The sequence below is a fragment of the Cygnus atratus genome, chromosome 1 (genome assembly GCF_013377495.2).
Source record: "Cygnus atratus isolate AKBS03 ecotype Queensland, Australia chromosome 1, CAtr_DNAZoo_HiC_assembly, whole genome shotgun sequence".
Classification (NCBI taxonomy): Eukaryota; Metazoa; Chordata; class Aves; order Anseriformes; family Anatidae; genus Cygnus; species Cygnus atratus.
This window is the reverse complement of record NC_066362.1, coordinates 116,369,279-116,657,636: the sequence shown is the minus strand read 5'-3', so window position 1 is coordinate 116,657,636 and position 288,358 is coordinate 116,369,279. Positions and strand designations below refer to the sequence as shown.

General features: G+C 40.5%; 5 protein-coding genes and 1 long non-coding RNA gene across 23 annotated transcripts in view; 2 read left to right on the top strand and 4 right to left on the bottom strand.

Annotated features, from left to right (window-relative positions):
• LOC118247537 (uncharacterized) overlaps positions 1-90,834 on the bottom strand; it is a 116,977-nt gene extending 26,143 nt beyond the window's left edge. For 3 of the 13 annotated variants that reach the window (XR_004778474.2, XR_004778475.2, XR_004778472.2), the window contains exons 1-5: positions 50,960-51,299; positions 40,593-40,664; positions 34,659-34,750; positions 32,654-32,787; positions 16,559-16,665 (exon numbers count right to left, since the gene is read on the bottom strand). This is a non-coding gene — a long non-coding RNA (uncharacterized LOC118247537). The other 10 variants (XR_004778478.2, XR_004778477.2, XR_004778473.2 and 7 more) reach the window with 10 other exon arrangements.
• A 49,483-nt stretch (positions 90,835-140,317) lies between these two features.
• ICOSLG (inducible T cell costimulator ligand) lies at positions 140,318-153,337 on the top strand. Its single transcript, XM_035545581.2, is given in 8 exon segments — positions 140,318-140,425; positions 143,282-143,322; positions 145,109-145,350; positions 145,352-145,472; positions 146,011-146,295; positions 147,832-148,008; positions 149,142-149,177; positions 151,419-153,337. Coding segments are annotated over 8 exon segments (927 nt in total). The 5' UTR covers positions 140,318-140,411; the 3' UTR covers positions 151,430-153,337.
• A 14,233-nt stretch (positions 153,338-167,570) lies between these two features.
• On the top strand, positions 167,571-202,413 carry LOC118247534 (programmed cell death 1 ligand 1-like). Of its 4 annotated transcripts, XM_050708828.1 has the most exons (8): positions 167,571-167,664; positions 169,970-170,078; positions 178,096-178,205; positions 191,586-191,669; positions 192,082-192,131; positions 196,653-196,997; positions 198,163-198,198; positions 201,121-202,413. In XM_050708828.1, the coding sequence occupies exons 4-8, from the start codon at positions 191,662-191,664 to the stop codon at positions 201,219-201,221; spliced, it is 540 nt and encodes a 179-aa protein (XP_050564785.1). In that variant the 5' UTR covers positions 167,571-167,664; positions 169,970-170,078; positions 178,096-178,205; positions 191,586-191,661; the 3' UTR covers positions 201,222-202,413. The 4 variants fall into 4 exon arrangements, with proteins under 4 accessions (XP_050564785.1, XP_035401471.1, XP_050564769.1 ...); XM_035545578.2 differs by lacking the exon at positions 178,096-178,205; XM_050708812.1 differs by lacking the exons at positions 169,970-170,078; positions 178,096-178,205 and having other exon boundaries at positions 167,587-167,664.
• Positions 202,414-207,582: 5,169 nt separating this feature from the next.
• Positions 207,583-214,179, bottom strand: GATD3 (glutamine amidotransferase class 1 domain containing 3). Of its 2 annotated transcripts, none has more exons than XM_035545576.2 (7): positions 213,824-214,179; positions 212,394-212,446; positions 211,507-211,620; positions 210,655-210,774; positions 209,731-209,823; positions 209,242-209,398; positions 207,583-208,608 (listed from the first exon to the last, which is right to left on the bottom strand). In XM_035545576.2, exons 1-7 carry the CDS (start codon positions 213,935-213,937, stop codon positions 208,480-208,482), a joined length of 780 nt encoding a protein of 259 aa, XP_035401469.1. In that variant the 5' UTR covers positions 213,938-214,179; the 3' UTR covers positions 207,583-208,479. The 2 variants fall into 2 exon arrangements, with proteins under 2 accessions (XP_035401469.1, XP_035401470.1); XM_035545577.2 differs by lacking the exon at positions 213,824-214,179 and adding an exon at positions 213,486-213,693.
• Positions 214,180-214,922: 743 nt separating this feature from the next.
• Positions 214,923-233,667, bottom strand: PWP2 (PWP2 small subunit processome component). Its single transcript, XM_035545922.2, has 21 exons — positions 233,554-233,667; positions 233,341-233,453; positions 232,900-232,994; positions 232,472-232,571; positions 230,672-230,815; positions 230,045-230,180; positions 229,316-229,533; positions 227,933-228,076; positions 227,216-227,286; positions 226,526-226,662; positions 225,421-225,569; positions 224,632-224,779; positions 223,272-223,422; positions 222,707-222,887; positions 221,636-221,783; positions 220,380-220,488; positions 219,873-219,938; positions 219,303-219,521; positions 218,128-218,278; positions 217,081-217,155; positions 214,923-216,901 (listed from the first exon to the last, which is right to left on the bottom strand). Exons 1-21 carry the CDS (start codon positions 233,569-233,571, stop codon positions 216,745-216,747), a joined length of 2,730 nt encoding a protein of 909 aa, XP_035401815.1. The 5' UTR covers positions 233,572-233,667; the 3' UTR covers positions 214,923-216,744.
• A 289-nt stretch (positions 233,668-233,956) lies between these two features.
• On the bottom strand, positions 233,957-276,280 carry TRAPPC10 (trafficking protein particle complex subunit 10). 2 transcript variants are annotated; one of them, XM_035545941.2, is made up of 23 exons: positions 276,005-276,280; positions 267,179-267,260; positions 266,369-266,504; positions 264,594-264,790; positions 262,901-263,096; positions 261,695-261,806; positions 260,454-260,701; positions 258,802-258,948; positions 256,632-256,746; positions 255,430-255,506; positions 252,763-252,854; positions 251,387-251,527; positions 250,059-250,171; positions 248,391-248,905; positions 244,478-244,619; positions 243,193-243,351; positions 241,855-242,084; positions 240,724-240,824; positions 240,120-240,246; positions 239,294-239,464; positions 238,055-238,232; positions 236,860-237,054; positions 233,957-236,014 (listed from the first exon to the last, which is right to left on the bottom strand). In XM_035545941.2, exons 1-23 carry the CDS (start codon positions 276,096-276,098, stop codon positions 235,776-235,778), a joined length of 3,807 nt encoding a protein of 1,268 aa, XP_035401834.1. In that variant the 5' UTR covers positions 276,099-276,280; the 3' UTR covers positions 233,957-235,775. The 2 variants fall into 2 exon arrangements, with proteins under 2 accessions (XP_035401834.1, XP_035401835.1); XM_035545942.2 differs by having other exon boundaries at positions 239,294-239,389.
• Positions 276,281-288,358: the final 12,078 nt, after the last annotated feature.

Here is a 288,358-nt window from a genome sequence, read left to right as displayed (position 1 = left end):
CAGGTGAAGCTTCCTCTCCTCTCCCAGCTGGCCTGCAGGAACCCCAGAAAGCTGCACTGCACATGGATCAGCAAGTGAAATGGATCTGCCCTACTTTTCTCAGGATCTGAACTTCCTTCTCAACTCCTTTCAGACTCCTGTTTGAGCCTTTAGATAACACACCCCTGAAGTACCTGCTCAAACCCCCCCTCTCCAGAAAGAGAAATTAAGCATATGCTTAAAAGCTTTCCAGAACAGAGATGATTTCCCATCTGAGACCCATCTCATGGAAAATTCCAAGATTTAAAATCTGTAATCCTTTATTTTTTGTGTGGTTGAAATAAGTTAAAATCAACAATTCACTTCAGGCTTACAAAAATGCTTCACTGCAGCTTGACATCATTTTAACCTTACTATCCCAATGTAAAAAAAAAAAATAAAATATAAACATTGAAATAAAACATAAAGAGTGAACACAATACATCTTAATTATAATAATTATATATGTTATAATATTATATGTTATATAATTATATGCATCATAAAACCTTTCATGACATATTGGTGAAATCCTGTTCTGCCAAAATTACCAATTTGTGTTGAATCAGCACTTTCTTGTTATAAGTGTTCCTCCAGTTCAAGACTTTGTGTGCCCTTCACATCTATTCTTTTTCAGTTGAAAATCTTTCCTAATGCTTTCAATGGCATCATGATAACTTCTTTATAGCATTTCAAGCACCAGTATTGACATAAGAAAGCTGCTTTTTATCTGATTGGAGCTCTTCTCTAAGAATAATGTCAAGGAAAATTATGCAGAAGTCTTCTCAGTTTGTGTTTCCCCTCCCTTCGGCGCTTGAGCTCTGCAAACACATAACTAGAGCACAGAGATCAACCCAAACTTTTTGCAACCCGTTGGTGTTTCTGGTTATTATCATGCCTGATGTTACAATACACCCTGAAAAGCAGTGTTTAATTGACCAAACAAGAAAACAAATGCTTCCCCAAGGCAAAAATTCCATGAGCTGTTTGGATGTTTTCTATGAAGTTAACAAGCACTTCTGTCACTATTTGAAAGTCTGAAACTGTTTTTTGAATGGAGTGAAGTAGAGAAGAGACAGCTTGAATAAAATTTTACAACTATTTCAACATGCTGAAGGACATTTCAGACTAAAATATTACTTGTCTTATAACATTATTCATAAGAAATGAAGTTTGTAAGATAGATTTTATTCCAAAATAAAATAAATCCTAAATTATATCAGTACAGCTACAGTAACAGAAGAATTTTTCTACTAAAATTACATAAAAGAGTGATACGACATGCTCTTGTAACCTTATTTTTATGGATTTACTCTTAATGTGGCCCTGCAACCAAACTCTATACATGTGGAAACATTAAGGGCAGCTTTATGGACTTTTGGGGGCACAGCGCAGCTGCAGAGATATAATCCACAGATGATCCAAACACAGGAAAGGAAAAAGGGTTCTTTTTGTAATACCTACATCTTTTACTGACTTCATGCTGACATAGGGTAGGGGAATATAAGACTGTTGAGAAAAAGACTAATACTTGTTCTTCCCAACCAAATGAAAAACATTTAACCAGCATTTCCACTGCCAGAAAATAATAAGAAAAAAAAAAAAAGGACAAAACAAACAAGGAAACAAACAAACAAAAAACAATCTTCGACTTTTCATATTTTGAGGATAGCAAAACCATTGTCAAGCTGGAACTCAGATCCCAAAATTGTTGAATTCTTGAGGATGTCTTAGCACTGTCCTTAGGATCAACGAATAAAAGACACACTGGTGTTTCACATACATTTCCCAGATTTTTCCTTGCTGTCCTCCCTTAGGGGAAGCATTCCAGGAAGGATGTTGTTCTTTGTGTAGAAACATGATACGGTGAATCTGGAAGGAAAGGATACCAGACTGGGACAGGTTTTGGTTACCCAAGAGTTGATGTTTTCCCCATCATATCTGAGATGATGCATAAGTGCTCTGGTATGCATGACTATCTGAAAACTGAATGCTTAATACACCCAGTCAAAATATAAGGCATATACTTGAGATTTTAATTTGATTGCTTATGTTATTAAAACAAGCAAGCAAACAAACAAACAAAAAACAAGAGAGAGTTCCAAAGTCGGGATTTTATTGTGGATCATATTCAGGCCATATACAGAAAATAAGTAAGAAATAGCAATCTGTGTTGCCCACTCTGCATAGTGCCAAGCAGAGATAATTGTAAAAAAATAGGTTATATTGAACCCCCATTTTCCTAGCATGTATGAATTATTTTAACTCATCTATTACATATAAGGACCAAGATTATAAATGGCAAATTCTACCAAGAAGTAGTTATGGCATGAGGTTTAGTGATATAATGTTCTTGATGCTTTGGATGTCTGCAATGCAACCAACTGTGGTTATGGTTTTAAATAGCATAGGAATTGCTGTAACCCAAGCCTGTTGTTAACAGCCCCAAGGTAATGACCTCCAGTACAACCAAAGCACAGGCCTTTCAGCCCTTCCCTGTATGTCCTATTTGCCTATTTTACAGGCCAAGAAAAGAACTTTACTTCTTGGTCTGTAGATGAATATCTACTGGGAAATCTGATAAGCCAGATGAATTTTCATTTTGGAAATGTTACTGACCATATTTCCTTAGAAGATGATCAGTTTAATCAACATTCCTTTAGATTGCCTGGGTTTAAACCTACAGACCTGAAAACTATATTATCTTCCCTGACTGCACTGTGAACTTTGCAAATGCACCTGAGTATCTTAGATTTCTCAATACTGCTCATTTTTGACAGAAAGCTAGAAAATCTACTGTTCTCATCTGGGTTTTGGTTTCGAACAAAAACAGAATTTGAGGTCAAGTTTTTCCCTCAACCTTTTTCACATAGAGTCTGTGCTTTTACAGGGGTTCACCTCGGAGGAGCAAATGGTCTTCAGAAATCAGAACAGAATTTAGGGGGTGAAAGACTACTCACATTAAAGCCAAGAAAATATTTGTGCATAACTCTTAACCTGTTAACTCATAATAAACATCCTGAACATACAAAAAAAGCAACTCTAAGTGGTTAAGGTTTCCTGTTATTGGCCACTAACTAGAAATTAGAAACACTATCAAAATGCCACTTGATTCTCCTTGAAAATTTGCTATATATTTGGAAAAAAATATTTCCTTTTAATTTGGAATAAGGTTCATGACAGGATTGTGTCGTTCACTACAACACCCAAAAGTGTAAAGTGTTTTTCAAGTATTCACAGAAACCCAAAAGTTTTACAAATTTTCGTTCAAATGATTGTGTATCAGAAAAGTCAAAGTCAAAAGTGTTTTTCTCATAATTTTCCTGTTTTAAAAGTATGGCACAACCTAAATAATGACAATTAATCCTGTGCAATCTCCATGACCAATTGTATAACCTGAACTGGCACAGGTAGGTACACAAATGAAAAACAGAAAGCAAAAACTAATAATTTGAACCAAATGTAACAATAATAGAATAATTAATGCTAATTAATACCAGCAATACCAATAGCAAAAGACTCTCCTGTTGTCTCTATAATAGATTGTAAATTCTAGGTTTTGATTAGTCATGGGCTTGTCCCACATAATTTGTAGTGCTGAAGAGATGAACATGCTTGGCTTCAGAGTTTTATGATATGGAAACAAGAAACATTTGCAAAATTCACAGTCTGATCCAAACTTGAATTCAGATCACAGCCTCCAGAGTCTGTATGTGTTCAGACCCACAGTTCAGGTTTTCAGCTGTGATTTATATGCATTCAGAAAATAAGTAAGTGAAAAGATGTTCTCTATGTTCTCTAAACTAGCTGTATGAGGTTTCCCAGCACAGTCTGCAGGCTTTTAAGGGCAAATTCACTTCATCAATACAGCAAATCTTTTCAAAAGGATTTTCAAAGGATAAGAAAAAGAAACTGTTGTTGTATCAGGGGCAGGATGTTGAACAAAGATGTTTTAGTGGTGGTAGTGGAATACATCTCTCACCAGATCTATTTAGTAGTTATGCTTAGATAGCAATAAAAATGAAGGATGGAAGATTATTGATTATGGGATGAAGCCCAGACTGGTGTCTGAACAGTTAGTAATCTGAACTATGTAGACTGCTGGACGCTCATCTGTGGTACAGAATACAGGCTATGAGTTTAATGGAAGGAGTTATTACAAACAACATCTCTTCTGCTTTATCTCAGGCTGAACAAGTGCAGCCACCACAGTAAACCAGTATTTGGTCCCATCTGAAACTGCTGCTAAGATTAGCAGCAGTAAATGCTGCGAACTAATTGAAGTAATTTTCAAAGAGCTCTTAGTTTGGACAGTTTCAGCTTATTTGGCATTCTCAATAAAATTTGATACAAAAAATGTTAACATTCACTCTCATATATTAATGGAAAATAATTATCACTCAATCTGTATTCCATTCTTTCCCAAATGCTCTCTGTATTCTTTTCCGTTGCATCAGGGAGATTTTAGTTTTGTTGTCATCAGAATCAAAAATACTCACGACACAGTTTGGGGAAGTACCTTGCTTAGTTTTGCTATATGATCCACTACACAAATTGATTCCAGGGCATTTCTTTGTTTACATAAATAAAATCTGTATGTATTATTTGGCACAAAGGATTTCTTGGGTCTAAGCCAAAATTCTGGCCAGGGCCTCATCTACAGCTCTGCAGTTCCACTAACACCACAAGAGACACATGAAGGAGAAACAGATACTTCCCCAGGTATGAGAAACCTTACTGCATTGCATCTCTTAGGTAACCCTTTTATGTTTTTACACAATTTAAGCTGTATACTAGTCAGAGTGTAGCCCACAAAAATGATTACAAATGTAAGAAAAACAGTCTTGATGCTATCATTTCTGCACCCTGAAGTGTCTGGAAAAATCTCTCTTCATCTCTCACGTTTTCACCTGAACATTAAGTACATAAGGGAGCTTTCAAAGGCTCACCAAAAGAACTTGTTTATCAATGATGCAAACTTCTTAGGCTCTTGGACAAAGTTGCAGGTATTTAGTTTATTACAGCATTATGAATAAGCACTCAGAAGATGAAAGCCTAAGTGCAGTCTCCACATAATAGTGTTACTGGCTTAAGACTGGATATTCATCTGAAGCATTTTACTTGTGAAGGGTCAAAATCTTTGGGAAATCATGTCTAAAGACACACTTCAATCCCATCCAACAGCAACACACATAAATAACATGTCTCTGAGTCATAAAAAGTGAAGATGAATACCATAGCTGGCTGTATGTTCCTTCTCCCACTCATGCCTTAATTGTGCAATCGATAGTCAAGCATTTAAATCAATAATTTTGAAGTTGTGAGCTCAAAGTCGACACCAGCAGAGGAGGTTCATCAAGCTGTGCAGTGTCAGGGCTGCATTTTTGTAATAGTTGTGTCTTGCCTCGAGTGCATCAATCTATGGATCAGCACATCTGAAGAGAAAATCCACAGGATTTTCCCATGAAACAATATCCCATTCCTACTCATTTGGACTCAATCTGCTTTCTCTCATCCCCCTGTAGAGGGGATGAACTTGCTCAAGGAAAAAAAAAACCTCCAAACCTCAGAAAAGTACTTTAATCTAGAAATAATTCAGACAGAGCAGGGCTCTCAGAGCTTCTCCAGCACAGCTCTCTCACTTTTCCCTTTCCTAAAACTGTTTCCAAGGATGAAGCACTGAAACGGCTTGTAAATACATGTTGTTGTGGGGGAGAGAAGGTGAGTCTTTATAAAGAAAGACAGGTGAAGACTGGGTGAAGCAAAGAACCAGGAGGACCGTCCCTGCCTCAGCAACATCACCTGGCTGTCTGCAGACAGCCTGGGTGCTGCCAGGGGAGCGGCTGCAGCCCCCACACAGCCTTCATGCCAGCCCTGATCAGAGTGGGGAGCTCTTCTGTCAAGTACCACGTGAGTCAGACTGCTGCTGATGGAAATAATTTGTTTACAGCAATGGGAAGGGAATTGCTAGAGCAATTAAAATAATTTGTTGTTTCATAATACAAGCTATACCAAGAATGGCTGTTAGCTGCATTTCAGTCTCAGGTACTTAAAAACAAACAAACAATCAATCAGGAAAAGTAGGTTTTAATTTCACAGAGGATTGTTAGTAAAAAAAACAATCTTTACTTAATGCCTTTAAATCTTAAATGCTGCTCTGCCTGGCAGGCACCTGGTTCACATTTTTGCTACGAATGAGCAGCCTCTTCCCAGCTAGGTGGAGGCTGCAGGTGGACCGAGATAAGGTATGGAGGCTGCTGTCCTACACCACCCACCTGAGGCTTCACAGCCTTCAGCAGGTGGTGAAGCCACAAGGAGTGCATGTAGGTAAGGATGCACACACCTGAAGGATAAGAGGAGAGGCAAAACATGCACCTATCACCCACTCATCCTTACCAAGGCAGCTTCTTGGCAGTGTGCTTGGACCTGTGGTGGGAGACACAAGAGACAAGTTACGTCAGGTCAGGGTGGGCCTGACATCCATTTTATGGTTTGTCCACAGGCTTTACCAGCAAACACAAGATTTACAATAATGTCTCAGTTAAGGCTTGACTGGCCCTCCAAGGGGAGATTTGGGTTTTTCAGTGTTTTTTTTTTTTTTTCTAACTGTATTTTTGCTGTCTGTGCATAGTGGAGCCAGAGTCCAAATAGATTCTACCTGATGTTGAAAGAAGTACCTGTCAAATCCAGAAATAATGTCGAGACACTGGTATGATCCATCACAGTTAATATTTCTCAAGACCCAAATGTTTACAAGGAACTTTCCGAGCAATTCGTAGGGAAGGAATAATAATCTTTCTGTATCTCTCACACACATAAATCTACAGTTCTGTAGAGCAATTCTGAAGAGTCACATTAAATAATGTGTGAGCTGCTCATCAACATTTTGCAGCAAGAAAAAGTGAAATCCACAGCGTTGAATATTTCTCTGTGAGGTGTTTGTTCAGTCCTCATGTTTGTTATCTGTTTAGAGAATTAATCTTCCCAAGGACCCTCTGATGCACCTGGGGTTAAATAAGGAGAAATATGATATCCTTTGGGATGGAGGGGCATAGCATAAAGATACCTCCATCTTTTCAGATTAAAAAACTGAACTGCTCTTTTGCACCTGCAATTCTAAGTAAACATACAGGTAGCTTTTGTTGTGGTTGTTTTAAAGTAAGTGGTAATGGTTGATAGAAGAGCTGATAATTAACATTTATCAGTTGCAGAGGACTGTGATGGATTCTTCATCACTAGAAATACTTCTACAAATCACAATGGGGTACTTCTTTTTTCAAAAGACTCATTGTAATTCAAACTTGAATTGATTTGAAGAAAAGACCTGTTACTACAAGAAAACTGGACAGATGATCATAATGGCCCTTTGCTGTGATTATTTGTATCATCGAGGTTTCCTGGGGCAAGACTACCCAACTGTGGGCACAACATCAGAAGCAAAAGTGGTCTGTGCCTGAAGGATTTTTCAACAGACTGAGAAAAGAAACAACAGAGGGATACTGGAAAACAGAGCAAACTGAACTACACAATAACACCAAGGCATAATTCTGAGTCTGTAAAGGCATTTATCCCTGATCCTCTGAAGGCTCAACAAAGGTTTAAATATCCTATGAATACAATATATCAATATCAGCTTCCTAGTGTTTTCTTTCTTGAAAATAATTACTTAACTGAGACAATGTAAAACTATTAAGTATAAAACTTTTCAATTAATATGTAATGGAAGGTAAGTCTGCTAAATACTATGAGGGTTTTCTTTCATCTTAGTATAACAACCAGGAACTTCAGATATAAACAGAAGAAAAAAATAATGCTATTTTCTTCTTCACCAAAACAGCTTGACATGAGGGTTTTGTTAGACCTCACAGTCAAGGCAGGGCCAAGTCTGGACAAGAAGACTTGCGAAAAACATCCATGGCCTTCAGCAAACACTGCCTGTTAATGTCAGTGTTGGTATTACACTGGTTAGAGAAGGGAGAAGTCCTACAAGACACAACACTGAAGACCTGTTGCTTTGGTCTTATTAAGGAATCCATGGCGTTCTTGATCTCTGTGCAAGAAGACTTAAGCCATGGTGGGGCTAATGACTGTTGTACCTGCATCTCTTATACCCTGTTAGGTTAATTAAAATTATAACAAATCCCACAAATACAACGTTCCTATGAATGTGCAGAATATAGTTTATATTTATTCTAAAGAATATGAAATTAAATTAGATGTTAACTTATGCCTTCAGATGTAAATTATGTAGCAGGACTTCAGTTTAACCACCAAAATATTAGATATAACTGAATTTAAAAAATAGAAAAATAGATTAAATGAAACATATCCTCCAGTGTTATTTTTTATTTATAAATCATTATGCAACTATGAATCTCTGAAACTTGTTTTAATTGATAAATATTGCATAAGATCTGTATTAAATCTCTTTTCTAGAGATGATCTGCATTTTAAAATAGACTAAAACTCCATAATGAAGTCTAATTTATAATAAATATTTAAGCAAACATATATCTTAGGAATTAAATATCATTAATGGTAACGGAAAGGACAGCTTATGAAATGTATTTGGGAATCTCTTTTCCATGTTGAGAACACAAGACAGAAGGAAGATGGTGATGATACCCAGCATAAAACATCACAGCCTGAATTTCCAGTATTTTAGGAAGAGATTATGAGTGTTACTGTCTTCAGACCAGCAGGAGCGGTGTCACACCTGTTACCCTGCAACTGAGGCAAATGCAGGAATTACATAGAGTTTCTCCCAGATGTAACATCTCGCTCCCCAGCTGCTAAAAGGCCACTGGAAATACGTGTTGCTTCATTTCTGAGTCTGGCGCACAGGTTTCTCACACATGAGAGCCTGCGCTTCCTCAGCTCTGGGTGCAGTCTGAGGTTTACCTATCTGACAGTGTGGATGTGTTTAGGGAGAAGTTAACTTGGTAAAAGACACATTCATAGCTTGTGTTCCAAGCTCAGAAAGCACTTGGGGACCATTTTATTCATCTCTTTATTTCCTGTTGCAGATCTTTCTGTGTTTCTAAATGCTGTTGGAACCTTATGCCCTTTTGTAGCTCTCAGAGTACAAATTCTCTTGATAATAAAAAAGGCAATTAACAAATTGCAAAAGAAATATTCCATCATGGGGAATATGATTCTACATGTACATTAGAGAAAAAAGGAACAGAAATCTGATCTTCACTGTGGTCACTTAAGTTAATAACACTATTTCCATACATAGCAGTAATTACTTGCTTCGTATAGTTGCTAGATTGGTGCCTACCACAAAAAGAAAGATTTAAATTGGAAGGAGAGGAGGGAAGAAGGAATAATAGAGAAAAAGAAAAAGAAAAAGAAAAAAAGAAACACTGTATTCTATCCTCAGATATCTTCTGCCTTCCTTCATTTCTTCTCCCCTGTTTATGTCCCTCCTTTTTATTTAGTTTTACTCCCTAGAGTAACCAATCTGTTCCATTATTTTAATAACTCCTGTCTTTAAAGTTGGAATTTTCCTTCTACTTACTCCCACCAACTGCAACATGAAAAAAAAGAAAAAAAAAAAAAAAAGAGAAAAGGCTCTTTTGCCAAAAAGGGCAGCTTTACTATGAAAAAATGCCTGTGAAAGTTATATTCTTATTGAATAAAAATGCAGGGGCATTTGATTTTTTTGGAGAGCAGCTTACTGCTTGGCTTGATGTCTGCAGAGGAGAGCTAGCGTGGCCAAAGTAGTGAGCTCAGACTTCTGCTCAGTCTTGTGACTCATTAAGAGGTGCATCAGCTGGGCTTCACAGGGTCATGTTTACTGCTGACCCAATGAAGGGCATTGAAGGCGCTGAGGAGTAGCTGAGGGCATAGTATGACCCAGAGGAGATGCTGGAGTGGGTACAGCTCCTGCTGGCAGGGGGTAAGGAGGGACAGAGGGGAGCTGAGCAACCTGTGAGTCACATCACAGGACACGAGATGGTGTGATCTCACCAGGCATGTGATCCCTTTCCTCTATGGGAGAGGGAGGTAGGCCATGGACGTTGACACCAGCAGTTGGCCCCTGCTCTAATTTAATCTGCTTTTACGACTTGTGATGACGGACAGGATGCAAAAATCTCAACTTCTCTTGGAGGCTGTGATAAAACTGAAAGGGCTGGCAGCCAGTCACGCTTTATTTTAACTGGAAAACCAAAGCTCTTTGTACAGAAACTATTAAAGTCATGAACACGAAACTCCACAATACTGTTTTTACATTCACCTTTCAGAGCGAACAATCTAAAGTTAAAGCTTTTCTTAAGGGGGGCATTTTATGTCTCCTGGACTTCAGTCTGTTTGGTTTATCCCCAGAAAGGTAAAAAGTGATCTGAGCATGGCCTGTAAATGCCTCTGATAGCAGAGGGCTCTTTAAACTAATGGAAAAGGGTAAAGAGAGATCCAACATCTGGTAACTACACTAACTACATGCAGGAGAGAAGGCATGCATTCCTAGCAGTGAGGATATCTAACCAAATTACTTGCTTAAGGCTGCACTGGATTCTTTCTCAGGTGAAGCCTTGAAATTGAACCTGCACACCCCACTAACAGAAATCAGAGGCTCAATGAAGAAGCCAGCTGATAAAAACCTATAGCTTTTGTCAGACAAGATGATCAAAAATAGTTCTTTCTAGCATTAAAACTATATGCCTAGCATTCAATTCCAGTGGCATAAAGGAAGAAGTATTTAATTTGGAAATTCTTCAATGAAATGTCTCTCTTTTACTCTCTCTCTCTCAAAACATGCCTGTTCATGAAGAAACTTGATATGGCCACGATGTTCGTACAAAAGTTTAGTGTTCGGGAGGTGCAAATTCCTCTTCCTATTGTTCTCCAGTACAGTTAGAAGTTGTTAAGGCTCCAAACTTTTAATAATATAATCAAGTCAGAGAAAAAAAAAAAAAGAGAGAGAGAGAAAGATTAATTAGACAAGAGTTGCAAAAATTTCTGATGTTGTGCAAAAAATAGCTAAGGTCACTAGTGAAGTGTTCATTTTACCTGTCCTCTCACAAGTAAACTTGCTGACGTCTGAGGTCATGTGCAAATACCTCTGGTGTGAATCTCAGGTTTTCATTAATGACTACCACAGTTCTTGTGGAAATGTCATTCCTGAGATATTTCAGACTCTTAGAAGCACTCTGGTAACTCCTGAAATTAAAACTGTTTTCATAACATGCCATTAGAAATAACCACATTTTCTTAGTGTCAGAGATGCAGTGCATGATATATGACTTAATTTTTCTTTAAGTTGCCGTGACTGCTTGTACCTTTATAACCAGCAACACAATGGCCTTTTCAATATTTTAGGTTTGTGTACTGAATGTTTTATACAATAGTCTCCCGTGGTCTAGAAGAGTCCAACAATATCTGTGTCTCACATATGAATTACATGGGTACTGGGGTAAATGGCAAGGCAAATATCTAGGCTGCACTACAGCCACCAACTGATATTCCTACATCATTATGACAGATTAAATCAGAAAATTGTTATAATGAAGTTTTAGTCAGGATAACAAAAACCTCCCATAAGTGTGGGACTCAGAGATCTGTGGATTAATAACCTGGAGTACATGGCATATGAACAAAACCTGCCTTGTCCTGCTCTTTTTCAGAAGCCTTTTGCCATCCTAGGTTCTAACATTTTGGGGAATGGTTAAAAACCGAAGTGACACTACTACGGACAGAATGACTTTGGGCAAGTGTCTGCAGTCTAGTTACACTACAGGCTGCAGTCCTCCACATGGCAAGGAATTAGACACTGCCATTTTCACTTCTGTAAGCTGCTCTTCCTGCATGCAGCTGTACAGCAAGCAGCTGATATACCCAGGCATGATGCTTCAGCCAGCCCGAGCCCATAGTTTATTCCACTTTGGACTGCAAATTATGAAAACCACAGTCAGCATTCCTACCAGCAACTCAGCCCTTAGCCTCATGTTCACTGTCCTGCAGGATAGAGTGCTAATTATTCATATGGAACAATAGCTTTCATATGAAGTAATACGTTGACTCTCCTCCAAAATCTAGCTTGGAATTTAAAAGATTATGAATAGTGCCAAGAAAACTACTCCAGGGCAAAACAACCCTGAATTGTCAAGTTTAGACAAGAGCTTTACTATAAACAAACAAAAGTGTGATATTGTTCAAATTAGTCTTTGAAATTGTTGGTGGGAGATCCATTTTTTCATGAAATCCCTCAAACATGAGGGGAACTTTTACTTTCATATTGGAAAGTTAAAACTTCCAAATCTTACCCAGGGACCATTTCATAAAACATGTTGTGATATATACTTTCTGTTGCACAGGTACTGAAAGAACCACTGCAAAGCTCTTTTCTGTAATTGTCACTTGAAGAGATCCTTGAGGCTGAACTCAAAATTTCATTCTATCTTTCTCTGGATTGCCTTTAAACAAACCATTCCTCTGGCCACCAAAGACAAGCTCTCACTTTCTGGGGACAAACAATTTTAACATACAGTGTGTGCTTTCCTCATGCCCTCTGTCTTCATAGCAGCCACCCATCGGTTCCTTTGGAAATACAGACTTTCTATTGATATCCTGTGTCTAACTGACAGACTGCTTCAGCTGTGGGCATCTGCAAATACCAAGCAAGCAAAATGATGTTACGGTCTAGAAAATATCACCTTCTTGTCAAAGAAAGATTCTCCAAGGGTGCCAAGATCCCAAGTTTCAGCTTGTGTTCTGATGAAGTTGCAGAAATTTGTAAGCTCTAAGATGCTGAACTTGCCAATTGTGATTCCTAATTCAGCTACAGTGTTTGGTTGCTTCTAAGGTAATGCATACTTTAACTATTTCACTTGTCCTGAGATTACTCAGACATTTCTCTAGTATAAACAGTAACTTCAATATGACTTTCTTAGCCTCTTCTCTTACAAGAAGGAAAGACAATGTTCTCATGCCTGACTGGTTTCAAGTTATGATCAAGAAATTAAAATAAGAAAATAACTGTCTAAATCCTGCAAAAATGTATATATTTCACTTTATGCATGGAGGCTGCCCCACTGACATCAACAAGATTGCTTGCACAAGTGTATGTGCATGTTTTTGTAGGATAGGGAAACATAAGTAATTTGGTTTCCAAATGTGGTTAACACAAGTAGCTCTCTAGAGTTAAGCATTTTTTGTCTCTTAGCATTGCTGGCCATCAGGCTGTTTATTTAGGTGCCAGTCTGAACATTTGAAAGCTTTGGCCCAAAAAGTTAATTTTAAGTTATAGCTGGGATTTTCCATGAACACTATACCTTAATATGTTGCTATACTGACCCAGAAAAGCAGCATTCCGCACTGGGGAAGCAAATATGCCCCCTTGCTCTACCTCTCTTTGTTTAGTATAAATTAGAAATTAGTGATGGGGAATTATCTCCCACCTTATCATAATCTCTCATCTGAGAGCTATCTCCTGCTGTGAGTAAATTCAGAGTTCAGTAACAACAACTGATTGCTGACTTTTCCAAAGAAGAAAAGTAGGCATTCCCTAAATTATACCATTCAGTCAGAGCACTGTATTGTTGGAGATACAGTAGCTTAACGCAAAGAATTTATTACTACACCTCCACATTTACCTCTGATATGATACAGTCAGAGACAATGATTTCCTCTCCTTGTCTCTCTTGGTTAAAACCACTGAGAAAGGGAGTCATTTCTCCTTATATACACCATGATTCACCTTCAAAGTGAATACGATCGCATATCCATGTGTGTGTGCATGTGTGAGTGTAAACTACACAACCATCAGTACAAGAATGTTTTCATTCAGGCCCTCAGATGATATAAACCATGAATATTTTGTTGGACATAGTGAAACTGCAGTCTTATACAAAAAGGTGCATAGAGTTTTTCATATAAAAAAAAAAAAGATAATGATTGCCTCAAAGTCTATTTCATTGATGCTATTTGGACAAAGCTATCCAAATATGGGGCACTTTACATGCAGAAGCACACATGGTGCAATAGCTGGTGCTTATTCCTATAAGGACTGTTACCCGGGAAGAGACAAGGCCTGTCTCCAACTTTGGGATACAGAAGAATGTCCAAAGATGACCAAAACTTATCAGATTTCCTAGGTATTCATGGTATGTGGCTAATTCTGATGTCAGATACCTACCAGGAAAAAATATGTCATTACTGTAGCTCAGGGAAATATAAAAGGAAAAATAGGAAGTTGCAGTCTGATGGCTGGAATGGAGTGCTTCCATCACTACAATATTCTTTCGAAAGAATATTAACAGGTGGTTTGGTTCACGGGGTATTTTCTTTAACCATGAGATTTTCTCAGTGAAAAACCTTTCTGTCCATCCCTACTTAAAAAGCATGTAAGTAAAAATTTCTCATGCCAGAGAAGCAGGACTTACATGTCCTTTGTGTGAAATCCCAACTTCACTGGCTTTCCTTGAAATTCTGTTTGAAGTGAATACCAGTTTATCAGCTTCATCGCATGTTTTAAACAATACCATGAAACAATCTTATATCTACTCAATTTTTTGAGTGAAGTTGCTCATGGGAAAATCTTTTACTCTAAACATGCCATTCTCAGATACCCATGTGCAGGATTTCTCTACTTCCTGGTGATTGCAAGTGCAAATTTTTACTTATGAATCTTCAAATATTGTATGTTTTCCACAAATGTCCATGTATACAGGTCATTCTAGAGAATATATGAACTTCCGTTACTTATTTACCTTTTCATGAACCCTAGAAATACTTTTTGGACCATGAAGCATTTGTAGACAATGAGCTGAAAACCATGGCTCTGGAGGAAAGAGCCATAGCTTAGGAGAACTTCAATAAAAAGTGATAAAGGGAGAGATTTTTGAGGAATGAAAGTGGAGATTTTCCATATTCAACTTTTGCGGTTTATGAAAATGGCCTCCTTTATTCTTATTTACATTAGATTAGCATCTGTATTCCAACAGACATAGGTAGAGTCAAAGAGATGATAGTTTTTCCTCCTTGTTCAATATAGAATCATAGAATAATTTAGGGTAAAAAATACCTCTAAGATCACCAAGTCCAACCATTAACCTAGCACTGCCAAAGACCATGTACTAGCACTAGACCATGTCCCTAACCACTGCATCTACACATCTTTTGAATATCTCCAGGGATGGTGACTCAACCACTTCCCTGGGCAGTCTGTTCCAATGCCTCACAACCCTTTCAGTAAAGAAGTTTTTCCTAATAACCAACCTAAATCTCCAGTGATGAAACTTGAGGCCATTTCCTCTTGTCTTATCACTTGTTTCTTGGGAGAAAAGACTGACCCCCACCCTGCCACAACCTCCTCTGAGGTAATTGTAAAGAGTGACAAGTCTCCCCTGAGCCTCCTTTTCTGTAGGCTAAGTAACCACAGTTCTCTCAACTGCTCCTCATAAGACTTATTCCCTAGACCCTTCACCAGCTTCATTGCCCTTCTCTGGACACTCTCCAACACCTCGATGTCCTTCTTGTACTGAGGGGCCGAAAACTGAACACAGTACTTGAGGTGCGGCCTCACCAAAGGCAGGGGGACAATCGCTTCCCTAGTCTTGCTGGCCACACTATTTCTGATTCAAGCCAGGATGCCGTTGACCTTCTTAGCTACCTGGGCATACTGCTGGCTCATATTCAGACCAATACCCCCAGGTCCCTTTCCATTGGGCAGCTTTGCAGCCACTCTTCTCCCAGCCTGTAGTTTTGCATGGGGTTGTTGTGCCCCAGGTGCAGGACCCAGTACTTGGCCTTGTTGAACTTGATACTGTTGGTCTCAGCCCATTGACTCAGTCTATGCAGATGCCTCTGTAGAGCCCTCCTAACCTCAAGCAGATCAACACTACCACCCAACGTGGTGTCGTCTGGAAACTTACTGAGAGTGCACTCGATCCCTTCATTCAGATCATTGATCAAGACATTAAAAAGAACCGTCCCTAATAGTGAGCCCTGGTGGACACCACCTGTGACCGGCCTTCAACTGGATTTAACTCCATTCACCACAACTCTTTGGGCCTGGCCACCCAGCCAGTTCAGGAGTAAATACAACCACTGTCCTGAGCATTTCACCAACTGGGCTTATCTCACCCTTATCTCATCCATTCTCAGCACCAGAACCCAATTCTACCAAACCCCAAAATCCTCCCTTGGGAGTGCAACACAGATGAATGCAAAGGGACTTTAAAAGGATAGGGAAAGAATCAGCATCTCTGGACTTTGCTTTGCGAGGCAGAAACCAACCATTTGTAGATACTTTTTGGCTTCTGCCGATGATGGCAGAAGTGGGAAGAGAAAAGTTATATTTCATCCCTCTGGCCTTGCTTGGTGAGACTCATCAGAAAAATACCTAAAACCTTTAACTACATTTTTTAAAGACCCATTGTTTACAAAGAGAATTTAGAGGAAAGAGCAGTCTGTAACAAACAGTTACCATGCTGTATTTACTGGGTGGTGGTGGTGGCAGGGGGGTGTCTTTAAAGAAACAAAGTCTGCGGTATACTTTTTCTTTGTTATTTTCACTTGCTTGTTTGCTACTGACCTTTTTGTAAGATCCCAGATGGTGGCTGTGGAAAATGACCACAAGATCGCCAGCAAATAAGGACATCCTAAATGGAATACTCAGGGTCACCAGTTCTTCTCCTCATCCTAAGGAATTTGCACACAAATAAAACCAGAAGGACATTCAAAACACATTAACCGAAATTGTCTCCACATTTATTATTTTTCAAACTTTCCCATAGACAGGCATTTTTGGATGTTGGCTTTAAAACATAGTAGTGGTTATAGAAGGGGCTCTGTTAATAGGACGTCTATACCAAAAGTTGTGTTTAGCTAAAAATCAGACTCAGGAAGGAAGGAAAAAAAATAAATTCTCCTACCAGACTGCCCTAGTCCTGTCCTTGCCACATCATCTTAGCAGTGACATGATACCACTGCCACACCCAGTAAGTCAGATGCTCCACTGAGACTGTTTGGACCCCTCTTCTAGAAGCAGTTTCCGAGGGAGCAGCTGGTTTAATGGAAATTACCAACACGTATTATATTGAATGCTGTACTGAATTTTTGACCTGTTTTACTGGGGACCTTCTACAGAGATATTTTCCTATGGGAACAAAATTTAAAAATAGAATTTTTCAACATGAATTGAGTTTGTGACCAAAAAAAAAAAAAAGACACATTTTGATAGGATAAGTTCTTTCTCGGCCATCACTGTGACAAATATTTTCAGAATATATTTCATCAGAAAAACTTTTATTCTTGTTATTTTTATTGTTATGTTACTTTTTCTTATATTTTAATATGGGCTATTTAAGATTGTTTTGCAAAACAAATAAAATTTAAAAAATAAGAACTGAAATTTAAAAATGGATCGTAGACCATTTTTCAAAAATAATGTTTTGTACGAAGGTTGGGTATAAAAATTCTGCAATTTCTGATTTACTTATTTATTTATTTATTTTGGTGGAACTGAAATTCCAAGTTTGGACAAGCATACCTGCTTCATCTGAGAAGGATAGACTGATGCTATCAGGGATCCCTGGTAAACTGAGTTGACTTTGAACTGATGACATAGTAATGAAAGTTTTAAATTCCTAAGCCATCCAAACGTCTATTAACAGCTCTTTAAACTTACTACATACATACTGATACCAATCTGCTTATTACTGCAGAAATTCTAAACATAAACATTATTATGAAATTTTGTTCTAGCCACCAAGAAGGGTGAGAGATTGAAACACTAGACAGCTTTCCTTTGTCTCATATTTCACATGTGAGATTGGAGTTAGACATAACAGCCCTGTAACCTGCTGTGGGAGAAAAATAAATCTTTATAGGACAAAATGACCAGCAATTATTCAAACAATTTGAACTCAATGGGCATAGGAAAAGGTAGCTGAGAAAGAAGGAGGGAAAAAGAAGCATCACAGCCGAGGAAAATGAAGTACAGGAAAGTATAGTACAGACACAGATTTGTGCTTTTGTCAAGAACCAGTTTCTTTCTCAGAAGGTTAATTAAGAGGATAATGTTTTTATAATATGCTTTGGCACTATCAGCCAGAAAAGAACTGAAAGAATGGATAACCCCTTCATACTATGGAAAAAGAAGACAAACCCCACTAACGATAAGCAATTTTGTACCATTAGGTGTTCCTATCAGGCTCTTTTTACTACTTTAAAGCAAAGAACTATTACCTTGCCTGTGTCAAATACATGCCTGCCTTCCTGGTTTGTTTAGATCACTAAATGTTACTACCTTTCCTCTTTCAGTTTTTGTTTCTGGACTGATTATGCTCTGCAGCCTGATTTCCACTTGAGTCCACTCAGGAGTAGGATGCTGAAACATGATTGTTTCCACTATTGGATGCTGCCATTTTTTAATGCCACACACTGCCTTAACGAGCTTCACCCCGAGCATACAACTTAGCTGGCAGTGAAAAACAGGAAGCGTTTTGGCACACATTTTCCTTTGTGGGGTAAGAGAGGAAGCAGACGCAAGCTCTGGCTCAACACTGACACAATTAAAGTGGAAACAGAGCACTGCCTTGCCCTCGGTGCAGCATGAGACCCAGCTGGTGTCAGCCTTGCAGGCTGCCGAGACCCACAGTTTGGAAGCCTATGAGAAACATCCACACTGAAACACAGGTGTGTATGGCCTCCTGGGGCCTGAGCCAGAGAAGTAGTCCAGGGAAGCCTGCCTGCCAGTCTCCACAGAGCCTGGACTGAGCCCTGACTCTTCCCTTCAAGTGAACAAGAATCCTTCCAACTCAGTGGCTATAAATATTTGTCAGGTGAAGATTGCTGATATATTTAGCGCTGTGACAGTCTTTAAATGCCTACAGCATTTAAAAAATTGTGGCATCTGTATTTACACTGAGCCAGCTGTGCCACGTTACTTACAAGTGCGGATATACTGGACTTGAAAAAGCAAGGTATCTTGCGGAGGTAATTCCTGTAAGGGGGCTCATTTCAGCTGTCAGCAAACATAGGATTTAATTCTCCCAGCTGTCTAGGTACTGTCTGAGCCCTCTTCTCCATTGAGCCCAAAAGCCCCAACTGTTAATCCATTTTCACCACACCCCTCTGATAGGCAACCTTACCTCCTAAGCAAAGCCCTGAGCTCAGAAAGACTGAGGCCATAATTTTCAGCTTCAATGGAAGCGTTGTTGGTGTAGGAGGGGAGTGAAGGCAAAGGTGTCCACCTGCTCTAGCTTCCCAGGGTTTGTGAAGCAGCTTCTGGCAAATTACTAGAGCTTGGATGAGGCTTCAGTGGCTTCTTGGCAACACAATAGCTGGCCAGAAACCTTTTGGCAGATGTTCATTTGACAGAACTCAAACATTTTGGGGAAGTGTAATTATTTTTCTAAACTTTCTAAACAACTGTTTTTCATTTTAGAAATCAGCTTAATATAAATATCTTAACATGACAGTCAAAATAAAAATGAGAATGAAAAGTGCCTGAGTGCTCTTTGGTATTCTCATATCTTCAGATTTTTCACCTTGCTGAAAGTTTCAATGATTTGTTCCAATCTAGAAATCAGGGGGAAAATTTGGAACTCCTGTAAGTCCTATAGCTACAAGTCTTCTAAAATCTAATGCTTGTTACAGTGATCTAAGCTGTATCTAATGATGATGTGCTACATAAAACTGAATGCATCCATGACTGTCTTCTTGACAGTCTTCTTGATCATTTGGGGAGGTATCCAGGAAAAAAACTGTTTAAGTGTACCATGGAATTTAAAAAGTTCCATTCTCCATGTAACAACGTAAAGAGAAAGAGATTTTCCCCACTGGGTGGCCTACTGCTTTCTCTCACCTTCCTCATCTATACATGACCACACATATCATATTAGAAAACAATGCACCTTTCTCCAAACAGGAGCATTCAAGGGCATGTACACATTCAAAGACTTCTCCAGCAATGATTGAGTATATAGATGAAAGACTGAGCTTCTTCTGTGACCTACTCTATTGACTGATCAAAAAGTATCACCCTCCTCTATCAGAGATACCATAACCCTTGGTTTGCTTTCCTGTCCAAAGAAGGACCAGTTCATGCTCCATATAGGCAACTGCTTTGCACCAGGAATGGAAGCTTCTTTATATGACTTTTTCTGCCCGTGCTGCTCCCAGTTGCCTGCTGCAGACATCCTGGGAATGTCTGTTTTTTTTCTTCTTCTTGGCTTATGACAGCCTAACATCTTTCCCTCTGGATCTGCAAAGCACCTAGATGACTGTTGAGCATTTTTGGTTGTTAGCCTTCTTTTTTCAGTTGGGATATTTTGTAACAATAGCAGTTAAAGAAAAGGGAAAAAAAAAAAGATAAAAAGAGATATATATTTTTTTTCCTTTGGTAAATAACATTGAAAGTAACATGAGTGCTATGTAGTGGTAAGAACAAAACATGATCCCACTCTGCATCTTGGAATATTTTATATATTTTTTTAATACAAAGTAAGCAGAGATGCATGAGAGAACATTTTAGCATGACAGCATTAATCTGTGTTTCATTGTGTCTGTCAGAACAGGATTCATGGGGATAAAACCTGTGCTGAGCAGGAGCATTCTTTTCAAACTGCAAAAATGACATTTCTGAAAGACAGCAATGTGAATTTTTTATCATTTTCATTAAAAGACAAACGCTAAAGTCTTTACCAATGATCAAGTAAAGTTTCCAAGTTAGTGCTACAGGGACATTTTGGAAAGATAGCATAATGCAAACTGGTATTGGTGTTTAGCACAGCCAGGACCTCATCTCTTTCCAACAATGAGATACACTTTCTGTCATATCATCATGGACAGTAGTTATCTAAGGTAATGTCATTCAAACAGCCAAGTTTTCCCACTTAGTGAACAGAAACTACCTAAATGAGATATGATGGAGCTTCTTGAAAGGCAGAGGAAGAAGAAATTAAAAACCAAAACCAAAAGCAAGCGAACGAAGAAAAACCTTAGGTAATGCCCATCAGCTTCTGCACATTGTTCAGATCAACTCTGAAATATTATGGGAAACTCTTCACTTCACCCACCACAGTGGTCAGTTTTCATCTGCCCTACATGCAAGGACTGAATACCCATTAAGAACTTTTTGGTTCTTTCTCAGTGTAAATAAAGAAAATGTTTTTACAGTAAAGACATTTGTCACCTGCAGATCTCCAAGAATTTTACAAGGGAGTCAATATCTCCATCTTGCATACGGGAAAGCTGATAACGATAGAGGATCTGACTTACAATCACCCAGCAATAAAGCCTGGAGAGTCCTAATGTCCAGACTCCTAACAGAGGGCTTCTTTCACAAGCACACGTGCAGAAAGAACATTTCACGGTACTAACTTAGGGATCTGCTTTCCATACCGTAACAGCTATCTCCTTAAAAAGAAAAGTACTGATCACTATGAAATAAGACAGGTGGATGAATGGTGGAAAGATGACAAGTGATCACCTTAAATGGAAAACACAAGCAGTGTAGACAGTCTGCTCACATGTCATTCACAGGTATGAGTCTATACAAGCCAGTTTTGCAAGAGCTTGTAGTTCTGTTTTATGTGATTGTGTTTCAACTTCAAATCTTATTGGCTTCTGCCCACAGACTTGTCATCTCTGGAAACCCCAGCTTATGTTAAGTACAGGCCTTTTGAGGTCTGTGAGAGCACATGGAAATTGAAAGAGGGAAGAAAAAAAAAAAAAAAAGAACTGTGAAGGGAGAGGGAGCAAAAGAGAAAGCACAAGAAGCAAAGACAGAAAAAAAAATGAGTAAGGGAAACAAGAATGAAGAAGATTAAGAGAAGGGAAGAGTCATGGGAAGAAAAATAGGAGGAGAGAGAGGGAAATTTGGTTTTAATTATGTTTATTGTAGTACTTCATGCACAAAATTACAAAGTGAAAACAACTTAAACAGCTCTGCTGCAGGCATGCTAGGAAACAATCCATAAAGCAAGAAAACATTATACAGGAGCTCAGAGTGACTTACTGCATTATTCACTCTGTAATAATTGCCAAAAGAAATTAACGAGTCTTTTTTCAATTAGTTTGGCAGATAACTGGAAAGACTTATAGGCTTCTTTCCTGTAGATTTTTAACCTAAATAACAGATAAAAGACAACTAAGACCTTTAGAAGCTGGTTATAAAAATACAAAGTTAGCTGTGAGCTGTGCAAGAGAGGCACCCCTGCCCCAGAGCAGGACTCATCATACTAGGGAGGATATATTAATATAACAGAAGACAATCCCTGCTCAGGGAACTCAGAGAAAACAGCAGATAGAAGAAACAAACTGTTCTGGAAAACATGAGAAGAAAAGATTTAATAGGTTCAAACAATCCCAACAGATTCAAAAATGCACATACAAAACTGGCCCAACTTTCAGCTACTTGGGTAGTACAAGGGGCAAGCACAAGAGGAATAGTCAAATAATTTAAGTATGACAAGTTTTGACAGGGCGAAGTCATGCTGCCCAGAAGATTGCATACTCTTCCTTGATGATTAAGGCTACCTAGGACACAGATACCACAATCTTTCCAAATCTTTCCATTTCCATTCCACATTTAGGGCTTTCCCCCATATTCTTAAACCCATGCTCATTTTATTTTCTCTCTTGAAAGAAGGAGGCTTCAGAAAACCCTTTGACCTGAAGGACTGAATGGAGAGCACCTCTTCTTCACAGTGGATTTTGTTATTCCCCCTTGGGTTTGGATGATGATCACAAAGATTTTTTCTTTTCATTTCCTTATTACCCATTTCTACCTTTGAACTTTTCTAATTTAGAAATCCACTATTCTTCATCACCTTCATCTCAGATATCTAGCTGCTGGATCTTCCCTGAAAGCTGCTACCAAGGGTGGGATCATTAACTGGACAATCAAGGAGAAAATCTAGATACATGTTAATAGCAGGATATTCTTTCTCCTTATAGCAGTGACAACGTATCTTAAAGTTCCCTGTCAAAATGTCCCTGGAATCTGCTGAGTGTTATCTTTGCCAAACACATTGTCACAAAACTTCTGCTTCTTTCTAACAAAAGCCTCTGAACGGCTTGGTACAATTTCTGGCTAAAATAACAGTTTTTAAAAAATCCATTAAAAAAAAAAATATCAATAACTAGCAACAATAATATTATAATGAAGTGTCTACATTCACAAAAGTTATATGTATATGCAGCACTATCTATGTGTGTCAGTGTCCTGCACAGTGTGACTTGGTACCTGAGCTCGGAGCATTTGGCACACCTGCAATATCAAGAGTAGAGCGCATGTTACAGGAGGAGTTCTACAAGTCATCTCACTGAGAGAGATTAATTGCTGCAGCATGCTGGCAAAGCTTGGACCAGCCCAGGGATGGTGCAGGGACTGGAACACCATGCATCTTTTATATCACCAATGGCCTCCAGTGCTCATTGAACACACCTGCCCAACTGGCCAGTTGAACAACTGATGCATGCGACTTTTTGGAACAGGCTGTCTCCTCTTACATCCTGAACCTGCTACATGAAAACCGCATTTCTCCCTTAAAACAGCCTATCAGAGCAAAAGGGTGTCCATGGAAACCTTTCTTGCTTTATACTAGCTATTCAGTGTGTTGCTACACTTTCACATCACATTTGTTACCGGTGCTTATTCATTTGGAATGAAACAGTAAACTTGTCTGGAGACGTCCTGAATTATTCACAGACAACATGTACAAAGATAAGTCAGGGCATGAGATGTACCTCAGTGGTGAAGCCAATGTGGTATGTAAGAGTGAATGATGCTTGCGTGGCTTTGTGGGAGAGACGGGTCTCAACCACGGTGAATGACTAGGAATTTGTAACACTCATAAAGACCTGCAGGCCAATTTTCCTTTGACAAGGGAAATCAGGGAAAGTTTTGACACTGTTGTAGTCACTAGTAGTGGTTTGCCTCACTTTCACTGTGAATGCAGGGTTGAGTTCTGAAGTCACCTCCAGTTTTGTATTTGGACTTTCAAAGGACCAGTTTGGTGGGCACACAGAGGGAAGTATATCTGACAGCACTTAGACAGCTAATTACTTCATTATGCCTATCAAGGAAGTAGTTAGATGACGAAATGTCATTGGCTATGGTTCTGGAGCCACAGCCAGAAAGCTATACATAGAAGTTGGACAAATCTATCCAGATTTGTTATCCAACATCAGATTTGAGGTCATTTTTTAAAGAGTAAAGGTATGCTCACCCTACAAATATTTGTGTCTTCCAAACAGTTTCTGCCTTCCTCTGAAGTCTGGTACCAACAGAGACAGAAGCTAGGATTTGTGAACCTATTTGTGAACCATTAGTGGATCTACATTGAGAAGAATGGGTCCAGTTCTGATTGCACATCACTCCAATGTAAGCTCTAATGACTTTGATTTCTAGCCTGAGTCTGCAGGATTAAAAATGGAAACATGACTTATAAAGCCACCACCTAAACAGGTTGTCATGCTCTTTTAAAAACTTATGCATCTATTACTTCAAGAACAATTGAGGGAATCTTCCCTCGGAGAAGGCTAACACGAGCCTTCACAATCTCCAAGAGATTGTCCTTTGGTGTCCCATTAGCACTGCAATGACAAGCAGTCCATGTTTCAACACTGGAAATACGCTGTATTTTCATGGCAGCTAGAAATGGGAGATTAAGTACAAAATGGGAAATTTATTTTGAAATCACAAAATCTTTGAGAGAAGAGGAACTTTGTTCTGATCCATCTTTAGTCATTGAAAGACTTAGGGAGGCATCTTAGTTTGAAGACTTTAGTCAAAAAAGCATGGTCCCACCTGCCACTGCACAAGCCAACAGATTTAAAAATAAGAGAACTACTTCCTAAACCACCATTAGTTGACCAATTTGACCACTAGGAAGAAAATTCGGTTTATAAATAATATGTTCCTATTTAAATGAACTCAAACTTCCTTCTATGGTATCTTTATTTTAAAATCAAATTTAAAATGGTTAGCAATTTTTCCCTGAAGCAGCTTACAGATTTATGCCATCACAGTTGGTGTCTGACTTTAAGCTGTCAATAATGTAGTACTGCAAGATGTTTTTAACTTGAATTATATATATCTTATATTTAAATGACTTTGGAATTGTGTATAGAGCCTTGTTTTTAAACACTTGTTCTCTTTCTGTAGATTGTGTACACGTGCACAGTTTGTTAGGAATCCAAGTATTTTATGATTCTGATACTCCTACAGAACATGACTAAATATTCAGCAATGTTTCAAATTAAGCTAGTGCCCCACCCCAGCAGATCAACTCTTCAAACAGCCTACATTCCTTTACCTGGGAGTGGAAGGAAATAATGAAAAAAAAGTAAATAAAGGAGTGAGATGGAAAGCATTTCTGCTGTGCGATTATCCTGATTCTCAACTTGCACTCCCTGAGAAACAAGAGGGAAGAGCAGTACTTGAAGTATCCTTTCATCTCAGTAGAGAAAAACTGCTTACAAACCAGTACTACTACCAGTGCTCACCTTGACCTAATATCTTACTCTGGTCAGCCCAATGAATCCAGAGAGAGATAGCAATGCTTTATGTTTTAAAAGCATAGCAAATATGAATGGGAAGCCTGTCACAGTACTACTTTTGCCAGTCTCTTACTATGGGGTGTAGCAGAGGGGAGGAACACTTGTCAGAGCATCATCTCTTCCACTGTACAGAGGAGAGTTCCTCACACTCAGCTGATTTCCCCCAGATTACTCTGTAAAGTAACACTAAGTTTGAGTTCCTGGCTCCCAGTTTAATTCTCACCTATAACCTACCTAATGAGTGTATGTGTGTGTGTTTGTGGGAGAGCATATTTGCACACATATGTATATCTGAGGGTAAGTTCATCCACCTGAACTGACCATTACTGCAATTGCCAGACTTTCTCTCTCAGCTCTCCAGTGGGAATAGCTTGGAAGTTTTGCAAGGCTTTCCCTTTCTTCCCACTGTAACGATTTCATTGCCATAAACCAGCCTGCTAGTAGATAAACTGATGAATCTTGCCCCATGCTGAGCAAAGCCTTGGTGCAGGGTCCATATTTTGTCAGTTAGTTCAAGATGAAACTCACATGTTTATCAGTCATATACATGGGAACGTTGCTGTTCTTCAGCAGAGATTTTTGCCTTCTGAAGAGGCGGTTTGTGTTCCATATATCCTCTGAATCACTTGCACATTCTGCTTTTCAGATTTTTGGCATGCAACGATGACACAGCAAATTATACCCTAGTAATACAAAAAAGATAATATTTTTCTAGCAACTGTTTTTAAGGCTGTGACCAGCTGGTCTGAAATGGTACCTTCTCAAAGGGCTGCTGGTATTCCAGCTCCTCCGAGTCTTTAATTCCCAGTTTTTAAGCTTAAAGGAATGCAGCATGTTGCATAAAGACATTCCAGCCCAGATCATACAATAGTGGGTATTTCAGTAAAGTATGCTTTATTGACTGTAAGAAGAATGTCTTATATACTGTGCCTTGTTCACATGACAAGACATCTTCGACAACATCTATGTATGTTAATGATACTGGGAGATAGGGCTACCCCTAAATTCTTTGTACCTCCAAAAAGACACATATGAGTGAAGGAAACTCCATTGCACAGCATATGCAGCTACTTACTTACTTTGACTTGACATTGATGGATGCATTCAAGTATTTACAAGCTGCCTGATGAGATGAGTCAGAGAAAGTTTGAAAGAAACAGCACGGCTGACACCCCTGCTTGAAGGGGGAGGAAGTAGGAGGGAAAGATTGCCTTGAGATCAGAGTTTGTGGTTTTTTAAAATGCTGCTGCTTCACAAGCCCACTCTTTGTGCTGGAGTAATTATGTGGGTGTACAAGGAAAGAAAGCTAAGCAGCTTGAGAAAGGTCTGGCTGTGGGGAAACCCAAATTTAAAAAGCTTGAAGAAGTAGAGCAGCTCAGTAGTCCTGGAGGAGGACATGCAAGCTGTCTTTGCAAGTGCCTTGAGCAGTTACTGGGACAGTCCTGGGACACTTTGGGGTGCAGGTCAGTCATCCATAGGTGACAAGCTCACCTTTCCATCCTCCTGCCTGTACAGCTTCTGGGAACATCACCCATGCTATGGCATTGCATGAGATGTAAATTAGTGCGTTTCTCCTGTAACTCAAAGACTGCAACCACGGGAGAATGGGAACAGAGGTGGGGACTGGTGGGTCAAAAAGCCATCCAGATCTCTTCCTCTCTTCCCAGTAATGCGTGTTGCTGGGCCCTGGAGATGTGCAGTGGTATTTAGCAGCTCCAAGACCTCCCACTTGGAGGAAGGCTAGACCCATGGCAGGGGACAGAGAAGCCTCTCTGGAGATGGTGTCTGCCATCACTGACTTTTTAATGAGCAGAAAGCAGAAAGAAATGTGCACCCTGCTCTATGAATTAACATTTTTGAGTTGTCGGGCGGGAAATACCTGCATCGAGCTGGGAAGGCACTCCCATGAACCATTGCACTTAACTCTTTCCCTTCATTTCCTTGGCAGATCATGTAGGGCACAGAACAACAGTGTAGACAGAAAGCCAAAGCAGCTGGCTTTATCCACAAATCCGGAGAGGGGTGGTCCTCACCTTTCCTTATACCACCTGCCCATGTCAAGGTGCAGGGAGGGCAGGTGCTTCTGTGAAGCCAGCAGTGTAAGGGAAGAGTATGGTTAAAACTTTGACCTCATCCCCATCCTCAAACAGCAATTGTTGTACTGTGGCCATCACAGAAAGGAGAACAAATCCCTGGGTAAAGGGCTGGTGCAGCTAAGTCCCCAGCATGGAAGAAGAGGAGGAAAAAGGCAATTTCAGCTGCAGAGTGTACATTGCTCCTTCCCTAAGGGGAAATGTGTAACGTACCTGTGTGCAGTGACAAACCAAGGATCTGAACTATTTTGTGTGGCTGTTTTCATTCTTGAGATAAGCTCCCTTCACAGTCCATTTAAGGCAGCTCCAGAAACAACCTGGGAATGTCTGGAGCATCTTCTGTCTGTAGCTCACACAACAGTGTGCCCGGGTGAGCCGCACACTGGCTGTGGGGGCCTGGGTAGAAGTGCAGCTGTGGAAGTAAGGGCTTGTCCTGGATTAACCACCCCAGGACCTAACCAGGCGCTGCAACAGGGGCATACCCTAACTTGCAAAAGGAATGTGATGTATAAGAACTATTCTCCACCCAAGGAAATACCACATGCTACCACTTATGTTCTTTTATATCCTCTAGGGACTTGAATACTTTTGGGTGCTTCCTGTTCCCCCAAAAAAAAAACAAAAAAAAAAACACCAGAGAGAGAGAGAAAGATTGAGAAAGTACTGGAAAATCCTAAGATGGCTGTCTTGTTCTGACGAAAAGAGAGTATTTCTCTCTTTAAAAGTTTTTTTTTTTTGTAGAAATCTCTAATTGCATTACAAGATATTTTATTTCCTTGAAATTTCATTTTTCTGTCAGACTTCACTGAAAGGGATATTTTTCCTGTCAAATCATTTGTAACTACACAAAAAGGCACATTTTCCTGAAACACTATGGTGGTGAAATTTCATTTGGAATGAAAGACATTATAGAAATGTAGGTGTATTGTTGTTGTTGAAAATAATTTTACATAACAGAAAGTTGATGGACTTGCAGATCTTTTTTTTTGGATGGGCTATGTAGTTATTGCTCATTTCCCAGTCCTAGCTGCCCCTGCTAATGGTCACGGGAGAATTTTGGTGGACTGCAGTGGGGACTGACTGGGGCCGCCAGTACCTGAAGTGAATTCCTGCTTTCTTTTAGGAGTACAAAAGAGCAATACACTGACTGGCAGAGTGCAGTGAGGAAATTAGCTTAATTGCTAAAGCAATAATGCTTAATACGAATCATGACACATGAATAAAAAACAGAAGAAAGAAGCCTCTAGATGAAAAAAAAAAAAAAAAGCTATATGAGATTTTAAAATGTTCCCTTGCATGCATATATGCGGTGTTTTGTACAGTAACCATAAAAATGACATGGTTGTTTTATACCTTTCAAGTACAAGCAACCTGTTTTGACTTTGTAGCACTTGGTGAGTCATTAGAGAAACCGATCTTACTAAAAGCTTTGCCATTTCTCTTGTTCTTACTGTGATCACTAAGAAAGAAGGCTTGAGTAAGATCCATGCTGCAAAATCAAAGTAACGTGCATGTTCAGGGTCTCCTGATCCCTGCCATGTGCCAGCCGGTGTAGTGGGCTTGTTCTTCCTTTGCCGTGGCCCGGCTAGGTGCTGACTCCAGCCCCACAGGCTGCACCAGATGCTTTTGTCCAAGTGCAGCAGAGGAGAGAAAGTGAGGGTGCATTTCTGCCTGTAAATCAGCTCAGACACTGCATCAAACAGCGACTGTGATGGCACATGGCCACCCACCAGGTCCCTTCCCTAGCACGCCCATGTGCACAGAGCCATTTGAGCCCAAGCAGAAGCTTCAGGCATTGCTCCTGTACCCAGTCCATGGGTTTGTCCCCTGCCTGGGACCTTTGCCACCACGGCCACCCCCTGGCTGATGCACAGCCTCCCCTTTGCAGCTGAACTCTGCAAGAAGGACAGGACAAGCTGGAGTGAGAGGGCAAAGGCACCAGAAAGACTTTGCCCAGAGTCTGTGATCACACCATTGCTCTCCTTAATAATCAACTACTAGAAGTGAAAGCACTTTACAGGAAGAAAAGCAACAGCCAGCCTATAAATAAAGCATTGCATTCCTTCTCAATGTCATTTTTTCCCCCAAGCAATCAATTGATGTTTCTGCAACAAAGAGGTTATCAACTCGTGAGTGGGAAGGGAGGGGCCTGATGCGAGCGTGAGGGGCTTATGTTGCAGATGACATACTGCAGAAAGACGCGTTCCCACATCCACCTCTCCCACAAGATGTGGCACATCGTATCCAAAAAATGTGAGAGCTCCCTGCATTATAGGATCATTTTATCTCTGAATCCAAACATCTGTGCATTTTATTCTTTTTTTTTTTTTTTTTAAAGGATGAATAAGCAACTATGTGTGCAGAGGAGCAGCAGGGTATTCATTTGCTTTATTGTTCATACCTGCAATCTTACTCTGACTGGCTGTGTATGGTATTTTGCCTCTGTGTACCAATGGACTCTTCACAGTGTCGGAAAGCTCATCAATAAAAATAACTGCAACAAGAAAGGAACAGCTTTCCTATTGTGCGGCACTTTCAAGTTATCTCTTGATAGCAAGTGGTCAGATGTCACCACTATAAATCTGCAGTATTGTGGGATAATGTACAACCTGAATAATAAATCCAGCATTGTATTCCTAGCCTTTCACATCAGATATGCAAGACCCAGTGTCACTGCTTTTCCCTTCAGTTTAACTAGGGTTGGTCTGTCTGCTTAAGCTGAATGTTCTTCTGACTCCTACTCCTTTCTAAAACTAACCCACTTCATCTGCTGCCTGAATAAAAAGCTTCGTGTTAGTCACGACATCTTCCTGCACTGTTTTATTCACAAAGTTTGACAGAAAAATACGTGTTATGAAACTAACTTTTAACGCATGATGGAAATAGGTCCGAACCTGCCTGGGCAGCTGTCCTTCTGTGAAATTTAAGGCAGCGTTATGAACTCTAATGTGTTTTCACCCTACTTGATGTGTTCCCGGGCTTAGATACCCACTTATCAGACCAAAGACAGCCATGCTGCATGGACAAAAGGCCCATCAAAGCCAGTATTTCTCTTCTGACTGTGGCCAACATCAGGTGCTTTGGGACAGGAGACAATTAAACTATGGTGATTCTCCTCACAGTATGTTGCCATCTTCCCACGATCTGCTGATTACAGCATTCTCAAGCTAGACATAACGCTCACGGTTTTAATAGCTCTGGAAGAGCTTTTCTTCCATGGTTTTGGTCACTATATGAAGCAATTCAGTCCTTTCACCCCATTGAATTAGTTATTAATTAGTAATTAGTTAATCGTATTTAAAGGTCATAAAATAAAATATTATTTTCTTAAGTTGTTTCAAATCTTCTGTCTGATAACACTGGATCAGGTTGTCCGGAGAGGCTGTAGGATCTGCATTTTTGGAGGTATTCAAAACTGGGCAAGACAAAGGAGGGGCATTTGGCCTCTCTTTGAGAGACAGTTGGACCAGATTACATCCAGAAGTCCCTTTCAGCCTAAATTTTCCTGTGTATGTGTAAATTCTCAGGGTGCTCACCAGCCTTTTTTTAGCAAGAAGTACTGAAACACTTCTTTTTGCTTTCTTCTTATCCATTCACCATGTCATTTATGATCCCATAAAGCACTGCAATCCAGAAACCTTCCTCTGCTCTTGCCAGGTCTCTTTTTTCCAGACTCAAGAGGGATTATTCTATGTAGCCTCTCTGTGTCAGGAAGGTGCTCCATTCCTCTGTGCATCCTTGATGCCCTTCTCTGAACCTTTTTTTTTAATTCTACTTCATCCCTTCTGAAGTGGGGAGGGGGGAGCAGAACTCCTCACAGGGTGTAAGAGGTCAGCAAGCCAGGTATTTTTCACTATTTTTCATTATATTTCAGGAAAGTGGTATTTTTAGACAGTTCTCTGGACTTCTAATAATAATTCCTACCTGGTCAACTTTTTGAGAGCCACTGAGCCATAACCCAACATTTTCTCCATAATGGCTCCTATTTCTCTTTCCTGAACTTGTTCTTGATTAGAGTCCCACCTTATAGCACTCTCACTCCTCTGTTTTCCCCATGACTCCTCTTCAGTCCCGCATTACTCCTTCAGGAGTGACACTGGTATCTGGCCTCATCAGAATACCCTAGCTTGGTGGGAAAGGCTGTGGCATGGCTGCTGGCCACCACAGCCATGTCTGCTGCCATGCCCTCAGCCACACAGCCCTGCTCCTCTCCTGCAGCAGCTCCAGGGTCCCTCCGCAGCATCCTGCCACACTTCAGAGCACCACCACCGCCCCCAGCTGAAACAACACCCCTTCAGAAAAAGAAAAAAAAAAAAAGAAAGAAACAGGTAGTTTTCTTCCCCAAAGGTATTTTTCTTGAAGTGGTTCTGTGAAGGATTCTGCGAAGGAGCAGAGAACATTTGAGGCAATGTAGGGGATGCAGTGGGACTGTGGGAGAAGGGCAGATGGTGGCAGTACACCACAGCAGCAGCTGTTACATCAGCTTGGGCTGCCGTGGGACTGCAGCTGTGTACACGCTTATCAGAGAGGAGCCCATGGAAGCTCATAGCCCGAGGAAGGAAGCTGCTAATGAGCATCTTTCATTTTTCCCTTTCTCACATGCAAAAGTACAATTCTTTTAATGATAACTGATAATAACTATAATATGTCATGATTACAACACATTTTTTCCCAAAGTTCCCAGTCGTCTTCACAAAAAATCTGTCCTCACAAAGCTGTGTGAGGTATATAACATAGAAGGCTGCCTTACAGATAAACTGAAATACAGGAACTAAAACAATGGGACTGAGTTCATACAGTCTGTTAGAAGCAGGCAAGAAACAGGACTTAATGGTCTCAACCTTCACTAATGTCTTTAACCACTAGAAAAACTGCTCATGCAGAAGGAAGAATTCCTGACCATAATACTGCTGGGGAGGATTAGTAAGAGTGAGGAGAAGTCTAATGCAGCTGTCTGAAGTAGATAACTAATTCCCTTTTGTGCTTTCCAGGTATCTTATCAATAGCAGAGACAGTTGTCTTACCTTGTAGTATCCGGAGCCTTTCTTCCAGCTTCTCTTCCTTGAGTAAGAAAGCTCGGCTTAGATGTCTCACACAGATCAGGAAACAATTTTCTGTTTGGGCCAGGCTACTCCCTAAGTCCTTTCTCTTCAGAAATCTGAAAAAGATACACCCTGCTTTTCTAATAATAAATGAGCATACTGTGCCCAGCCAAGGGTGTCTTTTCTCCAGCTATGGCCCCTACTAGCAATCGTTGTGGGCCTGAGTCAGGAAAGCATTTCAACATCTTTTCATATCTACCCAGTTCAGAAAAACACCTCAGTCAGGAACATTTGCACGCATTTGTGAAGCCCATTTACTTCTGTAGAAAATGAGTATTGTACCCACAAAATGATAAAAATAAAACGGACCACTCTGACAATAAACCAGCATAAGCCTAACGTAATTGGTTGGACTTCCATGCTTGTCTAAGGTTTAAATAGTCCATACTTTCTTAGTCCATACTTTCTTAGCATAGAAAGCATAGTAGCATAAGCTACTAGTAGCATAGTAGCATACTTAGCATAGGCTTAACATAGCCTTCAAAAATGATATTTGTTTGTGTAATTGGAGACTGTACTGTCACAAGGGAGCCAAATTCAGACTCTGTGTGCAACATGAACATTGCCATTTCCTGCCATTTGCTTAAAATACATTCTTAGTGTGCTCTTTTAGAGGTTTCTTTCCCTCTCTCCTTTTCAATATTGTAAGGCAATTGTAATTAAATAGTAGTAATATTGTATTATTATTTTAAAAAATATTTTTAAAACTAATAATAATAAAAGATTCAGAGAGAGGGGAGAAAAAAACAAAAACAAACAAACACACACACAACAAAATGACTGTTCTGCTAACGATGATGGTGCCAATCCTATGCACTTCTGAACATCAACAGGAGAGAAGGTCTTTTTCTGCAGACTCTGGGAGCCATAACCACACCAAAGACACCAGAAACAGTCATTTCTAGCTTTGCAGAGCCTGACTGTAATCTGAACTGCCATCAGGAAATTAGACTGGCCCACCAAATGCTTTCCGACGGTAGATCCCTTAGTGAGTGAGGAAGAAATGTGGGTATTAGTCTTTAACTCATGCACACACCAAGGTACTGGTTTTCCAGAAAAGTGAAGAGATATCTCTTGAGGAGAAACGTAAGGAACAGTAAAGTCATGGAAAAGCACACTGGCCACCTAAATCCCAACCTAAAGCATGACCATACCATACCCTGAATGTTGCTGCCCCCAATGGAGCATTCCATCATCAGAGGACACCTTACTGCCCATTTAAAGCACCCTACTCCATTTAAAGCAGGAAGAAGATGGCAGCCCTTCACATTCCTGATCAAGATGTTTTCTACTCTGTAACTCACTTACATGGAAAGCACAGACCACTTTTGTGGAAAACGTCACTAAGAGAGAAAGATACCACTTGTATGCTAAATGCTGTCGCTCAGATTCACCTCCTGCTCACAGGACCTTTAGACTATGACTGCACATGAGGGCTCCAAAGGACGTCTGAAGCTGTACTGCAGCACCTCTTTTTGCCCCATGTTGAGCATGTAGGGCATCCAGGGAAAGACAAATTCAGTTTCAGTTTCATTTTGGTTTCAGTCTGCCTCACACATGACCACTTATTTTGCCTCTGATAAGAAAAAGCCAGAGCTTTCCTTCGGTTACCCCAAGAAGACCATGCCCTGAAATCCTTGCAGAGAAGAGAGCTGTGCAAATCACTTTTGTATTACCAAAACATGACGTGCAGAGCAACGAGCTTGGCTCCAGAACCTGAAGATAACACAGGATGCGGGAATTGCCTCCCACCCTGGCCACTTACCCAGAACCACATCCTCTTTCTCAGGAACAACCCAATGTTTTTTCTCTGTTGCCTACTACAGACCACAAGAATAGTGGATGTCCCACTCCAGTCTTAAAGTGTTGTTTACCCTGTTATGAATACCATGTCTTGGCAAAAAGGGATTTTCAGAAGAAAACTCACAGCTTCTGTAACCAGAGCGCAGAGATGCTCTCCTGTTCTTCAAGGGCTGCTTTCCCATCCTGCAGTAGTTTTCTGAAGAATACATTGTTGAACTATCAGAAACAAAGCAAAAAAATACAAATATAACCACTTTTTGCCCCTCTTGTTTTTAGCTACGCAGTGGTCTAAGTCTCCCACATTAAAATATGATGAGATGGCTTAGCTCAAACCTGTACATTAATGTACATATTTTCATGCTGAGATAATGTTTAGTAAGTTCAGTCCAGCCTAACTGAATAGCTTCTATCCAACTGACATCTGTTAGGTAGGTTCACAGTGACTGAAACTTAAACTTGAAAAGAATTGCCTGGATACCCTTCATTACTATGGCAGACAGTCTGTAAATATGGAAGTATGATTTGTGTTATAACAACACTATGTTGATTCCCATCCTCCTATATCAGGAATCCCACTAAAGCCCAGGTCAAGTCTATTCTTACGTAAGCATTCAATACCACTGGCATTCAGTTAGCAGCTCCTGTGCAAGCTCTGAAGGGGCTCGATTTCTATAGCGAGTATTATTTTCCCTAGAATAGGACAAAACTCTATGAAGAGGAAACCTTTTTACATCTGTGATGGAGTCATACTCTCATCTATTCTCACAAAAAGATGAAGCCCAGAACAGTCAGAGTTGACGGTATAAATTAATCCCGCTTCATATTTGTCTTGCAGTTTAATCTTAACCTGTATTTGTTTAAAAACAATCAACTGGTCTCTATTTCAATAGTGGTTTTGTATGCTCTAGAATCAATTTTCTCTATTTGTACTCTCTCCCATCCCTTCACAAGTTTAATCACTGTATTAAAAATGTTCAAGAACTATAAATATCAGCAAAAGCAAACCTTTCAACCATGAGGCTGAGTTGAGACATGCATATCAGTAAACACATTTCCTGAGTAATAGCACACTACGCAGTTTGTAAAATGCAATTACGCAGTAGCAACTCTTATCAGGAAACGTATTTACACTGATTCCTTGTAGCAATAGATCAAAGAACCTATTTTACTGACCTATATCTGTACTTAATTGTACAGCAGTTTCTTACATAAATAAGCAAATTGTCTTCCTTTCTCTGAAAAATTTCCTACTAATGGACAGCAGCTTTCCTGACATAGATGCTCTGCAAAGATTAATTTCTGAAGACTAAAACTGTTGTTTGAATTTACTAAAACTTATCCTTGGAAAGTTGTAGACATCTGACACATGGCTCTCTGTAGAGGAAAAGAACAACGGTAAACACAATAAGGCTGCCATCCCAAGAAAAGAATAACAGATGAAGGTACGTAGATTTTTTGTCTCTTCTTTATTTTCTCTCTCTCTCTGGTCTGTACCCACCCAATAAATAAATAAATGATTAGAATGGGAAAGTTTAAGCGATATCCAGCTAACAAATGAGGACTGAGGTGCATGGAAGGCTCCACAGACCCTGGCTCCCACCCCTTTAGCAGTCAGGGGACTGCAGGGTTTCTCTGCTATCCAGCCATCCAAGGAGATTTACAATGAGATAGGGCTTCCAGTATAGCTTAGCAGCATATAGACAGTCTTTTACAGGGGATTTAAAATATTCTGCTTCCATCCTGCTTAAAAACACAACCAACATAAGAGATCCCCACATGAGTTACGTCACCTCTGGACTGTTGCCCTCCACACAGCCCCATTTATTTAAGGGGCACAAATCATTTGACTGCTTCAGTGCAGTGAGGGATACCTGTGAGCATGTTTGCAGCAATTAGCAGCATGCTCCTGACAGCATCAGCTGTAGTTTTTGTGCCAAGAGCAGTTGGGCTGAGAAGAACAGCCACAGGAATAAAGTTTTACTGAAGACTGAGTAAGAAGGTCGAAGTCCACAGAGCAGTCCAAGGACCCTCTCCCTTGGACTCTTCTCTAGAAATGCTACAGAAATTTCTGATAGAATAATTTTTGTTACAAAATACTGACTTGTTAAAAATGGCGGTTCTTACACAAACAGCTGTTTGAGCGAAACTTTCAGTAAAAATAATAGCTTTTGTTGCTCCAGGAGCCAACATATCTACTCTGCCATAGTCAGACCAGAGATTCCAGTTTCAGGACAGGTTGTGTTCCCAACCAGTATTGTTTCACAGGAAGAAAAAAGCACCTTCTCCAAGCCCACCTACTGGAGTAGTTTCCACTTTTTAGTTAAAAAGCTTGGAGTGGGAGCATGCATCTGAGTCTCCCATATCTTCCAGGAGTGCTCAAACCCACAGCCACACAGTCAACCTCTCTTAGAGAAGCATGAACAACTTATATGGCCAGAGATATTTAGGAAGACCCATCACAGAGCAGCTGATGGACTGATGCCACTCTTGGCATGTGAGAAACACAGCTCAAGCAAAATAAAGGTTTAAACCTGTTTCTCCCATAGTCCCAGAGTGAAGCCCAAGCAAGAAACACAGCTCAAGCAAAATAAATGTTTGATCCTGTTTCTCCCATAGTTCCAGAGTAAAGCCCAAGCGTCAGGGTACCACCTAGTCCAGAACAAACTTATTCTTTTCTCTGTCTGGAGAATGCTTCTACAAGTCTGCTTCATCCTAGAACAACACAGGAACATTTCCCACCCAGTAACATTGTCTAAATTTGATCTTGAAAATGGCAGAACCAGTTAGACTAAGATTTCCTCTCACAAATTTATAAGCAGATTGGCCAAATGAAAAATTTTGTATTATCTCAATAAGTACTGTCATTACAGGTAAACCAAACATGCAGAGCATTCATTTGTGTGAACTTATCTTTCAGGAAAGGATTTTTCTATATCTGGTACAGGCTTCATTTAAGCAGAAAAGTCATCTAAATTGTTTAAGTTAATAACATTAGAGGAAGAAAGTTACCCAATGCAAGTCCAAATTGTAAAAGAATTTTGTAGATTTGAAACAGTTCTGCAAGTCAGGAAAACCAAAATATCACCTGGAAGTTTCACAAAACCTCAAACTCAACTAACCTTAGTCTGTAATTATTATGGGGAAAGATATGATACATTCATTAGTAGAACTGCATGTGGAGGTAGATCTGTGTCAGTAGACGCTGACATATGTGGCTGTTTGTCCTGTCATTTCTTGCATAGATGCTCTGAAGTCTCTGACTGACATTTACCAAGCTGTGCAGGAAAGAGTCACGGATGTTCCATTAGTTCTAAGAGGAGATGTGTTGCTGCACTTTTTTTTTTTTTTTTGAAAATTTCCATCATAACTTATACTGTTTAAACATTTTGTGTCGTCAGTGAGGGATGACACAGAAGTAGAATAAAAACTGATTATGGTTAATACTTGAGCTTGCAGAATATTTGAAGATGCTGGTTTTGCTTGAAAGAAGGAAAGAAACTGCCAGTCGACAAAGGCAATCACAGTTTGGAGTGATGAAGAGCAGTTTAAATCTGTATCTACCTATATCAAGTAAAGATCCCTTTTAGTGGTGTTCTGGGAGCAAAACTGGAAGCTGTTTGGATATTTCAGTGTTTGCACTACAGGCCCAGAAACATACACCTTAGAGGGACAGTAGCAGTTTCCTTGTTCAGGGGGTCCACATTCACACAAGACAAAGCATTCAAGAACTGAGACCAAATGTGTAGCACCTGTCCCTGCCTTTGCAGGTACCTTCTTAAAAAGCAGTAGCCTCACCTCAAGTACCACACTGGTTCTTGGGAGACATGATATTGAAGAAAAGCTGTTAACAATGAAATCAGAACTTTTGGACTCAACTTCTCTGAGAGCAAGGAAAGCCACATGAGCTGCAAAATATGGGCCAGTAGTTTTAATTAAGTGGAAAACAATCACAATGTTTTAGATACCGGCTAAAAACATTGCCTGAATTGTTTTGGCTTAAAAACAGAAAGGCTGCCACTGTACCTCACTATCTCCTATGGGCCAGGTTGCCTGGCCATGCTCCCTTTATGCAAAACCTCACAATACTCTTTACTATTAGTATTATTAATTTAAATAAATATTTTTTAATGAAAAAAGCCAGCTACCAGAACACTAAAAAAAGCATTAGTTACTCCTGTTGACAAAAAGTGGTGTTTAAAATGATCTGTTAATCCATATGTGATAAAGTGTGCTTTGAAATGCGTTAATGTGAGTTAACTAACGCATTTCAAAAATGCCACCATTTATTTTCTCAGTCCACATATGTCCTATGGGAGTTAATGAAAAAGAAAGGAGGAAGCCTGAGATACTAAAAAAAAAACCCTCCTGCAGATGCTGATGGATATAGTGGTCCCAAAGAGGCCACTGTTTTCCACACCGGCCACATATGGTTCAAGCTTCCTTTTATACAGCGACTGAGGCAAAGGAGAAGGTCTGTGAAACGTCACATCTTTTAGTGTCAGATGAACTATAGCCTATTTTTAAGACCAGAACATTTGAAATGCCCAGGTTGTTCATTTAACATGTACTGGCTTACTAGGTAAAGTAAATTAAAGACTGAGGTGGCAACAATGATAAGCAGTAAATTTGTTTGTTCAGTAGGGAGCTGAAACATGTCGGCTCGTGCTTTGATCAAGTTAAATTGAGAGGTTTCAAAGTACACACAGGAAATGCTTCAACAGATAAACTTTGTCCCTGGAGGTTTGTCCTAGCCACTTTTCAGTCTTCTGCACTTTGTTATCTGTTTTAGCAATTCTGTAACTTCAAACTCAGAGAACCTATGAAGAAAAGTGACAGTGATAAAGGTCAAGGGTTGACTTCTTAGGTGATGGACAACATAAAGCCTTGCTCTTGAGTGACAGGCTATTGGGCAGTTGTTGGTCAAAAATTAAAAAAAAATAAGGAAAAGAAGGGGAGGGGAGGGGAGGGGAGGGGAGGGGAGGGGAGGGGAGGGGAGGGGAGGGGAGGGGAGGGGAGGGGAGGGGAGGAGAGGAGAGGAGAGGAGAGGAGAGGAGAGGAGAGGAGAGGAGAGGAGAGGAGAGGAGAGGAGAGGAGAGGAGAGGAGAGGAGAGGAGAGGAGAGGAGAGGAGAGGAGAGGAGAGGAGAGGAGAGGAGATTTAAGTGGTTTTGAAAAACATTTGTTTTAAATGTAGTGAAGTTGGTAAATGATTACGGCAAAGCAGTATCCCCACATGTGGTTGGGATCATTGCTACGATGCCTGGCTCCTAAATGACCTGAGCCTCAGACTTGATTGACTGCAGATCGAAGAAAGAACAAGCTCTCCCTGAGACCCTCCCCATAGATAGACATTTATCAATAAACATTTTCTCACAAGTGGATTCTCTGTTGTCTGAAACGAGGCCTGTTCGCACTACGGCCTATCCCTCTGCAAGAGGGCTCTCTGGCAGGCTATTTTCACAAAGCTTGTAGGAACTCAATTTTCTTTGAGAGATCAATTGGTTGAAATTTGTCAATAGGTTCAAAAGATATCAGGGATATGGAAGTGACGGAGATACAAGCACACACAGTATGATTGCATCAGCCTTCTTTCTGCAGGAATCAGGATAAAAAGTTGCCGCAATATCAAAATAAATAACTGAGCAGGCATAATTCCTACAAAATACCAATAGCTAGCCAAAACTTAATTTCTGCTGAGGTTGGAAGGTAAGGGTGAACTGTCATTTTGCTTAGTGTTTAGGTACTTTATCCTATAGTATTTACCTGCTGGGAAGTGAGGACACTTCAGAAGTAAAAACATTTATTTTTTTCTCTGAAATGAGGAACATAGTAACTTATCCCATGAGAAATTAATAAAATCTCCAGAAACTGGAAGAGGAAATAGCTTTTTGTGTGTTGCTAATCATTCATTTAATTCATGACACTTATACAGATTCATTCACACAACTCAGAAGTTATTACCACTGACTTTTCTCTATCATATGTAGTGTTTAAGGCTGACAAGTTATTTCACTGTTTGGGAGCTCAATGTAAACACAACTACATAGATCAGAGAGGTACCTCTGTAGGAGGAAACAGTCTCCATGGCCGTAATACTTCAGAGTGTCCCAGAGTGACCCTGAAGGTAGATATCTGGAAAAAAAATCACATTCTTGTTACTGAATCTGAGCTACCAACACACTGAGTAGACAGCATCTCATATGTAATTCAGAAGCTAACTTCTATAAAATCCCTTGCAAAAAAAAAAAAAAAAAAAAGGTGGAATTTTAATATATTTGAAAAAGACTTTGTTTAATAAAAAAAAAGGAAAGAAATCTAAGAATAGTAAACAATGCAGCAATTTTTCAGTATTAAACAATATAATTATTTCTTATTTTATTGATAACCTATTGCACCACAGAAACAGATACTTATGTTCTTACCAGTATAGGTTCAGCTAAAAAAACCTGCTCTTGGCAGAGCACAACCCCTAGCCCAGGGGAGTGACCTATTGACTGGAAAGCAACAGCAAAGCTAACCAGTCTGCTAGCCCAGTTACTTTTTCACATACACTTCCCTTTTGCAGGAATTAAATATTAGAAACTTCAAGTACAATCCGAGAAGCCAAATATCTGCTTCTCTCCATTTCCAGTCTATCATTTTTAATCATTCCTTCCTTTCCAAGTATCTTGTAGTCTTTATATCTTTGTCCCATGTAAGACATTTTCCTTTAAAGAACAACATATGTACAAACAAGAAATTTTCATTCTCTGCGGTGACTTGGGATGGTGACCACGACTGCTGCCGATCACTGTGCCCAGGGTAACACTCTGTGGTGAGTACTGTCTGTATTTTTGTCACTGAACAGCTGGATTGAAATTCAAATGGCTGCTGCATGTTTCTTCTATGAACTTATATATTCACATTCTTATCTCTGCGCAGTCTTCTGGACAATCCCTTTGTGCTTAGACTGTTTTCCTGATCCCTTCACTATCTTATATTAATTTCTTATTAAAGACTTCCCTCCTGTGAAACCTAGAAGCTTTATTTCTTCCCCCAATGAAATCTTAACTGAGAAAGAATAGTTATAACAATAATTTGACTGGGAGAAGAAAAAAATTACAGAACCGTCATGCTACTCAGCACTACACCTTCGTTTGCAGCCTTCTTGCTTAAATTTTTCACTTTTGTTAGAAATGGAAGCTGTTTGGAGCAGAAATTCTGTTCTCATCTCTGTTGAAAACATGTAACACCAATTCCTCAAGCAAAAGTAGTTCTACATTTAAACAAGAAGCAAACCACAACCTGAAATCATTTTGATTAAGAGCTAGCGAACACTCCAGACGATTCATAGCACTTTTGGCTGTAAGTTCCCAAGCCTAGCTTCTGTTTGAGATAGATCAAAAATACTCCCAAAATAAACTTCCCTACAGTATTTCCATCAAAACCATAAAAAGAGCTAGAGATGAAAAATCTTCGAAGCGTGCGCACCAAAGCAAGAGGTCAAAGTGCTTGTACAGATTGGGAGAGAAGTCATGTTTTATCAGTGACACTGCAATTACAGAGGTTTGACTTCTGTTTGTAGGACAAGGTCCTCTCATTGGTGGAGAACCACCGGGTATGGAAAGAAAGGATCTTTGTCTGAGCAGCAGCACATGACAGGAATCCTCGGGACCAGCCGACTGACATGGCCTGCGGGGCCTGCAGGCACTGGGCCTCTGCCGGCAGTGCCCATGCTCCGCTCCTGTGAGCTGCAGCCCCCTGCCAGCCTGCTCAGCTCCTCTCCAAGGGAACACGGCACCAGCCTTTCAGAAAGGTGGCTGTGTTCATGGTCAAAATACACATATACATTAAAAAAAAAAAAAAAAAAGGAGGAAAATGCAGCCCCCCAGGCAGTGCTCGGCCAGGCTGTTCTCAGAACAAGGCCGTTTCTAGATTACAGCAGGTATCTTTCTCAGAGCTCAAGGGCTCTCAAAGGAAGCATGTTTTTTGGTATTTTGTGTGTGTGTGTGTGTGTGTGTGTTTTTTCCTCAGACATTTCAATGCGAAAGTTAAAAATAAATGAAACGAATCAAAGACTTTTGGCTGCCACTGTTTCTGCTGATGCCTCCTCTAGCAAAACACAAGCTTGATATGGTGCCTGAGAGCCCTTCACAAGAGAAAATGGGCTTCTCCACATAAGATTTTACAAATGCAGTCTTCCTTACTTATGACTGAATAACGTTTTATTTCTGAATGCTTATGCTTCCCAGCTATCAGTGAATACTTGAAATAGCTCTTCTGTGCAATAGGAAACAGCCTAACAAGCCTAAGCTCCACCAGACAGCTTGGGGAGAGTTTACAAACGCTTCAAGAGCCTGTGCAAGAGCAACCCAGGTGGATGGTAACACGTAAGGGAGTCCTCTGCCAGAATCAGGGACAGCATTACGCATGGAGAGGAACAGGGAGCCAAACAAGACCCAAACCAAACAAGACCCAAAAGGGGCACCTTATATTCCAGCTGGATGTAGGTACTCAAACCTGTGGTCGCAGTTGCAGTCTTACTAGATCTGAGAGAAAATCTAAAGGGAAAAGAGTGTAAGCTGGAGTGATTTGGGGCTTACAGGGACACTCTTACCCTAGTTAGGCACTACAGGGAATAGATGACCAAATGAGTAAATAAAAAGTTGAAACAACAGAAAATTGGAAAAGAAAATAAACTCACTGGGGTTAAAATTGTATCAAATTCCTGGTTTTATCTGGGGAGAGAGGCACAGAACATACTGGCTGGGGACAAAATAATGCTGGAAAAGAATGAAGGGCGTGATGATGACTTCCAGGAGGAAGTACCAGCAAGCATGGAATAGAGGTGTAAGAGTCCGACCACAGCACAGTCTCCACAAATAAATTCAACTCAGTTCTCACAGGGAGGAGAAATTTAGCTCCAAGGCAGAATCTAAAAGAGGGACCAGAGGTGCTCATTGCTGTTAGGTACAGAGTCAGCAGAAAACGCTCCCACATGTATGAACTTCCCAAGGCACTGTAGGAAGACAGGTTGAACTCCACATTTATAGGTGGTCCAAAAAAGAAGCAAGTAATTAGTGAAGGAAGCAAATGACAACATAGTGTTTTGAAATTCCTCTCATACTAAGTAGTTTCCTGTGGTTTTGGAAGAATGGGGTGGCACAAGTGCCATTAATAAAAAGCACCCTGCAATCAGAGATCATGTAAGGATGAATTCAGTACTGTCCTTAGGCATTTCACAGGAAGCCAGAACAAGTTTTTGATGGTATAATGGGTGAGAGGATTTATATACAGGATATTTTAATAAAAGATGAACAGAAGAAGAGCATAGCCAAAGGCTGCTGCCCTAATGGTCAAGGCAGGGGCAAAAAGTTAATTGTTCTGCAAATCTATCACCCTGCCTAAAATTTTAGTCTGGGAGTACTTGAGAACAGCCTGTGAGAAATCTGTGCAGGGATACATAGCCCCAAAAGGTTGCAAGTCTTAACAGATTGCTTGAGAAACGGATGTAGTTGATGAGAACCTAAAGATTGGGAGTGAGATGGCAATATGGATAGAAGTAATTCATTCATAGACATCCTCAGGGATTCATCCAGATACTCCCACAATTTTACATCTACATCTGGGAGGTGACATCTTCTACATCATGCATGCTAAAACCAAATCAAACCAAACCAAACCAAACCCTAGAAACCAGAAGGGGGGGCGAGGGGGTTGGGCTTTGCCCTAGCCCATAAATTGTCTGTACACAACCGTTGTCAATGCCAAAATTGCCCCAGAAAATTATCTTCTTCTTAGCTGTATTCTCCTACAGTACAATGTAGGAACCACAAATGGAATATGAGTTTAGGAAAAGCTTGGTCACTATAAATATATGCTTTAAAGCACAGAGTACCCAAATGCACAGTTTTGAAACAGTCTCAAAACAACATATATAGAGAAAAAATATCTGCCCAGATATAATTTCTCTGGGGGTAAATGGGACTGCAAGCAGTGTTCCTCTTTTGCATATGAATGGAGACTGAATCTGTGATGGATGTGCATCATTCGTTGGCTATGGAGGAGGTCTTTAAGCAAACTACATTGGGGAAATGTTTTGTCAAAAGCAAAGCAACCTTTGCAACCCAAATTATATACATACCTATTTAAAAGAGAAGAAGGAAAAAGGGTTTTCAGAATGAAACATGGACAACATCTATCACAGATCCTGCTAAGGTCAAGACCATGTGCAAAGTCCACCACAGTACTAGTACAGGGGCTGTGACAGCATTCTCCTGGCACTGCTACCCAAGTAAGGGAGAGCACTCAGTAGTAGACAGTCGTGTTCAAAGACATAGGATGGTGATTAGGCGGGAAAATGGTTAAAAAGCAGTGACATTGGTTTGGCATTGAAAAATCAAGAAGGTCCAGATGTGTTTTACAGTAGGGTCATATGAAGATCAGCACTAAAGGAGCTTTTAAGGTTCACAGCGCATACCAAAATGCTGATTGAGTTGAGTAAGAGAGGCCATGGGAAATTGCATAGGTCTCCAACTTTCCTTTCCTTACCCCCAAGCAAGACAGAAGGACTCCGTATTTACCCTGAATCAGGGATTCACTTGCATCATTTTGCAAGATATTGTTATCACCAGTGGCAGCTCCCTGTCCTGGACTGTACAGCTTTTGGAAATGGCTTGTTTATGAACTCTTGCCCTCAATTCTGAGACAGTTTTGCTACCGCTAACCCTGTACTTATACATATCAAATCCATCTCTGCCAGATGCAGTCAGTTTGACACAGTAGGGCAGATAGCTACAGTTGAGCATGCAAGACATTATGCAGTTTATAGCGCAGGACTTGAAATGCACCTCCTCTACCCCTTTTTGCTTGAGATCAATGCATCAGTAAAAGAGTGCCAGCACAACACAACACTGATACACGTGGAGGCAAAACCAGACTGCCCTATACTTTGCATGAGGGATCACTGAAAAGATCCAGCCATGTCAGAGGAGGGGGAGCCTGGCCACCACTCTGCCCAAGGCAGGCAGAGGTCACAGAAGGAGGCAGCCGAGCCTGGCAAGGGGTCACACCTGAACTAACACCAAGGGGGCTCTGTATCACTGTGAACACCCTCCAGAGACCTTCAGATGCTTTTCATTTCCCTTCAAAATTTTGCCTTGGGTTCATCCTGGCTGGCTGGAGGGTAAGGGAGAGGTGTCAGGTGGCACGCTGCAAAGTCTGTGCTGGTTAGAGATGAATACTGGGCTGGTCTCCTCCTTACACAGCACTTGAACACACAGGGGACCCAAAATCTGGCTCCTTGCTCAACCATCATCATTAGCTACCAGCTCCTCCTGCTTACCACTACCTGCTCACTTTCCCAACCATGAGACTTGGCCAGGTTGTGCCTGGGGCACAGAGGCAGCCTGTCTTCCTCCCTAAACAGTCCCCAGCTGTGGGGTATTCCTCCACCTCCTTCCAAAATCCCACAGAGGTCTAGCAAACATGGAGAACAGCACAGGGCTGACTAGCCCCAGGCTTCCTGGCCCTTCAAGAGGAAGGCGGCAGGCCCTCTTACACCATCCTTCAATAATTTGCTAGACAGGCACTAACAGCTTCCCCCTCTGTTGCAACAAGCAAGTCAAAAACAGTACAAACAGAAGCATCCATCTCTGACATTCCTGCAGGTTTTCTGTAATGGATCACTTTTGATTAATTAGAGAAGCAAGTTTGAAACAGCCTGCAGGATACTTGATGTGTGCCTGTGTCTCAAAGTGAAACAGGAAACTGAATCTGTCTATTAAAAAATTAATTTAAAAACTTTGCACGTATTGTTTCCACTTCCACAGGGGCACTCTTCTCAGCTATCCATGTAGAAAAGAAAAAATGATCTAACACATTTTTGTTATTGTGTTAGATATAAGAATGCAAAATCTGTTTTGGTTCTTTGACTTGTGAGTGCAGAGCCTTTGCTTGACAAAAAAGTAACATGAACACACAGCATACAATTTCTCCTGTAGGTTTACTGCCTAGGGTTTCACCCTTCAAAAAAAAATGAGCCAGGCTACTGCCTTCCTACAGCTTGGTACCATTTCCACAGTTGAAGACTACTTGTAGGTACAGATCATCCTTGACAAATTCCCACATCTGCACAATGCTGAATGTGGTACCAATCTCAGCCTCCCATACACCATCAATTCTGGATATGCACAGTGAAGACAACTTCTTAAGATTCTCACTGGGAGACTTTTTATTAATTTTATATGCTGCCCAAACCACAAGAACTTAAAATACTCTTAAAGACAGCAACTTTCTCCTTTTTTTTTTTCTTCTTTTTTTTTTTTTTGTCAGGAATTAGTCTAAGGCCTTGCACACTTTCCCACGCTCACAGATTGCAGGTTATAAATGCGTGGGAGTAACGCAGTTTCGATCAGTCAGGTAGGCTGGGTTTCTGTTAGCTGGCTGCATACCTTTGAGCCCTATCAGCACACAGTGATCAGTGGAATTCCTGGCATTTTTGTCATAGCATCAGAGGCAGTACTTTACAGAGTAAATACCAATGACCTGCTGTTCTGTCAGGGTTCTGTACTTACCTTTTATTTTCAAGTCAAAGGTTAGGCCTATTTATGTAAATCCTCAGCCATGGGCCAAGTAATCTGACCTCCTGGTTTTCATTCTCCTAATTGTTTCAGGTATTTTTCTTGAAAAGTTTGGTCAGTTAAAGCTAGGGATTTTTTTTAAGGTGCCTTTGAAGGGCTCTAGGGGCTTTCATAGCCCACCCAGTTTGCAAAGTAGAAACATCAGTGACCTGATGCCCTGGGCACTTATTTAAAATTCATTACCAGGAAATAAGGTTTTGATATATAGCCCCTCCATTCTGAAGAATATCTGAGGGAACACATGCATGCCATTTTTTTGCTTTGGATTATGTGATCTCCAAAGCCACATAGAGAGGCAATAATCAATTATATTCCTGTTTGCCCTTCATTTCTAAGAACATTATTCAGCTGTAGATAGTTTTGACTTTCCACATGCTGGCCACTGCTTACAGTTCCTTTGTTACTTCACACATTGCCATGTCATTTTATTCATAAAAGGGTGTCCAAAGCTGTAAAGCATGAAAAAGAAACTTACTGGTTTTCAAACCTTTTCCCTTAGATTCATCACTGGTAATATTCTAAGATTAAAAAAGCAAGATGGATAACTTCTGAACAGAAGTGAAACACTGCTAGTTTACTTACACACAAAAGAGTACAGCTACTCTAGATTTTGTCCTACCACCCATGGGCATAGAAGCAATGTATTTCCCACATGACCCAGAATATCAATAGAAAATTCCTTTGTGGGAGTTATTCTCTCATTTTTTTTAGATATATTAGAACTTGAAACCCTTATCAGATCATTACTTCCTCTTCTGACCATTGATAATAGACATAAAATGCACAGTATCGCATTTCAGCATTTATTTCTGCCCTGTTCTTGCTCCCGTTAAATGTCACTTTAAGGTGCAGAGAAAATGGATAATTAATTTAAGACTGTGTGTTCTTTAAATAGTGCTTGTACCAGAGTTCGTGCTGCCATCTGAAAGCAGCAACTCTAAACTGGAATTTGTCTTTTGCATTTTAGGCCAGTCGGGACAGAATGCACAATCAGCTGAAGCTTCAACTTCTGGGACATTCATTATATGGCTAATTGTCTAGGTATATTCCTGTTAATTATTGGACTAGTCATTTGTTTGCTTCGGGTGAAAAAGGGATTGCAAGAAACCAGGCTAAGTGAAAAGCACCATTTACATTCTTCACTGCTGCATGCTATTGCCTTGAATTACAATGTTCATTTTTTCAACCCTCAGGTAACTACAGCCTCATTCAGAGGAAGAAAAAAAAATCCTGCATCCCATACTCTGCAACAAAGGAATGTTGAGAAAACATTAAGGAAGGAAGGTCATGCACCTCTATTTTAAACCGTTAGTAGCTAAAACATATAGGTTAGGCTAGATTTCGCAGAAATTGCTAAAGCAAACAGATGAGAGACAGAGGGTTAAAATAATGACACTGGCCAGCAGGTGGAAATGGAAGTCAAACTGTCAGGAAAGGTGAAATTACAGGCAAGCTTGCAGGCCTTTACAAAATGTGGAACCCACATTTAGGAAAGCAATTGTTTCTTTTGACTTCTCCCTACCTTTCAAGATTTCACAGGCCACTTCTCTTGCTCATCTACAATTACTCAGTATCTCTGCAGCAACTACAAGAGTTACTTACACACCAAATTTCGAAAATACTTTGTCTTTCTTTGAACTGAAGGAGTCAGCATCATTTGGTAGGGTAACTTCCCAGGAAACACAGTTTAAGTCTGTGCTCTAAGTACTGCTTCCTACCAGAAATCCGAAAGTACGTATTTTTATAGATACTTCTGGAACCCCTAGAGAAGAGGACAGTAGAAAATCATTACTACACTGGACTCTGTTGCTTTCTTTCACATAGCCATATTCAAAATGGAAATGACTGCACAGGCTACCTATGCTCAGAAGATGCGTGATGTTATTAAGATTCTCCATGAGCACTTTGAGCAGACATGGTCAAACTCTCTGTGCCTCCACAAAACCTGAATGCAAAGAATAGGCCAGGCTCTAAAACAGCTGAGAAGAGGGCATGGAAGAAAGTGCACAGGCCTGACAACAGTGAGACCTTCTCTCCATGGGGACAGCCAGTATTAACATGAGGCCCAGATATTGACACCAACCCATTTGCCTTCCCAGGACATTCTCAAATTAAGTTCATGTCACTCCTCTTTCACCATCATTGCAGACTGTCTTCATAGCTTTCTATGTACCTTCATTGGCTTGACCTGAGTGGGAGCCATAAGGGTTGTGAGATTTAAACCTTACAAGACAGGACCCACAGCATTTCACAAACCCAAGTGCACACACCAGGTCACTGAGTGCAAAGCCAAGTCTTTCTGAGCACAGTCTGAGAAGAAGAAGGCAGGTCCAGCAATATGCAGATGCAATACAAAATATTTTCAGTTAAAAGAGTCAATACGCAGATAAACTTGGATGTAAAATACATAAGGGGAGAGGAGGTCAATAAGCAGATGCGGTGGTGCAGGAAGAAGAGTAAGCAGCTGTAGGCTGAGATTCCTCAAGAGCTCAATGAATCCAAGTCCTACCATTTCCTTCTCACCCCAGCCACAAATTCCAGCTAGCTTTAGCATGCCAGTGCTAGGCCTTACTATGACCCTGCCGTGAGCTGGTTCAGGAAGTTAAACCAGGTAAAAAGTAATTCTGCAGAAAAAAAAAGCATTAATCTTCAATCAGCTTAGCTCCCTGAACAGGCTCACAACAAGATCAGACAAATATCAGTGCTGGCAAAGAGAGAGGGAGCAAGATGCGGGACCAGACAGGGATAGCTCTGATGTAGATAGACCTAAGTCTTCTTGGACATGGGCCTCTAGACGAAAAAGTAAACTAGACTGTGTAGCATCACAACCATGAAATAATTCCCTAAACTACCGCTCACATTTCTATTTACACAGCAAGCCCCTCCTTCAGAAAAAATGAGTGCACAAGCACACATCTTTCTGAGGCAACAAACATTTTTCTTCCATGCAGGAAAAACCATCTTATTCCATACATGTCTCAAAACACAGAGGCCAGCTAAGCCTACAATCTGCTTAACCCTAAATTTTTCTACTGGGCCCCTAACGAGATATAAGAGCTGAACTCTGAGGGCTGTTCAGCAGGGCTTGAACAGCTGATCAGATCTCTGCCAACTTTTACAGGCTTGTTGAAAGACAAAAAGAGCATTCCAGTTCAGCTCAGTTGGACTAGCTAAACCACAGCATTCCCAACTGAGTCCAGCAGGTTTTGACTCAGTGCTATTGTTCCTAAGCACATGGTAGACAAAACCCTTACTTGCTTCTTTTCTGTTGTTTTGTTTTGAAGCATTGCCTCTCATTCCTCTCCCATTCCTGGCAATGCTTCATGGGATTTTGTTTTTTAAACACAAGGCTCTTGGAACCAACAATTCTACAGATATTTCCACTTCCCTCTGTAGACATCCTTTTCTCTTTAGAGACTGAGATCTTGTACCACATTTGACTAAAAGATATATAATCCTTGAAAGCATCTTGGCCTTACTCCAAAAAAGCATACTGTTTTGCTTACTGTCCATGTAACCCTGTCTAGAAGTCACAGATAGTCACATAAGTAATTTTCCATAGATATTTCACTTACCAGTAAAATGTTTTTAATGTACTTTCCTCAAACGTCCACCTCCTTACTCTTACTCTACTTACTCTTTCACAAGGCTTTGGATTTTGTTATATGCAAAGCTAGTCACATGTATAATGCAGCCAGCAACCTACACATTGACTTGGTTATTTTGGTTAAAGCAGCATCATGGTGAACAAGTCCCTAGTGCGCTTTGTGGGCCTGGACCCATGGCCATCCAGACAAGCATACTCACCACACCTTAGCTCCTTCTCTGCCCCTCTGCACCCAGGTCTCCTTCTCGAGGAAAGCAGGGCACGTGCTCACATGGTGCAAGCTGGCACGTCCCCACTAGTAGAGGCACAGCCAAAAGCCAAGGCTATGTGGTGCGCTGCAATGTATCTTGCAACATACATGCAGTCCTTGTGTTTGGGACAAAAATCTCTCAGAGAAGGTGTGAGGACAGCACAAGTGGAAATACCCATACAAGCTTGCATAGATCCCTTAATCCTATGACACTTCCCAGCCTCTCTTAAGTTCTTGATCTAAACACCCTCCTTAAATCCACATGCCTTTCCTCTCTTTCACTCTGCCAGTGGTCTGAAAAACCAGTCTGGGCTTTAACCGGAAGTGCTCATGCAGGAGAAATGGGAGGGTTACCAGCTCTATCTCCATGCTGCTTGGCGAGGGTGTTAAATGAGGCTTCATACTCAGGGGAAACTTTTGAGTCATAGTCAGTGACGGAGATGACCTACTTCAGTATCCTTGGGAATCACTTTTACTCTCCATTTGTTACTCAAGAGCCAGGCCCAGGCAGCTGTATTACTGCAATACTGCAACTGTCCCAGTAAAACCTGCCAGCCCTGACTGATCTTGGCACCCCTCTCCATACCCAGGGGCCATTCACCCCTTCTGGCTGGTCTGCTGGCATAGGAATAGACAGAGCATCTCGGTAAGCTGCACCAGGCTATCCTTGCCCTTTGGTACATGTGCAGGATCAGCCCATTGTGGAGGGCCATTTCAGCATATACAACACAATTATGTCAATATCAAGAAATATTGGATTTCGCTCCAACATAATTTCATCCAATCAAGAAAAATGTCCTATTTGCAACAGCTGTAAGTTAACTTCCTTCCCCCCAAGATACGGCATTAACCTTCTCCACTCCAGCAACCCACTCACTGAATTGTTGATAGCTGCTAATTAAAAAGGTTCTTAACTGGCTGCAGAACTGGACTGAGCAAATAATGAGGATCATTGCTACAGACATGAATCATCATTTGGATTTCTGAAGTAGGCAATCACATTTTTATAAGTATACACCTTTACTTAAGTGTACCTGGATATTACACAGAGCATGGCCCTCCTCTTTGTGGGTATGGAGAGAATGACATGGCTTCTGAATTCAAAATTCAGATGGCAAGTGGACTCCGAAGAATTTTTAATCCCTTAACAATTTTATTTCCATAAACTTGTAAGAAGTCAATGTTGCAAGATTCCCCCAGAGAACAGGCTGCCTAAGGGAGATTTCTGCCACCCTGGCCTCTGTAGACAAGATCACAGCTGTGGACCCTCTCAGCTGAAATATCTTAGTTGAAAGCAGCTCTAGTTTTGAAGCTTAGAGTCAGAGGTAATAAGAAGTCTTTGAAAATAGGAGCTAGTGCCAGCCCTCACTGGATGACTCAGGATATTTCAGTTTTCTCCTGAAAAGCTTTGGATCTGTTTGTGTTTTCAATCCCCCAAAATGAAACAGATTCAGAAGTTGAAATCTGGTCTGGATGGCAGCTAAAAATGCTTGAAATGCAACTTGAGTGAACCCTAGAGGCTCAATATACAGAAAGTACTGTCCTCAGTAGTAAATGAAAACATCACGTTCATGTTACAGAAAAGATGCCATCCTTGTTCTTTCAAGACAATTTCAAAAACTGTTTTTTGTGTAAGAAGTAAATGAGAAATTTTGTGAAAAGAAAAGAAACTGCAGCTTGTTTGCTGGAACCTAGCAGAACTGACTACAGCTCTGCACAGACATATTCTGTCCTATTTATAAAGAGACAAAATGTGTCTCCAAAAATGTCTCCCTTCATTCATTAGCACATAAGCATGATTTACACCCCTTTTCTAAGAACAGAGCCTCATTTTCCTAAGATGTCATTCTGCCTCCTTACAAGTTAAATTCTTCCCCATTTATTTCCTTCTTAAACAAATAAACAAACAAAGCAAAGGGAGAGAGTTTTTCTACATTTGTTTTCTATCTGGCTATGAATTAATTGATTTAAACTGATAGGCCAAAGGCAGATTTTTGGTTTTCTAAGATCTTATCATTCAAATCTTAGTTTATACAAAATGAGTAAGAGAGCTCAACTATGCCTCAGTCATCAGGGTTTTCAGGGGGAAGGGAGAAATCAAGATAGTTTTCTAAAATCTGGTTTTGATTCATCTCAGAGGCAAATTAGTTTTCTTTCAGTCTAGCAAGGCAAGGTGCAGAACTATTCCATCTCTGGTCTCTTTTTTAAAAAGGATTTCAACAACAGATATGAACTGCACCTTCATTTTCAATCCATAGAAGAGCTACAGAAGTGTTTCTTTAAAGGAAAGAGGCGTTAAGAAATGTTATTGAAATGTGGGAAAATAAATAACTTTTATCCCTCATGATCAATATCACTAAAGGCGAGGATACTGTCAGAAGCATAAATCTGAGACAGAGCTGAAACTCCCCCTGTTGGCATCTGGTAGGGAAGCAAGGGCAATACCTGAACACCATCTTTTTCATGTCTTCACAAATCATTTGGGACTCATTTAAAATGAACAGGTACAAATCCTCAGTTATTTGTTTCTTAGGGACTGTTAGAGATGGGAGAGAAAGCAGTCAGATTCTCTAAAATCTGTGCCATTGTTTCTCCATGCCCACTGTGCTTGGCAAACTGTGAGATCTGTAAGTGGAATATATGCACATAACTCCACAGGTTGGTGAGGAGAAGCTGCAAAGTAAGGAGAATTAACCATAGGGGGCAGTTCAGTGGAAAATAAGACATTAAAGGAAAAGGATCCTCAAGCCATCCTGAAAGTCTGGAGAGGAGGGAGCAATGCCTGCTTGGTAGAGATGACAGGCATCAGGCAGTGCTTTTGCTAACAGCCTGTGAATTTATCCTTGAGTTCACAGGGCTGTGATGACACTATCAGTCAATTCATCCATCATTAAAAAAAAAAAAAAGAAAAAAAAAGAAAAAAAAGAAAGTAAGCAAGCAAGCAAAAGGCAAATAAACAAATTGATCTATGTATGAAGCAAGTCTCTATCCAATGGCAGAAAAAAAAAAAAAAAGAGAGAGAGAGAAAGAATTACAGGTATTAGTCTGGCTATGGGTAGAAAATGAAAAGTCATTGAATACACCTAATAAGCCCACTCACTTTGTGTCAGAGAAGCTACACATCCTGGAGGGATTCTTCAAAGATTGAGTTTCAGTTATTCTGCCAACTGCATTTGTTGTCATTTGGAGCAAATTCCTACAGTCTTTCTTTCCTTTTTTTTTTTTTTTTTCCCTGTCATAATTAGCTTCCCAGACCATCTTTATATCTTTATACACACGGATTAGGGTTAGCACAGGCAGTACTATTCGCCTGCAGATTGAACATATGCTGCGGGTCTTCTTGTTCCTTCCTTGTATCTAATGGTTCTTCTAACTCTCAAAATTCAGAGGAATGCATCTGAGAATGCCAAAGACAAGAACTAACAAGAGTGTCAGCACTGCAGAGCCAATACAACTATCAGGAAACAAATCAGAGCCTATTCTGCCATGTGGATCACCAACACCCATGTCTGCTAACCCACTGAGTGTAGAAATGTTACCTTTGACATTGATGTAAAAGCCATACAGATACCATTTACTGGTCAAGTGTGCCTAGCATTGAGTTTGGCATGCAGAAATGTAGACAGATTGCTGTTCCAAATATGTTGCTGAAATTACTGTAGAAAAGTCCTCTTTATATAAAATAATATCACTGTGACATGACTGAGTGAGGAATTTATGTAATGGTGGAAAGGGCTGGACAGCACAGTCTTGTGGCACATGAGGTCTTGAAGCAAACATCCCACTCTTTTCTCATAAAAACCAGGAGAATATAGAGAATTACCTTAAAACACGTTCAGTTTATTCTTACCAAGGGAGGGAGCATTTTGTATTTGGGGTCAAATTCTGTGCCTTAATGCATACTGAATGCCTCCTTATCTGTGAAGGAGTCCTACTGACCCAAGGGCAGACCCTCAGGAAGTGAAGAGCTATCCACAATGAGTACAGATGGCAGAATCCCATTCTGCTGAGCTGACCCTACATTTCTGCAGCTCCTGCTGTAGCTGTGCTACAGTAGCAGGAGGGCTGCTCTGATCTTTCTCTTCTTGTGAAATCATTACCCCAGGAAAAGCTAGCTAATCATTAAATATTAAATGAAATTAAACACAGCGTATGTGGTTGTTCTGACAATGCATTTTACTGACAGCAGATTTGTTTCCTATTTTTTGAAAAAAAAAGTGAAGAGACTACAAAAGTATTTTATTACTACACCAAGAAGTGAATACCATTTCCATCTCTTTACCCGGGGGAGGAAGAGTTAATCACAGACACACTACTCCACAATGTTCTACGTTATGAGAAGGAAGCCAAGTTCAAGCATCCTTCATACTGCCACAGCACATGCTAGCAGAGACTTCTGCTCTTCAGTGCAATGCCCTTTTGGCCTCCCCTCAACTCATGCTTGGGAAGGAAGGGGAGCGCACACACACTACAGGCACCTGACACAGCCATAAGAAGCTCACCCATCACTCCCTATGTTATGGCATTTCTAAACTGGAACAAACCACAGATACACCTTGCCCATGACCAAAATCATATTTAAAACACTCATTTTATGGTGGGACATTCAAGAGGATGTTTGGAGATCCTACTGAGACCCTGGAGAGTACAGGCATGACAAAGACAGTGGGACAAAAGCTAGCAGATGGCAGCAGGCAGCTAGCCTAGGAAGTGGGACCACCTGCAACTACTGCCTGGGGCAGGAGGCCCCTGCAGAGCAACCCCTGGCAGCTGGACATATTGTGTTGGACAGAGGCTGCAGAGCACCGTATGTAGTTGCACTATGCAGCACTGGTAGGAGCACTCATTAGTCAACTCAGTCACCTCAGACGCCCTAACAGAGATTCTCCCAGGATGCTGATGTGCCAGAAGAATGCCATCCGCAGGGCTGTGCATTGCCAGTACCACTCAGGATAAGATGCAGAGGGTCCACAATGGACAGCAAGGCTGTGGACAACACTTAACAGCAAGCCCTGTGGTGGCTCCAACTCTACACAGTCAAAAGTTGCCTTCTTGGGCGTTAACTCCAGCTCACTAGGGTGACCTGGCATTTACCTGGATGTGAGGTGCTCACGGCCTCATGAAGCTGCTGCCCTGAGAGCAGCAGTTTCTCAGGCTGTGACAGCAGAGCTTCAGCAGTTTTGCTGCGGTTGTGAAGCTCAGCAGCACTTCATCCCAAGAGAAGAACAGCCATGAAAATTTTAAGTGTGGTTTCACACCCATTCACGTGCTGTACACCATGAGCAAATTTCCTTTGAGCATCCCTTACATCCCTACACAGTCCTAAGGCTACTACTGGCCTGGCCTTAGGACTCCCTCAGCATCCACTCTTATATCTCAAATATGTTTAGAAAAATAAGACCAAATATCTAGTTTCACTTTAGGATTGCTGTGGATGTTAATGCAAGTTTGTCTCTATCCCTTTAGAACAAACTGTGTTTGTAGTTTCAGAGTTTGGTTTTTTTGTTGTTGTTGGTTTTGGGTTTTGTTTTTTGTTCTTGTTTTTTTCCTTTTCTTTTCTGAATGTGCTATCTGTAAATGGCTTAACTTTCAGCCTTGAGTGCTTCTGTGGAAGCATTTCAAAGTGAAGGAACTTTTGAAAAAAGTAATTTTCTCGAGTGCTTAGAGAAAACTGAAAATCACATTAAGTGGCTTTGAATTATTGCAATGTATTAAATGACTTAAATGCTTACAGCTGGAATTTTTTCAAGGTTCTTCTAACTGTTCAGAGAGTGAAATATATAACATAATACACCCTAATGCTTTCACTAGTTCTTTAGTCTCAAATCAAGTGCTCTAAATGATTACAATGCTATGTAAAATGACTTTATTCATAAAAGGTGAAAATCATTCATTCTGCATAAATCCTGACTCATCAATCAGGGCAGCAAGCAGGAAATGGAGAGAAGATAAACTGTACTGTTCAAAATAAGCAGACTAGAGGAGTGATTCAGAGCACTTAAAATTAGGCTCCCGTACTGAATCGTGCTCTAGAGAAGTCTCTGTCTAAATTACTACAGGGAGAGTTTAGGAGGAAAGTCTCCCTTGGCTGAAGTAAACCTTTGTGAATTAGCCCTTTCACTGAACTAACAGTTCACTCACAGATTCATAATATTCTGCTTATGGATCCTCTAGCACACAGCTTCACTGTGGGGTTAAGGGAAACAGAGGGCTTTTTGCCGGTCAAAGACACCTAGGATGAATTCTCGTTTTCCTGAATGTTGCAATCATCCTTGTAAAATGTAGAATACAATTAGCAGGAATATATATATATATATATATATTTCAAACAAAGCCAAAAGAGAGAAGAGACAAATAAACAACTAAAATTTCAGTGACAAATGACATTGGTCTTTGACTGTTGTCTGTGGCAGCATGACACACAATATGTCCTTCCTTCTTTCTGCAGTAAGTGATGAATAAAAACCTGCTGGCAAATATTTATTCACATTTGAAATATATTTGTTTGACCACATTTACAGTCTGTATGTATCCAATTCGTTTGATCATTCAAGCATCTGCATTCTACTGAGTTGTATATTTAACAGTAAAATTCACAATTTGCAGTGCTTGGTGTGCTACACAAGCCATTCAGTCAGAGAATAGAAATGATTTGACCACAAATTTGCAACTGTAAATATTTATATCTAAGCATTTGTAAATTATGTGCAGTACAAGAATAATTGCCAAATCAATTCAAAAGGCAAAACTGAATAAATTAATAGCTATGAATTATTCATGCATTTTACCTTCTCATATAGCAAGTTCATTATTTCTCTGTGTAACTAGTGAACAGCAAATATGTCTGAGTGCATTTAAAATATCGATTAGTCTTCTGGATACACTATTCAGAGCATTTAATCAACAGAAGATTTCAATAAATATTAAATTTGCATTTGGGGAAAACATAAGAAATCTCCGTTCTGTGGATAATGCACGCTTATTCCAGAGTATAATGAAAAACTATCTGCAATTTATCCTTAATATCAAGAGAATTTTCTATGGCTATCGAGCTCAGACAAGTGTAATAATGAAGTGTTCAAGAATTAATTGGCTGCAAATCCCATGGACTGGAAGGATTGAATTCCAGAGAAGAGACTTGATTGATTTTGGGAAGGTCAATCCAAAAGACAGACCCTAAGAATATTCCAACCAGTTGCACTTTGTGGAGAAGCCATAATTTTCCCCCCAGGCTATCAGAAAAAATCTCACATTTCTCTTGCAGGGAAAAAAAAAAAAAAAGCCACAAGACACACTTCTTCTACATTGGCCAGCCAAGTTGTCAGGGGAAACCCTGTGAATGGCTTGGAAGCAGGAAATGACAGCAACTCCTGGGGGATTTTGCTGTCCCATTGTGAGATGGGGCTCAAGGACAGACCAAGGACATCAGCTTCACCTGCTCTGCTTGGCTTGCTGCCCACCCACAGCTGGGCATGGGTTTCACACGTGCACAACTGGTAATTTGTGCACAACTGGTAGGGAAAACAAGAGCAATACTCTCTCTGGGAGATATCCTCCTGGTTACTAAGATAAAAAATACCAGGACAAGGTTTGGAGTGATGGGAATTTGTCAGCTAAGTCAGTCCAAGATGCTTTTAAAGCTTTGCAGAGACCCATGTTCTTGATAATGATTTTATGAGAGATTGTTTTATCACAATTATTTCCACTTGTTTTCTCATGTCTTGTTAAGTTGTGTGTTTGTATGAGAGAGAGGAGGAGAAAAGTAAAAAAGTCAGTCATATTTAACTACAGCTGTAGAGAAGGTCCACTCTTGGTTCTTGTCTTCAAAGGGACATACCACTCTATGGTTAACCTATGCAGCAGCTTCAGAATGAAGATTGTTGATGAAAGGTTCTGGTTTATGAGACCAGATAGTCCAGCCTTACAGATTACTTCATAGTATGAGGAGGTGTGTACATCTGCTCTACTTATAGCCTTCAATTAGGGAGATATTTCCAGATAAGACAGACTTATATTTGTAAGCAAACGAGTGAGAAGAGGGATAAGCACAGAAGATGTACATGGACAGACAAGACATTAGCTACTAGACTTTGTTTTCACATCCTTTTGTTTATTCATGTCTCTGACCAAGCTCATTCTGAGATCCGATCAGGTCCTCCAGAAGATCTTACAATGCCACCAGCTGAAGTGTCAAATTTTAAAAGCATCTCTTCCATCAGTCAAATTATTTGTAAAAATGAGAGATATTTTTGCATCTTGTTGTACATCAGAAATGGCATAAGATATATTAGATGTCTTCTGGCTTAATAGTACTATCTTCTTTGAAAATAATTTCTAGACATTTGTAAAACTGGCTCACAGTGATTAACGTTAGACATTCCCACGAGCAAACTGAAAAAACATGGTCATATGGAGTGCAGACCAGTTGTATTTTTCAGAGAGTCTGGAGACCATTCAAGGCAGGAATGTGAGGAATCTCCTGACTGAATTTGATTTGTGAATATGTTTGAGTTTGCAAATCCCCAGTTTAAAAAATGGACCACATTCTGTCATCATTGACTTAGGGGAGAGCTCAGTCGCAGTTAGAGTAAGGAACGACCCAGGGCTGAACATTTTACACATTCACTGGAAGTGGAAACAGAGAATATATTTAACTGTATACTTGAAACTTAAAAAGCCCCACACAAGCACAGAAACAGAACTTCAGGTGAACTGTAAGTCACTATGAAGTTATATTAACAACAAACCATGCATGGAGCATCAGCACAGACCCTTTGCTGGGCTCTTCCCATCAAGAACCATCAAGAACCAGGTGTCCAAAATGAGGGGAATAATCATAGTGCAAGCTCCTCCCCCTTCATCTTAAGCCTACACAGTCAAGGGGAAGGCAAGAGCTCTAGATAAGCATTTGAAAAACACAAATGTTTGTTAAAGGTTTCTTAAGTTCACCTTTGTTCAAGGGCACAGTTCAGCAAACCTCTGGAGCACTTCCTTATTTTGTTCAGGCTGAGCTTAGTAACACAGAGCTTCTGGCAACATGGGGTTCCTGATGAATACTAGGAAGATTTTCAAGTTTCCTATCAGACATGTATTAATTTGATTCAGTCCAAGCTTTGGGAAAATTTTCTAGGCATGAGTTAGGAGAGCTCACAGGGAGCCAGAGCTGTAGCTGTCACACACCCATTTTCCCATTGGCATTTCCAACACTCTGGGCTTACCTGGACCTTTGCCGGTCCCTTTGGGGTAATATTTCATGTCCTCTCTTCTGTGGAGTGCCCAAACAAAGTTTCCTCCCTCAAGAGCTGCCAAAATTGAGGGTATTTCTCACTTGCTTTCCACGGTATTGCTTCTGCACGCTTTCCTGTACCTCCTGCACTACCATCACTTGCCTTCCTCTCTCCTTCCCTCTGGAACATATATATGGAGCAAGGGGATCCCTATCTATATTATCTGCCTTTTCCTTATAGTCTCACCTTTTTGTTTTATGTTCCCCCCCCCCCTCAACACACACACATTTTCCAGGCTGCACACCCACAGAAAAGACGATAATGAATGATAAACAAACCCTAACTATCTTACCAAGAGCAAATTACTGTACAAAGAGAGATATCTATTGAAGCAAGTGTTCTGATTTATCACCCCACTCCCTCATTCCTGTTGCTCACTCCTTCTACTAAAGCTAAACCACGCCAGCTATCTCTACAAACAAAGAGCTTAACCTTTTTATTTCCCAATAAAGCACATAGAAAGCTTTGGTACAATATCACCAGATTTTGTTAAAACAGAATATGCTATCCCTACAGACACAACATGAAAATCCAAACCACAATGACAGGGTTTGCTGCTGTACATTGTCACTTAATGACGGGTGCATGCACACTAAAGACAGAGCCAAAGCTGAGAATATTTGCCTAACCATTAATTTTTAGAATTACTGAAAAGCAGATTCAAAATCACTAAGAATCACAACACTGACTTGAAAAGAAATCAGAACAAGAGTCTTACTATCACCATGGATACATGTGATGTGGACTCAGGATTTAAGCGAGAAAACTAGAATTTCATATTTATACTGTTGGATGGACTAACTCACTTAATGTTAATAATATTTAGAATGTGTCCTACTTATACAGAAAATTGCAATCAAAATACAAGGCAATTCCTGCTCTTTTTTAATTTTAATTTTTATTTTTTTCCCTGTTTCAGTCCAAGAATCATGGAAGTATTTGTGATTAGTTACTTCATTTTATGCTGTGTACTGCCTGTGACATCAACACAATGCTACGCAACAGACAGGTAAGCTGATAGTGATGTTTTGAATGCAAGATAACCACATGACCTTTTATACATTTTGAGAGTAACTATTATTTTCTGTATTCCCAGCAGGCCTGAATGTCAACCAAAACACTGCTCTGATTGAACACAAACACCATTCATTGGCTTTATTATGACACAGATCATAAAAATATTCAGACACTTTACTCCCAGAGATTTCAGTGAGCATTACGTATTTGAATGCCTTTAATAGTGTGGACTTCTGAGTTCAGTTGACCATCAGTGACAGATCTAAAACTGCTCATGGATCAAAACCAGTAGAATGTGGAAGGGTATTTGGTCTTGTTCTAGCCTCAGCACTTCTCACTTTTCTATTTACCATTTTTCCTTCACTACTGTAGTCAGAGCCTTGTTGAAGATGTCAGCTGCAAAAGCTGATGAAGTTACAGACACATAGTACTATCCGCAGAGTAGGCACAGCTGCAAAACAACAAGAATGATTTTCTCTTATGCTTTCTGTGATAACTGTTGTATCAGACCAAACTAAGTTTTGTCAGCCCAGGAACCTGGCTTGGACAGTGACCACATACCTAGAGAAAGGTATAAGAACAAGGTGAAGATATCATCATATTACTTCAATATATTCTCATAGCTTTCTGCAATTTTGTTGAACTAAAAGTGTTTTTTGTTTGTTTGGTTTTTGCTTTTTTGCATTTAGTCTTCAACAATATCTTCTGCGACACCTTTAACTGCTTTCTGTGTGTTGAATGAGCGTCGTGCCCTGTGGCAAGAAGGGTCAAACTTCATTTCAGTATGGGATACCGACTCCTTCCAAAAGGAGCAAGCTTAAATGATGCTTCTACTTTCCCCAGGCTGATGATCCTCTCCACTCCAACATTATTTTTCATAACTAAGATGTAAATAGGAGCACTTAATAATTAATTATACATCACAAACATGCATATTTCAGTTTGGGCACCTGACATTAAGAGTTAAGTCCATCTTCCCAGATGTGTTCAGGCTATCACAAGTAACACTAGCCCAGAAACCATGTAGCTATATCTGCTCAGTATCTCAGCTAAAAAATCTTTCTTCTTTTGACTCCTTTGCTCCCCATAAAATTTCACCTGGGACCCCAAAAAAAACCTTTCTGGATAATAGAAGTTGATACACTGCCATGAAATGTTTCCATTTCAGTGAGTTAGCACTGCTGGCAAAAAGCAAACCCAAACCTATTTAGTGAGGAATTTCAAAGTAGCTCTAATGAATGACTTAACTAGACTCCCCAGGCCTTGCTCACGGTTCAATATATGTGCTGATCTCTGCCTGATGGCATTTGGCTTAGTTTTGTATCCCTGAAAAATAAACAGAAGATTTGCCAGTGGCTTCAGTGAGAACAGATTGAGGCTATAAAGAAATCAAGACAATTTCCTCCTGGAAATCAGTAGCTTTCTCTTAATAGAGGAATCCAGAGGAAGAAAAAGTAGCATGACCTGTGGAAATATTTTGTTATCTCAAAACATCCAGCCTTTTGAAATGGAGGAGGTAGTAATTAAAATGCAAAGGTTGGAAAAAAAAAGTCTCTGAGTGTACAAAGCACCAGCTCTGGAAGTGGCAGCTGCAGGCAAGGAGAGGGAGGCAGGAAAATGAAAACAAGCACTCAGCCGTACAGGTGATCTCGGAGGTGGGAGGGGGCCATGCTGCACTCTGCCTGGTGTCCAGCAGGACCAGTGTCCAGCAGCAGCTCAGTTTACATACATTGGCTGGCATTTTCTAGGGAGAGCCTGATGAGAAAATGAGATAAAGGTGACTTTTTCTAATGTCTCTTGTATTTGTTTGCAATGAAATAAAGAAACAGGAAACATGCAGTTGCTGCATGTCTGATGTATTAAATCCAGGACTGATGGTACAGCATTTCACAACTTTTTACTAGCTCCATTTTGCACTAAAAATACATTATGCCATTCCCTGAAAGGTTTCATGACTGTTTCCAGTGCACTAGAAAGTGAACAATTTTCTTTATCCTAACACACAAAAGTCTCAGTTCCTCATTAACTTTCTACAGGACTTGATCTGCTCTAGTTCTGCAGAAGAGACTTTACTTTGCTAGGAGGTTCTTGTTTCCTGTTATTTCATAGCTCTACAGGGAAATAGCTGGAGGCTTCAAAGAAAAAGAAAGAAAGTAAAAATGTCAAGGGAACAATGCAAGTATCTCTATTATTTTTCTACACTAAGTTATCTCTAGATTGCTGTGCAATTGCCTCATATTTAAAGAAATATTAGGAGAGAGCAAGCAGTTCACACAGAGTCCAAAATCTTGTATTAGAATATATCTGAACCATACTGTATCTAGAGTCCATTATAGCTATATTATGATCACACACATGCATAGGCATTCACATAATTCTTGCATCAACGCTGCTCCTTCACTGCTCTGCACAATGGGAACTATGAGCTCACAAACACCTCCGGAGCAGGAGAACAGCAAGGTGACCTTGCTACTGCATCACAGAGCACCAGATAGGGCCTGCTGGCCTCACCACGAGGTGGATCTGTGCAGAGGCTAACCCTGAGCAGCCTCCTTCCCCTCCCAAGTTCAACACCATGTTCCCTATCTCAATTCTTTGAGCAGTTGTGAGAAGCGTTCAGGCCCATCGAGTCCTCCAGTTCACCCTATGAACTCCACATAAACCAGCTAGCAGCTGTTGTCACCCATTCCTTGTCATCTCTTCTGTCCTCTTTCCCCTTCCTGAAGGTGCATGCTTATTCATATCCCCTTACTCATTTACAATGGGGTCTCAGCTCACCTTTAAGCCTTCTCATCTTCACCCAGGGACCTTGTGCCATCAGACTGTCACAGGTCCTATTTCTGAGTCCCAGGTGACAGAAACATGCAGAGGTGGGCTCCTCGTGCCACTACCAATCTATTTGCTCTCCACTCACCCAACCAGCTGCTTGCAGTTACCGATCTTCTTCCCTTCAGCATCCAAAACCCAGCAGGAGAAGCAGCTGGGACTAAATGAGCACTCGCGTAGTTTTATTTTGGAATTTTTGTAAGCCAGCTTGGCCATAATTTGTGGAAAGAAATCACTCACAATTGACATAACAGTAGGTGTGCTATATGTTGTCTCCCAAGCCAATTACTGGCTGTAAGCAGCTGTATGAAGCGAGGGAGGTGACACTGAAAGAGCTGAGCGGCTTCTCCCCCTTGTGTGAGTTATACATCTAGACAATTAGCCAGAGAGTGTCACATATCTTTAATCTGCACACAACTGTGTTTTACCTAATAACTTTCTGAGGCAAGTAAGTAGGCCAATTACATCAAAATGCCATAAACAATCTTACCATTACTGTGACTTTTCACATTTTTTTCAGGCATTCATCAAATATTTATAAAACATATTCCAGTGATAAAAAATAAAATAAAATAAAATAAAACACCATCCAAAATGCAATCAGACACGCTGTTTCCAAAAACTGCTTTGCCACTTTTTTGCAGCCCCTTGAAAACGGTGAGAACAGAAGATGCTCGTGGACACCCAGCAAGAAGCTGCAAAGCCCTGACCCAGGGCAGGGTGCCTGGACATAACACGGCCTGAGCAAGGGGCTTGCAGACAAATCACAGCAGAATCTGACCCAAACACTTTAAACCTCATGACTGTATTTCATCCTGTTTAGCTCCATTATTCTAATCTTTTATGACAGGACTTTGTCATTTATTAAAGATAACTTTTTACCGTCCACAGGCAAAGGTAGCAGGATAATCGTTTGATTTTGTCTCTAGCCAATGAGCAGCTGCTGCCTAGGAAGTTGAAATGATAAAGTTGTAATCAAAGTCTTATTGTATATTACAAGAAGGGTCATATATCAAAGTGAGCTTCTGTGATTTCCAGTTTGAGTGATTTACACGATTTTATATCTTTCTTGATCATAAAAGGAACCTCAAAAGCCTAAACCTTATCAAGCTGTTCGCTTTCTTGACATCCTACTGCATTGTGTGGTTTCTGTGTAAGTAAAAACATAAAACCTTGGTAAAAGACCATAGATGTCATCCTGTAAAACCACATGGAATTATGTGGAGCGAAATCCCAGAAACAATGAGAAATTATAATATTTATCAGAGTGGAACTGGTTTTTGACTGAACACATGGAGAGGCATATAAAACTGAAGATTTTTTTGTCACTTAAATATTAAATGTCATTTATAATAAGTGGGAAAAAAAAAAAGTAAATAACCAAACTCCTCATCCTTTGCCTATACTTTTAATGAAAGTAGTATCTGGTCTTGGTTGTTTTCTTAAGCTGTTTTTAAAAAATGGAAATCCTTCCTTCCAACGGGCACAACTGAAAATGAACTGTTTGAGCTCAAATGTTTTCTAAGCATGCCAAGAACAGACCATAAAGTGAAAAAAAATGAGCTAATTAGTTTACTTTTCTCCTAAAAATAAACTAACAAGAAAAAACCTCTAAAGAACACCGTTCAGAAATACTGATATCAAAGGAAGAGAAGGCTGATAATCTTGGATTCTTTTGCAATGATTTATTCCATATTTTATTGCACAATTTATAAAGAGAATTGCAGCAATTTGAATCCTTACATTACTACAGGAGATTAAAAGATTTTCTTATCAGACAATTCAGAATTGTGATGATTCACACCTTCATTATTTTTTGAAACACTCCAGCTTCCTCCACAAGTACAGCAAAGGTTTTGCATGACTACATCCCTTAAACTAAACAGTGCTCATGTCATTTTCCCACGGTGCTCAGAACAAACTAGGGGTGAAAGAGTAACCCTTTCAAGCCAGTTAAACAACCATCATTATTTTAAAATAAATGAAGAGGAGCCTGGTTATTTACGACTATGTGCTCATGTTTTATGCATGCCTTACCTTGGAGACATTTGATAGCCCCCTAGAATATTTTGTTAACTGTAGTCTTCAATAACCGTTTGGTAAGAAGGTCACATTGGCCTATTTGCACTAAAAAGGTGGAGGTCTGAAGACACAGTGTAAAAACAGAACAAATGGAGACACTAGAAAATTATTTTTACTGACAGGGTTTTCATACAAGCATAAAACCTGGGTCAGGGAGAGTCACTTTAGTTAAAAGTACATGCCTGCACTCCTCACTGCCAGGTTAAGTTAAGGATACGCCCAGCCTTGCTATGCAGGATAGAAAAACAGAATGAGAATGAGCCACCTCCAAGGGTTTCTTAAAATTAGTAAAAAGGAGCCATAATACTTGTAGAGGTATACAAAACACTAGCAAAGGTACTCGCAGAGGTATCCAAACACTAGCAGAGATCAGTTTGCCATTATGTCCTGGCCTGCAAAAATAAGGAAAGTGAGACCAGCTAGGAGGCAAGCACCTAAGACTCAGTGAGGAGGTCCAGAGAAGATGCTTCTCTTTAGCAGGTGTCCCATGAGGGGCTCTGCATGAGAACCAGCTGAACACAAAAGTCTCGTTCTTCACACTTGCTCCACAGCATCCTCATACAAAATTATGTTTTGGTTCTGTAACAGGAAAACATCTGTGCAGATGGAGCTTCTATTGGGAGCATCAGTCCTTCTTGGGTAAAACATGAGCAGGGTGCTCATTCATGCTTGTAAAAGATGATGAGGTGCTGTGTCTTGACTTAGGGACTGTGCATTTTAACTCTATTTCTCCCATTATTAACTTCAAATTACATTCCTAAAGAAGTCAAAGGAACACCTCTTCACTTGTGTAATATCTCCCATTAACTAATACTAAGAACAAATGAGCCTGTACACTGACAGTCCCACAGAAGATACCAAGTCTGATGCAAAAACTCAGAGATAGAGTGCTCTCTTCTGCATATAGTTTTGAGGAGGCAGGAAAGATGAAAGCTCTCTCTGTCCTCTGCAACAACACACACACACCTCATTCAGGAGGTAGCAGTTCTGTTCTGAACACAAAGTATACCTATTACAAGCAAACTGGTGATAGCTGGTAGTTTTCCCGTTCCAATCTTTTCATCGAATTTGGTGGCTCATGGCGGCTAAGAGTGCTTTCTCTCTGGTATGTCATAGCACAAAACCAAACCACATCTATGTACCACCTTTTATTCTGAGTATCCCTAAAATGGCCCTTCAGTGACTTCCAGTCTCCATTTTTCTTTTTAACTGAGAGTTTCATGGGTCAAATATCGAATAGAATATGAGCCCTCTAACTCATTTAGTTTTGTAGATAGTGTATTGTGCTCAAGTCTCTCATCCATTCATTCATTTGCATTACATCATAAAGGTATTTTTTAGAAATAAAACATGAATAGGGATATTTTTTAAAGCTTTGTGATTAGCTGGAGATTAGAATTCAATTGAACGGTTTAGTTAAATATGGGTTTGTATGTGTTGATACAGCTACCCATTGTCACAGCAGGTATGAGATGTTTGGCAGCTTCCCAGTTTCGCTCTCCAGTGGGGTTTTGTAGCAATGCGAAGAAGTAGCGTCCCACCCTCCAGTGAAATAAAATATTTCTCAGAAAATGCTCACTGATATCTTGCCAGTTTTATGAGAGAAATTTGTACAAAACTATTTTTGTTTGTTCCAAAGCTTTACATTTTTTTTGACAGAAATGTCTGGTTTTAGTTGATTATTTATATATGGTTGGGGATTGTTCCCCCTTCAAACTAGCTCTGACAAAAACCAATATTAGAAAAATAAATAATTATGGGAGCCAACAGTCAGCTGCTTTCTCTGAAGAATATTGGGCAGATGACAAACCCACTACAAAATTTGGCACACTACTTATGAGCAGGAAATTTTCACTAGAAATGACACTCCCAAGATCATGCTAAAGTCCTATGTTAGTTTTTCCTACTAAAAGTGCAGGACTGGAATGACAGAGACAAAAATGAACCTACTTGCGCGATCTCTCCTTACCATGATGGTGACTCATATATTCCTCAGCGTGAGATATCACATCTTCTGACCAGTAGCAACATTAATAAATGGTACTCTGAATGAGAGAGTTTTTCAAAATAATCTATTCCAGGTTAGCCTATCATTACCAATAAAATACCCGTGATTTGCACTAACTGTGCAATTTGAGAGCTTTTTTCCCCCGTTGTAACTCTTTGCTCATTTAACTCTCACAAATGAAAAAAAAAAAAGTTCTCAAAAATATTCCCAGCAGCTTTTCTGGGCCTGAGCAGTTCTGTAGGTATTAAGAAGTCATGTTTAGCTGTGCTGTTACCAGTGCAGAGTGAACACATTTGGTACACTAAACCTTGATTACGTGGTGAAAACCAAGAGTCAAACTGCAGCGTCGCCTTCTGCATTAGGAAACTTCATAGTTAGATCAATCCCTGAAGCACAGTAGTGTCAGTGCCACTTGTTAAATGCACAACGCAAAAATGAGGGACCCAGGATCCCAAACCAGGAGCCTACATCACCCAGAGAGCAGTTGGCTGGAGCGCCAGGTGCACAGAGCAGAAGGGTGCTACACCGCGGCAGACTGTGCACGCCGAGGGATGGCAACATGGCGTTTCTTCATGTCCTCCGTGACCGCCCCATGCCACAGCTCTGCTTTGCCCCTGGAAGCCTGACCTTGCTCTTGTTAAAGCAGCAGGAGCAGAAATCCCACATCGGTTTCAATCATCCCAGGTCAAGCTTTAAAGGCAGGTGATAAAGGCAATGTGTGTGCACCTACAGAGAGCTCTGCAGCAGTGTAAGGCCATGGTCCCCAAAGATAAGGATCGCATGCTGGTGTAGTGTTACAAATGCTGCACCAAGGCATCCTTTCTGCCAACATCTAAGTAATGGCAAGGAAGCACGACGATGCAGGTTCAGCCCTATGCCCTGCCAGAAACCTGACTTTACACACTTGTCTCCTCTATGACCCGACTAATCTAGCAAGTGACAGCCTCGTTATAAATATCCAAGAACCACGAGGTTGTCACTTTCCCACTGTCACAGCTAATTAACTTCTAGGAATAACTATGGGAACTATTTTATTTCACCATCCCAAACACGGGCCCGGAGTGAACGTGTGTATCTGCCCTGCCGGAACTGGCTGAGAAAAAACACCCCCCTGCCGAACAGCAAGGCAGGTCACTGCCTGCGGGTACGGGCTGTGCATCCAAGGCACCCTGAGTGGCTAAAGCAGCACCAAGATTTACACCTCTGAGAGAGAGACTCGTTTGTATGAAACCCTCCAAAAGCACATGCACACCTCAGGAAACTGTTTATATAAACTGGTGTTTCGGTTTAGAAAAATCTAGATGTAACCCCGTAATTAGGAACTGCTAAATTGCCTGCTCTTTATCAACGGCACAAGGAGAAATTTATTTCATTTAATAAACCGCTCTTAATGATTACTGTTTGTTTGCTTCCTAAATCTCAAAGCAATCATGTACTGCAAGTGCAAAATGCTGGGAAGGGGGTTTGTCTCCCAAACCTAAGTGACAAGAAATCTCCCCAGTTTCCCAGCCTGAGGAGAGATTTCCCCCAGCAGACCTTTCCCACTGACCCACAAGCCTCCTGCCAGCTCCTGCCCAAAGAGAGGGACCTTGACTTTCTGAATGGAGGGCTGCCAAGAATGTGAAACCAACACCTACATCTTGGGGACAGCAGAAAGCTGTAAACTGGCTGTTTATAGAGCAACGATTGTTTTACAATAATTGTCTGCTATACCTGCATCCTGTTCCTGTTCCAGGAGTTTACAATGGATCAATGTACCATAAGTGTTTATACCCAGATCAGCCTGCGACGGCACATTTAAAAGACCTTTTCTTTCCCTCAGCTGAACTGCCCAAAGAAAGCAGCCCTATCAGGAATTTGTTCTCTCCTTAAATAAGAATCATAGCAACGATCTCTCCCTCCTTCTGCCCGTGCACAAGCCCTGCAACACAGAAAGGACAGTACAAGCCCAAATGGCAGGAGGAGGCTGTATCATCTGTGATCTCCTTTTTGCAGAAGCTTTTGGAGTTGCAGAGTGGCTCTCCAGACAGCTTTCCAGGAACTGCCAGCTGGAATGGCAATGCAAAGAAGCCATACTTTGCATATGGACTTATGTGCGCTCATATACCTCCACAAAGCCTCTGAACTCACTGCAGGAAAGTTTTTTTTTTTTTTTTTTTTTTTTCCAAACAGCAGGATAAGTAATGTGTGGAAATTACCCTACCTCAAAGTCCTTGTGAAGATCAGCCCCTTCAATTTTGCCGCGGTAGCAAGGTGATCCCACCCACAGCTGGGACAAATGCTACTGCTTTCAGCTCACTATCTGGTGGCAAAAACTATTTAAAATTCATAGACAGAAAAAAATGACAGAGCTCAGAGGCTGAAGTTAGAGTGAGCCAAGAGTAGGAAGTGCTGCACATTGTATCCTAGAAACAGCCTTCAGCTCTTCAGTGCTTTTCAGTTATTCATTGTAGAGAGAAGGTTGGAAGAACTGGTGCAAATAAAGTAGATATCAGCTGAATTATTGCCACGTGGTTGTTAATCCCCCAAATTTCAATCATATTGTCATTAAAATTTAACAGGGTGATATGCCCTGAACTATAGAAACACAACTGAGTCTGTACTTTAGGAATGAATTTACGTATACATGTGTGGGAAAATCAAGAGCTAGGAGGAAGGTGGAAGGAGCCACCTGAGATATTCCCTCATTTAGAGCCATGAAAAATAATGCCTAGCAAATGCTAAAATTGCATCATGTAATTTTATCTATAGTTTAGACCATGAAAACATATATGTGAAAGACTGAACACATGATTTCAGGAAGCATATCTTTAAAAAGATGAAGATGGTTCTCTCCAAAGAAAAAGCTTGATTTGTTTGCTCATTATAAAAGAGAACCTAGTCATGTTTTTAGTGGTGCTATGAGAAAAAGTGGTTGTCCTTGGAAAGCTGAACAAAGCTGGGAGTGAACCTAGTAGATTAAAAAGCAGTCTTGGAATGAGCAGTCTTGGAGCAAAAGATCTGTACAACCTTAATGAAATCTAAAGTCACAAAAAATTCACTCGTTTTCAGATTTCTCTTGATTTTGCAGCTGAATCAGTTTTGCTTTGGCGAAAGGAGTTATCTTGTTTTGCAAGTGCATATTATGGCCAATGGGGAGAAAGCGATTAAAAACGGATCATTTTTATTGTGCTTAGCTTTACCCAAGGCTGAACCTTCAAACAGAAATTCCAGCATGTATGAGGGGAGGAAAATCTAATTGGGGAAAGAGAGAAGAATATAGCTTGTAAATGCAGAATTATTTCATCAAAGTTAAATAGATTGTCTTTTTTCATAGCAGGAATTACAAGTGACAGATGGTCTTGCTGCGGAACCAAAGGTGTAGAAGTCCTGAGATTCAATCTGTATTTCTGGCTCTGAAACAGATTTCCTGTACAAGATAGGATAAAAATCAGCATTTCAGTAATGGCTAGCTTTTTTGACTTAATCTGAAACACCTAAGACCTGATCTTCACAAAAGTGAACAGGGAGCCCTTGTTTACTTGCTGTGGGAGAGGTAAATGTAAAGACACTCAAAAGACAGCTTCTTTCTCTCAGATTGGATAACAAAGGCTGAAAATTTAAAAATTAAATAAGTGGTGCCGAATCTTCAAAATTCAGACCAGCTGCCTTTCCAGGCTATAGTTTTTCTATCTATGAAACAGATTCATTTTTCCATTTATCACATTCCAATATTCCTGTATGTACACAGGTCGACAAGACCTCAGACAAGAGAAACAGAACAGAATTAACACCAATAACACTACCTACAGCTAAGATTACCTTTTACATTTTCCATTACACAAGTCTGCCTTCGTTTAAGACTCACCAACTTTGTTCATATGCACTGAAATTGCCTATTATGGTGCTGAATTACATTAAGCTGAATTTGAATTTTATTTCTGTATGCAGATATATTTTTAGTTACCTTATACAGTTCACTCATTTCTGAAAATGGTAAATTGACTTTTTCTCTAACCTCGACATTAAAATAAATGCCATCACAATACTAAAACTCTCCAGTAACCCTGTACTTTTGACCAGAGATTATAAATTCAGCAAAGATGAGGGTGAAGCCAGGGCAAGCATTTACAACTCATGTGAAAAATCTGCTCAGGTTCTGCTGTACAGGTCTCCTGAGGTCCCAAGCCTGGGGGACCTACTCGATATGCTCCCATGTGAACAGAGCACACTGCACCTTACAGCCGTTGGGGCTGAGCAGGACTTCCCTGCTCTTGACATATTGCAGCAAGTCAAGGATGCTGCTGCTAAAATTGCCTCAATACCTTCTGTCTGCCCCTGTTCTGGTGCTTCACCAAGGTGGAAGAGGAGGAGAAGTGCAGCTGCCATGGAAAAGGAGATAGAAAGTGGCTTAGTGACAAGAGGGGAGCAAGGGGCTGAGGTGGAGCAGGCCAAACTGCAGGGTGGAGAAATGAAGACATTCAGTGAGGATGAAAAGGTTACGGGGGAGACAGCAAGTGGCACAAGAAGAGGTGCAAAATGGATCAGCTTAGGAAAGATGGGACTAGAAAGAACATCAAAACAGATAGAAAACTGGTATTTCTCCACCATCATCAGACTGTGGAGAACAACAACTAAACATGGGCTTCTCCTTCAAGTTCCCATGTCTGAGCATACTGTTACCCTAATCGGTACAGATCTCTGATTTACATCTACATTTTAATCCTGTTAATGGAACATGAAATAATACATTTAGTTCCAGATGATGGATGCTATCATTTTGCTGTATTAAAAAAACTTATTTTAGAAACAAAATAATTAGAATATTATTTTTAAAAAATGTGGTTGTGAAATCCAGTGTTACAGTCTATTATTCTAGGAGTAAAAGTTCTTGTGCAGGCTTGATCTGCCATCCTATAACATGTATTTTGACACTGTCTTCATCCTTGATTTATCTGAAAGTTACATGATCTCACATTATCGTTTATATTGTCTGAAAAAAATATATTTTTTAATTCATATGCTTTTCTGCATATTCTAGTGTGAAGAGCTTGCACAAATTCTGTCCTATAACATTCTGAGGAGGTATTGGTGAAAATGAACATTTAGACACCTCTCAAAAATATTCCACGCTCCTTTGTATTATGCAGAATACCAAAGCAAAAATAAAAATGAAGAACAAAATCAAATCTGCAGATAAATAAAAATTACTTTTCTTTCTATCAGTGCCATTATTTTGAAACAATATGCTTTGCAAGGCTAGTCAAAAAGTAAAAGATAAATAACTGGAAAATGAAAGAGTCTGCTATACTTTAACGTTAGACTGTGAACAGAGAGAAGCTAAGTATTTGCTGCCCTCAAGTGGTATCCAATTTTCTTCTTACTACAGGTATCCACAATGCTTCATTCCTATAGCTCAAGTTCAGGGCTTTTTTGAAAGAAAATGGGAAGCTCAGAACAAACAGACGTCAATTATCATTAAAAAATAAAATAAAATATGCATTTAAAAAATATTTATTTCTCTTTAAATACTCAGGAGATCTTTGATAACCCTGATCTTGGATATGCTTCAGTTCTGCTCTACTGCATTGTAGAACAGGATGCTGGCATACACAACCACGCAAAATGTAGGCTCCAAAAAAATCTGAATATTGCTGATTACCCTTTTGTGGCTTTGAGTTTTGGGCTATGCAAAACAAAGCAAGAAATATGGTCTAAGAAAAAATGTTCTTGCTCAAGAAGCCATTTCTAAATTGCAATGGGGAAAGTTTAAGTTTGTCATGTGTTTACAGAAGAACATGTTGAGTTACTGATAATGGGCTAAAAACATTATGGAAAATTCAATTCCTGTCATGCTTCAAAGGTGGGGTATAACTCCAGTCGCAGCTTAAAAATAGCTGGATCATATTCTAACTCATCTGAAATGAGTAGTAAGAATTGGATTTTCAGACTGCATTGCATGAGAAAATACTCTTTTTCCAAATATACCCCAGAAAACTTCTCTGAAAATACCAATACCTTACTACAATGTTAGCCTGTTTTTCCAAACTAGCACCAATTCTTACTGCCTGGATAGTGATTAAGAGATCCTTTTATTGGAGCATATTTTATCTACCCTCTGCATCCAGGAGTATTCATGAACTGCAGAACTACTCTATTGCATCAGACTAGTAATGTGTGTCATCGGTGCATTCAGAGGCCATGAATGCCAGGTCCCATGGTGGTATGTCACACAGATAGTAAGTAAACAGATGGTGCCTCAAGGATAATACATGGTCTCGGTTACAAGAAGATGCAGCAATCAGACAAAAAACAAATTTGGGGAATAGGAATAGGACAAAAAGAGTAAGGGGAGCAAGTTCTGCACTGTTCCCTATGTCTTTATGTAATAAAAAAAACATCTGCATATTAACATGAAATAACAGCTCTGGAAGCATTTGTATTTTCCTCCCTCTCCCATTTTATCCTAACGTCCCTGTCCCTCTCTGACATATGTTGCAATCCTATTGTGAAACCAGTCATTTTCTGAAATGTCTGAAAATAGCAGGTGGGCATGATATGAAATGACTAAACCCCTACCATTTGGGAAAGTCTCCAAAGGAGATGTAAATTACACATTTTAAAAAAAATGGAAAAAGGAAAAGGAAAAAGGACAGTAAACAATGCAGTCTTTTCTTTTACTTCTAAGACCATACATACCCTGAACTAGGATAATCGCATCCTTCTGGACCCTCACCTGGACAACCCCTGCTCCTGCCTCCCCCTGCTGTTGGGAACCTGGCCCAGGCCCAGGCAATGCCAGGGACGTGTCTCTGCTGCCTGGGGGAACCAGCAGAGCCCGACAGAACCAGCATATTACTCAGAGCAAAACATAACATTTGTGTGCAAATCGTGCTGCAGGTGCTTCAAGCTGAGAGGCTCAGCCTCAGCTGCCCCCTCAAAGCCCAGCTTTAACCCTGGCATTTGGCTTGCCTGCTTTTATGTAGAACACCCTTTTCTTTCCATTTGTGAAACCATGCCATCTTTTGCGTTTATTTCTGAAACCATGGAAGAATACACATCAGGTCCCAGAGCACATGTTGTCACAGCCAAGTTAGAATTGCAGCAATTACACTTCAAGTTTGCTTGGTAATATTGGCAGACACTTCTCCTCAAGCCACTACACCTATATTCAAGCCAACCCTCAGGTGAGTGTTCCCACTCTTTGTGAGTGTGAGCACAGTGAGTAACAGCAACACATGCTCATTTCTACAAACACCTTCTTCAGTAAGAAACTGTTGAGGACACAAGGGAAACCTATTCCTAGGCTACTTCCCATAAAATATTTCCTTCTGAGCAGCTGTGTTTTACTCGGTGGTCTGCCTGTGAAATCCAGACTGGGCAGGACATCAGCAGCATGTCAAGGACTCTTACAAAGGGGTAGTAACAAAGCCTAAGGTTCAACGTAAGCCAGGCAGAAAAGCTACAGAGATCTCATACCTCCCAGAACCCTGCCTACATCCAGCCCCACTTGCAGAGGAGCCATTGCAGAGCTCAGGTTGGCCACCCTGGGGACTTTGCAGCACTGTGAGTCATCAAAGCATGCTTAGATCCAGACCATTTTTGTCAGTGTTGACCGTGCTGCAGATGTTTGGTAAAGTGATCTTGTAGGACCTTGTCCTGTCACCACTTGTTGCCACAAAAGTGCTTTCCTCGTGCTTGGCAAGCAAGGGACACAAGCAGTCGATCAGGCAGAAATGATTAAGATAAAGGAGCACGACAATGAGAAATGTATCTAAAGTTCCTAGGTGGGAAAGCAGCAAAACAGAGTCCATCTCAAGCCGCAACCACCTTTAGAAGAAAACAAGGACCAGAGTGCTTTCTTTACAACATTTGCTTCTGCTCAGCAATGAAGTTGGTGGGAGTGCCATTTCCCAAAGGTTATGCTCATCTGAGCAGCAGTGTAGCACAGCACGGCTGCAACAGAAAAGCCCATCATTTTAGGCAATGGAAAAGCTTTGAGGCATTTCATGAAACCATCAAGTGGGAGAGACAAAGAGTTTAACAGAATGCCTAGAATTAGTCATTTTGTGAAAACATCCAAACATTTATTCTAGATAAAATATCAATATCTAATCATACTGATAAATAGTTTCTCTCTTAACTCCAATACATTATGTTCCCATGACAGATTTTAAGATTATATAACTTGTCAAGTAACGTTGTCTTTACTGCCATCACACCACACCTGGTTTTCTGTCACTAGCAGACGCCATGCAAGTATCAAAAGACATGCATGAGGAACAGCACCCAAACTAAAATGCCATCAGTGGAAAGATCAGCATAATTAAATCTCCTGAGTTAGAAAAAAAAAAAAGGCAGTCTATCTCCAGAGATGCTTGCTTTCTAGTAAGGACTCAGGATTTTCAGTGTATAAGGACAGTGCTCATATTGATGCCAAACCCCACCAAAAATGTTGGATGGAAGAGGCCAAGAAACCAGTGTGTGCCAGTGTGTGTGTACCCAAGTGGAGAGCTTGCAGTGCTTGCAGGATCTCTGTAAACAATTTCCCTGGTAAGGAGCAGATGTAGTTTCAGAAACTATGGCTTTTATTATTCCCTAATAAATGTATTCGAAACAGTGCCAATGGTCAGCCTGGCAGAACACACACCAGGACAGAGGTTATAATTAAACTGGCAAACAAAGCAGCACTTACATTTCTGAGACCACAAATCTGCACAAGCACTGAAGCAAGAGTAACAACAATAAGTCCATAAACAAGCCTATTGATAGGGAGCAGGGCAGAGAAAAACAAAGGTGGAGCTTTTTTGCTCTCTTGTTGGTAAGAAAGGACATAAAAGTAGAAGTTAACATAAAGTCAGCGTGGACTGCCATGACTCCTGTGAAAGAATAGGGCAGCAAAGAGGCCCCGAACTAGAAGTTAAGCAGTAAAATATGAGCTGCATACTCATATTATTGACCCAAGAACTCACCAAAACGTTAAGTTGAAGGTGTTAAAGGTTCCTTCATTAAAGAAAGGCACATTTGTGGCTCACCTACTGCCTTCAAGGGGAAAGGTTCTAGTTTGTGAACCAGGCAGCTGAGATCTAGCCCAAGGAAAAGGCACGGAGACACCTGTTCACCTGGAGCTGAACTGTTGCAGGAAAAGCTCATGCTATGAACAGACGCTCGCTCAGAACAAGGTAAAGAACTACAGCACAGAATACACATAGCAATACAAAAAGCTATGTGAAGAATATCCCACCTATGTGCAACAGGGACAAGGAGTGTAAATGACCTCTTTTGGTGCTGCTGAAAGTAATAGAAAGGCACAGGCAGGCATAAAGACAGGGGAGAATCATCCTGGCCCAACTAAAAGGTATTGGAAGGCTCTCTTACTCAGTGCTACTGCGAAAGGCTGTGGTCCTTTCTCTGGGGCGGCTAGGGAAACACCCCTGGGACTGCAATGCCAGGATTTTCTCCCATAGCAGCAGCCGCAGACCCAAGGGCAAGCAATGGCCAGGGCCAAGCACCACCTGAGTCCTAGACGCAAAAACCTCCGTACAGCAAAGGAGCTCCAGCCTCAGGACACTGCTCAAAAATGGGAAACCCAGGTCCAACTGTGGCAGGCAGCCACAAAGTTAGCAGTGAGGGTAACTGGGAAGCAGAGACCACCAAGCTTGTGCTCAGTGCCAGGAGAAGAACTATAAAAAGCAGACTGGAGCACTGAAGAAGGCAGAAAGGTGATTTGAGGAGTACAGATCTATTTTATTCCTTACCTTCAGTTAAATATTTAATCTTAGTGTTTAATAGTTTAATTATGGAAAACAACATAGCTTCTGGATAAGACACCATATGAGGAATATGGTTCAATTACTTCTCACTTCTACTGTCTTGAGACATGACTTTAACAAACTCTTTTCCTCTCCATGCTGTTATTTCATATGCTAAATTTGGCTGTGCTTGTGCACTTAGATAAGAGAGACTTCCAGTCAAGCTTTCCCTTGCTTTGAGTTTTTACAGTGGCTAGCACAATGGGGCTTTCGCCCTAACTTATACTTCCAAGTGCTACTGAACTGAAAAAATGGTTTCTTACACATTTTAAAATGCCCGATTGCATCCCTTACTGCAGATGGAGCCTTACACTAATGTAAAACAAGAATATCATTTTACCAGGGAAAGATTATTTGTAAAACAGACAGAGTCAGTTAACTGATGTGACAGAACACTGCAATACAAGGTCTGTTGTGATTACATACATTAAAAAGGTTATTACGGATTTAATAAACCAGAAGCAGATGTTATATTCTGCTTCAACCACCACGAGGCTAATGAGCCCAGACAATGCAAAATGTGTTTGATTACAGGTTAGTTTGTTATTAGTACTTAATTGTTTTCAAAACTGTTAACTTGCTCATGGCAATAATACAGCCTGTGTGTTGTAGACAGTACATGAAGATTTCCACTTACATAAAGTTAGCCCCAAATTCTGTTTTGACTGCATAATGCAAACTGCTGATAATGACTGACCTGTAAGGAAGGCAGGTAAAGCCACATTCCAACTGAGTCTAGCAAACTCCTGGAGGTGCTGGGAAGCCCTGATTGAAATATGTATAAAGCCAGCAGTATATGGAGCAAGATAACTGACAGCATGTCTCTGCCAGGCAGTGCAGGACTGTGCATAGGTCCTCAGCCTGGCAGCCTGTGCACAGGGCACAGGACAGGCACCAGCATATCCACGTCATCGTGGTACTGGACCTTAACTCTTTAGTCTTTCTGAGAGTCCCAGGGCAGTGCCAGGCTGATGCTGTCTTCAGGGTAGTCTGCTGTTTGTGCTATAGACCTGTTTGCATAGTGTATGGAAATGCACTCACCCCCTGAACCTGCTCTAGCTGTGCCCATGGCTGCTCTCATTTCAGGCTGCAGTGGTGACCAACTTGAGCACTTACATTCTCCTGAGTTCCCATGGCTTGCTGCATGAGTGAGAACCCTAATTGCTTTTTGAAACAGGGACCTAATCACTATAAAGCAAATTGCTTTTAAAACCTAAGTCTACATTTATGAATCTTGCCCCACATTTAAAAAATAAAAAATCTTGACAGTGCTAATTATTATTTTTCCACATAATTATGGGAGAGAGGGTGCCAAGTATGAAAGATAAGGGAACACAGCAGGGCTGAAGATCTGCGCGTTCCACCAGAAGGCAGATCGGATGGTACTTCTTCTACCATCCCACTCATTTCATCTTGGTGGAGACCTCCTACATAAAGGTGTAGAGTAACGTTTCAAAATACCACCATGGGAGACAGCAAGATGTGTGAAGAAAAAAATAGGCAAAAAATGGTAACTGGAAACCAGATGAAAATATATATATATAAACACAGTACATCTGTGTCCACTGTTCCTATTCCTCTTACCTATCTGTTACACTCGGTAAACTGATTTATAGTTGGATCTGTTCATCATTAAAGAAAAATTACTACATTCTTAGTTTTCAAGAGTTGCAGTCTCCATAGATTAGACCACTGTAAGGCATCTCATCATCTTTTCCCATTTTGGAGTTCATTTATTTGTGATGAATGGCAATTGACACATGATAACAAATGTATTCTTTCACACCTTGCACAGATCACAGGGCAAGTGAAGGTAACAGGGATTATGAACTGCAGCAGATCAGTGGGATTTCTTGATATGGCAGAAAGGGTATTTCCAGATATGGCCTAATAACCAGAAATAAAAAGGTGATTCCTGGCATTGTGGATACCACTTCAAATCACTGTTGCTTTTTTTTTTTTTTTTTTTTTTTTAAATAAAGCACACAAAACTCAAGAGACCTCAAGGTCTGCCAAGGATTGATTCGCTCTGCAACTGCAGCCAAGTTCCTTCCCTTCCAGGTGCTTCTGTTTTTTTACCCACTTCATTCTATGGGGCAGGGAATATTTTCTTGCCTGTTATCACAGAAACTGGAGCAAGGGCAATCTTATCTTGAGTACTATCCCTTGCTGATATTTTAATAATGGTATCTGAAGATTCATTTAAAGCAGATGGCCTCAAAATCTTTGACTTCAAATAAGCAAGGAAGTTAAATGCTGGTTCTGGTTAAGAGTACTTTGACTAAATGCAGGACTCCTAATTTGAAGACAGCTAACTGAACCAATTTAACCACTGGTATCCCCTCAGATGAGAAATATAAGCTGCTTCCATAAACTAGTTGCAGCATTTCCTTCCAGGCAAAGAAGCCAGCTCTGCTGCCCACAGTGACTCCCTATCCATTTGCACAAAGGACAGCTGACCCACAGATGCTGCCGAGTCCAGGGAATGGGGAAGGAGCTAAGTGGCAGTGAAGCAGTGGCTCAGAAGAAAAGCTAAAAGAGGGAAACAGGGACTAACATTTCAAGCAAGAATGTAAAAACCATTAAAACAATAAAATGGTGTAAAAGGCAACATCCAAAGACATCTATCAGAAGATGAGCAGAGAGAAGTTCTTTTCATATTAAGCAAATGAAGGCTAACTACTTCGAGGTAGACATAATAATTCAATGCAACCGACATTTAGTTATTATATACAGTTGACAAGCTCACTTACTTTGTCACCAATTCAAAAGCGGTGGTATTTTCAAAACTTTGTAGTTATGAATATAACATATTTTGCTTTTAGAGTACAGTCATAGGGTTTACTTTATTTGTGCCTCACAAAATAATTACTTGAAATATATATGGTTACTCATTAAAAATGCTGGTTGATCAATGCCCACATATGCAATAAAGACAAAAATAAATGAGTTATTACAGAGCAGTTGTCTATTTAGAATTAGGCTTCCCAATCTAGACTTATCTCCCCATTTTCAATAGAATTCCTTGTACAGATCCCACTAGTTGCTCATCGTAGTTCCAAACCAATTTATGTATCCATTCCACTTAATCGGTTTACATGTTTATTTATTTCAATGTTATTTTTTTCCACTTCTGACACATTTTTGAATTATTATCATTTTTTCAAGTGATGTGAATAGTACCATTCATTCCACTGACCTTTACAGAATTAAGAGGAATCTCACTTTTACAAAGCTCCGTCTGATGTCCAAAACATCTGTACCACAGTTCCTACACATAAACATGACTGAGAAGTTTAAATGGTCTAGTTAATTTGCTGATTCTATCAGAATTGTTCAGACCTACTTAGGGTACCCACATTAAAACCAACTGATTCATACACTGACAGTGAAAAACAGAGGAATTCCTAATTATTAGCTAAGTGCTGCAAAGTGTTAGTGGTAATGTAAAAAGATTATAGATGGTTTCTAAAGGAATTGTAGCTTGTCAGGTCAGGCTTTTTTTGTGTTAAAATGTTGTAACAAACCACAGCCAATAACCAGGTTTTATTAGCTACTTCTGTTTTTCAACTGCTGTAGGTTTTAGTTCTCAGCATCCTTCCTTGCCGCACAGATTGAGACTGATTAGTTTGGATGTTTCTGTCTGAACAGCAATTTACTTTCAGCTGCAGTTTTGAAATAGGCGCCATATTCTTTCTGTATTGCAAACATCTTTGTTTGCTTTTTTCTGAATTCCTTCCCTGTCTCTTCAGTGGTTTTGAAATGACCAAATTTCTTTCAAGTGGATACAAGAGTTTCTATCACATCTAATGGGATTACATCTAGAAACAGACAAATTGCTTCTATACACGGGTATGGAGACTTTCACTATCTCTGAGAATATAAAATACTCTTCAATTCCTGTAGCACTTCTCACAGACATCAGAATAAGAACACATGTACTTTCCTGCAATATTGAAAATGATGGATAAACAGAGATTTGACTTTGTGCTCTCCAGAGCTGGTGAGGGGTAGTTACAGCTAACCAGCCTTTCTTGATATCACACCAGCTGGTCTCTGGAGGATCAGATAACCCTTCAGAGAATTAATTTTCTTTCCTCAATGCCTTAAGCAAAGTTTCTAGGAGAAAGAAAGAGGTAGACTGTAGTCTTACGTGACTTGATTTTAGTCAATTCTTACATCCATATCTCAAGCAACCATGCTAGCTGGAGCTTTGGCTAAAATGGCTCACAAAAACCTTGTCAACAATCAAACAGAGATTATTGGAAAGTGCAAAACGTAACAGTGAAGCCGTGTGGTGGACGTTGCACAGGGTCTCAGAGCAGATGCTCTAATAGTTCAAATATTCATGAGAAGATGGTGTTTATGTCCTCATGGCCTTTTGAAGAAAGGCACCAGCTTCCTTGGCATGCCCTTAGTCAGCTCCCACCCACAGGTGGCATGTTTATAGGCTGGTGCTGTGCTTGAGTTAATAGTAATAAGCCCAGAGAGTTAGCAGCAGACACCCAGGCAGTCCTGGTCCTGGCCCTGGTTTTCACATCCATGAAATCAAATCTATCAGCAGAAAAATCTCACTAACATGAAATCCCACAAGAACGATTATGAAGACGGCTGGGGTAAGACATCTGTCACAATATTTACATTACAAGTGGAAGAAAAAAACCTTTTCTGACGTTTTAAAATCGTAACAGCCTAATTTGATAATAGACAGCAATTTATAATAAACATGCTGATGGAAGTTTGAAAACAGGATATTCTTAGAAAGAATCAGGCTGCATCCAACATTGCAATTTCAGTAGAAATAAAATGATATTTAACAAATCTAAAGTAAACCAATTCAGTTTACCACTGAAGCCACATAGAGCGAGTTTCAGCAGGGATCAAATTCGTAACTTCTTGGGGAAAAAAAAACAAAGGCTTTGACAAATGTATAAACAGAACTCTAGCTTTTCCAGCACAGTCAGTTCTGGTTTAGTTTGTGTTAAATGCATAGTTATATTTACAAAATAATGCCACTGTTGAATACAAATACATTAAAAAGAAGGGTGGAGGGAAGTCTTTGAAATAAAATACTCCAAATGAAATTGCTTTTGGCAGGAGATACACAGAAAGTTTAAAAGTATAGTATATACCACACAAATCGCATTTAATAAATTCCCCAAGTCTGGTATGCAGGTTTCAGTTAGTTCAGAACGTCAGCTGAGAAGGACTCTGTTTGCTTCCTCCCACTTAGCCTTGATGAAAAAATATCAAGAGAAACCATTTTCCTACAGGAAAATTATTATATGGGGTGTATCTCTGCCAAGACTGACTGTTCTCTACTGGAAGAGAGTTACCACAGAATCAACTTCTTCTGTTTGGGCTCATCAGGAAAGCATGCAGAAATCATAATAAGCAAAAACCAAATAATCCATGTAAAATTATCATACTAGAGGACTTTCTCATATATGGATCTGATTTGCTTGAGATTTGAGGAGTTTCAGGTCTTTTTTCTCTTAAAATAACTTCTCAGACAGGAAATACGAGGATCTATAAAAATTAACACTGTTGAATATGTATCTGTTACATGCATTTTGAAATCCATTATAGAGGAATACAGATTAAAAAAAAAAAAAAAGTTTTCCAAGTAAGTAACAAATATCTATCATTTACCCGTGATTTTTTATTTCTGTTTCGGGAAGCGTCTGTCTGAGACACACCAGTCCCTTCCCTCCCCTGCTTCTCTACTTTCCAGAAGAAATTTCCACTATGTTTTGCCATCATTAATGTTACTCCCAAGTATCTAAAAGATCAAATGGTCTCATGCCCCTTGATACATATTTTCTTCTTTCATCCCACCCAGAATAAACAAATCCTTTGTCTGCTCTATAATATTCATTTTGGCTGCAGTTCTTACTTCAAATCTCCCCTTTAAGCACAGACACACTTTTCCGACGTTTCAGATCTTAAAATCCTTCACTTAACAAAGAGCTGAGAACAGTAGAAAGGAAAGAATAAAGGATGGCTTGTTCCACTATGGAAATCCCTAGTACTCCCTTTTAAGAGGGTCTCCTGCCTCAGATATTTACCAATTCCAGATGTTTCCGTGCGAGGATTAATCCCCCACAATGAACTTAATTGTTCTATAGTGTCCTGCAGGATATGGAGAGGGGGAAAAAGAAGGTATTTTCCTTTTGACCCTTAGCTGAAAAACAATTTGTACCCTGAATTTCGGAGCAGACAGCCTCTGAAGTGTTCCTGCAGTACAAACACATGAACTATTCTCAGCCTTCAGACTGTCTCATTTCATTCAAGACATCAAATTGTTTTCATTCAATAATATAGCAGCATTGAGTTCCTAACATGCCCACTCATGTTGGTTTCTCTCCCAAATTTTCTTGCATATCAACACTTTTGGGAGTTTTTCAAATTTCAGTCATCTATAATTTACTTTGGAGAACCATAAGAGCGCAGTGAGAAAAACAAAGCAGTTTACGAACAACATAAATTCAACTGGTAAATCTAGGTGGCATGCATTCAGCAGTGTTTCAGCAGGTAGACTCTAGAAGTCTTACTTCATTTGTTTCAAGAACGTGCTGTGAACATATTGAATGGAGCATATATCTGGAGCCAGAAACACACTGTGGGGATGACTTAAGTAGCTCTGCTATTCGTAAAAAAGAAAAAAAAAATCAATGGTGAAATTTAAAACACTAAAGGAAAGTAGTAGCATGCTTTAGTGCTGGTATTTTTTTCTTGCAACTTACAAACAGCACAATATGCTGAGATGCTTTATAAGTGCTTAGCACTAGATAATGAACTGAGGTAGCAAAGCTACCTTCAATATTAATAAAAACAAAACAAAACAAACAAACAAAAATACATTATTCCTCTACCTGCAATCTGTAGAACTTCTCAGCTGCATACGTACTTTTTCTGTGCTTCTCCAGTGTACGACTACCCTGTGTCACCTCCCATGGGAGCCACGCGACCCACTGCCATCACCCACTCTCCAGAGGAATTCCCCCACCCCCATGGTTTCAAGCTGCCCATTTGCCAAACTTGTTGCAAGATCTGCCAGATTCTGAAGACCAAAAGACAAGGCTGCCACAGAAAATAGGGGTTAAGAGCAGCCTGTGTCTTCCACAGTATGGATTTTTCCTTTTAAAATTAAACTACTTTCTACTTCTCAAATAAATAACCTGCGAGAAGCATAAATTAGGTTAGGAACATGTCTTCTCTTACTGCATATATGCTTCTGGGAAAGCAGCTGCCCCAGCAAAACACTTTTTAGGTAGTTTAATTTTTTTCCTTCTCCCTCATCTGGCCTCCATTATTTCCAAGAATTTGTTTCATTGAATGCTGATCAGTAAGAGCTATTTACTTTATTTTCTCATTAATTAAGTGCAGAAGTATAATCACTTAGAAACACTAAAACACATTGTACTTGAGTTATGTTCTCTTCGATAAAAGGCCAACAGAAATAAAGAGATCAACAGGCAGGCTTGAAAAATAATTAGTGATTTGGGGTTCCTAAATGGAAAAAAACCTTAAGAAGTCTGCTGTCATCATCTTTTCCCTGTAAATCAGGTTCTTAGAAAATGCTTCCAATTACAAACATGCATCCAAATAGAAACCCTTCTCTATTCCAGATTTATAACTAAATACGTATAGCTGCATCTACATTACTTTACCTTGCACAGATAAAAATGGCTATTAGGAAAAAAAATAATTAAATAATGAATGTAACATCACAGTATTGATGACATTTTTAATCTTATATTTAGAAATAGCAGAGTAGAAAATTGTCATTCCATTGTCAGCAAGAAGCTCTTCAGAAGCCAGATGAAATGTGAAACTTAAGTGTCTCACCTGAGGGGCACTCCCCTCACCCCCCATGCATATTTCTACAGCAATCAGTACTGCAGAAGAGATAAATGTATAAGATACAGATTCTCAATATTGTTTAACTACAAGCTGTCAGCCTGTAACTTCTTCAGTGTGTCTCCATTCTGCCACTATGTACTGGGGTCCCAGTTCTCACCTCACTTACACTGGGGAACGTCATTAAAGTGAGAGGAATTGCCCCAGCACAAAACAGACAGGAGAACAGCAGCCACCCCTGGCATCTACAACCACCTCCCTAAGGCTGGTGACGGAGAGAGGCTTCCCCAAAAGAGAGAATGGACTACAAAGCAAGATAGTCTGGGGACCCTTATGTTTCATACTCTTCAAGAAAACTTGAGCATTTACCTTTTATTTGTATAAAAGTAAGCTAAAACACACAGTTGTGACACTAACGCTCTGTCATTTATATCACATGAAGTCATAAGAGCTGCCAACACTGCGCCATACTTTTATGGATGTAAAAATTGTCTTTTACAGAGACATCTCACCTTTTCACTGTCACACATCTCTTCTTCCTTTTCTTTTTCTTTTATACATACTAATATGAATAATTTATTTCCCATGTGTATAAATCATAGCCTTTATTTAACTGTCTGGTTGACCCCAACAGTAAGAGCCTAGTTCAAAGAAGTACAAACTTCTGTGCCTCATTTTCCTATTCAAGACCTCAGTGTAATGCCTTCTAAATGACAACAGATAAGTTCCAAAATACCTACTTTTAACACTCACCCTCATCTCAAATTAAACACAAACACCCTCATCCCCACCCCGCATATGTTTATTTTTTCCTCACACTAGGCAAAACCATTCAGCCTGTGAGTTATCAAACAAACACAGCTCCTTGATTAGGGAAGAAAAGATAAAAAGCTTTATTGAGCTCTCACTGATTCTAAAATTTCAGTTCTAAAAGCACCCTCACCATCCCTTTTTATAAGTCTTTCATCATCTTCTGATCAGCTGGTGGACAAAAATGGAAATCACTTAGTCACTCGCATACCCATATTCATCTTCATTTTCTCACTGAAGCAGGACAATCTTTATAGGGAGTCCAGCAGATGTCCCACTTGAAGACCCCCATATTGGGGAAGTGGACTTTAAAGAGAGTTTCATTTTTGTTATTGCATATAAATAATCCCTCTATTCCCTAAACTACCCAGATTTATGGATTACATTCAAAAGGTCTTATCCAGTAGCACTGTAATTTGCAGCAAAATAGAAGATATTTGGGTAACTTCAAACAAATACATTCTCTAGCAAACAAGGTGAATTTCAACCCTCTTTTTAGTTACACACATTAGAGAGCATTTTCCCAATTGTGTATAACTCCCCAGTGTCAGAAGAACTGAGCCAGAACAAGCCAAGGATTGCCATCACTACTGCCAAGGGAGATATGCTCTGAGTCCTAAAGAAGGTGGGGGCTGAGGGGTTGTATGGGAATGATGATCATTAAGGTTTTAAATCAGAAGGTGTGGTAAGGTGATTTACTTTACTTGGTTGGAGCCTTTTGGCTGTTTGCATTCATAGTGACATCCATCCAATTAGAAAAGGTCTTGCCCTCATACATTTACCCTTAGATAAAACATAGTTACTAGCTCCATTTTGTACCACTGCAAAAGGCCCACTCCTGTGATTCCCTGAAACACATTTCTCTGGAGTCACTCTGCACTAAATTAGGCATGGGCTTCTTGGTGAAAGAGAGGGATGTGGGAGTAAGAGCAACACACCGTGAAAAACCCTGGTATCTTTTTATATAAAAAAAATATTATCACAAATGGTAGCACCTATGCAGTATGCAACAAGATACGTCTTATATAAACAAAACAACCTAAGATTATTAGTTAATACTTAAATTCCTTCTTTCACGAATTCCTTAAACTAAATAAATTGTGACATTGTTTCTTAAATTTGAACAAGCTAAAAATCACCTTGCAATTGCTCTGAACTCACAAGGATCATGAAAAGCCAATAGCTATGACGTAGGAAATCTTTATGGATGCTGTAGATAGTTTGGAGCTTCACATCTACTTTTGCTTGGTTTGACACACTACTACTCCTGAAGCACTCCCCTGGTTTCTGAATTGATTAAATCTTTGTGACTGATGGCAAAGGGGTTAGGAAGGCAACACAGACATTAGTTAGACTGAGTAAAATTCACCAAAGGAAGATTTTGTGACACATCAAATACTGCCAACACTGAATGTGCACTAAACTGTGGTGTCACGTGAAATTTTTTAAGTGGTACCTCTCAAAATTATACCCAGAATAGCCCAATTTCCAGCTGAACAAAGAAGCTGGGTGTCATAAAAAACCATTACAGTTACAGTAAAAGTACAAGAAAAATATATTACTTAGAAGAGCAAACGCCTCTGCCTACACTACCTCCTCAAACCTGCACAAATTACTGTGTAAGAGCATATGAAGGGCAGATTCTGGGGAAGGACAGCACCGTAGAGTAAGAATTTGTAGTATTTGTTTGCAGATTTATTCACTAACAGCTCAGCTGCAAATGCCAGGGCACAGCCAGACTCTCTGTCATGACACCGCTACGGAGGTTTAAAAAGCCACTCTTCCTCAGCCTGAATTTACCATGCCTCCGGTGAAAGGCAGCAGCTGACTGTGTGACAGTTCCGACTTCACTACGATTGCTCAAATTGGTTCTCTTAATCTAGTGAAAATCAAGATGCTATCCACACTGCAGCTAGCACATCTTGGTGGAGGGAGATGGCCACCAACAGCTGCAGGGTGGCTGCTTCTCAGTTTCTTTGGTCAGAAATACAAATTCTTCCAATCATAAAGTAGTTTTGATTAGCATTTAGCTGAGATGCATGAGATACAAGGAAAACCCTAGGAGCTTCTGTGTCACTCCACTCTTCTCAGAGGAGCTTGAATGTATTGGCCTACCCTCCGCTATACCAGGCGGATGGGTGCTGTTTCCAATGGCATTGCTTTCACTCCTACATTAAGCTACCATCTGAATTTAACAGCACATACAGCTAGCACTACTTTAGCTTTGTGTTTAACTTAACCCACAGGTTATTCGTTTTGTGGTTGGTTTTCTAGTAAGTCTCACATCCCTCTCCAGGAGGCAGTTAGTTTAAAGAACGGAAACCACCAACTGTGTACTCTGCCCAAGAGCAGGTATAACATGAGAAACCTTTGCATTCGGGGAGGGAGTGCCTGTGGCAAAACTCCTTGGGTAGAAGGAAAGAGCGGAGCTGGACACAATGTTCCAGCGTGCTCATGAAGAGACACTCTGAAGGAACAAGTTTCCAAGAAAACCACAGAAATACAGGACAGGCAGGGTCCCCAGGGTCATGCAGTCAAACTCAGCTGTGTTAACAGGCACCGTAGGAAAATATTCTTTTGAGAGGCCACAGATCTTCTGCTCCCTGTGCCACAACATATGTGTACTAAAATCATAGAAAGGCAGGGCTAGGGGGGACATCCACAGATCATCTAGTGTCCCCTGCCACCAAGGAGGGATCCCATGTGCTCAGACCACATACGGCAGAGGTTTGCCAAGCCCTCGTTCAGGACTCCAGTGAAGGAGATGCCATAGCAGGAGAAGACGAGAGGGACATAAATCATGTGGGATAGTTGTCTTCCTAGGCAAACACCCTCTTTTCAGCTGATAGGACTTTGACATGGGTGTCGTAGCCTCGATCTGCCACAAACACCCAACCAAAAATTCTGGGCTCCAGACAAGAACAATGGGATGAGCTCAGTTTTCAGAAGGCACAATGAGACTGTACCTTCAGGGATGTTCCAGTTCTGAACAATGGCATTTTTCTCAATGCAGCAGAATGAGAATTCTCTTATTAGTGCCCAGTGATTCCAGAACCCAACTCCTGTTTTCCAGCAGGAAACAAAGGTCTTCAGTGACTTGTATTCCACTGGCTCTCCTTCAGATTTTGAGTTGAAATTTCTCAAAATTTAGCTTTTATATCATGGGATATTCTATCATTTTCAATGGAGTTTGATTCTAACAGGGAGAGAAAAATATAATTTCCAAATTTTACTGTGGAATACAAACTTTGACACTTGTTTCTTTAAAAGAGATCTAGGAAGTTTCAAGTGTCATTTAGAAATACTGTATCTCTTAATTCATATGTAATATTCGTATGTTATTTGGTGATATGCCAGGAACTGAATATAACTCACATTAATTCATAAAACATTTCATTTCACATCCAGTTTTAAAAATCATTAATGACAGCAGTAATTCAATACAGGTTGAAGATTTTACCCTCCTTTCTACTTAAAATTTCTTTCTTTGTGCTTCATCCCACTTTTACTAACAGAATACATATAAAAGATAAAATCAAATTTCAAGCAAAGCATGCAATTTCTTTTTGCACCTTTTTTAACACTTTCTAAAGTGGAAAAATATTTTTAAAATTCTTTGTGAAATTTCTTGGAAAAGATATTGCATTGGCAAATTTCCACATAGAAAACTCATCACACTTTTCTGACAAGTTCTTTTTTTGGCTAATTTCATTGGGATTTTCATGAGCAGGGCTCCTAAAAGCCTCAGTGATTTAGATATGTAATTTGGTAACCTGTATATTTTGTTGTGGGATCTCCCGTGTATGTGTTTCTCCACTATGGACTCTTCTTTTTTAAATTAATCTGTTTGCCGTTTCCCAAATAAATAAACTGTAAGAGACATATTAGGTTTTAGGAAGTGATTGGTTTCATTAAAAATACACATGCAGAAAAGCAGGTGCTCCAGTAAGGCCCTTTTAAGACAGATTAATTTTTTTGTCTCTCCTTCACCTGGCCTTCATTATTTCCAGGCACCTGTTTCTGATTCTGATCAGTAAGAGTTATTTATGTTACTTTTTCCTTACCTTTAGCAGGGTCACCTTGAGGAACTGTCGCCTGAGAGTGACCCATGCTGGGCAGGGACAGTACGAAGCAGAGCAGGAGGAAAACATGAAGAAGCAAAAAATGACCAAAAGAAATGTCTATGTACATGTCACAAGCTCTCCAGCACTGCCCAGCACCCCACTGCAGGGACTTGAGTGGGCTGAGCGTAAACCATGGCCAAAATACAGGGAGTTGAGACTGAAAAGAAGGGACAATAGGTGCTTGGCTTCAGCTGAACCTGGGGAAAGGAGAGGAAAGGTGTTTGCTGAAGTGTTTGATTGTTTAGGTCCCCCTCCTTCTCAGCACCAGAATCCAGGTGATCAGAAGTTTGTGTTAACTGGCAATAAATTAGAGTAAGTAGAAATTCACCAAGTAAGGACTGTTTTGCCTGCAACAACTGCCTCAGTTATTTATGCTTCTCTGCCTGCATTTGAATTTCTAACAAAATAAAATCACCCTTGCAAGCACAATCACAAAATAAGTCATGATTTCACCAAGTAAACACCCACCACTCTGCTAACAGCACTAATGTGCATGTGTTAAAATGAAGATCCTAGAACTTTTTACAGAAATATCTTTCACATCTACCTCCTGTAAACACCAGCAGACATTTTATATAATGACAAGTCAAAATTCACAGGATTCTTATTCTTAGAACAAAAAGGTACTGAACATTTATATCACAGACGATTAAACAAAATAACGGATCTAAGCTTGCTATATATCCCCATGAAACTATTTTTAAGATTTAAAACATTTTTTTTCTATGAATAGAGTTCATTCTCCTATATCACCTCTTCCTGATTTGGCATTAACTCATGACCAAAGTACAATAACCAGCACCAGGAGTTCGGCATGTACCTAGTCTCACCGAAGGCACCTGCACCACTCAAGTCAGACCTTCCCAAATGCCATCATCTGCTTAAGGGGTCCTGATCCTCTAAAGTGCCTATTTGCCATGTCAGAAAATCAGGCAGCCACAAGCTGACAGATTGAACACTTTACAGGTTTTCACCTCAAATCCTTTCTCACAGAGGTCTGTCATGGGCAGCTATGTACAAACCCAACCAAACCTGCAAGTCTCCAAGGCTGACCACCTGCAACACTTCACCCTGGTCACCCTTGTAGCAGTGAGGCAGGCTTAAGGGAGAGAAAGACAGCAAGATCTCAATCTATAGCACAGCAAGAATTACATATTTTACAATAGCTACAAAGTAATGATCAAGGCAGTGTCCTAAGCAGGAAGTAAGCCTCATCCCCACCTCCATCTCAGATATTTTCCAAAGGCAGAACCTGTGCACAGAAATGCTCTAGCTCACATTTAAACACTGCAACTTTGCCGGTCTGCCTCTTGAACGATGTAGATATTAGGTATTATTTTGATTCTTAGAAGCACTATGGCAATAACACATTTCATCTGCTTTGTTTCTTGGGTCTAGCTTAAAAAGCTATATGTTTACTTTTTCATCATCCTTACAATAAGAAAGCCAGGGGATGTGCAGAAAAGGCTGCAGATCACCTCTGGGTGGAATGAGCCCCAGAGCCTCCTGCTCCTTCCAAAAATGGGCAGTAATGCTCCTGTAAGGTCATAGAGAGGAAAGGGATGGATAGATGGGAGGAAGAAAACCCAAACTCACAAGCAATAACATGTGCCTTTTTACACAATGTAATTTGTTAAGTCGCACAATTTCTGTGTCTGGATGAAAACAGGATTTCTCCATTGCCTCACATCTTAAAAAGGTTAAAAATAGTTCTGCACAGGAGGCTCCTCAAGCTGGAAAAATCAGAGATTTCCTTTTACTACAAGAACATGAATATGAAGGAAAAAGCCTGTCTTCCCTGGCAGATCCAGACAGGAGGAAGAGCCAGCCCACTCAGGGACATCACCTCTATGCACTGGGCTGTTGAGACCAAGGGGCACCCAGGTGAGGAGCGGATATGTGCCCAAGTAGATTGGGAAAGGCCTCAGCAGCCATCCTGATGTGGGTCAGGAGCAATCCCGTGCACTGTGTTTTGGGTACATTTCTGAGCCAGGAGTCAGAACAACACAGGGACTGCACTGCCACTAGCATTGGTACAAAAACACACAGCTACTCTCAGCATCAAACTTGAGCTTGAGGCGAGGAAACATTCATTTCCATCATGTACACCAGTTTGGGACTTTTCCTCTTAACCTGAGATCATCTGAAAGGAAGAATCTTCAAATCTTAGTTGTCTGTATCTAGAGAGGAAAAAGGAGGTAACAAGAAAAAGAAAACAGGTATTAGTATGTCAAAGAGAAAACTCTTCTACCTTCATACAAACTGCTTTATACGTTTCTCAAAATAACAGCTTGTTAGTTAACTGATGGGATTCCTACCTTTTTTTTTATGAATGTTACTTTATTTCTGCAGAACTCCGAGCAATGTCACAGTGAAGTAGAGAAGGTAGGAGAACAAATAAAATACTTGATAAAAGCTATGTACTGTGCTCTCCTGTTTCTTGTGTTTTGGATTGTACAGAATTAAATTCTGCCTCCTCAGCCAATAAGGAATTTACAGACATTGTAAACTGAGCCATGAGATTTGTACTTGCTCATTCTTGATATCAAGTTAATATTCTCCCTTCCTCCCCCATTCTCCAGATTTGTGAAGGAGGCCACTATGTGGCAGTCCAGTACCAAAAACAGATGGATAACAGGGTCAACAGTGTCCCTTCATAGATTTATCATAAATATATAAGGAGCCAATATTCAACCCTCTTTTTGCTGTGACCACAGATGCCGGCAGTGACAGAGACATGATTACTCGCACTGCTGCTGAGGGATCATTCTTCATGCAGGTGCACGCAAATGCAATGTTCTGAATCTTCTCACAGTCACCTTTCCAGGGGGAGTACTTTGCAGAACAATAGATGTGACAAAATTGCTTTGTGAAATTCAACTTCAAATTACCTTTCTCAGTATCATTCCTTTGTTCTCATGTGATATATCTATATTGTGCATTCCCCATAACTCAATAAATGACTTTTATATTAGAAAAGTGAATAATATCCCATCTCTTACATAGTCATGAAGTAACTTTTAGTACCTTTCACTACTGCCTATAACAAGTATTGCAGCCAATATGATGGTAACTTGAAAAATAAAGAGGGTCCACAAAAAAACAACCAATCAAACAAACAAAAAACTAACAGTGTGAAGGGAACTCATGCAGGGAAAACACCAGAATCAGTCAGACAGAAGATTAGCATAATAGTTCAAATAAGAGACCCAAAAGTGTACCTGTGTATTCTCATTTCTGAAGTGTGAATGATTTCCCTTTCAAAAAAATCTAAAAGAAATGTCCAGTGATCTCTGAATCTAAGTGCCCTGCATCATACCTCCCTTTACATTCTCTGCAAACAAGTCTTATGAACAGAGGGCTTTTTTTTTCTCTTTACAAATGTGCCCTGGTGTGACTTTAGCCTCTTTAGCTGTGATCTCATCTTACCTAGCAAGCTGAGAAGACCTACATGTCTGGTCACTGTTTTGATGGAGCCAGCCAAGGAAAACACCAGCTCATACCACAGCTGTGTGGCTGATTCAGTAAATGTCACTCTTTCTTCTGAGTCAGCACCGAGTCACTGGTGGAGCTAGGCACTATGGAGCACAGTATTTCTAAAGGAGCCGTCTTTCTCTTAAAATACAGACTAAGATCCAGTTGAGGGCTAAACATGTTTCTTGCCAGCCAGGAGAATGAGCACAACAGCTTACCATGTGTAAAAATTCAGAAAGCCAAACAGTCTTTTATTTCCTGCCGAACAGAAAAACTAGATGATTTCATCCAATTACAAAAAATAAAACTTACACATCAAGCAGTGGTACTGTTCTGTCTTTCCAGGGCATCAGTCTCTTCTGCCTCGGAAAAAGTTGCATACGTCAACTTTTTCTTTCCCTCCCAAAGCCTCACCACATCTGCACATTGAGAATTAGGCCTCTTACTCTTCTCACCCACGTTTGCCCTACCAGGTAGGCCCATATCCAGGCCACATGCTCTACCAATGCTCCCCTTCCCTCCCTACAAAACAAAACAGAGCCAGAAGCACTGGATGCATGGCCCTGAGTGATGCCATTTGGTTGTGGAGGAAGCCACCACTATCATGTAAGCCCAGTTTTCCTCTAGAAGAGCCCACAGCCACCTTAGTGGGGCATGATCTGTTGTGAGGGTAGCAGCAGGAAATACTGCAGAGTCTCCACAGCACACTCAACAGTTTAATACTTCCCTGTGTTACTGCACATTTCTGTTCGCAGAGTTTACTGATGAAGTACAGGGTAGAACAGTCTCCACCTACAAACTCCTGCAAGGGTGCAACCCTGATTCAGCATGTGTGAAAAATGCATTTTTTGTTGAAGTCTGAATTCCCAGCCACTGAAGAGCACACCAGACCTGCAGGCCTCTGTCCGTTATACATCCCACGACACCACAGGAGAAATGACTTCAGCTGTTTGCCAGTGCCTGGGACAGATGCTGCTTTTCTGCCCTGATTTCACCTAACCTTCCCGTGTGCTCTCCTCTGGAACATCCAGTGGAAGATGTGGTCAGGCTGGCTATGGGCCGGGTTGTCCCACTCAGCCCCAGACCCTCCTCAGCTTTCACCATGGTTCTGTCTTTCCTGTGGTAGCCACCAGTCCACCACCAACCCAGGCTGCCCATGCTGGCACCACAGCAGCTTGTCCACTGGCCTGTGAAATATTGCCAGGTCTCTGAGTGACCCCCCAAAAAGGCATAGCCTGCAGGCTACAGAAGGTGCTGTCAGTGCCCAGGACTTGGTGACCTGATACCAATAACAGCCTGTTAAGGCCAGAGCACATACCCAATTTCCTTAGGTCTCTCAGCTATATACCATGGAATCAAGCATACAGTCAGGAGGTTATTTTAAAAGAACAAGTTCCACAGGGAAACGGCGCAGGTCTCACATCTATGACATTGATTTGATGAAACTCTGAAAAGATGAAGATGGTACAGATATTATCACCATAGCTGGCCTCTGCTTCTGCTATATCTGATGGCCCTTTTCCACAAAGCCTTCCCCAGCAAGGTAGGTAAGGATCCTGATGGTCTGCTCACCCCAGTGCTAGCATTAGGTGGCAGATAACCATGCAAAAAAATCTCCAGAAAGACTTCTAGGTAATCCATAGGCCTCATTTTAAAGGTCTGTTGTGGCTGCATAAGTGTATATTAGGTCGTTGCATATTTACAAAGTATATTTCTCACCAGTGCAGCTAGGATTGACTAGAAGCATGCTCATTAATCCCCAGTTTTAATCCAGAGTCAGTAAGAAACCTTTCACTAAAAGATTTTTCCATAGGAAAATGCCAGTTCCTGAAAAATATGCATATATATTCAGCAGGAACAGATTGATTGAATCAAATCTTCTAACAGCGACCAGACAGACTTCCTAGGGAAACCTGCCTGGTTTCCTGCTAGCTTGCTGGCCTTCCTGGAAGCCTCCCTGGTGAGCAGCATGTCTGGACTCATGGGATCCCTGCTGTGATCATCGTGGGGAGACCTGTCCTCTCCTATTTAAAATTTTGAAATAAAATGTTTCTTCTGTTAATTAAATGAAATTTCATATTTCTGCTCTGTGGGAAATGAAAAAAAAAATAAATCAAGATATTTAAATTCAGTGCAGAAAGAACGTGAGAGTGCCATAAATTTAGCCTTTTCTCCCACTACAGGAATCTGAGGTTCTGATGAGCCCTTCTTACACATCAGTGCTCACTCCATTGCCCACTTCTGGCTGGGTGAAAAGAACTGGTGGAAATTCAAACATTCTAAATTAACATTTGCAAAAAATTAAAATAAAATAACAAACTGTTATGAGTTTAACAACAAACAGGAGCCTAGGTCCCCAGGAGACCAACCATGGAGTACAGCTGGCAATAAAAGTTGATTACATGTGGAAGTGGTTAGGAAAACAAAACAAAAATACAACTTCTGCATGCAAACTCAAACTTCAATTCTCACCCAGACCTTGGGGAAAAAAAATAAATCATAATAATGAAAAGGGCAACTTAGTTTTCACATAGCATTTCCCATCTGTGAATCTTAGAATAACCTTGCAAATAAAGATGTTTTAAAAAACAATAACGAAGACTATCAAGACAGGGCAGTGAGAGGTATATAATCCAGGCATCCTGAGCCACAGCCCAGCACCCAGATTTCAAGAGTTTATCAAAGTGAGTTTTAGATTCAGATTCTCAGGGCATACACTTTTTGCTCTTCTTCATAGTCAGTCACTGCCTGTACCCCCTGGATTGTCCTACTCATACTGCCAGCAGACAGAACACCCACTGAAGCTAGCTGGATTTTCAAATACAGCAAAGTTGTTCAACCAGGTTGATACTAACATGAGCACCTTCTCCCTCCTAGAAGCTGTTTATAGGAACTTTCCTCCTTAGGAACATCTTGTATGGCTGATATCTTCATCCCTGTGGGTAAGGATGCAATTAAGATCTATAGTTTTGTTCTCATATTAGCCTGTGCTCCAACCATAGTTTTACTACACGGAGAAATGGCAGTGGTTTGAACCACTAGAAGCACCTGCAGAAGATTCACTTGGTTTCCTGCCTTTTCCATTAAAAGAATGAGTTTTCATGGTTCTTCAGTAAATGGTTCAGAATATGCCATCTGTCTAGACAGCCTACACAGGCACACTCTTACACAGAGTCATTTGTCCATCTCAAAGCACAGTCGGAAAGCCCAGAGACCTCTGCCCAGCATCCTAAGGGAGCATTTTAGCTTCAAGCATTAAAATGTCTAGGCCAGCATGAGATAATGTTTTGGCTATCTGGTTGTAGTAATTTACACAACAAGCGTATGATTCTTTTGTGGCTGGTGTTAACATTTCAGATTAGGGCTGTAAAGTGTGTCAAGAGAAGTGAACTAGACATCTGGTCATACTGTTGGAATTTATGTGGGAAGTAAGAGAAGCATCTGTGAACCACTGAAAAACAAGATTTAAAAATGGAGAAGGGGAAAGCTATGTAGTTTAGCAGGCATGGACGGCAGGTAAGAGGAGGCTGCTCCTCCTGCTACAATTTCCACTATGGCACCTACATCTCTCGTATGCAATGTAAATGTAAGGAGCATTCCCATGAGAAAAGACAAATTAGACAAACTGCTTGTGCAGAGAACAGCTTAATCAGAGTTTCTATGGCAAGAAACAGACCTTCAAAGGAGATGTAAACTGCCCTTAAAGACCAAAGCTCTGTGTTACTGTAGAAACTTTATACAAACCTGATGTATACAACCACCTCATGATAAAGGCATGAGGGTGGGCATTGAAGGAGAGCTTGGTATCAAAGCTGAGAAAATTATTTTCTATCCAGATTTATTCTTCATTGTACTGTCACATTTTTTTCTTTCTTTTTTTTTTTTTTCCCCCCAATGTCATTTCTCTGATACAATAACTGGGAAAACTGCAGGAAAAGAATCCAAGTTTTATTGGTTCTAAGCCAACACCTGAGCCAGCAGATCATAGTGTTTTTCTGCACAAAGGATTCAGTTAAAGGCACAAGAGAAATATCTTACAAAAAAAAAAATCTGAAAAGAAACTCAATGTTTATAATTGATTTAATTTTTTTTTTCTTTTTTCTTTTTGCCAGAATGTTATTGTTCATTCACTGGTAATAGGAAATCTTTTGAAGGGAAGGTGATGAGGAGATTACAGAGAGTGCACAGCATTTTTTTGTTATTATTTTTTAATTCTAATTTGAAAGCTAACAGTTCACGCTACTCACAAAAGTAGCAATTCCAGCAGCAGAGACATCTTCCAACTATACACATTTATTATAGACATTATTTACTGTTTCAAAAGAAAAATGTCTTCTTCTAGAGGACACGCTCCCAATTCTATATTTGTAGCTGCCTCGTAAGGGAAAGGAAGTGTCTCCCTACAGTCCTAAAAGGATCTTACTTTTCAGATCAGAAGTCCTACACATACCTGAGGCAGAGCAAATCAACAAACTCACTAAGACCTGTGCCTTATTTTCAACTGCCAGGATACATTTCCCACCTTCGGGAAACTCAGCATGGACACCTTTCTTACGAAGTGGACCTGCACATTAAATAGGTAATGTTAATCATTCTCAGACCGAGAAAGGAACTGAACCTAAAGCTTCTAACATCTACAGCAGTGCTTTCAGTACTGAGCAATCAACTCAAGCAAAAGGAGACATTAGCCATGAATTCATAATACCTAGTTAAACTCGTAACCAATACCAACATGGAGAATCTTGTCTTTCGATTTCCAGTGAAATTGCAATTTCCTCCATGCAAAAGGTGAGTGCTTGCAAAACTTAATGAAGAAAACAATCCTTTGAACCTTCAAATTTTATGGCATTTCCTTAGTTAGGAGCAGCTGAGTAGGAGATTTGCAGATTTAAAACTTTGACTGCTTAAGGTGTAGTTAAATGCTTCTTATTGCTATTACAGTGAACATACTACACCGGTTAATAAGTTAATAAACTTTGAAATTTAGGTATATGGGCAGCGTGGGAATTCAAGTGAACTCATGTGTTTCTGTGGGATGGAACAACTTCAGGTCATCAGAGTTGAAAACCATTAATGACCAGAAGTCCCACATCTGTTATACCACCTTTATACACTTTCATGTGAAAAAGTACTCCATATGAAACCCCAGTAGGAAGCAGGGCCTTGTGAGCTTGGCTCATACTGATGGGACGCCCTGACCATCTCTGCCTGGCACTATGCCTAGCTTATGGTATCTCCTGTCAAATCAAGTACAGATGCATGGTACCTCATTAAGGTACCATCCTGACACCATTACAGAATCTTGTGCTTTCTCTGATTTTAGACTACATTATTTTTTAACATTTTAGGGAGATAATTAAAAAAAAAAAAAGATTATTTCTATTTTACACTTTTTCCTTTATCAGTAGAAAGCTTAGGTAACAAGACTGTTGCTGATACTTATTTTGCTTTACCACCACTTGGGAACTTCTGTTTTATAAAAACAGACATTTGTTAAGAAAGAAGTGAGCTGTTTTACTTTTTATCAGTGTTCACTGTAATAACAATGGTCAGAAAATCCGACAATAAGCAGAAACAGAAAACCCACACCACCCTGAAGAATTTCTATCAGATCTCATAACATATATGCCCCAGTTTTTCTTCCAAAACTTTTACATAACTCCAACAAACTAAATCATAGGTGACAGGAACAACAACATACCTCTGAAGTTTCAGGCGTAAGCATAACAGTTACAAGATGTAAATGATTCCACTTCGAGTTTTTCTTGATACAGTTATTAATATGCAAAGAAAACATTACAAACCCATTGTCCTCATTAGATAGGATGCTGCCTTATATCTCTTTCATTTTAGGAACAGAAATTGTTGAAACTTGCACACTCCGATCCCCAAAGGAGACGTAAGACAGGTCATTCCTTCAGCTCAGAAGGCTGTATTGGTTAGGGTGTGTAGATACCTACAGCTAAAAGGTGTGAAATGCAGAGCCGTGCCTCCAGTGGCAGAAATGAAAGGATGCAGAATTAAAGGTGGAAGAGAAAGGTATAGAAAGGAAGACAAGCGGGGAAATGTACAGGACAGTGGAAGCACTGGGTAAAAGGAGTTCTGAGAGTAATAAAGGAAACACGATATTGCCTACAGAAAGCCAAGGAGAAGGGCTCCTTTTTCTGAATGTGTGAGTCTCTTCACAACTACCATGTAGCTGAGGGTTTCCACCTACTGTTATAAGTGTGGAAAGATAAACAAAAAGATTCACAGATTTGTTGCCTGAAAACTTTTAATGACTTTTTAATGGTTAGAGTTAGAAACACCAGCACCTTCCAAGCAAATCAGAGCAGCCATGCCAGTGCCAGGCAGACGTACAAATGTGTCTATCTCCCTCAAGAAAGATGAAACAATATATATAATTCCTCGGTTTAAAAATGAAAATATAATACACTTAATTAGTCAGAAAACATGAAAAGGCCTGGGTGAGAGTTGCAGAAACGGAGTTAAAACTGGAATTTGCATGAATACATTTTATCTTAACACTCATCAAATAAATGCTAGAGATGTTGTTCACCTGCCTCAGTATAGACCTTTTCATTTATGCTATTTCATTTATGAGCTACTTTCTGATGTGTACTGAGAGAAACAGACACCTCTAGGGTACAACTTCCCTGCTCCTAAGGCAGAGCGCTAAAGCATGTCTGATAAATCATACCCTGCAACTCCTGTTTCTCTGCACTGACTGTACCTGGAGCCCAGGGAGATTAACTCAGATAAAGATGTCCTTTGAAAATGTCTGAAGACATGAAGACATGCAAGATGATTCCCACACTAGCTAAAGGCTCCAAGGGACTGCAACAAAATAACTGTTGGCTTAAAACAGAGATGTCAAGCATTATGGCAGGCACTACACCAATAATCAACTGAGGTGGAGTTACCAGACTGTTTAGTATATTCAGAGGACACAGCTGCGCTTGCTTCACCAGAAATCCCTAAGGCTTTTGACCAGACTCCGTGTGTGGCAATAGGTTAGACGGCTCCTGGTGGATATACCACATCCTGTCACTGGTAAGGAAGAAGCCTGAGGACTTCCAAGTCCCTTGAGTACAAATTAGTCAGAGAAAAATCCTGAAGGATTTTGTTATTATTATTATTTAAGGTATAAGTGCCTTAAAACAGCATGACCAGGAAGGGTGGAGTAGGGGAGTTCCCATCTGACAGATGTTGGTTGTTAAGAAAAACTCTTGAATTCAGCCCAAAGACCCACTAACAGAAATAAGTTTGACACCCAGATCTAACCAGAGAAACAAATGCCCAAATCTCTCCATCCTCTGGTGCCTGGGTGCCAGATGTGTCAGCGTCTAGTCAACAGCAGAGAGGCCACAAAGTACTTCTTCCTTGCTGTTACAAACAAAACCCAGTCCTGGCATGTGTCACTTAATAAATGTGCCTTTCAGTGTTTAGCATTGTGGTTCCCAAAACAGCCCAAGCAGCAGGAAAGGAGGATTAGTGTCTTTCCAGAAAGGACACAGCAGTGAGTCACAATCTCAGCACTGCTGTGAGTCACTTTGACATTGCTGCTGACTGGCTCGGCCATGAATATAAATGACAAAACATTCCCTTTGCATTAGAGATCATGGGCAAATCCCCAGATCCAGATTAGAAGATGTCTGCGGTCCAACTCTGTATCCAGATACGAACCTCCCCTCTGCTTCTGCTCATTTTCATGGCAATAGGAAATAGAGAGGAGCTGGAAGCTGAGACAACTGGACCACAACTATCACTGCAGCTCTTCCCCATTACCCACTGAAGCAATGAGATACACCAAACTCCTGACATTCCACTTACTGTGGTACATGCTGCTTCCCAAGACACAGGCTGTGGCTAACAAAGAGTGTGCTCGAGTGAGTATCATGCTGTGAAATCTGTTGTCCGCATTTTCAACAAACGGAAGTTGTCTCCCTACAAGGCACATGCCCTACGTGCAGTTTAGCATGGAAAGGGAGAGGTGAAATTTCCACCACCAGCACATAATGAGGCAGCCAGGGTACTGAAGAGGGCAGTGGTCACCCCTCCATATTTCACAGGTATAATCCCACTAGGGCTGCTGCCTATGCTCTCCACAGCCACTTCCCTGGCACCAGAGCCTCCGCTGTACACTTGCATGAAGAGCGTGTCCACCAGAATGAGGCTTTCTTTCTCTCACTTGCTCTGTCCTCTTAACACAAGCTTCAGCAAAATCTTTTGCACCTCAGAGGGAGGAACACCAGTGTCTGTGGACAATCCTCCCCAGGCAAGGGGACACAGGGAACAGGCAGGAGACTTTCTTTGCCTTCCATCATGCAGCAAAAGTCATCCTCATTGTGACAAATCTCTAATAAAGTCTCTTTGCCTAATCTAAGTTGAAACATAACATTGTGCCTTGGGTTGTAGTTACTGTCTTCCAGATCTACAGGTCACCTGTAAACAGATGACTTCCATGATCAGAGGTTACACCTTCACAGGAAGGTAGCAATATCACATAAATTAATCCCTAGGTTTACCTCATAAAATAATCCTATCAGTAACAGATCCTAAAGACATCACCCGTTGAGCCAACCAATGCATTCATCTTGACCTTCCTCTCACTTGTATCAAGTAAGGCAGATAAACCCAGAGGCTTCCCAAACCTGCTGCAATGGTGAAATGAATCCTGTAGGCAAACCTGAATCCCTATGTTAAAGCACCTCAGGCATTTCTGAGAGGCTTTTGTGTATAGATAAAATAGCAGCTCATAGCTTAAAGAAATCACAGCAATTTATGGCACGATCTAACTCAACAAAATACCTACCATTTAGATGGAGACCAAAAAGCCTTTCATTATAAAATATTCTCAAATCACAAACACTACCACATGCTTTCAGATTACATATTTTAGAGAGTGAATCTGAGCAGGGAACAAACTATTATCACTACAAAGAGTGAGACTTACCTGAGCGAGTTATCCAGTTACTTCAGGATGTCTACAATTTGAGAACGTATTCATCGTATCTCAAAGTCAAATTCCCTTGGAAGAGGAAGGAAAAGCTTGCATGAAAGAAAAAAAAAATATATATATATATATAAATGTTATATCTAGAAAACAAAGGTTTGAATTCAGACTGTGCACAAGTTGGATTTTCCAGCTCTTCCTTTCAGTATTTTGCTGCCAGACATCCCTAATCCTTTGACTCCACTTCCAAAATTATTTTTAAATATAAAGTTTATGGAAAAGACAAAGGAAAAAGCTGCTAAAACCTTTTCTTTATTGTTTAATTTCCAGCAAGGTACATAACAGTTCAGAGAAAGTGGTATCCAAGCAACAGGTCTGAACGGGGCAACGTATTAAAAGATTGTTCAGTCAATTATCTTAGCCTGAACATGCTGCTAACTGGCATAATTGCCTTTGATGCAAAACATACTTTCCTTCTCATAGTTATAAATAATTACAGCATATCCAAAAGCCATATTAATAATGAAGAATAACATCTCTTGGAGTATTCTTTTCACATCCAACACACTCACATACATTTTCTCCTCTAGCCAGGACACCATATCTCAGAGTAAGTAAAGGCTGCCACCTTGAAGCAATATATTATTTAATTTTCAGTTAACTATAGCCAACAAAGTGATATCTTTTCTGCATTCATAACTTACTTAATGTCAGATCTATCTGTCTCAAAGGACTAAAAATAATTTTCCACTGTTTTATTCCTTTAGCTCCATAGAGTTAACATAGCTGAAAGGAAATGAATAGATTTTATATAGGCATTATTAAAGAAATAATGAGTAATGTAACACCATACTACAGAATCTTCTTGATCAGAAGGATATATGCTAACCATGGCCTAAGTGTTCCCCTGTGATCGCTGAGTCAAGGTTAAGGATGATGATTCATAAGCAGAAAGAGTACAGTTCGACTTTCACAGTTTCCATGGTTGGCAGATAGGAAAATGAAACCTTTCTATTCCTGCAGTGAACATATATGATGGAAAGACAGCAAATGGATAATCTTAGAATACTGTATCTGCAGATTTGGGCAACAGTCCTGGAAATATTCATATTTAACAAGCACAGTGCTGTTCACACATGTAAAATGGTGTGTGAGCGCATATATTTAGAGCATTAGGCTTTGGTTCAAAAACCAGAACTGCACCTTCTGACATGACAACGTTCCTTCAAAACTACAACAGAAGAGGCTGTTCTCCATACAGAATTAAAAATTAAAAGACTTCTGCTAGAGGAAGATATCTGGCAGCGTAGAAGTGAGCTGTTAGAAGATGGGTTACCAGGCAGCAAGAAAGTATCAGCAAGGAGATTGAGCTACCAGCCTTCTCTCCTTAATCCACAGTTACTCTGGCAGAATCCTAGACTTCACTTTGGTAAACCAATTATTTGGGCACAGTATATGAAAGCACTGGAATGAAGAAGGACATATGGCATCTGCCTGATTCCTAGGAGAACTTCTAGTCTCAAACCTCTTCCCTTGTGCACTGTCCTGTGCCAGAGAGATTCTGGCTAAAACATGCCTATAGAGAGACGTTTCCCCTCCATTGCTCCCAGCTTGCAGAGAAGCCCGTGCAGCTCAGGGCAGGAGCACACAGCAGGCTCTTGGCAACCCCCCCATCTCAAGTTGTCCACTTGGCACTGAGTGAACCCTAACACCACCCTGGAGATTTCACCAATCCTTTGTGAAGGGGACAGCTGAAAAGTCATTTTTAGTCTTAAATAGGAGACAAAATTTTGTGGCTGCCTTACACCAAAAGACAAAGTATAAGGAATGAATTACGCTTGGAGATGAATACAGAGAAATGAAATGATAATGGTCAGCCTCATGGCTACCTTTCACCCTGGTTTGGCTCCAAGGTGATTTTTATGTTCCATTCAGCTTGCTCAATTCCTAAGCCTCTGGACCAATTGTGTAGCTCCCAGAGCTGTGAACCGATTTGTCTGGCAGATCTCTTCATTTTGTCTTTCCAGAAAAGGTTCTTTAATTTGGCATAAAGAATTTCCTTCAATCCTCCATTCTTCCTTTAAATGCATATATTCATTAACTTTCAACTCTGACACTTGATTAAACAGGAAAACACCTTAAAATGTTCCCTAGCATTAAAATTCTCTCTCTCATGCTTTTAATCATTATTGTGTGAAGATGTTTTCAAAATGTTATTTCACACATGCAAGATTCTGCAAAGCTTGCCACCACCTTGGCTGTAAACAAACCCATTCACTCAAAGCAAACATCTTTTCTGGCAGGTAAGGAAGAGTTGAATTACCTGTTGGACTCAATGATCCTTGTGGGTCCCTTCCAACTTGGGATATTCTATGATTCTACGATTCTATTTTAGCCTCCCAAGACATACTGCTGCTCAAATATCCCTTCTACAAATACATCAATAAGAAGAAAGAAGAGACATCACTGTCGGCCCTTAATAGAGATGAGACACAAAGTTCAAAGAAAACTAAAAGGGACTGAGAGCAACCCATGAGTAACCCTACATCGGTTCTGACTCATTTACCGAATACGCACATGTAATATTAAAAGTTCCAAGAACAAGGAAAGTATATTTATTAGATAATGGAGGTGGGTTTTTTTTTTGTTTGTTTGGTTTTTGTTTTTGTTTTTTGTAGTTATCAGCCAAGGCACAATCTCACACAAGAGTACATAAGAGATGTTATCATAGTACATTGTGTGTCCATCCTGCTTGAAGAATATGGGGTTGTATGCTCTGAAGAGAACTCAGGAAACAAACAACAGGTCTGAATAAATATCTTGTGGGTACAATCCAGACACTCTTGTTTTAAAAATCAGTCTCAAAATATTAATATGATTCTTTAGATTGCTGTTTTCTTATCCTGTACATTCAACGGCTAGCACATTGTATCTTTTAAATATAGTTTTGCCTTTGAGCTGTGCATTGGTAACTGATTTAAGAAGCAGTTTTGTTTTGTTGATTAAAAAGTCATTTTAAATTAGACCTCATGCTTTGAGACTATGTACTTTGTTGAACTTTAAATTTCATAATTTTTCATACAATTCTGAAAGCGGATGCAAAATAATACACAAATTGGATGCCTCAGAGCTAAACATGAATGAAGTAAAAGACTAACAGCTCTACCCTAAGCCAATAACCAATAAGTAGTTGGCAGGTGCTGTTGGAGCTTACCACCTACGCACACAAAATTTGACAGCAAATGAAAGCCAAGCTATATACTTGTGTATAACCTCAAACCCTTCAAATTCACTGTTGGAACTGACATTTGGGAACAGATTTTTAAAAAGTCTCTTATTCTGTTGCCTAAATTGGAGCTAAGTTCTTTTGCAAAATGCAGTACCGTGAAGTATTCAATAAGTTTGGCAAATACTTGCTGTATTTCACTCGGCTGAAGTGGCACACCAAGCTTTCCATACTAAGGAAAGGAGGTTACAGCAAAGGATTTAGTGTACAGCTTGGATGTAGATGATGCCAGTTCAATTCTTTTGTACATCTTATATACCCTATATGATTGTGAACAAGCACTTCTGTCCTTGAAATATGGGGATCCCATCATTAAAATAATATCACCACTTCACAGTAATGTTGTAAGAGTAAATATACACAACCTAACATGCAGCTGTCAAAACTATGGCAAAGCAATCAAAAATGTGGTTTTTTTTGTTTGTTTTAATATGGATTCATAAGCTGACCTTCCAAAACCATCCTCCCAAAAGATTCTCCATTTCAATCTATAAATGGATTGCTCTTCTTTCTTGATTTAGATGCCTGCAGTTGATAAAGCTTTGCTGAGATGCAAGATCTTGCATCTTGCTATGGAGTCTTAGTGCAGTCTCTGGGGAAAAGGATGTGAGAATGGGCCGTCCCATAGGGTTTTCCTGGAAAACCAGCCCAACTTAGTTCAAACCTCTGTCTGAACATGCTAAGTCCATTCTTATGACTCAGTGCAATACAATGCAGTCATATAACTGCAAGGCTGAGTTAGTGAAGCAGCACCATAGGAAATGGGATCCCTCAGGCTTACCAGCCCCACATGGGGCTGTCTGTGTTTAGTGGTTTCACACTGATGGGCAGCTAATCTCCACCACACTGCTCTCTCTACCTCCTCAAAAGAACAAGAGGAGAAAATATGGTGAAAAAAGGCTCATGGCTTGAAATAATGACAAGGAGATCACTCACCAATTACTGTCATGGGAAAAACAGACTCAGTATTAGGGGGATTCACGTGATTTATTGCCTATTGCTAGTAACAGACTAGAGCCGCAAGAAACTAAAAGCAAAGAAAAAATGCCTTCCCTCCATCCACCCTCATCCACCTCCTCCCCCCCGGTGGTGCAGGGGAACAGGGAATGGGGGCTGTGGTCAGTCCCTAACACTTCGTCTCTGCTGCACCTTCACGGTCACTCTCTGCCCCTGCTCCAAGTGGGGTCCCTCCCACGGGATGCCGTCCTTCCCGAACTGAGCCTGCGGGGGCTGCCCACAGGCAGCAGCTCTTCAAGCACTGCTCCCACACGGCTCCGTACCACGGGGCCCATCCATCCCCCAGGAGCAAAGTGCTCCAGCACGGGTCCCCCACGGGCGGGCGGCAGCTCCCCCCAGACCCCCTGCTCCTGCGGGGGCTCCTCTCCACGGGCTGCAGCTCCGGCCCGGGGCCTGCTCCTGCGGGGGTTCTCCATGGGCCGCAGCCTCCTCCAGGCCACATCCACTTGCTCCACGTGGGCTCCTCCACGGGGGGGCTGCAGCGTGGAGATCTGCTCCGTGTGGGACCCATGGGCTGCAGGGGGACAGCCTGCTCCACCAGGGGCCTCTCCACAGGCCGCAGGGGAACCGCTGCTGCCTGCCTGGAGCACCTCCTGCCCTCCTGCTGCACTGACCTTGGGGGCTGCAGGGCTGCTTCTCTCAACATGTTATCACTCCTCTCTCCTGGCTGCTATTACATGACATTTTTTCCCCTTTCTTAAATCTGCTCTCCCAGAGGCCCAACCAGTGTCACTTCCTGGCTCAGCTCTGGGCAGTGCCAGGTCCCTTTTGGAGCTGCTCTGGTCTGACATGGGGTAACTCCTGGGCTATGCTCTCAGAGGCCACCCCTGCAGCCACTCTGCAACCAAAACTTTGCCATGTAAACCCAATACATTGGGCAAAGAGTCAGAGCAGCAGGAGTACCAGGACATGGGGCTCCAATGTACTGCCGGCTAGGAGACCCTGCTGGTTTAGACACCAGTAACCATCATTTTCTCCATCAATTTATTTGGCAGAGAATTAACAATTTGCATACAGTAATGGTTATTTCAGAAACCTCTTTATTTCCTAGCTTCCCATAAGCCTACACTCTAATTGTACTTCATTTCCTTAATGCAGTGTTAAGTCTTCAGGCACATTTAAAGGCTGGAAAGAACATTAACTGCTTTGTATATATTTTTAGGAGACATTTTGATGCCTTTGTATTTCAGAGTTCAGTTAGACTTTTTATTTTTTCTTTTCTAGAAACAGCTTAGTTGTCAACAAGACTCAAATATGAGTATTAAATCATTTAAAGCATTTAGAGAAGTTTGTGGATGGGAGTTAGAGAATTGATGGGTTTTTTTTGTTTGTTTGTTATTTTTTTGGGGGGGATACACAAGATATTCAAAACTGTGCTATGGTTTGAAAGCTAAAGATAGTCTTTACTGAGAAAAGCCCACTGGACCATCACAACTCATGCACAGGCTCAAAGCTAGAACATACTAATAAAATTGTAATATCCTATTTGACATACTCAACACAGTTCATATCTAAAACTATCTCCTACATATAGATTTAAATTAATTATCATTGGTTTCCCTCAAATGTGGCCATCCATTCATTTGTTAAAAAAGAATGAAATCATAATTGAGCAAGAAGAAGACTAATAAAACATTACACACAAGCTATCACAGCAAATCTGGCAAGTTCAACACAAAATCTACTTAACACATTTTGTTCAGACTTGGTAGAGGACAGCCTTTTCCACTGTAGAGCACAAAGACAATCCCAGCCCCAGAGGTGAACTTACAAAGAAATAAAGGGGCCAAGCCTGCAAATAATTACTCAAGCATCACCACCCATAATGCAAATATTCCTATTCCTTGTAATTGCTTTCACAATGTGAATAAGGATTACTTTCAGAAAATAAACTCTGTCAGGATGAATGGATGCTAAATGGGAGATTAGCTAACAAGATGCTATTACAGCTCCATAATACAGCAAAGGTGCAATGAATACCAACAAATCTCTACACTATACAGGTTTTGCATGTTTAACGCAGATACAGAGTAGCAGCCTATATGACTCATGAAGTACCAGCAGATGGTGCTATAAAGACAGGCAGGTTTAAAAGTACAGATGAACTTTCATGAAGCTAAATTTGACAAGCAGCAACTGGAAAATATCTTCAGTAAAGATATCACAATAATATCGTAATATATTCCTTTCTTCAGAGGAGAATGCAGCACAACAGAAGGGCAATTTCTTCCCTAACTAATCTGCTTTCAAGTGATGCTACTTTCATTATAACAGTATTACTTTATTTCAAGAGCACAAGTGCCAGAAATCATACACTGATTTTCTCATTACCCATCAATATGTCTTTTAGGTGTCATTCCTTCTTGACATTTCACAGATTTTCCTTGAAGGAAAGAACAGTTCAAGGTATTCATCTATTAAAACAATGATAATCTCACTGTGGTCAAAATTTGTGAAAAGTTTGGAAACAGTTCTAGTGGCACCTCTCTCCCTTTTGCTTGTTGACATAAAACAGTACTGCTGTTTTTTCTCATTAAAAAAGTACATTTTATGCCTTTTTGTTTAATGTATTCTCTATCTGTTTCTGAAGCAAGATGATTCCTCACAGAAGGGTTTCAGTATGTACAGTTGTGGTCACACAGCTGCAAAAGGACAGAGCACAAGGATATTGCAATGCTGGAAGCAAGAGCAGGATCAGTAGCAGAAGAACCTGGTAATAAGACAAATCATGGTATTTAATTTCATGTATAGCAAGTAAGAGAACTAAAGGTATGTCAGCCTAGTAGGTATGGCATAAGTTTAACGTGATTAGCAGTGCTATGAAAAACAACTCTGAATTAAAATGTGAGCCACTTTACACTCTGCTTTCACAGCACGAAAGCACTTTTACCTGATGATAATAACCAAATAAGCATTTCTTCTAAATTCTGTCTTCACGGGCTTCTTCTTACAAGGCTTCATAAGCTTCCACGTGAGCTTCTACTTTCTACTCCTATCTTACACAGGAGGAATAGCTAAGTTTTAGCTGCTAGAACAGAAGAATTCTTTCAGTACTCTAAAAATCTCCATAACTGCCTTTTTTTTTTTTTTTTTTTAATCTCAATTAAAGTTTTTCTCTGGCTTTCTGGCTACCAGGTAGGAAGGAAACAGGACCTAGTACCCTGTCTCTGACCTACCCACCCCAGGTCCTGAGCCCCAAAGTAGGCAGCACAGTCTATCTCCCTGCTCAGAGTCAGGGAGGGGTTCACCCTTGTGTGAGATGCACCAGGCTGCACAACAGGGATGTGCCAGGGCCAGCTGACACACTTTGGTCAGCCTGGGTGAAACCTGTGCAGAAAATGCAGATCCAATGCAGAAAAAAAATAATCCCATATCTAAAATGTAGCTAAAATATTTGATACATGCTTCTACATTTATTTATTTATAGAAATTTATTTCATAGCAGATTTGCTATACCAGGAGTCAAATCTACCTACAACATAATATACGGTATGGCAATATATGCTTCTCAGATTGGTTTAGGAACCAAGTCAGCTTTAGTATTTAATCATAGGTATCTCTCTGGATGCTTATAAGACCTGAGTTTCCTGACACAGCTCAAGTTTTTGGTCCATGATGAGAGGTCCCAGCTGGCAAGGAAGGGCAGCTTAGCCCCTCTGACCAGAGCCAGCACTGCCAAGCCACAGCCACAGGGATGGGGCTGTGGATCCCCATCAGCCCACCACACCAGGTCATGGAGCAGGCAAGGCACCACAGCACATGTGTAGGATACATTCAGAAGAGGACGGGGTGTAAATTTGTGGCTGGGTGGGTGAGACAGCTGTGCAGGAAAGACCTGCTCAAAGAGAATTAGAAAGCAAGCCCATTCAAGTTAGCCTGCAAATGAATTCTCCTCTTGCAATTTTTTTGGACCTCACTACTGCAGTGCAAATATGCTCTGTTCATCATTCACACAGTGGTGAGCCACATGCTGCCTGGACAACGCTTCTAGCTGTAGAAGGGGTCTCCACCTTAGCTTCCAAATTTTGGGGGAAGTTCAAATATGGGCCTGAATTTTGTTGCTTGCCCTTTACTCAGAATCACAGAATCATCTAGGTTGGAAGAGACCTCCAAGATCACCTAGTCCAACCTCTGACCTAACACTAACAAGTCCTCCATTAAACCACATCACAAGTTCAACATCTAAACGTCTCTTAAAGACCTCCAGGGATGGTGACTCAACCACTTCCCTGGGCAGCCCATTCCAATGCCTAACAACCCTTTCAGTAAAGTTCTTCCTAATATCCAACCTAAACCTCCCCTGGCGCAACTTTAGCCCATTCCCCCTCGTCCTGTCACCAGGCACGTGGGAGAATAGACCAACCCCCACCTCACTACAGCCTCCTTTCAGATACCTGTAGAGTGCAATAAGGTCACCCCTGAGCCTCCTCTTCTCCAAGCTGAACAACCCCAGCTCCCTCAGCCGCTCCTCGTGAGACTTGTTCTCCAGACCCCTCACCAGCTTTGTCGCCCTTCTCTGGACTCTCCCGAGCACCTCCATGTCCTTCTTGTAGCGAGGGGCCCAAAACTGAACACAGTACTCGAGGTGTGGCCTCACCAGAGCCGAGTACAGGGGGACAATCACTTCCCTAGACCTGCTGGCCACACTGCTTACAAGCCAGGCATACACGGCATACACTTACTGGCATACAAGCCAGGATGCTGTTGGCCTTCTTGGCCACCTGAGCACACTGCTGGCTCATATTCAGCCGACTATCAACCAGTACTCCCAGGTCCTTCTCTGCCCGGCAGCTTTCCAACCACTCATCTCCCAGCCTGTAGCGCTGCTTGGGGTTGTTGCGCCCCAGGTGCAGGACCCGGCACTTGGCCTTGTTGAACTTCATACAGTTGGCCTCAGCCCATCGGTCCAGCCTATCCAGATCCTCCTGCAGAGCCTTCCTACCCTCGAATAGATCGACACACGCACCTAACTTGGTGTCATCTGCAAACTTACTGAGGGTGCACTCGATCTCCTCATCCAGATCATTGATAAAGATATTAAAGAGGACTGGCCCCAGTACTGAGCCCTGGGGGACTCCACTAGAGACCGGCCTCCAACTGGATTTGACTCCATTCACCACAACTCTTTGGGCCTGGCTATCCAGCCAGTTTTTAACCCAACGAAGCGTACGCCAGTCCAAGACATGAGCAGCCAGTTTCTTGAGGACAATGTTGTGGGAAACGGTGTCAAAAGCCTTACTGAAGTCAAGGTAGATCACATCCACACCCTTCCCCTCATCCAGTAAGCGTGTCACTTTGTCATAGAAGGAGATCAGGTTCGTCAAGCGGGACCTGCCTTTCATAAACCCATGCTGACTGGGCCTGATCGCCTGGTTGCCCTGTAAGTGCCACGTGATGATACTCAAGACAATCTGCTCCATGAGCTTCCCTGGCACTGAGGTCAAACTAACAGGCCTATAGTTCCCCGGGTCTACCCTCCGGCCCTTCTTGTTGATGGGCGTCACGTTTGCTAGCTGCCAGTCGACTGGGACCTCCCCTGATAGCCAGGACTGCCGATAAATGATGGAAAGTGGCTTGGCCAGCTCCTCCGCCAGTTCTCTCAGTACCCTCGGGTGGATCCCATCTGGCCCCATCGACTTGCGTACGTCCAAGTGCTGTAGCAGGTCGTCAACCATTTCCTCGTGGATAGTGAGGGCCACATCCTGCTCCCAAAAAATTGCTGCTCTAGTACTCCATACTAGATCAAATCAAAGCACAAGCCCCTGATGATAGATGTATTTCAATTCAGAATTAAGTTCTTTCTTTTTCTTATTCTTTTTTATTTCTAATATAGGAACCTGGTTTTGACAGAAGAATTCACTAGCACTGTTTCAGATTCCTCTTACAATTCAGTTTCTGCTCACATTAAATATTTGTAACTTTTCTCTTTACTGATTTATGATTAATACTAGAGAAGCCTAAAACACACTGCTTACTCATTCCAGCAGAACATAAATTTACTTGCTATACCAATAAAGCAATTAATTTGTTGGTTTAGCACTCATTAACTCCTACAAGCTCTCCCTCATCATTAAACTTTTCCCTCATCATTAAACTTTTTTCTGTGATTCCCTGCTTGATTTTAGTGGGAATTTAAATCAATAGAGAACGGTGAACTTTAAGCCAGGTCTGTTTTTATTACAATTTTTTTGACCCTTGCCCATAAAATGAGCTTTAAAGTGAAAGGTCCAAAATGATAATGAAGTTGCTTTCTCTTACTGAAATACTAATTTCTCACTGATTTCAATAAGATTTGCATGAGATATGAAGGTTCAGCTTGCTATGTATCTTTGTCAATCCCAAACATTGTACTTCCTTACCTTGATAAAGAAAATAGATGATATATCATTTGACTCTTTTAGTGAATTAGTAGTTCCATCATCTCCACTACAGTTTTTTGTTTGTTTGTTTGTTTTTTTCTGTTAGTACGTAGTGTCTACAGATAATAGATCATGTGGTGGTGTGGTGATATATGTTAGACATTATCTTAACTGGAACAGGTGCAATAAATTGACATTTACTTTCTGCCTCAGTTTTTTGCCTGTGGGCATTTGTTTGGATTGTAGATCAGCCTTAGTGTCCCAATATGTACATTTTCTCCTCTTGTAATTTTCAGTGCCTACATATATAGCACAAAAGTACCTTCTCATTTCACTAGAATATTCTATCTTTAACCTTATTTTATTTTAGTCCTCTGTGATACCATTGTTAATTGCTTCTACTAGTATGATAGACTCCCTCAGCAAAAAAAACCTGATACTTTTCCTAGATCATTATACAGAATATGATGGGTTTAATTCCTCATTTTACCACACCAAAAAGAATAACCCTGAAGGGGGAGCAGCAGGCAGCGGATTTAGAAAGTTTACTGAATAAACAAGAGTAGCATTTTGCAGCTGCAGAGCACATTTCAGCTAAGGGTCTTGAAATATAAAAGAAGCTTCACCAGAGCCTTGCTGAGATAGGGTTATGTGAAGTTTATTTAATTAAGTTTTAGTTGATATATGAGAATAATACTTTGTGTTTGAAGAGGAGATCATGACAGTGATAAATAACTAAATTTCTCGTTCATTATATGAATTTTATGATGTTTCTGAAGCAGAATTTTATAATAAGCTGTGAAGACAACCATGGATAAGCTTATTGAAACCAAACAATGTAAAAAAAAAAAAAGAATATTACATCAAACTATATCTGATTTCACACCAGCTAGCAGCAGCACAAACTTGTACCAAGGGATCATGGAGCAAGATACACTACAAAGGCAAAAGAATAATTGTGTGGAAAATAAGTGACAGGATTGTTGAACTAACTTTATCTGATATTGCATGGGAAGATGGCTTCCCATTCAGACAGAAAATATATGACAAAAAAATAAAAAATAAACTAAGAAAACAGTTAATTAATACACTTACATTCATAAATATTCTATTCAAGCGCATCCTAGACGATCAAAACCATAACTGTTTGCTAATGTGTAGTAAAAACATGAAAATAAATCTTCACTAAATCCTGATGTGAATATGGAGTTTCTAGTAATACAAAACATAAAATAATATAAAATAAAATCTGTAAGCATTTCTCAATAACTATATTAGCTTAAAGAAATATATAGATTTCCACAGATCACCAACTATCTAGCTCTTTTAGGAGATAAAAACACTTTATATATGCGACTAGGAACTTATGCACTGTATGCACCATGTGATATACAAACTCCAATAGCTCTGTTGCTAAAGAATATTGGGAGAAGGCTAATAAAATGTATGTTGCTCTTAGTGTTTATAAATGTACAAATAGATAAACTGGTGTCAGATTATTTTTTAAATGTTTAGTGACATTTGAAAATGTTTTTGACCATTTTCTCTAATGATAAGGTGTGTAATCTTCATCAATATATCATGGTACACCTACCTGCATACCCCCAGTGTAAACTGGGAACACCTCTGAGAGGGAAAACTTTCCTTAATTAGGTAAATATTACCTTATTATATAATAAATGATAAACATCTCTCCTCTCTCTCCAACATCTCTGTTGGAACTAGCTGGTGAAATCATGTACCCACTAAGAACAGGTGTATAAAACCTCCTGGGAGCCTCCCTTTCCCTTCAAGTAGAGCTCGTGCCATGGGAAGTTGGTTTTTTTTTTTTTTTTTGCATCACTTTTGCAAGGAGGAGTTGGAGGAGAGGGAGTACCTCCTCTCCAACACAAGGTGGCTAAAGAAACAAGGGCTGAGGCTCTCCAGAAGAGGCAAGAAGGAAACAGCCACAGCTGCAATGGCTGCTGAGGGAGAAACCCTGCTCCAGTCCTGAGGAAACCACATTAGGAGGTTGGACAATAAGCAGTGGGCACAAACTGGAACACATAAGGGTTCCTCTGAACACCAGGCAGCACTTATGTTCTGTGTGGGTGAGGAGAACAGGTTGCCCCAAGAAGTTGTAGAGTCTCCCACTTGGAGATCTTCAAAAGCTGCCTGGGCATGGTCCTGGGCAGCCTGCTCTGGGTGGCCCTGCTTTGGCAGGGGTTGGACCAGATGACCTTCAGAGCTCCCTTCCAACCTCAATCCTTCTGTGATTCTGTGAAAATGGATGGGAAGACCAGGTCCTAATGTGTGGTGTGGGCAGAGCAGAGATGTCTGAGTTAAGCTGTGGGGGTCTGAATAGTCCTAGGACTTTCATGCCACAACCCCTTGAAATGGAATTGTGGGTCCAGCGAGCTGCCCTGCAAATAGACCATACATTGTTTGGCTAAGGTTGCATGGTGGAAGAAATAAAGAGTTTCCTGTTTGCTCCAGAGAAGGGATCCATAGCTTTCAGTAGACTGAATCAGGGTTAAAAAATGGGGGAATGAAAGGGGAAGTTAAATGTGGATGGTGACACTCTGCAGGGAGCAAACAGGGCTGCATCAAGTCAGCCGGTGGCTCCTATGCTCCTGTTGTTCTTTATTCCAGTTCTATCACTTGAAAAAGGAACTAAAAAAAGTAGGAGATTATTAAAGAGAAGAGAAAGTGTGATGAGAAAAAGCACCTGTCAGAGCAGTTAGGTTCACTGATACTTTCACGCTTGATTCATCAGTTTTAAACCTGGTCAATGTTGTCAGTTCCTCAAAGCCAATACAAGCTGGAATTTTCTTCTCGGCCTGATGAAAATAATTGGATGCCGTTGTCATTATCTAATGAAGAAATGTAGAACTTTGTGAAAAACTATCAGCAACATAGGTGTTAGCTGGCATCTTCAGAAGAGACATTCTGGTGGATGGAGATGGAAGTGATCTGTCACTATTGCCTGTAGCTCCTTTTAGGAGCACTCACAAGCATTTTATGGCCAGCCCTCAAAATGTGTGTTGCTGTGATACAGAAAGGATCTAAAGCCAAGGGGAAATTAGTCTGGCTAAAAACATTTAATGTGTGGTGTGTTGTTTTTGTTTTCAAATAAAACTTACATGTTGAAGATCCTGCTCTTAAAAAAAATCATGCAGATTTGAATGTCAGACAGGGTGCTAGGTGACATTTGAAAAATTGGGAACAGTTCTAAAGCTGACTTTTCTTAACCCACTATTTAGAATGGTTTGTATTAGTCATCGATCTGCACTGCTTGATATTACAAGCACTCTTCTCCAGATATTTCTTTCTAACACTGATTATTTCCTACATTAGAGCCTATTGGAGAACAGTCGTACTCATTAGTGTCACTGATAGGCACCAGCCTTGGGCAAAGGGGAGCTGAGCATCTTGTTCTTGCTTATCTTTTATACAAACTTTATGGGTGAAGGCCCGCAGGCTTGATATGAGAGGTTGCCAAAGGAGGAAGTCTTGTGTTGGCGGGACAGCCCTGTTTTGGCAGCAGAACATAGTCTTGAGGGCCACAGTGCCCAAGTGAAAACTTTTGCTTCTTTATGTGTAAAATGAATATTAAAGGCAACACCCCTGAATACAATAATGAGCTTAATGAAGTACATGCTAAGCATACATGACTACAATACTCAACTCATGCCAAATGTCACCCCAGGGAGGGAACAGATAAAGTTAAGATATAAAAGAGTCTTAGGAGATAGGGAGATAGTAGGGGAAAAAAAAGAAAAAAATCAATCAAACAACAAACAAACAAAAAAAAAACATGTGAGTGAGGGAAAAAGAAGAGCTGGGAGTGGAGGGGAAGAAGAAATTGGAAACCTCAAAGAGGCGGTGGATGGGCTGTGTTCCTTCTTCTCTACCAAGACAAGGACACCTTCCTGGTAAGCTCTGCACCTTCACCCTTTGGTGAGGAATACCTGGGATAGCATTTTTCTAACACTGTTATCATATATTAGTGCTATTGCAGTAAGTGTATCTATCAATGGCAATTCCGAATCTGTTATGTCTGTCGCCTTATTAAATACATTCACCTTTGTGAAACTGTCTCGGTGAAAGCCCTTAGCAGGGCTCTGAAACAGGCAGGTGTTTGATTCTGATCAGTCCCCCTTTAACGCAACAAGCCTTTCCAATGTTCCAGCAAAGACCACAGTTTTAGAAATATATCCTCTAACACATATCTTCTATCACACTGAAGTACATCCCTACCTGGAACTGTGTTTCTAGCAAACATGATGAGCATGCATGAATAAGAGCTACTAATTGGGGTACTACGAGGTTCTCGGTTTTTGGTCTATGTGTACAAAACTTGAGTAACTCAATAGGAAGGAACCACATCAAGAAATGTATGAGGTAGAAATAAATTTTTAAATTTGGACTAGATACAGAGGTAAGGAACAATCTTTTTACTTTTTCATTGAAATTTGCATCTGGCTTGGCAATTTCCATGTTCATAATCATGCCTTATTTAACAGAGACTTCACATTTTTTTGCTGAGTGTCATGAGTGGTTGACATGGCTTGGGAAAGCAGCCAAACTGCTTTGTTCCAGCACTCAGTAGACCACTGGGAAAACTAAAAAGTACAAGCTATTTAAAAAAATATATTATATATATATATAAAATGCCTTGGGAAAAAAAGCCACAAGGGAAGTTCAATAGTACATAGAAGAGAGAAATTTCTGACCCTTCATCTCTCTTATCTGTTCTAAGAAAACCACAATCAAACGCAAAGCTCAGAAGAGAAAGTTGCACAAATCCAGAATAGACACAAATATTTTGTGTGCAAGCATGCTAAAATGACTTACCAAATACATGGCCAATTTTCTGCTTTCTGTTTTATTAAACTTCTCATTCAGGTTTGTGCACCTACACACACACATTGTTAAGTGGCCAGTATTCACTGAATATATCACCATAAATTGTCTGTGGGATAGGAGTTGGGGAAGAACTAGGGAAAAAAACATGAATTTAAAACCCCAGTTCTGATTCTCAATGAAAAACAGAATTGCACAAGAAAAAGCCAGGTGACCGTTTACATCACTGATGTTCTCAGTACTGTCTCATTCAGTCTTCTATCAGGGACACTGATTTCCAGTTAGGTATTAAAATAATGAAAATTATTCAAAGATGGTTAGAAGAAGAGAAGAAAGAAGACTTCTGGGCTCCAGCAAATCCACCAGCTGAGTGGATTTGAGTGGACCTGGGGCAACACTTGGATATGCTGAAATCAATGGCAAAACTTTGATTCCCTACTACTTTTGGGGCTAGCACCTGCATACCACTCTGCCTTTTGCCAAGTACAGTAACACCCCAAGTTAAAAGCCTTTTTTTAGCACAGGATGTCTTACCACAAGAGGGATGATCCAACCCAGGAAAGGGTCACGAGGATGACCATGAATAACAACCCAATGTCACATGCTCTGGTGAATGTATTTCCTTCTCTCCAGCAGCAAACCTGCCCAGTTTTGAGGGTCTTTAATTTTCTCAGGTGCCTTATCTGGGGTGCAACCTTTACTGTCTCAGTGAAATGACTGGACTTTTAAAAAAACATTTCCTGCTTCCTAAACCCCAGAGAAATGGCATTTTTTCTCAATACACTAGGCCCTAGTCCAATGCTGATTTGAGTCAATGAGAGCTCTCTGTCTTTTCCTAGCATCTGTTCAGTTGTCTTTGGAAATAAAATGGAATGTCTGAGTAGATTTATGGATGTATGTAGCATTGCTGCCATTAGTGAAAGTGCAAACTTCAAACTTCCCTGTGCCTCCAGACGTACCATCCACCAGGTTTTGCATAAACAAATAGTAGTTTCTTTCTGAATCTTCCTCAGCTTGTATTCATTTAAGGTTATACACTTTACCAAAGGTTAAATATGTACCAGCATCTCCAGTTAAAAAAAACACACAAAAGAGTCTGAGGGGAAAAAGATAGTTATACTGGGTTTGATTCTAATAAGAAAAAATTAAGTTGAACCACTCATGGAAATAGAACTGTACAACACTAAAGCTACGCTTGCTGCTAAAAAGAAATATGAAATAGCATGCACAGCTGAAATACTGGCATTCTCAGGAGTCAGAAAGAAAGCTGGGATGTCTTTTGATAGCTTTACTGAAAGGGACTATGCTAATACTGAACCAGATCTATGCCTACACTGTCTTTGTCCTTGTATAATAATATCATACCTTTGTTTACAAAATAGATCTTGCATTTTTTCTTCTGAGATCAAGATCGATTAGTGTTGATCTTTCAATCAACTCTTTTGCAATGCTTCTTAAAGAGATTTTCCTGGGGCCCCTAGTACAAGAAGGACATGGATCTGTTAGAGCAAGTCCAAAGGATGGCCATGAAGATGCTCAGAGGGTTGAAGCACCTCTCCTATGAAGACAGGCTGGGAGAGTTGGGGATGTTCAGCCTGGAGAAGAGAAGACTCTGGGGTGACCTTATTGCAGCTTTTCAATACTTAAAGGGGTCTTAGAAAAAAGATGGAGAGCAACTTTTTGCTCGGGTAGATGATGATGGGACAAGGGGGAATGGTTTTAAACTAGAAGAAGGGAGATTTAGATTCGAGGTTTGGAGGAAATTCTTTTCACAGAGGGAGGTGAGGCGGTGGGACAGGCTGCCCAGAGAAGCTGTGGATGCCCCATCCCTGGAGGTGCTCAAGGCCAGGCTGGATGGGGCTTTGGGCAACCTGGTCTGGTGGGAGGTGTCCCTGCCCATGGCAGAGGTTGGAACCGGGTGGTTTTTAAGGTCCCTTCTAACTGAAGCCATTCTATGTTTCTATGAAACAATAAAAAAAATATTTCCTTGTGACCCAGAATGTAATTTTTTATGAAGTGTACACAGTGCTCCTATTCACAGTGTCCCCAATGATCAATTCAAAATGTAAACTTGATCAATTCAAAACGTAAACTGTGACTTTCACCTGTTTTGTTTTTCTTCTTCTGTTAAACATATATATATGTGTATATAAGACATATATATTCATATATATATACACAGACATAAAGATGTTAGCATAGAAGATTCTATCGTACCAGAACAGCTTTTCCAAATCTTCTTCAAAGAACAGTTTCAAAGCGCTGGAGAGCACGGGGAGGTGGCAAAGCCTCTGCCTGCTCCTGCCCATTGGCTCCGTCCCCAGCAGGGGGAAGCCGAGCTCTGCCGCTTGTAGGAAGCAGTTGCAGTGAATTGAACCGTGGGTAACATAGGATTTTTTTTTTCCTTACCATCCATTACTCTGGTGCTGTCTCCCACACACAAATTTAAAATGCTCTTCATGACTCCCCCCAAGGACCTCTCAGTGGTCAAGCATCTTTCCAAACTCATTGATAATGCTCTAAGATAAGGATCAGAGGGATTTATTTCCCCAGCGGTCTTCCTCTTGAGCAAGAGGAGGATCAAGCTGACATAAACCATGCTGTCTTGCTGGCTCTCTTCACACCCATACAGACGTGTTGCTCTAGGCTTTCATGAGGAGGCCCTGCCGTGAAGCCCGAGTGTCAGTTCAAATTAACATAATGTGTCACTGTCCCTGTTGTGCAGGGCCAGTTTGGTCTGGAGTGGTTCTTCTCCATACTGAGTATCAGGTTAGTTTTGGATAAGGCCATTTTAACTGCTGGACCTGATTCAGTTGCCTAAACACAGCTCCTGCCACCAGAGACACCCCAGCCTCCAGGCAGGTGTGGTCTTCCTGCAGGTCCATATTGTACCCCCAGACCTGACTCTGGTACCAAGGGCCACCCATCCCGGCCTCACTGCCCACATTTTGGATGCCAAATCATCCCCAGAGGCCTGGAGGCTGGGGCTGAATCTGTGGCCTTTCCACCCCGCACAGTAGGGTTTCATCCACAGGCAGGTGTAAGTCATGCAGCACAGAGGGTGCAGGCCAAAGCATGGGATTCAGTTTAGAAAATGAAACCTGCTTGTAAGACAGGGTAACCACAAAGCTCCGTGAAGTGGTGGCTGCATGCTTATCTCCCACATGTAAAACTGTAAAAGCTTGACTTCTGAAGTCATTACCTAGCTTCTCAGCTGCTCCGAGTACACACGTCGCGTGCAGCTGTTTTATGAGCTGCTTGGGCCTGGAGAAGCCCTGAGTGGCACAGGAGAACATGTGCTGGGTGGATGGATGAGCTAAGGAAGGCTGCAGACACAGAGCCATTTCCCCACACAGTGGACCTGCCAACAGTATGCAGTCCACGGCCAGTACCACTTCAGATCTGTCCTCCTGGGGACTCTAAATCATCAGCTAATGCCAAATAAATCTAACCAAATACATATCCTTATCCTCAGTGGACTACTTCAAGCACTCAGACTATTATGTAAAGCCATTTTTCAATTCACAGCAGAATCAGGTCGGGATTTATCTGCCTCATCTGCATGAGGGCAAAAAGCAGCGTCTTTTCCCTTTCTGATAATACTGCGAAAGGTGGGCAGATCTAACAAGCCTTAGGGCTGGTACACAAACATGGTATGAAATCGTGGACTGCCTGAGCAAATGCTTCCCCACTGGTCTTAATGAGGAAATAGCACATGCCGTAGAAATAGATCTTGCTCCTGATAAGTTATGGTATGCGCACAAACCTAATGCGTCACAGCTAACTCAATATCAAAAACAGTTTTTAATACAGAACTACTTGGTAAAACATGTAAAGGTTCTCCCACAATATAGTATTTCTTATATAACCCTGTATGCTAGTCCTGAACATTTTTCTTCATTATACTTTCAAACCTCCTCAAAATGGCAAGAAGAAAGCAAAGCAAAACACATTAAAGATTTTGCTTTATACAAGAGACTTGGAGAACATTTTTTGCACCTTACTTCTCTGCCATGCTTTTCTGTGTTTTTGTATAGAATCATAGAATCAATAAGGTTGGAAAAAACCTCCAAGATCATCTGATACAACCATAACCCTACCACCAATATCACCCACTAAACCATGTCCCTAAGAACCACATCCAAACTTTCCTTGAACACCCCCAGGGAAGGTGACTCCACCACCTCCCTGGGCAACCCATCCCAATGCCTAACTAAGCATACAGACTTTTGGTTCTCACGGGAAAAGCCAGGTGCAAGAGGTATACAACTTCGTTGGCCCAGAATTTCTGGAGACTCCTCCTGAAAAAAAGTCTCCTTGCTGAGTATACATCATCAGGAAGTAGAAAACTGATTCTGTGAATGCTAACTTTTCTAAAAAATGAACAGTTGTTTGAGTAACAGAGTTTCTAAGTGTATATATGATGTAATAATATGCAATATTCCTCCATTCCAGGAGTTAATATTTCTCACTGGGAACTGCTGAGCATTTCCTTCCACACTGGCACAATTTCAGAGTTAAATCCAACAACAAACAAAAAATTGTTAGACTATTTTTAATTTTGTCTGTAGGAAAAATCCTTACATATATAGAAACTATGTTAACATTTTGCAGTTTAGTGGCTGACTGCATGAATGCTCTTTCCCCTCCCAAAAATGCCGATGGTGTAAACCCTGTGCATTCTGTTCTGCAGCACTGTGATTCAAAACCTGTTGCTTCAGGTAATGCAAGTTTTTAATGCCAAAAAGAAAAAAAAAAAAAATCCTTCTAATGGTTCATGACTTTCATGGACATGGCAGCAAAAAGATGCAAGGATTGTTTTTGTGATGCCAAACACTTTAACCCTTCGTATATATATGTATTCCTCATCAGTGGTGTTTTAAGTGCTGCACAGTCTTGTCTACTGACAACCTCGTTTGGGGTTGGCAAGTGTGGGAACTGCAACAGAGAGTCACAGCATGCAATACTCTCCCTTACTTTTCTTTATTTTGCTGGGTCTCTCTAGAATGGTTTATGTACAAATTTGATTAGCCCTACGCACATTTTAGCTTTTGCATTCTTTTGTACTTGCATTTTTATTAATTCATTTTTGTAAGCCTGTAGACACCACCAGATACCAAGAAATGGTGTACCGTCTGCTCTGTTCTCTCATAGCAAGGATTCTGTGTCACTTGCAAATATTGAGCACATCACAAAATTCATCTCAAACCGTCCTCTAGTCCTCTAATCTTATACAGACCTGAGGACTGAAAGAGACCTGGTAGAAGTGGCTGCTTCCTGAAATCTGTGACCCCTTGAACGTCACCCCTGAAGTTCTTTCCCTGAAATACATTATTAAGCCAGTTACAAAAATTTTATACATATCAGAAGTGGCGTATTCACTTTCAGACTACTTACACTGCCATATATTTCTATGATCAAACGAAAGGAGAGGCTCTTTTCAGAAGCTTGAGTCTGTGAGCTCTTGTATGTTCTGCATCATTCCCATCTTCCCTGCCTCCTTCCCTCCTCTTCTTGCAGCCTGGTATTTCTCCTGACAGTATTATCAGATGGGAGATACTGTTCTGGCTGTTTGTAATAATCCTGTAGACAGATAATGATGCTGGTTTAAAGTGCTCAGAAAATTTAGTTCTTCCCCACATTACCAATGCTCAAAGTTGTGGGTAGGTCCTTCCCTGCCGGAGCCCATTTTGTCTTTCAGGAGTGACAATGTTTTCTTCCAAAAGGCAAAGCCAATTTAATTCCTGGTTCTTTGAGCCTCTCAGCTCCTGGCCTAGGTGTGGGCAGCAGCAGCCCTCCCTGTGGTGCCTTTCTCTGGTCCAAACAGTGACAACTCATGACTAAAGATGAAGGGTGGGTCTGAACCTACCAAAAGTTTGAAGCAGAGCATCTACAAGGATGAGAAAGAAAGAGTAAATGGCTAATGTTGGAAGTCTGGTATCCATCTTGCACAAATTAAACCCAGAATGTTACCCTAGGATCCAGATCTGAACTTTCTCATCGCTGTGGAAAGTCCTTGACAAGGTTCTTGGCCTAAATCAAGGATAATGCAAAGTGACTTTAAAAAGACACACATGCAACCTCAGAGCCTGTGTGTGCCACAGACATCTAGCTGCTATGTTTCTAGTTTTGTTGCATCAATCATTTCATATGAACTAATAAAGTGAAAGCATTCAGATGTTAGTATGCCTTATGCTTATCAGTTTACAGTACCTATTTCTCCAAGAATTTCAACGCTTTTACAGGAAATAGATGATCCTAATAACAGTTCTTTGAATCTAGAAGCAGCTCTATATCAGATATAAAAAGGATTACAAACCACTCATGTAAGCAAAAGCATGGTAAAGTTTTGGTTATTATTACAATATTATTTGTTGGAGAAGCTTGTTCCTCACAGAGCTGTGATGCTGATTTGTTGAAAGGATGAGTGCCTCCGTTCATGTTGACTTCTGCAAAAGTTGCAGACACTTGGTCCTCTGATCAATAATCAGATAAACATTATCCCAGCAGTACTGTGGGACAGCATGGTCTCAAAATGACAGTAAGAGGGGTATTTAGCTGGAAAAGTTACATGTCTGAAAGTTAATTTTGAAAACAAAGTGTGGGTTTTTTTTTTCAATTATTATAATAACATTTTTGAGGAGTTATATATTTAAACATGTATTCTTGAAGAACCACTGTCACATTCCTTTTCTCTCCCTATCTCTAGGGTGATAAAGGCCCTGTTTATGTGAGTAGGGTTTTTTTTTGGTTGTTTGGTTGGTTTTTTTTAAGAAGTAGTTGGGAAGATTTTCATGTGAGAAACCAGTGATTCTTTTTGTGCTAGGATGTGCTCAGAGAACCTAATTACAAAATCTTTATCTCTATACAAAGTATTAAGGGGAGAAGAGGGCTAGAAGAGAAGGGAAATGACTCATGAGGGAGCAGATACTAGAATTAGCCAAAAAGCGGGGGCTTGGGGTAATGATGGCTAAAAAAGATATAAAGAAGACATAAAATATAAAAAAGATATGAAGAAGATATGATATATATATATTTTTTTCTTTAAAGATCTTGGTCAATTCAGTAATGTCAGAAACACCATCTTCTGCATCAGTCGGGATATTATTTTATAAAAATGTAAAATTTTCACAAAATTTTGATTTTTTTTTTAGATTATGAATGTTCCAGAAATGCCAAACTGCCAAAAAATGTTGACCCATCCCCATTTCCCAAATTGAGAGAAAGAGAGATGCCCTATCTATCCCACAGTAAGAAGACTGCATTTAATGACATACTGCCCCACATGGTATTAAAACCTAGTTGACATTTTAGCTTAATAACTGCAGCCAACTGCACAGTTAGCTTTCTTTTTTAAAAGACAGACTCCTTGACCATACAAAGAGGCCATGTGAAAAGCATCCAGAATACGATAATCATGGAACACAATGTATCTCCCATTCAAAGGTGACCAACAGGGAGTTTATGTACGCTTTTTTAAGAGTCCTACAGCTACACGCACCCTGGTTGATGTGTTTCTACAGGTGTCACATGTTTGAGAGCAAACTTGGATTTAAAGTTCAAAAGGCCCTAGGAGCTCTTTAGAGACAGATAAAATGGGTTGCTGTGACTTCCATGGCTTTGACTTCCATGGCTTAGTTCGAAGCTGCTCTTGTAAGACAGAACCTCAGCTGCTGCTCAGCCATATGGGATAAGGGTCTAGAACCAATAGAATGGAGTACATCTCACCTCTGACACCAGTTTTTCTGGTTAAACACTCAGCTATTCCTATCATCTTAGTTTTACTATTCAAGAACAACTGATACTCTATCATGTGCATGTATGTGCTTTAGCAACATATTAGGATCTGTTCCTCTGGAAGACCACATCCTCTAGCTTCCATGGTTTGGGCTTTCAATATTTTTATCACCTCACCTGAAACTTCATAGTATTGTCCCCAGGGTGAGAGTGCAAAAGACATCTCTGCCATTTCCATTCAAAAGTAAGATACCAGCTATTTTAAACATATATTCTTTCCAAATGCACATAATGCTCTAGGAGAAACACAGTGACTAGACAGGATTACTTCACATTTCCTGCCTTTCCAGAATTATGTTTATTATTTTTGAGAACTAATCTCTTCCCAGAACCTTTTCTTAAGAGAGTGTCTCTTAGTGAATTAAACTAAGTTAACAGATAAAATGTAAAAGAGCTTCATCATCACTGCCCTTAGCTTGGCACACAGTGAAAATCCTGTTAAAATATTTTGAACTCTTCCCTCAACAAATAAAATATATTTGTTTTACTTCTTCAATGATGACAATAAGTTCACATATTTATTTAGCTAAATCATAAGCAGATAACACTTGTTTGGGTGAAGTCATGGTTAAGGTTCAGTATCTACTTCTACCACAGTCACTGTACAAACATCCTTGCATCTTTTAAGAACATGGTAAACATTCTTAATATAATAGAGTTTCATTTGATGACACTATCTACTGGCACACTTAAAATACAGACCTGACAGTCTTCCCTCACTTGGACTCATAATCCCCCAGCAATAAGGGAACTGCTCAGTAAACATTTGCAAGCATAGTTATAGGCATGGTTATATGGAGAAAGGTAAGGACTGTAGCCACTGCTGGCTAGCAAAACTGCCTGTCTGATCAGGGATCCTGAATAGCCCAAACTTGCAGGATTTCTGAGGCATTCAATATTAGAACAGGTCCAGAGGAGGGACACGAAGATGATTAGAGGGTTGAAGCACCTCTCCTATGAAGAGGCTGAGAGAGCTGGGGCTGTTCAGCCTCAAGAAGAGAAGGCTCTGGGGTGACCTTATTTCAGTTTCTCAATACTTAAAGGGGGCTTACTAAAAAGATGGAGAACAACTTTTTGCTCAGTCAGATAATGACAGGACAAGGGGAATGGTTTTAAACTAAAAAAGGGGAGATTTAAATTAGAGATTAGGAGGAAATTCTTCACTCAGAGGGTGGTGAGGCACTGGCACAGGCTGCCCAGAGAAGCTGTGGATACCCCATCCCTGGAGGTGCTCAAGGCCAGGCTGGATGCAGCCTTGGCCAACCTGACCTGGTAGGAGGTGTCCCTGCCATGGCAGGGGGTTGGAACCAGGTGGTCTTTAAGGTCCCTTCTAACTGAAGCCATTCTATGATTCTATGATGATTTTATGATTAAAGAATGTTCCAGAGCTCACTGAAGTAAATAGGATCTTCTTGTTCATTCTTAGTGACTCAAATCTACTTTGCTTATTCACATTTATTTCATGGTGCTGTAAAATCAGTAAATAGATAAACAATCAAACCACAACACTTTTTTCTCCCACAACCACACTATTGTCTTTCTTTTCATATGAGGCAGGATTTGCTGACAGTGTCTTTAAGCTGTTTCATTAGCTAGACAAAGAGAGTGCATATTCTACTCTTTGTGATGATTTGTAGACCTTCGAGGTCTTGATCTTATAAATATCTTATTGGTGTATCCCCACTGAATACTTTATGTACTCCGTTATATTATCTACTTACATGGAGGATAGAAACCTACATCAGTGCATATTATGTCTTTTATATAAATATTAGCATATCTAAATATTTTTCTTTTGAAAGTTTTCAAGCACTTAACTAAACAATGTTAATTTGTAATTTATAATTAAGGAAAGCTAAATGTTTTTGTTTTTTAAAAGACCATACAGCATTGTGAATCTGAAAATGAAACAAGATTTCGCAGTCCACAAGAGGAAAGCGTTATTTTGTCCTTTATGAATTAAGGGAAAAATCATGCTGCAAACATATTTAAAAATATTTCTTTCTTCTAAACATGTACTTGAAAGGTTATTCACATCTGAAAAGAAACAGGATAATAATCAGAAAACATAGTCTCATGAGAGCTAACAGGAAAACAGAAAATAAAGGAAATGTAACCAGTACAATCCCATTACTGTTTTCTTCTGGGTAGTCTCAGTACACTGGTATAGATTCCTGATTAGAAATGAAGAGAGTAATTCTTTCAATAATCCCAAGCATGTAGCAAAGTTGCTAATGCTTGGAATACATAACAGATGCATATCTTATACTGTGGTCTAAATAGCAGAACTTTTAGGGACATAAATATCCCAAATAGTGTTCAATAATTTCCTTTGTTGACAAACCTAGCAACATTCCCATTAAAAACGGATGCTGTCCATGAGAGTCAATGACTGACCTGTGCACTTTGGCACTAATGTTGGATACTTGCAACTAGTGGCTGTACTTATTCAGAAGTGCGCAATATTCCACACCGTATTTTCCATTCTGTCACAGAGAAGCTACTACACCATTTTTGTCTGTGTTTGTCACAGCCTCTCTTCTGCTTTTGTGGTTGTGTGGGTGGAACGGCATGGGCAGTATACGCGAGTCACAGTGAGGAACCTGTACGCATGTGAGCGCAGGCAGAGGAAGTCGCTGTGCATGCATGCTCCACTGAGACCCTTCCAACTGTGATTCCAGGAAAATCTTGCGTGCCCCTGGGTGGAAGAACAGGTGTTCAGATGGTAAGGTTAGTGTGGAGAGGGAAGCCGGACACTCTTACTGCATATTCTCTTATACTTTATTCCAGCAAATTAAAGTCTGACTGAAAATCTCTGTACGGAATACAAAGAACAACATAAGAGAGAAATTTCTACTGAATTTTGAATTGCCTCAGTGATGCATGTTGCGTGACCATTGTGTTCCTGTGGTTTTCATTCCCACTGCTTTCCTTTCTAACCTCCTACACTCATGTATGGAAGTTCCCATAAAGGGAATGGACATGAGAAAGCTAGAGCATTATAACAAAGCGACAGCTTTCCTTTCTTGTGGAGCCATGCAGGCGTCATGCATGTATGCATATGTGTGTTTCCCTTGCCATAGTCCTGCTATTTTGAAAGCAGAGAACAATTAGATTTGCATCTGCTGTGTAGATATATGAATGACGTGCAGGAGAACTGGGATCCCTTCCTTCCCCTAAAATATAATCAACACACAACCTGCTATATGTTAAAATGAAAAAATTAATAAAACTTTAAAGAAAAGAAAAGCCTCAAACCTTTCTCTAGACAGTCTTATGTGCTGTCAGAACAATGTTCCTTCGTACCAAGGATGACATATTAAACACCAAGTGGGGGGTGAAAACCACTAGGGAAAGAAAAACAACTGCAACCTTTCTTTTACTTTACGGAATAGTTGCCTTGTAAACTTCTCCCTGGACCTCCACGAACATCTGCTGTCTTCCCCGCAGCCAAAACACGCTAAATCCTAGCAACAAGCCTGAAACATATGCAAGGCTTCAGGAAGACATGCAACAGCACAAAACTAAGCTGTCTTACTTTCTGAAATGAAGTAGAACTATATGAGGTAAGAGAAATGACCACTGCTGACAGATGTGTCAGTCCCTTAAACAGTCAGTCGGAGAAGATCCAAACATTGCTTTGCTGCTCTTGCCTCCTACAGTTTTGAGAGGAAGGACGGAAGAGGGACGTGGCTGCAAACATATCAGCAGATCTTTCCTTCTAGTCTTACTGTATGCCAAACACTCTTGCACGCACAGATGCACATGGGCATTCATTCACATTAGGAAGAAACAACTCTTAACAAGTGCTGTAGAAAACTAAACCTGAAATCTCTTACATATTTGGACAATGATCTTAAATTCTTTGATACAAGTCCCGTCATTTAGACATGTCTCTATGATACAGAAAGTCTCTGTAGACTGTATGGCCTTTTCCATAAGTGTTTAATGCACCAATTTCTAAAAATTACCCAGTAAAATAATAGCCTGTCTGTAATTTAATGTGGACATTTTGGTCCTGTGCATGTGTGCACAAATATGCACATGCTTGTGTCCTCACAAATCAAAAGTTGAATGACTGCACAGTGCTCTCAACATTAAAATAAATATTTGTCTTTCAAATGCAGTATTTCCTTGCTTTCACTTGTGCTAACATTAACTATGTTACAAACTAGCACACAACAACAACAACAAATTCCTGTACAGCCAAGAATGTTTACAATGTACAAACTTAAGACACTTTTAAAAAATGACCTACTCACAAAGAGAGCAAATTATCTGTATTTTTAAATAATAAAACTGGGAACTATCACAAACACAGCTGTAGTAGGATTTTTTTCTGGGACATGGTACAAATATAAAGATGATGGAAGAGGGGAGGCATGAACTCCAGCTCATCTTTATTTTCTTCTCACAAAACCAATTCCTATAAAAGTTTAACTTGGAGCTTATTTGTTTGTGAGTCAGCCAGTCTTAAAATTGGGCTTACCAGGGTTTTGTATGTCTGCCTGCTTGCCTTTTTGTTCTTTTTACATCTTCAACCTAACATTTTTGTGAAGATCCAGTCTGTTAATATCAGTGCAATGAAAATAGCATTTCGCATGTCCTGCTAAGAAGAGACAAGAGCGTTGTTCACAGCCTTAAAAGTAGGCTGTTGAAAAATGAAAGTTAGGTTCCTATGATGAAAGAACAGTAAAGGACCTGATTCTGCACCTTTAAAGTGTTTCAGTCTTTTTATTCAATGTACTAATGTTAAATTGGATTTCTATTCCACCATTAGGTGCAATGGTGTATAGCTGAGGTACAGTGTGTCATGTCAGTAGTTCATCAAACTGCAGAAGAGTAAGAAAGAAAATGTAAGGTCAATGTTCACAAGCAGCTGAAATGCACTTCAGAGCAATGCTATGGCAAAAAGCCTAGAATATGGCTAACTAAGGAGGAGTAGAGAGGATATAGCCAGTCTAACAAGGCTCTTTAGCACAGAAATGAGAAGGGAAGACAAAGACTAGAAGCAAATCCAGGCCAAGGCCACGGGAGAGTGAGAAAGAAGTTCTTAAGAATAAGAATGATGAGCTCAGAGAACAAATCACTCACTACCATAAAATACCAAATGGATCTGCTTCTCTTGAGGGCTGTATGTTAAACCAGGACATCTTTCTGGAGGCAATGCACTGGCCAAACCTTTGCTGGAGAACCCAGGGCCCTCTGACTCCGGTGACTTACAGGAGTCAAGATAGCAGCTTTAAGTCCTTTTGGCCTCTGCAAAGTCACCATATCAAATACAGATCCCTAAAAAGACAGGTGATGACTGGAATACCTATGAAAGCAAATACAACAGATTCTCCCTAGTGGCTGTTGCCTCTGCTACTGCCTTTCGGAACAGAGTGACCATATCTGAAGGAGTCTGGGTGGAGGCGGCTGGGAACTATGTGAGCCCTGGAGACCAGCCAGTTTTCTTGTTTTCTTGTCTTTCTAGTGCAGAGCATGCAGAAAGGAAATTCAGGGTGGGTTTTTTTTTTCTTTTTTTTTTTTTCTTTGCAGCAAAGGGAGTTTTGTGGCTGGAACAAACAGCCCTAGGAGCAGTGGTTGGGTCAGGTTCCAGAGGCACTGATGTCTGAGGAAGCTGAAGGGCTGAAGCTAAGCCACAGTGCAGGTGCAAATGTAGCCAGCCCTTTCCTGAGCAGGGTCGCCTTGATCATCACAAAGTCAGGGATCAACGTTTGCGCTGCAGTCTGGCTGTGCAGCAAAACCAACCAAGTGTTGGTGTGTCTGCTCTTTGTCTCGAGACAGTACCCCATGTTCCTGCATTGTCCCAAATGGTGGAGTCCCAGTCCCCTCTAGAAACAGGCTCTAGTACATATCAACACCAGGTCTGGATAGAGTCCCCATACTCAGAACTGCTCTGACCAGAAGACCACAGACTCATAAGGGCTTACATTGGCTGCAGGAGCTTTTGGAGGGTGCAGCCCCTGCAAAAGTCCATGCACTCGGTCCCTTGACTGTCCCTGCTCAGCATGTGGCCCCAGGATCTCGGGCAACTGCCCCTCTCTGCTCCCACAAGGTCTGGGCAAATGAGAAAGTTACACCAGGGTAAGCTGGCATAGGAACTTGTTGTACACCAGCTGCGTAAGAACAACTGCCCAACAGCGTGTTGTCGCGTGACAAATCTCTTCTCTCTTTCACTGCTTTCCATGAGACTTCAGGGAAATACCATGAGAATGGGCAGTGTCCACAGACCATCTGACTCCCTGCCAGTTCACATCCTGCTTTAGACCAGAGACAAAAAATCATCTTCAATATCATCAAGGTATGGCAGATCATGATTTCCTTTAGCAGAAAAGAGCAGGGTCTTCTAAATTTCTCCTTTAGAAATGAGTCAGGATGAATTATCTCTGAGATGTGGCTAGACAAAAATCACATTATTGTATTGACCCATCAGGGAAGCTCTTTTACCAGCTCTCTGCAATATAGTTCTTCTCTAAGTCTCTCTCTTTTTATTTCTTTCTCTCTCAATTTTTCCTACTAAACCTCCACTATTAAGCAATACATCAGATGAAGTTATACTTGTAGGTCTGAACTCTTGACCTCAAAGGGAAAAATAAAGTTGCAGTCAATATGCTGCAAGACAAAACTGAGAAGTAAAAAGTCACTTGTCTTGATCCACACTGCAACAGACATAGTAGCCTACATTGCTCCACCAAAGCTTGCCTGCATTACATCATACCAATACCAGTGCTGGGAAAAGAACAAGGAGACTGTATTACAGTATTAGAGACATGTGCAAGGGAAAAAAAAATGTGGTCAGGAGTGCTGGAATTAAAATCTTACAAAAGATTGCATATTTGTAAATAGTGATGAAAGAAATTTCAGTATTTGTTGCCGAAAGTTGACACTGGAGAAGCTGATCATCAGTTGATGAGCCATGCAGTATTGCTCCTTGTTTATTTTCTGGGGCAAGCACTGCCCTGCTGCAAATGGAAGAAAGAGGACTGCACAACCATGACTACGTTTCTTGACAACACATACAAAACCAGACAGTGTTCCGAGGTAGATCCACCACCTGGGAAGAATGACAGCTAATGACATGCATTTAATTGCAACACTATTTACTGTATTATACCAATTATGGAATCAGTCTTATTATTCTGACTATTACATCTCCTAAAAGACCGGGCTTTTAGGGGAATTCAGGCAGACTGCTCATCTGTCCTACAAACGTATTTTTAAAAGCCTGTATGCCACACTATACTTTCTCTATGCTTTGTATTGCAGGTGACATCCAAGGGAATTTTTTGAGTCATTTAAGCAGAACAACTTTTTACAACAAAATGGAACTACAGTTCTTATCAAACCAGCTCCTAGTAGTGGTAACATTTTTGATCAAATAATTAAATAAACAACATAAGACATATAGATTTCGGTTCCTGTTCTCACTACTTGGCACTCATATCACATCCTGTTGTGTTACGTGGTTTCCTATTTTACTGTGCTTTGGGGAGAAATAAGCCTTTTTCTAAATTTTCTAATATTTAATTCTAAAGACAACATTAAAATGTTATTTTAGGAATGTGATGGACATTGTTTTGGTCTGGACAAATTTCTGGATAATACTACTGTATCCAGAATACAGAAATGTTTTTCTTGAAGGAGGAATATTTTCATATCAGAGAATATTTTGCAAACATTCCTAGATCCTTTAGATATGTAAATGGGCATTCTTTTGGTCTGAACAAATTTCATAATAATTTCTGGATACCACCCTAGATGGAACTCAGGAGGTCAGGTTGATGGTTGGACTCGGTGATCTTGAAGGTCTTTTCCAACCAATACGATACTATGATTATATTAGCATCTATTAGCATAGTTAGAAGATATCTGGCAGAAATGAAACTAACTAAAGGAGCCAGGTCAACTCAGTCAACAAGAGTACTTTTTTGCTTTGGATCACTCACAACACAGGAGGTCTACACAGGACAATGAACACTAAGTAGAAGAGGCTCAAGAGACATGTTAAGCAATTACATACTGTTCTCAATACTGTTTTTTTTTTTCAAAGCATTCACACACAGTGAGTAGGTAGAACTATTGCCAAGTTATTCCCTTGCTTTTATTTAAGCAGGAAATCAACTATCCCATTACACATGACTAATAAAGACATTAATACTAGCACTCCTTTCTAACAACATAATTAGATATATTATGGTCCTTTCCTTCTGTCAGTATAAATAAATCAACTGTCATTGCTGCCATGCTGACAGAGTGCATCTTTCTCTGACATTGGTATTTTACAATGCTACCGTTTTTGCCCAGGGCAGTGTTGAAATTTAGGGTGTTCAAGGTGATATTTTTGGCCAACATTCTGAGTGACTAGTGTGACAACAAACTATCAGACAGAGAACATAAAGAGAGGACAGATAGACTATTGTTTTCTCTTAGTCCATTCACTTTAACCAAATGTATTTCTTGGCAGTTCTTTTCCATAGTATCAGGCCAAGCTTGTCATCTCAATATGTGTTCTTAGAATCACACAACATTTTATGTGGAATCACATTTTTCTCTCATCTCATCACCAGTCCATTCTCAGCAGTCAGCTTTGCTGTTTTATTCCAGATGTCTCCAGTAGCCAAGGAAACTATCTGCTTTCATGCAAACTATGTTCACCTTGTCCTTTATCTTTTAAGATGCAGTGTCTCTCTTCCCCTGGCTACTTCTACTCATTTTTCTTTAGACATGGAAAAGTATTTGTCCCAGTTTGGTCTGGGATAGAGATATTTTACTTTTTAGAAGCTTATATTGTGTTATGTTTTGGATTTGTGATGAAAACAGTGTTGATCACACACTGATGTTTTACCTGTAGCAGAGCAGTGCTTCACAGAGCCAAGGACTTTTCAGTTTCTCATGCTGCCCTGCCAGCGAGGAGGCTGGGGGTGCACCAGGAGCTGCAGGGAGACGCAGCCAGGACAGGTGACCCAGACTGGCCAGAGGGATGTCCCATACCACATGGCATCGTGCTGAACAATAAAAGCTGGAGGAAAGAAGGAGGCTGGGGGGACATTCAGAGCTAGCTATCTGTCTTCCCAAGAAACCGTTATGCATGATGAGCCCTGCTTTCCTGGAAGTGGCTGAGCACCTGCCTGCCAATGGCAAGCAGTGAATGAACTCCTTGCTGTTTTTCTTGTTCATATGGCTTTTGCTTTACCCAGTAAACTGCCTCTATCTCAACCCACAAGTTCTCACACTTTTACCTTTCCAGTTCTCTCCCACATCCGACTGTTGGAGGGAGTGAGTGAACAGCTGTGTGGGACTGAGATGCCTGCCAGGGTTAAACCACAAGTGTTGTAATATGCTTTGTACTTTCTTTTGCTCTTTACTCGTACATAAAATTGAACAAGTAGCCAGTGCTACTGTAATTTTAATCTTGACTTTTTTCTCAGTTACAAGTATACTTGTATACTAGCTTTAATTTCAAGCACTGAAATCTCCGCAGTACAAAAGCCAGAAATTTGTGGAGTCCGTTCCACAAGGAATTGATGTATTTCAAATGTCACAGCACAGTAAAATATTTATGGATGAAAGAACAACAAGGACACAGGGTCCCTATTCCATTTGAATATGTCCTTGCTTATCTGGCATCAGTATGCTCTGTAAGGACCACTCTTCTCCAGCAGCAGTGATCTTCTGCTTCAAGTGCTAATTTGTAATGTTTCCAAGAAGAAAGGAGAACTATGATCCTTAGTGTTCATTCCATTTTGTAATGCTACTTTTGATTGTTCTATCCCTTTACGTTATTTAGATTTTGCTTTTCACCCCTCTTTTCTGCTATCAAGTTAGCGCACTTGCTCTGCAATTTATTTTCTTCTGATTAAGCTCTAGGCTGCATTCTCTGCAATTTGGCATTTGGACTGTTAGATTTTGGGTGTTTTCCTAGAGTGCTGACGTGCTTACATAATTACTGATAGAGAGAATTCTGTTAAAATCTGTTCCTTCTTCTGCTATCTATTCTGTGCAAGTGGCATACCAAAAGGTAAATAAAGTGATTTGTGGCTGTTTTTGACCAACAAGGAGTGTTTAGTGCACCAACCAAATGTGACAGAGAACATACAAGCACCCTAACCCACGCTGGGTATACTGTAGTACTTTCACTTGATTGCTTTACTTTGAAGATCAATGATCAACATTTGCTGTTTTTCCTCCACTCCACTGCTGTTTTTCCATTTGCTGTTTTTCCTCCGCTGCAATCTCACTTCCAGGGTTTTTCCACCCTTTTAATGATACTCTGATACTTGATGCACCGGCGTGCTTCTCGCCTTGTGAACCTCCTCCCAGCAACTATCTCATACATGAGTAGCACTGCAGTCATGGAGAGTTTGGTTATATTTTTGGTAGAAGACCTCTCTACTAAAAACATTATTAGAAAACAGATGCCAGATCATTTTTACATAATGCTCCACCAGTCAAATTTTTATCATGGTTTTAAAGCTTTCTATCCCAGAATTTATCTGCTCAAACAAATATTTCATGCCACTGAAGATTTGGATGCTTTTCCTGTACATGAATTTAGCACTGACTTCTCCCCTTGCAGTGGATGAATACTGTCCAACTAAGGTCAGTGAGTCAGTTGCTATTAATAGCAGGGTACTACCCACTCTTTCTGACATAAGATGAAGACCACTTTGGCTTGAGGTCAGCTGTCAGTTTTTGAAATATTTGTTTTTGTCCTGTGAAAATATTTGCAGATGTTTGTTTTTCTATATTCTCTGATAAGCCTCCCAAACTTAGTGTAAGCAATACCGCTTCAATGTTTTTCTAGTTAATATTATTCTCCAGTTGCATGCAGTGTATAAGCTGGACTGTTTTGCTCCTCTAGATGACGTACCTGTTTAAAACAGTCTGCTACATAACAGTTTGAGTAGCTCCTACTCTAGGTACTCTTTTTTTTATGATATTTTTGAAAAAATATTGGGTCTCCAATGTCTGTTGCAAGCTCATATTTGTCTTTTCAGTTTGGATGTATCTCATTCCCTCTTGTTTTATCCTGGCATGTTTATGCATGATCGGAACAGATTCAGAAAAGGCAACCGACTAGTGATCGTGCCACTCTGTTTTGTCATCATGCCACCGTGATGATTCTTCCTAATGTTTCTCGTTGCAAAGTCTATGGGCAACTTCTTTGCCACACACAAGACATAGGAGTTAGTTTCTTCTTCTGACAACCTTAGATGTCTTCATTTAATTGCTTTAATTTATGCTATACACATAATATAGGAGAAATTGACTGTTAACAGTAGAGGTTTTTTTCCTTTTTTACAAATACTTTACCTTAGGATCTCAGCATTCTGCCTCTCTCTCAAGACACAGACTGAGACACATGCACACAAGAGTGATCAAATGGGTCATGGGTCGGCTTTGAGCCACTCCTGTCTTACAATGAGAGGTCAGCAGCAACCTAAGACTGCACCTATGTACTACAACTGGAATGGGCTTTGTGCTTCAACAGCTTCAAACATCTTGATTTTCTGAAAGCAAGATCCACCTTCCCTGACCTGATCTAAACTTAATAGTAATTTTAGAAGTCTAACCAGACAGCTTTGCATGTGCTTTTCTTTGTAATTGCCCAATACTGCAACTTATTAAACAACAGAAAATGGATGAATATACATTTCACATTACTAAAACTAGACCTTGGAAAGTAAAGACAACTCTGATTAAAAAAACAAACAAACAAACAAACAAAAAAAAAACCAGTATTTTCAGACAAAAAGGAAATCTGATCATAGCTTTCAGAGCCATGCAGAAGCAGCAGTAGTAATTTCAAATTGTATCTTTGTAGTAGCTTTAACACATACCCTTGAAGTTGGCCTGTCTTTGAGTTGGAGGTTGTACCAGATAACTTTCACTGGTCCTTACCCACCTGACTTTTTCTATAGGCATATGATATCAGAGATGAGCAACACCATGTCTTTGATGACAACTTTTCACCCAAGCTTTTCAAATATCCTTGCCTGTTATTGTTCCCATTATCTATGATATGATCTGATATAAAGACATTTGTGGGGGAAAGCTCATGAGTCTGGATTTTGACACAAAGCCAAATATCCTAATTGCGAGTAAGTGACACATTAACAAAACCGTATCTTAGAGAATAAAAATGTATTTCTGTGTAAATATAACAAAGGAACCACATGAACTACAATGATTCTCCACTGCAGCTCCTTCTCCTTTTTTGGCTGTGTAACAAGAGAGAGGAGCATTCTTTAAACAGCACCTTGTATCCAATGGCAGTGATTTGGGAGCGAGAGCCTGCTTGGGTCTTCCAGTGTGTGCCATAAGAATGGAGTCACTGGCAGAAGAATATCCTCATGTTTCAGGACTGCTGGGGACTTCCGTGGGTAGGAACAACTTAGTACCTGCCTAAAGCTGGGCGTTCATGAAACTCAATTTAGAAGGGAAATAGAAGATAATATGAAGTTGCCTTATAGATGAAAAACTCCTCAGGGATTCAGGCAAAACAATTCAAAAGCCCGATGCAGGCAAAGAAGATGTTGGCACCTGACCTGTCTAGATCCCAGAGAGTCTCCCACCCCTCGAGCCACATTTGCCTTTCCTGCATATTCCTTCTCTCTTTCTGAAATTCCTTTCTGCCAAAACTGGCATGCATGTGTAGCAATGGACTGTTTTTACCCACCATGTGTGAAAAAAGCACAAAAGACAGAAATGAGTGCATCAAAAGAGTACATTTAAACTCTGCTTTTTGGTAAGCACAATTTTATATCTAGAATTCTAAAATTCTACCTATAAGGATGAGCCACAAGCGTTTAAGGTCAGGAAACTTTTAGCCATAAAGAACTGATTTCCATGTGCATCCCTGTTCACCCAGTGACTGTACTTAATATCACCCCTAAAATATCCAAGGAGTAGCTCCCAAACTAGGATATCCCATCAGGATATGTTTCAGTGAAAGACATAAATCGGCTGCTGCCACCATGTTCTGTATCAACTGTAATTCTTCTCTTCCTTTACATTTGAGCCTAGCTGCCCAGGGCCAGGTTACTGATTTGCAGCCTGTCAGCGATACACAGATAGGCTGAAGCAACGCTGGCTTAGGCACCTGAAGTCGAGAGTCCTCCTTCTTGACCCTGGCTGGCAACACAAATAGCATTTAGACCTACGGGCCTTGCACAATCCTGGAGTTTCCGCAGCAAAATACTTGGTATACTCAGGCTGACCAAGAAACCAAGACCAAGTTAAGGTGGCAATCCTTTTTCAGTGTCTATTTGTGCAGTTTTGCGTGTTGTCGAGTTGGTGGAGGAGTCCCAGCCGGCGGGGGTGGCTGATGCCAAACGCGGCCGCCCATCAGGAGCCAGAAGCAAAACGCGAAACTGCTGGCAAGTGGGAACCACAGCTTTGAAACGCCCGACTCCTGCTACAAGTCCCCTTATCGACACGCTTTTATAGCCGCTTTTATCTTCTACGCCGCTGCGCACTGCATCAAGCCCTGCTCGGGGCTATTGACTAATCGCGCAGTAATGAATCTAATCTCTTCTGAAACGCGTTTCGAAACCCGATTTCGGTGGCAGAGCCCAGCCGGGTGGGCACAACCCCCGTCGCCCCTCGCCTCGTAGCCTCGACCGGCCGACGGCTGCCCGGCTGCGGTGCCAGCCCCGAGGCGACGGTGAGGGGCGCCCAGCAGCAGCCTCCCCCCACGGGGCGCGGCCCCGGCCGAGCACTGCAGGCGGAAATCCCCAGCGGGAGGGGACGTGGGAGGGAAAGGGGAATGGCCTAAAGCCGGCCAGCAGCGGGCTCAACTCGGCTCGCCTCGGCTCGGCACAGCACGGCACGGCTCGGCACGGCGCGGCTGCGATGGAACCGCGGGGGTGAGCGGAGGGGCCCCGGGGTGGGAAACATTGCGGGGCGATGGGGCGGGGGGCAGCGGTCGGGGGGATTTGCTCCCCTTCCCCGGGCAGCATGCTGTGCCGGGGGTGGGCTGGGGAAACGGGGGCAGGCTGGGGACCTCGGGGACCCGCAGCGCGGGTGGCGCCGGGCTCCGCTGCCAGGACGTGACCTGGGTCGGTGGTGGCAAAGCCCTGCCTGCGCGGGGCCGGCTGGCCCTTTTAGGAACACTTTTGCTCCTTGAAGGGGTTGTGGGGAGCAGTCGAGCTTGCGTTGCCCAAATTGGTGCTGTCTTGAAGCGGGTGTTGGGAAAGCCGGGCTCCAAGCCGCCGCTTGGGGCACCTGCTGATGGATGCGAGAGGAGCTGTGCTGCTGCGAGGCTGGGCATGAAGCGAGTCTGTGGGGCAAAAGCCCTAAAGTTATTGCTGCAAGAGTCGGGGCATCTTTTGTCCAGCTAGTTTGTGCCAGAACGGCAACATCCCTTGGGTCTGAAATAAGTAGTGCATGAAAAAGTTGAGGTGGTAGTAAGAATAATCTCACTGAGCAAGAATGTATGAAAGAGGAAGTGCAACTTTCTCCCGTTTCACATGACATCAAAAAAGAAAAATAGAAGGGGAAGGTGTGGGAAAGAATTGAAATTAAAAAAAAAAAAAAAGCTTTAAAAACTTTTTAAAACATTTTAAAACTTTTTAAAACTTTTTAACTTTTTTTTTTAAATGGAAATTAATGCAATTACACCTGGGGTTAGTGGAATTCACTGACAGTGTGATGAACACATGATCAGAGCGTACATATAGGACAAAAGAGAGGTTTCTCTGCAGGCAAGAGCGTTTCTCCCCTTTACTATTAGGAGTTCGGCATTAAAGCTACTCCTTGGGAAGGTTTGGACTGAGGCAGCCCCCAGATTATCACAGCTGCAAACTGCTAGTCGGAGGATGAGCGTCTATAGATCTGTCCAATCTTGACTGTGACATAATCTATTAAAATAGCAAATCAAGACCTGCTTTGTTTACATACATCAAATAATCAGCGCTGACTGACTAGATGAAAGTTTGTTGGCATCAGCAAATGCCTTGCCTGGGAAATTCCCTGCAGAGTCCCCTAAAGAGTAGTCAATTGTCGTTCTCTATTTCATTCAAATGACTTACTATATCAATAGTTTCTAATTTAGGCAGGAAAGAGCAAAACAAACACAACCACGGGATTAAGATTCCATTCAGGTGAACTTTTCAAGGCAGACATCCACGAGCCTGGCACAAAAATATACAAATCTTCCTGCACAGAATACAAACACTGCAGAACTACAATATAAAACCCCACGCACCAAAAGTGGCTGCCACAAAAAGGAGCGGAACTGCCTCCTTGGGGTATTTAGGTGTGTTTACTTTAGAGCTGACTGCAGATTTGCTAAAATAAGTGTTAGAGTAGTAATGTTGCACACTAAACATCCACTTAAACTTTTTTAATCTCAAGTATGAAACCACTTCACAGGACACAAAAAGGAAAAGAAACATATATTTTTTTTCCTAATGTAAAACTATACTGACTTCCCTAAACTCTGCCCATCTCATTCTCTGGATGTGGGGCTTCAAGCGTAGGTTGATTTTTGTATCAGGACACCCTCTGCTTTCTCCATGGGTAGCCAGATATATTTAGGCAGGCCATAATTTTCCTAGGGGCAGGGGTGAGTGAGAGACCCTTCTCTCCAGCAGAGGAGACTCTATTTGGGCCCTGGCAGTTGGTGGGAGCAGAGCTGGGAAGGAGCAATGCTCCTGTGCGGGAGACTCTGGGGCTCACTCCTGGTGGGCATGGGGTGCTGGGGGCTCTCCCCCTCACTCCCAACCCTTGGCTCAGTGTTGGACCTGGCTGAGGGCTGAGAGGAGGCCACCAGTGTGGGCTCACACTCCAGCATAAGCTCCAGCTCACAAAAGCGAGTTGGGGAAACGAGATGAGCAGGTGTCCCGCTGCCCCTCGGCTCAGGTTTGCAACCTGGGGCAACATCAAGGTGGGAAAACAGGCACACAGCTCCAATCCCAGACCTTTCCAGTGTCTTCCTTCCCACAGAAGTCTGGAGAGCACAACTTATAGCCAGGCATGGTCACTGAAGGGCTATTTTAAATTAACTTTTGGGAAAGTTCTGCACATTTATCTTTCTCAAAGCCCTGTGGGATGAGAGTTAAATCACTTGTGCTTTACAGATGAACTAGGTTTTCCTATAGCAACCATCATTTGTAATTCCCTTGGGGAACCCCCTCGTTGATTTGCCCCTCTGGAGTAATAAAACGTGCCAAATTCGTTCCAACAAGACCTTCGGACAACTCTGTGCTATCACACATTTCCTGTTTATGTGTTTTACTGAGCTCACAAATGGTGAGCAGCACAGTCAGCTGCTTGTCGTCCTTCAACAAAACAAAATTGTGACTCGTTTATTACCAGCACAACAGTGGGATGCAGGGCTTGACTTGTACCTAAGCCTGTGCAGCTGCTCGCCTTCCCAGTGATCACAGTACCAGGCAGGGACTGAAGGACCTCAGGTCCATAGCTTGTTTTTAGCAAGAAAGATGGGCACAACACCGGTGTCAGGTCTGCTGCTCTGATTCCAATATTAGTGCGTTTTGCTTCTATTCATGGCCTTGACCACCCACCCACAATTAGGTTATTTGAACAAGAAGTTTTGCAGCTGTCAAAAATGCAAATGCTTAATGGGAATTTGCATAATTGCCACTAGTACTTAATTTATCTACTTCTGCTACTATACTGAAACAATATTATGTTTATCACTTATGTAAACAATAGAGAAGCTAACATCTGTTGTATAACATCTCTGCTTTTTTTTTTAGCTGTGGATTTCTGTTACTGTCCCTTCATATTCTGAGAGCTGGTAAGTTGAGAACAGTTCAATTAAATGAAGCTGCCCTTCTTAAAAGTGTTTGACAAATGAGCAGATTAGTCATAATATGTGCAATATAAGCATCTGCATGTTTTCAGCAAGACTCTTGAGAATTCCTTGATGTGAAATGTTCTTGTGACGTGCATCAGGAAAAGAAAGAAAAAATCAATTTCTATGAGTTTCCATACAGAGAGTAGCAAAGCATCATATGGATGCTCTTGTCCAGATTGCTCTGCTTGCTTCACAGACATCCCCCTGTACTTATCTCTGAGTGCCAGCAAGAGGCCATAGAAGTGGTTGTTGGTAGACAGATCTAACATGCTTGCATAAAGTCAGTACTCATAATATGGCTAGAATTATACATTGCTGTATCTCAGTGCTCAATATTAGTAAGTCTCTTACTACAGTTCCAAAAATCCATTTCAGAACAAAGATAAGGTTAAAGGACATCACCTGGTGATATTTAAATATTTTTAGAGTCAGCTCTCCTCCATTCTTGCTTAATGACTTAGAAGAACCTCAACAAAGTCATCAAGGAAACCCCCGGGTGCCAAAATCAGGACAAACTGTACAAGATTCAGTCCCAGCTGATGCTGGCTGGCCTGTCCTAAAGAAGACCAGTGAAGGAGGTGCCCCCAGGCAATGCTTTCTACAGCATCACTTTTCCTGCTGCTACAAGGGGTTTCCCCGAGCCTGAGCTGCATCATTCCTGTTGCAGCTCAACCTTGTTGCTTCTTGTTGCACCCAGCAGAGGACAAGGGCCTGGAGAACAGATACAACCTTCCTCCCTGCAAGCAGTGAGCTCACTTCAGTGGTGTTTTTAAACCAGAGTGCCCAACTCAGACTTGTGGGTGAGCTCCTTCGGAGTTCAGTGCATCAACACAAAGACGTATCGCCCTTTACCTGACATGCTGTCATCTCCCACCACACCACGCTCTGATCTACACTACTAAACCTTCACTGCCATCATCTTTCTTTCCCTAGTTCACTCCCCAGCATGATTCTTTCTCTTACCCAGCACCATGCCTCACCCTCCGTTACCCAGTCCAGTATTTACACATACTGCTCTGGGCTCAGCAACCAGTATCAATGGGGGGTTTCCAGATGCTGTGGTGGAGGAGAGGTGAAAGGCTTCCTCTGTCCTCCTTGGAGATCAGGAAAAGTGCTCTGAAAGCCAGATAGCGTGCTGGTCTATATCAGCTGGTTCTCAGAGGCTGTACATATCTAATAGATGTGTCACTATCTGTATCTGGGCATGCTAGTTTCCCAGCTGAGTGTATTTGTTGAGAGGGTTACACCCTTGGTAATAATAAAAGGTTATTGCTATGACATGCCCACTTTGAGACACACTGGTTTTTTTTACCCACGTTTTTAATTACTTTGGTCTCAAAATAATGGAAGCACTCTTTCTTAACAGGGTTTCCAGTCTTCATGATTTCTCTTTGGCATTTTTCTTATTTAAAAAAAAAAGTGATTATTAATGCGTTAGGACTTGAATATGCGTCTGCAGTCAGCCCCAGTCAGGTTAGTCTGTCTGTCCTCCAGCCATGGGGCAGGGAACACTTAGACTGGTTGGTCCTAGAAAGAAATAATCAGGAGGCTTGGTATTGTAAAAGGTCCCTTTGGAAAGTACACAGAGAGACAGACAGAGAATTAGGTGCTGACGAAAAGGAGCAAGTCAGGACGTAAGAATGACCATGAAGTGAGCATGCTCTCCTGCCTGTTATAAATACTAATACTAACTCCCTTTGTTCTCTCTCTCTTTTTATCTTTGTAGTTACTGCACTGGAGGAGAAGATTGTTATCAGTAAACTTGGAGATAATGCTACACTGAGTTGCATTTATCCAGGAAAAGAATTCAGCTTAAATAATCTACGGGTATACTGGCAAATAGATGATGTTCAAGAGCAGTGTTCAGTAGTACATGCGCTGATCTCCGGTCAAGACAATGAAAGTGAACAATGTATTCACTTTAAAAACAGGACTCAGTTATTGTGGGACAGACTGGGAGATGGCGATTTTTTCTCTGCTACTACTAAATGTCAGCCAGAGCGATGAGCGCAAGTACAAATGTGTAGTGCTGCAGACAAACGAATATACCAAAGTAGTTCACCAGGCACAAGTGGTTCTCAGCTTAGCAGGTAAGAACTTTTACCACTTGCATGTATTTGCCCAAAATCTAACTCCGTTTTTTCCAGTTAGTGCCATTTCAATACTGTATGTAAATATACCCTTAAGTTAGAAGCCTTCTTCAGTACCTTGTTGAAATGAAATCTGCTTAGTTTAAATGCTACAGATGGGGAATCTAAAACTGGGAGAGCAGCTGTAACAACTGTTTATCCAGCGTTGGCCTTTTTTTCAACTTGACTTTCATTAATATGGAATGATTTTCATTAACATGAAATGAAATTAATGAATATTTCATTGATATGTTCTTGCACATGACTGGGTGACAGCAGCTTAAGTTGCTCTCTTCCTTTGGGTTTGGCTTCAGCTTTCTTCCCTGCCAGCAGTTCTTTCAGATCTTTGGCTTATGAACCAAGCCTGCATATGTTTTCTTTTCAAGTTGTGAGGGTCTTGTGAAACCCAGAACTTCTGCTTCAGAATCCATGTCAAAGTTCTGTCTTTTCAATACGTTTCAAAATCTTGACCACCATTTCTTTTTCTCTTTCTCTCCAGCTAGTTACAGCCAACCAATACTCAGTGGACCAGTAAGAAACAGTAACAGCGCTGGAGAAGAAGTGACTTTCAGCTGCAGTTCTGACAACGGGTACCCAGAACCAAATGTTTACTGGATAAATAGAACAGACAACAGGCGCTTGCTTCCATCAGAGTTAAACATCACCCTCCATGCCGATGGCACTTACAGTGTTCTTAGCACACTGAAGGTTAAAGCAACTTCTGATATGCAAATAGAGTGCTTCATAGAAAATAAAAGACTGCAGGAAAATATATCAGCCAACTGTAAGTTCCTTCACGATACATCTTCATGTTTTCTAGATAGCAGATAGAGCCACACTAGTTGATATATCTGTAGTAGCTCTATCATGCTCTAATGAGGGGCATACAAAAATTCAGTGGTTCTAAAAAAAAATGCTGAGAAAGCTCAGTTTTTTTCTCAAGCTATGTCTGCTTTGCCATGGAATTAATGCTTACTTCTGACTTCATCCACATTGCCAAACACCCCATCAAGCGCATTGTGACAACAGCACCGAGCAGCTATTGCTCCCAAGGCTGTCACTAGGCTCTACCCTTGGGTTCCTTGCAAACATGACCGCTTGAGGTGAAGTTATTTTTCAAGTGGTGCCATGCAGTAGATGTGCGATTCCTGAACCCCTGCCCCATGGCCTTGCATCACTCATATTTGCCTTGTGCTCTGTCTGGTTTTGAAGTTCTGTTTTCAGTCCACAAAACTCAGCTTAAATCAGCGCACTGCTTAAAGTAGGCCTGTAGCAAACAGGTAGCATTAGCCCAATAGAACAACTCTCCTAATATCACAAGTGTAATAAGATGTTTACTGCTGATATAAGTGACCAACAGCAAGAGCAAATATTTAGTCTCTCCGCTCTTCACAAAACTGTAAAGCTATTAACAAAGAAAAGCCGTAAGAAGTTACATCTGTAATACCAATAGTAAATGTCACAGTCCCTCACCTGCTGTGGAGAGAAGCTGTCTGGCATGGTCCTGCTTCCTTCCCAGGTTTCTGCATCTGCTGCGAGGAGGCTTGGCCATTTGCATAACTGTTGGTGGATATCTGCAGTTAGTTTACCTGAACAAGTAATTGCATAGTCTGGATTTAACAAGACTGATCCCTCAAACATAGCCAAGCAATATGATTATGCAGTTTCCACAAACAAAAACCGTGTGCATGAGCAAAAATTGAACAACAGAGTGTTTACATGGTAGCATACCCTTGCTGTCATCTCAAATTAAAGGAAAACTAAGTAGCCTTGTCATTAGTTTTTTATTGACACTGTCATATTGTATTCTGGGGGAAAAAAACCTTTATCTTATTAGTTTTTGTTTGTTTCTAAAGGCACTATCACACTTGAAAGAGTAAGAGATGTGATTTGAAACTCTTAAGTTTTCAGCAGTCAGTGAGAATTCATGATTAATTTAAGAGAAAGAGATTTTCACCCAGTTTTACGATACTATCAGACTTGTATTATAGATTCATCTCCCACTGAGTCTAGATACAAGCTCAAATATGCAGTCTCCCAGGTGGCAGGAAGGAAGAAAGAAATGAAGAAGGATCCATGTGTGTAGTATGATGATAGAGAGGAATAAACTGGCACTGTACGATTATATTAACAAGCCATGTAAGCTAGAAACATGCCTTGCTCAGAAAAAATACCACCATAATCACAGTGATATGAATAGCATAAATATTTTGTCCCTCAGAATTTTTATTTATTTACATAAAGTGTGGTCAAATAATTGCCTGGTATGAAGTGTGCAAATTTATACCTTATTATATCTTTTTTTTCTATTTTTTTATAGACACACAGGAGAAGCAGAAGAATGGTTCTAATACAGAAAGTCACAAAGACCTGGAAAAAAGTGGACGAGGTGCTCAAGCAGCTGGCATCATTTCTATTGTCATTCTGATAGCTCTTCTAGCTGTGTTAATCTGCTGGCTGTGGAAACATCGGTCCTCCAAACTAGTGTCATACACAGGTAATGAGGACCTTCATTTGTGTGACCAAATCTGAAAGGTTATTTTTCATTTGCCAAAATATGCAATGTTATCCAGGAAGGAAATAAATTCCCTGCATACAACAGCAGGAAATCATACTGTTACGAAATACCTGGGGTGCCCTGGGGAGGACATATAGTGCCCCAGGGCATGTTACTGCGCATGATTTTCTGCTAATGCACCTGAACCTTACAGGAATTAACTGCTGGATATTGGAGTAGCTCAGACTTTGTGCCAGCTCAGGCCATAGTTTCTCAGCTGCAATTCCTGCAGGCTGCTTCTGGACAGGTGGAGGGGATGCTCCTCCATGGAACAGGACTGGGGTCAGTAACTGGTTCTGCTTAGCCCAATCCCAAGCAAAACCAGGATAAATCTGTCCAGAGGGCTTTAGAGTCACTGACTGGGCAACTGATGATTCAAGATCCCACTGGGAATTTCCTAAGCAGTTTCCTACAAGTTAGCTGTAAAGCACTGCTATAGCTGATGGCTGCAAGTTCTCACTGTCACTTCATGTTATACGTGTGTACACTTGTATTTCTACATTTGCCCTTATGTAGGACTCTTAATGTTCAGCAAGACAGAAAAAAGGTAGCTCTGTAAGATGTCTTGTGAACCAGACTGAGTCTGCTGATGTACATGAGTACTTAGTGTAAGCCACTTTAGAGGTATATGAGAGCTAACATCTAAGAAAAGGGAGTGGGGCAGCCACACTTTTCACAGGCAAGAACAAGGTACGCTTTCAAACCACACCTTCTTCTTCCTGGCTAGCAAGTACAGTTGCTCCAGAGAAGACCTGGAGAAAGTGAGGTAATGATCTTGCCCAGACTCCGTAACAGTTGGTAGGGGCCATGCTCTTTCTTTAGGAACAACCCAAGAGGGGCACTCTGTCCCAAAACATGGAGCAGTGGTGTTGCTTTAAGCACAAAATATATCCTTGCTAAAACAGTGACCTAGATTGTAAGCAAATAGAGTACAGACCCCATTTTGCTGTCCAAAGAGAATTTAGAAGATTGAACCCTACAGCACTGGTGGACGTTGCTTAATATTAATCCCGTTAGTGTAAAGACTTTGGTTATCTATGCTCCACACTTAAAACGCTGTATTTATTTAACAGATGTCCAACCAAATGAAGACAACAGAAAACTCAACTGTAAGTATTAAAAATATGTTATTGTATTTGTCTCAAAAATTAACATAACTTTTCAGTACAATAGCTTCAGTACTCGTGTTCACCATGAAGTCTTTGGGTTAGATTTACTGGATGTTATCAACACTTTATGTTGATGAACCTCAGCCTGTACATACCCAATTAAAAAAAAAAAAGTACTCTCATTTCCAAGCAAAAAACGAAAATAAGTTTAGACCTTCAACATTTTTATAAGCAAGACTGCAATATTGCAGGCCAGCTGGTTTAGCAATTCATCTATCATTTACAGTGGAGTGAAAAAAAGAGGACAAAAAATCCAGGACCTTTGGAAAAACAAGCTCAGCCCAGGGCACTTGTGAAAGTACATAGAGGATGAAATACCTGCCTATTTTATGTTTCATTTGGTAGTTCTACTGAGGCAAATGACTGTTATCTGGCTAGCTGTCTTTGCAGAACAGACAGAAAATACTGTGATTCTACCATAGCTTTTAGTAGTTAAAGCAATAGAAAGCATAGTCTGCTTTAGGAGATGCTGTGAATGAACCCAACTGATAATATCAAGCAGAAGCAAAACAACCCTTAAAAATGCCTAGAACTTTTGTGTCATAAAAACTGGATTAATGGTCAGTTGTTTTCCAGACCCGTCATGCAATTGCAATCTGACCCACAACAGTTCTGATTGCTAAACAACAACAGCTATTACACTGTTTTCTGTAGAGGATAATGTAGAAAGAAGAACAGATTTTGTCCTTCAGATAAGGAAGTATTTTTTTTTCCTATGAGTTTCATTAACATAATGCTAGCAATTTATTAAATGTCAACTTTTCCCTCGCCTTACTTATACCAGGCCCTGTGAGATCAGATCTCTGGACTTATCCCCTAAGTAGAAAAACCTCTGTGACATAAATAGGAGTAAATATTTATTTTATATTGAAGGACACTATAGCACAATTTGTTTATTAAAAACAAAACAAAGACACTTGCCTTCCAGACACTATGTTTTCCCTTGCACGTCTGCACCATTTAAGGAAGAGGAGGTGAGACAGCAGCATTGGTGGTTCGCTGCTGTCAGAAACTGACCTACTTCTGAGGGCTGTTGTCTGCCAACAGAGCCATGGGAGACACAGAAGGCAGTACAGTCCTAATTTCTTTGGGTGACCCAGTTTAAGGGTAAGAGCCCAAAACCAGAGCAATTAAAAAGATTTAAGGAATGTGATCACTGATGCAAGATTGGCTGTGTTTGTTTAGACTGGAAAAGGCAAGGCCATGCAGGGACAATAACAACCCTCTTTGGAGGGTCCTTATAGAAGATGGGACAAGTTATTTATTGTACTAACCCCACGGACACAACACTTAAGGCACAAGAGGCTTAAAAAGGGGAGATTTAAACTGCATGTTAGGAAAGCAACTCTTCTACGGGTCATAGTAGTTCAGCACCGAGGCTCAGGGAGTCCGTGCAGGCTGTCAAGTCTCCATCAGTCCAGACTCATTGCTGGCCTGTTTTCTTTCAACAAAAGAAGAAAAGGGTATCTGTCAGAAATGGTCTCAAAATAGCTGGTGCTACCATGGGGCAAGAAGATGGGTTCTTGGGGAAATTCTAGCTTGATTGAGTGATTAATGGAGATTTTCAAGTGAGTTGTGTGTTGGTCAGGGAGTAAAGTACTGCAGAGGTTGCACCCACAGGGAAGCTCTGCCGTGACATTCTGCTTTTCAACATTGATGTAAATAAGTTTGTACTTCTAGTGGTTTGACTTTATGAAGATCAGATTGTTTTGGGGGTTGGAATCCCAAATACTGCAAAAACAGGAAGAACCTATTGAGACTAGCTTTGCTGTTATAAAGAAAAAAAAAAAAAGGAAACTGGGAGAAGGAAGGATGCAAAGAAGAATAACTTCACCTCAGTAGTGTTAGTCTCTCCAGATGCCCATTGCAGTTGGTGGGGCAGGATGCTTCCACTGAGAAGAAATGTGGAACTGGAGCTAAGGATGCTTTTATAAATTGCTCTCTGGAAGGATTCCTCCACTGCCTGTAGAGGAGCCTCAGGGAGATGCTTTCCCTTGACCACAAGTGGCTTTGTGCATCTCTTTCCCTGAAGTAGTTTAAAAGAAACCAAACATACCTTAGAACTTTGCAGCTTGATCGATCCATTGGTTACAAAGGATAAAACAACTCTAGGATGTGATTATTTCAGTGTGTTTTTTTTTTTCCTACTCTTTTTCTAAAAATGTCACTTTGTTTTCACAGCACCTGTCTAAAGAGGATTTGGACATCACCCTCTATCTCAGCAGCAACACTGCTTGTAATACAAGTGGCATATTTCTTCAGTGTGCGAAGATTGATGGCAAAAAGCTTCTCCAACAAAGAGAAAGCAAAATCTGTTGGATTTCTGTTTCAACCAGCCATTGTGTCTCCACACCAACTTTGGACAGTCCTCTGTGATAGTCTGTCAGCATTTTGAGCTCCTGAACTGGGGAAAGCAGTAAGCCTAGGACTTAGGTACTCTGTGCCAGAGCACTGACAGCTGATGAGCGCCCAGTATGTTGTCATCACCGTTGAGGAATTTGTTACAAGGAAAAGCAACTGTGTTTCAGGAGCATGGGAAGTTCTCTCTTCCCACAGAGCTTCCTTCTCCTTAACCTAACGATGACTACTGAATGTGAAGAGAGGCAGCTAAAAATGAAAGAAAAATAAAACTGAAGGACTTTCTGCAAATGGAAATTGTGACTTTTTCCACCTTTCACTCTCTACAATACATCCTTTCATTGTTTGATTTCACCAGATGCATGCTGTTGTGTACAGAAATAGCTATAGCATTTTGACCAAGTCCTACCAAAACGTGCATTACTATGACAGGGTAAATGTATATGAATGTATTAACAGAAGGAAAGCTCCTTTAAATGCACTTGATATTAAAATTTTATTCTTTACCAAATATTTCACCGAAAAGGGGACTACCACTTTCGACAGAAGCTGTTGCTTGCTGTGTGAAAGAACGGTCTGTGGAAATCAGAATGGTTAAAAATAGTGCTCTCCACTATGTTAATGTCAGGTTACCTGGACATAACCCTTTCTGGATGGAACAAAATCTATGGTCAACCTCTGTTCAGTTCAGCTGGTCTTTATTTAAGACCAGCAGCTTCCAGGGAGTTTTAAACTGAATTTTTCCATACCTCTCCTTGTTTCTCATCGCTCCACCAAAGAAAAAGGAGTGCAGACTGTATCACTGTGTTGTCCATGAACGTTCTTGATTTATCAATGGCTAAAGCAAGTGAAAGGGAAAGAAAGCCAAGAACTGCATTTCCTTTTGCCAGCACCTGTGCGTCACTGGTTCAGCATTGATTCAGCCAGGAGCAAAATGGATGAAAATAGCAATGCAACTTTGTAGATTTTGAAGGAGGAGGGAATCTATATTAGTTCTTGTTTGGGTGGGGCGCTTCTTGCCAGCTTGTTGGGGCAGGTGCTGGTGATGATTTTAAAACTGAGTCCTGGCTTCTCCTGCACTGGTTGCTAGACTAAAATTCTACTATTTTTATGAGTAAGTCACAGCCTTGTTTGTCCTAGCTCTGCATAGAGAAGTCCCTCCAGTGTCAACCGTGAGTTAGGATGCTATTTTTGTATTAGGATCAGCTTTCAAATCTGAGTGAAGTAAAGATAAATTTTGTTGTCTTGTTATCCCATCACACAAAATCCCAAGACATTTGGCAGTAATTCCATTATCTTTTGTTGAAACAATTCCCCCACGTAGGCTCAGGGTTTGGTAACTGCATACCACCGTGTCAGTATTTGGTGGGAGTCTCACAGGCTCAGCCTCTATGGCATTTAAGGGAAGGGTCAGTTTAGCTCTCATTTGATGCAATCCAGGCTTATTCGCCAATTTAAATAGGATAAAGAAGTTAAAGAAAAGCCAGGCTACAACTGAGTAATTAAGATGCTGTTTAGATTGCAAGTAGCTGTGTACAGAAGTGTTTTTAAATATGTTTTCTCTGTTAATGTTAAAAAAAATGTATTGTGTATTTGCTAACTTTGAATGTCTGTGAAACTACTCTGTTTTATTTATTAATTCCATTTTTGTCCTGTGTTATCTTCCAATCTACAAGTGTAACATATGCCATCAGTTACGGCATTTAGCTCACAGTATTTGTCAGATAAAGTAACTTACAGCATCTCAGTAATCTTAAGTGTCAGCTTTTTCTCATCTCCTCCCTTTTCCATTAATCTGTTAGATATCCACTGAGTCCATATCTAGTCTTCAGTGAACCCTAAATGGAATTTGCCTGAAGAAAGAATGCAAGCTGGTAGACACCTTAAAAATGTGACTGTCGCCTATGCCAATGTTAAGGGTAGCCATTTCCTAGTGGTTCAGTGAGATGTTTCCTCACTCTTTATCATATGAAGTTGTTTTGTGCAGCCTCTTTAGTGCTGTTAGAACTGACAGAAGCCTTTTCTAAAAATAGGTTTCCTTTTTATATTCTGCCTGTGCAAGAAGCTGTAGCTGTTCAGAAATGTAAGTGACCCCTGTATGTTATTGAGCTAATTAGACCAGAAGGGGTTCTTATTTCTGGATTACTTCATGCTGCATAGTGAACACATCTAAATGCAACAACTTGCTCTTGCAAAATCCGTGCTTTCAATTGGTTTAGGTTTCCAGCTATTTCTGGAGGCGAGTTGATGACAGTTGTTTGATACCATTAAAAGGACTTGGAAATTCTGTAGTAACAGTTTTTTCATCACATACCATGTTTATGTTTTAAATAAAATCTGTTAATTCTCCTTAATGTCTGACTAAGTCTATCAGCGTGTAAAGACAAGTCACTCCAAACTGTTGCCCCAGCTAAAGTGAGTTTTACTGTCAGCCGCATTCCTCACGATGTATGAGTGCTCCTTTCCAAAGCCCTCAGATGAGGAGGGACTGATGCAACACAGAGGCTTGACAAGCTTTGCTCTGTGCCTTGAACAAACAAAATGAAAGATATGTGGTAGCCCAAAGGTAGTATAAAGCCTAGGCGGACACATCTTTTTCTTGCCCACCTCAACAACACCCTAGCAGAGCAAAGGTACAACAAACACTCCCTCCTCCAGAACCAAAACCATTTTACTGCACTCACGCAGGTCAGTGTTGCCCTTGGTCACCAGCATCACTCTGTTTCCCTTTGTTAAAGGTATCAGCATACATGAACTGCATGTCTCAGGCAACATAAACACCTTGCACAGGAAAGCACCGCTTGGTGCAGTGTTGTGGGAAGGCTCTGAGAAATGGACTTTCACAGAAAAGTGAAAGGCTCTCATTGTGGGATGGCTGGTAAACCACAGGTGGAAAGCCCCAATAGAAAACATGTGTTGCTACTTAGTGGTCTGAATCCATCCTTCCTGTAGTCAAATTTATTATTTAAATCTTTTCACCTGTGAGAGCTGAAAACTCAAAAACACTTTCCCTTTTTCCACTTCAACAGCTCTGACTCCAACCACTTTTCTCAGTAGCTGCTTGCACTACATCAAAGAAACTTTAGTACAAACTGCTTTTTCAAATTGCAAAGTTGATCCTTTTCATATATGTGGCAAATACATATAAAAGTTCACGTTACTCCCATAAGGGTAATCTCTAGCATCCCCCTCTTTTCCAGGTAAAAGAAAAAGTTCTCTGAAGTATTACTGAGTTCAGCTCCACTTCAGAGGGAGAGGAACTCCCCCCGACTCAACACACACAGATTAGATATGTTAGGCCCTTGGCAACTCTCCTCTCAACATGTGATCTGGCATTAGGACCTTCACCACATCCACTGGGTCATTCAGGATAAAATCATTGTAAACTGGTGCCCATCACAGAATTATAAAAGGCACTTCACATGCTCCATCTTCTCTACATCTAGCAGCCCAGGGAAGTGCAGGCTACGAACCAGCAACCTCTTTCTCATTCATCTTTCAAGAGATAATTATATGACAAAACATTGATTTGTACAAATGCCATCTAACACAAGTAAAATGCTTTCAACACTTCGTGTGTTAATGGCACTGCTAATAAGCATAAGCAGTGTACCAGAACCAATGCCCCATGCTGCAAAACACAATTCCCCAGGAGCTACTCATGACCTCACCGTTAATCACAGAATTAAGTACTTTGTTAGGAAAGAGCTTTAGCTTCTCCTTTTAGCCCGGCCTAGAAAATTCCTGCATAAAGATACGTACTCTTTTATCAACAGAGACTTACACTGACCTTACAACTTGCCCAAAATAGTTCCTAATAGTTTATTAATAAAACACTGATTTGCTTTCCAGTCATTTCAAGAAGTGCTGTTTGAGGCCTTTTTGTAATTGGAAAACTAGGACATGGAAGTCATGTCCCCAGTGTCATATATATGGCTGAGACATCCAGCACGCGGAGACATTTTTCTGGCCTTCTCTCACTTACTGGACCGGAAAGTCTACTTCCTTGCAGCATTCATCCCTGTAGACATCATAAATCAACAAAACCCATTTGCTACTTTGAATAGGACTGCTCATAGATTGCCAGTCTACACTTTCATGTGTGTTGCGTAAAAAAAAATAAAAAAATAAAAAAAAATTGCCCTTAACAAAGTTGTAGAGAGAAAGAAGATGAAAGGAAGTCTTTCATTAGAGACCGGAAAACCTTTAAGGACATGTCAGTAAGAAGTGACGCTAACGCAGCCACAAGACGAACTGAGGGTGAGTACTAAAATTTCCTTCTGCCAGGAGATCTATTCTACCACAGACAGCTTGTACATGAACCCCTTCACAAGGCTGAGTTTGTAGTTTTGAAACAAAATCATGTTTGCTTGCACAAACTGCTTTTCCACTGCATCATGCTGGCAATTGTATTCCTCTTGATTCACCTCTTTATTGGTCAAACTTAGCATTATAGTTTTACCCAACTTATTTCAGTCACAGTAACTACAAGGAGGTGAAGGAGCAGAGGCAAAAAGTGTCTGAATTATCTCCAAAGCACTGTTGCTCCCTTTATAACACAAGGCAAATACAAAGCACTTTTATCACTTTATTGGAAACCTCATTAGACAGTGAGCTCAGATCAGTATGATGAAATGCCTATGACATTAGGGCTCTGTGTCAGTGAAGTACTAGAGGTTCCATCATAAACATAGACTTTTAAAGGTATTTCTTTAGTTATCCACATGTATGCTGATATCTCTGTATTTGGCACTGTCTGCAGCACAGGGGGTTGCTCTCTAAGTTGTCATATGTTATTGAATGCTCTCATCAGAATAATGAGGAAAATCCAGCCCTGTGGTGGTTCCTGATCTACCAAACCACTCAACACAGGTGGCCAGAAAATGACAGTCCCTTCTGGAGACATTTATCGACCATTTCTGCACGGTGTGAGGCCCAAAGTCAGTGCCCCATGAAGGCCTCCTGGCATCAGCTCAGGCAAAGAGAATGCCCAGGAACTGAGGGACTGGAGGAGCAGGACAGCTGTCTGTGGAGACATGCAAGTCTCCAGAGGTCTCCCTGACCAGGGTGACCCATGGTGCCAGGCCCCTGCTACATCCTCAGGAGACAGGAGCCCCATCAAGAGTTATATAAAGTCAGGGAACAGCTCAGCTCTGAGGAATAAGTGTCCCCAAGCAGGAAAAAGCAGAACGATAAATGAAAAAATAAATAAAAATGCAAATCTGTTTAACTTCAGGGCTTTGTTTGTTTGTTTTAAGCTTTTGGTTTTGGGGGTTGCATTTTTCAAGCCTACCAGGAGGGAGACAGCTGCCTGTCAAGGTGTTGCTCACAGAACAGCTTTATCCAGCTGAGAGTAGGAAGAAGAAGAAAGAGAAGTAAAAAAAATAATAAAAAAAATCTTTTAATCTGCTCTAGCCCAGTGAAACTTCACCAGTTCCCTGGAGGTGAAATTCTGTGTGGGAATTTTTATTATTGTATTTTTTTTAAACACAAACAGAGCTTAAAGTGAGCTCTTATTAACAAGCATATCCTCTTGACTGGCTGGAATCATTAACCACAAAAACCACAAGGCATGTACACAGCGAGCCAGTGCTTTTTGCAAGCATTTTTGGCAAAGCAGCGACTACTGACAGGCTTCATACAATGTGTTTTAACTTCACTTTTGAGCAATTCCTATCACGTCATAGCATATCTGGATGGAAAATTATTTCTAAACAAACAAAGTCAAACAAACAGTTCCTCAGAAACAGAAATTTTGGCAAAAGAAAAGGTTGTTGACCAACAAGCCCTGTGGTCATATTACTGTGTCAGCAGGCCCTCAGAGCCTTGGGAAAGGAGAGTAGGTAGTCCGTGTGTCACATACTTCCCCTGGTAAGACCCAGTTTTTGCATTAAAAACTGCCTGTCCTGAGGGTGATAGGTACACAAGCCGGAGCAGCCCTGTGGGATCCCAGGCACAGAGCCGTGCACCACCTGCATGGTTTTCAGATGCCTTTGGGGTGGAATTGGAGGGAAGGATTTTTGTTTGTTTGAGTCTGCATGCAACACTGCTCCACACAGCCAGCATCAGACCACTGAGATCGTGCACCCAGACAGACACCAGGCAAGAATTTTGCTGTGTATCCGGAAACAGACCCGGGCTTAGGGTCTGTGAAGACCTTCTGTGAAGGTCTAACTTTAGGCAACATGTAAGAGGGCTCAGCTTTACTGTGTTTTACAAATACAGTCTTAGTCATTGTCCACCCAGACGCTGGGATGAGATAGAACACTCAGCCTGTAGACAAGTAACTATATAACATATCTCTTGGCTGGAAATTCCATGAAATTCCATGAAATTCCAGTGCAATTGCACAAAGGTAGGTGCAATGGAGCAACATACCAAATGAAGGTCAGAATTTGCAAGATGGATGAGAAAGGATATGGCTCCTGCAACAAACACTTATCCTTGTCTGAGTGGCAGAACTGACACAGACAGAATGCAAACATTATCCCAATGTCACTGCTTTGTTCAGACTTCTTACTTTTCAGGGAGGAAATATCCGTATCTTATTCCCACCCCACACTTCTTCCCTAGAACAAGTCAAAGCTGGTGTTGCTGTTCATTGCCAAGACCACAAATTCTTGTTCTGGCAGTTATCAGAGCCTGCCTGAACTTTCACACTAAGAAAAAAATTGTGCTTCCTCTCTCGAAACATAGCTAAAATTGACAGCACTCATAGGCAAAGGCCAGGGCAAGCTCTGGACAAGTATTACTTTAGACTTCCCCAGTCACAAAGTCTCTGCTCACACTCTGTCTGGGTCACAGTCACAGAGAGGATGCTGGGCTATAAGGGCCTTTGAACACTTGCAGCATAGCAGCTGCTGCTGAAGCAAGCAATTTCCCCACTACTAGACCAATTTCTGATAGGTCAAGGGTAGAGGACTGCACATAACATCTGCAAAATTGGCCCTTCAATTGCTGTTAATATTTACAGAGTATAGCCTTCTAGTAACAAAAAGCCCTCTGCAAAGATCAAGAACTGATGGAGCTGCAGCACTATATTCTACAAAGCTCAAGTTTCTCCGAGATCAGAAACCAGAGCTCCTTTGCCTCAGGGGCTGGGGCACTCTATGGAGAAGAGGAGCACTCCCATCATGGACACCTGTGTGTGAGATCAGTAGTTGCACTGAGCAAGGAGCAAAGTCAGACCATTTTGTCTCACCACACGCTAACGGTTCAGTAAACCCAGGAAGGCATCTCCACTCTAGAGAAGGTGTGAACCAAGCTGTCAGAGGGATCAAAGGAGAAAGACATGTGTGCGCCTTAAGAAAAGTACCATGATTCATTTCACCCTGCCTAGCACAAATAGATGCAAGGCTAGGGAGCACTCAAGCCACTGTGGCTGTCAGCAGTTGCGTAATTCAAGGGTTCGATGCAAGTCCTAGGGTCCGTGTGCAGTCACAGACCATAAAGTATGGCAGAAAAAAAAGATGTAAGAAGAAAGCACAGCTGACATGTTCCTGGAAAGCAGCTTAAGACCTGAACAATAGGAGTGCCCCAGGGAGTTCCTCTTCCATGGTAAAAGTCTCAAACTGAACACTACATGCACACTACAAACCCAATAAGGGAGTCAATAGGAAGAGTGTCATGTGCGGAGGGTTGCGTTCTTGTATGCAACCATTCTGTTGCTTGTGTTTAGAAATGTATGTTTTGGGTTGGGAAAACTCACACAAGACACCACATGGCATGCCTAGTGTTGCATAAACCAAGTAGTAGGGGGGGGTTGCTGTTGGATCTCATGGTTTCTCTGTCATGTCTGAGTGAAAGACCCACTCCTTCAATTAGCAATGATCTAACTGCTCATAAGGACTGAAGACGGCATTAACGTGACTACACTGAATCTCCAAAGTACGTTTCTCTCTCCTCTGATGGAGAGCACAGCACGGGCACTCAACGCTTGGCTTATACAGTTAGAAGGGCCAGAGAGAAATCCGGTTACATCCACAAAAGTGTTATTACACTTGTAATTTAGCTGGCTGGAATGTGATGCACACATCAGCAGGTGAGGCGTCACTGCCAGCCCACACAGCCCCTTCCCTGCCCAACCAGGCAGGCGAGGCCATGCCTCACTTGAGTGGGTAGGAGAGCGTAGATGCCTGGAGCAACATACACCTTCAACACCTCCCAGTGCTTCCTGCTTTTCCCCAGGAAAGCCCACAAAAGCCTCATGGCAAATACAGCCATGAAAACTCTTGCAGAAAAAGCATGAACTGATGAGTGTCTGAGATCCTGAACATGTGGGCAGACACCCATGTAAAGGTTTTGTGATAAAAGGGAAATAAAAGAGAAGTGATCTCAGAGAGGAACAAGCGGCTTATCAGTCAGCCTGGAAGCTTTGTCCCTTAGGGGATCAGACTGACAAAAGTAACAAAATATCAGCTTTGCTCTCATTCTTTTCTCACAGTCGAGCTGATTTTTTGTTCCCATTTCTGCTTGCACATTCAGGTCATTAGGTCTCAGCCATGTATGTGTGCTTCTTGCCAAGTGTCTGCTGTTGCCAGGACTTAAAAGAACATTTCTCATCTTGGACAGCAGCACTGCTGCTTGTCACCTCTTCTTTTGCAAGCAGACATGTTTCTTCAATTTTTGCTGCTCTAGTTGCACCATGAAAGTGGTTCAGCAGTTGATCAAATGATTCAAAAGCCAACACAAGTGCTCATTTCTTCATACCCAAATATTCCCTTACTCTAGATTAAGAGTCCTAGCCACATGGCATGAATGGACCATGTTACCTCAAAACAAGTAGAAACAAGTGAAACTCATTGCAACTAGGAATGCTTCTCACAGGATGGAAAGATTCAGTCTATAGCGAAACCCAAAACACCAGTTAAAGTACATAGATCTGAGTGCTCACCAGACTGATGCAAATAGTCTTTTTGTTTCCACCTGGACTGAAGAAGAAATAAATCTATACAGCCTCACCCAAAAAAAAAACACTTTGCTGTCTTCCACTCATATTGACAAATGAAGTTTGTACTTTCCTTCTGGTGTGAGCTTGATTAAGACTGTTTGTATTATTTAGTTCATCTGATAAAAAAAAGGGGGGTGGGAGGAGGAAAAATCCATTGTATTGATAACACCAGGTAAGGTTATCAGTTTTAATGATTAGTTATGCATAACAGACAAAAATTTGTGACTCATTTTTTGGGGGAGTTCTATGCCAGCAAGGTCACAAGCCATTCTGACTGTAAAAAGAAGAGGAGGGGAAAAATAAAGTTAAAAGAGGAGCATCGAAAGGTTACAACACCCTTACACAGAACTGAAAGAAACTTCCTTATCCAGTCTGAAGCAATAGGTAGTTAAATCCAAGTTTATATTCCAAATACTGCAGATTAAGTGATATAAACTCTCACTTTTTCCACCCATTCACCTGTAAGTGGTGAAAACAGTCTAGCTCTGACTTTGAAAAGCATTTGATTTACAGTGTTCAAAGTAGTAGATATGTATGTAACTATGATTTGAAAAAAAGTGGATTTCTGTATTCTATGGAAAAGGGGACCATATTTCACTTCCACTGAAAGCCTTTTAGCAAATATGAAGGATTCAGTAACTAGAGAAGAGACAAGAAAAAAAAAGAAAAATGTATATACAATCTAAAAACAGCACAAAAAAGCTACTGACCAGATGAACATTTCTAGGCACTGAACTGAGCATCCCCAGAGACTGAAAACCAACAAAGCATTAGGCAGTGATCTTTAGTGCGTGAATCAGTTTAAAGATTTGATGCCAGCTCCATAGCTTGTCTCATCATTACTAGGGCCTGGATTAGGGACGTGAAGAGAGAGCTTCCTGCCCTGGTTCGGCCCTCAGACTATTACCCGTTATTAATTTTTCAGGTAGGCGGTGATGAAGCTTCAAGACAAAGTCCAAGGGCAATCAAAAGAGACTTCCGGGCCTTGGGACAGCTAGTTAAGAGGTCAGGAACACAGGTGGAATTTTCCTCTGTCCCTCCTGTTGCAGGGACTGATGAGGTGAGGAACAGGAAGAGACACCAAATCAATATCTGGCTCCAAGCCTGGTGTAACGGGCAAAACTTTGTTTTTTTTTAATCATGAGCTGTTTTACAAGACACCAGGCCTGCTGGCAATGGATGTGGTTCACCTGTCTCTAAGGAGGAAAGGGAATCTTTGCTCAGCAGTTAGCAGGGCTCATTGATAGGACTTTAAACTAGATTTGAAGGGGGAAAGGGATAAAAACAGACTTGACAGAGGCAAGCCTGGGGGTGTTATAACAATAGTTACAGGATGGTGTGCTAGCAAGGTCCATCAGTCTGCCACCCCTGTAGAGGCAGGGAATGGAGAGCCACGTGGCAGCAAGGGCACAAGGGACATTGACTGGTTAGAAATCACAAAACTGCCTGGGAATGGTCATACATGAATTAGGGCTTCTCCGCACAAAAAAAAAGGTGGAAAGATCACTAGCCCAGCTGAAGCGTATCTACACCAATGCACGCAGTATGGGCAACACCTTGAATGCTGTTTTCAGTTCTGGGCCCCTTACTACAAGAGCATCAAGGTGCTGGAGCATGTCCAAAGAAGGGCAAAGAAGATGGTGAAGGGTCTAGAAAAGTCTAGAAAACAGGTTTTATGAAGAGTGACTGAGGGTTCTTTGATTTGGAGAAAAGAAGGCTCAATGGAGATCTTACTGTACTTTACAACTACCTTAAAGGAAGTTGTAGGGTGGTGGGGATTGGGCTCTTCTCCCAAGCACCTAGAGATAAGACAAGGGGAAATGGCCTCAAGTTGTACCAGAGGATGTTTAGGTCGGATATTAGGATAAATTTCTTTACTGACAGGGTTGTGCAGCATTGGAATAGGCTGCCCAGGGAAGTGGTTGAGTCACCATCACTGAAGGTCTTCAAGAAACATGTAGATTTAGAACTTGGAAGCATGGCTTAATGGTAGACTTTACTACTAGGTTAAAGGTTGGATTAGATGATCTTAGAAGTCTCTTCCAACCTGAATGATTCTATGACCATACTTGTGTTCTGTATTTAGTCCATCCCAGTAAAGTCAGGCAGAAAGGCCAGGAGGCCTGCTTGGATGAACAAGGAGCTCCTGGAAAAACTTGAAACCAGAAAGGAAGCCTACAAAGGGTGGAAACAAGAATAGGTAACCTACAAGGAAGACAAGAAACTGTCCAAGTGTGCAGGGATTAGTTAGAAAAAGTTAGAAAAGCCAAACACTATCTGGAATTGAATCTAGAAACGGATACCAAAGACAACAGGAAGAGTTTCTGTAGGCACATCACTGACAAAAGCAAAGGTAGGGAGAACACAGGCCCACTGCTGAAGGAGATAGGAGACCTGGTTACACAGGACATGGAAAAGGCTGAGGTATTGAATGTGTCTTTTTTGCCTCAGACTTTACTAGCAAGGCCAGCCTTCAGGAAACACAGGTCCCAGAGACCACGGGAAAAATTTAGAGCAAGGAATATGTATCCTTGGTGGAAGAGTATCATGTCATACCTAAGCAAACCATGGGCACTGTGACCCATGAGTCCTGAGGGAGCTGTCTGATGTCATTACAAGGCCACTCTTAGTAATCCTTGATTAGTCATAGTGGTTGGGAAAATGGCCTGAGGACTGAAGAAAAGCAAATGCCATTTCTATCTTCAGGAAGGGCAAAAAGTAGGATACAGGGAACTACAGGCCAGTCAGCCTCACCTCCATCCTTGGGCAGGTGATGGAGCAGCTAATCCCAGGCATGTGAAGGACAGGAGTCATCAGTAGCAGTGAACAAGGGATTCACCATGTGGCAGTTGAGCTCGACCAACCTGATAACCTTCTACAACGAAACGACTGGTCTGGTGGAGAAGGGGAGAACAGTGGATAATATTCGCCTTGACTACAGTAAGAATTTAAACACCGTTTCCCATAAGAACCTTATAGACAGGCTGTTTGTGTATGGACAAGATGAATAAAAAAATGATGTGGACTGAAAACTAGCTGATTAGCCAGGCCCCTGGGGTCATGATCAGTGGCAGAAAGTCTAGCTGGAGGTCAGTGACAAGTAGAGTACCCGAGGGGTCGATACTGTCTCCAGCCTTTTTCAACATTTACATTAATGATCTGGATAATGGGGCAGCATGCACCCTCAGCGCATTGGTTGAGGGAACTAAACTAGGAGGAATGGTGCTGACCTCAACAAGCTGGAGAAATGGGCTGACAGGAATCTCATGAAGTTCAACATGAAGTGCAAAGTCCTGCACCTGGGGAGGAACAACCCTAGGCACCAGTACATACAGAGGCTTCCAGCAGGTCAAGGGAGGTGATCCTTCTCCTCTACTCAGCCCTGGTGAGGCCACACCTGTAAAACTGTGTCTAGTTCTGGGCTCTCCACAAGAAAGACATGGACATACTGGAGAGATGCCACCATGAAAATGACAAAGGGACTGGAGCATATCTCCTATTAAGAGAATCTGAGAGAACTGGGACTGTTCAGGGTGGAAAAGATGAAGCTCAGCACAGGTCTTGTTAATGTCCATAAACACCTGAAGGGAAAATGCAACGAAGACAGAGCCAGGCTGTTTTCAGTGGTGCCCAGTGCTAGCACAAGAAGCAATGGGCACAAACTGAAACACGGGAGGCTCCACCTGAACATCAGGAAGCACTTCTTTACCAAGCAGATGATCGAGTACTAGCACAGGTTACCTGGATAGGTTGTGGAGTTTCCTTCCCTTAGATACATTCAAAAGCTGTCTGGACACAATACAACTGGTTCTAGGTGGTCCTCCCTGAGCAGGAAGGTTAAACCAGATGAACTACAGAGGTTCCTCTCAATATCATCAATCCTGGTGTGAGCTTTTTTGGAGAGAGAGTTACACTTGGATTTTGAGAGAACATTAACAAATTGTATAATCACAGCAACAGCAATCTCCTTCCAGTGACTCAAATCCATGCAAAGTTTAACAGGAGTACATTGAAGAAAGAGGAAGGGAAGGTTAAAAACATATTTGTATGAACATCCCCATCCTATAGGGCAGTCTTTTCCCTGTCAAGATAAATAATTATAAACCAGTTTTATGCTATTGCCTACTCCTTTTTTTATTTCATACTTAACTACATTCAGTGTAGCACAGAAGAACAAACACCAAGCAATCATAGTACATCAGTTCATTAATTTTGTCACAGGGATTAGTGTTCTTGAAAGAACATCGTACATTTTGGTATGGTTTAACCTGCTGAGCACTCATCACAGATCAGCATAATTTGTCTTAATCACTGAAAATCAAACTGAGTAATAGATATGTGTCCATGCCCTCCTAACATGGGACCTTCATTTCAAAGCACTAGAAGGTATACATCTGTGACTCCTGTATTTTTATACACAGAGCAGTTTTGGAAAAAAAAAGTATTAGTAATCCAGATCCACTGCCTGCTTATGCAAGACAGGAACAGAGTAATAGAGTGAGAAAATGATGGAATAGAAGAAATGGAGGATACTGAGGAGCAATGCTGGAATACAGTAGCCTTTCAATTCTTAGGATTTTTGTGCTAGAAGGTACTTAATCACAACATCAGTGCATTTCTCCAAACACCAAACCCAAGAAAAATTTGGAGTATTTATTGACATAGGACTCGATAGAGTACATACTGCAAAAGGCTATTCAGATCTCTAGATGCACTGAAGAATCACTTCAGCTGATGTTTTAAAGTTAGGTTCAGTTACCTAATACCTCAGAACTGTTCCAAGCACATAAAACAGGAAACGATATATGAAACATTATGGATACACCTTTGAAATCTTGAACTTAGTTTTGAAGTGATTTTCTTTTACTTGGAATTGGACTTCACATGCAAATGATTTCAATAGCTTTGTTAACTTAGACAAGATTTCTGCTTTGTTTAACATAAGAAGAGCTCTTGGGGTATTTTCCTATGATGAAATAAGCCCTCAGAAGAACATGAAAAAAAAGTACATCTGTCTCATGATGTTGGTGCAGTCATAGATGCTTTTGTGCTTCATCAGGATTTTACTTTCAGAAGTCTTCCAGTACTGTGCTTCAGTGCACAAGAGTAACTTGTATTAACTTAGGATTTTCTGCTGTGATGTCTTAGCTCTCTGCTAATGTGAGTTGCATCAGGCATTCAAAGTTTTCCAAAAGCAAAATGCCTCCAGCAATACTCAGAATCATCAGTATCACAGAAGAGAATGAGCAATTCCACTACAACATAAGTTGAATGAGAAACATTATATTGCTGAAATACTATCACAAAGCTGACTTATTTATCAAGTGTTACTTCTCAGAACTCACACATAGTATGGCATCTTTTTTGTTTGGTTGATTTTGTTTTTTATTTTGTTGTTTGGTTTTCTAGTATAATGAAGCATGACTTCCTAGAGTTTCTTCAGTTAAATTCTGGCTTAATTGGAAAAAAAAATAAAATCAAACTTATACAAAAAATTGCTTTGAAGTTTAGTGTTACATATCAATGTTTAAATTCGTCCAATATAACTAAATAGTTAATTCTTTTTGTAGTCCAAGCAGTGGAGGATTTGAGAAGAAAGACAGCAGTGTCTAGATTGCTAATCATTCTAAATCATCTGGTATGCCTCTTATGGCTTATTTCTACAGTGTGAAGTTCAAGACTAGCAGTGCATCATAGGTGTATGCACACACAAACAACCTTGTCATGCAAACACTTTTTAAAACAGATGAAGGGAGATGTCAGAAAGACTACATTCAATGCAAGAGGGACTACCCAGAAACTGGCAGAGAAGACAGTTGAACAGAATCTAATACACTTCAGAAATGAAAAGAGGTAAGTGTTGAATTGTGCGGTTGTGCAACCACGTGCAACAAAACCTCAGTGAAGTGATAGCTATGCTAGCAAATGCACAGAAAGAAAATAAATTCCATTATGAAATAACATAGCAGAGCACACCAGGCATCCCCATCCAAGCTGACACCTCACCAAGATGTGAGAAAGAGCTCTCTCAAGGAAGAGATGGGATTCTACCAGGTTTGGCTGAAGCCAAAAAAAAAAAAATTGTTTTCTGCTTTTTTTAAAAAAATGCTCTACTTCAGAGCAGGAGGCAGAGGGTGGTCTGTTTGTTTGTTTTTGTACTATAGAAATTAAAAAGACATGTTTGGAAACGGAGTGATATCCTCTGTGTTCAGGTGTACAGGACACTAAATATATGGATGTCAGTTAAAACCCATTGTAAGAGAACCTGATGTTTTTTTTTTTGTTTTATTTTCAAAACACACACACACACAAAAAAAAAAGGACGATACAAACCAATTTATTTTCCTAATGAAAAGAACCAAGCAAAGTCTCAAGTGCCTGCATGAGCTAAGCTACAAGAGCTGTTTCTAAGGCATTACCAAAATCCTTACTTGAGTATCTTCTAGTGGCACATTCTTGCTAAGAAATGCTTCTTGGTAGAGGTGTGTTTTATAGGACAAGAGGTAGACAGTTCTTCCATAAAGGACTGCAATACCAGAACAATGTACTACCATAAGCACCTAAAGTTTGGGGCTATTAACAAAAAAATAAATAATCACAAAACAAGTATCATTAAACACAAATCACCCAGTGTTTTCCTATCATGCACTCCCTGTATTTTAAAGAAAATAAATCCCAGGACAACTCCTCACCACTAAAAGGCTACAGGTTGACCTTCAGAAGATAAATCGCTACACTTGAGATCTCTGTCATATTTTATGGATCCTCTGTCTGTGTAGCATCTTTAAGTTTATGATCTTCAGGAATGCTTTCTTCTTCTGGGCAGTATAGGGGTTGAGGTAGGCAAGGAAAAGACAAAATGTAAAACAATGCTCTTGAGCTTTTACTATTGGTAAAGTGGTAGCTAGCAAGTTTTACGTCAATTGAGTATACCATAGTGAGTGCTCTCAGTAATTCCTTTTGCTCCTCAGCTAGTCAAGAAACACAGCCCTAGATATCTGAGTCATTGCTTCATATCCTGCCTCACTTCAGCACTTCCTCATTTAAAGCAGAGGCTCCTCGGAGCAGTAGACTGTACTTTCCCGATATCCTGCCTGAATTTGTTGAAATTCTTCGCAGGTAAGACATCAAGTTTTCTGTCTTGTATTAGAAAGGGCTAAAACTTCAGTATCTTGACTGTCTTTTTGGCTCATTACTTTTACAATTGCTTCAGATAACGCGGGTGTGAGAAAAGTGGGAAAGACAATTGCCTGTTGTTCTTGGTGGTGGCTTTTTTTGCCCCCCCTCCCCACCCCCCCCGTAAATGGCAGCTTGCTGGAAAGGAAGGATACAGATTGAAAGGCTCCTAGTTTAAACTTTCCTGCTCTGCAATTCCACTCCCTTTAGCCAGTCAGGGTGCACTTACAGACTGCAGTGATGAAAAGTGAGTATAATGCTACTGGAAAAACAAAAGGCAGCTTTCATAGCTTTCACCTAACACTCCAAAAAGATCTTGAACTAATTTAGGCATGGAGTACAGTTTTGCTTTTAATGGCATTCTTTGTCTTTTGGTGTTCTTTACTCTTGGAAGTGACATACCAGCAGAAGTGACTGAATGCTGAATTTCAGTTTTGTGAAGTTCAGAAAATGAACACATACAATACCTCAAAACATGAGCCAAGAAAGAGAAAAGGCTCAGACAAAAGTTTCAGCATATTAGTCACACCAAAAATGAAATCTCACGCAACTTTTCAAGTTCTGAATAGTCATTGTTTACAAGCCAGCAGCGTGTAATAGAACCTAAATAGCTTCATGTAAGGAGTGAAAGGAGTCCCATTACACCGAGCTGCGCACACACACAAGCATAAAGCCAATGCCACACAAAATATGCAGCATAAGGTCTCTGTTTGGAGCTGGTGAAGAAGTCACATGCAAGAGCAAGAGGACAAGAAAGTGGGCAAGCAACTACCAGGTAAGGATTTGCCCAGGTCATAAGAGACCATATTTTTTGTGACAAGCATTTATAGGCTTTGGAAAAAGAAGATAAGACACTACAGTACAGGCAGGTTTCAGAACTTGTTGCAGTTGAGCTTTGATGAAAGCTTTATTAGATTAAATGAATAATAATAAAAAAACACAGATGCACATAGCAGCCACACGGGAGGGAATTTTAAACATCTTTTTCCCCATTAAAATCTATTTCTACTCCTGATAGCTTGTCCCTTCTCCAGGAGGAACTATACTCCCCAAGGTAATGCAGGGAGAGAAGAAGGTAGAAGATAAACACTGAAAAATGCAAAGCAAGTGATGTCACGAAGCCAAATTTCTCGTTTGTGTGAACATGGAATTCAGGCCCCTTAAGAGCCAGCTCATGCCAGATAATTTTCTTTTTGTGAAGACTAAATTGACTGAAGTATTTCACCAGTTGCCTGAAACTGAATCCTGAGGGCACAGTGAAACCACACAATGACAGATTTTAATCTTCACCAAATCAAAAAGCTTGCTATTGTTTTGAGTTTAACTTGATAATAAAACTATAAGTTATGTAAAGGCAAAGATCAGCACAGATTTTTCCTCTGCAGAAATTAACGAACTATTTGTAGAAGGTGAGAAGAGGTGGTAGGAGTGTTTCATCTTCAAGCTCCATTCCTTTAATGCAAACAAGACCACTGGAATATTCACCTGCATAACACAGGGAAGGGGAAAGCCTCCAATATGCTGTCTCCAGTTATGAAAGCCCTAAATTAAGATTGCATGGATGTATAATACTGATTTGATGGAACAGTCACCTTCTTCTTGATGTTTCATCTGCCAGAGAAGCTACTCCAGAGAGGATGGGGGGAAGGGGAGGAGAATAACATTTTACTCCTACAGTAAGAAAAAGGAAACAGCCAGAAACAATTGGGGGGAAAATAATAAAAATATAATTTAAAAAAAAGCAACTACTACAACCACCACTAACCATACACACCAGCACAGCGAACTCTTTAGGATGATTGTTGGCTTTTTCCCATTTTTTCCCATTTTATCATTGTAGAAGGTTTCTACAGCATACAGCTTTTCTATTGCCCCAAATTCAACTCAATTAGAATAACACGGTTTTATTTTCTCTCCCACTAATTCCCCTTCCCTGCAAGTTTCCTCTTTTGACTCCTGCCTTCTCTCTCTTCCTCGACTCTTGATTTCCAAACCCTTACTTGCTTGAGATGAGCAGGAAGCAGCGGAAAATCATTGCTTTCTCTGGTTCACCACGATTGCAACAGTATCTGCTGTTTCTGAACCACCAATATCCAAGCTCAGAAGCTTCAGTGAAGCTGTTGGGGAAAGTATTAGCGATTTTCAGGAAGAATCCCATGCCAGTTGGTATTTAAGAATCCTTTGAAAAGGTCAAGATTGTTTCTGCCTCTCACCCACAATCTCATTCCTCTTCTGAAATGTGTTACAGCCTCCCCTCCTGCTCAGCAAGAGGAGCCCATAGAGCCAGCCCTCCCCTGCAGGGGCCAGACACTCCTACACGTACGCAGAAGGTGGCAGATAGATCTTCACTTTAACAGGTGAGAGAAATAAGGGGAGGAGAGGAAAAAATACAGAGTATCCTCTAAACAGTGAGGTACTTTTCTTACTCAGTCCACTAAATATATTCACTCATGTAATGAATACCTCCTTAGTGAAATATCTCATTGAGCATCAACAGTTTTCTGAAGCATGTACCTTGGGGCAGAGTGGCTCAAAAACTGCGCAGAGGAAAACGACCTGGGGGTGTTGGTCAATGCTTGCCTGAACATGAGCCGGCAGAGTGCCCAGGTGGCCAGGAAGGCCAACAGCATCCTCACTTGTATCAGGAATAATGTAGCCAGCAGAACCAGGGCCAGGGTGGTGATCATGCCCCTGTACTCTGCTCTGGTGAGGCCGTATCTTGAGTACCATGTTCAGTTTTGGGCCCCTCAGTACAAGAAGGACATGGAGGCCCCAGAGCATGTCCAGAGAAGGGCTACAAAGCTGATGAAGGGCCTGGAACACAAGTCCTGTGAGGAGCAGCTGAGGGAAGTTGGGTTATTTAGTCTGGAGAAGTGGAGTCTCAGGGGAGACCTTATTGCTCTCTACAACTACCTGAAATGAAGTTGTGGGGTGCTGGGGGTCGGCCTCTTCTCACAGATAGCTAGTGACAGGACTAGAGCGAATAGCCTCAAGTTGCACCAGGGGAGGTTCAGGTTGGAAATTAGGAGATATTTCTTCTCAGAAAGAGGGGTCAGGCATTGGAACAGGTTGCTGTGGTGGTTTTACTCAGGTGGGCAGCCGAGTTCCTGGTGGAACTGGTTCCTGGTCCAGGTGGGCAGCTGCTCTCTCACTCCCCCCTCCTCAAAGAGGAAGGGGGAGAAAATATGACACAAAGATCTCGAGGTTTGAGATCAGAATGATTTAATTAAAGGGAAAGGGGAAAAAAAAAATGAGGCGGCGCAGAAGCACAGAGAGAAAGGGAAAAAAAGTTATTTTCTACTTCCCATCAACAAGCGATGTTCGGCCACGTCCTGGGAAGGAGGGCCTCAAAACACGTAACGGTTGTTTGGGAGGACAGCCCCCTCCCCCATGACAGCCCCCCTTTTTATTGCGGGGTGTGACACCACATGGTATGGAATATCCCTTTGGTTGGTTTAGGTCAGCTGCCCTGGTGATGTCCCCTCTCCATCACTTGCCCACCCCCAGCCTGCTGGCTCTTGGGGGCTTGGAGGAAGTCCTGATGCTTGCTGCATAATACTGGCACATAGACACAACACTGGAGTGCTACCAGCGCTGTTCTAGCTATGAGTGCAGAGTGCAGAACTGTGTGGGCTGCTGCAGGAAAAGGTGACTCCATCCCAGACAGACCCAGCACAGTTGACCAGGGAGGTGGTGGCGTCACCGTCCCTGGGGGTGTTCAACGAAAGGTTGGACGTGGTGCTTAGGGACATGGTTTAGTGGGTGACATTGGCAGTAGGATGATGGTTGGACCAGATGATCTTGGAGATCTTTCCCAACCTTAATGATTCTGTGATTTTATATATATATATATATATATATACACACACATACACACACGCTGCAGAGGTATATGCAATCAGATTTTTTCAGAGCAATATGAGCCTCAGAGACTTTGATGATTTTAGCTCATGTCTACCCGTATCTCTCTACGTATAGAAAAGTAGCTCTGCACTTTCATCTTAACAATAACTTCAGCATCATTGAAGTAAGTCCTATTTTATGGCTGAAGCTAATTCCAGATTTGGTTGTTTTCTCATCTGTCTTTCGCTCGATTTTCTCTGCATCTACCTCTTTCTAAACTCTTGATTCCAACCACCAGACTTTTCTACCAGTCAGTTCCTATGCTAGTTACTAATCAAATAAATTCCTGGTAGTAGGACATGGTCTTCAAGCAAGTGCCCTAGTAAGACTGAAGGAAGGAAGTATGTATCCCTGAGTCGTTATCTGTTTCAGGATGCCTAATGAGTGAGGAAGAAAGGAAGGCAGAAAAAAAGATAAATCACAATTTGAAACAGATCTAATATGAACACGTATAAGCCTTAAACTGCAAAAGTGTCAGTGTGCCTATCAATCCCCAGGAGCACAGATTGCTCAGAACAAACCTGCCTTCCTCCAGCACAAGCAATTTAAGAACAATACGTACATACATAGCTAGCTCAAGGACTTCAGGCTAGACAAGCTCCAGGCATGGAAGACTTTATTTGGCTTCACGCACGTTAAGTTATGCAACTTCTTACAAGGGATGTGACCACACTCTAATTTCAGTTAGGATTTCCTAACAACCCAGAACTAACCCTCTTAAAGCCATAGGGTTTTTTTTATTCCCCTGTCTGTGGGTTACCACTCTTTGTTTTTGCTTTTGAAGCAACCACAGCAAAACATTCCCATGTGTACACCAGAAAAGCTCAACCCACCACAGCTTTTCTAATTACAGCTTAGTGACAGCTTTAGCAGCAGGTGCTGCTTCAGTTCAGTCACTGTCACAATGTCCATCTCCTAGCAGATGTTAGGGGGATGTCACCTATGCAGATCTAGAGGCCTTAATAGCTAACATCAAAACTTGTTAATATAGATCTATATAGCAACTTGGCTTCACGTCATTTGCAAGGATGCATTTCAAGCATTTGCATTTCAGTCACTGCAGTTTAACATGTTTCCACTCCAGACCCCCTTCTGTTTTATAAATGAAGAGTGAGGTGACTGCTGTAATTCACTTTTGCCTGGCGTAGCTGAAAGTGTCAGCTTTTATGAAGGGAGGGAAGGATGAAGAACACTAGCAAGTTACTTCATCTGGAGGATACTATATTTTTAAAAATTTTAAATTATTTCTACAGCTTCAGTTTGCATGAAGATTTTTTCCTCCCATGCCTCCTCGTACATATATTAAGTTTCACTTTTCTGTGTTATTTTATTTCACTTCCCATTTCCCCGCAAAACTGTTAAAGAACTAGGCATAATGAGATTAAGGAGACAGCTATTTGCTTGATTCCCCCACCCCAGTTTATGAATAGAGTTTGTTAGTTTCAAAGTCCAAATCTATTACTCAACTGTGTTTGAAGGAGGAGTATAATCTCTTCACCTCTGGCTTCCCAGATGTCATTTCCTAACATCTGAGTTTCCTGTGTTATGCATTGCCATGTGCTTAAGTTTTGAACCAACAGTTTTTTGTAGCAGCAAACTTGCTTTCAGCTCCTTTCTCAGCAGCCTTGCCAGAACAGTGTAAGTTGTAACCATGGTTAGAGAGTTATTAGAACTAGAGCCAAGCTGATTCTTGCCACCATATCTGAGAAGAGAGAATTATATTATTTTGACCTCGGGAAATGGAAGAGCATCCAGAACTCCCCAGATCTCCCTTGCTGAGGCAGCCCAGCTTGAACTAAGTTTGTTCTCTTTAAAGACTAGATATTCAGGGTCTGTAGGGAATCAGTGCATGCAAATTTACTATTGTCTTGATCAGCAGAACCAGCATGTTTTAACTACTCAGCTTTGCCAGAGTTGGCACTGTCATTTCCTTCCCTGTTACAGCAGACAGACAATGCAAACATTGAGCTGCACCCAGAACACACGTATCTTGCAATTACTGTGAACTCTGTGTTCCCAAAATGTGACGCTTTCCTATAACATCAATGCACTTCATTATCTGGGGAAGGGCATCTCTCTTAACCAGCCACGATGAAGGAATTTGCCTAATCTTCACATTTTCTCTCCCCACATCTCCTGCTAGTAGCATGCATTTAGGACTTTGAGGGGGCAGGCAGGGCAAAGATGCCCAGAAGCATTTGTGAAATCCCAGAGGTGAGAGGAGATGGTGACAGGGAGTGTCGCTGCTCTTCCAGCTCTACCACATACCCAGCAAGGGCAAACCTCTGGCTATTTCACTCCCATGCACTCCCCTCAGTCACACATATTAATGTTTCCGTCTACCTGGGCTGGAAGCTAAGTTTTCCTTGCAGCTGGCACAATTACAGCTAGTTAGCAGTGTGCAGCCAGCTGCCTGGGGCAGCTCAGTGTTTGGCACAGGCTGAACACACACACACACACACTAACAAGGTGCTGCCACACACTGATCTGTTAGCAAAATGCACAGCAATGACATAAACACTGGCTCAGACATCTGCACATCCCACAGCAAGTACATTGAAGTTGTATTTCCAAGAGATTTTCAAAGACAGTGTCACAAAGACATGACCCAGCAGGAATTAGAAGCCTCTGTGTGCTGGGATCTATAGAGTAGAAGCTGCTAGAGCTTCTACTGGCTCCTATAGCAAAAATTATATTCTTTTACAGAGTGTTTTTTTTTCTTCCCTTGAGATGAGAAAAGACCCTTTCCTGACAAGAAAGACTGCAACAATATGCAATTGAGAGGACAGGAATGAAAGCTCCCTGGGGGTACCCATGTTGTTGTGCATCTCTTATTTTCCCAAATCCTCCACTGGGAGAGGCAAAACCAATAATTTTAAAGCTAGAAAGTTTCCCTGAAAAAGTCTCCTCTGCAAAACAGTCTGGGAAATAGCTGGGCCAAGCTAGAGAGTGAGAGGTCAATGTTTCATCAGTGATTAAAATTCATGTAGGTCCCCTTACTACAGGACTAGTTGCCTTCTCCCACATTTCTTCCCTCCTCACTAAGAATGGAAGCAGAAAAGAGTAAATTCATTTGCACCAGAACCATCCACCCAGTAAGTATACTCTGGGGAGATCTAACTCTATAAAAACTCTTGGGCCTGCAGTTAGGAGCTACTAAGTCCAAGGAGTACAGCAGTGTCTTACTGAGTACAGAGACATTTCATGGCACTAGGATCTGGCTGAACCACACCCTGGATGAAGCCCTAATATTCTGAAATCAAGAGCAAAACCACCTAATTAAAATGCTAAGAGGGTTGTATGGCCCATCAGTCTGAGGGAACCGATTTCCTCATGGGAAACACTTTTGTCCTCAAAGACTATCCTCCACTCAGCCTCTACACAATTCATTTCACCCTTTGATGACCTCAGTACAGCTGCAAGTTTCATGACAGTCATGGTATGAAACCACCGTGTGAATTTACAGGTATCTTCTGAACACTGGTTTCATGGATGAAGTTGAACATCTTGATTCAGATGCAAACGTGACACGCAACTTGGCTGGCTCAAAATGGCTGGCAGTGCGTACCTCACACGAGCTACAGATCCCTTCCACACTTCAGAAGGAAGAGAAGGATTTAAGTTAGGATAGGCTCTTATAATTTTGTTTCCCTTCTCCTTATTTCTCTTTTGCGTTGGAAGAGGCATAAACCAGAAATTCTGTCTGTCAAGGGTCATCTCCAGTGGATGTTATAGTGCTACTTCAGCTCCAACCCTCCATGAAGTTTGAGGTACAGGAGATTTTAGGAGGTACTGCAAGCCATGGCTGAAACCACCATCAGCTCACTACCAGCAAAGTGCAGTTCAGAGGCACCTTGTGACTTACCCCATTTAGGCCAGGACAAGTATTTCATCCCAGGTGGCTAGTGAGGAAAGCTATAAGTCTGCAAGGTTGTACTCGTACATTTTGCCTGCCCTGAACTACTGCTAGAAACAGCATTTCCTCAGTTCCTATAAGCTCTGGCTTCCACTTTAGAGCTGCTCTAAGGAGTCCACACTCCTCCTCCAGCTGCCACCTCAACTTCATCTACCAAATGGCTGTTTACAGCTTGAATGAAGGGTTACAGAGGACCAACATATAGAATTCTTAGTTCAGTCCTCTAAATAAACAGTCCCAGATATGTCAAGGTCAGCTCTGAGGTCCTCAAAATCTGGGGTATTGTAAGATACATAAATAATAAGGCTCTTCAAATCCCATCTGGTGGGACAGGGATGCAAGGGCTTTGAACTGCAGGCATGAGATCAGCACATTAACATCCAAAGATACTCATGAGCGCTGAGAGGAAGTGCTTCAAAACTAGGCCATCTGAAGTTTACATACTTTGACTGCTTTCTATGAAAGATTTTTCCTGTTTAATCTCATAACCTTGCACTTTAACAGTTACCAGTTAAAGCAGAGGGCACAGTACTGATCAGACCTAACAACTGCTACTTTGCTCTTAACAAACACATCAACAAGGGGGATGAAGTGCTTGTTCCGAGACATTGTCACATATCAGACATTTGTGTATACAAAAAGGGCAGCCATAACATTTACTGCTATTTTAAAGTGCTTTAAAGATCCAAACAAAGTATTTCATTTGCTAGCAACATAACCAGCCCTTGAGATGGATAGCAGTTGCCATTGAGTACATGCCATATCTAATCAATCACAACTTTGTACTTTCATATTGAAGACACCACATCCCTGTTCCTGTGAGAGTTAGGTATGTAGTAGGACTCACTGTGCAACCTATTAAACATTTCTCCCCACTTTTCCAGCTGAAATTAAAGGGCACAGCTTGGGTAAGCATTAGGCAAACTCCACATTCTTGTCATCAGAGACTAATCAACTCAAGTTCTTTCTGAATGGATTAGCTCTTTTTACTAGGAAGCAGATACAAATGGAATTTCTTTTCAAATCATTTTCTGTGAACTTCTGACTCCAAGTTCAGTTGTTTCTAGGAGGCCTCATGTCATGTCTTACATTACCAGGAATACCCAGAACTCCGGTTTTCTCCGGTTTTGGCCACCTTCACATGATGGGTTTTCATGAAGCAGCAATGGCAAGAGAGATCATTTACTCCAGAAGCCCAGCTGTGGCAAACAAGTGTTTCAGGAAGCACCTCTTTTCCCAGCAGAAGTAGGAAGACTCATTTAGTTGCTACATCTGTCACTATTAAACCAAGTAGTATTTTAAAATAACAAAATTACTCTTGGCTACAGCTTTGTTAGACATCTCCCCAGAAGGGTCTACGGTCCTAAAATCTGATGACAAAACAGAAAAGCAATTGTTTACTCTAGCAGTAACAGCTGTACATTGAATAGCACTATATTTTAGGAGGATTTGACTGTAACCCCAAAACACTCATAAGTACTTTGAGATGTACAGGACTGGACAAGTCTTCAATCCTATCAAAGTATTCACAGCTTACTACAAGGTACCAGAGACCCTACCTAGCTACGGTCCTGCCTCTAGATTCTGGTTTTGGCATGCGGATAAACACTATTTTTAATTATTTGGCCTATGATTTTAAATAAATCTTTTGCAAGGACCAAATAAAGGAAACTAGTTCTTTTCACAAGAGTAGCAGGAACTTTTAGTTACAGAAACCTGAAGACGACCAAGACAATCTCTCAAAAGAGCAAGCGTCATCCTTTTGACTGGTATTTTACTTGTTTTGCTCTCACTTACAGAAAGCAGGGCTGTTCATTGATGGTTGCTGTCCTCAGCATGTATATTGTAAATATAAACAAAATTTTAGATTTCAGTCATCTGATTTGGGTACTACATTCACCTGATGAGGGCACTGAGGCAGAGACTGTCAGAAGATCCTGAGCATGCACAACTTTTAAGAAATACCACAACAGGGGTGCCCACTGTGTTTTTTTTTTTTTTTAAAGTTATGACTCTAGGATACATGTGCAGAGAAACACTTGAGAATGCTGGCCCTCGAACTACAAAATCATAGCTATCTGCTCAGTTTTGGGTTACCTCCCAAATTATAGTTATATTGTAGTATTTATTACAAGCTAATACAATTATAATGGCTGACATTATAGAATAAGATACCTGAGGAGACAGAGTTGTGAGATATTATCAGATATTTCCACTCACACACACCCGTTGAATTTCGAAATTGCTAGAACACCACAGCACATCTTTGTGCCCTTTATATTCCAAGGCACATCATGTGTCCAGCTAGCAGTTTACTGGTGGGCAATACATATACTTAATAACGTTTCCAGAATCAGTGGCACAGACCTTCTAACCACTGTAACACTCCAACCCACACATTCCTGGATTTCCAAAGCATAGTTATTATCTGTGTGATGCAAAGCCTCATTGCTTGTGCACAGCTCCAGGCTAGAGCTTGAAGGGTGCCAAAACAGATGTGCCACTGGCACCTGATACTGTACAGAAGAGCTTGTATCTTTGTTATGCTTCTGTAGGCACCAAACCTGCTCCTCTGGTTACCCAGAGCTTCTACATCACCATCCAGGGGAACTACGGCCTGCTCAGCCCTTGCAGAACCACCTACTGGGCCTGGATCATCCTAGAGGTGAGGGAGAAACCTGCTGTGAAATGCCACCAGAAAGTATTTCACAGGGTGGTAGCCAGTGGAAGGGAAAGAGTAGGCATTCAAAGGAGATGTGTCTGCGGTGGGAAGGGGGGAGATGCCACACAAGGGGTGCTTCAGCTAGAGCACTGTCAAGACTTCTCACCAACATTAGTGAAGCTAAATGCTGCTGCTTCAGATACAGCTGTTTGCAGAACTGGGGGCTCAGTAAGAGCCGTATCACAAAAAGTATATTCCTACAAGATTAGAGATTATTTTGCTTTAGATCAATTAGTTGATTGCAAAGATGTTTGTCTGTATCTATAATTCTTGTCTGCTGAGGTTGATAATAATCTAATCACAGAATTTAGACCTCACTTTTCATCACTGAAGAGGTAGAGATCAGAGTGTAGGTCAGTGCTAATACATGAAATTGCAAGCCTTGTTTGGGATGTTCTGTTTATACCCTCCGTTTCCAGTCTGGGGCTGGTTGGAAATATACTGTAAATTTAAGTTTACCTAAACTTTCACAGGGGGTTTCCCATAATGAAAGTGCAGAACCACAGAGAGGTCAGGCTGGTCTTTCACATTATGAAAGTTTGTGGGTTTGCACAAACTGCCTCTTTCTTTACAAGTTACTACTTAACCTCACATTTAAAACTGCAAAAACACATTACAGTTCTGTTCAGTATCTCTGACACTGAAAAGAGTTAAGTTTGGTGAATGAAAGAGAGACCTTACAGCAGCTACCTGTGCATTGCTCTACCAGCATAGGTCAAGCCTGGCTACCTAGCCAGTGAGCCGCCTTTATAGCACAGTTGTACGAAGTTAATCCTGTTACTCATTGCTAAGGCACTCTGTTTGGGTCCAGGGCCACATCTAAAGTGCCCTTCACCACAACACTCGAGATAACCCAGTTGTGTTGTAATAGCATCTGATGGCAGTAGACAAGACATCTGGATAGTGTTCATATACTTGACACCATCTGGTTGCTTTCAGCTATGGCCTACTTTCAGATGACAAGTGTTATGCTCTGTAGTATTAAACACAGTAACTGATAAAAGGGTTATATCACCACAACTGAAGCAAGCTCCTTTTGAGAAAATGAAACAATTTGCTAAAAGAGCTCCATTATCACTAAGCTATGTCATCATAGAAGAGTAAACTGAAGACCGCTTTAAAAATATCTCTACCCTTAAGAGCAACTTTCAGGACTTATATCCCCAACATAACTTGGAGATATAAGTCCTGTAATTAATTTGCATGTTGGGTTCTTATCTTCTAATTAATAAGTTCAAAGACTGGCTTATTTTTACTCTCTTCTGCTCTCACAATCCAGAAAGATCAATACCAGCTAATGGTTTGAAGATGCAATGAACAGTTCACAACCTAGTTTCTCAACCTTGGTATTTTTTTCCTTATGTGATCAAGCAAAGCACCCTTCTAATTCTTCATCCTCCTCCCCAGCACCCTTTGTAGCCCATATACAAGTCCAAGGCTAAACCATACCACCATCTCTGGCAGTTCAATCAGTGCTACCGGGGAAGAAAAGAAACCATGAAGTCAAGTCCAACAGTTGAGTAGTGATTTCTTCAGAGCTTGCTAGGCTTGGGACACTGGATTCTGTTGGCTTGTAACAACTCCAAACTTGTCTGAGGCGTTACTTCCCCAAAGCACAGCAAAAGTTATTGCTTCAAAACAGAAATTGGATCTGACAGAGTTTGAGCCCAAAAACCTTAAGCTTGCTATCTCACTGCCTTAACTGTAATAGGGCTGTTTGTTAGGGTCACTGTTTAGGAGTACATGAATACAACCTCTTATCAGTTAGTACATAAGCCAACAGCCAGATGTTCCATGGAGCAGAAAATTAAAGTGGGGGGAGGGCCAAGGAAGCAGGGAGGTCAGTTGTGCCCTCTGAATATCAGGGCTTGCAACGTTGCCACTGCTGATTTGCAATGGGAAAATGAAGTCACAGAAAAGTGTTGCAGTAGGAAATGTGATGGCACAAGAAACTGTGACTTCCATCTTACCCTGTCCCTCTGCTTTCCCCAGAGGAAGACACCCTTCCACTGCAAAGCAGTCTTTTTTTTTCCCCTCTGGTTTTGCATTATTGTTTTATTTGAAAAAAACACAACATATATTCAAGAACAGAGTTATCTCTCAACTCTGGAAAAGCAGCACTCCAGGCAAGGTACAGCCCTCACCTAAAAATCATTCACAAAGAACTCCACTGAAGGCCTACACAGTCTCTAGCAGGAATGTCAAGACACTGAACCACCACAGAAAGAGGAAAACAGGTACACACATACACCAAGACACACACACCATTTATAAAAGTGAAACCACTTTCAGTAGGTTTCCCACATCTTCTTATAGAAGAGACCAGGCAACTTTTGAAAGTTAGTTGTACCCACACATGGCCATAGGAAGAAAAGGGTGCTGTTATTAGAGAAGGAGGAAGATGCCACTTGCTTCCTGTGCCAAGGATCTGAATAAAAATATCTACAGGAAAGAAATATAAATGGACTTTCAAAGTGCTCTGAAAGGAAGGAGCTCCTCTCTTTCCTTCCAAATCCCAACCTTGCTCCTTTGGAAAGAACCCAGCACCTTCTTGTGTGGTCATGATTAGATATTTAGGGTAGGGGGAGGAAGGAGAGTAATGCTATTACATTGATAACTGACAAAAGGACTTTGAGGACAGGAATGAGACAATATCTGACAATGTTTACAACACTTGAGATGCTGGTTTTAGATTGTAAAAGGATTTGGCTGAACTAGATCTGAACCAAACATTAACAAAGTCTGAAAGCTTTAAGAAGACTGAGAAAAATTCCAGAGTACATGGCTTGCATGAAGTGCTTAAGACCCCATCGCATCTTTTCTCTAATCATATAAATTGACTGTTAAAGATATTTCCTTCAGACAGATATATGTATATATAATATACACATCTACCTCAGTTCTCAAGCCAGTAGTCCACATTCCTCTCCTCCAACATCTGGGCAAAATAACATGGGCATCTCAACATTATTCTACATCGTATATTGTATATTCTTCCCATTAATTCAATATAGGATTGCTCTCCACTTGGAAAAATTACAGCTTAGCAAAACGAACACAAAGTGTTCACAGGCATTTTTAAGGTCTCCTGTTTGAAGCCTTATTTTTAGTTCTCTCTGATGGACAGAAGTTAATCAGACATCAACATTCTTGCATTTGTACCAGAACCATTTAACTAGAAACATTCAGCTCTGATACCAAAAAAACCTTGGTTCAAAAGGCTGTGTAGGCTTCTGCTTTGACTGAAAGTAAAATATTCATAAATATTGTCACAAAACAGGGGTTGGGTAGGTAATTCTGTTTTCTTTTTTTTTTTTTTAAAGCCTGCGATATTTGGCGACTGTCAATTTAATTTTTGTCATTGGTTCAAGAGTCCTTGAATCACTAGAACTTAATGTTTTCACTAGAATAAAGTTTACACTCCACAAGTGCTTTGTGCATTTCACTGTGTGACTATGGAGAAGGCGAAGAGAGTCTCCTAGAAAAGAGAATAGTTCTTTTTTAGTTATTTGTTTTCACTGCACTTACCTGTTATGCTTTGTGTAAGAAAAGTTGTCACTAGAACATGCAGGAATATCCGAGATACTTTCTTAGGACAAAGGTAGTACTGGGTACATGGTGTGAATCACTCTAAGGGAAATTTGTTCTGTAAACAGTTTCTACCTCCCCAGAACAATTTTCAAATAAACTGCAGCTGCAGGTCTATTGCCAACAATTAAGAAATAAAATAAAATCAACAAATAAAACCCACACACTTTCTCTGTTGCTTTAATAGAGCAATGTTCCTGATGCCAACAGCTCAGGCCGATACGAGCTCCTCTGGGTTCAGTGACTCTGACATCACTGAGTTAATTAACACGTTTGATTGATCCTGAAATTTGTTCTGTGACTATAAAAAATTTATGATGTTAAACACACTTATAAGCAACCATTCAAGTTGCATTTTGTAGTTCAGGAAAATAATCCAGGATGCGATACAGATAGTTCCCATTGCTCAGGCGACCACTTATCATTGAGTTCACCCTCTGGGTTCTCAAGCCCTCCAAGAGGTGCCCAGCACTGAGCTTTGCCAGTTCAGTTGCAAATTAACGCCATGTTCTTGGGAAGGGCCATGAAGTGTTACAATGACCTTGGTTAACCTCAGTTTCTTTTTCTCCTTTCACCCTGGCATTCTGAGCTTTCATTTTCAGACCCGCCATTTCCTATGCTTCTATGCCCAATGTGGAAATGCAACAGCTACCAATTAGTCTCATTTATCTCTGACGCTCACAGTTTTGCTGCAAAGATTTTTGAAGTTTCTCTATCTTCTGAACTTCATCTGTTCTACAACCTTCTTCCTCCTCTCACCTGTTGGAAACTGGATCTAGTGTATGGTAGGGTCACAATTCAGGAAGATGATGCACTGTCTAGTAAGAGGTCTGACAGAAAAAGTTACCCACTGTATCTGTGTGGAATTGTATATATAAATCACTAATATCATCATGTCTTGAAGAAAGGTGGTTTCTACAATACATGAATTAAAAACCACCAAGAGGAGAGAGGACTCACTCCAGGAAACCAACTGGCAGCCTTCACAAACCCTGTGCCCGTTGCTGGCAACAGTTGGCAATAAATATAAGCATCTAAAGGGCAGGATTTTCCCAGCTCTCACTGTACCGAATTGGAAAGTAGTTTAGGAGATTGGAAATTCTCTGGAGCTAAGTGTGTTGCACTTCCTCCTAGACAAGACATCGAACAAAAATTAAAGACATTCTGTTGACTAGACCATTAGCACAAATCAGTCTCTCGAGCCTGAAATAGTTTCCCTTCTGCTTCCTAGGAAAGTCCCTCAGAATTTCCCTTTCTCCCTATACCCTGTGACCAGGCTTTATCCGCTATATGAATTTGAAAGTTAAAAGCGAGGGATTTTTCCTCTTTCCTTCTTCGGACTGATGACATTTACTGAGGGGGTTTTATAATCCTGCCTTGGTGTGAAAGATAATTGCTGACTGAAGAAGGGAAAAAAACCTTGTAAATGTATAACATATTGAGCAAGACATAGCTAAGGCTATCACCACAAATACCTATGAAGTTATTACACTAAATGCTGACTGTTTAAAAAAGGCTTTTTTTTTGCACTGTATAGTACTACTTTTGCACTACTTTTTTTGCTTTACAGTATAAAAAGCTCAATATTGTTCTTACTTCGGCTTCAGGAACTTGGCTCTTGTCAAGTTACATCCTCTTTAAATTTTATGGCCCTTCAGCTGCACTGTCACAATGCCGTGCAGAGGAGACAGAGAACAAAGATAAAAGGAATTGCATTCATGAGCTGTAAGAGACTTATCAGCTGGTAAGCGACGGAAGAAATTAAGGACTGATGAGAAGTCGTAGACTAGGCAGAGTGCTGAGGTCAGACTACACACCTGGATCAGTGGACAACTTGAGGCGCAGGCAAAGCGTGATCTCGCTTAAATCACCAAGAACCCCACTGGTCCAGAGGGCTGGTGACTGGCTGGGAAGCAGCTGCTGCTCCAACAGTGCCTGTCCCTCAGTTAGGAATGGCAATGCCCTGCTTCTCCTGTCTGTTTGTGGGACGCTTGCCCTGCTCTGTCCTGCCCCTGATGTCCAGCAGCAGCACTCTCCTCTGCCCGCTTTCCCAAGAAGCTTGCACCAGCTATGTGCATGTAGTGAAGCATCCCCATCCTTCTGCAGTGGCTTACTTAGAAAGGATGAGTTCAAATAATTCTGAGTTTTTTCACTGCGGATGCAGAAAGGGAGCTCAGCCTGTTGAGTAATGGAGCTGCAAATTCTTTGCAGAAATTTAAACTTGGTGTCGATATTTCAGAGTAGGGATGTTTCTACAAGTAACAGACTAACAACAACATTAGATGACCACTCCTTCAATGAGAAAATTCTTTCACATGGAAAGCCTCTAATCCAGGGTGCTCAAAGCCCTTTAAAAACAAATCACAACTACAGTGGAAGGGAAAGACCATGAGGAAGACATCAAAGAGCAATGAGAAATACCTGTCAGGTACCCCCCCCCCCCCCCCCCCCCCCAGCGTGCAAGAACCCCATGTTTCAATCCATCTTGGGTCTTCTTCACTGTTTTATGAGGAGCTATATGGAGGGATTCATATCATTTGACACACTGCCTAAAGAAAAAAAAAAAGATCAAGTATTTGAGAGGAATGGTATTGAGATAACCTGATTTCACCCCCTTCTCTTCTACCCCAACACAGCCTATAAGTGTTTCTCCTCAGCTTACGATCAGCAAAAACTTGAAAACATGAAGAGTTACTTTCATAGAATTTGAGCTGTCAGGTCCTAAGCGGTGCTACTAATACAAAGTGGATCATCTCTTTCTTCAAAAAGAAGTCTCATTTTCACAACCAGCTTTATGTCATCCGGTCTGAAAATACTAGTATCAATCGGTGTTGTATTAATCCAATTAATATTTTTATTGACATCAGTTGCCTTATTCGTATCTTCACGACTTGTCACATAAGTGAATCTAAGCATCACTTTAGCTGTTTGGTCATTGAACAGTGATCCAGAATCAGGCAATGTCACTGATATAAGGGTCGGTTTGAGCAGATGACAAAAAAAAAATCACAGTCAAGAATGAAGAATTAAGATCCTTATTCCGTGTTAATATTATACTCCACAATACCTCTATCTTCCAAGTAAATTAAAAAAAAAAAAGTAAAATAAGACATCAGCCACAGAGTACTAGAACAAGATATTTGGACAGGAAGTGTCTTCAAAACAAGAAAAAAATACGCAACATTCAGTCAGCTGAAGGAACCTTCACCTCTTTATGCATCATCACTTCTGATGTAGCTCTTTAAAGCTAAGGTTTTCAAAAACACAAAGTAAACAAAAAACCACACACCTCAGCCTCTCTTGTGTAACTGCAATCTCTTGGAAGAACAGTTCTTTACTCTTCCTAAGAAGAATTTATTCATCAAAAGAGAAAATTATTTTGTTGGAACTGTTAAATAAAGTGCAGTGGAAACTCTCAGAAGAGCAAAAAGGAATTGAGAGAAAGAGGAACCTGGGGGGGGAGCTGTCAGAAAGACATTACAAAAAGGAACAATAACTTTTTTGGTTTCTCTTCAGAAGTTTCATAAAAGGGCATAAGACCACCACACATCACCAGTCACAGGGAATAAGTCTCACCAAGCGAGCACAAGGCCAAGCAAAGGATGGGACACACCACATGCTGCTTAGGCTGTGCTTCCTGACCTTTCACACAGACAGATTCAAACCTGCAGCATTCAGAAACCCAGCAGGGCTTACAGTGTGCAAAATGGGGACAGGCAGGGCTGGGAACACTTCTTCAGGGGCTGAAGCGCAGAAATGGCTCCCCCTAAGTCTAGAGCCTTTACCCAAAGACAAATGGAAGGTGCTGCCTTGCCGTTCAGCAGAGCACTGGTGTTCTCTTGCAAAACTCATTGCTAAATCTAGCACAAAAGTTATGTTACATAAAGGATAAAACGGGTTTTAAGAGAACAGGATGCAAGCCTACTACTGAACGTCACCGACAATTGCCTTGCAAAACTACCTACAGGACCACACAGCCAGTGACACAAAATGCCTCATAGATCCCTGTACAGACATCCTTCTGGTCCCTGGATTGACCTTCACCCCAGGGAAGCAAGCAGATGGCAGACAAAATTCCTCAGAAATGAGTGCTGGAAATATGGATTACATGGATCTTAATTCCCTGAGAATTCAGTCAGGCCAAACATAACCTGGAACTACCCAACAACCGCAAGGCTGTAGCATCATTTGATCAGGGTTGATATCTACTTACTTGCATACCAGGAGCATGCTTCCTTCCTTCTGAAACTTGAAATGAAACATGCCACATTTAGCATCAGTCCCACCAGGTCACCTGAACCCTTCCCATTTTGCAAAGCCACGAATAACTTTAGTTTGAGAGCTATTAGGAAACATTATTCTGAAATTAAAACTAAAGTCTAGAAATTGGAATACTCAGACAAAGTGTGCTAACTTGTTAGTGATCCTATTTTGGCCAGACACATACAGAGTCTTGCTATTTTCCTCCAAAATTTTGGTAAGGTGTTTGGAAGTTTCAATCCTGCATACTTAGATCAGATGTAAACTTTATCTGCTGTTTCCCCCCACATTTTATTTTATATACATGGACATATATATACACACATATATTTAAATATATACCAGAACTATTTATGCAGTCAGGAGAATAGATTGAAGCTCCCACTGTAAGACTCTGTATGGGGTACAGCTCTCTACTTGGAATGAATCACACAGTCACTCTTCTATTCTTTAACCCTGAGAAGGAATAACATTTCAGAGTACATAATACAATTGACAATCTTCCAGTCCCCAGAGCCTGACTGTTGCTCACGATAAGCATTAGGCAGTGGGAAATTCCAGCAGCACAGGAAAACGTAGGCAAACCCAAAGCCCGCTCTCCACCCACCACGTGCCACCTCTGCAAATAGGTGGTGTGAGTGGGGCACAGGCAGGGAAAAGAAAGGAAACACGGACAGAGTACATGGTGCTTTGGTGAAAAGCAGATAAGGACAAGTTCAGATAGTTTTAACAGCTATAAACCTTACTAAAGCAAACAAACTTTAAAATCAGGCCAGCCTTCAGCCTCACAAGCGCACAAAGTTTCCTACGGTGCACCTGAAGATCAAGATCTTCCTCCAGAACTTGGCTGCCACCACAGCATGTTTTGTAGCTTAAAGGTCGGGACATTCCCCCAGGTAGCAAAGGCCACTTTTTCCCCCACTGCCTTGAGCAGAGAGGGTGAATTACACAACAGTTCAGCTACATAAACACTACTTGCCATTGTTCACAAATCCCTAGAAAATTACTTCTAAATCAAGGTAATTTACTTCAACAGCTAACACCTTAAAGTAGAAAGCTGTGGTCATATTTTGATACACACTAGCATGTCCCTCACTGATATCCCTGAACTCTTTCCTTAGACTAATTATAAGACAGCTGTCTAAACGATGCCTCATTTTGTTTATAGGTTTCTTTCAGATAAGATCAGAAATAATCACGCAGTTTCAGTACAGGCTGTTGCATCACAAGAACTTTATTCAAGAAGACACATCATAATTTCTGCTCGTAAATTCGCTCATCAGCTTTCTACTAGCAAAGGTATAAGGACCGCATGGTTACACAGACAGAACATTTAAAGAAGTGACAGAAGATTGCCTGGGTGTGTATGAGGAACAGTAAAGTGACATTTCTCAGCTCAGGGTGCGCTCAGGACTTCTCAAAGACAGGGAGAAAGGTGTTCCCCCCCCAAGCATAAGTAGTAGCAGCCAGTTAGCATAAGTTTATTTGTGAAAGCCAAAGGCACATGGGATAAAAACCAGAAGAAACCATCAGTGACTAAGCTGCAGAACTTTGCCAGGTGAATAAGGAGCTGTTTCCTTCTTGGCAGTGGCTTTCATTCGTCTGCTAAATGCTTTTGACCAACCATTCCAGAACTGCTGGCGTCTCCTCCAGCTGGCGCCTGCCCCAGCCTGTACCACCATTTATTCCGTGCCCAGCAGAATTACCTGTGCTACTCAGCCAGCGCTGGAAGTTGGCGAACCAAGTGGAAAAGATGCCAAACAGGTCGGTCCCTCTAATATAACATGCAAATGTTGCATCCATGTAGCCCACAGCAGCTTTAAAAATCGGTGTCATACCCAGCAAGCACCGCACTGAGGTACCCCCTTGGTGTCAAAAGGGTTCCAGCATCTTCCTCCTCTTCCTCCCTGTCCCAGCCAGCCCTCCCTCCCAGAGCAGCTTCTCACAGTCAGTTCCCAGGTCAAACATCCTTTCTGCTCTAGATCCCAAACCAGCCACTCTCTGCAGCAAGGGCTTTCACAGCTGAAACCAGCTGTTTCTTTCTGGAAGCATAGCCTGACTGCTCAGCTACCAGAGCTGCTGCCCCATGGTACGATCACAGCTGGGTCACACTCCAGCTGTGTCACTCATTGCTGCTGGTCTCTGATGAAACAGCTGCCCACAGAACTCACAGAAAGGCTTAAGGCAGTAAAGAAAAGGAAAGCCATTTGCACACAGCACAGGCTCTTGACTCATGCACAGCTTTCCTACCCAAGGCATTTTCCCCTCCTGCTCTCCCAGCTGTCGTGACCAGCAGAGTTGTTCACAGAGGAGCATCCCTAGCACACTGCAGCAACGTTACTTCCAGGGTTAACAGAGCACTCCTGGAAAATATTATTTTCTTAACTTATTTTACATGGAGAGTTTAAATGTTACTTTTTCCCACCCGCAGCACTGACTATCCTTCCCCTCCTCCCGGTGAATAGAAACAGCTTAAATCAGTTTTCTTCGTGACAAAGCCCTGCTAGTCTGTGGGCACGTGGAACACTTTGTTTTCCTACTTGGTTAATTTCATTTTATTGCAGGCTGAGTGAACATGTTCAGTAAACGGCCTCACACCCATCTAACATTTACGTCACGACAAAGATGTTGCCAAGAATTTCCAAGTTTTGCAATTTAATCATATGCTTTAAATCACTTCACATGCCTTAGTTACTTCAGGCAAGTTAGCATGTTAAAAAAAAGAGGTATTCATTCTTCTGGAAATGATTTTTCATTGAGAAGTCTTACTCAGTTAACTGTTTTAGCCTCTCAAAATAAAAACATGTCTAAATAATTCCTTTGTCAGATTAAAATGAATAGTAAATGGATTGACTTAAATCAAATGAGGGTATAAGAAACTAATGTATAACGTTTGTTTTATGACTTTTTTTCAAATTTAAGCCTGCACTTAAGAACAAATAGATATGAAAGAGCAAACAAACTAATCACTTTAGATGCTGCTTCATACAGTAACTGAAACACCTTACACCAGCTGAACTGCACTGACTGGATCTCCTCTTTAGCATACCAAGAACAATCCTGGTGAAGGTTCAGCATAGACATTTCCATTTCAAGCAGTGTCAGCTCAATCCAGAAAGAAATATTATTTCAAATAAACAGCAGTATATTGAGATAAATTAAGGGCCAGGTGCTCCAGCAGAAACAGTCTAAAACATTCCCATAGTTAGAGACAAGGAACAAGATACATAGAACAAGACCTTCCTTGCTCCCTCTTTATGCACAAGCCTAAACTTCAATAGGGAAGTAACAAAAGCACGTGGGTGAAAAGAAAGATCAACATTCACATGCAAGTCCAATGTAGTTTGGTATTTCAGGTCTGATCCCACTTCTCTTTCAACCAAGGCTTTTAAAGTACAGACATTTGTGAGAAGCAGAAACCCCATGGGGACTCTGTGTGAGTAAACCAGCCAAAGCCAGTGATGCAAAACAAGCTGGCTTGGCTGGAACAACAGCCTTCACTTGGCTCTTGAGTCAGAATGAAAACTGTTAGAAAAGGACTAACTTAAAAAAACAAACTACATCACTTCTAGGGGCTCTGACTTTACGGTCATTCCTGTCTGCTGCTACCGTACCTTTACACAGACCTTCTAGCTGGCCACATCTACTAACTTTTGAGTTCTTTCTATATAAGAGATATCATAAGGACACCTTGTTGCCAACTGAGAGCACAGGCACAGCTGCAGGACCACTGCAGAGCACAGCTGCAAAGCATCGGCCACCCAGCTGTCCTCCTTCTGCCCAGCAAGAGACCTCGCTGCTGCAGAGCAGCAAGTTGGCATGGAGCCATGGTCCCTCCAGGTTCACCTTGTTCTTGTCCCAGGGCCAGGATAAGTTTGCTGCTGGTGGTTTTGTAAAGCAGCCTTATGTAGAGCAGAACACCCATACAAAACTGAGAGTGAGGATACCGTCAGCGTATAAGTTTAATTTTCTAAAGGAAGGAAACATATGGAATAAGCTCACTTTGCATAAATGTATATCCTTGCTTGAAATAATAACCATTACAGTGGAGACGAAGGCAACCACAGGAGAAGGTCATCAAAAACATGCAAGACACATTGTTTTTAATCCTTGAAAAAAGTCAAACAGGCAAGGGTTTCACGGTGCTTACACCTCTGAACAAAATCCTTCTCTGCACCAGTTGTGTCAGCCAGTACACATCACCTGCTTGCTCTTCTCAAACCACCATGGAGCAGTGCACCAGCAGCCTTGTGCCAGCTCTCAAACATCAGTCGTGCACACTGAGCTCAACTCTAAGCTAACCTCCACCACAAGAGCTGTATTGACCTGCCTGGGAGATGCCTTGAGCTTTCCAACACCCAAGATATCCATCAGGATGTCACAGACCAAGCTCAACACTTCACAGTTCAGGATGTAGGGCCAGGGCAGGAATCCCAGCAGACGCCCGTCTTCAGCTCTCTACAAGAAGGTGCCAGATGGCTTGCACTGTGTATCAGGAAATGGCTGGTAAACGAAGCATAACCAGGGCTTTGTCATGAGGAGTGAGAGAAAAGCACAGAAATTCAGCTCTTGAGACTAGATTTTAGAGCATGAGCACACAAGTTTCAGCCCTTGTGGGACTAGTGGGTTCCCCCAGGGTTGCATTTTGGATCTTGCTTACCCCAAGAAGCACCATTTCATAGAGTCACACAATGGTTTCGGTTGGAAGGGACTTTGCAGATCATCTAACTCCAACCCTCCTGCCTTGGGTATGGACACTTTCCACTAGAAGATTCACTAGATTTCACCAGAAGTAACAGGCACAAGAACAGCCCTGTCACCTTTCCCTCACAGGGCTGACTCAGTGGAAAGAGAAGAGGACCTTGGCCAAGCCACTACTTTCACCATATTATCTCTGGAGCACACTGGGGAGGAAACATCAATCAGATATTTGTGTTCCTTAAGCTACAAGGTGCTGAGAAGATGGGGAGAGGAAGCCAAAAATGACACTCCTTTTCTTCTTTGCCTTTTTTTTTTTTTTCCTCCTCCTCTTTGAGAAAGATTTAACAGCCTGATTTAACAGCCTCCTCAAAGAAGAAGCTCTTTTAATCAGTATTTCCCCTACAGGCTTATCGGGTACGTCTGTGTTTTATTGGTAGATATGCTGCTTGGGCCATATTTGCTAGAGTCTGAGGTACAGCGTTTACTGCTCTTGATCATTATGATACCCACTAGGTTTCACCATCTTCTTTGATCTCCCCGGCTATAGTACAAGAATCCTATACAGTGGGCTGAAAGCTCAGGGCAGGTCACTGCATGGTTTATGACTCATATCCATCCTACATGTGAAAATAAATTCCTGGTATTGTATACACATAGTGAAAGAAGAAAGAATGAACCACAGAAAACCAAGCACTACTAAATATCTTATTCCCTTCTAGAGAAATGCTTATGGCAACAAAAGTCACAGCACGTTTCACTCTTTTGCTTTTGTAGAGACTAAAGGAGCAGCTGGAGAGCCTGGTGAAGTCAGTGACGTGGAAGGGTTCCTAAGAGGTGGGAAGCCACAAAAATGAAATGGTAAGCTATGTTTTTTCTCATATTGCAAAGCAGCTGAAGTTTGTGGGCAGAGAGAATTTTGCCTAATTACCAATAGAGAATAATCTCGGGAATAAACTATGGCTATGCATATGCAGTTAACTTTGTCCACATGAGAATGTGAGAGGGTACTGTGGTTCTTGTGCTTATGACTGAAGCCCCATCCCATTATGACCACTGAGAAAGCTCAGATCTGCAGGCAGGATTTACAACACACCAAAACAAGACAACAAAGCAAGACAGGGATTTTAAGCCATCCAGTTCTGCATCCAAATTTTCTTCACAGCTGAGGAATTTGTGAAACAGCATAAATTATGCTAAAGAAAAGGTCATTGATCTCTTCTCTAGCATTCCAACAAAGTTTTCAGCATTTCTATTTCTCTCATTTTATTAGGGAGACTCTCTGGACGGTTGCCTGCTTGCTGTTTGCATCTCTACCCAGAGGTAAATATACTATAATACATGTCTAAGAGTTGTGGAAATATTTACACATAAATACTCAAACTGCAATTATGATAATGATCCACTGGGAATCTTTGAACAGAACAAGTATGTGCCACGTTTTACTTTGGATTTATTTCATCACAGTGCAAGGTTTACAAGCGCAGGCAATAACTTTGAGATACAGTTTATCTGAAATAGGTGTTTATGAGGTTTAGGTGTTTCAGACTTACAAATCTCCACCTATAAAAGTTCATCCTGACCACAATCTTAGAGTACTCCACCATTTCTGTAATACTAAGGATGGCTTGAAATCTCATTCTTCATAATCCCAGCTGCCTTGTGTTATTTTTATTCCTTACTTAAACTCATAAATGGCTTTCTACAGGGATAGCAGGGCAAGTAAAAGGACTGGAGCCCACCAACCCCCTCTACCCTTGAATCTTTGCACACGTACTGCCAAGTTCTAGCACAGCTGGGCTTCTGGCATTATATATCATGACCATACCTATTAAAGAGATAAGCTAGTACATGCTGGTAAGGGAGTTTTCTCTCTCAAGCTGCAGGGGCAACTCCCTGTAATTTCTGCATTTGAAGCTTAAGCTTAGCAACATTAAGACCTCTGTGCGGGGTCAAGACTCCTCCATTTGTTCAGAAATGCCCCACTTTTACCAGATGCTGTAGTGGCCCAGAAGGTTATGCGTCATCTGGAAGTGGTCTCTCCCTCTCTTCTAGGAGCACAGTTAGCATTTTTAGGGAAAACTTCCATATGTTTCTGCAGAGCTGCGTGAAAAACCTATTGCAACTCAAGATGCTCTTTTGGTGGATGAGTACACCTGTAAACACTCTGAGCCATTGAAGTGCTTACCCTTTGACTCATTTTTCCCCTTTAAATAAGGAAGTTCAAATTCAGTATTTCTGAGCAAGCAACTAGGATTGCAAACAGTCCCCTACCCCTCTTCAAATACTTTAGCACATAGGTGAGATGCTATCCTGTGAGGAATCATACAAGATTACCTTGTCAGGGTAACACATTTCAGTTTGAACTCATGAGTACTCGCTCAACAAAACACAAGAATTTTCCCACTGCCACACTTCTAACACCAGAACACTTTTCTGCTTATCCCTTTATTTCTGTAACTTTCTTTGTTTAGCATCAAAACTTCACTAGTATTATCAAAGTGAAGTTGGAGGTGGGTAGGGAAGAGAGAGAGAGAGAGGTTCAAGATCCTTCCTCTCCCAGGCCCTTTTCCATAAGGCATAAATTTTGGATCTCCTCCTGGCATCTCACATTCCTCTGGTGCAACCAATACACAATTGAGAAAACAGAGATGGTTGCCACAGATCACTTTCAGGAGGGGGAGGAGAGACCAACAAAAAAGCCATGTCTCTAGGAGTTTCCCTGCACCACACTTTGACTACTGAAGCAGCAGTGTTTATTCATCATGGAGATCATATGAATTGGCCAAGTTACCACCTTGACCAAGTTACCACCAAGTTAATTTCACCTTGATAATCTTGAACCTTGTGCCAGCATTTAAACTTCAAGTTGCTTTTAAAAGAACAAAACCGTGAAATAAAACCTAGTCTCACCTTATGTTTAAGTCCCACATCTGCAAGTGCGAGCTGTGTGCCAACACACGTTTTTGCCAGCATAGAGATCTGCACAAGGCCACACACACCGAGCTTTCCAGGTAGATAGATGAGTGCTGCTCACTCTGCTCCACACATCCCAGTAGCAGGCCGCCACCATTCCTGGGGCTCATTGAATGAGTGCTTCAGTCTTCTGGTCAGGAAAATCTTCTTCCACACCTTCTGCTGTATCAAGGGCTTTGGTAAGAAGCTTAACAAATATCACCTAGTCAGCCTTAACTTCAGCCTGCTTCTCAAGGCTGGCTTTCATATTCAGCTTGTGCTCAAAAGTCTTCCCATCTACAAAGGACCTCACGAGCCTGGAGGCTCTGTTAATTAACTCATTACAGCCAGATTTCAGTCACCTGTTCTCACCCCAGACAACTCCACCAGAGCCTCCTCTTAGGGCAGGGTGGGTTGGACCCCATGGGTGTTTACACACTCATCGCTAGTGTTAAGAAATGTGTATACCACCTTATGCAGGAAATGAAGAGTTATGCTAGGCTTAGGTGTGCTGAACACTGGTGTCCTCAGTCTTCAGAAAAGGACTGAAGTGACAGAAAGAAAACTGATGCACTTCCAAAGCCGCTATCAAGTTTAGAACTGAACACAATCCAGAGATAGGACAGACACTATTTTCCCCTTTCCCTCATTAAACAAAATTTTGTCTGCTTTCCCAAATAGAGCAACAAGTTTTGCTGACTTTGGGATTATCTTTTCTTCACCTATGTGCAACTAAGTACACTGCTAGCACTCCTAATAGCATCCTGTGGACAGGATTCACCCCACCAGAAAGCCCCTCTGGAGGTTTTCTTTTTCCTGGGCTTACAAAACACCTGCAGCAGCTCCAGACACACTCCTCCTCCCACTGTAGCCAACCACGGTCAGCAATAACCCTCTTTCAGACACAGCTTTGCCTTGAAGAGACCACCGAGCACAGCCTTGCTCAGCTGCCTGGGGCCCCAAGTGCTGAGGGATGGAGCTCAGGCTGCTCCCTCCCCTCCTTGCCCCTCCTCACCTGGTGGTGGCCCTCCAGGTGTGCTGGGTATAGCTAGTGCCAGGGTACAGCACTAATTGCTAATTGCACAGCTGAGGTGACCTCCTCAGGGCATGCAGGGTCATACATCCTCTGGCAGCAAGCATGCAGTGCAGCGGGTGCTGGATTTGATTATAAATAAAATAATAAGACAATTATTTGTATGTTACTGAAATTCTGGTCCCTGTGGTTTTTTTAGATAAAGGTTTAAACTGTGGGGCAAAAGTGGACTGGGATTTTCAGCTGAAAAATCTGCAAACCTAAGGAAAGCAGATGTTCGGTGAAAAAAATTTTAATAGAAGACATTCACTTTGCACTGTGATTTAGTGATCCGTATGATACTTTTCCTTCTGCTTTTATGTCTGTCTGGAAGGACACAGTGTGAGAACAAACAAGCCTCAAACCAGACACTGATAAATATGGAAACGTAGCCCTCAGCATGCAACCAGCTGAGCCCTGGCCGGTATCAGAGACCTCACGAGGGAACTGGGGCTCTCTTTGGTCTTTAGCCCAATACATGCACAGATCTGGCAGGCTTACAGGCCTACAACACTAGAATGGCTACAGTGCCACCAAGAACATTTTATTTCTATATTTAGTCTGATTAATTACCCCTGATGCTTCTCAGAACTTTGGCCATGAAAACAGATTGAGCTGTTTCACAGTGAGATGTAGCTTTTCTTTCTGGCACAATCCCAAACTCATGCTGCTTTTGTTTTTGCTCCCTGTTGGGGATGAAAGTTTCCCATCCAAACTAATTCATCTGTGTTTTAATTTATAACATCATTTTGCGAAACAAGTTTGGTCAAAGCGTTAATTTCATTCTGTGCTGACAATACCTAGCTGCCCATGCTTTAACGCTTGCTTTTATTCTTTAAAAACAAGCAAAAAAAAGCAAAAAAAAACAGCTAGAAATGCATAGAAACCTGGCCTCCCCCTCTGCCTGCCTGTTTGCTCACCAGCAGGATACGTTCACAGCGGTTCTTGCGTTTGCTGGAATTGATTGGTAACGTTTCTGCCAGACACACGCAGGCCACATGCACAGAGTATACCCAAGGACCAATAGTCCATCTCCTTGAGGCCTTGGAAAAGGAGCTAGAGGGAGAATGGCAGACCTTTTTGGGGTGCTGGGAGGATATCCCAAAGAGTATGAGAAGCCCAGAGACAAGTGTTAGGAGGAGCCTTGAGTGCACCCAGACAGAGTTGCAGAAAGGAGCCCCGTTCTGTCAGACCGTCTTCACCAGGTCAGGCTCCTTCAAGGACCCTGCACCTTATTTACAAGTCTGAAGCCATGACAGGATAGGTGGCAAAGGGAGCTGTGGGAGATCAAACTCCTTCAGGACTCTTCTCTTGACAACAGCAACACCTTTTTCATGCTTCTCCTTTTTTTTCAGCCAGACTTCCTCCAAAACCAAAAGTTGTTCAATCACATCTGTCTGTCTTCACATCCCCACATCCTTTCCTCCCCTTTTGAACTGTTTAATTTAAATTATCTGATTATTCAATATATAAAATTATAATATATAAAATATATAAATTTATAATATAAAATATTATAAAATATTCATAGATGCTGTGGAGAAAAATCACCAGCTAAGGAGACAAATTCAAGCAGCACCCACGCTGATGAAGTGGGTGCAATTTGCATGCAGCAACATCTGTCCTGCTGGGCACTGAGCACACGTAGGCCTCAGTCCAGACATAGCACGTGCTGGCTGGGAGCAGGACACTGGCAGAAGAAAAGAGAGGAAAAGGCTAGGAAGAGAGGCAATAACAATGTGAGGAAGGAAAAGTATAGGAAAGTTGGTGTCCCTAGCTTTGCTGTGTGCTGAGAAAGTTGTCTGTTTTTATTCCAGGTCAACCAGACACAACGTGCCATGCGTTTGTTGGAGAAAGTGTCATTTTGCCTTGCGCCACCACCTCTCCCAGTGAACTGGATGTTTCCAATTTGATGCTCTACTGGCAGATAGAGTCTAACATAGTGCATTTTTTTCACAATGGGGAAGATAAGCCGACGTTCCAGAATACATATTACAGTGGCAGAACCAGTCTGTTTTTGGATCAGGTGAAGCACGGCAACTTTTCCCTTAAGCTCTCCAATGTCCAGCTACAGGATGCAGCTGTATATTCTTGCATCTCTAAGCAGACTGGGAATCATCCCACCCCAACACAGAAATCTAAAATTCAGCTCAATGTATCAGGTAAGAAAGATTTTTGTTTAGTTCAGAGGGAAGGGGTTGAGGGAAGCATTTCTTGCAGACAAGCCACGCATAATGGCCATTGTTGGATGAGTTCAATTTTTAAAGCAAATCTTCATGCAGTTTCACTCTGTTCCTTGCTTTTGCTGGAAGAATATGATGGGAGAAGAACAATAAACACATCTTCGCTTCATCACAGCATATCCACAGAATTAGTAGGACTCCTGAGGACAAGCCACCTGGCTCTTCCCCCTCCCTTTCCAGGAGACATTAATGAGGTCTCCAGACTTTTAAGCATTTGGCTACTTGGGATGCTGTACTGTACTGGATCCACCTTGTTCCCAGGGGGATGGGAGAGTTTATTTCGTTGTTTGTACTTGGGTCCATGAAGCAGGATTATCTTCACCGTTGGCAATTCAAAGTCCAGGCCAATACCCTTTCAGATGACAGGAAGCCAGTTGCTAATTACCTTTTGCCTTGTAGCTGTGGCAAGGCTGGACTCATGAAGCAAGAATATTTTTTTTCTTCTCTAGGAAAATGACCAAGACCATAACCCCCAATTGAATAATGCCAAACAGCTGAGCGAACATGTTTGAATTACTTACGAGTATGGCTAGTGGAATGCTCGGGTATTTGGTTTGACCAGTTGACTGACCGAAAAAAAAAATTAAAAAGGTGATAAAAGTCAAAAGAAATCATAGTTTGTTAAGGTTGTTTGTACAAATTGGCTGGAAATTTTCATTATAGTCAATGACACACTTTTCATTCAGCTTAAAAGAGAAAAGATTTGTTTTTCAAGACATTTACACCCTTTATATCTTTGTTTTAAATCACACAATTCTCCAGAGACAAATGCTTTTGAAATGTAAAGTGATATACTTTTGTTCAGCAAATCTAAAAGTGAAATGTTTTGCAGTTTTCAAAATTGATATTTTTTTCTTTTTTGAAAATGCAAAGCCAGATTGTTTTCATCATCTCATTTTTGGAAGCAGTAAAGCATCTTTTCTTCTGATTTAATTTTGTAATCACACTTAAACTTTCAATTTATTTGTTAAATATATTCCTTCTAAGAAAAACTGCTAACCCCTTAGATGAATTATTGACACTCTTTTCCTCAGGTTAAACAAATAACTTTGATTTTTGTGTTTTGTTTTGTTTTTTTCCCCAGATCGATCTAGCACTGGGGAGGAACATTCCGCTTCTGGTAAAGCAACAATCCTTAACGTGCTAAGTGTCTGAGTGATTACCTTTGATTAAATTAATTAATTTAAATTTATTACTTTGAATTTGGTAGATTGATAAACTGTGTTGAACAGAGAAAATCCAAGATGCTTCTAGCAAAATACAAACTTAGATCCAGCTGTTCAGACAGGGAAAAATTACCTTTACCACCAACACAGACCTAGACCACAGAAAGAGGAATACTGAAGTGCCAGTGGTCCCCAGTCCGTAAAGCCAGTCACCATTAAGAGCATCATAAAAATCAATAAAACACAAGTAACATGGAAGCCACTCCATGCTGGGAGATAAGACCTTTGTAAATTACCTTGGTATGAATGAACTACTAAATCAAGAGATTTGGGTTTTTTTTTCAGTAAACAAAGTAATAAATATGCTAAAAATACAAGAATGATGACTCCACATAAGGTCCTTCAGGAAAATTTAAGTAGATCTCATCTGACAGCAATTCTGAAATACAAGGCATATGCTAAAGTCTAGGTTTAATCATTACAGAAAAGTAAGAATAGTAAGGTCATTTACAAACGCTTCTTAAGTACATACAATACAGAAGTGCTATCCAGCCCTGACATGCCGTGGTCAAGAAAATGTCCCATAAAAAATCCTGTTTGTAAGTCAAATTATTCATAACAGCTCTACAAAATCTTAAATTGGTGTCATCAAACCTGTAACACTTTCTCATATAAAAATTAATGGCTGTAATTTGTATTTTACTTAGCGTAGCTGAAAGATATAATCAATTACATGACAATCATTATATTAAAGTTAATGTAGTATGTTCAGCCACAGTAAGATGTTGCAACAAGACTGGGTGGCAATAAACTCAAATAGAAACTAAGGAAGAGAACTGTTGAAGTGTTTCATCATTATCATGCAGAAAATTTCAGCTTTATACCTCATGGGCCATAAACAATTTAAAAAGTTACAGGAAATGTCTTTTTTAAACCTAATATAACTCCTCTTAGAGTTATATTAGGTCTATATTAGCTCTCCTGGCTTAGAGGTCTTCATAGAACATGAAGTTACACATAAGATGGTGCCGTATGCCTTCAGTGACACAACACTATATGAGAACATCATAAAAGCAAATAAAACAGGAGATAGAATACTTCTAGTTGTTACCTTCCACAAGAAATATGAAATTGTCAAGGGTCAAAAATTTTAATGAAACTTTTTCAAAACGAAATGCAAATAGGGTGAGCATAAAAACGCCTGTATTTAAAGGAGATAACTGTATATATATTTGGCTTGGTTAAAAGCTCTCTGACAACTTTTCCTCAATAGAAATAATTGCTCACCATGAAAATGTATTTCTATAAACAAATAAATAAAAAGATTAGGAGAAGGGAGAGTGTTTCAAATTTGCTATAGTAGGGTAAACTGAATCACAAACCTTACACATCTGAAGGCTTTTCTACTGCTGGATTTTGGGGAGTGGCGGGTGTTGAGGATGGTGGAAAGAAAAAAAGCCTAACTTTCAAAACATACGTTTTTGCAAAAAGAAAAAATATTTCCTGTTGTCAACATTATTTTTTAAAGCTTTAAAAAAAAAAAAAAAAGGCAGGCACAGCACCCAGGCTTTTTTTTTTTATTTTTGGCAATTTCTTAAGAAAGGCAGGAAAATAATTTGTTCTATATTAGTTGCTATTTTGGAAGGGACTTTGAAAAGTTAAAAGACCTGCTGAGAGCAAAAAAGGCTGCTGTATGCAGAAACAGTTCTCACGCTGTGCAGTCATTATAACCAGATCAACAGATATTTAATTTTTTTTTATAAAACTGGAACAATTTTGATCTGTTTCACCTTTGCTCCATTTCTATTCATTTATTTGCTGGGTTGATTTTTTTTCCTATTTATTTTAAAGAGCCCAATTTTACTGTCACTTTACTGTCACTATGTCTTGGGAGACTCCCTCTGGGCTAATAGAAACCTTGTTTTAAGTTTTTTTCTGGGACAAAGGGAAGTGCATAGGCCTGGCAGAGGTCACAAGACACCAGGAGACTTGCTATCACCTCACATTTACTTCAAAGCATTACTGAGGACTCCCGACATTAACTTGTTCTTTACACGTTAATACATCATACTCCTTCTAGGGAGAGGAGGAGGAAAAACTCACACTGGTGACAAGAGTACAACACTCTGAAAGCCACTGCCTGCAGGTCCTGAGATACTACTGCAATTGGAGCAGCCTAAAAACTGGTATAGAAAGCAACATCTTCCCAGAGAAGGACTTTGACCTGAACAGCTGTGGGGAAAAAACCTCTGTACTGCTTAAGTCAGGGGTTCAAAATCTTTTTCTTTTTGCCTTTGTACTACCTTCATCATGGGGTGCAGGTAGCAGCTTTGGCAAGGCTATCCTGTGGTTCATGCCAATCCACACTGCAAAGAGCGTTGCACAGTGCTACTGCCATCTGAGTCTCCGTGGCCTAGGCTTTTTTATATTTATATAAATATAAAAGATTCACATTTTATATTTTTATATTGCTATATAGATAATGGTAATAACTCTTAATCAAAACGCCTACCTCAGGCTCACTGTACAGAACTTCAATTTATTTATACTTTTTTGGTTGTTGTGGTTCTATCAGGATTTTGAACAAATATTCCCAGCCATTCAGAAATGGAAGTTGTATTAATTGTTGCTGAGTGTCTGTGCCTCCTCTACTAAGACAAAAAATGATCTATTGCAGTACCTCAAAGCTGGCTTTTCTGTATGACACAAACACACATATGCACAAAAAGTAGAATTTTGAAAATGGGCCAAAATCCACGATTTTATAAGCAACCTTCCAGGAAGGCATTCATATAAAAATCTCTGACACAAATTTCAAACACATTTCTTGTCAAGCCACTGGTTTCATGAAGACTTTCTCTTTTCCCATTTTTTAGGACACAGCCAGATTTCCTCGAGAAGCCCTGGCAATGTACCACATCTGGATGTACTCCTCTCTTTTCATCTCCTGGTCACACTGTGGGGTTGGCGCTTGTAACTCGGGAAGCTTACCTCCTCTTTGGAGTTGTCCTCAACAGGAGCACCTTGCTGGAGAGAGGAGCTCTGCAAGGTTATCGTGACAAGTGCTCCAGAACCACCTGAAAGAAACACCACCATCTGAAACACAGAGCCAGCAGTAGGTGTCTGTGTCTCGTGTTTTGGTGTTCTGGAAAACCAAACGCAGCAGAACTCACAGGAGGCAAGCCTGCTTTTTCAACTGGATCTTGGGAGACCAGCATCAGTGCTGCCAGTATGAGCATTTTATTCTGAATTTTGTGATTCTGTTTTAATGACTCACAGAGCTACAAGGACACACGGTCGCCCTAGTGAGATCTTTTGCCTAAGAACTCGTCTCCTTCAGGAGAGGCGCAATTACTCTGTTAGATAAAAACTGGAAGTAGGAAGAGGCTCACTTTGTGAAACATGAGGATGGAAACCCTATGAAACTTGAGGCTGTGGAACTTCAGCTTCTATTTTTATCGCCGAGCGTCACGGGCAATCAGCAGCAATATTTTTTTCCTAAAAAAAATGAACTACTTCTTCATCAGAAGGGTGAAGCTGACAGAGGAAGATGATGAAAGTTCAGAAAACATCAGCACAGAGGAAGGAAGTGATGCATTATTACAAAAAACACTTCTAACTAAGCCAAATTCTTCAGAAGGCTGAATTCAGCATTTTCTCTATTTGCTATGAGTTGCACCTGCCAGGTGAGAGCAACGCAGCCCTCGTGGCTGAGCCCCCAGGCGGGGGAAAGTGGCTCCTACAGACACCCACTGGGTCATTTGGATTCGGAACAGTTCCACCCTCTTTCCAAAGGAAAGATAGGATTGTTTTTGCAAGGAAAGGAACAGAACAAAACAGTGCTTAAAATGGTATCCATTGAGGTAAAGGAGACTGTTACCTTTGACTTTCTTTAGTTAAGGGCCCTTCCCCGTGGGAGGGGAAGAGGGAAAATCCCGCACGCAGCCTGTGCTGCCGCTGCAGGGTGCTCAGCTGTTAACTTCAGCTGCGCTGGGTACAGAGCAGCTTAGTATAGCTGCTGGGGTCCCACTTCACAAAAAGATTCGAATATGAGAATTGTACATACCGTGATCATCTCTTTGTGTCCTGCCCTCCCACTGTTTGTCTCAGATTCCATATATTTAAACAAAACAAACAAACAAAAATAAAACAACTGGTGACAGCAACGGATTGGTATCATATCTAAGAGTTCTTTATTTGTATTTCAGTTGCTCCTACAGTTTGCTAAGCTCCCTGAGCAATCAGAAAGTTCAATGGGTGGGATCCGTACAGGTCCACCAGTCCCAGACGTCTAACTGCTTGCCCTCATCTCCAGGGCTGAATGACTTTTAAAATCCAGTAGCCACTTCAGCAGCCATCCACTTTTCAAAATGTGCTTCAGGCACATGAAAGTGCACCTCCAATCACGAACGTATGCTGTGTGAGATGCAAAAGTTTCTTGGTCAAGCAAACAAATAATTTAATAAATAAATGTGGGCATGCAGGGCTAGAGCAGCCTCACTGCTGTGGAGGACAGCCCAGCTGTACATTCAAGAGCTGGCACTGTGCTGGCTGATGCTCATGAGGAAGCCCCAAGTTCCCTAAGTCCTCCGTCTCTTTCACCCCCAGAAGTGATTCTCCCTGCCCTTGCAAACTAGCATGAATCACAGTAAGCACACAAGCAGATGATGGCAGAAGGAACAAAGGGTGGGGGGACGAAGTCTGGATGACCTCTAGCTGTCCCTGTAACCCTACTTTTTTTATGACTCCGATTTGCAACGGCGCTTGGGATGTTTAACACCCCTGTTTATCATATTTTCCCACAGCTGTCGTTAATGCCATTCCCAGTGGTAACATACTACCACCATTCAGCTTTCCTGTGAGACTGCAAGGGAAGGCTTGAAATGACTGGCAGACCTTGATTTGTCCTTCCCTGGCTGGGTGATGACACGACAAGCAAACGTCTTAAAGTTCAGCGTGCAGACCACGAGCAGCATATACTACTTCTGTTTTCCAGTTTCATTGTGAACTAGAGGGATAGCTTTGAAAACAAAGGAGCACAAAATAACTCATACATTTAAGGTGGAATTTCGCCTTCTCTCACTTGCAGTACCTTGTGTCCCGCACATACAGGTTTCATGTGGTAAGAACACAGGCTGAAAATCTGCTACCATGAAACACTCTTCAGAGATACTTGTGAATTAGTGTTGCAAACAAAAAGCAAGTTAAAGCAAGTTTATTTTTTTTTTCATGTGTGTCAGTGACACTGGTAAAACAGAAACGGAGTTTCTTTGCTCTTACTGTAGTCTAACTGTACAGTAAGGTTAGCGGTTAATGCTTTTCACTGACTTCCTTCCAGTTCCATATGGTGCAAGAGAAATGGCCCATAAAGATCATTAGCAAGACATGAATGTAATACTTTTGGTGCAGAATTTTCACTGCTATTTCTGCTAAGTCTGAGGGCACTCATTCACATAGCATGCTGCTCTGCAGTTGAATGAACTGAAAAATATTGAAAATATCCGTGGAAGGCAATTATTTTTTAAACATGTAGCTGGAAATTATGTTGCTTTGGGTAATGTAATTGTTGCAACTTCTGTTTCAGCTTCTGGGACTGTCCAAGTTCAGGCCCTTCTTTTCCCCTCTCTCACTCTCTCTTCCCCCAGAGATTCTAGCCACCACTGAAATCACCTTGGAAAAGATAACCAAATATCAGTTCCTTATTTCTTCCGAGGGCTAAGTTTGACCCATACAGCAGAAAAAAGTCTTCTCTCTGCCACTGCAAGCCATGTGAAGGAGGAAAAAAGACAGGTCAAACCAACTGCTCTAGCCTTGGAATGCCGACAACTCTCAATTATTTGCAGTTGGAGGATTATCTAAGCTGCCACTCTTAAATATATATATACACACACACACACGTAAGATAATGGTAGCTTGCAAACATACAGACCCTTGAAGGAACAGGTAGTTTCCTTCCAGGAGCATTACTTGGCCTGATAAAAGTCCTTCCAAAACCTCCAACAAACCTTGGGTTTAGGTCACCTTCCTATAAAAGCATTATTATTGAAAACAAACGCACACCACCACCACATTATGTATTGTTATCACTTTATACACTTTTTCTCATTTTCCAATGTTAATTACATCACAGGAAAGTTTCATGGCTTAATACAAGCATGTTTGACATTATCCTTTCAAGGAGATAAGAAGGCACAGTATTGAAGAAATGAGTCTTTACAAGACAGCTGGACAAATGCATTATGATGGAACTGGACTTCCATTTGTTTTTGTTAAACAAGTAGGAAACAGTAATTGTTTGATTCCCTTTATGTGTCCAAAATGTTAACATCAAAATGCCATTAGAAAACAACAGCTGGAATATTGTGCCTGATGGCTAAGTGAGACAGACTGTTGTTCCAAAAGTGCCCCCTGCTGGCATTATGTGCGTTCAAAAAACTGTCTCTTGTAGCCACAAACCACAGCGTAAAAACGAAAAGAACGTCTCAATCCCTATTCTCATTTCTGCTTTTAGAAGACAGAAAAAAAAAAAAAACGCATGATTATCAAATTTGTGAACATTGCAACAATCCACAGAGGAACATTTCCTAAAATGGCTCTTGTGCATAAGCATGGTAAAATAAGGCTGGCAGAAACACAACTAATAGGTAACAACTCCTCACCCCACAAGCTAACCCCATCACATCACTCGAAAACCAGCGCAAGCTGGAGGGGCAATTACCACTGTATTTCAGTGAGACAGAGTTATTAAACACTTCCTGCAGATCAAAAATCACAGGATCTGTAAACCAGATATTGCATGCCTCCTTGTGGAGGCCCAACGAATGCGCATTTTTGACTTATTTCTGAAAGCATTTAACAAAACACATTAATCACAAAGTTCCATCCACTTGGTTAAACTAGCAAGCCCCGAAGTAGCTCCAAAGAGCCCTACAGAAGGAAAGGAAAAACCCAACTTGGCAGACAAATGTCTCTATTAGTCTCTAAACACACACGGAATTTCCCTCCGAATTTACACTGGCCGAATGCCAAGACAACAATCTTACATCTTCCGTCAAAGTTAAAAAATCTTGTATTAATACAAAACCTTAAAAAAAAAATGTGTGTATCAAAGGTTAATACTCTGCACAACATTGTGGAATTACAGCAACTCGCCAATAAAGAAGAGGCAGGAATGGTTCCTGAATCATTCACATTTAAAAATATTATCTCTGGATGAAGATGGGCAGAAAGATATTCTGAAATGGGATTATTTCTGGTAAATAATATCTTGGCTTTGATTTCCCCAATGCACATTATTATGTCTTGTCCCCAGCAAATGACCAAGCTTCCAGCACTGACACCACCATACGGGCAGCTCATTTTTTGTAAGTGCCCAGTGAAATGTTACAGGCACTGAGGAGGAGTTGATTCCTTAGGTGCTCTCCTTAGAACTTACAACCCTAGCCCTCAAACAGTCACCAGTATTGAAATCACCATTTTAGAGTACAGTTTGATCTTGTATTGCTTCTATTCAGCAGATGAGACGGTATGTCAAATTAGGTGAGCTTTTCAACTGACACACTTGATTCTAAGCATAAACTACTGTGATAATCCAACCTGGAAATCACCAAGTCAGTGGTCAATGTGACCAACACTGTATCTGCTTTGAACAGCGCACAGTGGATTGTTAGCAGTCTTCATTATTTGAGTAACTCTATGCAAGAAAGAATCTCAGAGGCAGGAAGAGATCTTGCCAATCTCTTCTCTCTGGGGACAGCGACAGGACCCGAGGAAACGGCATGGAGCTGGGACAGGGGAGGGTCAGGCTGGGTGCTAGTGAAAGGTTCTGCACCCAGAGGGCGGTCGGGCACTGGGACAGGCTCCCCGGGGCAGTGGTCACGGCACCAAGCCTGCCTCAGTTCAAGAAGCCTTTGAACAATGCTCTCAAACATAGGGGCTGATTTTTGGGTGGTCCTGTGTGGAGCCAGGAGTTGGATTCGGCCATCCTCACGGGTCCCTTCCAACTGAGGATATTCTGTGATTCTAGAAAGAGGCAAAAAGCAGCACTATCTGGACGATCCTCCAGCCAACTTGCAACTACATATGCTAGTAGCAATTTCTTCAAAATACCTACTTTTTCTCAGCACACCTGAATTTAATAAAGAAAAGTTTATGCCACTAGAGCTGCATTCACTAGGAACTGCTGACATGAGAAACCCTAAATACATACGTGCAACCCCAATAATGGCAAGTGTTGTTTATAAGATTTAACTCAGTCCCCAACAGAAAAAGTTGAGCTTGATTTAGATCACTCTTAACAGCAGATGACAGTACACAGCGAGCAGCTGTTCTCCCTGTACTCTGGGGGTTCAAACACCATCTCTGTTTTGTGATACCTTCTGATGTTACCAAATTTAAAACTCCTGCAGATGTAGGAAAGGTAATGACTTTTGGAAATGTCATTACATTTTACATGAACAATTCTTAAGGTTCTTTGATTCAAACAAAACCTGAGGATTTTCTATGATATTCAGACCTTCTCGCATGTTCCGCTAAGCCTCTCCTAGTTGATAATATAGATATCCGTTTGTGTACCAACAAAGTTTATGGAAGAAATATTCTATTTCTTAACTACCTGATACTGAAAATTTCCTATAGAATTTGATGTACAAGCAAAACACCGTTTCAGAGTATGTCCAAAATCCATTTTCTGAACCACATTTGCTATCGTGATGACTGTGCACAACTTCTTTGTAACCACACTGGAGTTTGTGGTCTGCACAAAGGATCTTTATGCAGTCCTCCAAGAAAACAGTGCCTTGGAAGGGCAACTTCAGTTCTTTGAAATCCTAACACAATTTTAGTGACAAAAAATTAAATACATGCTAAAAGGCTCCAGAAGCAATCACGTTTTCCATGAACACTCACCGAACAAACTGAGAATGCCCACTCTGTGTTTCATTCCTTTCTTCTCCCACAAACTGCCATTCCACATCCCTAGCGAGCCTTCAGCCACAGACAGTATTTAATATACTCCAATCTAAGGCTTGTAGATTTAATTTATGAAATACACAATTTTCCCTGAAAGATATGGGTTCCCTTCAGCATTCCTGTCACGTAGCAGAAACTGTAGTGCAAGGTAAAGGGCATCTTTTCATTTGCGTCGAGAAATGTTGCTTTCTGATGAATAGAAAGGTGACAAGTAATGTGGAAGGAAAGGAAGGAGACTCAGCTGGATTCTATACGTAAAAAAATGTGTCATAGATGTAAAGGGAACTGAAAAACAGAAAAACTGCTAGAATATATGAACCAGCGTAAGTTATCAGAGGCAGTTATCAAACAAAAATGAGGAACAAGGATGACATAAAGGCAGAAATTAATTTATTTATACATCATTATTTCAGACATTCAGTAATACTTCTTTGGAGAAAGCTTTATTACCCTTAAGCAGAGAAAGTGAGGATAACTTGAGATTTGTTCCTCTATTTGCTAGTCATGCAACTACTTTAATAAAGGTATTACCCTTAACGATTGTGCGTCACATCAGCGGATATTTTCTCCTTCAAGACCTTTCTAGCTACAATGGACCAATGGACGAATTTTTCAAAGTGCTAGTACTGTGACAGCTCAGATGCTGATATTCAGAATGGCTCCCCGGTGAAAGCAGGATTCTTTAAAAAGATAAATGTTTTATTCTTCCATTTAATTAACACAAAGCTAACACTAGGATGTGGAAGATGTCAGTTCCCTTACCAGCTGCTCCTTGCTTTTAGTTCAGAGATACAGGCCTGAGCACATAAACTATGAACTACGCACTAATCCCTCTCTACTCCCATTCTCTGTCCACTAGATATACCACCTCCGCATCTGCCATGTCCCTACAACACAATTGCCCTCAGATTCTGAAAGTGCCTTCAGTGGGGTTTTGTGCTCACGGAAAGGATTTGACAGGGGCGCACTGTGATGGCTGGTGTCCAAACACATCTGCACAGCTCTCTCCAGCTGAAAAAGCTCAAGACAATGCTCAGTGCCTTGGGACAAACTGCCTGTTCTCTGCGAGCCCTTCTGCAGCCCTTCTCTCAGGAAGCGTATGGGAAACCCCGTAGTGCTGCTGGGAACCAGCCAGCTTCACATAAGCAATTACTAGAGTATGAACAGGACAAGCAGGTGAAAATACTTCCACTGGTCCACATTATTTTTGATACTACACCCTACATCTAAACATTCCTGAAGTTTTCATGTTAAAAACGGACACTTTATTTGCCAGTTAATTTTAACACATTCTTTACCATGGCCCCAATGCCGTCGAAGATATTATGTAATTCCGTTTCACACATAAATGCTGGGGTAGTCACCACCTTGTTTTTTGTATCCACATGAGCTTCGTAAAAGGAAGTTAAGGAAAACACAGCCTATGTCTCACTTAGAGATGCTGTCTGCAAAATAAACCATCATTGACCAAACCGTACAACTCCACTACTCCATAAACACCTCCAAATACATTATACTGTCCAGCTGTAAAGACAGCTGCAACCTATAATCTGAGATATTAGAAGCTATTTTGCCAGAAATACACACACCGCAAGAGCAATCTGTAAGAATGATGGCGCTCAGAGACACAAGAAAACCTATGAAACTTACCAACTGCAGTAAAATGCCTGAGTACAGCCTGACACAGCTTTAGCCTTCAGGAAAAGAAAAAAAATCTCAAAAGACAACTGGCTAATTGTAACTCATGCCAGTCTTACGTGCAAATTCACTTAGCATTTCTGGCCTGACCGTATTACCAGGTGTCCAAGGAAGTTCTATGGCAACAACTGAGAACTGCTTCAAACTATACATCTGTGTACAGAAGACAATGTTTAATCGTGCACCATATTACACGCTATCTGCTACACGCCGTGTATTCCCACTAAGCTATAGTTTTAGTGGAAAAGCACAGATCCTGCAGGTATTCATTTCTGTAATGACACATTACAAAACTGTCTCTCAACATGGAAATTGACAGGAAAGGATATAGTCACTTCTTTCACACAATGCTTTCCTCCCAGCTCTTTAATGGCTCCTGCAGTTCCAGCATAAGGCCACTTGCCACCTTCCTCCTCTTCATGGCCCACAGTTACTTCAGCACCAGAAAGAACCTTTGCTGCCAACACTGGTGAAATGCAGCAAAGACTGAAACAAAAGGAATTGTAAGAATGATTCTGTGATGGCACTCCTTCAAAACACGGTCATAACTGAAAGGATTCAAATGGACGTGGTCTTACAAATCTGAAAGGCATCACAAGGCAATGTCCACTCAACATTTGTTAGCCTCTTCTTTCACGAACACCTACACACACACATGCAGCTTGAAAAACACGTTTTAAAAATAAGCTACAACTCAAAGAAAACCAAAGATGTTTTTTTCTAGCTCCAAAGGTAACAGCTGCACATTTCCACAAGACATACTTTGTTTCCGTGCTCACACTATCAAACAAATGCCCCTCTCCAATTAACATACATACCCAATAGGTTTGCCTGCTTTGTGGAAGTCTTTCAAGACACGTTCAACTTCTCTATTCACCTTGCAATCTTTCCCATCAACAGCAAAGGTAGACCTGCCACAATAAAAAACTATATATATATATACTGCATTACAAACCTACAAATAGGGATGCCTATCTGCCCTGAATCTGGCTCTCAAGGGTTAGCACAAAACTTAAATACTTTCTAAAAAGATTGAAGGATGCTGCAGTTGGCCAGCAGTGCTTTAGCCAAAATGACTCACTTCTAAGGCTTTGGCATATCAGAAAGCTCTACTTTAAATAAATATCAGGAAATAACAATTACCATATCAGCTTTGTAGAATTACTGAGAAGCAAAACAGCAATGTTAACAAAGAACAAAAACCCGTAAGGGAAGTAAAAAAAATATTAAGATTTCTCAAACCCAATAAAATGACAGGTCAATAACAAGATCGTTTGAGCTCCACATGGATAACAAATGTGTCTTTTTGTTGGTTTTTTTTTTTTTTTGAGTTAGTCATTGTTCTATTGTTGCTAATGCATGAGAGGACTTTTGGGTAGGCTGTCACGAAGACACAAAAGGATAATACTAGTAAGCATCTGAAATTAATGAAGTTTTACCTTCACTTGCTTCAGTCAACCGCAAAGAAAGTCACCACCAGGGTGAGGGAAAAAGGACTTATTGTGCATTACCTAAACTCTAGAACTCTCATTAATATTGTTGGGAAAATTTAAGACTTAATAGTGCCAATAAAAATTATGAGTGGAAACCATCATAAACAGCACTAAACACTTAATTTCAACTCTTTGAAAGAACCTTTCCTTATTAAGTAGCAGTTACCTATGTAGTAAATAAGGCCATTTATTGCTTCTTGATTTTACTGTGTGCATCATAAAGGAGTCTAATATTTAACTGGCACTCACAAGTTCTTAGCAGCTCCAAATCCACCAGGGAATATCACAGCATCATGGTCTGCTGTAGTAAGTTTAGCCAGGCTTGTGATTTTACCACGAGCAATCCTTGCAGATTCCACTAAAACATTCCTTGAAGAAGTGGAAATAAAATGAGACAAATAAAGCACATGTGCACAAAGAAGAGACCTTATAGCGGCCTTCCAGTGCCTAAAGGGGGCCTACAGATAAGCTAGGGAGGGACTCTGTCAGGGAGTGTAGTGATAGGACAAGGCATAATGGCTTTAAACTGAAAGAGGGTAGGTTTAGATTAGATGTAAGGAAGAAATTCTTCACTGTGAGGGTGGTGAGGTACTGGCACAGGCTGCCCAGAGAAGCTGTGGATACCCCATCCCTGGAGGTGCTCAAGGCCAGGCTGGATGGGGCCTTGGGCAGCCTGGTCTGGTGGGAGGTGTCCCTGCCCATGGCAGGGAGGTGGAACTGGATGGTCTTTAAGGTCCCTTCCAACCCAACCCATTCTGTGGTTCCATCATTCTATGAAAAGAACATAAAGTTTTGGCAGAGGAAGAGGAAGGAAGAAAGCAAGAACAGTGGCACTCAATACTGAAGCTATAGATGCTTGTAAAATAGCACCACTGGGAAACACAGCCATCTAGAGACTATATAATAACCTCCAGACCCTTCCCCCCCCCCTTTTTTTTTTTTATAAAAAAAATCTCTTACAAAACACCAGCTAGCATAAAGCTATTAAAGCCAACCAGTAGTGTTCCATGTTCAGTTGCAGGCTGCTACATCTGAAAAACACCTAAGTTTGCATCAGGCCAAGACCCAGCAGTCACAGAAAACTCATTAAACAGACTTTACCTTGACTCAGCTTCAGCTGGTTGCCCTTTACTGTGGTCAACAACATGCATTTGAGGAACATCTGGAGCATACATCTGAACCTCAGCTCCCCCACGACTCAGGTGTACCAGTATGCTACAAAAACAGAGAGAAAACATGCTGAAAACCTTAGCAGAGAGGCTTTATCTGGCTCTTAAGTCTTGCTACAAATATTCCATCTGATTTTGACACACATCCCACCAACGCATACAGAATATGAAGCAGAAAAATCCTTCCACATAACTGGACCAAAGTTCAGAGCAGAATGGAAAGCCAGTCTGGAGGCAGTCAAGCAAACTTGAGACAAGATCTTTGTTCAGTGCTCCTGTGCAAGCAACCAGGTACAATATGAACTTTTTTCTCATTGCAAGTTCCCAGAGTACCACCATTAACATATTTATGAGTAAACTTAATCCAAGTCCAGGTGAAGCATCTCTTAGTAATGAATACTAAGAGTTAGTAATTTAACTTGAATAATAATAATTAACAGTGTTAAATTTAGCCCCAGGAATGAAAACTCATGTTGATTATGAAATGAAGCCTCTACTTATCTCTATTGAAATTGATTCTGGAACTCTGAATTCCTGTTTCTGAAGGAAAGACAGTGTCTCTCAAATTCACTCCTCTGTCATTATATGCACTGTTGTGTGTCTGGACAGTCACTGAGTACTGCAAGAATGCAGCCTGAGCTCCCAGTTATGCTGTGACAAAACTGAAGCTCCACAGACCCTTGACAGGACTCTGAAGGAAAACTATCACACATCTTTCAGGGCAAGTTTTACTCCAGAGAGAGCAGAACTGAATTCAATGGTGCTCTAATGAAAAGCAGACTGTTTTTTTGGAGCCTACAGTTTCCTAAAGCAACTTACGCTGAAGCCTCATGGATTTCTGTGCCATCGTAGACACCACAACCAGACAGGACCTGCAATAAGAAAATCAAGAAGGTATTTCAAGTGATACAAAAGTTCCTATAGGATCTTTCACAGGCCTTGTACAATTTAAAAAATGTAAAACCAAACTTAACAAAAACCCAACAACTTAGCAACAAGCTCTTTATTAAGCCAGTCAACATCACACTATTAGCCCTGGCATTGCCATATGACATATAGCAGAGCTGGCATTCCCTATTTATAGCTACCGACCGCAGACAGGGCTCAGAGATAACTCATATTTATGTGTGTTTATTCCTCAGAGTTTATAAACTGGCATGATATCCCTAGGTGTGTTTTTACCATGCACACAATGGGCTGTTTTCAGTGTTATACATCTACTTACGAAGTGTCCTTATCGATGTAAAACACATGCTCGTCTTGATGCACATCGAATACAAGTGTTATAGAAGAGCACTTTGACATGGCACTTATCATAAGTTATTTTACCTGCTACATTTCGTCTGAGGATCCACATTATAGCTAAATAATTTTAAATCCAATTATGCTATATTAACCATACTTTTCTTTATTACTATGCTAATAAGACTTTCGGTTTGTTTATAGGCGCTGGAGAATAAAATGCACAAAGCAATCAGCAATTATCGTACAGGTGGAGGGAGTTTTTCACAAAGTAAAGAAGGGGGAAAAAGAAAAAAAGTGATTACAAGAATAAAAAATCCAAACGGTTCTCAGTTCCTGAAAGTATACATATGAACACTTGTGGGTTTTGGTTTTGCTTTTTTTTAAGGAAAAAAAAAAACAGAACAAAGCTGAAGAGTATTCGTTTCCCCTCTTCCCTTCTGGTTTTATCTCGGTTTTTAGAAACTTGAGAGTTTCTATTAACAGATGCACGAACAGAAACTCAACTGAAACTGTCTTATTTAGAAACGTGGGACTTGAAGGGGCTTCCAGATCACTGCATCCAGTCTTCTGCTGTCACAGACCTGATAACCTACCATCGCTTAACCAAATCAGTCCGTGAATGTTTTCGTGTCCATGAAACTACAATTTTACTGCTCTAATACTTACAAGCGTCCTTCTACTTTCTGATTTTTGATTCCGTTTTTCGTTTAGGGGCAAATGAATAAACATAACGATGTCCAGGGAGTTTTAAAGCCGCGTATCCATTTGAGATACTACCTACAACCGACGTTTTCCTTTGGCAACCGCTCCAGCTGCACAGAAGCCACCTTTCAGACAAACTCCCCACTTGCGCCCGGCCACCCCGACCAGCTCAACCTTCTCATCCCGCCCTTGCCAGCCCTAACGCTGCCCCCAACCCCTCCCGGCCCTCTCCCCGCTGCACAAACAACCCTTTACCCCCGGGGCCGGCCCAGCCCGAGGCCTGCCGCCCTCCCGTTACTCACCACGGCGACGCGGGCGCCGCGGGGGCGCCGGGCGGAGCTGTGGAAGGAGGCGAGGCCGGGGGGCGCTGCCCGGCGCAGCGCAGCGCGGAATGGCGGCCCGCAGGCGGCCAACATGGCCGCGGGTGCGGAGAGCCGGGCAGGCTGCGGGGAGCCGGGCGGGCTGCGGGAGGCAGCTGAGCCCTCGGCGGCGGCGGCGGTGGTGATGGCTCCCTCTGGAGGAGAGGAGGGGCCGTCCTGAGGGGACGGAAGGAAAAAGGCAACGGGGTTTAACCCTCGGTGCCATGAGGCTTTGGCGCCGTCTCTCGGCTTTTCTCCTCCAGGCCCGTCTTGGGACCGCAGGTGGTCTTTGCCCTCGGGAGCCGCTAGAATAAAAAGGGGTGAAAGCTAAAGCACAATCACCTCACCACACTGAAAGTAAAACGGACACCGAATTAAAAGTTCGGGGCTTGTTCTGAACACAAGCCTAGCAGCACATTCATCCCGCGGGTGAAACTGGCCGCAAGGTGCACGCAGCCCAAGCACACCAGTACAAAGGCAGTAACAGGCTATGGAGACTGCAAACCTTATTAAAAATATCATTAACTAACATATAGAGCCAGCCTAATTTCTTTCTAGAATCTTCTAAAAGCTATACACTATTTCGTCTGAGAAGAAAAGTTGCATCACCAGCTCTTCAGTATTCTTGGAACGTTAAAAGAAACGTCTAACATGGAAAGTCTCACCTTTACTCTCCACTCTTCCCCAGTTTGTTTTCCTGGTGAACTACAATCAGTTTTTATAAAGCTTTTATTTATTTATTTTTGTGGGTGATGGTTGGTTGGTTTTCTCTCTTATTAAGGAAACCAAACTGCATATAAGAACAACATTCCTGTTGAAATACACATCTACATACAATCAGATGTAATTAAATCAAGATGCAAGAGTGGTCACAACTGGCAACAGAAAAGGGCACTTCTCCAACGCCCAGCCCCACTCCACATGGGCAAATCTGACAAATCTGAGATATTTGCAAATTGTGCTGACAGGCACAAGGGCCTGCCAAACTTTGGACCTACCAGACCCCAATACTCAGCTCCCATTATTCTCCTTATTGATAGGGAAGGACACACTGGAAAACTGGAAAATTTTATTTTGTCATGTGCGTCATAGAATTTGTCTGGAGACAAACACAAATTCTGTGCTTTGTAATACAGAGTAAGAACTGTTACGTGTCAGGTAACATGATCGTGTTCTCCATGTCAGCTTAAGCACTTCAGAGATTTACAAGGATGCAAAGACGTATTTTTGTCTTCTTCCTGCGTGGCTTCTTCCCAACCCACCTATGCCTCCCTTCCATAAAGCTTACTATCTATTATGGTGGAGGAAAGGAGGCAGTGAGGTGGAGAACCTCAGTTCCACAGATGTTTCACAAGCATCTCTCCAGCCCAGCAACTCCTTCACAATGCCGAGACACCGAAATATTGCAATGATCATGAAAATAACAAATCCAGAACAGAATACACTGAAGAAAGTAAAACAATTCTGTCTCATTATTTGCAGTATCATAGAACAGCTTGGTCTGGAAGGGACTTTAAAGATCATCTAATTCCAACCCCCCTGCCATAGCCAGGGATGCCACCCACCAGATCAGGTTGGCCAAGGCCCCATCCAGCCCGGCCTTGAATACCTCCAGGGATGGGGCATCCACTTCTCTTGGCAACCTGTTCCAGTGCCTCACTACCCTTATAATGAAGACTTTCCACCTAACATCTGGTTTAAATCTATCCTCTTTTAGTTTAAGGTCATTCCCCTTTGTCCTATTATTATCTACCCCATGAAGAGGCCTTCTCCACCTTTTTTGTAAGACCCCTTTAGGTACTGAAAGGTCACAATGAGGTCTCCCTGAAGCCTTCTCTGCTCCGGGCTGAACAGCCCCAGCTCTCAGCCTTTCTTCACAGGAGAGGTGCTCCAGCCCTCTGATCATCTTTGTAGCCCACCTCTGGACTTGCTCTAACAGGTCCACATCTTTCTCGTGCAGTGTGTTCACTAACAAAGTCCTGTCAGCATAGGGCTTGAAAGCCAACACAAACATGGATATGGTTCTTTGCCTTCAGAACCTCAACGTCATTATTGAGCAATTCCTGTGCCAATTCACAGACAAAGAAAACTGAAGTTTCAGATTTTTATGTTAATAAACTTTTATATATTAAAAAAAAAAAAAGACCAGAAAGGGCTTTTATGAGAAACATTTGTAACATTCTCTTATAGTTTAAGTTACACTGAGTTGGCAATTTCCAACCAAATTTTTACCATAGTATAACAGATTATTAATTAAACCCCTGCAGAGGTTGTGCAGCACAGTAACTTTGTTCCCATAATCATTGTTAGGGATATACCATTTATCCTTATTGTTGGAACTGCATCAGGTTTGGAAGTTACAGAAACAAGAAAAATGGGTATGCTTACTCCTAACACAGTGGTCCAACAACATGACATGCATGTATTAAAACCAATTTGAAAAAAAAAATCAAACAAGTTGCGAGCAATATGTAGCCTTCCAGTTAAAAATGATATAAAAACATGGTTAAGAAAGTCCACCTCAAAGTATGACAAGGCTTCATTACAACTAATGCATGATCTTTGATCTATATACAATGTGTTTTAAATAAAGGAAGCATTTCTTGTTATCTGAAATCAGGAACAATAAAAAACTGAATCGATGCTGTCAAGCAAATCATTGGTGTTATGGCCAAAAGCTACACAAAGTATACCATGGATGGCATTTTATCCTAAATCTTCCCCATTACTGTAACTCACACATAACTCCATTCACACTGTTTAAAAAGAGTTAAATTATGCCACTATGAGGGCCACTCAGTCTCAGTGAATACCACTGCGTAAATTCACTTTGTCTTAGGTTTTCTCCCTCCCGTGAAGAGTCACTAGGAACTAAAACTGTCTTCATGAACTTCTTGCATAAGATAATCACTGTCAGACTCCGACTCTTCTTCATCTACTGATGTTTCTGCCAGACGTTTCATGCCTCGCTGTTGTGAAATGGCCAGTGCATATTTAATATTGTAGATATTCCATTCACAGCTGTAAAAATAAACAGGAACATGTTAGAAACAAGATTCCATTTTTCTCCTAAAGTATACCTCTAAAGAAGACATGTTTGAAAGAAGACAGTCTTGAAACTTCTAATACTGAACTATCATCCTGCAGATTACTCCACACTACAGGATTTGGTTTAAGCTATTAGATATAACAATACTTACAGCTTGGAAACATCTTCAAAATGTCGCTGGATACTTTTCTGAAGGAACTGTATCACAGGGAGCAGCTTCTGTGACCTTAAAGGGAGAAAATACACAACTCGCAGTGCGATCTATATTTCCATGGGGCAATCTGTAACTGTTCTATATTCTCAAAATTTTAACAAGCGTACACGTTACCCTAAAATGTTTGTATTTAAAGCCAACATGAAACAAACAAAAGCTTTTTGCTTTTGATTGTGCCAATGATTATACTCAATAAAATTTATTGCCGATTTTTTTTTCTAATGTCCAGCTGCAACATGAAGAACTAGTTGTGCTTCCTGTAATGACCACAGTTTCTTCCAAGTACTACATTACTTTCCAAACAATTAAGAGTTTGTTTTAAACGCTCTACTTCTACAGACACAAAAGCATAAAGTTTGTTCTCATCATTTCAATCACTCAACCAGTACTGATGCTGAGGCAAAGATAGAGTTACACAGTGCGCCGTTATTTTAACCTGCAGGACTCTGTCTCAGATGACTTCCTACCTCTCACTTGCTATCAAACCCCTCATTTGCCTCATTTTGTTCCAAGATGTCCATAAACTCTGGAGTAAAGGTAGGCTGAACATAATTCACAGGACAGGCCCACACGGTTGTGAAGAATTATGCAGGAAGGCAAAGCATAAACAAGCCACAGTGCATGCTATAATCACAAGCTAAGTCTATAAAATGCAGTCTGTACGTGCTCATTATCTTTCAGTTATATTTAACATATATAATAGTTTAAAAACACAGTTCACAAGTTCCTACTAACACTCTTCAAATCTTTATGCGTGTACAGGCTAAGAAAGCTATGGGAAGTTTTACCTTCAGTGTTTGAAAAACGTAATTTATCCTTACAAACCCTATCATGCGTTCCAAATCTCACATACGCTGGTTGGTAAAGTAGTTTCAAATACTGTGTACGCATCTATCCAGAATGCTAGTAATTGTCAATGGGAAGTCCTAAACTGACAGGTATTTTAAAATGCTTGTCAGCTTTTTGACTTTCACAAGAGCTCACCTTGTTTTTAATTTCTGTCCATGCAGCATGAGCAACTTGTGAGCCCAAATAAGATAGAATTCTAAGTGGCAAGATATCTCAAAGGCAGAGGCCAGGAACTCCAACACCTTCTCCACGTACAGATCTGGGAGCGATGAGCAGACAACCTCAACTGTGCAAACAGGAAAACAAAAAGCAAACAAAACAAAACAAAATATATATGCACATTAGTGTTGAATTACTATTTAGAATAACATGAAAGAGACTAGAAGAAAGAATAAGGAGAAGAGAGCAGTGTCTGGGCAACTATTTGATATTTAATACTGTATTTCAGGGCACAGCCTCTCAGGAAGCATGTTTCTCCTCTTTTGGCCTTCCAACCATTATTGTATTTGAAAGAAAGAAATCAGTTAACTTAAAATCTGTTTGGTTTGCATGAACACAATCCTCGATAATGTGCATATTTACCTTAGTTTATGCTTTTTTCGTACCATTGTGCACCTCTACATCTGGCTCTGCCTTCTAACATCCTGTTAAGCACTTTAAGACAGTAAAAATATCCTCCCTTGGCCTCCTCTCTTTCAAAGACTGAACAAATGCAGCTCTCTCAGCTTCCCCTCAGCTGTCATGTACTCTGACCCTCTAGTAACTTTCCAAGCCCTCCACTGGATGCTCCAGAACATCAATATCTGTCTTGTACCAGAATGCTCAGAACTGGACACCATAATGGTCTCATAGAAGAGACCAATCACTTCCCTCAAGATGCTGACTACTTTCTTGACACTATAGTCCAGTATCCCATTGACCATCTTCATCACACAGGCACACTTGCTAAGCCCCTGTAACATCAAGCACATTCTGAGAAGTGACATCCAAAAATCTTACATGAATTTGGACCTGATCACATTCCATGTTCAAAAGTCAGTAGGTGACCATGCAGTAGATTGGTAAAATTGTAACATCAGTTAACACCAAAAGGTCTGTGGTTTTTTTTTGTTGTTGTTGTTTGTTTGTTTGTTTTACAAAAGATCATCCTTTCCTCTCTCACTGTCTTCAGCTACAGTAAATAGGCTCAAGTCCCTGAATATTTTAACTTTTTTATTTCCTCCTCAGAGCTGAACTTTACCCTTTACACTTCACCTTATTTGGCTTACACATCAATTAGCTCAGTCAAATTTCATGGAAGACCCACTTACCTTCATCACTAGGCACAGCCTCTATAACCTCTTGAATTAACTTCTTTTCATTCAGCTTGAGGGCCATGATGATAGCCATGGCGTATTCCTTCTGATGCAGTGTTTTGCGTATATTGCTGGGTGTGACATCAATATCTAGCTCAAAAGGATCAAAAATCAGCCCAGAGTCCAGTGAATAGATAAGAAGACCCTCTGTGGTGGTGGCTGCCCAGCTTCGCCCTAGAAAAGAAGAAACAGTTTTTAAGAACAAAGCTGAGTCTTCTAGGATGCAAGCACAAGAGTAATGACAAAGAAATGACTCTTCACTGCTTACAAGATGTAAGACAGAAAATAGTGCAATGAAGAACTCGTCAGCAATGACAATGCTTGTGAAAAATACCAGCTGAAAGCAGTATGTGCTTAAGTTTGCCAATTACCCACTGCACAAGAGACTGGACTACTAACCCATCAACACCGCGTAGTATCTGGAAAGACCATCTCCAAAGGCATTTGCACTTCATTATTACTCCTCCGTTGTTCTACTCTTTTGCTTGTTTTATATGGAAGAAAAAATTCATCATCAATACTCACCTGTAGGAGAGAATCGCAGGCAAGTCACTCTTATTTCTGGTTTAAAGCGTCGATAACTCATGTCACCTACAAGAAAAGTTGAAAAGTGGTTTAATACATCCACCAAATGTTCATGGTCTACCTATTCACTCTAACTGTGCTGTTACCACCACGCTAAAAAATCTGAAACGTCAAAACTTGGCATCGTTAGAAGACATGGAAAGTGACAGTACTTGTCCAGGAGATCTTAGAGCTAAAACAAGCTAAATGAAGTAGTGGGACTGAATTTTGCTGTGATTAGAGATCAGAGGAAAAGCAAGCAACTGGAAAATAAAAGTGGGCCTCATGGGTTCCACATTCAGCAGAATCTGGAATTCTTGTGTAACAGGTCTCTGTAACCACAGACCATTCAAGTAAACCAAAAAAGTGAGCTGGACAACTCAAAGCCTTCACAGCTGGTATCTACTCTGGTCAAATGCTTTGATCCACACAAGACCAGTAACAAGACAGCAAGGCCAAAAGCCATACCTCTTTTTACTCCAGGAAGAGGAATAGCAACACCATCTTCATCTCCAGCCCCTTCATCAATCAGAGCCATGCTGCCGAATTCAGTCATTTTTCTCCGATCTAAGTATTCCTGGAAAAACACAGAAGTTCCATTCACTGCACTCAATCTCCTCTCAAACACCTGTTAACACTAACAATGCTCCGTAACATTCAGGAATCATTTAGTGATTATTTCTTTGCAATTTATTCCAAAATTTCTTTGTAATTTCTTCCAAAGTCATGGAGAAAAGTGATCATTTCACAATAGCAGGCCAACCACAGATAAGAATCAGGCTGCTCCATTCTTACGGCCTCACAATAACAAAACTCGGTTCAGATTGTGGCTTGACATTATTAAATACTGTTCTATGTAAGAGGGGCACCACTTCCTCGAATGCAGTCCTGCTTTTCCTCCCCTTCAGCTTCCATAATCTTATTGTGCTAACATTAATGGCCATGTAGTCAGCCAGTTACAAAAATTATGCTTTTGAATGCCTCCCACCCCCAATTTATAAACACCTTCCCCTCCAGGATTCTTTTCCAGCTGTTTCACTCCTAGTATCCTTTTAAGCTATGCTGGCACAATAAAGGGCAGCACAGAAATGAAGGCTGTTTCACAAACCATTGCTGTCAAAGAAACATGTTTGGAACCACAGTCAAATATAACCTGACATTAACACTAGATCTCACTAACACAATTCTTCATTCTTCCAGGTAAGGGGATGTTAACAAGTCTTACCGGATTTTTTTTTTTCCCCAATGTTTTTCTTTATTCATTTTACTTTTAAAGGAACTTAATTTTAAGTTGAGCACTGTTCAGGAACAGCATTTGTAAAATACAGTGATATTTTCCTGTGTTTGTTCTCAGCTCCTTCATTTCTTTGCCAACAAAATGAACTAACCCATGGGCAAAGTGAGCTTAGCACAAAATATCAGTCACTTAAATTTTCACATGATCTCACTAATTTTAAGTTAGCTGCCAGTTGACTTAATTATGCTTAAAAATTCTGCTCATTTAATACAAACACACTGCAGTCTGGCAAGGTTTTAGTTAAATTTAAGGAATTATTTTTGTTTTCTAAGAAATAACTTCTCCTTACAGACCTCTGCACAAAACAAAGAAAATGAACCCATGATTAACAAAATATTCATGAATGGCATTTAAATTAGGTGTCACGCCAAAAATCCAAGTTTCTGGGGGGAGGGATGGGGGGAGACTGACTCCTATAATCACATACCTCCATTGCATCTAAAGATAAGTTGCATGAGATCTCAAATTTTTTCATAAGAATCTGTTCTTTCACATTATATATGCAGACAAATTTTGATAATCCACCTGCCAGAATAGACTGACCATCCGCTGAGTAACACAGAGTAGTAAAAGATCTGGTAAAGAAAAAGAGAAAAGAGAAAGTAGTTAATTTTACTGCCACATCTGAGCCAAAAGACGAGTACAGTGTCAAGACAGAAAAGAAATAATTTCATTGAAAAAGTGGAATCTTCATTCACATATCATTAACATATAAAACCATTTTACTACAACCAACTACTTTTGGTACTTTACAATATATGAACAAAAAACAATTTAAAACTCCAACGACTTTTTGAAATACTTCCATAACTTTTTTACGCACAGTTGCAAATCAACAAATGAGCACTTAGTTGGACCTTGTGCAACACTAAGGATGGTGGTAAGAGAGAGGGGAAAAAAAACATCATGGCATGTTTTAAAGAGAAGGTGGTTGAGCTCATCACCAAAAATATGTTGTTTTGTGTAGGTGGGCACCAGGGGAAAAAGAGAAGAATGAAATACCAGACTTCTATGTTAGACTTTCTGACAGCATCTAAATTCAACTTGCCTTTAAAAATTACTTCATGTGCTTAGTAACCTGTAATATACCCACAGCTTATTTCCATTTATTTTTAAAAAAGTATCAGTTTCTACACGCTGATAGTTACATACTAATATTTACAAATTGAGATATCCACTTAAAATGACCTATCACATTTGTCAAATGAGTAACTGTCATGAGAATCTTAATACTATGCAAGCAATACAAGCTTGTAACTGATGAAAAAGAACAGATGATCAGAATGATATTGTTATCAGTGGGTTGACACAGCAAAAGATAAAAAGGGTCCGTCCAGATGTCAACACAGGTAGTCTTTTAAAACCCAATGTCAGAATCAAAATATTTGAATGGCAGATGCAATCTGCAATCTTCATGTAAAAAACAACTGGAAGGAAATAGCCCAAAAGCAAAAGCCAGTGTGGCACCCTCTTTTCAACTGCCATCTCATTTACTTACTTCCCCTTGGCTGATTGTTTGGCAGTTATTTTATCAAGCTCCTTCCTTCCCATCTGGAGATCATGTCTTCCCTCAATTGAGCCAACTTGCACTGCATTTTCGTGATCCCAAAATGTTATCTGTCCATTCAGAGAAGCAACTGCAAGCTCCTTGCCATCAGGACGGAAAGCAACAACAAGAACTGCAAAAAATTTAATTAATGGTTAAAAGTACAGTTGGATACTTTTTCTAGAGAAAAAGACTATGTTTTTCCTGGGAAAAAAAAAAATACCCTATATTTTTCTAGTGTTTCATCAACTACCAGAAAAAGATAAAGATTAACAAGTGTGACAGCACTTCTTCTCTGAACAAAATACAAATGTTTAGCTAATTATAAAGCTAGAGCTGGTTATATATAAGAAGGATTTCTTGCACTGTTAACAGTGCTATAAAGAACTATCTAAACTTTTTGTTTTCATTAGTAAGAAAAACATCTGTCTGTATTTGACACTTTCTGCTTTTTATTCAGTCGTTGTATCATTTCTGATAATATGTTATATTTGATATAAGACGAAATAAAAATTACCGTCTGAGTTCAACATTAGTGTCTCCTTAGTTCTCCAGCTGTCCAACATATCCCATAACTTGACTGTTTTATCCCAAGAGGCGCTCGCTAGAACACACTTCACTGGGTTAAAAGACAAACTGCTGATGGGGCCCTCATGACCTGCTAAAACCTAATAAAAGAAAAGATAACACAGAATTAGGTAAGAGAAACCGAAGTTCACATAGTTTGTAATCAACAAACTCTAAATGTAGCAATTAAACTATGCCTAAGTTGTCCATGCATACTTGCGGTAAATTTTGGACATGTGGAATGACACATTACAGATTGTGTGGAATGATACATTACATTCTCAACTTTTTATTTTCAGAAGTTAAAAAACTGAATTCACTGCAGTGCTACCACTGCATAGGCATCTATAACCACTCTTATTACACACATTGTCTGTAGAGAGACGGAGACATAGGGAGCTTTTTTTTTTTCCCCTTCTTATCAGAAGGAGAGCAACTGTGAAAAAACAAGTCATTGAACTGAGAATTCAAGATGTCCCTCAACTGAAAACATTTAAGAAAACACACTAACAAAAACTGTGAATAAGAGTAATACAATTTTTTCAAGCATGGAGCTCCTACTTGTCTCAGCACAAATCATGCAAAGGAACTAAACCCAAAACTCTGAAAATCCACTCAAGTATATGCAGAGATAGCATCAATGCTCTGTATTCACCACCTGCACCAAATTAATGTAAAAATTGCTGAGTTCATCTACTTGGCCATCAGACATACATTAATGCTTAAGAATTGAAAACAGCAAATGACAGTGTCCCTCTCTATTATTTAACAATTTAATTGTACTCTGCAGAGAATATATTTAAAACTATCAGCAAATCAACAGAGAGATTTAAATTGATAGTTTTCTCAACCTCCACATTAAATACCTATACAAAAAATCATGTCTCTACTCTGCACCAGGGAAACTGTCCATGGAATCTGCATTGATCTTAGGACAGCACCTACAATTTCTTCATTTCTACAAAACATGTAGAAAAGAACATCTCTACACAACTAGTAGAGTAATGAGACTTTGTTACCGTGTCGTAGCACTGCAATACCTCAGCAATACTTGTGTTACTTCAGCAGCTAAAAAGAGCTCATGACTCAAAACTTCTGAAAACTATTTCCCACAGAAATACAGGATAAGCTCAATGAAATAAATCAAAAGTTTCTGGAAACAGCATTCCTTTGCTCCATTTCTTAAATACAAACACAAAACACTTCATTAAAGTGTATTAGAGCCCTCCAACTAATCGCAAAGTTACTAGTATCACCACGATGTATCTTATCTGTGTTAACTTCAGTACTCCAACATTGTGAGTCCTTACATCTAACAACCTCCCACTCTGCATTGACCAGATGTATATTTCAAAGGAATCCTGGGAACCAGCTGACACAATCTCACCACTGGAGTCCACGGCTAAACAAGAGAACTGACTTGGTCGTGGAGAAGTAAAGGTACGGAAATTACGGTATCTGTTGTAAAAATGAAAATAAATTACAAAAAAAACATTTCAGGTAGATTTAAACACACATTTTATACATTTCTGTTTTTTTTAACATGTAAAATGAAATTCTTTTTATGTCTTTTAAGCAATCTACATTAAAAAAATTATATAAAACGAGATGCAACACCTCAGCATGATTCCAAGACTCAAAAAACTATTACTAATTCTGCAGAAATAACAGCCCAAAATACTCAAAACAGAAGAGCTGTCTTCTTTTACATAGGGTATGTCTATTCAGATAACACAGGCTTGTTTACACATCCAGTCATGTACACAGTTGTATTGTAACAGCTCAACCCCTGTAACTATGGCAAACATTGTTAGACAGGTGCCTTCCTCCTGTTTGAACAGTAAAGGCAAAGAATGATCTTACTGGATTTCCAATTTCTCTGAGTAAGGTCATTCCAGAATTTTGTTCATAGGAACTGGATGGAGTGGCAGGATTCCTAGTTACTATCTGAGTCTGAATCAAAGGCTGAACCAAGAATCAATAAAGCAACATTCACATTTGTGCAACCTGATCTTGAAACCAGCAATCAGTAGTTTCCTGCATTTTGGGATGTGAGGGATGAAGACTAAATGATAAACAAAAGCTTTATGATAAGTTACCTGTGCAGATCAAAGGCGCGCACTGTTCCATCCAGGGAAGCACTCAAAATGACATAGCCACTGGAAGTAAAAGTTACAGCAGTTACGCCACTCGTATGGTCTGTAAAAGTGACAAAACAAAAACTGCTCGAAGTGTTCCACACTTTCACCTGCAAGAGAGACGAGAGAAACCTTCCTATAATCTCTATCAATAGTTCAGAAAGAAAGGATTAGGCAGCAGAAGAGTAAAGGAAAGTTAGCCCTACAACTCTGCAGTAGCATAAGCGACTTTCAATCCAGATGGAAGGAATTCTATGCAAGTGAGACAAACAGAGCCACAGCTTATCATTAGACCCTTAAAGGCAAATATACAACAAGGAAATCTAAGTGGAGACAGTCAAAACATTTTTGAAACAAAGTTAATTTTCAATAAAAAAACCAGCAAGTGGCAGGTCTCTTTTTTTCCCCTGTCAAAGCATCTTGTCACAATCAGGAGCTATCTTTGTCACATTTATGTTTTTGGGATTAATCTTCAAAATCCCATGTAATTTTGGGCTTAATCTACAAAATGTCCTTAAAAAAAAAGTACCTGTATCTTGTACACCTAGCCTTCCATTTCAATACTATGAGGTCATTTTTCTTTTAAATAGCAAGCTTCTCCAACTGGACATTGCAGAAAAAGCTGTTCGGGAATTGCACTTTTGTAAGTAAGTTGAAATAAATTTCCCATTAAAATCAATTAATAAAAGGGCATGAATTTGGGTGACTGCAAATTCATTCATCTCCATGTATCACGGAACTACCACAAACGGATATAAATTAACATTTGATGAATTTGATCTTCTTCTCTTACTGCAACTGTATTAAAAAAGAGCTGCTAAAATGCATAAGTGATGCAATCTGCAGAGGATACCAATAATAACACATCAAAATATATATGCTGTGCAGAGGAAAATCAAAACATAAAATAAGGTCATTTTTTTTCTTCTTGCCTTTTTTTTTTTTTTTTAAAGAAAAAAATATGTACCAGTTATGGTAACAGAGCTTTCCACATCGTAAGAGCTTGAATTTCCATTCTATGTTTTTAAAACTTAAAATCATATTTCAATACTACTGTCACACTTACTTTTCCATCCTCCCCTCCAGTTACTATGTATTGTCCATCTGGAGAATATGCTAACGAAACCATGCTGTTGAAATGGCCCTGCTGCTTCAGCACATAGGACTCACTTTGCCATTCCCACACCAGGAGCTGACCCAAACCTGTAGACAAATAAGAATTAATCAGAATTATGAATCCAATGATGGGAACCTGCAATTGCAAGCCAAAAATCACATACTTGCATCGAACAACTGAAGAAAGAAGAAAAAAAAAAAGTTGATGCAAACAGGTTCCATTATGCATGTATCAGTCCTAATACAAGTCATTTTCATTTTAAAAGTTCAAGGTTACTTGGCTTAACATCCTCAGTACTACAGCCCCAATGCTATTAACTTGCTTTTGGTAATAAACAGATAGATGCATGCTGATAAACAGCCAAAAATCTGAAATATGCTAGGATGGAACTCTGTCTTCATGTTTATGTCATTTGTTCATTTTGCATTTTTCATCTTTGATACTGTAGCCATCCCTGAATCACAAGAACTCTGTGAGGACAACTTGATTAGGGATACATGCCAGACACTATGGAGATGAGACTATAAATTATTAGCAAAATTTTAACATTTGGATTCAAGAAGGAGAGGCAGACTTTGGACTTGTATGCCCACGACATTCCTCATTTTCCATGACCACAGACCAAAAAAATTTACAAACCTGAACATCCAAAGGCAATCCAGTCACCAGTACAGTTGATAGAAATAGAAGCTATCCTTTGATCTGAAATACTAAAGAAAATTATCCATTATTTGCATTTTCGAGCCTTATGTGATAAAACTTCAAATCTGAGAAACCAGAGTTTATTTTTTCTGTTCAGGCACGATCTTTGATTACTGAATTTTCTGTATCCCTGTAACATCAAAAGTATCATATAAGCTCTCTCTTTTATTATACTAGATGACATTAAACGGGCAATATTGCCTTATTTGTAATAAAGACAGAATATCAATATCCCAAACAAAGACATACTTGGTAGTAACAGAGTAAAACTCTGAATTCAAGAAAGTAAACCTGTTTTTTGTTTTTTGTTTTTTTTTTGTTGTTGTTGTGTTGTTTTTTTTTTTGTACACAGAAATAACGCATTCTTTAGCTAGCATCATACAGCAATGGAAAAATATTGTTATTTTTCAAATTAGAGACAATTTATAGATAATTTTCAATATGCAGAACTTTCTTCTTTTCCAGGTATCAGCTGTATTTGCTATGAAGATCCTTCTGCTCTGATACTCCTCCTTCACTACTAAAGACAGTGTTTTCTCAAACAAAGAAAAAAAGAAAGAACCACACCAAACCAAAAACAAACAAACAAAACACAACAGACCTTATTCCCAAACCAAGTCAACCAACCACCCACCACAACCCCATACACCTCACCTCAAGGAATGGATTAGATTGAAATCTGGAAGCTCGTGGAGGTGAAAGACTCCAGAAGCAAAACCGGTGACCAAGAGGTGTGTTTTCTTGTGATAAGCTGCAGATGTCAGGTTATTAAAATCTCCCTCTTTATTGAAAAAATACCTGGGCATCAAAGAAATAAGAGAAGCAAACTGAACGCAAAATAAAAGTATGATGTTATAGTTGCATTTCAATATAGGTCAAGTATTTTGAAAATATCCTACAATAAAACTCAAAAGGACTATTTCTGGAACTTTTTAATAGTATATAAATGTATGCATATAAATGTACTTTAGATAGCTTGTAAAAAGCTAATTCTCTTCCTTTCCTTTTTCTGAATGTTCACAACCGCTACAGTAATCTTGTAAGAAGTGACACCACAATGATACCACATACAATAAAAGAGAAGAACATTAACATCAAAGGAAACGCACTGTGCATTTCTTTCTGAACATCACATGCAGCTTTCAAGAAGTAAGTGGTTATCCTTCTATATGTGAGCCTCTTACAGAGGCAACAGTCATAAGCGCTGTATGCCTAGTGAAGAAGGTTTTCTAAGTTTCTTTGTAGCTGTAGCTCTTACTGGAATTAAACAGGTAAGCACCACATAATGGTCAAATAAAAGAGCATCTGAACTTTAACATTTGTATATTCCAAATTCCTTCGCTGCTGGGAAATGATGTTCACAGAGGCTAATTCCAACGCAGGCTGGGGTAGGGTACTTTCCTTTACAGTCAGAGAGACTGAGAGGAGAAGCCTGATGCCAGGTGCACCCAGATTTCCCTTTCCAGAATCCCCTCTCCCCCTCACTCCATTGTCATTGACTAGGGATTGCCTATGAACATAATCGTTCTTCCAGCAAAGCTAAATGCTACAGCTATCTTCAGACTGAATTTTTCTTTTTAAAACACATCTCAATTGATGTGGATAGACAGGGAGACACTTCAGAAAGGCATCTCCAGGTAGTTCACCAAAAAGGCTGATGAGCTCTCTTTACCAGCTACATTTACCAAATGTTTCTGTCACCTCTAGACTTAGCTAGAGGATACCGTACTGATGATCTCATTACCCTTTTTTTTTTTTTTTTTTTTTTTGCATTTCAAACAATACAGCATACACCATAAGTCAGTATTGCTTACATTAATAAAATAAGACTGACCTGTTATTCTGAAGGTATCGCCTTTCATGCGGTCAAGGTAAGACAAACGGACATTCTACCGAAACTATTTATTGTGAGATTTATAGAAAATTTCTAAATCCTGAGCAGAGTTTTACATTACTCTGAGTGAATAAATGGAGAAAAAGCCCAACGTGGTAGTCTCCCACAAAAACTCTGTCTTTGGAAAACTGAAAATCACTTACTTTGCAATACGTGAATATTTAACTTTCTCTCTAATCTCCTGTTCATTTGGATGGGCTTTTCCATGAATTTCTTCACCCTTAGATTCCTCAAGAAACTCTTCATCTTCCTTTATTCTGTTCTTTTTCCTAGCTTCTTTAGGAGGCATGGGCTTCAAACCATCAAGCTCTGTATCACACTGCCACACGCAGAGAGCTCCATCCTGGCTAACCGTGTACAGCTAGGATACAAGCACAGAAACATGATTATTATGTAACAGATGTTTTGAAATGTGCTACCATGTTAGAATGACTACAGAATTGCAGAAGGGATAACAAGTCTGCACTCCATCACTGGAATTATGTTACTTAGCCCTCTAGCAATCCAGATGATTAGGTTTGGAAAATTCAATTGTCCTGAGAAAGTAGTGATTTACTCTACACTGCCTTCAGAATATTTTTGAAAAGACCAGAGGCAATTTTATTACCATTTGGAGTTACAGCTGATTATTCTTTTCATATTTAAAATTGTAATTTCTGGGGGGAGCGATTTTAAATAACTTACTCTCCTTTTACCATTTACTTCCTGAAACATTCAAGGAATTGTAAATTCATAGCTGATGAGCTGAGACACTACCCACATATTTTAAAAATTCTGATATCAAAAAAGTCAGCATCCTTATCTAAAGCTAAGACTTTACCTCAGCTTTTTTAATATTAAAATTCAAGAATGTAGCGTCATTATGTACATACATCTAGACTGTTCTCTTCAAAAAAGCAGGCTACTATTACATCCTTATGCCCTCCGAGTGAGTAATAGATCAGGTTTGCCCATCGCTCTGCTCCAAACACCCACGTAGACATGTCCTTGCTTCCCACTGCAAAACATCTACAAAAGAAAAGGCAATTTGAGTCAAGAACACTGGTTTGCCAGACTCATCACTGGGTGGGGAACATTCTGCATGGGAAGACAACAGTCACCACCTAAACAGCAATTTTACATACAAGGGTTGCTAACTTAAGTTAGTAACTCTAGCAAAGGTATATGGGATTAAATATATTCAGAAAGTCAGCCATGTGCATACTTGCAAGATCTGTTTCTTTTATGGATAACTTGGCATTTTCAACAAGACTGAATTGCTGTTCCCTTATACATGACTATTTCATACTTTCTAGTCTGCCTAGCTACAGTGTTTATAGTATAAACATTATACTATATATATATAGTATTCAATTAAAGTATAAACAAATTTTTAAAGCTAGTAAATACTTTAGAAAGAAAGAAGTAAAAGTAAATACTTTAGAAAGAAAGTAGACTGTAACATGCACACAATGTTAACAGTGCAAGCAGACATACAGTGCTTCAGTTTAACAACTCACTTGGAATCATCAGTCCAGTCAATACAAGTTGTTTCATCATATGGACCATAATACGTTTTGTCCAGAACAAATGCATTAAATTCTCGTTTCTTCCCAGGAGCATGGTACATAAGAGCAACATTGTCTTTTGTAATCACAAATTTCCTGTCATATAGGGAAAAAAAAAGCAGAATTGCACACAAAGCTGTTAAAGTAAATGATTTTTTTTCAGTATAAACTGCAATAAAACAAAACACTATAATGTTAAAAAGGTTTCTGTGTTACTGAAGTGATAGAGTACTTCAGAATCAAAACCAAAAAAAAAGTATTTCCAGGTAGCTATTATCCCTCAAATTCAAGAACAGGTGTATTAAGAGACAGAGAGCCTTTTGTACTGTGTCTGGCTGGGATGTTAACTTTCCCTGCAGCAGTCCATACAGTGCTGTGCTCTACACTTGTAGCTAGAACAGCAGTGGCATCACACCAGTGTTGTGTCTGCTGCTGAGCAGTGCTGGCACAGCATCAGGACTCTCTCTAACCCTCCTAGGGGGTGGGCAAAAAAAAACGAGAAAGGAACGTCACCAGGGCAGCTGACCTAAACCAACCAAAGGGATATTCCATACCATATGATGTCACATTCAGCAATAAAAGGTGGAAAAAGGAAGAAGAGGACAGGGGTGGGCTCTCGCTGTGAAAACGTCTGTCCTCCCGAACACCAGCTACATGCGTTGAGGCCCTGCATCAAGGACGTGGTCAAGCATCGCTCATTTGTGAGAAGTAGAGAGTAACTTCCTTCCTCTGCACTTCCACATAGCTTTTACTTGTTTTGTTTTTTCCCTTTCCCCCTTTCCCTTTTTTCCCTTCAGTTAAATTTTTTGATTAATAATACTCTTTCCTTAATAATTATTTTTTTTTCCTTTAATTAAATTATCCTTATCTCAACCTGTGGGTTGTTCTTTCCTTTACTTCTTCCCCTCCTCATCTAAGGAGGGGGAGTGAGAGAGCGGTTGTGGTGTTCAGCTGCCCAGCACGGTAAAACCACCACAACTTTGGAAAAATCAATCAGGTTGAATAATGAAACTTTTATTCATTTGTTCTCACACACGAAGGTAAAGTTCAAACATCCAAAATAAGATATTCTATTTCAACCTCTCTTCACCTCCATATATTGGGCACTTTCACAAACACAATGCATCTGCATTCCTGTTGCAAATATCCTTTAATGTTGCCCTGTAGCCAGTATAACAGCCAGAACCGTGAGCCCAACTTCCAAGCAAAAACTCATTCACAATCACGTTAAGTTAATCAAACTGAGAAATGGCACCAAAAGGGAAACCTGTACATTTTTCTCTCTCCCTTCTGACAACTCTCACATTCATGTCACACTTTGGTTCAGTGACCATAGAGTTAAAATGAGATATGAAAAAAAAGCACTACGTTACCAAAGGACACAACAAACCCAAGTCAGCATCAGAACTGCACCAAGAGTGCCCTGGTGTGACTCTGCAGCACTGACTGTTCCCCATGTGGGCTCTTTAACCCTCCTTACAATATGGAAGGACAGCGAGATTCATAGAGAATTTTCTGTTTCTAAAAGTTCGACCATCGCTAACATCTGTGATGGGCACCTTTCCAAGCTTTGTTTTTCCTCTTCTTTTCCCAGCTCAACTTTACTGATAAAGTGGTCCTGGTACAGCTCAAAATCTCTTCTATATTAACTAGTAAATATCATTTCCTGATTGGTCAGAATGTTTTAATAATTACAAGTACTTTATGGGGTAATTCCGTTATTTTGCTCTGAAGTACACACATTTTACTTACTTGCCATCAGGCGAAAAGCAGACACTATGCACTGGCTTGTGAAAATGAAAGTGATGTATCACAGATTTACCAACCAAACTGACAAGCAAGGCAGCTCCCTCTGTGAGGGCGAAAAAAGAAAGAACATAGAAATTATTCAATCCTCAAAGAAAACATAACCCTAGGACATCCAGGGTTTTTCTCGTATTAAAAAAAAAGTACATCAGAAACTTTTCGAGACAGTGCGTACAACGATGTATAAAGAAAAATAAAACTTAATAGCTACTTTTAAAAATGCTAAGTTCTGTAAATTAAGTTACCTTCTGCCAAAATTCTAACCTAAAGCAGAGCACTTCTAATTTGTTTTTAGTTTGAACGCCTACTTTTCTCTCCATGCATTACTTTCACTTCATTTTTTTATAAAAGAAATACCTCATTTATGCAAGTACCTTCATCAACCAGTATGGCGAGACTTCCATCTGGAGAAAGCCCCACACACACAATGTTGTGCCGTGTAGCCAATGGGAGCGTTTCACATTTATTACTGCAATAAAATGACAAAAGAGCAAATTGAGTGCAAGAATAGGGAAATGTCAGTCATCACCGGTATCAATGAAAGATGATTTGATGCCTGCATTAGAGCCGCTGAAGCAACTTTGGTGCAAACCCCTCCAGATTTTAATTAGCTGCTGTAATTACTTGATAGACACCAAGGATGCAAGAGAGGCTCCTGACCAGAATCCCAGTTTAACAAGTACCAACCCCACTCTGCCGTATAGGAAAAGGCAGATTACATTCTAGGCCGCGTTGTATGTAAGAGACAGGACAAGGCCGAGGAAAGCTAAGCTCCTAAACCGGAGGCAAACCGCTTGCTGCCGGGGCTGGCTCACTTCTTCAGGTCGAAGAGGGAGATCCTGTTCCCGACGGGGCTGACGAGGCCGCTGCCATCGCGGGTGAAGCTGAGGTTGCCGCGGCGGTACACGGTGCCCAGCAGGCCGGAGAACTGTGAGGAGGGGAGAACGAAGAAGCCGAAGAAGGGATCGGTTAGAGCCGAGGAACAGAGCAGGCTGAGGGAGGGGAGGGCAGCCGCTGCGGGCACTCACCCTGTAGGCGAACTTCATGGCGGCGGCCCCACGCGTGCTCCGCGTGTAATGGCCGGCGGCCCGCGCATGCGGCTGGAGGGGCGGGCGGGCGGCAACATGGAGGCGGGCCGCAAGATGGAGGCGGGCCCGCAGCCCGCGGACCTCCTTTTCCTCCTCCCCGCTGTCCCCGTCCGCGACCACAGCCCCGGCGCTGCAGGGCGGAGGAGAACCCTCGCGAGTATGGCTTCCTCGCGTGTAAACGCAGGCTGGCAGCAGGCTGCCTGAACCCCACAGAGCAGCAGCCCAGGGGCGAGCTCTGCCCGTGCCTGACGCAAGGCTCACGAATCCCCTTATTTATTTAACTATTTTTTCGTAGCTTTGCTAAACTAAAAGGAGGCACAGCAGCAGAGAAGGTGGATTTCTTTTTAAAACATGTATATTTAGAACTGTAACGCTTACAATTTCATTAAACAATCTTAGTACAATGTGTTTAATCTAACAGTATATTACAGAACAATGTGAAAAATGATTTAATAGCAAACCATGAAAATGGAATTAATTATAATACCTGCAGTGTCAAAGTCACTAACTTGTTACCTTTTCCAGTCAAAGAATCCCAGCAGTCATTCACACTAAATGATGCTTTGGGTTTTATCCAGAATAAAAGGGTATGATTTCCACAGAGAAAGGGCATTCCTTCACAGAAAGAAGATGCATAACAATAACATTTTCAGCTAGTAGGTCTACCTTATACATCTATTTAGACATTGTTTAAAAAAAAAAAATAGGCTGATGCAGAGTGCTTATACATTCTTCAACTTAATTGCAATTTCTTTTGGAAAGAGGGTTTTTCTTCCTCTTAATAATTTTGCAGAACCTGAGTTTAGAACAAACAAAAAGTCGCCTAATGAGCAGTTCCTCTTTATTATTATTATTTTTTAATTACGTTTCGCTTTACTGACAAATATTTGATATGGGACAGTTTTCCTCTGTGGAGTCTGTTCACAATGCACCATTATAGAACTGCAAGTAGAAAAGGTCATTCTCACGTTAAACGCACAAGTTTCAATATCAGAAGCAGGACATCAGAAGGAGTTGTAATTTTTCCAGTCACAGGTGAAATTTGCAACATTCACAAAAATTACACTTTCTTTTTTAAACACTTTTTGTATTTACACTTCAAGATATAAATAATGAAATTCTTTAAGTTACACGTTTTAACTTTGCTTCACAATTATTCTACATCTGCAAGCTTTCCTATATCAAACCAACCTCTTTCTTCCCTCATGAATGCAGAAGTCTGGCCTCTGATCAGTAATAATTACACTAAGCCTTCGTGATGAAAGGTTGACTGTTCAAGTATCACATCATACTGAAATTTTTGCCCCAATTTAAAAATTGGTGCAGAAAACCAAGCCACTTAGAAATGCTAATAAAAGAAATTAATCTGGGAACTCAATAAGCCAAATAATTTATTATTAAATTCTATCAGTATCTTTCTTTGGTAAGAACTATGCAAGAGGATGTCCCAACTCCCACCCCCCAAAAAAATAAAATCATATAATATGTGACATCACAGTGTCTACTCTGTGAAGGAGAAAGCCTCAAAAAATTAAGGAATTTTGTTCAGTTAAGATTGTTTATAGCAGTAGCTCTTCCATGCATTTAAGTATGCAAACGATGGAAGTTTAATATAAGATTGCAATGACAGGAATTAACAATGAGAAAAGAGGAAAAAAAACAAACCAGAAAACCAACTATTAAGTCAATGAACAAGTTGTGGTATGCTTTGTTGTATTTCTGGCACGTGTGGAAAAGCCTGGAAAGTACATAAAAATCCAAGATTTGGATAATTGTGTCATCCAACCCTAAATTCTAAAATATGTAGGAAGCATGAAACAAAGCTATCAGCTGCTAGACAAAAATAAAAAAGTGGTCCAAATATTTGGATTTTTTGTTTTTGTTGCTCTGTGTTGAGATGCAGGATGTGACTGAAGGGAGAAAACCCAATAGCTTACACAAAACATACTGAAGTGGCAATATAAACTAGCTGACACAAGCTTCACTGTACATTTAAATTGATACAATTGTCTGGTGCTTCCATGGCCAGTAAATGTTGAGTGCCATAGGTTTCCTTAGCGTTAAAATGTTGCAACAAAGACTAATCAGGTCATAATCCTTTAAAGTGCTTTCATATCCAGTTTCTAATGGTTTTTGTTTTTCCTTGTTTTCATACCAAGTTGTCACGTTATATTGACTTCCAGAACATGGTCGTCCTTGCTGGGAATGACAAGTATTTGCATACCCGTGCTGCAGTTGAAGACCTGACCAGATGAAAAAGATTGCAGACGGGGCATTGGCAAACCTTTGTGTTCCCCGCTAGCTGCAGAATGCAAGCTGCCTCTGCTTCTTATGCTGCTGCTGTCAGCTTGATCATCCACATTCTTGTCCACAGATAGGTTATCATTTTCGATCCAGCTATCTGTTTAAAACAAAAACCCACAATTTCATTCTATTAAGTGATTAAATAAAACAAAAACCCACAATTTCATTCTATTAAGCGATTAAATAACTCAAAATTATTCCAGAGCTCAGACACACAGTCAACTTACCACACGTCAAGTTACTGAACTTCTCTGCTGAGGTAAGAGTACACACTTTCAGCTAGCAGCAGACTCAACAGTATGAATTATGTTGGTTTACAAAGAAAATTTAAGTAGCATTACCTCACATTTGTCACAGGTGAGAAGAGAACACACTGGCAGTTCCTGGAGCTCTGCTGACATATGGTAAATTGCTTGCACAAATGAGTTCTAACTACAGCTCTGGGGCTACTCAGCAGTACAAACAAAGACTCAAGGTCACTGCTGTAATTTAAACTCTTGATCTGATCTGGTTTACATTCCACACATTTTCAGCTCTTCTATTTCCTACTTAGTCCTTACAAAAATTGGGTTAAGCTTTCAAAGCTAATGAAGATGCAGTAGATGTGCAGTAAACAGACAACCCTCTAATCTCGAGCTTTCATTATCAAATGCATTTTCACTTGACTATAAACTGATAACTAATTTGCATAGTAATATTTAAAGGAAGTAAGAAAAGAACGCATTTGTTATTTCTCCTTAAAGAATACAGTTGGAACCTGAATTAAAAGTTCCTGTTAGAGCAGCATCTTATAAGTTTCAAATCAGAACTGTGAATGAAGGTAAGTAAGAACAACACCTAAGGCTACTTGCTCAATACACCTCCTTGCTTTCCTCTTTACTCATGAACATGGAAGAAACAGAACCATTTCTGTAAGTAGCCATGTATTCAAGATAACTTTACCAGCATCAAGTTGCATGGAGTGAGCAGAATGATGAGGGAGGTATTTAAATAATCTGACGTCAGGAAAGGGTAGATATCCAGCGAACAGTGGCATCACTTCCATGTGGACTTTGTGAGTTGCTCGAGCTGCTACAGGCATAGATATCACTCCAGAACTTTTTCCACAGACTGCCCAGTTACTACTGTTGTCAACAACTGCAAAAATAAAAGAGAAAACACTACAAAGATCATCTTTGAAAGAAATAGAGAATCCTTAATATAGTTTAGAGCACTTTGAAGTTAGTATTTTTGCAATACCTAAAAAACTCACAGGCTTGTGTGTGTGAAGAGCTGTGCGCAGTAAGAAAACAGCCCTATGCCAAAAGGACCATAGTTGGGCCTCAAACAACTATCTATCCAGTTTGAGCAACATTTAATTTGTCTTCAGGTGGAATATAAAAAGGAAAACAAAATATTCTCAGTGTCCTGGTGTTGGCTGTGTTAGAGTTAATTTTCTTCATAGTAGCTCAGATGGTGCTATGTTCTTGGATTTGTGATTGTAGTAGAGTTGATAACACACCAATGTTTTAGGTGTTGGTGAGCAGTGCTCGCACGGAGTCGAGGGTTCTTTTGCCTCTCACGCTGCCCTGCCAGTGAGGAGGCTGGGTCACACAAGAAGCTGGGAGGAGACACAGCCAGGACAGCTGACCCAGACTGACTTAAGGGATGTCGCATGCCACGTGGTGTCATGCACAGCAATAAAAGCTGGGGGAAAGAAAGAAGTTGGGGGGCATATTTGGAGTTATGTCGCTCACCTTCCCAGGTAACCATGGCACATGATGAAGTCCTGCTTTCCTAAACCTCTATATGCAGATGGCACGTAATGAACAAATTCCTTATTTTGTTTTGCTTGTGTGTGCAGTTTTTGCTTTAGTTATTAAACTGTCTTTATCTCAGACCATGAGCATTCTCACTTTTACCTTTCTGATTCTCTCCCCAGTTCCGCTGTGAGGGAAGTGAGCAAGCAGCTGTGTGGTACTCAGCTGCCTACCAGGGTTAAACCACAACACTCAGCCTAATTAAATGAAAACTGCTTCACACAGGGGAGCCATGCTTACACTACCAGAATATATGTCACAGAAGCTCTAGCAGATTACATTATTGAAACAAAACTACCGGAGAATTTTGTCAATATGCCTAAGAAAAATATTCTTACCTTCATACATAAGTTTTGTTGTGCAATATCCATCTGATTCTGTTAATGCTTCATCTCTGTCAACCTCTGAGAGGTCAACAAGTCGGGTGATGGACACCTCTAAAGAGCAGAGTGAGCCCGTTTTACAATACTCTGTCCCCAACGGTGGAAAAATCTCAGTTTTCACATGGTACAATGTCTGTAAGGAAAAAAAAATATTGTTATCAAGCAAAAAAAGGCATTTTACATGTATTTAAACACACCTGGACAATTGAAGCAGTCTGAACTTAACTTTGCATTTAACATCCATGTTCTATTACATCTCCTTAATGCAAGATTCAGTTATAAGTAATCCTCGCTTCATTATATTGCTAAGTGAACCCAAATTTGATTCAAACTATTTTTGATACCAGCAGCATGTACACAAAAGAAACACTGCTTAATACATTCATTTCCCTTAAAAAAGATCCAGGGAAGGATGCTGATACAAGTGCCAAAAATGTTAGTGACATGTTGGTAGGTAAACAAATACCTTGTTCCTCGGTGCCAGTTTGTCATAAGCAGGTAGGAAACATAGCAATGCTAAAAACAGACCAAAGGGTTTAACCCAATGAAAGATTTCTCATTTTGCTACTTTCTACCCAAACATCAAACAGGGTAACACAAGAGTGAATTTAGAGATGAGATTAAATAATGTTGATAGAATTCCTTTAATGGGAAGTCATACCTGGCCTAAGCTTCCTAGCTGATCAAAGGAGTAAGAAGTTTGTCCATAAGGGAAAAGAAGAAACGTTTAAGATAATGGCCTAGCAAACCTTAAATATTTCATTAGAGGAGCTCATCTCAAGTGATACAAAAACAATTCAGATGCTTACAATAGCAAAGATGTTTGAAAATGGCTATTTGTTTTAGAGAAGACTGTCTGAAGTCACCAGAGAAAAAGTAGCTCAGTAGTCTAGGGACATTCTCCATAGCACAAGCCCAGAGAGGGGAAAACAAAAATACAGAATAACACCAAAACAAGGAAGAAGATCAGAGAAACTCACACAAGTATTGCTCTCCCCCTATCCCATTCCAGGGGTAAACATATGGTTTTACCTTCTCTTCAGTTTTGCTGTTCAACTACCTAGCTTTCCAATGGCTCTACGTAAGTATCGATCTCATTGTGTAAAGCGAAGTTTTAAAACATATTTCTTGACTTACCTTTGCATATATTAGGAAACCAAATTCAGTTAATATGATATACTTACAAGTACTTACAAAAAAATTTTCCACTTGGAACTCGTAAGTGAACGGCTTCAGGGTAAGAGACTGTTTTTCAGAGGTAGCTGGACAAAAGCTGACTGAAAACAGGCACTGCAAGGAGAGAGGGAGCTCTTTTGTCCACTTTAATTCCCATACAAAGAATATTGATTGCTTACTATATATGACCTGCAAGAAAAATTGTTTATAGTATTAGCTCTTTCCTTCCTCTGAGAAAGAAATGGAAATACACGTGCACATACACACATTTGTATGTTCTGGCATTAATACAGATTAAAAAAACAAGGTTACCTGGTTAGTGTACAGTAAAACAGGAAAAATATGCAACCCAAATAAGTACTAATGAAATCTTTTAATTATACGTGCATTATTAAAAGCAGAGAAACATTTCACTGTCAGAATCAGTGTTTCAAGAGGGAACACTAATAAAATATTTTTCACACTTACTTAAGTCATATTTAATAAAGATATTAAGCATGCCTGCATATCCTTTTCCTAGTCAACAACAATGAGCAATTTAGCCATGTTCATACAGGGCTGAAAAAATTCAATGGGGTATTTGCTTTTGTACAAAGCAAATGGCCTAGTTTGAAAACTTACCTAATATTCTCTGTATCTTTTACAATTTAATCTGTCATCCACAGATTTAAGTGCCTTCTAAAGCAACTTTAAGAATCAAAATTACTTATACGACCACAAAGATCTGACCAAACATCAGTTATCATCTTTACTAGAAAAACTATGTTTAGAAACGCTAGTATTACTAGCGAGAAGTTTCATCTAACCCTCCTGTCACAAGTTCACAAATGAAGAGAATCTTTACCTGTTGAGAATCAGGGTTCAGAGGTACCAGCTGCAAATCTGTACAGTCAGCAGAATTTTTTAGGCTGTTGTCTGAAAGCTGGAAACAGAGTTCTGACAAATTCTGTATGCAGACTTGAACATACTTCCTGAAAAACACGTCAGTTTGTTCAATTTGCTACCAAATTTGAATATTTACAGTTAAAAGCATACATGTCCATAAAATTGCTGTCAAAGTGAACAGCTCATAAACATAAACAAAAACATAAAAGCAAGTGTATTTCTTTCTTGCAGTCTTTTCTCAGTATTTATTAATCTGTAGAAATGAGGCTGTAAAACACCCTCTTTCTTATTAAATAAAAACAAATAACTACACAGAAATTAGCTAGCTTGGTTTCTGTTGTGGTCTTATTTCCAGAATAACTGAAACCATATAACTGAAATAACTGAAAACTGATTTAATTGTTATGAAAGAGCACTAGAGAAAATATGCAAACTTTCAGTGCAAAGCTGTGCAGAACAGAAGCCCAATTAAAAAAAAAAAAAAGGCCAGCTATAAATATTACTTATGAAAATCCAACTCTGTTTTCTAAGAAGAAACAACAAATACTTAATGAGTACATTACCGTTTGCCAGCTGACAATAAGGAATGCTTGGCATTAAAAGGTATGCAGAATGTTAATGCAATAATAGTGGAGTAAATTGACCAAGGACAATCAATGGTTACCTAAAGGAAAAAGGAACAAAAGTTTTTTATTCGCAATGGTCTTTGATATAACGATTTTATGTTTCTCATCATTTCAAAACAAATCTTTGCTCAGCAAGTGTCTACATCTAACGCATCCAGAAGGAGAAAAAAAAAAAAAAAGAAAAAATCAGTATGTCAAGAACTAATCTGAGAAAAACATTAGTCGTTTTTGTTTTTTTTTTTTCCTGAGCAGGGCATGAAATCTTGAAGAAGCTTTTCCTGTAGAAACTCATACATCCAATTTTGAAAACCAGAAATAAAGGAAGGTGCATAGAAGAAAGAAAAGATAAAGAACAGCGACAATATTAATAGCATCTTAATACAATAATCTGGTAAAAGATCAATATTAAATATATTGCTGTAAGAACTATTAGTGAAATGTCTTTATAGGACTTTATTAAATATAAGCTTAAAATATTTTAAAAATACATTAAATGAGTATTTGTTTCAACTTTAAGCAGCACACTTAACTAATGAGTTTGTCTTGAAGTTAGGCTGCCATTCTTCCAACTCTAAAGCATGTACATTTAGCAACATATTTGTATATGCAGGGAAAGAGAGGGCAAAAAAGTATCTTTTGTCACATTACATTTTAGTAATGCTAGTCTGTAGCTATTCCTTTTTACCCTGCTATTCAAATACAAGGTTTATGATTTGCAAGTGGAAGCAGTATCTTTTCCATGAGCCAGAAGGGAGGATTTAAAGACCACCATGCTACCTTTCACAAAGACACAAGTATCATTCATCCTATAAAAACTGAGACTATCAGAACATTAAAACTCAGAGTACTAAGGACTGGAACAGTTGGGCACACAGTAAACAGTGTCTATTTCTGCTTATAAATTCTTTACATTTATAACATTTAGAATGATTTTTGTATTTACATTTTAAGGGAAAGTCAGTTCAATGCAGGCAGTTTTTCCTGCCACTATCACCACTCATATTTTGTGGAGTTCATGCCCCTGTGATCAAAGAGATTTCATAATGGAAGTGTTAAATGTCATCTTACTTTTTGATCAACAGTAGCCATACAGTTGTCCTGTTTCTGCTTCTCTTTGTTTTTTCTGTGAACTTCTTTATTTGTTGCATTTTCTCTCTCCACTGCAGATTCTGTGGCTGATGGTAAATACATGACTTCTAGTTCAAATTCAATCACATGATATGCAGGAGCCACTGGCAAACTGATGCTTGTAATCTTTTCGGAAGACTGAATCTTTAATGATGATTCTGAGATCTTTTCTGTAGTTGTGTAGAGTGGGGAGAAAAGTGATTTTAAGACATTCACCCCTTCCCGATTTTCATTTTAAGTTGTAATTACGAAAAGTTAGCTTTTTGGGCTGGTTTCTGTCATTAAAAATACATGGTACCACAAGCATTTCCTAGCAAGGCCTTCATGTTTTCAGAAACAATGAGAAACCATGTTACGTAGCTCCCTACTACCCTTCTCATATTAACTATAATCCACACATCTTAAATGCCACTGCTGTTCACAACTTCTCAACAGCAATGCTGTATCCTTTTCAAACTGCAGGAAGGTAACCACCACTTTCAGTGTGGCAGTCCCTTCCAATGTTCGAGAAAGGACTCTGAGGACGACTTGGTAACAAGCTTCCAATTAGCTAAAGAGCTACTTCAGTCTATCATATGACACACACTGAAGTTTTCACAAAGTACTGCACCTCCTTAGTCTCATAATCCATTTTTACCTCAAACAAACTTACAGTTTACTGAAACACACACATTAGTGTTCTTAGCATTCATCATGGATGTTTAATACTACACACAGGGTGCATCTGTATTGCCTATTTTAATCTTAATTTTATTATGTCTCTTAAGACCATTCTCCCCATTTATGTAAAAGTTAATTGTATTTGAGCAACCAAGGAGACAAAACAGCATCCAAGTTCAGGAGAGAAAAACAAAACCTTTGATGTCGTGTGTTTAAACGTACACTGGCTAAAGGAAATGTTTCATTTACACAGAGCACTAAGTAAAAACTTAGATTACTTCACAATAAAAATGTGATGTCTGCACAGCCTGCACAGTATAAGCTCACCACAACACATTTGGAAATCATAAAAGATGCTCACCTCAGCAGCTACTTCTCTATACCCACTGAATTTCATCTATGAAAGAAAAAGTTATCCAGCTACACTTGCTGAAAAGTTCATAGTACTACTCTGAGGGTAGAAGTTTAAGACTTTTCTGCACTGAAGTACGAAGTTGCAAGTCCCTAAAATTGATCTTAATAACACCTACTTAAGAACAATGACACTGTTCTTAATGTAGCTTTACTTCAGGGTTACTAAATTTTCAGCTATTTAAAGATTTTTACTTGATCATTTACCCCTGGTGTTGGAATAGATCACTGCCTTGCTCTCGGGATGGTACAGAATAGGCATGGCATCAGCGTTACTGAGCTGCAGAGCATCCCCATTCTTCATGCTGTAATGACCAGTAGTCACTGTGAATTTCACTTTCTGTGGAATACCAGCCAAAAGGCTATCTGAAGAAGAAAGCAGAAATTGTTAATGGATTCCAGAACTCATTTAGTAGACGGTTACAATGCACCCCTAATGTTTGCTAGTAATGCATCCAAGCAATTTGTCACGCATTTTTGGGTAATTTAAAAGTTTGGGGTTTTGTGTTATACAATGTTAAGCCGTCCAAAACAGAGTGGGTTTGGTCCCTCAAACTGAAACCACCTGTTTCTCCATGCTGGGTGTCTGACCTAGGTTTTGATTAGCTGACTTACATAATACGTAGCTATGACAGCACAGAATTCAGTAAAAAGATACAATCCCAAATAATGTACTAAGCTTTCTGCAAAGTTCTCCAGGTTGTAAACAGCTTTATATTTTTGCATCTATGGTGCCAGTCATACGCACATGCTACATTTAATTAATCAAGATAAGAATGCTAGCATACCCACAGATTCTCAAATATCTATCTGAATCAGAACTATCACATTTCATCAGTAGCTAATTTGAATAATTCCCCTCTCCCCAATATGCCTGTCCTTCCCTCACCACATATCACAACCCCTGTAACTGAGATGATAGTGCAAATACATATTAACTCAATTGCCTCAGATAATAGACTGAAAACAAAATCACTATTAACTTCAGCGTATAAAATACAATAAACTCTACAACAAGTAATGCTCAGCCATCCATGAAACCAATGGATGAAATTCAGTATTAATTCTAATAACTTTATATTATCTCCAGCAGAGAAATCCAATTCTTACAACATATTTCTGAAATACCAGAGACAGCAGTGTCACAGAACTAACCGATCTGTTCAATTAAAAATCTAACTATTCAGTTCTCCTAATCCACGTGGGAACTCAAATTATACCTAGTATCTAAGTGACACTACACATTCAAATTTGAGCCAAGTTCTGAAATTAGTTGTTGAGAAACTAGGCATCATTGACATCATACTTGATGTCAATGTTTGAAATAGTTTGAAAAATGAGATTTGATTTTAGACTGCTAGCTCAAAACCAAGAGTAAAGCAACATAATTCTGAAAAGAAAAAAAAAAAATCAAGACAAAACACTTAGTCTAGTTCCAATGAGAGTATAACAGAATTTAACAAAGCAACTTCAGTGTAGCAGTTGTACCTACCAGTCAATGGTTCCACTTTTAGCTGGGGCTCCTGAGAATATACATCATACTGCACAATTGGATAAATATGAAGAAGGACAAACTGTACTTTTCCCACTGAAGTGCACAGTTGCCTGAGCGTGTACGTACCGGGTTCCTTGGCCTTTGAAGAAAACATTTGAATGGCATTTTCAGCTTAGGAAGTACTTCTATAACAACCTTGTCCTCCACTAAGGACAAGTATTTTTTCAGCTTGTTTCTATCAGACTCTTTGCATTTGTAAATTACAAACCAACCAACAGAATCACTCTTTAAGTGCCAAGATTTTCACAAAAGGTGTTGCAGAGTGCTGGCTGAGTCAAGAGATAACATGTACCAGTAATCAGAATAGCTAACACAGTAGCTACATGGTCAAATTGTTATTTGGGAATGGTTTTTTGTTCCCCTCCTTACTCCCCTCCCCATGCCACATACATTAAAATAGTTACATTTAAGCGCTGAAATTATATTTACCAAGTAGTAAAGCACTTATTTGGCTAACATTCATAACATCCTACAACATTTATACAAGCCTTCAGCATAAGCTATTGATTTCACACACCCACACCCAGCCCATGAACGCTTACAAAAAAGTAATACATATTTAATTTCAAACTCTTCCCTTGCCCTGTATAATGTGACTCTATATGTTTTTACATAACATTATAAAAAGCAAATCTGTAGCACTATCATCTGCTAGTGTATTTATTCTTGATTCTATTTGCTCTCAGCTACTACTGCTAGGGAATAGGAGATGTTTCCATGTGCCATTTTACGAAGTGTAATTCATACAATACATATTGATGCTGGGTAGAGTTAAATCTAGAGTAGGATTAAAAGTTATGCAGAAAAGTTGCAATGACTTAACATTAAACTTCACTTACACGGTTATTTACAAAGCAAATCCTGGCTGAAAATCAGTACAATGCATTTAGACAACACAGTCACTAAATTTTATCCCTTCGTTATTTTACAAACAGAAAAACACGATTCAAGTCTTTTGTAATACATGCATACTTAAAACCTCAACACGGGATGAAAATACTGGTCTGAAGAACTTTAATAATGCTTTCTGATCTCTTAAAGCTGGAGGAAATACACTGAAAGGGATCATGTGGAAGATTACTATCAATTGACATAATATTAATAATCAGTCTGAAATTTAAAAAAGAATAATTCTCCTTTTGCATCTTAGGAGTACTGTAATTCCTCGTTCTGCAAAAGTAGTGCAATTAAGCACTACTTAATTAGAAACAAAAAATGTCACTGAGATTTTAAAAAAATGTGGTAAATACTACAGCTCAAATCTAGAGAAGTTTTCATCATGTTGTCTAGTAATATACTGTCCAAAGTCATAATACATTCCAATTTTCCCTTTCAGGACAGGTAAGTCATGCTTTGAACAACTTCATAAAGGTAAGTAGGATTCATACTGAGCAGTTTTCCCATAAGAAGTTCCTTCAAGAAAGAAAGGTTGGGAAAATAGTTGGGAAAAGTTATCAGCATAAGGCTGTCCATTCTACAATAGCATGCAGAACAAGGCAAAATTAAGTAGATCTATATCTAGCTTTTCATCCATATCTCTTCTTCTGTGGCTTCAGATTGCTTCCAGTTCCTACTATGCCAAAGTGCCGGCTCAGATCAGTCTCTAATGGCTTTCTTAAGGCTCCTTTACCTGAAATCAGTTCTACATACAAACTAAGTTATTTTAAAGAAAACTACATCTCCATCAAATTACAAATCCCACTAAGTTGTTTCTATTCTTCGAAAGATTAGGAAACCTTAAAAAAAAAATGAAGTCAGTAGGTAGTTCAAATGACATCACTGCCATTTCACACTGTATCATCAGAGACTTGAACTCAACTTCCATCCTTAGATACCTGTTAGCTACTTAAGGTCCATAACGTGCATGTGCACATGTAACAAGGACATCTCTCTAGCATTTTCTGCCCCAGTGCCTCGAGGAATGGAAAGGCAAAGTATGCAAAAGCCTACAGAAAGCTTCACTCAGCTTTACTCTGAATAAAGTTTGATGAATAGATGTAAATTAACAGTGTAAGAAGAGGGGGATAAAAAAGAAATTAAACATGGAGAAAGTCTTGGGCGTGGAGCATCTAAAATATGCTAAAGAAACCTCCTGGCCAGCTCTATTAAGTTATTAATTTTTGGTCGTCAAAAGAAAGAATGCAGATACTCATTTCAAAATTATTTTTTGTTGTTGTTTGTTTTTGTTGTTTTTTTTAAAAGGTGGGGGGGAAGCAAAGCTAATTTAAAGCAATTGGAAAATACCACAGCATGCAAGCATATATGCTGCTAGCAGGCATATATACCACATATGACTGCAAAAATCCTTTCTTCAGGGCATCCATACCCTTTCCAATATGTAGATCAGATAATGTTCAGCAAATGAAGCAGCTATGAAACACCTGTTACATTCCTCATTGTTTCCCTCTCTCTCATTAATCATGCAGGTGCTACGCTGAATTTCTGCGTTTTCTCACACAAACTTTCTCTACACTGATGTTCATTACTGTAGCACTGAACTCTACTAGATATTTTCCTGTGAAGAATTACAGAGGTGAGGGAGATGGTATTTAAAGATAAAGCAAGGAACAGAATGACAAGATTTTTGAGGCCAGAGGCTCCTACTTCTGGAACTTCAAACAGATGGTGAAGTCTTGCTTTTGAGAAGGCTTGGCATTTTACTTGCTAGAACTAAGCTGGGAAGGAAATGCCTTTCCTCGTTTCATTAAGCAACAACAGTAAAGCAACAAGTGAACCACAGAGCAGAAAAGTAAGAGGTCACAAAAAGAATTAAGCATTTAAAAAACGAATTAACAGAACCCAAAAAACCACCACCCCACCACACAGACACACACACCACAAAAAATTACCCACCCCTACCCCTCAAAAAAAAAAAAAAAAAAACACCAAAACGACCAGGAGTAGTAAGTAGAAATCAGCAGGCCTTGGGTACCATGCCATCTAGCACTAGCAGTAATGTAACGCGAACAGAGATGAGCACTACTATCCTTAAATACTTCAGCAATTACTGGGACTACTTAGCTTGCTGGAGGAAAAAAAAAAGGAAGGAAAAATGGATTGCTTCAAGTATGAATCTGACTTAGAAGGCACATGTAAGTGAGGAACTGGAGGAGTTTCATAGACGACATTATATGGCAGAAACACGACTGGGAGCCATTTTCTGAGGGTGGCATTTAGATAGTGATCCCATTTTCACAGGTGCTACAGGAAACTAAATTTGCAGGAGTGAACAGAGAATCCTCATGTTCTTTATGTTATGTCCTTTCTCATTCATTGCAAGATTAAGATAAATAATGGGGCAATTTTAATTCTGACATCTTCTAAATTCAAATATTTAATGCTGCGCTTAATTTTGTCATACTTCTTGCAAGTAGGATGTTTACTATATCCACTAAATGAAAAAATATTCTACCACCTTCTATATTGAACAACAGGCTAGTAAACAAATTTAACCACACAGTCACTTACTGAAGGCTAGAAAATCCTGTCCCACCAAAATATTTTTAACGTTATTCTGAATAAGCTTATCGGCAAAGGCAGACTTGATGAACAGTGCATTATCCTGTATATGAATTCATCAGTTTAATTTTTGGCAGCAACAATCAAGACGTTTAAGTTTTGGAAGGCTGACTCACGATTACTAATAGGAGAGTCACCAGTACATTTTGGCACAAAACCAACAGCCCTCTTTAAAGGGAAATTATGGTCTAGGGCAATGAAAAGACAGCCACAAGAGGGACGGCAAAATGTAACAGGAATACAGGTACCACTTGCCAGCACTATGCTCTTCCTCAACCAGTGCTTTTAGTTCTTTCACAAGTGTTATGTTCACTCAACCATAAAAACATACCTGAGTACTGAACGTTATTTTATTGACCCCTGGTTCCAGTATCAAGTTGTGGCATTTTAACATGTGAGCTCCATCTTCCAAAGTCACCCCTGAGGGCATATCCAGAGAACTGCTGCTCTCTTGCCTTCGTAGTAGCATGTGCACATTTTTGCAGATAATTCCTGCTGTGTTCAAAGAGTTATCTGAGGGACTTCGTTCATACATTTCATATAGCTCCAGTGCTGGCAAGTTGTTTCTTGACAAAGGAAATCCTACAACCTCATTTGGAAAGCTGATAACGCCATTGGAGGTTTTGTGCTTAGTGAGCCACTCAGCTGTTTTTCTGTAATTATTCTTCTCAATGCTGAAGTGAACATGAATAGCAATCTGATCCACTTGGACAGGGATGGGCATTTGGCTCAGCAAAGTCAATTCAATAGACAACTTCCCACCCACATGGACAACAGCATTTGGAGGGTCAAAATGTAGAGTTTTTAACTGTGCAAAGGAGTGCATAGGCAATATAACCTTTTGACCTGAAAAGGTAAAAAAAAAAAAAAAAAAAAAAAAAAAATCAGGGATTTTATTCTCTTCCTATGTTCCTGGGGATCAGCAGATTTTCCCCCTCAAAATTTAATCCCTAAGAATTAAACTGATCAACAACTTTTCACAATGAATCCTTTTCATTTCATTCAGCATTTCACAAACCAATACTTTCATATTTTATCTTGCATAGAAACGAGATTTAAGATGCTGGGATTTATTTTCTAACAATTCATCCATTACCATTTTACTACTCCTTAAGCTATTGAGACAACTAAGTGAAGAGATAGTATCTAAGTGGAAGTTTAACTACTACATAAATTGTCACAGATGAGCACAATGGCAAAATTCCCAGAGCACATAAATAAAGAGCAAATACAAGCCTAATAAACTAACAAATCAGATTGATGCCTTGAGCCATCAGCTTTACCAGATAAGAGTCTTTTACTTTTTTAGATTAAAAACAAACAAACAAAGACACTGAAGGCAGTACCAAAACTTAATGCTTCTCAGCACGTCTAGAATAGTATATGATATATCCATTCATTGAGAAAAACTTCTGCATAAAAATGAAGTCTTCAGATCTATAGAAAGTGTTCTATGTGGATTATGACCAATTTCAGAGATAAGATATTAATGAAGCAGAGGAATGTATAAAAATAAAAAGCAGTATGGTCAAAACAATAAGCTGCAAGTGGGTGGCAACAAATCTAACATCAGAAAACAAAATATCATCACAGAGCTGCCATGTCAGCTGGCATGCAATATCATCACCTTGCATGCCAGCAATGCAGAGTCAAAGTTTAGTAGCAATTGAAAAAAACAATACAAGGGAAATTATGAGCTGCCAAAGCAGACAAATAGGTATGGTAAAATAAAAGCAAAGCAGACAAACAGATGGGCAAGGTGAAACAAAAGCCTCCTGGTATTCAGGATGAAAACTTTTAATTACCCTATCATCACTGCATAGCCTTAATTATTTCAAAAGTTTTATAAATGCTCTGAAGATGACAGGAAAAAGCACCATGTTGGTTCAGAAGTCATACACAAGGCATTGAAACCAAAGAAAAAAGCTTTTCAGTCTGCTTGTAGGGAAATATCAGATTAGAGCAGCTTAAATTTTACGCATTTAAGAACCAGACTTACCTTGATTCTCTTCTTGCTGATTGGCAAAATCTAGTATTTCTTGGCAAAAGCTTTTGCGTTCATCTTCTGTTAAGTGGTTATCACTAGCTAAAAGACTGCTTGTTTGAAGATAACTAACAAAGTTAAGGAAACATGAGGTAGCATGTTTTCATTACATTCAGAAATTTGACTGAAAACAACAGTTCAAGTACTGCCTTTCTAATCTTTAATATAAGACCTGCCTTCATCACCACCACATGCTTCCATTAGGAAAGAAACAATGGAAGATTTACTGTCATCTGAGATCACTGCACAATCTCTAGTTTTCACAGATCTATTAACTTGTGCAAACTTCCCCCCAAACTCCCACCTAAAAAGATCACTGAGCATTAAAAGTTCATTATTTGACAACAGATAAATGAAGCACACAAGTTAAAGACCCAACTTGTTGCATTACACTGCACATTTAGAATTAAACAACCTAGTTTTTGTTTAAACAACCAAGTATTTGTTTACTTTCCAGATTACTCTGTTGAGAAGCTGCTAGCTGTTACAGCCCCATTTACCATACTACGTTATAAGGCATTCCTTGTACTTTTGAGTGCTGAGGATGCACTAGTGCTCATGTAAATGCAGAAGACTGCAGTATTACTGGCTCAGATTTTCCGAGAGCACATGCAGAGAAGCAGAAAAAAAATAGTGTTAAAAGTGATTTTACAATTTTCTAAAAAGGAACAGACATTTACAATGTCTATGTCTAGTTCAAAAAGAAAAGTCCAAAAACAGTTACTAAGATCCCTAGTACTGTCACTTAGAGACTAAAATGTGAGCTTTTAGGCTAACAACAACATCAAAAAAAAGGGGGTAGGATCATTAAATCAAGTTTTTCCTTGAAACTTCCACAAGAACCATCCTGCATGAAGTCATCTGTTAAGCTGAACACCCCAGTTGGAACACCCAAAGAAATTCTATTTAAAACTAAGACACCTCTGAAAGCAGTACACTTCCTACAGAACAAATAGAAAAAAATGAGCAAAAGGAAGAAAATTGGAAAAAAAAAAAAGCTAAGGCCAGTTTGCTTCCCTCACACACAGAACAACATACAGACATATTTAATGCAGGAAGTAGCAACCATATGCAAAAAGTTTTAAGTAAACAGATGTAAAAATTCAAAAATAAATAAGTAACTCAACCATCCCTAAATGAACAGCAACAATGGAAACAAGAAATAGCTAGCTGTCTGATATTTAGCAGTCTCTACCCTTAAATAAAATTAGAGATATGTCAGAAAAATAAGAAATATAACTTTATCCAGTCTTGATTTTTTGGCTCCATCTTTTAAAGGATACTTTTCTATTTGCCCAAGGTGTTTCTGACATTCTGCTAACTGTTTTCTCGTATGCGTGACAAGCAGTGCCCAGCCCTCAGAAAGGTAAGTTTTCAGTGCTCCTTGAAGATAGATCTCTGCCTTCTGTGGACCTTTCTTCCTCCTTTAAAAATAAACATATGAATACAGAGCGATACAAGTGTCTTTGTGGCCACTGTCTACACGTTTTTTTTTAAAAAGTGGTTATGGGGAATACCCTATATGAATGCAGAACAAAATGCAGCAAAACTATTCATTTTGCTAGTACCATCTCAACGTCTCGGCCTACCTTTCTGCAAGCCATTTAAGCAAGCAGAACTGCAATTTGTCTGAACATACCACGTCAATGAAACCTCATATACAGATCTATCACAAATCAGAGTAAGTGAGGCAAACCTCCCTCCCACAAGTGCATTTTCATGATAAAGCCATTTCAAACTTCTGACAGGTAACTAAAATCACGCTTGCTCAACAATTTTAGAGCAGGAAAATGCTTTAATGAAAGTATCATTTTATCACTACATAACAGTTCCATGGTAGTCTTTAAATCTGATGCTATCCCCTCAGCTGAAAATTAATTAATTTAGGGAAGTTAATTTAAGAAGAATTAAGAATTAATTTAAGAGAATCTACTGTGGGCAAGAAGTTCAGACTGGTTTAGTGAACCTGGATGAGAAGCATGCCCAAAGACAAGAGCACCCAAAAAACAAAGAAACAAACAAAAAACAATCAGTACTCCCAAATTCTTTAAGATTAAAGACAGAAAACCAACACAGGAGGAGTTTACTCTAGTGGAGTTTAACTCTAGTGGAGTTTAACAGCAGAGAAACACAGAAAATGTATTTAGAAACCAGGAATGAAATCACAAAGTTTCACAGAGGGGGAACTAAACGTTTTGTAATAAAAACCTTCAAATACAAAACTGATAACTCTCGAAAGAACATATTTTCTGGCTTTTAAGTATACATGTACATAAGTGTGTCTGTGTACGTTTAAGAAGAACGTAAATTCTGAAGCAAATCAGAAGTCACGTTAGAAAGCAGGCTACAGTAAATGCAAGGTTATGTCTTCCTCCTAACCCTTGCCTCCTTAGCAGAAGATCAAGATAAAGAACATAGGAAAGTTAAGGTATGAGTACTAAAATGAGGTGAGAATTAGGGTTCAAAATAAAAAGACTGACAGGGATCTCATCTTCCCCTTGCCTCCCCCCGTCCCTTCTCCAACACCCCCCCCCCCCCAAAAAAAAAAAAAAAATACAGGGGGAAACTTAGGGTATGTTTGCAATAAAAAATACTTTTTAAAATTCCTTTTGAAATACAGGTTATTTTCCTCAAGTATTATATTCAAGCTTTCATTTACATATAAAACTCTGCCAAGTCCTTTCCAACAAGCTTAGCTGAGCGAATTCTTCCAATATTGGTGTACATTTCAATGGTGGCATGGGACAGATCCTGTTAAAAGACAAGAAGATATTATAAGCTGTGTATTTTTAGTAGCTACATGATATTTCACATGAAGTCATAACCAGTAACTAAGTTACTACAACAAAATTACCAGAACAAGTCACTTTTAGATAACTTACTGCCCCCAAGACACATTTTTGAGAGGTTTGCAACATACCCATGTTATAAGTGGCAGAAGAAAATAAAAGTGTATTAAAGATAAGATGAGACAAGTCAAAAATACAGAAAATACTCAAGAAAATGCACATGTATCCTCCTGTCTTTTTTGAAACCACCTGTTTCTCAGTGACTATAGCCCGTTTTGCTCTTATTACATGAGAGCATAGTGTATGCATCATTCCAGGATACAACACGGTGTAACATATTTAGCAAAATATTAGAGTGTATCCTGAAGACTTGCAGCTAATACTTCAAAAACAAAATGAGCTACATACAGTACATGATTCTTTCACTAAAGCTGTACATAATACCATCAAGTTAAATGCAAAATACTAACCTACATTTGGAACAATTACTTTCCCAAGCATGCCTTAAAGGAATTCTGCTTGAAGCTACATAATCCTGACTTGAAACTTCTCCATCATCTTCAAGTTTAATTTCCAATTCAGCCACACTGTCTGCAAGTCACTTTCCTTAACTTGTCCTAAGCTTGTAGTAACTGGAAATTTTGTGAGAAAGGTCTTTCCCTGTATCAACACATACTGTATAGTACCATCAAACTTACTTCTCCAATATCTAACCATCACTGGACATAAAGACATTTCATACCACATTTACAAACCAGCAGCCTCTTCCACAGCAACTCATTGTCCTTCAGTTAGCATATTAAGAACTACTTTAGTCATCAAAAGAGATTGCTTAAGAACTTTCAAATGCCTATTTCATTTTTTTAATAGAGTATCTGCTGGAAAGCATCTATTCTATGGGGCAGAAAAACAACCTAAAAATGATTTCCCAAAACTTTTCTTAACCTGTTTGTGATGTCTCTTAACTAGAGTCTAAAGAGGGGGGGGTGTGAAAAATCACCCATGCATTCTCATTCTCTCATGAAAGAGCTCAAAACAGCACATTACAATAAACTCTATCAGCTCACTCCTCAACCAACGAGTATAAAGTGAGAGGTCTTGGACACCAAACAAATAAATGAAAAGTAACATTCCTCCAAAATTAAGGTAGAAGCCAACACAGAAGATCTTAACAAGTCTTAACAAAAGATTCTGAAGTTGTCTTCTAAGACTAGACACTGAATAAAACAAAACCAGCCTTTTCTGGTAATAAAAGCTCATCATTTCTTGCTTTCAACATTTCTGAAGAGCTGCATTTTACTTTCCAAACTCATGAAAATTTTAAATGCAAATAAGTTATCTTAGCTGTGTATGGAAACTTTAATTAATTCCACGTTCTCCACTGAATATATGGACGAAACAAAGCTACATATAAATTGTATGTATTTATGCAACAAACACTGTAAAAGATTTTCTATGTAGATCTGATCTCTACTAATCTGAATTTCTGATGCGTAAAAGCACAGTCAGAAATACAAACAGGATAAGCAATTCTTTCACTTGCAACCTCTGCAGAACCCACTTGGTTTCTTAAATTTAGGAAGATACTGCTTAATTTTGCAGAGATATTAGGGTGCAAGTTGGAACTGAACATGTGTGCAGAGCCATCAATTCTGAGAAATCTTAAGTTTTTGTCTACCTATCCAACTAGTCTCAAAGAAACAAAGCACGTAAGTGAAATCTGGCATCTTCAAAACAAATCTGTTAAGCCTTTCTTTTAATAATAACTTTCTAGAAAATGAAGTGGCATTTCACATTAAAAAACTGATTAATCTTCATCCAACTTTTCCCCAGAGAACTTTAAAGGCAGTACTGTAACTATAAAATCATTTTCCTCTGAAATTTCTAAGGAAAACAAACAAGCAAAACAAACCACAACCACTCTTGTGACAGTCAGGTGTTTTGAGTTTTATTTAACAACCTTTTATAAAAAGCATCCACAATATTGTTACAATGGCTCCTCAATAAGGGAGCTGTCAGAAAATAAACGTACAAGTTAACGTGCAATGAGAATTGTGATGTTTCAATCTGTGTCAGCTCTAACTGAAATATCCGCAGATGTCCCACACTTTATATAAGAAATTCAACAATAACTTAGCTCATGTAACACTCATTGCAAGATGCAAGCCTAAAATATTTGAAGGAAAGTTGGATTCATGCAATAATATTCTTCTGGTGAAGATTCAAATAATTCTGGATAGCAGAGTAGGATAGCCACGACATTGGCTTTTTTGATAGCTAAGTATACATAGCCACAGATAACCTCCAGCCTCATAACTGTAAATATTAATCTACATAATTGAATCTTAGGTCCCATACAGGGCTCCAGTTGTAAAATAAATCAGTGTTGGTGTGTACAGTATGTAAGCAATGACTTTTGATGCCAAAAATACAGATTCAAGTTCCTAACATGATCTCAGGTTTGAAAATTTTGGCCCTATTTACTTTATAATGTAAATACCCTAAAACTAATATAAATAACCAAAGACTGTACTTACTAAGTAGTGTTTTTCAAAAGCTTCTACAGACGATAAGGCCTCTTTAAGTTTCTTATAAGGGCTCTGTGATGCATTGGCTTTAGGAAAAAAAAGAATAGGAAACGTCACAAATACATGCCTATTTTAATACCCACCAACAACCCTTAAAGACAGATCATAAGTTTCTTCCCCAGACTCTAAAATAAGATAAAGAAAAGATGCCTCACAAAAACGTGTGCTGCACACGCTGACACAAGTGATGTTCAGTGTAGCCTGGTGAAGACAAGCAGCAATATAGTAACTATACTAACTTCTCCACACAGTATTTCATGCCATTTATTCAACCTTCCAACACACACAGTTGTATTTAAATACCACTGTATGTTGCCAAGACTAATATTCTCACAACTTTCCAGTGCTGGATTTATAAAACAGTATGACAGAAGTATACTGTAATTTAAAGACATTTTTATACCGTAAACATTGGTCTTGGTAACCGTTTTCCTTTGAAGTACAATTTTCTTTTTTTGAAGTAGCTTGCTCAATTTAAAAGTTCTTGCCAGACCAAATACACGCCAATATTTCCAGAAGAAAAAAGCCCCCATTTTAGATAAACACAACAGGTACTATAGTGGTGAATTAAGAAACATATATCATGACTGCAAGAGCAAGTAAAGTGCCAGCCTGACAGCTAATACTTCAAAGATACTAATTGTTCTAGCATTTTTTAACTTCTGAAAGCTTATTCCCTTTAGAAATAGCCTTGTGAGTGACAAGTAGTCCACAACCAGTAAATAAATTTAACTGTTGAGCCACTCAAATAATATCACTTCAACTCACATAACACCATGCTGTAGTTCAGGTTGCAGGTTATCTACTTGCGTTAGATCAAGGATCTCCCACTTTTTTATCAAATATTCTTAATACTTGTCTGAAAGGATTAAAAACTTTATTCAAAACTAGTACTATTCCAGAATCTTTACCTAAATGCTGGTAAATGGACCATTAATGGAAAAACCTTACACTTGCAACAGCAAGAAGATGCAGTGATAATTTCAGGTACTAGACCCATTAAAATAAATCCTTGTAAGATGTAATAGAGTTCTATCAATGGTTATATAAACATAGGGATACCCAGAAGTTATTCTTATTGATATATTTATATGCCATGCATTTAAGACAATGTCCGTTATTAGAAAACGGATGTATATTCCTGGTAATACCTGTTTCAGGGCGTTCTGCTCCCAATCCTGCTAACAGATCAACAGTTCTGTTAAGGTCTTCTGAATTGGGTCCCTTCTCTGACACGAGCCCACACAGGTAACCCAGAGATTTTAACTGTAAGAGAATCCAGATGCTTGTTTTCAATAGGTTACAAAACCAATATACAAACCCTTTTAGTCTATCACGCCATTCCAACAACACAAGACATTTCCATGGAAAATACTGCTGCCATATTACACTGCTTATAAAACCTATAATAAAGTTGCTTCATGGGAAGAAAATAGAGAACCTTTAAAAAGGTAACTCTGATTCTCAAAGTGAGAATTAATTTTATGAAGAACTGAGTTGTATATAACATAAGTTGCAGACTCAGCATTGGAACACATGCATACACATGCACACCACATGCACACCCCTGCTTGCAGAGAACCAAATCAGAATAAATCCCTCTCTTTTTCCCTACAAGCATGCAAAAAGCTTGAGATGTTTGGCAGTTACTGCCAAATTCCTAACTACATCTGTATTTCAGTACAGAAGTTTGAAAACTATGCAATCAAGAAATGCAGACAGTTTCCAATACACTGATTAGATGAGCTTGCAAATTCACCCCAAGTATTATATTCAAAACGAAAACCTTCTTGAAAAAAAAAAAAAAAAAGATGATGAGCACAACTAATCTGTTTTAAAACAGTGTGTCACAACTACCATAAAAATTCCTTCCAGACAGCAGCTGGCATGCTTGACAACCAGAAGCCAGGAGAGGATCCTGTGTTAAAGAAGTTTACCATTGGCCATTTGGTAACTCATTTAGTATAACTCAACCAACTACCAAAGTAACCCCTTTCCCCCCAAGCAAAAAGTTCTCAGCTTGTTATATTGCTGTAAAACATTGTAAATGGGGGTGGTCATTAAAGGGAAAACCAGAACCATTAAATTCCGCTTAATTTTCCTCACTAGTTGCTGAACTTCACTCAGTCTGTTCCACTTCACCACTACTCGTTATTCTATAATTTCTCCTTTTGCCCTTTGGGTTAGAAGAACTATGAATGGCACGAACATTTCCAACCCAGGTACAACACTTCTTTAGAAATGCAGCAACACGTGAAGTGTCTGATACACCCAACACCACTTTAAACAACTGTTTATTTTCTTTATTCTGAAATTCCTCCCCACTTCCTTTTTTAAGCACCACATTTTAAGGTGAGATTGTCTTTCCACAGTTTAGTAATACTTAAGACAAGGACATCCTACGATCAGCAGAAGATTCTTAGGTTTACTGAAACATACACAAACTAAGATCACAACAAATTGAGAACATCCTACAGGCTATAGAAACAAGGATAAGCTTGCACTTGTCTTCAAAAACATCCACCAAGATCACAGTACAGTATTTCCTTAGTTTCTGGAGTTTCTTGTCAGCTTTTTAAACTGTTTTAGACGCTAACTCTTTTAGAGAAATGGAGTAAGTGGAACCTGAAAAGGCATTCATGTGGTTAGGGAAGGGGCTTAACTGCACTGAAAAGGACATTTTACAACTTTCGGACTTTCCCCTGTCTATGATAAGGGCTGCTCAACTGAAAAACTGCAAGTTATTATTTATTTGCCTCTTTCACAAGCCACCAAGGATAACACCTTCAGTAAAGTTCAAGGGCTATTAGTGCCTTACTAGCATACTGAAGAAATAATGAACTATGTAAACAGATTGCTGTAATCTCTATTTAGAACAGTAATGGTATCTGAATCTGGTCAGCATCTCCTGTTGTAACTGAAATACATGTTCCTTCTCTTCGTCAAGAAGGACTGAGCTCATTTTGGAGTTCAATTAGCCAATCATTATCAAACTACTGACAGGGAAGGGGAGAACTGGTGGGGAGGGGGGGTGGGTAAGTGTCAGACCAAGTTTAATGACATGAAATATTCTTCCTTTCCATCCCTCCTCCAAAGGGGTGAACATGTTCTAGTAGTTCCCAGGCCTCATCCACCTGTGGTGCAAGCGGGTTATAAACTCGGATGTCTCATCCAGAATATACCCAAGACAATATACCAATATACAGAACCACATGTTAAAGTTCCAAGATAAATATATATATGTGTGTGTGTGTGTTCCATAGAAACAAATATCTTATTTCAAAACTGTAATGCCATGAGTACAACACATTATTTGCTCACCTTCTCAGTAGCATAGCTCCATAAACCAACTGTATGGGAAACATTTGCGTCTATTTGAGCCCTATCACAGCAGCCTTCTATTCTTTGCAAGACTTCCAAACAACTCAAAAACACCCAACAATCCAAAGCTCCAGGAGGAACAGAGACCTGAAGATGAACAAAAAATTAACCGAGAAATAAACATCAGTTAGGTAAGAATATACTTCAGCAAAATACTTTTCTTGATACAACATAGGAGCCTCTCTGAAGAATTAACTCTAAAAAACACACAAAAAGGCCAACTCTTCACTAGCTCCTGAATAACACGCACACAAAAATCAGTTCATGAAGCCAAAACGACTAAGCAACTTAACAGTGATTATGTTAATTAGATTTGATGTAGTCATCAGGATGAAAGAGAAGCAAGAAAGGATTAATAGGTACTAGTACTTTGAAGTTTCCAACTTTCTGGAAATTTAAGTCTACGGAAAATAGAGTTAGGAAAAAGTTCTGTAGATTAATACTACTTCTGCAAGGAGGCATCAAATCTCACTAACATTGAAATTCCTCTCAATCCTTCTAGGATTTAGAAGGCTGGTTGTATTTATTTTGGAAAGAAAAAAAGTAAACAAACAAACAAACAAACACAACAACACACAAAGCATATTATACATGGGAATTTTAAGTTAGTTTTAGGATACACGAAGTTGTCATTTTAAAAGGCAACATTTCTGAAGTAGATTTTCTGTTTTTAAATGCAGCATGATAACTTATGGAACTTGCTACCAGTGTATCAGGCAGGCCAAAGCTAGCAGTTACTCTTATAATACAACAGATAAAACTAACAGAGAATCAGATATCCATGGGATTAAGGACATGCACAAGTCACAAAGTGAAGTCTAGAAGTCTTCTCATGCATGCTAAGCTATCCTTAAGGATGCATGTCAATTAAAAATGTCATGGAGTATGATCAGCATACAACATCCCCAATAAAGTCCCTTTAAAGGATTAAACACCAGCACAAATTGAAGAATGTGTGCTGGGGGGTGAGCACTGAAGTAGGCAGAATGACAAAAACCTCTAAATGCAGTCACTTGTTTCTATTTATTTTTTTTGTCTTTAGATGAGACAGCCAGAGGGACAAGCAAAACACAAAGGAGCATTACTGGGCACCAAAAGGAATTATAAAGTTAGAAACACAAAGAAGCCCCACTGCAAATAGTGTTTATAGTTCAGAACTGTTCTTTGTTACAAACTACTAGCCTGCACATCAGCATATTAACCACCTTGCCTTATTTTCTTCAATACAACATTGTTCACAGATTTCAATATATTGTAACTGTAACTCAAGAGCTCAGTAATAAATCGAGGAAAGAAGCAGACAAATTACCTGCCAGGTAAATTACCTGTTAACTTTCCAGGCGAAGACTAGAATATTTTAAGTAAATACAGGTTTGGTTGTTAAATGGGATGTCTCCAATTTCTTTCAAAGACAACTGCATCATGAAACATTCAGTTCTAGCACTGTTACAATCTGGTATTACAGCATCATTTTGATACCTCACAGCCCATGCTTACTGTATTCCGGTGACCAACACCTAAACTTCAACAATCTCGTTAGATCATCATTGGATAAAATCATTTGCATAAAGGAATATATTATACAGACTCACTTCTAATAGCTTGAGCTCTTGCACACAGTTGTGAAGAAGCTCCAGTGCTCTCTGGGAAACCTCCCATGGCCTCTGCAGGAAGATTAACAACGTGCACTGGCGAGAAAATAAGTAACTACGCAAATCCAGTAGAGTAGCTTCTTGATTCTGAATTAGCTCTCTCTTCTCCATGTCTATAGGTTTTCGGAGAATTAGACCATTCCAGCTCCTCACTGGCTGGCAAAAAAACGTCAGCCAGTTTGCACCATCTAAGTAAATAAAGTTAGCATCCAAGAATCAATCACTGCTGTTAAAGCTTTTTTCCTTCCCCCCACTTCGAGGTCACAAGCTTGCTTACTCTTTCTTAAATTATTTATCCATGATAAATTTGATGCCCTAACGTCAAAAATAAAACAGAACAACAGAAATTCCATAGCTAGGTCAACAACTAAATTTTAGAGCATTCAAACCCCATGTGCATTTTGTTTTAATTACATATTTGCTATTAGTATAGTGGCAATAAATTTGTAATGTATTTCTCAGCGATTAATCCTACCTGAAGTTCAAAACAAACAAGCTTTATCCACCTAAGCATTTCTTACTCAGCCATCATTGATGGATGTGCCCTCACTTTCAGGTTTAGCCAGAACAAATATATTTCACTGCAATTACTCCCGCACTGCATTTTCGCCAGATTCATAACACACATCTGATTAAAGATGTTATATAACACACACACTTTGGCTAATTAAAACAGTAACAAGGTGATATTTCTTGCACAGTAATTTTTTGTGAAGAGACGGTTGTCTTCTGCAGTGCAGATTAAGCACATAATTGTTAATCGCTACAAAACTGAATAGAAACGTCTCATGTAATTTGAAGCAAAACTGGATGCATTTGTTCTAGAGGCTCTTTATTAAGTAACTCAGCAGTGAACTGTGAGAACAGTAACTGCATCCCAGCCAGATCGATACTTAGGTAATTACAGAGCTTCAGAGCTCTGTTTATAACGATAATTGAATAAAAGCAAAATGCAGGTTTTCATTAAAAACTGTTTTTAATCTCTGAGGCTCATAAGCAGAAAACTGAGTTTGCATACAACATAAAACAGGGGCATAAACTGCCCCGTGAATCTTCACTGCAACATACCATCTCCATCTCCCATGTACACACGTGGCACCCAAGGCATTGTGTTGTTTTAGCAGAAGTATAGCAAAGGAAACCGTAAATACGTGTTAACCGTATTCATTTAAGACACTTACCACCAGCCCCAAAGTTGACAACGTACTGAGAAAACAAGGCATCCAGTTCATCATACTGCACTAGCGCATCCTCAAATTGCTGCAGCATCTCAAAGACAAAGGCCAGTTCTTCCTTTTGACACACAAGCAAGACAATGAGCCTGTTACTCAAATTAGTCGTGTACGGTATTACAAGCTATCCATCTGCACATAGAGCTTCAAGTAGCACTTTTTCCATCATTCTTCCCCTTCCAGGAATCACAAACAAAAGAAAATCTGCCACCGTAGTGGATGCACCACTTCCTCTTCACACAATGAGGTTCACAAAGAAAGCTAGTCATGCAGCTATGCCAGTTAATTCAGTTCTATCCAGATCGTGATTCACTACAAGATACTGTTTATACATCTATTGAAAGTTCAAGTTTCAAAAAGGAAAAAAAAAATTGCTGAATGCTCATCTCCCCTAATAACTTCTCCTGTTTAAACTGAGAAAACACCACTGCAGTATCAATAAAGTCTCAGTTGTACAGTGAGAAGAGAGGCAAAGCTGTAGGTAGAAAAAGTCTGAGAAGTAGATGTATCACATGCAAGTGGCAGCACATGAAATCAGAGAAGACATGAAGATAAGGTAGAATTAGTGTGGAAAAAGAAACTGTTCAGGGACTAGAAAATTCAAAGGAATCGAGACTTTCAGTTCTATTGAATAAGAGTTTCTTGCTTTTCTCTATATCATCTAAAGCAGACATATTTAGAAATCCAAAAAAAAAAAATAAATGAAGGGCATTCTCTATTTGGGATTACTTTAAAACAGACACTTCTCTAAAAAATCACCTCAATGCATACTGATAATAAACTAAGCAAAGAAAGCATAGCAATATTCACATTTAATACCAATTACAAGACTGAGTGTCTTTGCACAATCACAGTAATAGGACACTTATCCAAAATTCAGGGGGAACTACTGCAACTAGAAAGAGTTTTAATTTGTGTCTGCTACTGTTGAGGTTCATAAAATTTTGTTTGCAGCAGGTCTGTGTTACGTATAATACAGCACACAATCTCTTCAGGTTTGTCAATCTCAAAAATGTTGCTTTAATACCAGTCTTCATCTTCCCTGCTCTCCTACCTCAAAGAATGAGCAGAACATTAAAAATACCAGAAAGACAACAACAAGCCATTATTAGAACTAGGACTCGAGCACTTTTTTGCTATAAAAGGGACTCTTACCTGGACCATGAAATACTCGCAGAAACTCCATCCTGGCTCAGTCCTTTTCTCTCTCAAAGTCCTCATGTCATCTTCAAACTTGCCTAGGTTTTTGGTAAAAGACATGAGAAGCAATGTCCTGAGTTTGGTCAGGAAGGCATTCCAAGATTCCTGAGAGCGGGAAGAGTCTTTCAAAGGGTCAGAAAGTACCACGCATCTGTAAAGAGATTGACGAAAATTATTTTGAGGGAGGTAGAAAACACAAAAAAAAAAATCACACGTAAATGCAGTTAAATACTGTGCACGTCTGACAGATTCACAGTGAATAAAACTGAGCTTTTAATTCAACATTAATCAACGGAAAAAAATAAGTTGGGAGGGGTAGGGAGGCAGAGTGGTCTGCTTTTTTGTTAGTTTCTTAAACTTTCCCATGTATGTTTAAGGCTGTGCTTTATTTTATGGAAAAGAGTAAGTGTTTTCCATGCAATGAGTATTATAAAGCTTTACTTTTTTTTTTTTTTAAGCAAATAATGGATACATTATTCCAATGACTTAAACATAAGTAATGTTGTAGCTAGCAAAGGAAAAAAGCCTACTTAGAAATACAATTGGCAGAACAATAATTATGTTTACTCCTGGCAAAGATTATGCAAGGCAGAAATCAAGGTCCATTAGACCATATATAGTCAGCCTTTCCCAAGCCCTCAAGCCCTTCAAAATGTAACTCTATAGTATATACTTGCAGGTTGTCAATTTGTTTTACACATACTATATGTTAGAACTTCCATTGCCTTTCTTTTTTTTTTTTTTAAATAAGCACGTAACAGATAACAGTAATTCACAAATAAATAAGCCTTATTTAGAGCATGTATTTCCTCAGTTTTTATATGATAATCTAATAATGATCAAAAAAGAAAAGACAACTTTAAAGGCAGGAAAGTCTGCCATCCAAACAGAACACCATTTCTGGTTAGAAAAGTAACATCCTATGGCAAAATGATTAAACCAAGCCAACCAAGTAGATAGAAAACAATAAATTGATTCAGAGTTTTTGAACTATTTGCCCAAATAATCTGTAACATACCAAACACTGTCTAGGTACAACAAAAATACTGCCAATGTACAGCATGTTATAACGTGCTGACATGCCATCACTGCCAGCTCACACGAAGGTACAATGAGTGCTTTCATCTACTCTTCTAAGCCACCACCCATTATTAGGGGGAAGATCTACTTAAAGTTAACTCTTGAGATTAAAACAAAATGAAAATATAGAATATATTCAGTGCAGTGTTTCAAAATAAGGAAGAAATTATGTATCAAAGTTGGACTCACATTCAGATTTGTTTATTTTTGTTAACTTTACTGAAGACAAGAAATAGTTTCATATATTATATTCATCATTATTTTCCTTAGAATAAATGCAGTTTCTTCAGACGTTTTAAGTTGATTATTTCTGAAGTTGAAGTTCTGAAATCTGATTATTAGCACACTGCTAAGATCTCAGTATTCTTGAAAGGTTTTTGAAACCAATTACAAACCACCACTCATCCATGAGCAACTGAAAATAAAGTCCTCCCTTTATTGCTTTAAATGATGGAAACAGAGAAGATACTTAAATGAGCAAGGAAACTATTACATGGGGAATCACACTAGTGATTCAATCAAGGCACTAGTTAAAGGTTAAGTAGTCTGCCAGTAAAAGAATCCTTACCTGTCACTTTGCTTGTTACAGAAGTCATTTCTTATTTTATCTACTATAGAGGTTCGGGGAAGGATATTTGTTTTGTTCTTTTTCTTGGCATCACTCTCAACGACTACAATTAGCCAGTCCACTGAGTTGTGAGCTTTGAGAACATTCTGCCACTTGGTGATGTCATCCTTGACTGTAGTTTTGTACACTTCCGTGTCCTGGGATGAGAAGTGGTGAATCACCAGATCAAACAGCAAATTTTGTTCCAACAGAAGAAAAAACATAAAGACATATATAATAGAATCAGAACTGCAAATAAGCAGAATTAAGGCTTACTAAATCCTGCCCAGTTGTGGTGGTTTCACACTAATGGGCAGCTAAACTCCACCTCACCGTTCTCTCACTCCCCCCTACTCATAAGAACAAGGGGAGAAAATATGAAGAAAAGGGGCTCACCAATTAGTGTTCCAGGCAAAACAGACTCAGCATAGGGAGATTAATATAATTTATTGCCTATCACTAGCAGACTAGAATAGTGAGAAACTAAAAGGAAATTAAAAACACTTTCCTCCCATCCACCTTCTTCTACCTCCTTTCCCCAAGCAGTGCAGGGAATCGGGGAATGGTGGCTGTGGTCAATCCCTGACGCTTCGTCTCCGCCGCTCCCTATGGGATGCCGTCCTTCCCGAACTGAGCCTGCGGGGGCTGCCCACAGGCAGCAGCTCTTCAAGAACTGCTCCCACACGGCTCCGTACCACGGGGCCCATCCATCCCCCAGGAGCAAACTGCTCCAGCACGGGTCCCCCACGGGCGGGCGGCAGCTCCCCCCAGACCCCCTGCTCCTGCGTGGGCTCCTCTCCACGGGCTGCAGCTCCGGCCCGGGGCCTGCTCCTGCGGGGGCTCTCCGTGGGCCGCAGCCTCCTCCAGGCCACATCCACCTGCTCCACGTGGGCTCCTCCACGGGGGGGCTGCAGCGTGGAGATCTGCTCCGTGTGGGACCCATGGGCTGCAGGGGGACAGCCTGCTCCACCAGGGGCCTCTCCCTGCACAGGCCGCAGGGGAACTGCTGCTGCCTGCCTGGAGCACCTCCTGCCCTCCTGCTGCACTCACCTTGGGGGCTGCAGGGCTGCTCCTCTCACATGTTCTCACTCCTCTCTCCCAGCTGCTGTCTCATAGCAAATTTTTTTCCCCTTCCTTAACTCTGCTCTCCCAGAGGCCCAACTAGTGTCTCTCCCTGGCTTGGCTTGGGAAAGCAGTGGGTACTTTTTGGAGCCAGCTGGAGCTGGCTTTGATCTGACACGGGGCAGCTGCAGCAACCTGCTCACAGAGGCCACCTCTGCAGCACCCCCAATACCAAAACCTTGCCACATAAGCCCAACACACCAGTTAAGACTGCGAATGTATATTAATTGCTTACACAAATAATGAAGTAAAATAGAGATTTACATCTCATGAATAGATGATAACTGAAATAATCTGGCCACATTTGTGCACTATGTGGCAAGTGTGCTGTGCTACTGCAATAATGCTGTTAGACCTCGGGTTTTTTCATGCCAAAGTACTGAACACAGGTCAGTCAAAAGCCTGTCCTCTTCTCACAAAGCAACATTACAAATACCGCTTCTGGCAAAAAGTACTCAAGTTGACAAAGTTTCCAATATATCAGGTATGCATGCTTAATTGTTTAAACATCATGAAAAGCAACTGAAAAATACCAGCGAGGGCAGTTAGAAAGCCAAACAATTTCATTTTTAAGTCTGAGTATCCAATTTTTCATTTGCTTTCCTAATACTTACACAACATTCTGTCCAATAAATATGAAGAAAGGGAAAAGTCAGAAGAGCCTTATTCCCCTCCTTGGGTAGTAGCTCCTCTTTAAACTGCACAAAGTTAGATTCTAAATGAATCATCTTCGGAGCACGACCATAAGACCTGCAAAGTTTAAAAACTGAAATTAGCGAACACGACCTAAGTTGCAGAACATTTTCAAAAATGAAAAATTATTTTGTGGAAGAGGAACAAACTGAAACATTCTGGTACTGGAAACTCAAAAACTGTGCTTACTGCAGTTTGTTAACTAAAATGTGGTATCACTTGAAATGTTACAGATGCTCCTTTTTGCAAGAACAGGAGCTAGAAGCTTTTCAGCTTTCATTAAAAGATTTCTTTTATCTCTAAGGTTTCTAAAAGTAGAAAATTCCAAACAGGAAAATGCCCAAAACATTTTTCTTCCACCAGAACAGCGTGCCATACCAGTCTTTTTTGCATGAAGTTTCCTCTAATTCCACTTAAATTTTACCTATATTCTCATGAAAAAGAGCAGCACATCCCGTTCAAAACATCCAAAGCATATCAAGGCACATACCAAAACAAACCAATGACAACAAAAAAACACAGCACTCCTATTATTTTTCTTCAGGGGAAGTTCAACATAGCTGAAGTGCTGAAATGATCATCCTAAGGTGCACAACGTTTACCTTTGTCTTTCTAAGGCAGTTGTCATACTTGATTCAATTTACAGTAAGAGCTTCTCAGAGCACACATGCACGCCTTCCCAAATCTAGTAACACACTGAAATAGTACAACAGAACCAAATGTAAATTTACCTCCTCCATTCCATGGGTTCTCTTGGAAGCTGCTGAGAAAGCGTAGGATACAGGGAAGTAAATAAATTCTGATCTCCAGCACCTAAACATGAAAGAGATTAGTTTATCATCACGTGCAAATTACACGAAAGATCAGTAAACTATGCTATCAATAGCTTGTTTGAATAAAGAGATGTAATTTTTTCTGGTACGTGGAAACTGGAGTCTAGCACTACACTTTTTTTTTGCCCTATTTTTCTTTAAATCAGGTGCTCTCCCAACCTAATACAACACTTTAACACGGCAGATAATACATATGCTGTTATACCTTCCTATTACAGTTTTGCGCATACTAATGAGAAAACTGCTCTCTTAGGAAGACAGTATCACTCCTATAGCTGGTCCAACTTTAAAAAAGATAAAAAAAAAAAGTAATTAACGAGCAACTCCTTCACCAGAGTCAGTGCTTTTTACTGGGTTTGATTCCTCTCCCCTCATTACCCTGGGGCTGCTGCCAGTACGAAGCAGCCCACTGCTGTTGCTGCCCTCAGCAACACCAGGTCTGTTAACACGAGGCAGAGCCCCTAGCAGTAGCCCTACGTAGACGCGCAGATCTGTGGCTAGGCTTTAATCCCTTGGGCTTTGAACAACTGCATTAAATACCAACACCGCTGGAGCAGCTGCTTATACACAAGGTGAAACAAAACATAAGGCCCACCATAATACACTGTCAGCAGCCTACAAATATCAATTCTTAAATTCTGTCCTGTTGTATAACTAAAAAAAAGTCTGATTAAATGACAAAATAAGCAAAGCCAGGTCTTCTAACATCTGACCACAGTAGCTGTTATCCAGTGGTACAGTTTCCTAGAATAGCTTAAAAATAAACAAACAAATAAACACTCTATTATTAGTGCTCCAGCCTTAAGTCTCCAGAAAGTTTCTAAACAAGCGCTTTACTCTTCCCTTCCATCTTGCTCTGTCTGAATTAAGTGTACCACACTAAATCTTTAATATAATACCATAAACAAAGGTCTAAAATGAATACCGAAACAAGTATTAGTCATATTGCTAATGCTGTCTCATACCAAGTTACAACATCTCTATGAGCTAGGCCATGGAGAACTGTTTATTGATTTGCAACTCATTACTGCCCATAGAAAGTGAAATATGGCTCCGTGATTTAGCAACGGCGCGCTGACCACATTAAAGTGATAGTCCGTGAAGCTTCGAGCCTGACAAGAAAGCAGCATAGCATGGTTCCTGTGCTCTTTCTGTATGCACCTAAACATCTCATATGTGCCCCGAAACGTTGGAGAATGCAACACCTTGAGTAAAAATATTTTTCCGTAACACAGAGAAGCTACTATGGGATAATACTGAAGCACCCTCCTATTACAGAGGACTACATCGCATTATCAGCTGAAGGAAAGTTAAATTGGACTCAAAACCAGTTAGCTTTTCCTCCTGCACTGGCTTTGAGGGAATGAAGAATATATAAAGAATGTGTTTTATCATCAGTGCAAGACTATCCTCAATGATTAGAAGAAAAAGAACGGTCCTTCGATGCAAACTGTATCAGCTTATCTTTTGAACACGTACCAAACACTGCTACCAAATACTGCAAACCCCCAAAGGACTGTAACACTTGAGATTCTGCTCAACCAGACCCTGTCTCCGCTGTCATCAGCGCATTTGAGCCCTCCATCAAACACTACAAACGAGGTTAGCAGCGGGCAACTCTAGCACAGTACTGACAGAGACGAACACCGGGACTGGTTAGTAGGATCAGCTTGGAAAGGGCCATAAGGCTGGCAAGATGCCCATTAATTTGTTAACTGCCAGGTAACGGGCTGCTCGGGGAGAAGGGGCAGGCAATACGAACACAACCTTCCCGAATAACAGAAAAAAACTCCTGCAAAATCAGGATTATTATTTTGAGGGTTATTGTGCCAGGTGCCCAAGACTCAAGAGAGACGAAGCGCTGCAGAGGTCTCATTCTGGGTATGTCTCTGAAGCATTAGTAGTTGCTGAACCCACGATCTACTTCCGAAAACATTAAACACACACACCAAAAACAAATAAAACCCACACACGTGAATTTTCCCTCGCATCTCACTGAATTTTGAATGAAACACTCCAAAAGTATAAGTACTCCCCGGAATCCAAAACTACAGCAAACACCAAAAGTCTGGAGAACAAAAAGCTGGAGAATTGCTTTTAAAGATTTGCTGTTGCTGTTGTTATTTAAACAAGCAAACAAAAAAGCACACGCAGTAAATACAGAGCCATGTGGCTGGATGCCTGAGCACCGTTTTAGCACAGCGAGTTCACTTCAGTGGATGGGGCTCGACACAAAGCTCTCACCCCAAGGACTGTCAGTAATGGAGGGAAAGTACTCCCAGCCAAAGCGTAGAGCATGATTAGACAGAGCTGAAAAGGAGAAGGAAGGATGTGTAGGAATGGGAAGCAAAAGTAATTTTGGAATCCTATCGTGAGGAAAATGAAGCAGCTTTTTAGAGGAGGATTTTCTTCTCTGAGTACTGCCAGAATTAAACAAGACCTAAATATCCCAGTAGAGATGGTGACTTGGGGATAAAAAACCTTTATCACTTAAAATAATTACATGAGGGCATCTTTCGTTTTATTATATTCTTTCTCTCATAAATATCTTCTACAAAGAAATCGAATTAAATTTAATAGATTTATATTCATAATTACACATTTATACACAATTTTAAAATATACTCTGCAACTTCTCCATTTTTTAAATAAATCTAATAAGTCTTTGACTGTTTTATTTGAATACGGGATTTTTATTTTATTTTATTGATTGGTATAGGAAGTCCTGCTAATCCATACCCTCTGGAGTACCCATCTCAGCTTTTTTAGCATGTGTATCTCAGTTAATCCACTCTCCATCTGGATGTCTAAATAAAAAATAAAAAAAGAACAAAAGCACACATGTAGCCTCCTCTCTCTGCCTCTCCTCACCCCCAAAATCCAGAAAAAAAGCACAGGAACTCCTGAACTGATGCCACTCCCAGTATGGGATGGTTCTGTATGTGAAGCAGTAACATTTATTTTAACTAACAAAATAACAGAAAGCACTAACGCTCAAATGATATACCTTAGCCAGAAACACTCCTGGAGAAAGGGAAGAAAGGAGACAGCATGTCTGTGTCCCTTCTTTCCACCCCACAAAACTGAGAAGGCGTGCCCTTTGCCTCTTAGCTCAATAGTTAGTTCACAAACAAACCTAGACAGACAGGTATCTGTCCAGAAATCAAAAGCAAATAAAGCACTGCAAAGTTTTAAAAGGGTTTTACCATAAGCCTAAATCAAACAATGAGGCAGACAGCATAATTTAAAAAGAATTTTTATGACCAACAAACACTTGACATCCCCCAAACGGAGCTCCAAAACGTTTTGTTCAGATGGCCAGGCCAGGCACTAGAGGAACCAAACTAACCCAAACAAGTCTGGATTGCGAACCTGGCTGTGAAACCTCGTTACACAACTAAGTAAAGAACATGCACTGTTTTTATATATCCAGGGACATGCTGTATCCCTGTAGTGCGCATCATAACCATAAACCTAATCCTTTGGAAAACCTTTGAAGGTGACATAAAGCAAGAGCTGGGAGGGGCAACTAATGCCAGAACGCCCTTTGTTTGGGGGACAGCGTAACGCAAAGCTGACTGAGCGCCCCACTACAGAAGACCACGCGAAGGTTCAAGTTATGCATCGAAACGTTATGTTACTGGGCCCATGTTTGAAGTTTTCTCCATTCCTTCTTCCTTGTCTTTCTCCCTGACATTACGGCACATGCATTCAATGCAGCCGCCCCCCCTTCCCTCTGCCCCTGTGAAGGGCACTGCTGTGCTGCAGGTCTGTGCGATCACAGCATGAGATGCAGGATGCCAACCTCACCAGGTTTCCCTGAAGGAGCTCTGTGTGACAGCCCTCTGACCCAGGAACCATGAAATCACTGGCATTTCAGTTGATGCCTGCCCCAAACCCACCTAAATCCCCGAGAATCTACTTTTTTTCTTTTCTAACACATCCCAAACTTTTTAGCTGCTTAGAGGCTTTGTGACTGCAGTATCTGAACATCCCACAGTCAATATTTTCCTCTTGAGGAAATTATCCCAACCCTCTAACTGCACAGGCAGTGTAAAAAGAAAACTCCTGAGGTCAGATGACTAAAGCAGACAAATATTTTTCTTTGATACCGATGAAAAACCCAGACAACCAAGACAAAAGGCCCCAAATACCTACAAGAGAGCCCAGTGCCAAGACTGCACTTTAGTGGGTTTGTTTAGTTTTTATTCCCAAATATTGTTCAGCACTAATCTTTCTGATCCCGCTTTTCCACTGCTAAAAAGTTCTGCTATGATTCTTTTTTCATAATTCACTAGCCTATTACAACCGTATCCATCTAAAGTTTTGGAAGATTTTGTTTGTGTTAAGGTGGTGGGTTTGGTTTTTAAGAAGTTGTCCTGCTCCCCAGGCTGGCTTCATTTTCAAAAGAGGGCTAAAAGCTGAAACACAAAGACATCTTAATTGCTATATAAAAATTTTACCTAATTCGTTAGTAGTCTGCAGAAGAAAATTCCTTTTAGTAAAATGTTGTGTCTTTACTTTCTGCTGCCCCACCAAGTTCACAAAACAGGGGTTTATGCTAACAAGAATATGCTGCCTCTTCTCATGACAAAGTTAATTAGATGTAAATACAGAATAATATTGGATCAATGAGACAATAGTAAAGAATTACAATGCAGCCAGGAGTCCTGTTTGAGACCAGAGAACGTGCTTCTACAGGGTACAGCTGTTTGAAGGGTCTCACTAGCGGCAAACCACGCTCATCACTTGGCCTACATAGGCCATTTCTTGTTCAACGCATCTTAAGAGCTCTGCCTGCTAGCTACAAAGACCTTTTGAATCAAGCTCTTCCAGTCCAGAACAGTATCTTTAACTGTAAGCATTTACTTACACTCCAAAGAGATGTGAAATTCCTCCCGCATCCCCTTTCCTTGTATTAGTCTTTGCTGTTTATGCTGTTCTTGTAGATATTTACAAACACGTTCCATTTGCAGGCCTGCAATGGTTTTGCTGATGGTTTTGCTTTTGTGCACATTTGCCTTGAATGTGCACATTCTGCACGTGGATCAGATGAAATCCATGCACCCTGTTCTCTCCAGAGAGATATATCAAGTCCTTTCTACCAACAGTATTGACAGCTGAGAACAAATACACACACATGCTATATATAAATATATATATAAAAAAACAGATGCTACAAGCTGATAAGGAATGTTCAACAACTACATGGGAATAATTGCAAAAGAACTGCCTGGTAAGAAAGCTTGGAAAATCCTATTAAATCATTTCATTTAGGATTGTCTTCAGTCTTCAACTTGCTCTTTATATGGAAAATGACAAAGATAATAATTTAAGTGCAAGCCAGGTACATAACGACAAGTTCTTCCATCAGAAGACTTGGTTGGTATGTATCTGCCTGAACATTATGTAAATGTTCCAAAGACTTTTTCGAATTAAATTTAAAATATGACCACAGAGAAGGAAACGGCACTGCTTAGGTTTCCTAGGAAAGCACTCTGCATCATCTTAAAGATTACGTCAAGTCAATATTGCAAAGAAGGTACCTAAGTTCAAGATGTCAGAGGCAAACACTCAACTTGCCTCTTCAAATAAAAAACAATTAACGATGTTAAAAAGATTATTTCTACAGCAGCGAGAAAGCTAGAAGCTGACTCACCAGTTTGTAAAGTGATGTGCCACAGTGAGAACAACCACAGCTGGACAGTGACGGTCCCTACTGGGTTCCAGACTGACATTATAAAAATGTGATTCAAGCTGATCTGGAAAGGAGCCTTCGTGGTACTCAGATCTAACTGACAGGAATGACCCGGCACTACATGGGATGCTGCCACTTTGAGAAAATGGGGGAAAAAACAGAGGAACTGCATCTTTCTGTGAACATACTACTTTTTCCACGCTTCAAAAATGAGGCTGTCTGTTTTGTTTAGAGAAAATGCCTTCAGAAGCTGTTGGTTTGCAGAACTGACTTCTATTAATCTAAATTCTCCAGCAATACAAATACCTTAAATACAAGACTAATGCAGCTACATACATATCCCAAGGGAAAAAAGCATGGAATTACTATGGAAAGAGTAGTGTCAAAAACTGCATTTGCTATGGGCATCAATTATACAAGCCCCAGGGAAGCTACCTTTTTTTTTTTTCTACAGGCCAGAGCCCATATATACATAGACTGCTGTGTACGGGATTGTACCAATGCAGCAAATGAGTACTTTTACAATACAGACAAACTCACAGATTGGAAAGTACAACTCTTGGCCAGTTTGTTCTCTGCAGAAGCTCGCCTTTCAGAGTACTCTCAAATTTATTTCAAGTAGATAAAAACATTTGTTTACAAAACATCGCTGTATGCACAGCATTGAAAACAACTTTCATTCCAAAAAACCCTACAAACTTTTCTCTTCAGTTCCCCATTAATAAGAAACCCTGAAAGCTAACAGGAGTATTTCATGATACAAATGTTTACCTGACAGAGATTAATCTAAGTCTTGTAGCAAAAAGAAATACTTATGTTCCGAGACACAACCTCACTTAACCTTCACTCCTCCTTCATATAGTCTTTTTGACTATTTTTAATTATGACTAGTTTTAACTAGGGGGGGAGCAATTACACTGGACAACTTCAACTGCCTGAAATCAGGACAATAAAACAAGTTGTATCGGCTGAGCAGCTTCTAATATTGTAGCTTTGAATGTATTTTCCAACAAACCAAATCTGAGTCAACAATCCCTGTCCTGAAAGACCACACTTCATCTCCTCATAAATCACCAGCGCTGTAACGGTCAGAAAAGCTTTCCCTCAGGTAAGTCGTTTACGTTGAATGCAATTATTTGAAATTCCATAGTCTCCAAGTAGTCATCTTCTCTGGACAGAGAAGAAAGGAAACTAAAGCAGCTAAAGCAAAATGCATTCCCACCATTAAAAGTAAATGTTTTAGTTTAAAAATGATAGCAAGTCACTCTTACCACATTCACTAGAGAGGTCATCTCTGAGCACTTTTGCTCAATTAGCTTTATTTTCTGTACTCAGTTGACTCTGACCATCCGTTGCAATCCGCATCAGTAAACACACTATTGTCACAGTTGTTCACAGCCCCAGGAATGACTCCTTTAGTCCAGCAGCAAGGTGCACAAGTGATATATAACATTCACCTTGCATCTCATTTGTAGGTATGCTGCCATCATACTGTTTGATGATGAGTGCAAAATATTTTGCAACCTCAGAATACAATCGTATGTGAAAGTCATAATTATTTTTAAAATCAGATAATTGGGTTTGACTGAAACTGATGAAATTTAATGTTTGGAATTTTCAAAATTTCCTTGCTCAAAGAGACCAAAGTTCTTTCCTGCATTTAACACCAAAAAAAAAAAAAAGCAACCCTGAGGTAAAACTACATGTACTTCAACAGGCTGAATGGCATTTTACATATTCTAATCATACAGGATCAGTGAGGACTGATAGGCACCCCATCTCCTCCCCCACAAAAAACACACACACACGCCAATTCCGATTCGGGATACAACATAAAACCAGCAAACCTAAAATGCTTTCCACCACAGCCTGAGCAGTACCATAACACCAATAAGGATGGCAAAGATATCCGTTACGTTTCCAGTATGCACATTTTTCCATCTTTCACCTGAACTGAAACGGCTTTCAAAGGTGTCTTGAAGTAGATGAGTACTGCACATTCAGCCCAGATATCACTGACTTCAGATTCGGAACTGCATCCAAAATCAATGAGAAAGTTTAAGAAGAGCACATTTATGGGACAGAGTCTGAAGAAAATAGTGTATATACACACACAGAATTCTGCAATTGTACTGTATAATTGCAGTTGGATATTTTTCTAAATACCAATATCGAAGATGTTAATTGTCGGTCACAAAAAATAATGTTTACTCTGCGCTAAGAAAACACACAACTATGAAACAAGTTTCTATTGCACAAGCGCATGAAGCATTCCCAGTGCTTTACTCATAAAACGCAAATATCTTGTTTCTTGTGCCACCGATAGCGTTACTTTTGACCAGCGCAGAATTCTCCGGCCGATCCCGCTCGCCGTCCCGCGGCGTTGGCAGCCTTACAGCTGCAGTTCACGTGCTGGCTTTACGTGAACTTTGTGTGCCACCCGCCATGCCTGTGCGAGCGCAGGGGCTCGCGTTTTCCATCCGGACCGACGTCCAGGCGTCCCGGCTGCCTACCTCTGACACCTGGAAGGGCTAATTCACCACCGCGGCGTGCCGAATAAGCTGAGATCAAACTAAAGCACGGTAGTTACGGATTAAATTTAACAACATCAGCAGAAGACGCCTCGTTCCTCCTGACACCCTGCACACTGCCACACCAGCCAGAAGTTTGAGGCTCGAGTCTGACTGCCATACCTCTGTGTCCTTCCCTCATGGCCATACCTCCGTGTCCTCCCCTCAGCACCCAACGGCCCTAACCACATGTTTTTATCGACCACCGCCCCACGGCACCAGGGGGCGACCCCCAGTTCGAGACGACCCCCTCGTGTGCCATCAGCCCCGCTCAGCCCCCCTCGAGTGCCACCAGCCCCTCTTCTGTGCCACCAGCCCCCTCGTTGCCCCCAGCCCCCTCCCCGCTGCCATTTTCCTCACGGGGGGTTGGAAGGAGCGGCCGGCAGCCGCCCACCCGCTCCGGGGCGACCCCCGCTCCCCCCAAACCACCAACCCCCCGTTGCCGGGCGCCCTCACAGGTGACGATGGGCTTGTTCTCCATGGTGTAGATCACCGGCGGCTTCTCCCCGCCCTCCTCCTCCTCGGCGGCCGCCGCCGCGGCGGGGTCCATGAGCGGGCGGCGTCCTCAGCCGCGGCTCCCCCGCCTGCCCGCCGCCATGGAGACGCCGCCGCCGCCGCCGCCGGGGGGCTGCCGCCGGGGCCCCCCCGTTGCTTTCCGTTCCCTTCTTTTCCCTTCCCTTCCTTCCCCGCCGCTCCGGAGGGGAAGGCGCAGGGCCCATCCGCTTCCTGGAGCAGCGCGGAGCATTACCGCTTCCGGGGAGCGCCGCCGCCGCCCGGCCGGGCGCGGCCGCGGGGAGCGGGGCGGTGGGCGGCGAGGCGGGGGGGGTGGAGGTTCTTCAAGCGACCCCGGCTGGGTTTTTTTTTGTCTGGAAGATGTGCTGTGCGGGTCGCAGCCGCCCGGCAGCTGGCTCAGAGGTTCGTTAGGGGGTTAGGTTGGAAATTAGGAGGCGTTTCTTCTCAGAGGGTGGTCAGGCATTGGGACGGGTTGCCCAGGGAGGTGGTGGAGTCACCGTCCCCGGGGGTGTTCAAGGAAAGGCTGGACGTGGTGCTTAGGGACATGGTTTAGTGAGTGACATGGGTGGTAGGGGGATGGTTGGACCAGGTGATCTTGGAGGTCTTTTTCCAACCCTCATGTTTCTATGATTAGGTGTGTCCTGGAGCAGGTGTGAGCCTGGCGTGGGCAGGTGGGTACGTAGAGGTGGAGGAGATGCGAGGGCAAGGCTGGGCCAAAGGCCATATTTCAACCCCAGAGCAAAGAGTTGTAGCTAGGGCATTCACATGCAGCCCTTAAAGCGTAAGTATTTATATTGTAGGTTTTTGCATGTGTAGGGTTAATATACTAGTGCTCCTCTGTTGGTTCTAATTTCTTTGTATTAGACTTCAATACTCATAAAGTTCACTTTCTGTACCGCATACTGAGATCCTGTTCTTTTGATTTGTTTCTAATAAATCCACTGTTCAGCTTGGAAATGTGCAATTTCTTCAGAATCAAGAACCCTAAACGTAAAGAATTTATACTTTCCGATCTTTAACAGAAGCAATTAAGATACAGAAGGCCATGCTATAAAGTTGCCTGCCATAAAGGGTAAAAAAATGAAAAACACTCCATACATGTGTAAAGCTAAATGCAATCTAAGGTAGTGCTATAAATACCAGTGTATTGCTCATAAGTGTTTACTGCACAGTGACATTGTGCTAAGGTGCTTTGAGTATGTACAGAAGACACATTGTTTAGGTTTTTCGTTCAGCACAACCTTAACTGTATGCGCTTGGCCAGTAATGTTCTTTAAAAATAATTACAGCATCCATGTAACAGGTCTTGTCCCATACAGCAGGTGAATACTTTCAGTTTTATCTCTAGTACACTGGCTTGTTAATGATCATTTCCAATTCTTTGAACATTTTTATTGGCATTTACCCAGAACTTCTGTTTCACTTTAGTTATAACAAGACTTGTTTCATTGGCACAGTCAAATACAAAATTATTTACAAGTCCAAAACTTTAAAAATCTTATACAGCACAATAAAATATTATATCCAATCTTCATGTTTAAGTGAGCAGCTGGACATAAATATTTTTAATTGTTTTTTTTGTGTGTGTGTGCTGAGAATCAAGCTGTATCACAGCTCTATAACCCAACAATTTTCTTTAAAAAATGAAAGCACTTATGTATCAGTTTACAGTATCACTAATAAATATGTGGCAAATATGTGATTTGCTGAAACAGAAGACAGTTATATGCATGTGCAGAAAATGATGAATTCCTTCCAGACAACTCTAAAGTAACTCACTTCATTCATCTGTCAAATTGGCCATCTGCACAGATGTAAACAACACAGGTATGAAAACAGGCAAACTTAGGTTAAATAAGTAGGAATCGCTTCCAACAATCTCCCATCAGTGTAGAGTGCTCGTCCCCTTTCTCAGAGATTAGAGCTAAGGTCAGTCGTTCAGTGGGATTAAGGGTTTAATCACCACAGAATTTCATAGATATTCAATCTCCTCATTAGTTTTTGTAGTTGCAATATAGATGCTTCCATTGAACCAAAATACGTCCTAGCCTTGCTAGCTGGTTTTGATAAGTGAAGCAAAATACAGCTGCGCTTGTGGTTTATTCCCACATCTTCATCTCTTCCCTTCCCCTGCCCCCATTAAAAAAAAAAAAAGAGACGGAGACACTAGTATAGAAAAGATCTAGAAGACTACAGAAAAAAACTGTTGACTCTGATCTCAAATGTTTAATCACCAAAAAAATTTGAAAAGTGAATTTGACTGATCTCTGATGGAAAAAAAAATATATCTTTTACAGCAAAATGTACAGAGAAAAAGCATTTGGTAATTGGGAATTCAACAACATTTTGCTTTTACCTTGCATTTTGAAATGAATGGATGGGATTTTGCTTTTCAGAAAGGGAAGGAGAGGTCACTTGAATTGCTTTTTTTTTTTTTTCCTTTTCCACAGTGTCCAAAATGCTGTCTCTATTGGTAATCATGTATGTTTCAAGTCAAGATTTGTTAACTCCCAAGAAATCATTTGCACCAGGCCATCATGATGCTACAGTCCTCTCCAATTTCTCAACCTTGCTTGGCAAGAAAGAATTATATTCACATACAAAAATGTTCTTTGGTGTGGTCTTCAGCAAAGCAGTCAGCAAATTCTCTTCATTGTCTCAGTTTGTTGGGCGTCAGGTGCCTGAAACTTTCCCTAATCACATTAGTGGAGCTGAATTATATCAGCCCTTTAAATGATGATTCTGTGAGAGAGGAGAAGCCGAACTTGGGGCAGTTTGTAGCCAGCCAGAGCTTGTGTGAATGCTTCTCCTAAGTATGAGTATTATCATATCTTTTATAGCAATAGGCTCAGTGACCAAGGAGGTCACCACTGTGAAGGATCTTGACTTTGAGGTGCATTGTAATGGAATAGATTAATCTAGGAGACGTCTGTCTGAATGAACAGGCTCCACGCACATTTCCAGACCAAGAAGAGACTTCTGTTTTCCAAACCTGTGTGCATCTCAGCTTTGTCTGTATTTTAGGTTGGTGCAAACAGCAATGTGCACCGTCTCTTCCTTCCCTCCTTACTCAACAGCCTGGTTTCTAGACAAGGGCACCTGCAGTGTGCTGTCTGAATGGGGGCCGTGACTCCCTTAGATGGATGCTTACAGAACCAGGGTTCAGGGTGCCTGAGATAAAGCAAACTTGGAAAAATGAGCTCCCTCTCTCTCCCAAAACAAGGGACACAAACTCACTTGTCACTTTTGAAAATGCAGACTGTGCTTGCTCTTCGTGATAACTTTCTTTTACTGCAGTTTGAGTATTAACTGTTTCAAAAGCAATAGCTGACATTTATTTCTCCTACTTTTACTTTGTATATCCACGCTGATCTTGTAGCCTGGTCACTTTCCCCCAATTTCTCTTCTCTCTGAGTGGGATTTGTAGGGCGCCATACAGAATTTAAAATTGTCTTCATCAAAAGTTTTCATGGCTGCAATTGTTAGTCTTCCACTGTAATATTTGCTCTTACTGATGAGTAAAAGATTTATATAGCCGATAGTCACTGCCATCAGGCAGTCCCATCAGTATAACATGACTCATGCTATACGGCTTGTGTCAGGCTAGATGTTTCATGGGCAGTTTCTGTGGCTTTTGGGACCTCTGCCTCCTGGAGGAGGGATGAAGTCTGACTTGAAAGATGGGGTTGTGTCAGAGCAAGGAGCTGGTTTGAGATGTGCTATATATATATATATATATCATATGGTGGTTAATGTAAATAATTAAAGGGTTAAATTTCTCTTTGTTCCCTTCTGTCCTGTTCTGTATGTTTTGAAATGCAAACCCACATGTCACAGGTGACAAATAAATGCAGGAAGCCAACATATTTGACCCCTCTTTCTGTTCCTGAATTTCGATTTCCTCGTTTTCCTTTCAGCTCTTTTTCTCTTACTGGTTTGTTTAAATGATGGTTTCTGCAAGGCAGGACAAGGAATTTCATTATCTCTCTAAAATATTTAGCACTTTAAGTTGACCAAAATAAAATATAGCTGTAGGCCTAAGTACAGTATCAGAGAAATTAATGAGCTCAGTAACTGCAAGAGAAGCAGCAGTGGTTTTGTGAGGAACTGGATCCTCTGTCTCAGGTCTCCCAAAGGGCTAGGAGGTTAATTAAACCCTGGCCCATTGTTAAAACACTAAATGCTAACATATGATGTCAGTCTTCGGGGCCCTACTGGGACAATTCTTGTTGAAAGTCTTTCAAATATGCAGGAAAAAAAGGAAGGAAAGCAGTTAAATTATATCGCTAATTCCCTTATGTTTTGATGGAAAGTCCATTATAGGGGGGAACCCATGTTTTATAATCTTCCTGCTGCATTTGAAGATTATATCAACTGTCCTATTTTGGGCCGGGGCAGAGAGAGAAGACAGACAGACAGAGAATGATGTTGAGGAAGGAAAATGATCCACAGCAGGCAAGGGTGTGAGAGGAGGAAAATAAAATTCTCGTGCCAGGTTTTGGTCAGGATGGAGATAAAACAGCGGTGTAATTGGACTCTGTTTCTCCAGTTTTTGACTGATTGCCTGACAGCCTTTAAGATAACGAAGGCCTCGGAGTATCATCGTAGATCGTAGGATCCCAGGATTTGATAGCAGTGACAGTAAAGCACGAGCATAAAATCTCTTGTTCCCTCTAATCCACATATCCTGCTGCTCCTATTTGGTGACCTCCAAATAATGATATTTCAAGAAAAAGCACATCTTTATTCTCTATGTCTAGCCCTGCTGTAACATCTCTTTCCATTTCATGCGGTGGGTTGACCCTGGCCAGCAGCAGAGCAGCCATTCAGCGGCTCACTCACCACCCCAACCACAGCAGGATGGGGTGAGAAAATAAGAAGAATAAACCTGAAAATAATCACGGGTCAAAATAAAGACAGCTTAATAGGTGAAGGAAAAAGACAAAAAATGAAGGAAGAAAATCACTCACCACCTCCTACAGGCAGACTGATGCTGAGCCAGTCTCAGAACAGCAGCCACCCTGGAAGCTGAAAGCACTTTTTTCTTCCTCTACCTGGGCTTTGCCTGCTGACCGTGCCATTATATGGTATGGAATGGCCCTTTGGTCAGCTCTGTCCCCTCCCAATCTCCTTCTCCAACCTCCTCACTGCAGGAGAAGAGCGAGAAAAAGAGAAGGCCTTGATGAAGTGCAAGCACTGTTCAGCAGTAGCCAAAGCATTAGTGTGTTATCAACACCATTTTCATCACAAATTCAAAATACAGTGCTACACGGCTGCTATGAAGAAAGTCAGCTCCATCCCAGCCAGACCCAGGACAGTATCTAAATGGTTTAGATCATCATTATGAAAACTTTTTGATTTAATTTTAATTTAATTGTGTGGATGGTCTTGAAGATGTCTTCCCAGAACTCTTCAATGTAGGCACAAAAATTAGTACCAGTTAAACTGTGCCCAGCTTCTCTTGTTTTTACAACATCCAGTCATTTAACAGGTTGGGCTGGTTTTCCTGAGACTGCTTAGTGTAGGATTATGCCAGGGATATCCATACAACAATACCTTGGCTTTGACTTGTTATCACCACCATTGAAAACAGAAGCTTGTAGGCGGATGAACAGTTCTGGGATTTCCATGAAATGTTAGGAGACAGCTTACACATTTGGTATGTTGCCAAAAATTCAAAAACCTGTCTGACTCAGAAGAGATGCTTCACAGGCAGAATGAATGTTACGATGTCTAAGTTTATCATTATCTGGACAATAGTAAGGTCTGGCAACAAAAATCAAAGGGAATTTTTGTAGAAAGCCTCCTTCTTCAAGATAGTGTCAACTTCTACCTATGGGAAAAGTTTAAGGGATTTTTTCAAATGATTGGGTTAGAACAGAAATACTTGTTTGTAGCGATTTCTCACATTTTTCTCTGACAGCTTTGATAATTAATTTTTTGGGAAAAATGAATAGTGAAGTTTGTGGACTTCCAGTGAGATGGACTGCAGTTGCTCTTCTAATTCATTCTGTACAGCATTTGGGATTAAAAGGTTTACTTATTAACTGTAACTAAGGTTTACACAAGTGCTAAAGGAAGCCCTACCCCAAAGTAAAGTAAAAGCTACACAAAGAGTCAGACATAGAAGCAAATATCTACTTTTATGCTTTCATGTCAGCTTTGTCAAAGCAGTGACACCAGAACACGTAGTCTGGTGCCGCCAGCTTGTGGCCCACCCATGAACCACACTTGCAAACACACAAACCCTGTCAACAGACGTCATCATCTTTAGAGGCATTTTCAGACCATTCCCATTAATCAAACGACTGTAAAAATGAGACACAATATGTCTGCCCCATTAAATAACTAACTGAAGTCATTCTTCTGCACTTAAAGTACTTGTATTTCTTTGCCTAGACTTTGAGGTTTTAAGGTTAAAATATCATTGAAACCAGAAGCCACTGATAGGCCCATTTGATATCAGCTTAGCAATGGCTTTTTGCACTATTGTACTACAAGAGAAAAAACACGGTGGATTCACTCTATGATTAATGTATTTTTATATAAAAGCAATTAAAAATTAATGCTGGAGTCATTCTTAACTTTTTGTCATCTCTGGGTCATGGCCACTAAAACACTTCTGCATACAGTAGGTTATTTTTAACTGAGTTTTCAGTAGGTAAGTCTGTTTTCATTTAACTGATTTTACAAATTCACAGCCATGTGCAAAAGTATAGAAGAAAATGTTAGGTTTTTGACACTTGGGAAAATTCTTTTATAACAGGGCAAAGTGAATTCTTTTTCAAAATTAACACTTTAAAAAGCATCTTGTGTTTTTAAATTAGTGTCAGCCACAAGTCTTTAGCTATACATACCAAACATAACTTTGACTTTTTATTTCGCATTGTTGAGAAAGAGTAGTTGACTGAAATTTAATAGCAACAAAGCAGTATGGGGAATCCATTTCCGTACCAGCTCTATTCATGAGTATTCTCATTCCCTCCTCAGATGTCTGTCTGAGTTTCAGCAACAGAAAATAATGTGTTGTGTGAACTACCTAGACGTCACCAGACAGTTATGAAGGTACGGGGAAGTGATAGTAATTGGTGAAGAGCTGCAGGTGGGGAACCCCTAAGTGACCTCCAAGACAAACCAGAGGGACAAGGTGGAAGTGGTGTGTGACATGACAAACCTCCGAGGCAATGTGGGAAAAGTTACAGCCTGAATAAGTGAAGAGAAAAGGAAAGAGAAATAATTTAAGAAAGGAGCTCTACAGAAAAATTGGCTGGCGAGCCAGGGCAGAGCAGCTGGAGCAAGGAGAGGGAGATGCTGCCTAGCCTGGAAGGGAGGATAAGTAGAATGCTATTTCTCTGCCATAATCATTATAATCTTTTCAATATCAGTCTTCATTTTGTGGGACTCAAAGAAACCTGGATTTCCTTTCCTGGCAAAGTTTCTCTTTCTAGCACTCCTTACGACAAGCCTTCCTCTTCTCCCAGGTAGCTTGCTTTGAATAGCTCTCAAAAATCCTGCTCATCAGGGGAAGATGCTACAAAAAGGCAGCAAGTTTGAGTTATCAGAGGCAGCTTTACCTTGCAAGCATGAGGAGAACAGCATTTGAATTCACAGATCAAATGCTGAGGATGTTACAAGTACACTTATCCACCTTGGTAAAGAAGAAGTTGTTCAAATTATGTTCAGGAGGATAATGATAGGTGTCCAGTGGTGCAAACAAATGCGCTTCTCCATCTATACCACATGAATTAAGTGAAAGAAGAGGAAAGAGTAGACAGGCCGTCTTTTACTCCAAGTTAATTCTGAAGATCAGAGGAATTCGACCCAGTCATGTTTGCAGTTGAGCCATCCTTATACTTGCCTTCTGTTCCTCACCTCAGCACATCATGTGTATGTTTCCTGAGTCGCTCACACTTATTTAGAAACTAACTAGCAATACTGCAATGATCTCACAGCCTTTTACAGCTCTGCTGAAATCCAAACAACTTTTCAGCCAGCATGCTTCCTCCCCAGGCAGAAACAAAGTCAGCTGGCAGCACAAAGAGAAGGTCTTCAAACCCCACCAGTTTCTCAGGATGTCAGTCTTGGGCCCAAGCTGCAAAACAGAAGCACTTCAGCTGCCACCAGGGAGGCCCCAGGGCTACTTAGCTGGTCTCGAACTTCAAGATCCAAAGCAATAGCACCTGACACTCTCCCCAGCATTTTGTGGATGCCACTTGTCTGCATTACCTGCCTCTGAACCCGCTCCCTCAGCAGCCCCCTTTTTCATGCTAACCAGCCCTGCTGAGTGTGCAGTCATAGCACCTAATGCAGATCAGCCAGATATTGCTACCTGAAAATGGAAAGCAATTATCCTAGCCCACGAGAGAAGAGGCTCGTATGAGGAATTTCCTTCTCATTTATGCCAAGAGTGGGAGAGAGTCCAAGGCAGAGTCCCAGGGCAGTCACACCCCAAAGTAGTTTTTGGACTTTGGTAGGAAAGTTTAACTACCCTGAGAGGAGTTAGAAGCTGAGAAAGGTAAAAATTTGAACACTGGCTGTACTTTGGAAAAAGGAAAGACACCATCAGGGGATGTTCCCATGTACAACTGGAGTACAGGGGCTTTGCTATCATCGTGCGCGAGATGACTGCATTGTCAGACACAAGCAACCTGTCGTGACCTGCAGTGGAGGCTTAAAGAGACCGTGATTTATCCAACCCGTGCCACAGCCAAAGAACTCCCATTTTGCAACTCTGGAGGTAATCCACTGCTGCTGACGTTGTGTTAACAGCTGTACATTGTGGTCCATGCACTCGTACTCCTTCAGCTGGCTACTGTACAGACAGGATGGCAGACAATTATCCAGTGTATATTCACAGATATGCCTAACAAACACCTATTTTCACCTAACAAACTGTTAGGGAAGTAGGTGTGTGGTCATATCTAGAAGTCACTTTAGAAAACATACTGAAGCATTCATAAAACAAGCGTTTACCAACTAATTACATCTTTGCACAAACATATCCTAACAGAGTAATTGTGGGTTGTTACTCCTCCTCTTCATTTATCCTCCTGCTTAGGATGAGCTTCTAAAGAGGACAGGTGAAGTTGTTACGAGCTAGACTGTAAAATTTCTAATTTGATTTTTCAGGCGATAAATACTTCTGTTTGTCCATCACACCAGCCTGGGGAAGAGCTCACAGGTCCAAGGTATAATTAAAACTTGATGAGAAAAGGGAAGGAAGGACTCTTAAATTGAGTTACAGCATTATTTAAATACTCTTCTCTAAATTCATCAAGGGAAAGCTCATTTCAAAATTAGCGTGTCAAAAGCTATTAGTTATTAAATTAAAATGCAATATTAATTAGAAATCAGATTCCCTTGCAAGCTTGCCTTAGGCAGGTCCTCCCTGGGTGGCAAAATGGAAGTATTACCACAGTAATGAAGTCTGAAGAAGAGGCCCAGAGAGCCATCAGGATAAGCCTAGAAGTGAATTTTGAGGCAGGAGCCCTCCACTTCAGAGTCCTAATTTTTTTCCTGCTCTGCACAAGTAGCACCGTGTTCTGCAGTGACATGAGAGAGAACCAAACACAGCATCCTTGGGTGAAGTTGGGGCAGAGGGAGGACTGCTTGTGTGTGTGCACAGGAATCTGATTTTGAAGATGCCAGATGTGCTCATTTTGGGGAGCGGGTGCAAAGTAAAATATGGCCCCAGAGCAGTAAAAAACAGAAACTGAGCACGGAGAGATGGTCACATTCTTGGATTTACTTTGTGAAAATAGTTCAAATGAGATCATTGTTCTGATTTCATGACTACAAGTGCTCTTGCCTCTTCATTTTTAAATCCTGTGATTTCAAATGTGTACCCCTTGACTCCATATATCCCTCAGCTTGTAGAGAACTGCAGCACCCTGAAAACAGGCACAAGACAACCGTGTTTTAGCTACATTATGCAGAATTCTGTGCCAGTCTTATACCTTTCCCCTGTACCAAGAGAGCTGTGTAGGAACAGCCGTGCTTTGCTCCTTTCTCTCCTGGAGGTGGCAATGCCACTCAGGCCTGTGCTTCTGCCTTGACCCCTGTCGATGGGGTAGTAACTTCCCAAAGGAGAGAGGACATGAACACTGGCTCGTTCTCTGTCCCCAGAAAGTGATGTTTGGTTTAACCTCTAGCTGGATAGGAAGAATGAAATGAAGTTAGTTTTGCAGTACAGCCCAGAGGCTACATGGGTTTTTGGCATTTGAAGCACTCTCAGGAGCCAGTCCCATCAGAAGGAGAGTTTTTCCTTACAACACCATCAAATGGCAATTTGCTTTGTTATCACTAACCTTCCCTTTTGAAGACAAGGCCTGATGCCTTAAATGCCATGATAGCAGCACCCCTCAGAGGGTTAAACTGAGAGTTGCCACAGTTGTGTGATTGTGCAGAGAAGGTGGACCAAGCAGCCAAGCACACAACAGTACCATAATGTTTAAGATCACGGCTACGTACAGGCAACACAGGCTTTTTCTGCCACAAGCTTCTGTTTCAGGATCTGATCCCATTAATCGTTGATGCTCTCAGTAATAAAGCTACTAAGACAGCTGTAAAACAAAGGATAACATCGACGTGTGAGAAACGACAACGAGGTCTGTCACTGCTTCTTGCTTTGAACTCCACAGCCCCTCAGTAATCAGGCTGTAAATATTTCCAAAGTCTGATGCTGCTTACATGCAGAGTCCTCTAGCAGCACTGCAAAGCGTCCACTATTTTTACCATCCTGTGTGTTGCAGAGTATTTGTCAGCTGTGCTGAACAACATATTTCAGATGGAAAGGCACCGTGAGCCTTGCCCCAGAGAGGCAAATTTGGGTCTACAGCCATGTGGGTGCCGCTTCCGAATCTGAGCTGAAATCTCAAAGAAGCCCAAGGGAACTAAACACTTGACTCCCATCAGAATGAAAAGGAAGTCATGTGCCTAATCCTATTAGTGCCCGTGAAATTCCCAGGCCTAATATTAGCTCCAGGGGTTGCTTCGCTGAGAGATCCCTCAGAGATCCCTCAGAGACTGAGGAAAAAAAAAAAAAAAAAAAGAAAGAAATATTGCTTGAGTGCAATTTGTTCTCCCTAACCATGTTATCGCACTGAAGTTAACAGGAATAATTTATGTTCCATTATGTGCCGTGCTTAATTTAGATAGGCCAACTGCCTTCTTGTACGGCTGCCAGGAGGAGAGTGCGTGGCCTCAGGAAACAACGAGCCTGCAGGTCTCGCGTCTTGCTGCAGTCCTGGGCTGGGGGTGGTTTTGTTGTCCCAGTCTGACAGGGGCCTGCCCTGGTCTGAGCATGTTTCTCTCATCAAAATCACAGAGTTACACTTGTCGGTGCGTAAACGCTGTCCTGTCCACACCCCACAGCTTCAGGATATTCAAAAGCCCTTTCATGTAAGCACCTCTTAGCGATCTGAGAAAGTCTTTCCTGTCCTTTAGTGAGCCACTAAATTCATCTGATAACAGATATGGGGTTTGCCAGGAAAACTCGTTTATTGTGGCCAGGCGGTGAGTCTTGCTCAAAACTTCCCTGCTGGCAGAGACGGCAAGCAATGATTCCTCATCCTTCTGTACGGCATAATAAACAGATTATGCCATTATGGCCCCAAAAAAAGTACTGGAAACCTTCAGTGTCTTTAAAAAGAGAAAGAGGGAAGGAAGGGAGGAATTATATACACCTTTACAATACTGGACATTTTGAATAAATCTTTGTAAATAATGGGAGTCACATGATTAGATGCTGGGTATAGCATGAAAAGAGCAAAGCAGAATAATAGGGAAAAGGATCTAACAAAGAGAAAGAGCTCAGCACACCCGTTCAGCATCGATTGCATTTTCTTCATGTCTCATTTTTGTGCAGTTGCTGGAAGTAACGCCTCGCAGCCTTACCCACTTGTGCGTAAAATGACTTTGTGTTCCTTGCTCCAACATTACAAGTTGCAGATGATGTGCGAAGAAATCCTTCCACAATGGGAAGGATTTTCCCCTGGGAAGCTCCTGGAGGGCTGCCTTGGCTCTGCAGCCCACAGGGCCCAGTGGACCCCACTTCTGCAGCCTGGGTGGCTGTTAGGTCTGCAGTCCTCAATCTGTGGCCCTCTCTTACCTATGAAGAGAGGTAACCGCAGCCCTGTCAGCAGTGTGGGGCTGCTAATCCTTAAGGGACGATTACACACACCCCAGTCACCACAATGCTCTGTCTGAGCAGGATTTAGCTCAAATAAATTCGTCGTCTCAAATGCCACCATGTAAATGAAAACGCTTGCGTGGATGGAGGAAACACAAATGCCAGCA

What these genes read in the sequence shown, in the direction of transcription:
- GATD3 (XM_035545576.2), bottom strand. Translation starts at nt 213,937, where the DNA reads ATGTTGGCCGCCTGCGGGCCGCCATTCCGCGCTGCGCTGCGCCGGGCA. An exon ending in GAAATCCATGAGGCTTCAGC is followed by an intron (nt 211,621 to 212,393) that starts GTAAGTTGCTTT and finishes CTGTTTTTGTAG; the next exon opens with CATACTGGTACACCTGAGTC. An exon ending in ATTGTGTGAAAGAAGTGACT is followed by an intron (nt 208,609 to 209,241) that starts ATATCCTTTCCT and finishes ACTTCCTTTTAC; the next exon opens with GAAGCTCATGTGGATACAAA.
- TRAPPC10 (XM_035545941.2), bottom strand. Translation starts at nt 276,098, where the DNA reads ATGGACCCCGCCGCGGCGGCGGCCGCCGAGGAGGAGGAGGGCGGGGAG. An exon ending in TTTATTGGACAGAATGTTGT is followed by an intron (nt 264,791 to 266,368) that starts GTAAGTATTAGG and finishes TTCTCATCCCAG; the next exon opens with GACACGGAAGTGTACAAAAC. An exon ending in TGTAACAAGCAAAGTGACAG is followed by an intron (nt 263,097 to 264,593) that starts GTAAGGATTCTT and finishes ATCTCTTTACAG; the next exon opens with ATGCGTGGTACTTTCTGACC.
- LOC118247534 (XM_035545578.2), top strand. An exon ending in AATTCAGCTCAATGTATCAG is followed by an intron (nt 196,998 to 198,162) that starts GTAAGAAAGATT and finishes TTTTTTCCCCAG; the next exon opens with ATCGATCTAGCACTGGGGAG. An exon ending in GGAGGAACATTCCGCTTCTG is followed by an intron (nt 198,199 to 201,120) that starts GTAAAGCAACAA and finishes CCCATTTTTTAG; the next exon opens with GACACAGCCAGATTTCCTCG.
- PWP2 (XM_035545922.2), bottom strand. An exon ending in CGCCATACTGGTTGATGAAG is followed by an intron (nt 232,572 to 232,899) that starts GTACTTGCATAA and finishes TCGCCCTCACAG; the next exon opens with AGGGAGCTGCCTTGCTTGTC. An exon ending in TCTTCCTGGAGTAAAAAGAG is followed by an intron (nt 219,939 to 220,379) that starts GTATGGCTTTTG and finishes CTTTTCTTGTAG; the next exon opens with GTGACATGAGTTATCGACGC.